The 215,120-nt window shown below is 39.4% G+C and overlaps 14 protein-coding genes across 23 annotated transcripts; 5 read left to right on the forward strand and 9 right to left on the reverse strand.

Annotated features, from left to right (window-relative positions):
- Positions 1-7,352: 7,352 nt before the first annotated feature.
- Positions 7,353-15,604, forward strand: get1 (guided entry of tail-anchored proteins factor 1). Of its 2 annotated transcripts, none has more exons than XM_072668441.1 (5): positions 7,353-7,461; positions 8,433-8,598; positions 13,667-13,734; positions 14,773-14,899; positions 15,187-15,604. In XM_072668441.1, the coding sequence occupies exons 1-5, from the start codon at positions 7,372-7,374 to the stop codon at positions 15,258-15,260; spliced, it is 525 nt and encodes a 174-aa protein (XP_072524542.1). In that variant the 5' UTR covers positions 7,353-7,371; the 3' UTR covers positions 15,261-15,604. The 2 variants fall into 2 exon arrangements, with proteins under 2 accessions (XP_072524542.1, XP_072524543.1); XM_072668442.1 differs by having other exon boundaries at positions 14,773-14,887.
- Positions 15,605-24,545: 8,941 nt separating this feature from the next.
- On the forward strand, positions 24,546-40,197 carry sh3bgr (SH3 domain binding glutamate-rich protein). 4 transcript variants are annotated; one of them, XM_072668444.1, is made up of 11 exons: positions 24,546-24,646; positions 25,956-26,141; positions 28,515-28,595; positions 30,158-30,187; positions 33,207-33,239; positions 35,612-35,635; positions 35,974-36,000; positions 36,528-36,554; positions 36,923-36,952; positions 38,541-38,595; positions 40,110-40,197. In XM_072668444.1, the coding sequence occupies exons 1-10, from the start codon at positions 24,602-24,604 to the stop codon at positions 38,562-38,564; spliced, it is 507 nt and encodes a 168-aa protein (XP_072524545.1). In that variant the 5' UTR covers positions 24,546-24,601; the 3' UTR covers positions 38,565-38,595; positions 40,110-40,197. The 4 variants fall into 4 exon arrangements, with proteins under 4 accessions (XP_072524545.1, XP_072524546.1, XP_072524547.1 ...); XM_072668445.1 differs by lacking the exon at positions 36,528-36,554; XM_072668446.1 differs by lacking the exons at positions 36,528-36,554; positions 36,923-36,952.
- An 8,014-nt stretch (positions 40,198-48,211) lies between these two features.
- On the reverse strand, positions 48,212-78,149 carry pik3cb (phosphatidylinositol-4,5-bisphosphate 3-kinase, catalytic subunit beta). Of its 3 annotated transcripts, XM_072669317.1 has the most exons (24): positions 77,668-78,149; positions 73,675-73,720; positions 73,418-73,601; positions 72,129-72,357; positions 70,758-70,981; positions 68,788-68,970; positions 68,281-68,448; positions 67,186-67,275; positions 62,960-63,211; positions 62,774-62,870; positions 62,146-62,276; positions 61,969-62,025; positions 61,492-61,680; positions 61,287-61,408; positions 60,805-60,948; positions 60,238-60,337; positions 58,286-58,476; positions 58,067-58,176; positions 57,852-57,930; positions 57,438-57,605; positions 57,139-57,262; positions 56,889-57,034; positions 55,315-55,447; positions 48,212-52,102 (listed from the first exon to the last, which is right to left on the reverse strand). In XM_072669317.1, exons 3-24 carry the CDS (start codon positions 73,565-73,567, stop codon positions 51,971-51,973), a joined length of 3,219 nt encoding a protein of 1,072 aa, XP_072525418.1. In that variant the 5' UTR covers positions 73,568-73,601; positions 73,675-73,720; positions 77,668-78,149; the 3' UTR covers positions 48,212-51,970. The 3 variants fall into 3 exon arrangements, with proteins under 3 accessions (XP_072525418.1, XP_072525419.1, XP_072525417.1); XM_072669318.1 differs by having other exon boundaries at positions 61,975-62,025; positions 73,418-73,720; XM_072669316.1 differs by having other exon boundaries at positions 73,418-73,720.
- Positions 78,150-78,771: 622 nt separating this feature from the next.
- LOC140546234 (uncharacterized) lies at positions 78,772-84,185 on the reverse strand. Its single transcript, XM_072669470.1, has 7 exons — positions 84,064-84,185; positions 83,634-83,688; positions 83,171-83,527; positions 83,035-83,089; positions 82,651-82,808; positions 81,769-81,899; positions 78,772-81,563 (listed from the first exon to the last, which is right to left on the reverse strand). The coding sequence occupies exons 1-7, from the start codon at positions 84,183-84,185 to the stop codon at positions 79,016-79,018; spliced, it is 3,426 nt and encodes a 1,141-aa protein (XP_072525571.1). The 3' UTR covers positions 78,772-79,015.
- A 6,944-nt stretch (positions 84,186-91,129) lies between these two features.
- LOC140545571 (myosin-7-like) lies at positions 91,130-111,398 on the reverse strand. The gene is made up of 39 exons (XM_072668405.1): positions 110,938-111,398; positions 106,047-106,094; positions 105,634-105,841; positions 104,751-104,894; positions 104,512-104,668; positions 103,986-104,013; positions 103,605-103,710; positions 103,433-103,525; positions 103,252-103,315; positions 102,982-103,080; positions 102,190-102,293; positions 101,784-101,922; positions 101,565-101,683; positions 100,179-100,328; positions 99,750-99,920; positions 99,360-99,669; positions 98,894-98,973; positions 98,590-98,795; positions 98,384-98,507; positions 98,167-98,303; positions 97,815-98,070; positions 97,490-97,732; positions 97,233-97,409; positions 97,010-97,155; positions 96,641-96,731; positions 96,168-96,557; positions 95,658-95,784; positions 95,438-95,556; positions 94,888-95,084; positions 94,384-94,567; positions 93,750-93,915; positions 93,489-93,613; positions 93,094-93,402; positions 92,803-93,006; positions 92,426-92,722; positions 92,106-92,210; positions 91,903-91,998; positions 91,294-91,428; positions 91,130-91,206 (listed from the first exon to the last, which is right to left on the reverse strand). Exons 3-39 carry the CDS (start codon positions 105,832-105,834, stop codon positions 91,186-91,188), a joined length of 5,820 nt encoding a protein of 1,939 aa, XP_072524506.1. The 5' UTR covers positions 105,835-105,841; positions 106,047-106,094; positions 110,938-111,398; the 3' UTR covers positions 91,130-91,185.
- An 864-nt stretch (positions 111,399-112,262) lies between these two features.
- On the reverse strand, positions 112,263-117,264 carry gorasp1a (golgi reassembly stacking protein 1a). The gene is made up of 9 exons (XM_072669297.1): positions 117,049-117,264; positions 116,067-116,147; positions 115,662-115,865; positions 115,473-115,559; positions 114,991-115,121; positions 114,743-114,866; positions 114,352-114,436; positions 114,085-114,231; positions 112,263-113,970 (listed from the first exon to the last, which is right to left on the reverse strand). Exons 1-9 carry the CDS (start codon positions 117,109-117,111, stop codon positions 113,663-113,665), a joined length of 1,230 nt encoding a protein of 409 aa, XP_072525398.1. The 5' UTR covers positions 117,112-117,264; the 3' UTR covers positions 112,263-113,662.
- On the forward strand, positions 117,223-127,619 carry rpp40 (ribonuclease P/MRP 40 subunit). 4 transcript variants are annotated; one of them, XM_072669299.1, is made up of 10 exons: positions 117,223-117,313; positions 117,424-117,474; positions 118,141-121,241; positions 121,610-121,754; positions 121,871-121,939; positions 122,545-122,640; positions 123,961-124,068; positions 124,257-124,452; positions 124,539-124,673; positions 125,099-127,619. In XM_072669299.1, exons 3-10 carry the CDS (start codon positions 121,125-121,127, stop codon positions 125,295-125,297), a joined length of 1,065 nt encoding a protein of 354 aa, XP_072525400.1. In that variant the 5' UTR covers positions 117,223-117,313; positions 117,424-117,474; positions 118,141-121,124; the 3' UTR covers positions 125,298-127,619. The 4 variants fall into 4 exon arrangements, with proteins under 4 accessions (XP_072525400.1, XP_072525399.1, XP_072525402.1 ...); XM_072669298.1 differs by lacking the exon at positions 117,223-117,313 and having other exon boundaries at positions 117,330-117,474; XM_072669301.1 differs by lacking the exon at positions 117,223-117,313 and having other exon boundaries at positions 117,330-117,474; positions 124,260-124,452.
- On the reverse strand, positions 118,129-119,537 carry fitm1l (fat storage inducing transmembrane protein 1, like). Its single transcript, XM_072669302.1, has 2 exons — positions 119,359-119,537; positions 118,129-118,772 (listed from the first exon to the last, which is right to left on the reverse strand). The coding sequence occupies exons 1-2, from the start codon at positions 119,535-119,537 to the stop codon at positions 118,133-118,135; spliced, it is 819 nt and encodes a 272-aa protein (XP_072525403.1). The 3' UTR covers positions 118,129-118,132.
- A 113-nt stretch (positions 127,620-127,732) lies between the features above and the next one.
- Positions 127,733-135,752, reverse strand: cdyl (chromodomain protein, Y-like). Its single transcript, XM_072669296.1, has 7 exons — positions 135,511-135,752; positions 133,847-134,675; positions 133,331-133,599; positions 132,881-133,053; positions 132,411-132,621; positions 131,684-131,827; positions 127,733-128,916 (listed from the first exon to the last, which is right to left on the reverse strand). Exons 1-7 carry the CDS (start codon positions 135,535-135,537, stop codon positions 128,758-128,760), a joined length of 1,812 nt encoding a protein of 603 aa, XP_072525397.1. The 5' UTR covers positions 135,538-135,752; the 3' UTR covers positions 127,733-128,757.
- Positions 135,753-136,609: 857 nt separating this feature from the next.
- trnau1apb (tRNA selenocysteine 1 associated protein 1b) lies at positions 136,610-143,382 on the reverse strand. The gene is made up of 9 exons (XM_072669265.1): positions 143,216-143,382; positions 142,200-142,297; positions 140,707-140,806; positions 140,368-140,420; positions 140,116-140,247; positions 139,623-139,742; positions 139,261-139,492; positions 138,993-139,035; positions 136,610-137,427 (listed from the first exon to the last, which is right to left on the reverse strand). Exons 1-9 carry the CDS (start codon positions 143,249-143,251, stop codon positions 137,294-137,296), a joined length of 948 nt encoding a protein of 315 aa, XP_072525366.1. The 5' UTR covers positions 143,252-143,382; the 3' UTR covers positions 136,610-137,293.
- Positions 143,383-146,851: 3,469 nt separating this feature from the next.
- On the reverse strand, positions 146,852-154,293 carry crsp7 (cofactor required for Sp1 transcriptional activation, subunit 7). Its single transcript, XM_072668777.1, has 3 exons — positions 154,006-154,293; positions 148,936-149,010; positions 146,852-148,761 (listed from the first exon to the last, which is right to left on the reverse strand). Exons 1-3 carry the CDS (start codon positions 154,075-154,077, stop codon positions 147,193-147,195), a joined length of 1,716 nt encoding a protein of 571 aa, XP_072524878.1. The 5' UTR covers positions 154,078-154,293; the 3' UTR covers positions 146,852-147,192.
- Positions 154,294-156,358: 2,065 nt separating this feature from the next.
- znf407 (zinc finger protein 407) lies at positions 156,359-180,681 on the forward strand. The gene is made up of 9 exons (XM_072668743.1): positions 156,359-156,435; positions 157,549-160,386; positions 161,940-162,054; positions 167,651-167,725; positions 170,448-170,614; positions 171,812-171,895; positions 172,135-172,255; positions 174,450-174,628; positions 179,277-180,681. The coding sequence occupies exons 2-9, from the start codon at positions 157,584-157,586 to the stop codon at positions 180,146-180,148; spliced, it is 4,416 nt and encodes a 1,471-aa protein (XP_072524844.1). The 5' UTR covers positions 156,359-156,435; positions 157,549-157,583; the 3' UTR covers positions 180,149-180,681.
- Positions 180,682-191,566: 10,885 nt separating this feature from the next.
- On the reverse strand, positions 191,567-196,902 carry LOC140546076 (prostaglandin reductase-3-like). The gene is made up of 2 exons (XM_072669208.1): positions 196,542-196,902; positions 191,567-195,234 (listed from the first exon to the last, which is right to left on the reverse strand). Exons 1-2 carry the CDS (start codon positions 196,802-196,804, stop codon positions 194,310-194,312), a joined length of 1,188 nt encoding a protein of 395 aa, XP_072525309.1. The 5' UTR covers positions 196,805-196,902; the 3' UTR covers positions 191,567-194,309.
- Positions 196,903-200,934: 4,032 nt separating this feature from the next.
- LOC140546049 (teashirt homolog 1-like) lies at positions 200,935-212,485 on the forward strand. Its single transcript, XM_072669169.1, has 2 exons — positions 200,935-201,667; positions 207,297-212,485. Exons 1-2 carry the CDS (start codon positions 201,628-201,630, stop codon positions 210,674-210,676), a joined length of 3,420 nt encoding a protein of 1,139 aa, XP_072525270.1. The 5' UTR covers positions 200,935-201,627; the 3' UTR covers positions 210,677-212,485.
- The last annotated feature ends 2,635 nt before the right edge of the window (positions 212,486-215,120 follow it).

Below are 215,120 nucleotides of genomic sequence, written 5' to 3' on the forward strand. Positions count from 1 at the left end.
TGTTTCAAAATTATTATGTTCAATTTCTCTTAAGCGCAGAGACACAAATTAATTTTGCAATTATTTAAATTTAAGACAAGCAATTTGTCTGATGATATCTTTGACACTGATTAAATTGAGTAAATTTGGCCACAGGTGTGATTTCACTTGTGTGTGAAAACAACAAGCCATTTGACTAGTTTCATGTTTCCCCTTTAATAAACAGTATTTATTAAAAATAAATAGTAAAGAGACCAGTGGTCACTCTAGCTCTGAAGGAATGCATGAAAGGAAAAGTCAAGTCAAGTCAAGTCAAATTTATTTGTATAGCGCTTTTTACAACTGTTGTCGTCACAAAGCAGCTTTACATAATTATTACTTAATAAAGAACAGAGACAGAGAAGAAAGAAGAAATAACATGAAGCGTCAAAGACCCCCGTGAGCAAGCCAACGGCGACAGTGGCAAGGAAAAACTCCCTCAGAGCTGGAGGAAGAAACCTTGGGAGGAACCAAGACTCACAAGGGGGACCCATCCTCCTCTGGCCAGACTGTTTTAAACATTAATGATAAAAATTACCAAACCAGGTACAACAGAAAGTTAATAGTTGTGATATTAATAGTGTCAGACAGGCACGAGTCCATCTAGGTTTCAGCACGGCCACCAAACAGGCAGCAGCGGCTGGCGGGTGAGCCATGGGTGGTGGCGGGTTGGGGGGGGGACCCGCTGGCTGGACTGGTAGGTGGCAGCTGGTTAGATGCAGGTAGAGGGGACCTCAGCGGGCAATCTTCCTGCAGATCGGGCTGGGTGGCCATTTACTCGGGGAAGGTAAAGAGAGAGAAGTTAGTTCTAAGAGGAATTTTATGGAGTGCAGAGAATGTTGATCATCAGCATCTGGGTATGTCTGATGACTCCGGCAGGTCTGATTATCACAGCATAATTAAAAGGAGAGAGCCAGAAGGTAACACGGACACGGGCGTACCCTGAGAACACCAGCATCTATCTGCTCCACCGTCAACAAACCTGAGTGATCGCGTGTAAGCAGCGAGACGACAGCTCCAACATCTCAGAGTACTACAATTCCCTGGGTCTGCGAACCCCTGGACCTGCAGCCCTTATCTAAGAAACATTAATTATCAAAAGCTAAACTAAACATATAAGTTTTCAGTTTAGATTTAAAGATTGAGACTGTGTCTGAGTCCCGAACATTATCTGGAAGGTTATTCCAGAGCTGGGGGGCTTTATAGGAAAAGGCTCTTCCCCCTGCTGAGGTTTTCTGAATTTTGGGAACGCGTAAGAGGCCAGCACCCTGAGATCTAAGTAGTCTTGATGGTTCGTAATATACTATAACATCCTGCAGGTACTCAGGAGCGAGGCCATGTAGGGCTTTATATGTTAATAAAAGAATTTTGTATTCAATACGGAATTTAACTGGGAGCCAATGAAGTGCTGATAAGTGCCTTTTCATACAACAGAACTGCAAGCTAATTTTACTGAATAGCACAATTTTGTTTTGGTGACAGATGATGAAACAGCAAGTGGTTTTGTTGTAGTAGCTGTGGCTGCATATGTGTGTAACCCTGATATTTTGTTTGAGGATTATTTATTGGAAAACATATTTTATTCAGCTTGTTATTGAATGACTATTCAATGACAGTTTGACATGACTTGACATGTTTCAAGGCAGTGTGAAGGGGTCTAGACAATAATTAAACTTCCCTCTCCATGTCTCTCTCTCTCTCTCTCTCTCTCTCTCTCTCTCTCTCTCACACACACACACAAAACAGCATTTTTTGTAGTAGATAGTGGTTGCCCCTCCCCCACTCTCTCACTCAGTGGTGCAAAATTGTTACATTGCCCTAAATTCCCATGGGGGCTGAGCCAATCAGGTGTTGCGAGAACTTCCAAGTGAATATGCAAGACCTATATAAAAACCCCCTGCCAGTATCAAAACTCCTCACATTCCGACAGTTCAGCTTGCGAACTTGCTCTGTGCTTTTACTTCAACTTTTACCTTTCTATTACCAGATCAGGGGCAGTGGTGGCTCAGCGGTTAGAGCGCCGGGCTATTGAATCGGTTGTAGGTTCGACACAGATGGGTTAAATGCAGAGGACACATTTCGCTGTACAGTGTACACTGTACAGTGACAAATACATGCAGCTTTATCAGCCACCAACAGCCTTTTTAAAGGCTCATTGCCCTTTATACTGCATTATATTATTTTATAATATATATAAATATTTTTATATTATATTATACTATACTATATTGCATATATTCTGTTACATTCTTTTCATAGTCTTTTCAAAGGCTTATATATTCTATTCTATTATATTACATGATATAATATTATATTACTATATATAATATATTAAACATTGAAAGCTTCACAGCCTTTTTCAAGGCTAGTGTAACGTTGCTAACTAGCAACTCAGCTTTTTTAAAAGCTTATTTTTATTTGCATATTACATTATTGATAATATTAGAAGTGTAAGCATGCATACAATACATTTACGATAACAACAATTTATAGCTAAATAGTTACAGGTCAGCCTTTTTTTATTAAATATTGTATCTGGTTCTACAATTTTGTGATTGTATTTTTTTCCTGAACATACAACATAGAAACAACACAGTAAGTATTTGATAGGAATAGGAACTTGCAAGACAAGCTTCTATATTTGCATCTTAAGAAACACTTGCCATGGATCCCAAACAAAAAAATGGTGCCTCAAAAAGAAAAGCAAAAAAGATTAAGGAAGCAAATCAGGCAGATTTCCTGAAAAGCATTCCTTTGATCTCAAACTTCTTTGAGAAACCGCTGGATATGAGTGAGACAAGTATTGCTAATGTTAGCAGTGATCAGAGTTCTAGCAATGAATATGTGATCACCACTGGCTTAGTGTCACCTGTCAGTGACTATGTACCTTTGCAGACCCAGTCAGGTGCAGAGCAAGAATGCCAGCCCTGCCAGGCTACCACAGACCAGCAGCAGAAAGACCATGAAAGGAAAGTTGCAGGTGTGTCAGACCCACAATCAGACCAGCCAGCTGCATCGTGTGAGTGTCGTTTTTCAAATGAGTAGGGCAAGGACCCCAACTTCTGATGTGAAACGGTCAACGACCCTGCTTTATGGCCCATTACCATTACCGACCAAGCCAAGTCGATTCTGGTTAGTAGAGGAGAAGCTGCATTTCAAAACAGAAGTGCTAAGTACCCAGCCTCAGTCAGGGATAGAGGCATTGGGGGTACCAGTAGGAGCTTTACAAATGCTCTACTCAGTTGCTCTCTACCCAACGGGCAAACTGTGACTAGACAGTGGCTACTTTACTCTCCTTCAACTGACTGTGTTTATTGTTTTGCTTGCAAACTGTTTTCCAGTAAGCACAATACTTTTGTTCATGGATTTTCTGACTGGAAACATTCAGAGCAGATTGGTGAGCATGAGGGGAGTGTGGAGCATAGGGCTTGCATGCTAGCATTATATAATCGCTCCAGCAAAGCAACAATTGATTCTGATATTGTCAAACAAATGAATGCAGAAAGACAATACTGGCGTGAAGTTTTGAAAAGAGTTGTTGCAGTCATCCAGTTTTTTGGGGAGAGGGGACTTGCTTTTAGGGGAGATGATGAGCTATTAGGATCAGCCCACAATAGTCATTTTTTGGGGATCATAGAACTCAAATTTAAGGTGGTAAGGAAAAAGGTTCTGTGTCCTACTTATCATCGACAGTGTGTGAAGAATGTATCCATTTGATGGGACAGAGAACAAAGCAGGCAATTGTTAATGAGATCAAAGAATCAAAATACTTCTCTGTTATAATTGACTCCACTCCAGCCCTTGCTCATTTGGACCAACTTACTTTTATTTTCAGGTTTGTTAATAATGATGGACATGTAGTTGAGCGTTTTCTGGCTTTTGAGCCTATTGAAAACCACAGTGGGGGCAGTTTGGCAGAGTGTGTCGTTGCTATGGTGGAGAATCTGGGCCTAGACTTATCCAACTGTAGGGGCCAGTCATATGATTATGCAAGTAACATGTCGGGAAAGTACAATGGAGTCCAATGGAGGGCAACTCTTTGCCCAGGGGCCCAGACTATCCTTAATCCGTCCTTGGGGTGTTACATGATTGAGATCTTGCTACTTATAATGCCTAGTCGCTATCGACTCATAACACAGGCTACAAATAATAGGGGTACCTGCTGTAAGAAGAAAAAATCTGTCACAATGGACACGTGTCATTCAGTAGTTATTAAAATAGAATAATTATACATGCCTGTTATGTACTTTGTCATTGTTAAACATATTATTGTTGTTAATCTCTCAGTCTTTTTCCCTTTCCTTTTTTACACATACCTTATACCCATGTAATTATTTAATGCTATACCTGATCTACTACATGGCTGAGATTCAAATAAAAAGATTAGTATGTTAAAAGTTCGAGTAAGAGGAAAAGCTAGCAAAATCTGGATGAACCAGTCTACTAAATGTGCCTGAAAATCTAAAATACTTCATTCACTTAACTAGACCATTACCCTGACTCTGTTCTCAGATATGATGTTTTATTTTATAAATTATAAATTATAAGATGTGATTTGGGTCTCAGCTGGACTTTTGTGACCATTGTTTCTTCAGTAATTTAGTTGGATTGCTGTTGAGCAGATAATTGTTTGTTTCATTCACAGTTTGGACACATTCCTAATTTACACAGTCATGTTTCAGAATATTTTGCAACTCAGTCCGGGTGTGTGTAAGCAGAAAGTTGATGTTTCAGAGTAAGAGTCAAGTGTTTTAACCACTGAATTATGCATACATTTATTTAATTGAATATGATGAGAAATGTGATTTGTATTTGGGCATGCTTTTAATGACTTTTAATTTCACTGAATTATGAGATTAACATTCAAACATTTCAACTTTGTTTAACAAATATATTCTAAAACGTTAAGTTAATTAAGACAGGATTTTTACAGTGACCTCTTGCCTGGCAACACAAACCATCTTATGCTAACTGCAAGTATATTTTACAGTATTACTGTTAATGGAGGTACACCTCTCCTCCACAGACTGTCAGACTGGGGGCTAATGGTCTTGACATATCAATATATTAAAATATATGCCGATCATTTATATATTATATAAACAGAGAGGGATATGAGGTGAAGCATCGTTTACATCGATATTTGATTGATCAAGTCTAAAACTTACAGCGCCGTATTATGTTCTCTCATTATGAGTCTGTGCTCTGCTCCCAGCCCCACCCGCCCTCTCTCTCTCTCTCTCTCTCTCTCTCTCTCTCTCTCTCTCTCTCTCACACACACACACACACACACACGCACGCACACACAATGGATACGAGTAATGGAGCAGAAACGTAGCTATTATCTGTTTATTATAGCGCATTTTACAACAGTTGTCACAAAACAGTAGTATAATTTAATATATATATATATATATATATATATATATATATATATATATATATATATATATATATTAATGTTAATATTAATATATATTAATGTTTATGTTCTGATTACCATAATATGAACGCTTCCCTGAACATTTCCTAAAGTAGTAGCTAACTTGCTGGTTATACCAGTAATCACCAGTAAAGGACACTAACCTTTCATTTTATGTAGCACTGACAGTAAAACTACTTCTGTACACAGAATCAGAAGTCAGATGACATGGTGCATGAGTTAAAGTTTTTTATTTCATCTTGTTGCCATGAAATATTATGTTTTATTGTAACATGCAAAGTGTATTTTCTTACAGACAGAGGAAAAAAGGAGCAGCTAGGCTGTCACAGTTTAGTTTACAGCAATCCTGAGCTACTTGTCATGCCTGCCTCTGTTCCTGTCTGTTCTTGTCACACCTGTCCCTTTGTTTTGCTTCACTATGTGCTTTTAAGTTTGTTTCTTGTCTGTCCTAGCCCTGCCTGTCCATTAGTGTTCACACCTGTGCCTCCTCCTTGTTACTCATTGTCACTCTTGTTTCTTGTTTGTCTTTCTTATAAGAACCCCTTTGTTTCTGCCTTTCTTTGTGTCTTGTCTTGTGCATCTTCATGTCTTCATGTAAGTTTGTGGTATGTTAGCTTGACCTGTTTGCTTGTTTCTTTGTAACCTGTTTGCTTGATATGTTTGTTTGGTCTGTTTGTTCTGTTGGATCATATGAATGTTCATGAAAAATATACACTTTTTATAACATAGTATTGTGTGTTAAATGTGCCAGCTAGGAAGAAAAGTCACCTGAACCTTTGCCTAACTGTGAATGCACTGAGCTGCTTAACTTTGATAAATATAATTTCCATCATTTTTAGCCTCATTTCCGAAACACCATTATCAGTATCGAAATTGTTGTTTATTTACAAATGAATTAATGATCTTTCATAGTTTAACATTTTTATTTTCATAATTCATATTAATTCATTCAACACATTTAATTTCTGTCTATAAAAATGTGTTTTCATCTGTACAAGTAATTTATTAAGTATGTTGCAGTAATAAGAAAAATTGAAATGTTAAATAACAAATATGAAAAAAATACACACTTAATGTGACATTACATATATGAGAATCTACTTTCAGAATTGTCATTATACTTTTTTTTTAATCATATATTTGATGTAATGTTACATGGCGGTATTTTTAATTTTTCCCATTTGTATTTTGCAAAAATATCAAATTCTTTGGAAGTTTAGAGCTTAATCTTAAGATAGTATTTTGATTTTCCTATTTTGATAGGAATGGCTTGAAAGAAAGCAATTGGTATCAGTGTTTCTTCTGGTGAGGCCAAATTTCTTTCAACCACCATCCAGGACTTTTTTACGCTGGTGTTCATTCGATAGGACAGTGGTCACTAATACCAGGGTTAAACCCAGCTACTTTTGAGTTTGTCACACCTTGTTTCAATCAGGATTTAGTCACTAAAACCATATCTGAATCAGATTGTGAAATTAACAATTTTAAATGATCTAGCTAGTTCATCCTATCGAACAAGGCTCCTAATGTTTACATGAATAATTCAATGAAATCTGATATGACTTAAATGCTCTCCATCAACTTCCAACAGATAACCAACAATACTAAAATATAATGTCAAAAAGTGCAAAACGACACAAAAAAGTGTCACAGGGGTAGAGCCGGTCCGGAGGGCAGGCAGCAGGCGATGTGGTTTTAAAAGAAAAAAAAAACATAAATAGAGAAAGATTGTAATATATTATCAGCTAATAATAATTTCTAGTTTATAACACTACACTACAAGATGCTACACAATTATTCGATTCAACGGTAACTTTAAATCTGTTTAATTGAAATGATTCATTTTAACGAACCGATATACCAGAATGATTCATTCAGGAATCGAGTGAAGTAGTTCATAAACAGGGAAAATGGCTGCCACATATAACTGGGTCCTGGTGCTTAGCTCTGTATTTTTGTGCAATCTCGTCAAAACATTCTTGCCGTCCATTTCCTCATTTGTAAGTACATGGGTTTATAAGAAAGATATATGAGAAATGTTGATATAAGTTAGCATTGTGAACATGGCACTCATGCACCATTGCCATGTTGTGGAGAAAGCCTTCGTTCGCAGGTGACGCTATTTTGAGGTAGCATTGATGAAATTCAGTGTCATAACATTTTCAAAATGTTTCTTGGTATCATAATATCAGGTAGTCTTTAAGCTTGAACCGGTGATCTCATGCTTCTGCTGCTACACGATGCTTAAAGAATGTATGAGAAACCCGACATATCAGGGCAATTAGCTTGGCAGTTGCTTAGCGTTAGCTTTACAGTGTAGCACCAGTTTAAATTTAGCTAACGGGGTCTTAGGTTTTTATGTTTTGTTGTTATCTTGTCCTCTAACTGATTCTGTAAAACTGCTTTTTGACAACAGTTTAACTCAGGGTGCAGCTTGAGCACTTACTGGAAGGCCAGGGTCTTGACTTGGGTTTTGGGCTTGTTGGTTTGGTCTCAAGTCTGTGTCAATAAAGAATTTGAGATGGGACGCCGTATTTTGTCTCCAAAGTGCTCAACATATCGCAGACGTTCACAGTGACTGAATATGGATGCATGCATGGCTGTGCCTAAGTGGCACCTATTGCAGCAATCCATATTATTTAAAAAGGGTTATTAACTTCACAAAAGCATATTTAGAAATCAGTGAAATAAGTTTGAAGGTAAAAAAACAAAAACAATAACAAGTACCAACTCACTACAATCTGGTAACAGAACCATTAAAGTAGCTCAGTTATTTAATTTACAGTGGAGTGTCATTCAGACTTACGTTGTTGTGTAGTATTACCTAGATAAATTGGCTATAGACATGGAATGTGTGAAGATTTGTGTTTCGCACATATAATAGTAAAGAACCAAATTTATTGCATTAGTGCATTCTCCACATTTCAGTGTGATTTATATTTAATTCATATTTTTCCACTGTTTATCAAAGATGTTAAAGGTTCTTCAAAAAGACGCTGAGCAGGAAATGGAGATGCGAACAGAAATCCAGAACATGAGATTGGAGCTCTCTAGTATAAGCATGATGGATGAGTTTGCAAGGTATGCCAGGCTGGAACGTAAGATCAACAAAATGACAGACAAGTTGAAGACTCATGGTAAGAGTTTATACATAGCTTTGATCAAATTATTTGATGTTGTTTCTAAAGCATTGTATGAAGATTATATACAGTGCCTTGAAAATGTTTGTCCTGTCCTCAATTCCTGCACATTTTCACAATATGTACCATGATTTTTATATTTGATTGCTAAGATGTGAAAACATGTTTGCCCCCTCACAAATAATGCAACTGAATTGAAGGATTTAAAGCCCTTGGTTTGCCACCTGATTTGAAAATGTGTGCTCTTATGAGGTGTTCTGTTCATGGGGTTGAATAATTCTGAAACTATGCCAGACGTTTGTTTTTTGGAACGTCATGTGTGTCTGTGTCTGCTGTGGTCTGGAAGAACCAGTTTACTTGCCAGTTAATAAGCATACAACAATAAACTACATTTGAACTGCAACTCTCAAAGGTTGGTAGGCTAGAGCCCTTTTACTGTGTTTTAATATCAGCCTCCTGGTCCAGCTGGGCAGTTTGTATCTAAGTTTACTCATTTTCTAACTTCCATAATTAAGCTGGACAAAGTGTTTTTGGTAGGAGATTTTAGCTTGCATTTAAGCAATTTGTTTCCGGTGCCACCCATACAGTTGGTAATACTTTGGATCTGTAAAGATCTTTTGATTAGCGACCATCAATGCATCAATGTTACCAAATACGGGCCCTGCTGTTTTAGACATCATAAAGCCTTCACTGTCTACAGGTTGGGTTGTGTTCTGTCCTGCTTTAAGCATGCTATTGTTCAGCTGTTAGTGATGAAACCTAACTTGGATCCTTCTGTGCTTATTAACTACAGACCTATATCAAAACTTCGCACGCAGCCTTTAGAGAAAATGGTGGCAATTCAGCTCACTGGTTCAGCATTAAATTCAAATTCTAATTTAAATTGATTTATATAGCGCTTTTTACAACAATTCTTTACAAACATCCGGAAATGGAAAAAAACACAAGGGGTTAGGAGGAGCACAGGAAAATGTTATTGGTGGGGGTGTAATATAGCGTGACAGGATCCACTGGGTAGGCGAGGGCAGCCGACTACAAATGGACTTGCATCAGCAGCAAGCAGACAGCAGGGGGCATCTCAGCACATAGTGGAGAAAAAAGAAAAGAAAATGAAAATGTGTTTGAAAGTTTGAAAAGATCTGATGTATGGTCTGTAAAGGAAGTAGATTAGAGAGACTGCAGTAACCTGTGAACAGAGAGCAGTACAGTCCAAACGTATATTCATACAAGCTACATCAGCAAGGATAACAGTACAGTGCATTGATGGATTATCCAAAAGCTTGAGCAAAAAGGTAGGTTTTAAATCAAGATTTAAACACAGAGAGTGTGTTCCAAACACCAATAGGAAGTTTATTTCAAAGTTGGGGAGCTTTATAAGTGAAAGCTCTTTCTCCAGCGTTGATTCTCCTAAAACGAGGAACTGACAGAAGGCATTAGTCATCCAAGCTTGAAGTTATCAATGCATGCACCAGCTTCTTTTACAATGCTACTGGGTATGACTGAGAATATGTCTACATTTACAGCAATATTTCTCCATATTTGAATTAATAAGTAAGACCAGAGTAAAACATTTGGCATTGAGGACAGATATATGTGAAGGATACAGTGCTTTGGGCATCGAGTTTATTTAACTGTATGCATTCACAATGAGTTGTATCAGTTAAATATGTGTTACTTATTTAATAAACATCCTCTGTTAAATTAGTTACAGCATACAAAGTAAAATGTCCTTTGATGAGGCAAGTTTTCCAAAACTAAGTATATCCTACTTGCAAAAAAACCCAAAAGCATTTTATATAGGCCTACTAACTTAAAATTGTAAACAAAATTAGCACTAAGGTCAAGCAGTACAATAATAGTAGTGCAGTCCATATCAAATGGAAAAAAGTAGGTCTTTGTGACTCGTAGTAGAGCTGTGGTTGGGTCTAAATATAGACTGAAAGACTAGATTTGGGTATGTAGCCAATGCTAAAGGGGATGAGTTAACTATTGTCAGTATTGGTTATATAGCCCTAGGCAACCTGTTTGGAACAGGATCTACCAAGCCCTTTTTAGTAACCGGATGGAAACATTCCAGGTGTGAATTAAAGCTGGTTCACCATTCATCAACACTAACTACAGTGGTTCAGGGCTGGATATGAATTTTAGTCAAAAGTTAGTTAGTTTAGTTAAAAGGGAATTTTATTTATTTTATTTATTATTTACGATTTATGATTTTGGCTTTAAGGCTTTTTTATGTTCTGCATGACTATGATGACATTCAAGCTGTAGAGATTCTCATTTTGTATGTAGCCACAGACGTTTATAGCTATGAGTTATGTTTCAGAGTATGTGTATGGTTGTTATACCAAGGTGCTAACTTTTTCTCCATAATTTGTTTGATCTTAATTAGCGCAACATTGTCAAGATTAGAGCGAAGCACAGACAGCAGATCATCTGTTACATGCTCAAGATCTTTATGATGAGATGGGCAGGAGATCTGGAAAGTTATTAATAAATACATTAGCTGTTGAGGTTGTTCTGGTATGTTTGCTCATAAAGCGAAGCGGCAGATGGATATCCTGGTTTAAGACTATGTCAAACATGATTAGGTAGTGGTCAGAGAGGGAGTCAGGCTGAGAAATACTGACTAAATTCTCTGTCTTAATACCCAGGGTCAGAACTAGGTCTAGTGTATGGTTGCATCTATGAGTAGGACCTGTAACATTTTGTATGAATCCCAGGACATCTAAGATTGATTAAACCCAGTTCTAAGTGGGTCATGAGTATTCTTAAAGTGAATACTGAAATCTCCAACAATCAAAACCTTGATGGCTACTTCTGCTAAGAAGCAAATTCATTAAGAACATTTGTATAAGGTTCAGGGGGATGGTAGACTGTAATAAGCAGAAGAAAGTGCTGCTTTTTAGAAGCCGGAGAGGAGCCTGACACTTTAAGACTAAGCACATCAAATGATTTAGCATCAAACCTGAGTTTTGGATTAGACTAAAACTGAATCATAGATCGTGGCAACACCGCCGCCACAGCCAGACCTGTGTTGTCTCAGCGGTTAGAATAGCGGGCTATCGATAACAGGGTTGTTGGTTCGATTCCTGGGCTTGGCAAGCTGCCGCTGTTGGGCCCTTGAGCAAAGCCCTTTACCCTCTCTGGCTCTCTACCCGCTCTGGGTGTGTGTGTACTCACTGCCCCTAGCTCACTAGCGTGTATGTGAGTGTGTGTTCACTACCACAGATGGGTTTAAATGCGAAGGACCCATTTCGCTGTACAGTGCACACTGTACAGTGACAAATATGTGCACCTTTACCTTTACATGCACCTTTACCTTTTTACCTTTACCTTTAAAGCCTGTGGGAGTCTATTAATTCAAAGCAATGAATTAAATACCCCACGTTTCACAAAGACATTGTGAACTGAAGTGGTTTTCAGGAATAATTTCATTAACAATGACTGCTCTAGGTGCTAGAGATTGTATGTTTAACGGCCCAAACTTAATGGAGAAGTTGCGAGTACTTGGAAAAGAGGAAGCGCTTGTGTCAGTTGTGAGGTTGTAAAAATAAAACTTTTTACGTCTATGATTGCGGACTACACAGGGGACAGACACGGTCTTAATACTTCAGGGTTTATCTGAGAAGTTACGAGAGTGGTACTTGTAAATTACTATTTCCCACGCCATACAAGAAATGGCAGAATTAATGGTTTAAATTGAGTAGAACACTTACCTGCCCACTGCCTACCTGAGTGGTGTGACTGGGTAGAGCCAGTCAGTTGTGGTGTCACATTTGTGATGTTCCTGAAGAGAGCGACAGACCCCAGGCGGCTCGGGTGAAGCCCATCTCTATGGTTGTGGGCCGGACGCTCATGAAAACTCTTCCAGTTGTCTACGAAGTTCGCTCCAACGCTGCTGCACCAATCCCGAAGCCAGCAGTGGAACTGCAGTGCCGAGAAAGTCACCTGGCGACGTAAAGAATGTGGGCACCTGGAAAACAGGAGACCGTGGTGTTACTCTTAGGGCCTGACACTTAAGTGTCTTACAATAGAGTCTCCAATAATGAGAACACCATCCTGATTGATTGTCCTCTGTGCTGGGGATGGCAAAGACAATGAGCTAAGGAGGTGGAGGGTACTTTGGCTTTCCCAAAGTAATGTGTAAGTAACAAGTTGCAGTTGGCACAAAGATTACAATAACAACTAGCTAAGATAAAAAAGCAAAAGCGAAGATTAAGGAATATAAACTGAGGACTAGGAGTAACAAGTAATTTTTCAAGTAATAAGAGAGCTAATGAACAAACAGCAGGTAAGCGAGCGTACAACCTGTCCACCAGGTCAGGTAATTAGAGCTACTTGACATCAGCTTTGCTTTTAATGTGGATCAACTTATTTTTACATTTATTTTTAATGTGACTTTTGGAAATTTTTAGTCCAAGTCTGCTCCATTATCCCGGGGTGTCCCACAGGGTTCGGTTTCAGGGCACTGTTGTTGGGGTGTGTGTCGTCGTCGTCGCCCCCCCCTCCTCAAACGAACAGGTCAAACAGGTCTCTTATAACTCTCTTTTTAATATCAGTTACGTGGCAGAACACCTCCACCTTCATTTATCAGTATATTTTCTTAGGTCAAGTAAATTACATGTGCTGTCTGTTTTGCGCTCCTATCTAAAAACTTATGAGGATAGTGTTGGAGGTTGTTGCACCTATGCTATTGAACACTTTGCCACCATACTTTGCCTGTGTGTGGTGTTTTTAAACTATTATTAATAAATAGAAGTTTGTACATTTTATTTTTTTATTTTATGCTTAGTACAGTACATTTCACAGACACAAGTCAGTGTGCTTTACAAATACTTTTTACAAATACTTACTTTACAGTCCTTGCAGTAGTCATTAAAGTCACTAAGAGTCATTTTGGGTTGAATTTGGAGAAAACACTTTTAGTTTTATTAGTGGTGTTGAGCTGTTTATATCATGTTGAAAGGTTTTGAATGTTGCTAATAAACCTAATTGGGGGTTGAATAATTTTGACTGGAAATGTATATTTAGATGTTCATTGTGTTTCTTCAATTTCTTGCAGTAAAATCAAGGGCTGCTCAGCAGGCTAAAATGAAATGGATTGTCAACATCATTTTCTACATTCTTCAAGTAAGTTATAAATGAATAGTGCAAAACATACAGGCCAAAACCAATGGCAACTTGAGGCTTAATGGCAACTGACTTTCAGTCATTTATTTGGTCAGTGACAACAGAATTTGTGTAAAGCTGCTTTGTGACAACAGTTGTGCTATACAAATAAATTTGACTTGACTTGACATCTGTCAAACCAATCAGAATCTTCATTTAAGCTGGAGGCCGGACAAGAAACAGTCAAACTTCACAGCAAAACCAGTTACAACATATTATATATTATTATGCAATATTTCAGGAAAGAGTGGGATTTTACCCTCAGAACCCAGGAGTTCTGATTCAGCTGGAAATCTAATCACTTAGTAGTACTAATAGTATTTACTGTAAATGATTTTTACTGTGATGCATGAATTGCTCGCTCAGTTTCCACATAAAATCTCAATCCGCATTTCTTTTCTATTTTCTTACTGCTACCTTACTAGGATAGAACTTCATCTTCAGAGATATTAGGTAGCATGACCACACAGTATGTTTTTCATTTACGCCTGGTTTCCATACTACTAAGTTTTCGAGCAGTGTTTCCAGACTTTTATTTGAAAAACTCTGGAGTCTAATTTTGTGTGGATGGCCAAAAACAAAGACTTGTGAAAATGCTTCCATCGCGGGACAGTTTTCTAGAAGGACAACAAAGGCATCAATCTCTATTAGCAGTGGAGAACCCAACATGGATAACAGATTGCAGGCTTTGCTACCCTTGTTGTCTTTGCAAGCAGCTACTGTCTTTGTCTTAATAAACTGAACCCAGAAGACATTGTATTTGGTAGATAAATGATTCATATGCACTATCAGGGGGCTGGGGTGTAGTTTAGAACCTGCAAAGAGATGGGGATGACCTTTAGCCTACTTCACATTGCTGGAACGGTTCTATTTAAGAAAAATTATACTGTGTGAATATAGGCAAAAAAAGAAAGAAATTCATCTTTGTAATATCCACATTCTCTTATAGCATTTTAGGGCTTAGAAATAATGTTTACTCTCTTTTTGCTGTGTTACTAGGCAGCCCTCATGATCTCACTCATTTGGAAATACTATGCTGACCCAGTCACTGTGGTGCCCAGCAAGTGGATTTCTCCGCTAGAGCGACTTGTAGCATTTCCTTCTGGAGTTGCAGGCAAGTCTCTTGGTAAGGGCCACATTAAAGTTATCTGTTAATGCAGAATACAATCTTTCAAATATCTTTCTCTCACTGGTGTCGGGGGTATTGCGTGCGATTGGGGGGTGAGATTACATACGGGTTGGGTAATTGGCAGTCCAAATTGGGGAGAAAATCTGTGAAAATCGGTTACTTTTAGACATATGGTTTAGACGCTGGTTACTTTTAGACATATATATTGAATATTTTCTAGACAGTTTTGAAAATGGAATTTTAAACTCCTTGAAGGTTCAACTCATGTTTTCTTTTTATTGTAGGTGGTGTGGGGATTACGTGCTGGTTAGTTGTCTGCAACAAAGTGGTGGCTATTGGCCTTCATGCTATTAGTTAACTTTTTTTTTTTGGTTATGATTGCTATGGTTAAATTACAAAAAAATAAAGTTTAACACATTTCTACAAGATGGGCTACAAAGGATTTATCATGTCAGTAAAACAGAACTGTCAAATGTCATTGTTGTGCAAGATTTTATTCTCCTTTGTTCAGTGGGTCAGCTTTATTCTGGTTACGTTTAGTAAAATCAATACCATGTATATAAATGTCACAATGTTATGGTATTCCATTAATTTATTGTCATTTCATTTGTATTTTTTCTGGTTGTTCTTGTATATCCTTTTCCCCTGCATTTCTAATTTCATGGTGATGACCCTAAATAAACAGTCTTTATAAAGATATAATGCAGGCTTTTGTATATTTTTGGATTTGTGACTCTTTTATTCTGCCTTTTTCCTGGTAAATGTAAATCATATTAAATGTATTTGTATAGTGCTTTTTACAACTGATGTCGCAGAGCAGCTTTACAGAAATCCAGTAATGAGGTGACAGATTAGCAAAACATCCCAGTGAGCAAGTCGAAGTAGTGGTAAGGAAAACTTTCTCAGACATGGAGGAAGGAACCAATAGTCACAAAGGGGGACTGATCCTCCTCTGGTCAAAACTACTTATAAATTATTGTTAGAAAGTCGCAGTGCCACCATATGTGACATGTTCTTTTGCTCAGATGATGGTCAGTTGTGGTAATATTAATACAATAGTAGCAATGTAAACTTCAATGTAGTCAGTACTGGAGGGTGGGCAACTACTCTGAGGCAGATGGCAGTAACTTGATTATAAACACATGCAATTGGGGCTGTATCTGTAAAGAATATAACTAAACATCCATCATTTTAAGGTGGTTCTATTCTAGACTATCAGATAGATGTCCACACTAAGTTGGAAACACGTCTGCGATGGAAAGAGTTATGGGGGATTTGCCACACCACACTGTATACTCTAAACATTTACACATACGCGCTTAGGGCTGTATATGTCTCATCTCATAATATGTCCATCATTTCAACTTGATTCTATTCTAGGATATGTATTCATGTCAGGTTTGAAACAGATATATAATGGAAGTTTTGGGAGATTTAACACACATCTGTGTGTTCTGTAATTATGAACGCATTCAGTTGTATGTCCCTTGCTAGCCAGTAGGTGGCAGCACCATGAGAAAAGCCCAGTACAGGCTCAACATCAGAAGAAGAAAAAGGACTGTGGCTACACAGGTGATAAACAGAGTATTTTTGTCTAAAAATCTGCCCTTTACCTTGTAGGCGGAAAGAAACAGTGAGCCACCTCTCTGAGTTTGCCTGTGTCAGGTATACTTCTAACAGAGAGAAACAAAAAAAGTTGACTCTGGAGTTTACCACACCTAGGTGGACATCATAACAAAAGAAGAACTAAGAAACCAAGTAAGCCCTTTCCATTTTCCCAACAAAGGGAAAACCAGCTACAGGTAGGTCTAGTTCAAATTATCTTCAGAAACTTTAGAATTTCAGCCGGATGTCTGATCAGCCTTTTCCACTGTGATTTTCTTCAAGTCAAGCTTGCAACGGGAGGTCATGACCTAAATGAGATTAAAGTGAATCTTTCCTTTACGTGTAACTATAAACAAGTGTCTTGAACGAGAAGGATGAGCATTTCCAGAAGCAGTACCTGGATGGCACATCAACATCTTCAGTCTTCAAGGAATGTGTCCTGATGTGTCCTCTAACACGGGACAGAACGCATTTGAGCATTTTGCCTGTACCTGGCAAGATGTGAATTTTTCAAAGGACCAGTACTTGCACTGCGCACATACTCTATCTCCTTTACTAGCGTGCTCTCTCTCTCTCTCTCTCTCTCTCTCTCTCTCTCTCTCTCACACACACACACACACATATTCTTAGCTAACAAGAACAGCCCTATCGTGGTTCAAATCATATCTAACAGAACGCTATCAGTTTGTAAAGATAAAAGATTTATCTTCAAATTACACAGAAGTAAGGTATGGAGTTCCGCAAGGCTCAATTTTTGGACTGCTATTATTTACATTATACATGTTACCACTGGGCTCAGTTATAAGCATACATGGCGTTAATTTCCATTTTTATGCAGATGACTCACAGCTCTATATATCAGCCAAACCTGACAGTAAATTTAGATGACAGAAAATGGAGTAAAGGATATAAAACTCTGGATGTCACATAACTTCCTTCTTCTTAACAGTGACAAAACTGAGGTTCTCCTTTTAGGTCCAGAAGACACTAGAAATAAACTATCAGACATAATGTTAGACTTGGCTGATGCTTCCATTATTCCTGGTCTAGCAGCTAAAAATCCTGGCGTCATATTCGACTCAGATTTATCATTTGAGCAACATACAGCTAATATTAGTAGGACAGCCTTTATGCAGCTTAGGAACATTGCCAAACTAAGAAACTATTTGTCTCTACAGGACTAACTAGTACACGCAAGGCTAGATTACTGTAATGCACTTTTGTCAGGATGTTCCAGCAGGAACCTCAATAAACTTCAGCTGGTTCAAAATGCTGCAGCCAGGGTCCTTACTAAAACTAGAAAATTTGACCATATCAGTCCAGTTCTATCAGCTCTTCATTGGCTCCCAGTTAAATTCTTTATTGAATACAAAATTCTTCTATTAACGTATAAAGCCTTACATGGCCTCGCTCCTGAGTACCTGTGGGATCTTATTACATATTACGAACCACCAAGATTACTTAGATCTCAGGGTGCTGGCTTCTTAGTAGTTCCCAAAATTCAGAAAACCTCAGCAGGGCGAAGGGCCTTTTCTTTTAAAGCCCCCCAACTCTGGAATAACCTTCCAGATAATGTTCGGGACTCAGATACAGTCTCAATCTTTAAATCTGAGCTGAAAACTCATCTGTTTAGTTAAGCTTTTGGAAATTAATGTTTCCCCTTAGATAAAGGTTACAGGTCCAGGGGTTCATGAACACAGGGAATTGTAGCACACTGAGATGCTGGAGTTGTCGTCTCGCTGCTTGCATGCAATCACTCAGGTTTGTGGACGGTGGAGCAGATGGACGCTAGCGTTTCAGGGCGCTCCCGTGTCTGTGTTACCTTCTGGCTTTCTCCTTTTAGTTAGGCTGTTATAGTCAGACCTACCAGAGTCGTCAGAGACACTCTGATACTGCTCAACATTCTTCGCTCTCCATAAAATCCTCCCAGAACTAACTCTCTCTTTTTACCTTCTCAGAGTAAATGGCCACCCAGCCCGACCTGCTGGAAGATTGCCCGCTGAAGTCCCCTCTACCTGCGTCAGACCATCAGGCCCCCCACCCACCACCACTCATACCAGACCAGTGGTACACCTCCTACCACTGCTACCTGTTTAATGACCATGTAAAACCTAAATGGACTCTTAACTATCTGCCACTATTAATATCACCACTATTAACTATCTACACCATGATAAGTATATTATGATTATGATCAGAGCAGTTCAACAGAATAGATGGTTTGGTAATTTTTATCAATAATGTTTAAATAGTTCTGACCAGAGGAGGATGGGTCCCCCTTGTGAGTCTTGGTTCCTCCCAAGGTTTCTTCCTCCAGCTCTGAGGGAGTTTTTCCTTGCCACTGTCGCCGTTGTCACTGTCATTTCTTACGTTATTTCTTTTTTGTCTCTGTCTTTTTACTAATTACTACTTATGTAAAGCTGCGTTGTGATGACAACAGTTGTAAAAAGCGCTATTCAAATAAATTTGACTTGACTTGACTTGACTAACCACCTTGTTCTCAGCTTCAAAGTTGCTTCAAAGTGCCCGCTACCAATGAGTAATTTTGTAACATCAACATTTTCGACTAATACTGCCCGCCCAACAGACACACACTGTATTGACATTTAAAATATTAACACTTGCGGCTACATTTTGTGCTTAGAATAGTAATATTGAAGTGATTCTCTTTCATTCTAGACTGGTTGTTGCCAATATTTATACAAAGAATTGACATTCATTGAAACCAGTTAGAACTTAGTGATTGAGATATTAATGATTTTAATGTATGTGAGACTGATTTAATTAATGATACTGATTTATTTAATTATTTGAAAATTCTGAGGCTGGTTATCAAACCCTACATTTTATGATTCTTTTGTAAAATGTGCCTATTGCTCCCACACATGGGGCTGTATCTGTGAAATAACTCAATGTCCATCATTTTATATTCCATATTCTATACTAGTGCCCACACCTGGTTCAATACCATCTATGAAGGAAATTTGGAATTTGGAGGTATTTAACACCATATATTGTATATTGTTATATTATATTGTAATTATGAACACATTAACTCGGGACTGCATATATAAAAAATCCCACAATATGTCAATTATTCAATTACAATTATCAATAACTTGATTCAATCTGTGTTGGAAAGTTGTGGGGGTTTTAACACACCTCAGTATGTACTGTAATTATTTACACATATGCACCTTGGCCTGCATATATAGGAATTGCATAATATGTCTATTATTCCAACTTATTTCTATTCTAGGATACCAGACAAGTGTCCACGCCAAGTTTGAAGCAGTTCTATGGTGCACTAGGGGCTGTGTCTGTGGAAATCTAATAATATGTTCATCTTGCCAACTTGTTACTGTTCTAGAATACCAAACAATCCAAAACTTTTGTTTTGGGGGACTTTACATCTCAGTAGGTACTGTAACAATATCTGATGTGTCCAAGTTTAAGCAGATCTATTTGGAAATTTTGAGTTTTGGTAAGGTAACAACAGTAATGTGTGCTGTCATTACTAATGCATGGTCATTGACTTATTGCTCATATATTTAATACAACCCACAATACCTTAATCATTAAAGCTTAAACTTTTTCTAAAATCTGATAAATCTCCACAACAAGCTTGAAGCAAATCTATGGTGGAATTTTGAGATTTAATAACCACCATAATGCATGCTGTAATTATTAATGCATGCATATACATATGGGCCTATATATTAATTAAATCTAAGAATCTTCTACAAATTGTTTATATATGATACAATGTCTGAAAAGTATCGACTTTTTTATTGAAGTTTTACAAAGAAAAAACATCATAATATACTAATATACATAATATACTGTTATAAATACATGTTTATGCTCTTATGCCTATGTTTGGGCTATGTGTTGTATGGTAGGTTATGTGTAATAATGAGAAATAATTATTATTACACATTATTAAACATTATAATTATTATTAGTTGCGAGTAGACATTTATAAATGCTTAATTATTTCATTCGAACAATCAAAGGTTCAATCAAAAAACAATTAAAACTGCTACTCAGTCCCAGACACATGGCACATTACACACGGAAGGACTATTGAGACCACATCCCCTGCATTCACTGTTTATTCCTCCACTACATGTACAGCATATGTCCAGATGATTTGTAGAAACCTGACACTCACCACTATTAAATTAAGGTGTAATCTCACAGTTGCTATCTGGGAAATCAGAAAAGCTTTATGAGCAATTTCGTTGGAGACGAGGAGATTTTAATACTTTTTCCCTGTGTCATTTCTCATTATTACACATACATAAATTTATGGACATCCATGGTTTGCTTTCTTTGCATGTGTGTACTGCATGGGTTGTTGCCAGCATCTAGTGAGAATAGCACTTAAATATATTTACTTAGAAAATTGGTGACATTCATTATCAGCTGTATATTCTCCATTCTAGCTTGGACTTGATACATACTGATAAATTTCTACCATAGATCTTATTTAAACATGTTGTGTAAAATGTAGGTGTGAATGAGGGGCATATCATTCAATATTACAAGTTTGGTGTGTCATACATGTCAGATTCCAGGAGTGTTAATACTTACAATATACATGATAAGGGTTACTTGTCCAAACTTTTCTCCTTAAAACTTGATTTTGACTAACTTAAAATTGAGACGCAATAGTGGAATATTGTTCCACAATAGATCTGCTTCAAGGCTGGTGTTGGCCCTTGTCAGGTGGTCTTGAACAGAATAACATTGGAATGACAAACATATGGTCCATCACGGGTACATCACCAAGTGTATATTTGTGTGTTCATTATTACAATATATTTTAATAATATATAATATATATAATATATAATATATTACAATGTTTTTTTGGAAATGGACAGTGTGATGACCCACTGCGGTCCCCACATGTGATAAGAAACATGGGTTGGAGTTTGTTGTGGTTTTAAGCTTGGTTTACTTTGTTCAGCACAAGTCTGATTACCTTTACAATGTAGCTGTGTTAGGTATATTGCAATATTATATTATTCCAAGATTATCACAGAAGGGATACATTGGCTATTTTCACTCATTTTAGGTTCAACAATGTTTCTATCACTTTCTATCACTTTCTGTCACTAACTATCACTTGCAATGCCCCCCACACTAGGAGAATGAAGACTGGCACATGTCTCCTTCGACACATGTGAAGCCAGCCACCACTTCTTTTCAAACTACTACTGATGCAGTATTGCTCTATAGCCAGTGCTATCAGAGGAAAGTGATACAACAGCTAACAGATGCCTGTGCTGACCAACATCACACTAGAAGTGATGTGGGGGAAGTGCCATCAACACACCCCACATGGACTCTGCCTGCTGATGGTAAGCTGCACAATGGAATTCAAACCAGTGATCCTCAGATCATAGTTTTATGTAAATAAAACCAGGTCTACACATTCAGCCAGTGAGGTAAATTAATCACATATGCTGTTTTCATAGAGCTGAAGGAATAATATGGTGTTGAGGAATAGCCATCAGGTTCCTGAACAAGCTGTGAACCTTTCACCAACACCACTGCACTCAGAAACTTTATTATTAATACTCTATATGTCACTGCTTTTTACAACTGGTGTGCAAAATGATCATAATATCATAATATGATAATCACAATAATCATGGTGTAGTATAACTTAATATAATCATCGTAGTGATGGTGAGAGTAATGAGAGTAATGATATAACATTCTAATATTAGGAGTGGCAGATAGTTAAGAGTCCATGTAGATTTTAACATGATCATTAGGCAGCAGTGACAGGAGGGTGTGCAGCTGGTCTTGCATGGGTGGTGGGGGCGCCTGGTGGTCGCAGGTAGAGGGGGCCCCAGCCCCAGCAGATGAAAGGTGAAATGTGAAATGCTGGTATGTCATGTACTTCCTCCTTCTTAACAGTGACAAAACAGATCTTCTTTTGGGTCCAAATGGCACAAAAAATTTGACTTAATGTTATTCCTAGTTCAGCAGCTAAAAACCTTGCCATCGATTGATTCAGATTTGTTTGACCAACATATAGCTAATATTACAAGGACAGCTTTTCTACATCTTTGGAACATTACTAAGAAATGCCTTATCCATACATCATGCAGAAAAATTAGTCCATGTTTTTATCATCTCAAGGCTAGACTATTGCAATGCCCTATTGTCAGGATATTCCAGCAGGAACCTCAGTAAACTTCAACTAGATTAGAATGTTGCAGCCAGGGTCTATACTAAAGCTAGACACTTTGTTCATATAAGCCCAGTTCTATCATCACTGCATTGGCTTCCAGTTAAATTCCGTATTGATTATAAAATTCTACTATTGACACACAAAGCCCTACACAGCCTCACTTATGAGTACCTGCAAGATCTCCTTTCCTATTATGAACCATCATGATTACTTTAATCTCAGGTTGCTGGCTTCTTACTAGAAAACTTGTAGTTTAGCTTTTGGTATTTAATGTTTCCCTTAGATAAAGCTTACAGTTTATAGGGAACTGCAGTAAACTGTAATGTTGGAGCTGTCGTCTTGGTGGTACGGTGACTCTTTATCAATAATGTATAAGTAGTTCCGACCAGAGGAGGATGGGTCCCCATTGGTTCCGTGAGTCTTGGTTCGGCCCAAGGTTTTATTATCCAGTTTTTTCTTGCCACTGTTGCCTTGCTCAGCAGGGTTTTTAGGTATTTATGTTTTGTTGATCTCTTATTAAATCCTATTATTAATTTCTATTAAGCTGCTTTGTGACAACACCAGTTGTAAAAGGGGATATACAAATAAATTTAATTTGATGAAACACTTTGATGATTTGATTGATTTGATGATTAAACACAATTTTTGTAAAGAAACCTTAGTGAAAAGAAAAGAAGCTAGAATAGGTAAAAATACAAAATGTTATGACACCCATATCTTCTGTGTTGTACAACCCATTTTCATTTAGCAACAGTTAGCGACAATTAACCTGCACTTAGTCAACTCTTACATTGTAACTAGGCTATGGCTAAACTAGTGTGCAGGTGGTGTAACCAGGTACTTCCATTGCTTACCATTGAGGGAACTATAAATTCTGCTGTGTATCAGAGAATGTTGCAAGAGAATGTCAGGTAATCTATCCATGCGCTGAAGCAGGACCCCATTTGAGTCAAGCAATAAGGATATAATACAAAGCACTCAGGCAGGTTTACCTCACAATGGTTACAAATAAGAAATGTAATCTTTGTAATGACAAGTTCTAACCTAAACCCTGTTAAATGATTGTTCATTATTAAAAACCTACAAATGTCACTGTTGGAGGACACTAACAATTACAGGAAGCATTTGGTTGTAGTTATTGCTGATAAGGGGAATGTAACCAGACAATGAAAAGAAAAAGAAGGGGACAGTCACTAAATGACAGGGGGTTGGTTTTTGAATATCTTTTCAAGATCCTTTTTTATGAAGTAGTAGCTTCTTCTTTACATTGGTTCACTTTCTGTGGTGTAGCATGGGTACAGGTGTGACTCCCGAAGCATTAAATAAGGAACAGAAAAAATAACACTAAAAGGGCTGTAAACCGAATGTATCGTAAGATAATACTTTCTAAAGTGGAAATTAGATTTCAGACTGATCCGAAATCATGTTTACCTTTGTTATGTCTTGTCTTATTTTTTTTGTTTTTCTTTTTAACAAAAAAGGCCTTCACATATGACGATAACTTAGGGATAGTTCGAAACGCAGAAACCTGTTCTTTCATGAGATTTTATGATAATGAAGACAGACCGTCATCTACAGGCGAAGTAGCGTCTTACTGGAACAGTATACCGATTTTAGCTAATAGCTAGGTCCAGACTGTCTGTGGTTGGTCTACTATTTTTGTCCATATCCAGACTGTTGCTGCAGTCTAACTTAGTGCCCTCAGTTACAACAGATAGGCAGCTGAAGTTGCCAATCATTCAACCTCTTAAAGCCAATTCCGCTATAGCAGAGCTGTGGACAGAAATAGCTCAAGCTTCTACAGTGCCTTCTGTGCGTTCCCGACGATTGAGTGGCTGTCGCCGTCTTCACAAACTTCCACTAGTTTCAGTTCCATATTTATAATGGTTATCAAAGTTTTTCTGGCGTCTTCTTCTGGATCGACGGCGGTAAGAAAACACCACATTCCATAGCGAAGTCAATTAATCTAATTGTGTATTTTAATCATTGGTTCGTTTAGGTTTGTCGGTCTTCTAAAGTTTAATTGCAGATTGCTGTAGCTAAATTTGGTTCTCTGTTTAAATGCCTCCTGAATGCTCCTAGATTCATCTGTCTTTATTTTGAACAGCGCAAAGCCCTCAGCCGTCCTCTGCTTTCCTTATATATCTCTGCCCGATCACATTCCAAACCTGCAGTTAAACTTGTCTGGAGGACCATGCACACTGAATGTTCTAGAAAGCTTATTAAGACCTGCCTAATTTAAATAAAATCGTGAGTGTTTTATATAAAGAATGATTACTATGTTAAAACGTTTCCAACTCTGAACTGCTGTACAATACTTTTCATAGTATTACCTTTACCTTTACCCTATTACCTTTACCTGCAATACTCATTATTATTATTATTATTATTATTATTATTATTATTATGGTGATTATTATTATTATGATTGTTGTTGTTCATGGCATATTCTGTGTCATGTACTGTAAATAAACAATAGAAGTTTCTTGAATCTTAAGATTCTTGAATACTGGATAAATGTATACAATATTACTGCAGATCTTTCTGGATTTTCATAGTTTTTAATGTTCACATCACTATGATATATTAAACATTGTAAAGTTTATAATTACATTCTAAAATAAAGTAAAAGCTATTTAACACTATGTTAATTGAAAAATAAAGGGTGTTAAAGAAAATACCCTGTCTGGTAGTCCTGTTTATATTGTAGATGCAAGCAAATGCACATTTAACATACATTTTAAGAGGAATTTATTTCTCCAATCTTTTCTTAATTGTGATAACCACAGACGTGAAAGTTAACATAGTTTTCAGGCCACAAGTACATATAGTGTAACTGTTTAAAACAAGGGCAGTTAACCTGATTCTTCCTTACTGAAGTAACTTTTTAAATTGATCTGCCTTTTGCCTTTTCCCATGTAATGTAATAATTAATGGTAGGACTACCCAATGTGGATAGTTATAGAAATAATAGTGCTGGGATTGTATTGCTACATATTACACTATATTAAAATTAATTAGTGAATCAATAATGTAGCATGGTTAAAGGGTTGGCTGCATTTAAAAAAGACTTGCATAAATAATTTATGTAATTGTAATAAAAATTATGAATATAATGAATAATTAATAAAAATGTTGTCTATATATATATATAGTGATCTATATATTGATATGAAAAGGAGTGTCATTCTCCATAAAATATTTCTACTTCTTAATTGTGTTTCTTTAATTGTACAGATAAAAAAGAAACAGCAAGATGTGCTTGGTTTCCTTGAAGCCCTAAAAATTGAATATGCACAACTTGACATTGCCTCAAATGAAGAAAACCGCATGTGGATGAGGGAAAATGTGCCTGGAGAAAAGAAGCCTTCCAGTGGAATCCCACTCCCACCTCAGATTTTCAATGAGGAGAACTACTGTGGGGTTAGTGTACTGACACTGCACTCTAACAATATCATGGGTCAGTTAATAAAGAACATGGTATATATTCAAAATGTATAATGAATAATTTGATTAATAATTTCCACACCAGCCTAAATGTAGTTTTTCAGCCAATATATATATATATATATATATATATATATATATATATATATATATATATATATATATATATATATATATATAGTAGAGTTTAAATAAATTGAGTTATAAACATTTACATCATCCAAAATCAGAGGCATTTTATGGCACTATTGAGTGCAGCAACCATTTTTGCTTAGTGTTTGAATTGTAAAGATCACATAATCTGAGTCTATACCAACATACATTTCTAGTCACTTGTTACTACACAACAGACAATTATGCTAACTAACTGCAGAACTCCAAGCTCTGTATAGAAACACTATACACTGTACAGTCGAAAAAGAAGACCCTACTTATGACTCTAATAAACTGTCATCTAATAAAGTGGTTGATAACTGTCATACAAAGTGGTTAAGTAAAGTAATATTTAGATTTTCATGTATTTATTTTTTAAATTAATTTATTTAAAAGTAGAATTCCTTAAATTTAATGTGTTAAACAAAATAGCCACAGCCAAGCAGACACAGGGTTTTTTCAACCTTTATTTAAACTACTAAATTATTAGTTTGACATTAAGCTGAAACATAAATTATAGAATGAAAATGTAAAAGAAACATTTAAACATTATTAAAACAAGTACGATAAATTTGTCATAGTGTGTACAACAAAGGGATAAACACTCGCAGAGATGGAAATCAATGCAAGACACTTTATTAACTAAAACCAAATACAAAACAAAGAGATACGAGAAGTGAAGTGCAGCAACGTGGGCAAAACCATGAACAGAACCAAAACGGGACAAACCAGATGGCGAACAAAAACCTGGGACTGGGAGGAGCAGGGAGCTAAACAAGAGGGATAAACAAAGAGGGGACCAAACAGAAAGCCACAAGCCATGCTTGGGCGATGTGGGAGATAACAGAACGAAGGGTAGAGTATCACTCTGTATACAAACAGGGGTAGCTGGGGAACCAGCTGCCAGAAACAAGAACAAGGCCAACCTAACCCAATCTTGCAGAGAACTGCCTAGAACCGGGTTCGCCTTGTGAACTGAGCAGGAAGCAAACGTACCTTCATTTGCCTCTAAATGAACGCAGTGACTAGCTCCTGACTCTGAACTAGAACCAGGACAGGAAGCGAACATACCTCGCTTACCTCTAGCGTGCCTGAGAATCAGTCTTGAACAGGAACCAAAACACTAGCCAACCTAAACACACCAGAACCGCGTGAGGAATCACAGAGCTTCACAGATAAACCAAGAGAGTAAATTCACGGCAAAGCATGATGGTAGTAGAGCTCCTTAAGTACTCCCAGTCCCAGGTGAAACACATGAACCATGAGTGAACCGTGAGCAAACACAAATGAACACAAATGAAAAGGAAGTGCACCAGAATTATTTGGCCTGGGGGCAGCGGCTTGAGATCGACCCAGGGGAGGGCGTGACAACGAGGGCCTGACAAAATTGTAATAGTTAAGCAATGTAATTTAAGCAAACCATTAAAAAACAGTAAAAAGATAACAAATAGTAAAAGAGCAAAAACATAAATAATTTTTCTTGCATGTATTGGGAAATTGTTTTGAGACAGGATGTCAAGTTATTGCCTCAGGTGACCTGTTGCTTGTTAACATAGTGCTTAAAAGTTCATTTGGCATCTAGCCATCCTGTAATATTACTGTACCATGTCAGTGTGGTAGTCGGATTTTCTTCTCTGCACTTAAAGAATCAAGAATCAGTCAGCCTTAAGAATGCAGAAAAACACACTTTAATCCTGCAGTAAACATAGGGCCGGCATCTTTGATGTCCATTTGCACTGGTTTTCTGAGGCCCCTGTGGTGAGGCTGGTGTGAAGTTGATAGACTCCATTGTTTCAAGGTAACGAAGTCACCATTTGTCTGCTCCTATTCCCCAGACAGTTCCATATGTAATAGCATGTGGTAAAACTAAAACAAATTAAATGAAAATAATCTATGCATACTATACTGAACTTCCTGAAAAATTCCCCCACATCAATCCACATGCTATTTTCAATTTCTGGGACGGTTCGGTATCTCTTAACATGTTCAGAAAGGTATGTCCCTTCCCAAAGTACTTCCCGACTGTAGGAGGAGCCCAGGGGCAAGAAATGCCAATTCTCGCATAACACTTCTTGAATTTAGATTAGGTGTGTTGGGATTATAGCTGACGCTGTGCAGGGCAGTGGATCTCCAAGACTGAAAAAATAAAAATAAAAAGTGACAATAACTATTAAAACTGTAAGTCTTGTGTTTTAGGACTATGACACATTCTTTGAAGCCAAGGAGGACAACTCTGTGTATGAATTCTTGGGTCTGACCCCTCCACAAGGATTCAAGGTTAGGATTTTCTTTTGCTTTAAGAATTCAATAACAAATGCAACCAAATTATCCATTCATCCATCTCTCTTTTCTAAAATGTTAATTCTTTGTCTAACTGAAAACATGCAAATGCTAAAAATGTAATACAGTGCAACAAATTTCAGAAATGTAATTATATTCTGTTTAATAACAAATGTCAGTACTTTATTACAGTTGCATTTATCAATCAGTAACATTCTACATTTTTTTGAGAGTGCATTAATAAATGCAACTGCAATGAAGTATTGATATTTGTTTTTAAGCAGAATAAGTAATAACAACAGACCCTAATTTAACCCTAAATGTTCTCTCTATTGTTGAATAGATTTAATAATCCATTTGCCTTCCTTTTTTTGTTGCCTTATATTTCACAGACCCATGGTGCCTTTTCACATCAGAAACTACTGACAGAGAGTTGCGATCAGTGGTTTATATACACATGGGCATGAATGTCATTAAGTTTTAATGATTTTTTTGATTCTTTGATTGGCAAAGTGAGTGACAACACTTGGAAAAAATAAGTTTTTGTTCTAGTAAAGGTGTATGTTGTACACCCATTCTGCAATTACGCTTTTGAAAATTTCAAAGAAGTAACTGAAAGCTCAATATTGCAATGACATTCATGTGCATGATGAGTGTATATAAACTTTTGATCACAACTACACATACACTACTGTTGAGAGGTTTGCCATCAGTTGTTATTTTTATTTAGATGGTATTTACCATCTACCATATTAGAATTATGTCATTAATTTATATCAACCAAATAGAATGTATTGTATTGTCCCCTAGAAAAAGATGATCCTGTTTGATGAACCGAATAGAAATACGGTGGAGAAGACTCCAATAAAGGAGGTTATAGAAAGAGAGGTTAAAAAGAGCCACAAGAGGAAGAATCAGAAAAAGTAGAAGAAAAAACTCTTTACTCTTGATTTCCAGTTGAACAGTGCATATTTGTGTCTTCCCTTTGCTTCTCATCCATTCTACATTTACATTAATGGCATTTAGCAGACACTCTTATCCAGAGCAACTTACAAGGTTACTCATATTACAGAGGTGGGTCAGTGTAGTGTTAGGAGTCTTGCCCAAAGACTCTTATTGGTGTAGCGCAGCTTAGTCACCCAGACCGGAAATCGAACCCCAGTCTCCCACGTATTGTGGCAGCTCACTGGTAGGTAGTGATGTTATCTGTTGCGCCACACCAACCACCATTCTCCTTATTAATACTTTCTTCTCCCATATCTCCTAAGTTTGGGTCATCTGGACTCCCTACTTTAACATCCAAGGCATTCATTCTATGTTTGTTGTCCTTTCTGTCTGTTGGATATGTAACATTTTGCCGGTTTTCTGGTATTTTTCTCTTAAATTTGAAAGTCTCATTCTGTTGAATTAACTGCATGATTAGAAAGGTGTATTCACCACTGTAGCAGTGTATGGAAGTTAAAAAAAGTGTAAAATATAATACTGTAGGATTGGACTTTTGCTTCTGTTTGAGAATTGACTGAGGATCTGACCTTAACACTGTTTCCTTTTTCTGACAGAAAAAGGGCCCGGTGGAGGAGGAAGCCCAGGTAAAGCCATGTTTTTTTGCTATGAACACAAATGCGATGAGTACATTGTATCTGGTTTAAATGGTCAAAACATAAGAAGTTCTGTACATATTATGTATCATCATCAAATAGCGATATATGTTTTGCCATATTGCTCACCCATACTGCACTGTGTATGACAGTACAAGGTAAATATGCAAATCTGCACTCTAACTATTAGGTGTGTAGCATTACATGTATTTATTCTGAACTTTCATGGTCAAAACATTCCAGTTTCATATGGACATAGCATCCACACAGTGGTGATGATTGATGAACATATTCCAGCAGCAGCAGCAACAAATTTTGCAGTTGAGAGTTCCATCTGAAAACTTTAAGCTGTAAGCTGCCCTTCACTTCCTACTTGCTCCTCCGTCCCACATAAAGAGGGTGTCTCACATAAATTCGGTTTCTTTCCTTTTTTTATTCTTTTGCACTCGCTGTTCTGTTTGAAAATTAAACAACTGATAATGAACATTAAATATTTCGCTGACATTCTGGTCTATTTACCAAGTACCAACTACCTCAGAGGGGAATTATATGAAACTAGTTAAACAAACTGTACCTTGTGCTACTATCTGCTCAAAATAAATTAAAATAAACCTTGGTTAGCTGTATGACTTTATTTTATTTATTTTTTTGCTTTTTTCCCCACTATACAGAATTAAAATTATGATGTTCAGAACATGATGTGAGAGTGTGTTAAATAAAGGTCAGATAGCGAATTATGATTAATTACATCTAGCAAAAAAGAACTAGGTCAATGGGTCAGTATTCGAGGACAATCTCTGTCCTTTTTACATTTTAATGCATGTAATATACATAATACATTAGGCATTTCTTAGCTTGGCAATGTCCCTAAGATGTAGAAAAGTTGTCTTAGTAATATTAACTACTTTTTTAAATAGCGAAACACTTGGAGCAGTTCATACTTGAATATATCAAAGTAATTAGATAACGTCTCTCTCCCTTAAGTCTCAAAAGTAGATCACACTTGAATGCCCCTTTTACACCAGAGGAGATCTGGGATGCTCTCCAGTCGAATTTTCCAAGAAATTTTGGGCATGTTTATGCCCCATTTTTATGTCTATGATTAATAATATTCTTCAAGAACATTCAATTCCTTGCTCTTGGAAAATGTCCCATATTAGTAAAAGTAAAAGGACAAAAACCCAACAGAATGTTCTTCCTACTGACCGATTAGTCTACTTAATGTAGATTACAAAATTGTAACTAAAGCGCTGTCTCGTTGACTGGAAAAAAGAAATTCCCTACATCATTAAACCTGATCAGATGAGATTCATTAAATCCAGGTATAGATTGATTAACTTTTTGCATTATTGGAGAAAATCAGATTAGGGAATAATTATATAAATGTAGTCAAATTGTTGTATTTGGACCCCACGGCCTCTATTAACACAACTGCAGACAAGGCCTGAACCATTTATATAGGTCCAATTACTCTTAATGATTTATTAGAATGGTCGTGTTTACCTATTACATTTCTTGGCAGAATTAGCTTAATCAAGATTAACAATTTACCTTGAGAGGAAAATGTGTTCTTATACTTATTACACAGAGAGACACAAACTTTTCTCTATTGTTTATATGCGCACAGCTTACATTGTTACCCTGGAATCTGTATATTTTTGTATTTTGTAAATAATGTAAAACCCAATAAAAAGATGATTAAAAAAAGAGAAATGGGTCTATAATTAGGGAGTACACAGGAATGAAGATTTGGTTTCTTGATCAAAGGTTTAATAACTACTAATTTAAGAGCTTTGTGTACATTTCCCAAGCTAAGGGGTAAATTTACTATTGTTAAAAATGTATAACTGGGAGTATTTATTTTAGTAATTTTGAAGGATTTTTTTCTCCAATTCTGGCTGTGGAAGTGGGTCCATAAAAACTGGAAAAAATACCTGGAATTTGAGGATTTTTTGTAAATTTACAATATCATACCAAAATTACTCTGATTGTTTTTGTTATTCTCAATCAGCAAGGCTAAATATGTTGAGCAAGCTTTAGTGAGTGCCCTTCTATGCCTAATAAGGCTGTCCTTAATGCCTGGTGGAACGCCAATTTAGCTTCTAATTTCTGTTTGTTTTAAGATAGGAGTTTGTTCACTGTACCTCGATGCAGGCTTTTTTTGCCCTGTCATTTTACATTTAAGCTGTACCACATTGTCTAAGGTAGACTGAAAAGCATTTTCTAGTTACTCTCAAGCCTCATGGGATCTGAAGGAGAGTAGATGGATGGAGAGGTCAACAAGTCTGGAAGGTTTTCAGTTAATTGTAGGGTTTTTGAGCACTTTAGTTGTCAGGAGACGTACAAAGTTTTTGGCTAAACTGTAACTAAGAAATTAGGTATGTCTGAAACTATTGAGCTTTGTGAAAGAATATTTAGGTTATCAATGCTAACACCCGGGCTAAAACTATATTTAGGATATAATTACAGTAATGTGTAGGTCCAGTTACATTTGGGCAGACAGACAGCAGGATTGATGTAAATGTCTTCGTTAAGTCTGTCTTTTCAAAATGAATGTTAAAATCTCCTACAGTCATAATGTTTTTACTGCACACTGCTAAGTCTGCAGCAAAATCCAAAATTGTGAGTAGAGGCATGGAGGTCTGTAAATATTAATAAATGAGAATGCATTCTTATTTGTGACTGTGGAACTGTCTGTGTGTATACAGTCATGTGAAAAAAGACTTTTCATTTTATGGTTTTATATATCAGGACAAAAACATCTGGTCTTTAGAAGGTCTTAAAGTTAGGCAAATACAACATCAGATTGACAAAATTATGTATTTAACAAAAACTAATGCAAAAGCAATTTGTGAAAAGTATGCTCTTACTGTGTCCATAGGAATGCTGCCAGGTGCTGCTAATCAAGAAACCATGTAGCAGGGGTGCAACTTGAAACCAAGTTGCAAGTTTGTATTGTTGCTACCATGGTTGTTTTTTTGTCTTCAGTTTGTTCTTTTCTTTTGGAAAGGAAGAAGAAGATGAAGAAGGTGAATATGAGAAGGTAAGTGATTCCCTTCTGTTTTTAAAGAAAAAAATTACAATTACAGATCAAATCAGTTTTATTTGTATTGCACTTTTCACAATTGACATTGCCTCTAAGCAGCTTTACATCACATCCATAGCATGATGATCAAATGGCCACGGTTATTGCATCAATAATTAATCCAAAGCTTACTTACAATTTAATGCACATTGTTTGTAATGCACATAATTCTACAACTGTGAATACATATGTATATGTGTGCACTTTCTGTTAAGGCTAGGAATGTTCAATACATACAATTATTTGAATTGTTTGCATCTCCCTATTTTTTGGAATTAAAACATTTTAGCTTGATACATAATACATGATACACAAGTTGCTGAAAATTACAAAGCATGTTGAAGTAATAAAACATGGCTTAATCTCAAGGACAACTATCACGATGACATTCCACTTTCAGAGATGTTTGAAGTGTGTAGTTAGTGTGTTTCATTTTTTACATCCTTGTGTCAATTGCTAACTCTCTCTACTCTCTCTAGTAGCCACTTGTTTGATTGTTAAGCCCTTTCATTTGACTACTTTGTCATATACCCCATTGTCATCCCCATTTCTCTACAGGCTACATGGATAGCTTGGGAAACACCTTTTAAAATAAAACTAATCCATGTTCTTTCCCATAATTTTTTTCATCCATATTTTTATGTCCCTCTTTCCAGGTCTGGTTTTACACATACACAAATGGACAAAATTGTTGGTACCCTTCAGTCAAAGAAAGAAAAAACAACAATGATCACTGCAATAACTGACATAAGATGAAAAGATGACTGAACATATCAACTAAGGAAAATCAGACATTGAGTTTGAGTTGTGGTTTAACAGAATCATTTTTTAAAACAAACAAAATGACAAAAAGGCAATCACTGCAATCAAGCAATTTCTGTAACTCTAGGTGAGACTTTTGCAGCTGTCCACAGTTATTTTGGCCCAGTCCCATGCTCCAGCTGTCTCAGGTTTGAAGGGTGCCTTCTCCAGACTGCATGTTTCAGCTCCTTTGATAGAAGGCCACTTCACATTAGTCCAATGCTTTGCTTTTGCCATTCTTGGATGTTTTGTGACTGTGACTGAGACCAGGCTTCCTGACATTGGACAGCAAAATGCTGCTACAGAATGCCTTGATAGTCTTGATATTTCATTGTACCCTGCACAGAGTCAAGACACCCTGAGGCAGATGAGGCAGTCCTCTTCCATGTTTTACAGTATCTACAATGTTCTTTTTTTTTGTATGCTTAATTTTTGTGCTAAATGCCAAAATGCTCCAGTCTGTCTCAGTCCAGTCTGTCTCATCTGTCCAAAGGTCATTCTCCCAGATTTTTGTGGCTTGTCAATATGCATTTTGGCAAATTCCAGTCTTGCTGTTTTATGATTTGCTTTTATCAGTGGTTACCTTCTCTGCCGTCTTCACTCAAGGCTCAGACCGTGATGGATGGTGCAAAAGACACTTTGACCTTGGAGTTCACCTCTAGTCTCTTTGAAAGTTGTTCTGGGTTACCATTCATATTACCCATCTTTTCAATTAGTCATCAATTGGTTGGCTACAATCCTATATGTGCATCTCCTGAGACAACTCTCTCCTTTTTGTGGTCCATGTTCAGTGTGGTACACACCAAGATACCAAACAGCACACACAAATGTGAAGGCATGGGTAAAGCCCATTTATTTTTCATCTTTATTAGGAGTACCATCATTTTTGTTCAGGCCAATTTTTTTAAATTCTGTTGAACCACAATTCAAAAGCAATGTCTGATCTGAATCTGATCAACTAATGAAGTTTGATTTGATTTCATTAGTTGATTTTCAGTAATCTTTTATTCATTATTACTTTTGTCAGTTTCAAGTTTGAAAAAAAATCATTTTTTTAGTTTTAAGGTATTTTTTCTGTCCATGCATATATGTAGACTTGTTTTTCTACCTTTCTACCCAACAAACAAATAATTTTTACTTCAATGATGTGTTTATGTATGTTTGCAAAAACTCACAGTGTACAATACTATCATGATAGGGTATTTTGCCCAAATTGTGCAGACGTAACAATTCTGTAGCTTTAGACTTTGTTTAAATTATTTTGTTTTGCACAAGGGTAATGTCTTAACTGCCAAGAAGCTGCTAACTCTTAACTACAGGAGGCAATGGGTAATTTTTCTCTATGACTGGCAAATAGTATTACTGAGGCACGCAAACATTTGCACAGTCTATGTCGTTTTTGTTATGCGATGAAAGACTGAGTAACTTTGCAAAGTATTGTGTTTTATGCTTGATTTTCTATCTTGATGATGAACTCTATCTTTAAACCATTTTCTTCCTCCTCTTCCTGCTCCACACCTGCTTTCCAGGGAGAAGAGGATTTGGTGTCTGAGGTAACATTTCTGTCATGGAGAGTGCATTTCACATTAATTTTCTTTGCTTAACCCCTAGGCTGTGTGGTTTTGTTTCACAGTGTTTGCTATTGTAGCAGTGAACCTCCTGGTTTATCTGCCCTTATCTGCATTTTGTATTTTTTCCTGTCATTCTCAACTCTATTTTTTACATGTCTTCCCACTCTCTATTCTAATATCATCTTCTTCCTTTCTCTCTAGACCTGTCTCCTGACAACCTGATTTATTGTAGATATTAAAAATCCTCCCCTTTTGCATGCTTCTTTTATGTGTCCTCTTTATTCCCCAACATGTGCTGACCCACTGTTATACCTTCCTAGGAGGAGGAGGAACTTCGACAGCTTGAGGTAGCGATGCCTTCTTCCTTTCCTCCCTTATTGTGCTGTTTCACTTCAGTATACATTCCCTTTTACTTCCCTTTCTGTTTTCTCTATTTTCTTTATTTATTTGGTTGTTGTGGACCAACCTTTTGATACATACATATCCTAAAAGGTAGATTATCATTGTTTGATATAATGGTGACAATATATTAAACCATTCCCACACATTAATGCATTCACAGATGAATATGATCTTATTTTGTTCCAAAATGTTGTCTGTTGCACAATTAAAACAAGAGCAAGTTTCCAACACATTCTCTGGACACACATAGAGCTAAAAGCATTCTTACCAGAAATATATGGGATTTTATGTACACCTTGATATTCAAAAACAAAGTTGGAAACTTTGCTCTTTGACTTACTTTTCTCGAACTCAGTTCTTCACATGCTACTGTGCTACTTATTTCTTTTTTCACTTTCTTTTCCATTTCTCTGTCTTCCATTCATTCACTGAACTTTTTCTCTGTCATTCCCTCTATCCACTCTCATTACAGGATGAGCCAGAAGAGCCAGTCAGTGAGGTAGTCCCTCATAAAAACATACCATATATATTATACTAAACTGTATAATAAATGGATTAGAGACTTGAGAATGTTTCAAAATGTTTTTCTTTCAATAGCAGTAAAAAGATCACCAAAGATGAGTGTAGTAAGAGAGATTCTGCTATGCTTCTTTGTTAAAAAAAATCCACTCTTTGTCTTCTTGTGCTAAGATATGAAGGTTTCCTGAGAAACCTTGTGAGGCAAAGGCATGTTTAAAAAAAACAGTCTCCTTCTCTGCTCACATTGTCTCCTCTCCTCTTTGTATCATACATCCATTCCTTTAGTCCTTTGATTGTCTTCTTTTTCCATTTCATTCTATTCATTTTCTTCATCTGCCCATGTTACAGGAGGAGCCACAAGAAGATCCAGACAGTGAGGTAGTTTCCCATAGCTTTGGTCACTGGTGCACCTGTACACGGGAAACTAATATTCTTCTTTCATCGTCTTTTTTTCTTTCTTTCTCTATTTTCTGCATGAGTTCCTTTTTCTTAATAGAATTAGGCAGATAAAAAAAGGTACTGAGTTACTGAATTTTTTTTTTTTTTTTTTTTTTTTACTATTTACAATTAGCTAATTTTTCTTACATCCATCTTAAAGGCACAGTTCCAAAAACAATCTTTTTAAATCTAAGGGATACAAATAAACACAGGGGGGAAACACACAAACTTTAAGAGGATCTCCTGGGAGAAAAAAAACAAAGGATATGGGCCCTTTACATTTTGGTTAGATAATATCTATGTGCTTCTAGTTCTTTTTCTCTTGCAGTGCCACTGTGATGCTGTTTGCGTATCCTGCAAACACTGAGTCTGTTTTACACAACCTCATCCCATGAAAGACTGTGTTTTATCTTGCTAATTATATATTTAATTTAGGAAAATTAAAAGGCACAGGCACTGCTTTTAAGCTCACAACATGGCACGGTTTCTGGTTTGACTGGTAAAGCTGAGTACACCCTTGTTCAACCTAGTCTCTATCCATCACTTTACCTTACAGTACAGTAACTGAATACATATTCTGCACAAACCAAATGCAGCATTTGAGCAAAAAAACAAACAAACTCAAACTTCAAAAAAAACTTGTGAAGTATGGAGGTGAAAATGGTTTTGTGCTGCTTTGCTGCAGCATGGCCTGGCAAACTCTACACCATAGAATCCATTATGAAACTCTTATTGTATCCGAGGGTGCTTGAGAAAAATGTGAGAACATATTTCCAAAAACCTTAACTGATGAAAATGCTATTATAATGCTATAAGATGATTTGAAACCTCTCAAACTTTTTTTTTTCTCTAAGTCAATATCAGAGACTGGTAGACAGATATAGGAAGCATCTAATTGATGTTATTTTAGCAGGTGAATATCAGCTATCAGGGCATAGGGTGTCCTTCATTTTTCCTCACAAGTAAATTGCATTTCTGTTAATTACATTTGACTAATTTGTTTGTAAAACACATTACTTAAATATTGGTGTCTTCGCTACCAATATACCAAATATCTATATGTTTAAATAAAAAGACTGTTTTTGTGTCGTGGTGTCGCATGACTGTGTTTACATATATTGTGATCCCTTCACCCTGATTCCTGAATATTTGGTACCCAAAGGAGAACTGCACAGAATATAAGAAATAATGGTGATGCTATGTTAGCAGCTACACTCTACGTTTTGAAATATGCATTCCTATTGGGTCACTGATGCTAATCAGACTGACCACACATGGATTAAAATATAAATTGTGTAATTGTTTGATGCTCTATAGCAAGGCTGAAAAACAAAGGTCAGAGTCCAACACCCAGATGGCATTATTTGTGCTTCCTTCAAACTGTGTGATAACTGAAGTAGTACCAGAATATTGTTCTAGTATGACTCAGTAATATAACTCTACTTTGAGATTTATTTCAGGCATCAAGTGGTGATAATAGAAATAATTTGCTCCAGGCAGTGACAGTTTTTGATGTTTTTTTCCACAGGAGGGAGAAGAGGCTGATGACTAATCTTCTGACATGGACAATTAGGACAGTTAAGGTACTGTAACGATTTTTCATTCTTACTACTAGATGGGGCTACAAGGTAAAGTTTAAAATTGCTGTACTGCCAATCCGTCTGAATCCATTTAGTGTTACGTTAGAGTACATCCTTGCTGCCTATAAATTCTTTTTAAATAGATTTTCTTAATATTTGATCGTTATGTGATAGCATTACATCAAAACCACATATTCAAAGCTATTCAAACCAATTTTATGAAGTCTGATTTTTTACAAAATATACCCTTAATACACAGCAGATAATCATGACAAATAAGCATGTGTTGATCACATGACTTGCACAACATGATTTGTAAGGATATTCTCTGGAATGTGTTTCATAATATTTATTTAATATTCTAATATTCTAATATTATAATATTCTAATGTTAAAATTCTAGTAGCTCAGTTACACTTGACCACAGTTGTTATTTCAAGCTAATGGTAATGTTATTAACATTAACTTGAATCTTTTGGCAAAATCTGTGTTGTTTGAACCTGACTATTTTTTGCTGCAACAACAAAGTGCATCTCTGTAATCTGTAATGCTGATAGTGGTAAAATATTAGAGTTGTCAAACCTCACAACAGTAACTGCAAAATACATTTGTAGACAGAGCATTGATAGCTCCATTATGAATTTTACTCCCAACATCTTTGAAGGATTAACACAAAGCAGGCTAAGAAAAAGCTGAGCTGATCTAACTGTTAACTTAATAATTTCATCAAAAAGTGCAGTTCGGTGTTGCAGTGTATAATAATTACTTTAAAGTTAAATTTTGTTCTGATTACCATGTGTACGTTGTGTAATTTTAATAATACACAGATTACATGGCCATAAAAAAACACATTCTTGCCCAAATATGGTAAGAAATTAATTTATTTAATTTGATGTGACCGTTAATGTACATTTATTGCCGTATGAAGTATGCTAAAGTGTCAGTGAAATCCCTTGACTCCAGTGTACTTCCAAAGTTGCATTAAAGTATACTTTAAAAAGCAAATCTAAAAAATATTTTTTAATAATACACCTAAAATCACATGACAATTGAATATACTTTTAGTATATGTCAATATCTAAGGAAACACATTCATTAAAGCATACGTTTTGTTGTACTAAATCACACAAGTGTAAATTCTTTAAAATATACTTTTTAAATATACATTTCAGTTGATATGATATTAAATATACTTAAAATGTGTTTTAGTATGTTTAGAAGTACATGCATTCTATATGAACACACAAATATAATTATTAGTAGTGATAATTATTTTTAAATACATTTTATGGAAAGACAGAAATAATATATTTTGTTATATTTTCATAGTATTTATATTATCTGTATCTTACCAAGGGAGCAAAAATATTTAGAATTATGGAACGGAATGGTATTATGTAATCCAACCACAGTTAAAGAAATTATGTGAAAACAAACCTGCTATAATATAACCTGTGCACCCAAATAAGTGTAAAAGAGCCCTAAGTGTGTGCATGTTCTCTCACCATCTTTTTCAGCTAAAAGGACTCCGTCCCACCCACTGTATCAATCTCCTGTGGCAGACCATTTTCAAGAAAGTACTACACCACAATCCAGGAAAGATTGTTCAAATGGCTTAATTCCAGAAAAGCAGTCTAGGAATGTACAACTCCTTGCCTTTTTAGCTGAATTTATTTTTTTTACTATGATGAATACAAGGGAAGCAGATTTTGTAATTGTTTAAATCATTGTCAGCATTGTTGTCTCAGATACGGTTTATAAAACAAATACAAAGCATAAGTTTTACAACCAAAACTACTTCTGATGTGTCTCTCTGTTACTTGTGCTATGGAAACATCCTCTTCAGTGGACTATGGTGCATGTAGGATGTTTGGTAGATGTTAGATGTTAGCTTCTGTGGTTGTGATGCATCTCACATTAGTCAGTTATAGGTGTATGTAATGTAAATCACATTTACAAAGAACAATTCACAAAAAAAAAAAAAAAAAAAATCAACAGTTATCAGTTCCTCCTCATCTCTCCATTTGATTTGGTACATTTTAATTAGGACTGTCACTATCTAATGTATTAGCAATTCATTTAAATTAACATTTAAATAAAAGGTTAAATGTTAATCTATTTTTTTAAATCAGACCATTGTGTTTATCTATATAATTGTGATAGCCTTGATAGTAATGTATTCAGACTTAATGTCTTTGTATGAGAACTGAAATTCTTTGGTTTAATGTATACATAACTGAACAGAAAATAATCTAATGTCATTAAAAATGTGTTACATAAGTCCTGCCTGCTTCCTGAGATAATGTGTATCAAATGGAAAAAAATTGAAAATACACTGATCAGCCATAACATTTGCACCAGCCACCTAAAATTGTGTAGGTCCCCCTTGTGCCACCAAATAATATCTAACCATTCAAGACATGGATTCTACAAGACCTCTAAAGGCACCCTGTGGTATCTGGAACCAAGACGTTAGCAGCATATCCTTTAAACCCTGCAAGTTGTGAGATGTGACCTCACCTCTCCATGACCCTGCCGTTGGTTCACCGGCTGTCTCTCTAGGATTACTTTTGGTAGGCACTGACTACTGCATACCAGAAACGCCCCACAAGACCTGTCTGATGTTTTGGAGCTGCTGTGACCCAGTCGTCTTGTCATCATTTGTCAAAGTCACTTGCATCCTTACCTTGACCATTTTACTTGCTTTTAACACATCACCTTTAAGAACTGACTGCTGATTTGCTGCCTTATATTTCAGCCCTTGACAGATGCTACTGTAGATGAAGATGATCAATGTTTTTCACTTCACTTCACCTGTCAGTGGTATTAACGTTATGGCTGATATTAGCAACTATAGCAACTATGACCATTCAAACTCACTTGTAACTTTAGATCAGAAAAAGAAAAACTAATTTGCATTGCAGATGTGAACCAATACTTCTTTAGCAGTATCCAGCATTAGAGCACAAAGTTGAAGATTTGTAGCTTGGTGATTGTATGTTAATTCTTCCTGTTCTGTACGCTTTTGAGATGCCTTCTTTAACATACATGGCTTAAATTCCATACCAGAATTAAAATGATCAAGTAATTTACTTGCCATTGTCATTTATTTCTATTTCCAAAGGTGCATATTGTAATATAATGTTAAATACTAATGCAGAAGTCATATCTATTGACATTGGAGTTTTGCTGTATTACATTACTCCCCCTTTCTTAGAAGTTTGTTCTGCTGTACTCTTCCTGTCTCTGTTATCATGTTTTAAAAGACAGAGAAGAGTTGACTGTACAAACAGCTATATATTAGGTCTTAGGCACAATATCATAAGTATATAGAGTAATATATACTCAATATATATAAGTCAGAGATGTTCCAAAATCACTACTCAGGAATTTCAGGAATCGAGGTCCAGACAGAGGTCAAAGCACACAGGTAGGGCAAAACAGAATAAACCATATGGCTTATAACTCAGGTTCTGGCATTTAGGAAAGGCCAGTCCATATGATTATCATTCTGATAGTACAGCTCTTTGGAACTGTGCTCCCCCCCTTCACCATGAGGTACTGGGGTGACTCACCTGCTGCCAGTCCGATAGGGATTCGACAGGATAACGGAGAAAGTTATAAGAATGTTAAACAGCGTTATAAAAAGGTTTCAGGAAGGTTAGCCTGTAAAGTTACCAGGAACGTCACGAATATGTGGCATAATAATGGTTTGCATTACAATGTTATCAAATCAATGTTTTGTTGTTGTCACAAAGCAACTTTACAGAATCAGTAATCAGTAAGAGGACAAGAAATTAACAACATAAAAGACATAAAAACCTAGCAAGCCAAAGGCAACAGTGGCAAGGAAAAACTCCCTCAGAGCTGGAGGAAGAAACCTTGGGAGGAAGACTCACAAGGGGGACCGATCCTCCTCTGTTCAGAACTATTTATAAATTATAAATAAAAGTCACTGTACCACCACATCAGACTTTTCTATGGATAAGAGCGTCTGCTAAATGCCATAAATGTAAATGTTCTATTGTGTATAAATGTAAATGTTCTTCAACACATAGGTGCTGTTTATGATTGGACTGATTAGGACCTCTCTTAAGCACCTCTGTTTTAAAGTGTTGTTTGTAAAGTCACTGTGATGCTTGTGGTGCCTTGTTGGTTTTTTTGGTAGGTAAAGGGGGTCCCAGCAGTCAGTCTTCTAACAGGTCAGGCCAGATGAGAGGGTGGCCATTAATTTGGAGAGGGTGAAGAGACTAGTTCTGAATGGATTTATGGAAAACAGAGAATGTTAAGCAGTATCAGAGTGTGGCTAACGACTCTGGACGGTTTGACTATAAAAGCCTAATTAAAAAGAAAAGGGCCAAATGGTTATAAAGCCATGGGAGCACCCCTGAAACACTGGCATCCTTCTGCTCCACTATCTACAAACCTGATTGATAAGCACGCAAGCAGCGAAACAACATTTCAGTCTATGAACCCTAAAAGCTAAGCTAAACAGATGAGTTTTTAGCCTAGACTTAAAGATGAATACTGTCTGAAGCCAGAAGCCAGCACACTGTGATCCAAGTAATCATGATGGTTCATAATAAGAAATGAAATCTTGCAGATACTCAGGAGTGAGCTTGTATGTCAATAGTAGAAGTTTATCATCAATACATAATGTAACTGAGATTAATAGATTAATCTATTAGATTAATTAATAGATTAATAGAGATTAATGTGCTAATAGAACAGGGACTGATATGGTCACATTTTTTAGTTTAAGTTAGGATCCTGGCTGTAGCATTTTAAATTAGATGAAGATTACTGAGGTTCCTGCTGGAGCAACCTGACAATAGTGCATTGCAATAGCCTTGCCTTAATAGCCTAGGTAATAAAAGCATTTACTAATTTTCTGCATTATGTAGAGAGAAGGTATTTCATAGCTTGGCAATGTTTTAAAAATGTAGAAAAGCTGGCTTAATAATATGTTGTTAAAATTAATGATGCTGCCAAGATTTTTAGCCAATTAGCCAGCAATAACAGAAAAATCTGCCAAGTTTAACATTAAGTATAATGACGTTCTTGTGGCTTTTGGCCTGAAAAGGAGAACATCTGTTGTCAATGGCAGTTATGTGGCATCCAGCATTTCACATCCTTTACACAGTCCTCAGCTTTCTTTAATCTAGATTTGTCATCAGGTTTGGCTGATATATAGAGCTGTGTATCATCTACATAACAATGGAAGTTACATATGGAAACACAATGTTTCCAGTTAGACAAACACTAATGTTATGGAAATGTTAAAAATTACATTCCCAAAACAAAACACTCATATACATCTGATAATCACACTGATAAAGCACTGGTACATATTTCATTAACTAATAATAAATAATAAATAAATAAATAAATAAAAGTGTGAGTTTATTTATTATAGTTAATAGGCAAAAGTTTATTTATTTACCTGTTTTTTTTTTTTTTTTTTTTAAATATGACTACCAAATGGCAAATTCAGTTATTGAAAAACAAATTACAGCATTTGTGCCTCCCCCCCCAACACAAAGCGACAGTGTGATTCTGAATAAAGAAGAAACCGGTTTTCCCCCCCAGTCACTGGTTCAGGATATCATAGGGTCACCTAATTTGCATGGAAGAGATGCAAGAAAGTCTGCAGCTAATCTGAGTGGGAAGACATTTAGCGGGGACAAGTTGGGTCACATTTGTTTAAAATAATATGACTTCAAGTAAACAAGCTGTCTATTCAAATAATATAAATTAAGTTTCTGGTCAAGCTTGATAGGCATGTTTCAAGACAGTTTTGCTGGCATACAGTTTCTCGGTGTGTGTGTGGCCAGTATTTTAACTAGTCCAAGCTAGTGCTAGCTAGTTAATGCTTGACTAGCATTGTGTGGCGGCCTCTAACAGGGACGAAAGCCAGGTTTTTTGGTCTTGCCAAAGTTATTAGTATGCCCTGTCTGCTGCCAGGTGCAGTTTACCCCTGCACGGAGCTCAGCAGTGAACGCGTAGGAGAGCCTGCGATGAGTTTAACAAAGCATAAAAATTAGCAGAGTTTCTTTAAGTTAACATTACATCTGTCAGCTTGTGACCAAAGGCAAGGCAAGGAGACACATTGTGGAGTCAATCAGGACATTTATTGACTCATGCTTAGACTTAGACTCTTGAACTTTACAAAAGAATTCCAGCCAGGAAAACAGAAACAAACATGTAGTAAACCCTGCTGGGATAGAGCTTTCTGCTTAGATATGCTGTTGATGTTGTTTACCCAGATGTTCCTACAGTAAGATTGCTCCCAAACCAACATCTGAGGAACCAGTCTGTATAACAAAAAGCTTGTCAAAAATCAGGGCTGTGCAACATAGGTTCGATACTTAACACTTCTTGGAGGTAATAGAAAGGCCTCCAAGTTAGGCTTGTTTTGTCCAGCAGATTTGGTTGGGGCATGATTTCCTTGTCAAGTCAGTCAACAATGTTGCCCGGGTGGCAAAACGCAGAATGAAACGCCTATACCATCCAGCAAGGCCCAAAAAAAGACCTCACTTTCATTTTGGTGATAGGAAGAGCACAAGACTGAATGGCTTGAATTTTCAGTGTTTGTGGCTTGATAAGACCATTTCCCAGAACATAACCTAAATACTGTTTCATGCTTTGCAAGAGAACACTTGGCAGGGTTTATGGTTAAGCCAGCATATTTAATACACTGGATCACTGCTTGTAGATGCTGAAGATGTACATCCCAGGAATCACTAAATATCACTAGGTCACCAAGGTAAGCAGCTGCAAACTTACCTAACTCTTGTAAAACAGTGTCCATCAATTGTTGAAATGCGGGCAGAGCCCGATGCAATCCAAATGGCAGAACCTGGAACTGCATTAGGCATTAGGTATTAAAGGCAGTTAATTCTCAAAATTCAGTGGCAAGGGGAACCTGCCAGTAGCCCTCACACAAATCCAGAATACTGATGAACTTGGCTATTTCCAATCTTTCCAGCAACTCTTCAATACGTGGCATTGGATATGAATCACACTTGTAAACGGAGTTAAGATAGCGAAAGTTGATGCAAAAAGCGCAGACTGCCATCTGTCTTTGGGACAAGAACCACAGGATTGCACCACGCGCTTTTCTATGGTTCCACAATGCCCACAGCCTCCATCAGTTTCACTTCTTCCATAAATGTTGATGCTAAACTTTCAGGAACCCGGTAACTGACGCTTAGGTGTTGAGCATTCACTTTCAGACGAATTTCATGTTGCACCAAAGCAGTATAACTGGACTGATTGTTGCTGTTCTTTTGTCTAGTCGTGAGACTTTTTGCTCACGCTGAGCCTCTTGTAAATAACTTGCAGCCAACCTTGTCATTTGTTCCAGCTTCTCTTATGTTCACTACATAATCAACCATGCTTTTCGCAGGTTGAAAGGACAAGAAACCACTTTATGCCTGGGAAACTTCTCTGTATGTGAATAAAAGAGGAGCCACTGGTCCCAGTCAGATGCAGTGTCATTCATAAATGTCCATAGCATTTGCACTAGTGTTTGATTAAAAGGCTAAACCATTGGCTTCAGGATGGTAGACTTGTTTTAAAAGCATGGACACAATTAGAGCCTACATTGGTTAGGATTTCCTTTGGGGAGGGAGACCCACACTGTACAAGACAAAATGCAACTCATTTGGCCATGAATGTTTTTCAAAGCAAATACCTCTGGATACAACTCCTCTGGAGTTGCATAGTCACAAATGACCAACAACATATATTCATGACCCACAATATTCATACCCAAGCGCTCAAAGGGAACATCAAGTGGCAACGGTATCAAAGATACTTTGGGGGACCTTGAACAGAAGTGATTTGTTGAATTTTATAAAACCTGTCTAGAATGCCAATGTTCTTTGACATTCCTGGCCAAAAAAAAAAAAAAAGTTTACTTATACGTGTGTGTTCTGCGTCTACCAAAATGACCAGCACAAAGTACTGAATGTCCTAAGTTTATCACTTTCATGTGCACACATTGGGGAAGCATCACTTGCAACGTCCTCCCATTATCCCGATACAGGAGGTCATATTGCAGGCAGAAATGCCACCAGTTATGTACAAACTGAGCCACGTTCTCTGGCGTTGACTTGAGAATCTTTGAAAGCAATCAAGAGATTTCAGCAGCCACAACTATAGCAAATGATAATCCACATTCCACAGAGACTAACATGCTCAGTCCTCCTCACATGTCCGCCCACAATGGACTTACCACCTTCACCAATCACAGTTGGACAACGGTGTGGAGGCTTGTCTAACCATTTTCCATTGAGTAACTCCAGGGCGAAGATATCTGCCAGAGTCTTCTTCTGTAGATGATGGATCATGCGCTCTGATCTTCACTTGCAGCTCTGGACACAGCATTCTCAAAATTTGCTTATTAGATTTTGCTGTAGGTTTTACCCATGTCTGGTACAAATCTGACATCCAGCTCTTTTGGAGTTTTTTCTGTCGGCACATCTAGAGAACGAAAAGCAGGTCTGTGCATTGACTACATATTTCTTCTTCTGCAGATATAGCTTCTGGGGAATAGACAAAGAAGGGAGCAAACCATAATGGAGAGAACAATAAAACGTATGACCGTTAAATGACTCCTTTAGTGTGCACTCCTCTTACAGAAAAGTAGACATTTAATGATTGTAAACTCATGAGCTTCATTAATCAGGATTCCAGTGAACCATTGGTCAGTCTTGGAATGATCTATTACTGCAACATACTCAACATCTACAACGTAAAAGTAATCAGACTGAACCAAGTAAACTGCTTAAAACCCCAACAAACTCCAACCCATGTTCCTTAAACACTACATTACCCACATTACATGTGGGACATGGACAGACTAAAGACTGCTACAAAACGCTAAATGCCAATAGCTTCTACAAATTTCGAGTTTGACTAGATTGTTATCAGCAAGGTATGATTAATAATCTTGAGAAACTGATATCGAGGGGCTGACACAGGTTTGGAGTACCATTATCACATGATTATATTTTTCATGACTGCTGCCATGAAAAATACAGAATTACAGAGGAAATTACAAAGGAAAAACAGATATGCGGGTGTCACATTGTTACTTGATTATAGATTTCAAAATAATTAAATATAAATTCTTCTGTGGTTTATGAGGTGGTCTGTAAGTTACTCATCTCATATGTCATATGTGTCTCAGTTATTTCTTACTATAAAAAATTAAATTCAACTAAAATATATATTACCAAACTAAAGATTGTGGTATGTTTATCAAATGTATCTATGTAGACTGTGATTTTAGATCTATATCATATGGATGCGTCACAAAAGCAAATTATTACATTAAAAATCATTAACATTAAAAAAAGATTTAACAAACAAAAAGTTGTAGTATGTATCTGTGCACTGCAAGTAAGTTACGAGCTGTTTGTTTGAAGGATCCATACGCAGGTTTATTAACAAAGGCCAGCTTTGAAGTAATAAATGCATGTACTAATTTTTAATGCATGGATGCTTTTCTTAGATTAACAATATTATAAAGATGAGATTCAGCGTCATTTATTTATTACGCCTTTTAACCCCAAAATGACAATCTCTGTTGGAAATCAATCAATGCCCAGCATTTTATGTCTTTTAGACAGTCCTCAACCTTCTTTAATATTACATTTGTCATCAGGTTTGGCTGACATGTGCAGTTGCATATCATCTGCATAACAGTGAAAGTCAATACCGCCATAGCCATTCTCATTACTGCGCCTGTGTATTCAGAAGTTAATATCCACTCTTCATATACACTGGCAATATTGTGCTTTGAAAGGTTTCTTTGAACTTGGTCTACAAACATGATCCAAGCTACAAGCTAGACCATGGGTATCATCGCCATATTAATGTCTGTAGATTTAGAATGGGAGGTCATAAAAGTTGGTGTATTGTGTATTTGTCCAAATTCTTTTGTCTATATAGTGTGTTTTGGGCTAATTAAAGATGCCTATACCCTATATATAAGTGAAGAAGCTAGCAGTTAGGATTAAGGATTCTCAGTGGCTGTGTTTTTTTGTAATGCATGCTGGTTGTTGTAGTGAGAGAACAGGAGTTCCAACCTGACTAGAATAGAATACTGCTGCCACACTAGTCCTTTGTGGTAAGGCGGCCAGATTTATAAAAATGGGGACATAATCAGTTTGATGGTAAATATATTATTGAAATATCCACCGTTTTTTAGACAAAAAAAGCAGGGACAGTTCTAGTTTCGTGTATTTTGACCATGTTAACTATTGTACTGTAAATAAAAACAAACAAAAAAAACACTGCCCTGGAACTAAAATGACTGAGAATGCTAAACTGATAGGGAGACAAAAAAAAAAAAAAACAACAACAAAAAAAAAAAACACTTTAATAGCATTACCGATGACAACAGGCTGAGCAATTAAATGTGTAAGAGACTTAAGGTTAGCAGTGTAGCATACAGCAGCATTAGTGCATACATACACCCTAAATACATCATATTGCACCGATTCAGGCAGTAGACCAGCTTCTTATAACATGATGACTCAACCCATTTTTCAAATTCTCTGCATATTTAAATAGTTAAGATGTAAAGTCATTCAGAGTAGGTTTGTTGTAAACCATTATATTCCACAGAAACTTTGTGATGGTAAATGACAGAACCAGACATCCGAATTCTAAAAGCTTTCTCAAAGTTATTACATAAAATGGTTAGCAATACACTCATGCCTTAACTTAGCTAGTTTTACCATAGTACCAAATGTTTTTGTTAAGCCACCATTTTACCATCACTTGCATTACATAAACTCAGAAGACACACGCAAGCTTACTGGGATGTTTGGATAGTAAATAAAATGCTATTTAGGTGTTGTTTAGGTGTACCAAATGTTTCTCTACAATGAACCACAATTTCACACCAGACTCTGAATGTGTTCATCTCAAACACAGGGTCATGGAGAGAATTTTGAGAAATGGGTGGACTTTAATACATGAGTCATATATAATGCTGTGTGCTTTTCTTTTAGCAATATAGCTTTGACATACATTTACATATATGCATATTAAATTAACACACAGTACTGAAAACAACTCCAGCAAAACTAAAGATTCCCAGCAGGTTATCAATATTAAAAACATCCATTATAAAACACTCATAATTGCTGTCTGTGTTTAAGGCTGTTTTTCCACAGTTTGTTGGTTAAAAAATAGAACCAGAGTTTTTGCTTTTTAGAAGAAAAAAAAAAGCACTACAGAAAAGATAGCATTGGTCTAGTTAGGATCACACATCTACATTACAGCTGCATTACAGAGACAATCATATTGCAGTGTAATTATCACATTCCAGGTTAAAAAAAACAAAACAAAAACACAAATTACAAAGGCCAATGCTCCCACTCCTGGTGCTTATTCTTTAAATGCCTTTTTCGAATTTCTGTTCCACCTTAACCATGATTTGCATTTGGTATTCTAAGTTCCAATCCTAAATCGGTTAGTAGTTACACCCTAATAAGAAGCAACTGCTGCACCATGTACGGTGAAACTGAATACAAGTAAGAACCCAACCTCAGTTTCATGAGTTGATTAGGAGCTAATCTCTGCAGAAGGATAAATGTCCAGGAGCGAGTGATCAGCTCATTAGCAAGCCCATCCTCAGCAGGTAAAACATGGGGCTCTAGACCTAATGGTGATTTCAGATAAGCATGATTGTAGTAAACTAAACCTCAGTTTGCATAACGCATGCATTTAAGCATGCTTCTTGTGCATTCAGGGCTAAATTGTAAAACTCAAATTAAACTAAATAGTCTGCACCTACTAACACACATGCTCCTGTTTGATTACTTATGATACCCCTTAAATAAAAAAGTCATTTAAAATGATGCCACAAAGCAGTGGTCACCAAACATTCACCTGGATATCAACTGACCACTTTAAATCTACCTTATTCAACTATTCAAGCATTTCTGATGGCAGTGATATGATGATCAGGTGCAGTTAATTACAAAGCTAGTGGGATTCTTGTTAAAAATTTTAGTTGTACCTTAAATGGTTTAGCAGTTGCAACTACTGCAGTATTTAAGGTGGAAGTGCCAAAATGCAACTTTTGTACCATTTAAGGTGGATCAAAGCGCAACTGCAGCAGCATTTCATGTGGAATGTCTGAAATAATTCTTAGAGAACTTTAATGTGTGTTTGTGAGCTAATAAGGAGATAAAGTCTGCATATGTACGTCTAAGAGGTGGCTGGTGACCACTGCTATAAAGTTACTTTTACCTCCAACCTCATCCAGAGCAGCACATAGAAGGAGTGGGAATTCTTCGCTCCGACGTTACAGTGTTTCTTTACTAAATGCAAGTGTACAGTGTTTGCTTTCTAGAAAATTGTAGCCTTTACACCCCATAATAAATACCATGAAAACAGTAACAAAAATGAAACAAACTTACAATTCCAGTGTTTTTTGAAGTAGGTTGGCACATAAATTAGAAAAACTCTGCTTTGAGGCACAAAATGTTCCCAGATGGCACTATCTGTGCTGTGTGCTTGTCTACAACAATCTAAAAACAATTTCCAGCATTTAAGCCTCATGAGTCGCTCAAGAAAGGGCCAAGTGTTTATATATATATATATAAAAGAAAAAAAAAAAAAGTCTTAGTCTTCAGTTTACTGCAGTTTCAACTTACACTACACAAAAGAAATGATAAACAGAAGGCACTGCACTTAATTTGGCTAGACTCAATAAAACTGCATAAACTTTTGCATAGTCTACTCTGTTTTACCAGCAAGGGTGGAGGGGCACAGGCTGTGAATGCACATTTTCTAGAGGGACAAGTTTATCTTGGAATGTAAAATAATTTTAACACTGATATCACTCAAGTTCAGAGTTGTTTTTGCTTCATGTAAAATTGGGTTTTCAGCTAATGTCGCTCCCTGATCTCGTTTCTGACCTGGGTTTCTGTCACTGTTTTACCAGGGTTTAGTCAGAAGAACAGAATAACCCCTGTGGGATTTGAACACTCAAATGATGGTGCAGTTCCAGTGTGTGAGCTTCAGTGTGAGCAGGTGTTCCAAAATAAGGAAGATTGCTTTTGTTACGTTAGGGGGGGCTGAAAGTTCTCCCCACCTCTGTTCCCTTCTTTAAGGCTATTGGTCACTTTCCCTGATGTGTCCTGGCCTTACATGACTGAGGTCCAGTGGGATTAAAAGTTACAGATGAGACCAGTGTTCTGTTTCTCGTTGTCACTCTTACGCAAGCTTTGTTTTTTAAGTCTGTACGGGTGTGAGCAACACCAAACACTCGCTACTGTAGTTTTAAAGGCCTGTGCAGTGATCATGTGTTCTCTCCAGCTCTGGCCTTGGAGTATGAATGAGTGAGTGTGCGTTAGGAGCGATGGGCCACGTTATGAGCCATCCAGTTTACTTTGGTGGTCCAACTCTCCCGAAGAGCCTCATCAAACTTCTGCCGAAACTGCTTCAGAGCCTCCTCATCAGTCTTTCCCAACGCCAGAGAGTCCTGTAAAACACACTCCTTTATAATCAACCATTTGTAAAGTTCTTTCAAGATTCATGCACATTATAAAAGTGTTTGGCAGTCTGTGTGCAGGTACGCAGTGGTGGTACTGCTAGAAGGGCCCCCAGTTAAAACATTTCTGGCCCTCCCACTATCGAAAAAATAAATAAATAAAAGGCTAATTCAGGCTATTTTTTACCAGCAATGTTTAAATGGACTTTTCCAAATAAAGAAGAGAAAAATATTACACAACAAAACCAACCCACATTATTAAATCCAACATGTCCGTCACCTGGTGTGGCTGAAATAGAACAAAACTTAATTGAATAAGAAAGGCTGGAGTTTTTTCACCCACTTGCACAGCTAGAACAAGAGAAATTCAGAGAGTACTTGGACGAATAGTTCTATGGTCGCCTTATTGTCTTGTGTTTAGCAATGTCTAAGCTTAGAGGTATCTTTTGAATTATTAGCCTATTCTAACTAGCTAAGGCTTTTCTTGGGTAAATAGCAAAGCACTTTGTAAGTCGCTCTGGATAAGAGCGTCTGCTAAATGCCGTAAATGTAAATGTAAATCTCCTCTGCAAACTGTCTGAACTGCACATTCAATGCAATTTCCAGTTTTAACTCAACTTATTTTAATAGTAAATATAGACACATTTTGCAACTGTCTTGGCTGATTTAGATTCCTGATTTCCTTAACACATGATCAATTCAGATTCTTTCAAATTACTTTTCATTATTACTAAATATATCATAAATATACAGTCAAGCCAGAAACTCTGCACACCCCTTTCAGCTTCTCCACATTATTATGTTTAGACTTATTCTGTAATAGATGGTCTTTTTTTCAGAATATTCTACACAAAATAGTCTACACGATGACAAAGTAAAAGCAGGTTTCTAGTCATTTGTGCTAATTTATTAAAAATCCAAATGACACCGCAAATACGAATACCAAGCATCACGTCTGTGGGAAACCAGGCTCCACTCACCACCTGGCAAATGCAATCCCTACAGTGAAGCATGGCAGTGGCAGCATCATGATGGGGGATGGTTTTCAGCAGCAGGATTGGGGCAACTAATCCTGATAGAGGGAAAACTGAATACAGCCAAGTATACAGAGATCCAAAAATCTGCTCCAGTGCATTCTGGACCATACATACACTCCCCAGGAATATGCAAAAATGTCAGTCTGTAGTGACCGTAAGAAAGGAAAACATTGTGGTCACAGCCATGGGGTCACTGTGTATGGCTTATGTTTATACGGTTCGTGCCCTTCTGCGGAACGTCATCAAATAAATGATGATTCTTAAAAATTACACAAAAGTGTAGCCCTAATTCACACTACATATGTTGCCAATAAATCAGTTATAAAGAAAAATTGCATTAACTGCCATTGTTACACAGATAAAGCACAACTATACATATCAGCCAAACCCGATGAACCTACAATGCTCAAAAAAGGGGAACACTTAAACAACACACTGTAAATCAAGTCAATCACACTTGAATCGACCTGTCCAGTTAGGAAGCAACACTGATTGTGAATCAATTGTATCTGCTGTTATGCAAAATGAACAGACAACAGGTATAAATGAGCAGCAATTAGCAAAAGACAACCCCTAAAAAGGACTGGTTCTTGGGTAAATAGCAAAGCACTTTGTAAGTCGCTCTGGATAAGAGCGTCTGCTAAATGCCGTAAATGTAAATGTAAACGTTCAGCAGGTGGGGACCACAGACCATTTATCTGTGCTCATCCTTGCTGGCTGATGTTTTGGTCACTTTTGCCTTTTGTCAGTGCTTTTAATCCTAGAGGTAACATGAGGTAGTATCTACAAACCACAGAAGTTCAGGTAGTGCTCAGGTAGTGCAGCTCCTCCAGGATGGCACATCAAGGCAAGCTGTGTCAAGAAGGTTTGCTGTGTCTGTCAGCACAGTGTCCAGAGCATGGAGCAGAGTCACAGAGTCTGGAGACACAGTGGTGAATGTTCTGCTGCCTGCAACATCCTCCAGCATGACCGGTTTGGCAGTGGGTCAGTAATGGTGTGGGGAGGCATTTCTTTAGCGGGCCGCACAACTTTCCATGTGCTAGCCAGAGGTACTCTGACTGCTATTAGGTACCAGAATGAGAGGAGAACCTCTGTGAGACCATAAGCTGGTGCAGTGGGCCCTGGGTTTCTTCTAATCCAGGACAATGCTAGTTCCTGCCTGATGAAGGCACTGATGCTATGGACTGGCCTGCCCGTTCCCCAGACCTGAATCCAATCGAGCACATCTGGGACATCATGTCTCGTTCCATCCACTACGCCATTAGCACCATGTTGCACCACAGACTGTATAGTAGTTGAATGATGCTTTACTCTAGGTCTGGGAGGAAATCCCTCCGGAGAACATCAGCCACCTCATCAGGAGCATGCCCAGGAGTTGTAGGGAGGTCATACAGGCACATGGAGGCCAAACAACTCTGAGCTTCATTTTAACTTGTTGCTGGTCGTTGCTGGTCGTTACATAACTTCAACTTACATAACTTCAGGTTAACTGAATTGATTATAAAATTCTTCTTTTGAGGCAGAAACCCCAACATGCTATCGCCACTGAGTACATGCGAGAGCTCATTTCCTACTGAGTTATTATAATTACACAGGTCAGAGGGTGCTGGCTTCTGACTAGGTCCCAGAATTTAGAAGGCTTAACCATTTCTTTCATTACTCTTTACCACCATCACTAATATGATTCGATTAGTTTTATGATTTGATTCATTATGATTATATTAGTACATTTTGGGGGGGGGGGGGGGGGTAACGTAGTAGTTTTGACCAAAAGAGGATGGTTCCCCAACTGCTACTCTTTGTTCCTGGAGGTTTCTTCTTCCAGCTCTGGAGGAGTTGCTTTTAGCTTCCGGTCCAACACGACCAGACTCTGCAACAGCTTCTTCCCCCAAGCCATCAGACTCCTCAACACAACTCAACTTCTGAACTGATATCTTTCTGGTACATGTATTCATTCTCACTCTCTCACTCTCATATAGTGTCCAATATAGTGTCCAATATAGCTCTGGAAAAGGGTTATTTCATTTGTAATTATAATAGAACTTTTGGTGCTACATAGAACAATTAAGAACGATCTGAAACCAGAGATCACATTATTCACTAAAGACAATTTCTCTAAAGTTGGTGAGTTTTTCCTGTTATGTGAAGACTGTGTGTACACTGTACCTTCAAGTACTGGATGTCCTTGACGGAGGTGAGCTCTGGCAGACCGGCAGTGAGCATCAGAGCAAACAGCGTGATGAACAAATTCCCATTCTTCCTCAGAATCAGATATGCGTCTTCACAGTACTGCCTGAAACTACACACACACAGATGTGACTGTTTGTAGTGATAAGAACACTCTGGCACGTAACTATTTTAGTGCACAACAACCAACAACCACAACAATGACAGACGTGCTCCTCCTCAAGGCCCTGCAATACCTGAGTAGCTGGTATGTGGTCAGCTTAGACTTGCCTTCAAGCTTACACATTTATCTACTTTCACTAAAATCAGTAAGTACGTGTATAATTATGACTAGTGCTGTGTGTTTGCTCAGAGTGTGACATGTTTGGTTTAAACCCCTTTTCAACTGCTATAACAAGGACAGTGGTTGTGCAAAGTACCAGCTAGTTAGCTCTTTGGTAGAGAAGGTGGACCAGTTAGAGATGTGCACCCAGGGTTTATTAAGGGATAGAGAGTCAGAATTACTGCCCAGGGTACCACAGGGAGAACTGCATCCCCTCAACTATGGCGTTAAGAGTCCTCATAGCTGGGAGACGTCTCTGCAGAATAGCAAGAAGGTTAAGACTAAAGCTAACACTAGCCCCCTGAAACACCACTCTCCAACGTTTCATGGGTCAAACAGGTTTACTTCACTCAGGGAAGCACCTGCTAAGAAGCCTGTAAAAGAAGATTATTGTTTAACACACATGTTATAGGAGATTATTGTTTAATTGTTTGGGCCAAAGATATTCACATGCTGCACACTGAAGACAAACATTAAAGAGGTGATTACACTTGCCCAGGCAAGGTCACAGCAGACTGACAGCGTTGAACTGCTGGATGCTTAAGCTGTGCTGGGAAAATCAAGAGGGCATAGTAGCGTAAACATCTGCAGACAATCCAGGGCCCGCAGTGTCTCTTTAACTCCAGAGAGACACTTTAACCCCACTCAGCTCACCCAAAGTTGGCTCACTAACAGATAAACCCAACTCAATTCATCTCTACTCAACTTGGCTTGCCTCATTCTGCTCTTCTCCAATTAGGCAATAAAAATCTCTAATTGCGCTCTACTCAAAAAGTTCGTCCTTTCTTCCTCTGGCATCAGGTTGCTACTCATTTTGACATTTACCCAGTACCCTGTGACTTCCTGTGAGCATAATGCTACTTGTTTCACTGCCCACAGACCTTTTCAGCCTGTCGAAACTGCATCTGCTCGCATTTTGCCTTCTCTTGGGGTCTCAATCACAACAGCAGCTTCTTTCTTGTATAACGGAGCTTCCATCCATAGTAAATAGGCCATTTAACTTTTACTGCACAATAAGCCACCTCCAGGTCATCTGAACCAATAACGAGTACTCCCAGAACTCGACTTGGAACTTAACTCAGAACAGAACTTTTTACGTGCAACTTAGTGAGTTCTTTCCACCCCTGGATCATTCTGTTCTCTAATGTTGCAACTTCAGGTCAAGACCTGTGTGGATCACATCTGATTTCAGAGGAAAGTTTAAACTAATATCCCTCAGAACTGGAATTACCTGCCAAACTTCTCAGTGTTTCCCGTTTTGCCTTGCTGGATGACGTGGATGAAGTCGTGTGTGAGGATAAAGGGAACCCGCTCTCTCTTTATCCCAAACTTGGACTTAAAGTTCCCCAGGATGTGACCAAAGTCTATGTGGAACAGCTGAAACACACAAACACAATTACTGCAATTCCCATGGGTCTGTCCTGCAAATTCAGTCCTGTATAAATATTAGAATAACATACACAACTTCTGCCAGTACTGACCTGTCCTGTACTGCGAACCATGATGTTGTCACTATGGCGATCACCAATGCCTAAAACATAGGTCGCAACGCAATATCCAGCACAGGACAGCGTGAACTCCTCAATGGCCTTTTCCAAAGCATCACTACACACACAAACACACACACACACACACACACACACACACACACTTTATACTGCAGCTAAATTCAACATACACTGATACTGCTACACTTCTGACAGTTATGGGGGAGATGAGTGCTGGAATTGTGTGTATGTTCTAGGTTAGAACAGTAAGAGATGCATAGAGGTTCAGTTACCCGGGGTTTTTATCCTTCAGCCAATTAAGTAGAGCATCTTTGTTGAAAGCAGCTGCGGCGGCCATGTTACTGCTGTTCTTTTGGATGTTGGCAATGGTATCCGCAGAGGAAACCACCTCAATCAAACCTGTCCGATCTCCTGTTGCCAGGCAACCGTAAGGAACAATCCTGAAAGGAAGACAAATATAAATATACATATACACATATATATGTGTATGTGTACACATTTATTTATTTCCGTACCCACCCATCCACCACTAGTTTTAGGAGTACTTTAAAGACTGTTGGAAAATGCACAACAGTCCTGAACACGGCACACAGATACCATGTAATATAGTCTCTAGAAGTTTTACATAAAAAACACGCTCATTGACCACAGGCAGGCAGACAGACAGACAAAAAGGGCAGACAGACCTCAGGTCCAGGTTGGCCTCCTTCCACAGTAAATCCATCAGTCTGAGGATCTGCAGTGTCAGCATGTCCTGCCTCAAATCTGAGAATTATAGACTTAACTTGATCATTTGACCTTCTGTTTTTTACCTTCATCAACTGCTCCATCAAAAGCTCTCCTCCTCCTTCCGCCTTTATCCCTTCAACCCCTCAACCCTTTTATGCCATCCCTTGCTCACCGTCTCCGTTTTTGAAGATGATTCCTAGAGTGTCTCCGACCAGCAGCTTATTATGATATACAATCCACAGAGGCTTCATCTTTGAGTCCATATACCTGCACCTCTCCACACTGTAGGCAGGGAGGCAGAGAGGCAGAGAGAGAGACAGACAGAATGAGTGCTTTGAAGCGTATGTAAGAGTGTATAAGCTCTGTGATCAGGTGGGGTGGTCAGTCTTACTGGACGCCGGCAAGCAGTATGTGTGGATTAAGTGGGGAGTGCAGGTCAGACAGGGTTTCAATGAAGCCTGTCTGTCTGAGGCACTTCATCATGGCCTCTTTCAGTTGAGCCTCCTTTGTCTTATTCTTTGTCTTTATGGTTCCCAGTTTGATCAATTCATTCACTGCTTTTAGTTTACTGAGAGCCTCCACCTGTGTACACACACACAAACCCCCCCCCCAAAAAAAACAAAACAAAAAACAAACAAACAAACAAACAAAAAAAAAAAACACACCTGTTCACACACAAAGGATCTAACCAAATTTACGGTTTGGTGCCAAAACATGCATCTCTTCATTGATTTTAGACTGCCGTGTAAGTTAGTGTTGTATAGTTCTCACTGATGTAGCTGCTACAACCTATAGTGGATTATACAGTAAAATTAAGAGTTAGCATGTTTGAGGGGTTTCACACACACCCTACAACTGTTCTCAACACAGACGCAGCGTCCTTGACTGAGCCATCATGATTTCATTAATTGAAATACGGTCTATGGATATGGTCGATAAAGAATTAAAGAAAAGACTGAATGTCCAGTATTCAACCCTGATTGCAAATTAGGTTTAGCTCAACACAACTAATATAACTACAGCAGTTTCAGAAGTGTTCAACCCCTTCACGAGTGGCATCTTTAGTACTTAGTACTAAAGAGTGCAGTGCTCTTTGCTTTTGCTTGAGCTTTTGGGTCAATAGAAAGATTAGAAGAGCAGACGTTGCTGAACAAAAATATAAAAATAATTAAATACAAAATCACGCACGCACGCAAAAAAAGAAACCCTTAATGAAACAAACTGTTAAAAAAATATAACAATAAGGTAGCGCAATTAGCATCGTAGTAGTTTCAGTCCTTCACAAATTAAACTTAATTTAACTATAGGGTAACCTAAACTCTCTTCATATTGTACAAAGAAGACCAATGTGTGTACATTTTCAGGTAATGGGGAGATTCTGTTCACAAACTAGCCAGCCTTTGGGGAAAAAAAAAGAAAAAACATTTGGGCAGGGTTGAAGTGGTTGGATCGCAAAGACAGTGTTCGGCTTCCACCATGCTAGCGGACCAGACTTGGCTCAACTTGGGTAGGTCAAATACTTCTCCATCTCTTTCTGTGAGCTGTCTCCATCATGTTCTTCCTTTTAATCATCAAACTCAGATTGCACCCGTTTTTAAATATCCTCCAGTCTCCTTGTTGTGTGGTGGTGTGACAGTCCCTTTTTCCTCTTCTTCTCAGACCAACAGCTAGTGCAAGATTTAGATATCATTTGGCACAATGCTTTTCACTTGTTCAGGTTTTGTTTGAAGTACTTCCAAACAGCAGACCTCTCCTGCATTTTGCTTTTCTCTTACCGCCGCAAACCTGAACTGAATCGTGATGTTCCCAAAATACACTCCCCCACATTTAAACATACCAAGAAATAGTAGTAATTATAGTACAAAATGTGCTGACAAAATGTCTTTTGTAGGTGTTTTTAAGTTTAAGTTGAATTCCAATGTTTGACTGTTAGTTTTTCCTCTTTAAAATCTTCTTTCGTTTGCTTTACTGACAATTCTTGTCCTCTTGTTGAACAATGGCAACTACGGACTCCAGAGAAAGAAACAAGCCCAGGTATCTTATTCCTTCAACAATGAAGTGATACATGCGAACATGAGTAAATCATGAAACAATTGAATTGAGGGGACTGAGTATATTTATAATTAAAAAAAAAAAAAATCAACAGGGGGGAACCAAAATATACGGAAATACCCCTACATTTAAGTCTGAAATATGCACTTTTCAAATAAAATTTCAAATTAAACCAAACCAATCAGTCATGATTAAACTGTGGAGCAGTGGGGCATATTAAGGAAAAATGTGTCTGCACAAAGAAAAGGGGAAAAAAACAAAAAAAACAAAACACCACAACACAAAATTCACCTGCTTTTTAAGCACTTCGATGTGGGGAATGCAGCCTCTGCAGTACGCCTCCAATATCAGAGCAAACTGTACAGATACTGCTGGCATGTGTATCTCTGACCTGGAAGGAAGTGCGCACACACACACACACACACACACACACACACACACACACACACACACACAGTTATGGGCAAACATTGCAGAAAATACTCCACCAGCTAGATGGCACCATTGCTATACAGTAACTACATTACACTAAACAATTAATGTGCTGGATATTTCAGCCACATCAACTGTTAACAGCACAAATGCTCTTTGAAGGGCTGAATGCAATCACATTCTCCTCTCCTCATGTTACAAAGGCTTTCCAGAAGAGTACAGGCTGGTATGTGAAGTTCTTTGAATTCTTTTTATTTTTCTGTGAGTCTTAGTTAATTTAGTCTTATAAATGTGCTGTGGAAATCTGTTCAACAATGTTTAAATTAAGTTTAAGTAGCATACACTTAACTGCAAATTCGGCAGTTCAGGAACTGCAGACATTACACTGAACTTTTGTACACCACCTACAACCTCACACACACTTGCCTAAGATGCCAGAAGAGGAAATGTCCAATCTTGCGATTGGTCTGCGCACGCTCCAGCAAGAAGCGAGTCAGGGCACAGTCGTAGTATGGCTCATAACGCAAGACCTGCACCAACTGCAGCAAATACTGCGACAGCTCCTCATCACTGAGAGAGAGTGAGACAGAGAGTGAGACAGAGAGTGAGACAGACACACAAGAGTCTTGTCCGGTCACATTTACTGTCAGTAATTGTTACATTCACTGTGTATGGCTCTGTTCCTCGGGTTCGTATGTAGAAAATAATGTTAAGAAGTGTCAAAATGACAACACTGTGATCAGGTCTTGTATCCTATTGATCAAAGTCAACTTAACATATTAAACTTTTTTGACCTTTTCACTATAATTAATTTAATGGCGCTGTTTGGGGGTAGTTGACAAAACAACCACCTAGTAACACACAAAGTAAGAGTGAGTGGACGGAAGGGTGGGTATTAGAGCTCTCACCTCATGTCCTGCAGGCAGCTGACTGCATACTCTCGGACATACTGATCTGGGTAGTTAAAGTCCAGCAGTTCCAAAGCATCTCGGGGACTCAGCCGGGGCCAAATCTGTAGCAGAGCCTGCAGCTACAGGGAGACAGGGAGAGTGAGAGTGTGCAAGTGTGTGTGCGCAAGTGTGTGTGTGTGCGCGCACGCAAGTGTGTGTGTACCTGAGCCATGTCCTCATGTTTGCTCCACTTAACTGACAGCAGCAGTTTGGGGAGTGACTGGGGGAAGTTCTCTCTGCAGTCATAGCGAAGAGTCCAGATCAGATCCTTTTCATTCTCACAAAGCTGAGAGAGAGGATCCCTCTCCATGATCTCTTTTAGCTCGATGTGGAACTTCTTCCCCCCACGGCCCTGCAGATGCACATACACAGACAGTCAGCAGTTACAGATGTATAGAATCAGTGTTTAAATAAGACTCTGGCATTTTTGATGATTACATGCTGAAGAACATGCAGAGACATAACTTGTTTTGTTAGACCAACAAAAACACACCTGGATATCTTAAATAATTGTAATGATAAGGTATTAGTAACCTTGGATCCTTAGTATTTTCTGATGTTAATAATTCACTGTATCACCTGCCACTCACTGACTAATGAGGAACAATGGCTTTGAGAGTGTGTGCATGTGTGTACATACACCAACCATTGACATTGAATCAGTGGCCCCAGCAATCTCTGCAGCTTTCTCCAAGATCTGCAGTAAGGAGCAGAGAGTGCAAATTGTTAAATCCTGTCTAGTTGTAATACAGAGTAACACTGAGTAATTGTAATTAATAGTAAGAGAGTAATTAAGAGTTATATTGAGAGTACATACCTTATCAAACGGGGGGAATACGATTGGACTAGGGGAGTATTCTGGGAAACGGATGTGAAGCGCTGTGGCATTCTCAGTGTAAGGGTTTGTCTGGATTGTTCCAATGGGGTTTAACATCTCCTCCAGCTCATCTGACACACACACACACACACACACACACACACACACACACTCTTAAAAATAGTAACCTGAAGGGCCGTAATGATTCATTTAGGGTTTTAATGATTTTCTATTCTGAGATCTTATCTGAATTACAAAAATGTTTAACAAATAAAGTGTTACCATAGTAACAGGCATTAAACAGGATCACTGTTCAGTCTATGTAAAGTGTAAATGAATACTGTCATTTTCTCACTGTATCAAAACAATTATCACCAAAACAGGAGCATTACAGATTTTTTTTCTATTTAATTTTTCTGCCTTTAAATGTGCACACTGGTATTCAGTGAGTAATTTGTGTCAGTTTTTAGGGTGAACAAATGAAATGAAATGCATGTGCATTGCCACTTTAGAAGTCAAACAAACCAAACACCAAACTACAACTCTCCAACAGAATCCAACTGAATGGAATCAAACTGAATCAAACTGTGTGAATGAAGTGTTAGTGCGAGAGTGTGAAATGTCTCACCAGGAAAAGAGGACCAGGTGTGTAAGATGTCGTCACCAGTCTTAAGCTGTCCCCTGTAGTCAAACACCATAGTGTTGACCCAGGCAATTGGGTAATGCTGCATATAAAAACAAGCATAATGAAACACCATCCCTACTCACTCCGCCACTAAGCTAACTAAGTGATCATGCAGAGCAAATCTCTCACCACTTTTCCTGCCTTCCGGATGGTCTGGTATTTGTTCATGGCCGTGTTCTTGGTGGACTTCTGCTTCTTGCCTTTGTCCATGACTGCATAGACAGCAAAGCAGAGGCGGGTCATGCGAGGCAGGTCGGACACAGAGATGTCGAACTCCAGACTTCTGTTCCACACATACTCCAATCGCCCACTGCTCTCGCTGCTGACTGCAGGCTTACAAAGCAGTTCTGTACCATGGAACAGCCCAGCACGCACCTGCACCTGAGAGAGAAAGAGAGAGCAAGAGCATAAGAAAGCGTGAGACACAAAGAGAATGAGAATGAGAGTTTGATGCACACATTTGTTACATAGTTAAAACTGCCTTGCATTTACATTGTATTGCCAAAGTGAGTAATGTATGCTCAAAATATTATGCTGAAAAGCCTCAGGACTGGATGACTGTAATGCCCTTCTGGTTGGAAGTTCATGCAAATCATAAAAAAAAAAAAAAACCTCCAACTTTTTTAGAATGCAGCTGCTACTAGAAAGATTAGCCCTATCGTGGTTCAAATCATATCTAACTGAACGCTATCAGTTTGTAAAGATAAAAGAATTATCTTCAAATTACACAGAAGTAAGATATGGAGTTCCGCAAGGCTCAATTTTAGGACTGCAATTATTTACATTTTACATGTTACCACTGGGCTCAATTATAAGCAGACATGGCATTAATTTCCTTTTTAAAGCAGATGACACACAGCTCTATATATCAGCCAAACCTGATGATGCATTTAGATTACAGAAAATGGAGGACTGTGTAAAGGATTTAAAACTCTGGATGTCACATAACTTCCTTCTTCTTAACAGTGACAAAACCGAGGTTCCCCTTTTAGGTCCAAAAGACACTAGAAATAAACTATCAGACTTAATGTTAGACTTGGCTGATGCTTCCATTATTTCTGGTCTAGCAGCTAAAAATCTTGGCATCATATTCGACTCAGATTTATAATTTGACTCCTTATCAGGACGCAGAAAAGCTAGTACACGCTTTTATTACCTCAAGGCTAGATAACTGTAATGCACTTTTGGCAGGTTGTTCCAGCAGGAACCTCAATAAACTTCAGCTGGTTTAAAATGCTGAAGTCAGGGTCCTTACTAAAACTAGAAAATTTGACCATATCAGTCCAGTTCTATCAGCTCTTCACTGGCTCCCAGTTAAATTCTGTATTGAATACAAAATTCTTCTATTGACATATAAAGTCCTACATGGCCTCGCTCCTGAGTACCTGTGGGATCTTATTACATATTACGAACCATCAAGACTACTTAGATCTCAGGGTGCTGGCTTCCTAGTAGTTCCCAAAATTCAGAAAACCTCAGCAGGGGGAAGATCCTTTTCTTATAAAGCTCCCTAACTCTGGAATAACCTTCCAGATAATGTTCAGGACTCAGACACAGTCTCAATCTTTAAATCTAAGCTGAAAACTCATCTGTTTAGTTAACTTTTGGAAATTAATTTTTCCCCTTAGATAAAGGTTACAGGTCCAGGGGTTAGCGGACACAGGGAATTGTAGTACACTGAGATGCAGGACCTGTTGTCTCGCTGCTTACACGCGATCACTCAGGTTTGTGGACAGTGGAGCAGATGGACACTACCACTGCTACCTGTTTAATGACCATGTTAAAACCTAAATGTCTGCCACTATTAACTATCTGTTGTATCTGGTTTGGTAATTTTTATCAATAATGGTTAAATAGCTCTGACCAGAGGAGGATGGGTCCCCCTTGTGAGCCTTGGTTCCTCCCAAGGTTTCTTCCTTCAGCTCTGAGGGAGTTTTTCCTTGCCACTATCGCTGTCTTACGTAACTTCTTTTTTTGTCTCTGTCTTTTACTAATTACTAATTATGTAAAGCTGCTTTGTGACGACAGCAGTTGTAAAAAGCGCTATACAAATAAGTTTGACTAGATACACACACAGACTCGCAAAACATGATGCCTGTTATGAATTTTACAATTTAATTGTATTTTAAATTCACAGGCAACATCTGTGGAAAAGTCTGAAATTCTGAATATTAACACAGATACATCTGCTCAAGTCATTAGGTCTTCATTGTATATAAATTGTGTATTGTAAAACTCGGCCAAAGAATGAGTTGGGAAGAGAAGCCCAGACATGTAACTCTTGTTAAATTTTTCCAAAAAGTGGTGGGTAATTGGCAGTGAATAGATTGTCTAGCTTAGATGTAATAAACACACCAAGATATCTGAATCCTGCATCAGAAATTTGAAAAGGAGATATTTGTCGTATGTCGACGTCCCACAATATATTCATTGGTAGGGCCAGTGATTTACTAACCTTAATTTTGTAACCAGACACTATACCCTACTCAGATATTATGTCAAAACTTTAACAGAAGCTTTTGGGTTAGACAGGTACAAGAGCACATCATCTGCATAATGAGAAATATGATGATGATGATGAAGAACTCATTTCTGGTATCAAGATCGGTGGAGATTATTACATCTGATAGACTGAGCCAAGGGTTGATTACTAAGGAAAGAGCAAGCACCCCTGGCGACAACCTCTGCCCACTAGAAACATATCAGAAAGAAAGCTGTTACGGCAAACAAAAAAAATCCCAAAGCTTTTTTCAGCATTAAGCGAAACAATGAGGGCAGAATTTTTATCTAATATGATCTATATTAAGAGCTTGGCGCATAATTTCCGCTCCATATCTTGAGCTCACAAAACATGTCTGGTTCAGGGGTATCAACCATGGTAACAAACCCTTACATCTTTGAGCGAGTACCTTGGCAATAATTTTGAAATCCACATTCAGCAGACTTATCTGTCTTTAGGAAGAACATTCCAGTGGATTTTTGTCTTTTTCTAAAAGCAAACAGATAGAGGCAGTTCTCAATGAATCCATATCGTATTCTGTTCAAATACATGTTGAAGAACCGATAAAAATGGGTGATAACTCATTTCCTATAAAACTCCACAGGATATTTGTCCAATCCTGGGGCCTTACCAGAAGAAATTAACTAGATTTTGTTAATTAGTTTGTGGGTCATATGTTATGATTCCATTGTCTGTTCTGATTGCTTTTATAGATTTCATATTCTGATTCACCTTTAACCTCTTAAAACAGCGTTTTAAGAGCAGCGTTTTAAGGTAAACAGGAAGCTTTCCCCAGGAATACGCACTCTGCTGCAGCAACTGCAGAAACTATCACAGCGGAAAAAAAACAACACTCATTTAATTTGGCAACAATAATCAATAAAAACGGCTTGAAAACAAACTCAGAAGGCAAAGAGGAAAGTATTTTATGGCGCTGAAAAGGTTTTGGGGGAGTTGGAACAGGAAAGTGAAACTGAGGCTTTGCTGGAGTTGGACAGCAGTGAGAGCTGTGAAAGCTAGAATAACAAAACCTGACTAAATAAAACAAGCAAAGGTGAAACTTGAACCTCCTGCCTCTTTTCTCTTATTTATTAGTGATTGCTCTTCGTTTAGCACTAGAATAAAAAGATTTAATTAAAATAAAACTGGTGAATGACATAGGTTCGCCAAGGAAGCAAAAGAAATACAGTATAACAATGCCATCAAGTACAGATAATACACAATCACTTTTGTGCAGTAAAGTTAGTTATTCTTATGATGGAGAGGTTGGGGACTTCAAAAGGACACGTGGAGAAGCTGCCTGTTCACGGTCTACTCCAGCAAGAGCAGTATTAGGAATCAACTCCAAATTTTGTCTGGTGAAATTAGATCCATGGTGACATGAGATTCAAAAGCAAAAAAGGTCTGGGAGACATAGTCTCTAAAATCGAAATTTTAAAATGAAATTCAGAAAAACACCAAATGTTTTGTGTTTTTTGTTTTTATGGTTATCTCCATATTTTAACCACTGCAGATCAATTTCAATATCTTTAAATGTTTTCTATGACACATTTGAATTTGATACTCTTCAGTAACATTACCTAATGAAATTGCCTTTAGTGTATATAAGGCTTGAGCAGAAAGCCTGAAGATTTGGGAGTGTGATTCCAGCAGAAAATTGAAAAAAGTAATATTGGATAATTGACTTGAAAAGTCCTGTATTTAATATTGCAATATATATCACAGAAAAAAAAATATTGCAATGTTAGTGCTGATTGGGAGTACCCATTACCCATTGTGTCGAGCCTGAGACTGAGCACCCACTAAGACCAGCACTGAGTGTAATACAGAGATCAAAGATCTCACTATCTCTTACCTTGGCTGTCTCCTCAGCATTGACCTTAATGCCCCTCACCAGAGTGATTTTAAACATTGAGTGGACTTCCCAAACACACATGTGCATCTGCTGTGAAAAAAACAGAAGACAAAGTCACGCACACGCGCGTGCGCACACACACACACACACACACACACACACACACACACACACACACACACACACACACACACACACACAAAATTGTGTCACTTTAGAGTAACTGACTGGAGTTGTGGAGGTGTGTCACAGATTACAGATCACCCTGGCAGAAGGCGTGTGTTTTTATTTAGTGTTGCATCAGGTCTTCAGTGTGTCCTCACGTCAAGGTAAAACATTAACAAACACAGATCAATCAGCTTGCAGTTGTAGACCAGGAAGGTGTAAAGTTAGCTTGCTGAGGAGATTGTAGCTGGAGGACTGGGTTAGCTTTCAGTCTAGTACCCACTTGCACTCCCTGCTTCCCCACACTTTAGCTTTGTAAGGCTTTCACTAGTGGGCCAAGTGTGTATGTAATGTGTGTGTGTGTATGTGTGTGGGGACTAAATAGAAGGCTTTGAGGAACACAATTAAATGTCTTATTTGCATCTTATTCCAAGTCTAATTATTGCAGAATGTATTGAAACATTTGTGTATGTTTGTGTAAAATATAGAGGATGTGTGTAAGTATTTAAAACAGAAAATAAGAAAGAACAATTGTTCTGTTGATCTTTTGTCTTATTACTTATTTCTGTAAAGCTGCTTTGCAACATAATCAGTAAAAAACTCAACAGAATAAATTAGATTTGATATACAGGCACTCTAATGTAACGTTGGACGCATGTCCATAAAAGATACTGCAGAGCATCACTGTCACTCTAGGATTAGAACTAGAGCTTTTGGGTTTGTCACTCACATCGCTGTAAGGACACTGTGTTACTAACATAGTAGGTAACTTAGGAGAACCACATGCTGGAACAAGCATTCTGACAAGAATGTCTACTCCAGTACTAAATGAAACATTTTAATACTCAGTGACTCACAGTGAAGAACCTTTCATTTGTATTATAAGAGTATTCATTGCAGTCTGAGCATAGAAAAGCTGAGATCACTTACTGACAGACCCCTCCGCTTAGGGGGCAGTGGAAGCGGGGGGTTTGAAGTCTTGCGGGTCAGCACAGCACCAATGGTGCTGATCTCACGTTCAAACATGGCCTTCACCTCAGTGCAATGCACCAGGGTCAGATGGGGGATCTCTTGAGCCAGCAAACATGACCTAATATACTACCCACACACACACACACACACACGACAAGGGGTCTGGAACTAAGTGAGAGACATTTGACCAATCAAAAAAACCAAAAACAAATTGGTAATCAAGTTATCCTTTGTTTACTTGGCTTTGTTTATTTTAAGTTTATTGAATGAGATTTTTTTTTTACTTTTGCAGATGAGGGTGACTCTCAGAGAACAAATACTAACATTTGCTGCTTAAAAATACATACCTAATAAAGTGAAAAACCTCTGCAACTCTAAATAGAGTTATTTATTCAAAAATATTACATTTCATAAATATGTAAATAACGTTCAAGTGTCTCCCTACTGAAATGCCCTGATTCTTACTTTGTAGTGAATAAGCGTGTGTTCTCCAAACAGGAACTCCAGTTTGCTACTAACTCTCAGCACATAGTCACCAAGGCAACCTCCATCTTCATCTGAGCCGTGAGTGGTCAGCCATTTCCGGAGAGCCTGCTCCGTTAGCTCCACTACAGTACAGCTCAATGGCACCTTCAGACTCGCAGTGTCCTGCAGGAGCATATTAATATCACCATTACATTATTTATGTGTGTAGTGTCACCACATGTCACTAGCAGCTCCTTCGGGCAGACTCCTGTGTGAATGAGTAGCTTTAAAAAAATGTCCACTCTACCATCTCCTGGGTAGATTAACACAGAAAATCCAAAAGATTTCAAAAGAAAACAAAATTTCTGTCATTCACTGTATTTCCAGGAATTATAAGTTTTTTTCTTCTGGGTGACTTAAATGCTAGAGTGGTGGTACAGTGATATAAGAAGAGAAGTAAAGGTTATGCATGGCTATCCATTACTATGCATCAGCAGGCTAATATAAATGGTTTGAGGCTACTAACACTCTGCAGAGAGCATGACTATGAGAGAGGCAAAGACCACATTGGATACACACACAATCCAAACACTGGCACCTGATTGACATCGACATTTTAACATGCAGAATGTATTGAAACTGTGTATGTGTGTTTGTGTAAAATATAGAGGATGCGTGTATGTCAGATACAAATTAAAAATATAGGAAACAGTTATATAAGAAGAGAAGTAAAGGTTATGCATGGCTATCCATTACTATGCATCAGCAGGCTAATATAAATGGTTTGAGGCTACTAATAGTGAGCTCATAGTGAGCTGTTTTACTACGAAACAGCTAAACTATGTAACTAAGTTACTGCCAACCCAAACACACATGTTCTGTTCCTCTGCAGATGCAAAGACACCACAGTTCGAGGCCCTGCCCTGCATCCACCAAGCGCCGACAGCAATGGCAAAAATAACGTGAAAAGGTACAAACAAACAATCTCACACACACTCTACTAAATATATGGTGAATTAACAAATCTGAAAACATTTCAATTATGCTGACAAGAGACATGCAGGCCCTAGGAACAGCTCCATTACAGCCCTAAAAGTGGCAGATGGAGTCTAGTCTTGAAAGATATGGAATAGATCTTGGCAAGGTGGGCTGAACGTTTTTAAGTCCTCCTTACAAACAAATTGCTCCATCCTGGAAGAGTTTCCCAACTGGCCACCCATTGAAGTTAACCATCCACAAACATTTCAAGAAGCTCTAAACTGACTCAAAAACAAAAAGTAAAACTAAGCTGATCCACCAGTTAACCAGGATAAGACAAGGGTGTGTGTTGGCACCAGTACATCTTACTCATGTGTGTTACCAAGCTGCTCCATAATGAGCTTTAAAGCAGTAGTGGGATTACTGTAGACTTCTGGCTAAATGTAAATGTAGATTCACAACCACAAAGGCCTCAGCAGCGCACATCCTTGATTTGTGGTCACTGCTGTGAAGACCTATCGCTGACTGGGGCTTTCAATCAACACCAATACTGAGGTGATATGCCAATGGAGGGCCAGTCCTCCACCTGTCAGCCCCAACAAGGAACATATTCCATTGTTCTGTAGGTCCTCCAGTCCTTCACCTGGTGAGCCAGATTTCAACACCTACCCTTTTAAATACTACAGGGCTGCAACACCAAGCAAGACAGCAATAGGCAAAAGCATCTACACATGCAGACCAAAGCGGTCATCTACAAAACAGCTTGTATCACCACTCTCCTATACAGCTGTGAAGACATGATCCCATATAGCCTCCACGTAAGGTTGCTGTCTGCCCACACCAACCCAGACCTTAACTGCCCAACATGCAATAAAATTGAATCAAGAATTTTGAAGGATTTTATATTCATCAGAACACACTGTTAATGGAGAAAAACGTCATAATCAAATATGATTGACTACCATAAGCAAGCAAGCAAGCATGTGTTGTACCTGGGACTGGTTGTAGTGCATGGTAATTTTGATGTCGCTCTCGTTCCTTGTGTCGTAAAACCCCTCAATTGGCCCAGTCTCTATCTGAGGTGAGAAGCAGTTCTGAAGCCACTCCCCCCATGACATCATCTGCACACACTGCATCTTCTCTTCACTGATTCGCTGCATTTTCGAACGGAAATCTTTTACTTCCTGGTCCTGTAGAGCATCAAGCTCATGCAGCCCTGAAACCATAAGAGGAGAGCCTGGTCACTCACACAACACTAACAAAGCTAACATAGCTCCTGAGGGGTCCTAATGTGTAAGGGCAAAGAGAGTCATTAAACTACAGTATAGTCAGTAGACTACAGTACAGTACAAGTACAAACAAGGGGTGGAATACACACAGAATGAAAGGGGGGGGCGAATACAGAACGTTGAGAGAACACCTAGAGAACACAAACAACTTTCAGAGAAATGATTCCTAAAGAGAAAGGCTTTTTCCAGACATGCATATTATATGAAAAATGAATTAAGGTCTAATGACCACTTCCTCTGAAATCAGCACTGAAGGAGGAGAGCTGAACAGGCTTTTACACAAACAGCCAAAACGCAATTTACCATCATTAAAAATGCATTTGATCCCAATAAAGAGAACACTTAGGATAAATCATTAGTTAGAGTGCCAGTAAGACAGTGCGCAAAACAGCAAGAGCAAGTTTTGAAGGTGCCACCTACACACAAAATGAGCTCTGATTTAATTAATAACAGTATTAAACAATTTAGTATTAGTTTATCACATTCAGCAGACTGATGATTCTCCACAAGGGGGTGCTCAAGTCGGCTGCATCATAAGAGGAGTGGTACTTGACATCAGAGACACTATTTCCTCAATTTGAAATCTGTGGGGAGCATGCCCTTAAAGTTTAGAGTAGTGTATATGGGACTAAAGGGTCACTGATTCAATCCCCAGGACCAGCATCCTTGCATGAGGATACTTTGAACAAGGCCCATAACCCCAAACTGCTTCCTGGGTGCTAGGTGGCTGCCCAGCGCTTCGGGTGTGAATTCTTACAGTCCTAATTGTGTGTGTGTGTGTGTGTGTGTGTGTGTGTGTGTGTGTGTGTGCTGCCAGGAATGATTTTAATGCAGAGGTTGAATTATGTTGTACTGCTGTTTGATGGTGGTAAAGTGTGATTAATCTTAAATGTTCATGGAAAAGAGACACAGGAACTGGAGCAAGGAATAGAAATGGGTGCAGATAGTTACAGTGGATATGGACTGCTTTGTGGAAAAGTGCCATGAGGGATCTAGATATGGTTCTGCTGTAGCATCTCTTCATAAATGTTCTATTGTGTGTGTGTGTGTGTGTAAAATATACAAGTGCTTTACCCTTTCCAATCAGCACACCAATCTTTGAGTCCAGAAGGCGTTCAGCACGGCTGCAGTTGCGAGCAATGAGTTTCAGGACAGGAAGAAACGGCCGGACGTCACACAGACGCCTGCTCTCGTCCTCAAGCTCCTCATGGACTGCCGCCTGGTTCACACACTCGAAGATGTGGCCATCAATCTCCCCCAGCAGAGAAAATAGGGGATATGCCTGTGCCTGCTTCCACAACATCTGTGCGCACACACATGCACATGTTTAAGCTGTAAAGCATGACTGAAACACGGACAATAAATCTGATCACTGAGGAAAATCTGCCTTCAGTTATCAGATTTCTGTATAAATCACACATCCTGAGCATGAATTACAGGAGTATAAAGCGGTGTTTAGGAGCTGCATTTTCCATGTGATAAAGCTCCATCAAGTATCTTCAGAATGAATTACGAGTGGCAAAACTATACCACTCAACATTTATATTAGGCCTTCTCTCGCTCTCAGGGTTGAATACAATCAATCCTCCTCACGGCAATGTCCCAATATCTAGTGTGAAGCTTTCCTAAAAGCACAGAGGCTGTTACTGCAGCAAATGGGGGACAAACTCCCAATTAAAACCTCAGATTTCAGCAAGAACACTGAAGGAGCTGGTAAAAACTGTGGATGTAAAAAACCAGCACAAATTCTGTGAACGTGTTTGAGCAGAAATTCCGAGCACATGCTCTGAATCTACAACAGTTTGTAGGGCATCGATGTGCCATGCTGCTTCCAATTTTTAGTCCAGTTTATCCACCGTGGTTTGGCCATGTCAAGGCATTTATTCCAATTTCCGCCACTTTTCCTCTTCTCATGCATTCTGCTGGGGTTGATACCACACAATCAGCTAAACACACAAACTACAACTCCGTATTCTACAGAAGATGCAGTACTAACCTGCTCACCCTCTGGCTTTCTCACACATACGCAGCATTCCAACTACATATTTAACATTTCTGTGTTCTAGACCAAGACCAGTTTAAAGGTTCAGTAAAACAATGATGTACTATAGATACTGCGTTGTAGGTGTGTGATATTAGTGCTGCTACAATAGGTACAGCATGTATTAAACTGCTATATCTTAAATGCAATAAAAAAAGAAGAAATAAATAAATAAAACTCCGCTGATCTGCAGTCCAGTGTCAACCACATAGAGAATGGCTACCTGTGTTCGTTCTTTGTTATGTCAAGGTTTATTTACAATGTAAAGGTGTTTTTGTTTTAAATTAGACATAGGTGTATGTTTGCATGAAACTCCACTCACCTGCTTGATCTGTTGGATGGTGCTTTCTCGGGGAACGTCCATCTGAATGTAGACTCCAGTGGGTAACAGGAAATCTACAGTCACCTGATCGTCTCCATCCAGCCCTGAATCCGCCCACACATCCAGCTGATCAGTCATGGCGGGGGGCATGGCAGAGAGCTCCCCACAGCCCAACCATGGGACCCTGAGCAAAGCAAAGAATATAATTCACACACAGACACACACAGACACACACAGACACACACAGACACACAGACCTGCTATCTGCTAGTCAGCTCCATGGAGGTGGAGGGAATGCTCCATCTGAAACAGAAGAATGAAAGAGTGAAAAAGAGTGAAGTTCAGTATTAACTCACATGTACATGCAATTACATTTAGATTGTTAATGATTTTATTCTGTTCACATGCAAACTAAACACTAAACACATTCAAGCTGAAAAAGCACAATTCTTCCAGAAGTGCATTTCTGTACAGAATATGAATTTATTACAACTACACAAAACCATACATAGGTGCACAAACTTATGTACTATAGACCCAATCTATTGACTGTCTGATACTGACAACCAGCAGTTTGGTTTAAGTAAAAAGCCACCCATGTGGACACACACACACACACACACAAACACACACAAACACACACACACACACACACACACACACACACACACACACACACACACACACACACACACACACATTGTGTGGATGGGTCGAGACCTGCAGAGGAATTTAGTACTAGCAGAGGGACACGGACAGAAGGGGGCTGAGAAGCAGGATGTGACAAAGGTGGAGGGGCAGGCAGAGGAGACTGGTGGGTGGAGTAACAGAGGAGCTGAGTCAACAGGACTAAACACACTGTGAGGAGAAAACTGGTCCTGTATCAGACACATCTGCACTACCCTCACACTGACCACAGTGCAGGTGCCTACAGGAGGATATGCTGCACACACAGCCTCAGAGTTCTGATCCTAAACATCCTTACACTCAGCTATGGCTTCACACACACAGCTTCCTGTCTGATTTTTTAACTGATCAGACTGTTAAGAGCATTTGTCATAGCCTTCACTGCACACTGTGCATATATTCCATACACACACACACACACGCACACGCACACGCACACGCACACGCACACCACTGTAACGGAACTCAGTGATGTGTGAGGTTAGCGTGAGGGGAAGCTGGACTGGAGAAAATATAGATATACAGTTTTGTTTGAAGATAAGCAGTCTGATATTAACCTTAACAATGGAATTATCTTAACCTCTGCCACGCGCGAACACAAACTTTGGTTCAGCTGACCGTGCAGTCTCAAGCACACTCCCACCACACCAGCCCACACCAGCCCATCCAGAGCAACACAGAGAGAGTTGCCCAAGTGGCACAGTAACAGCGGCACTTTCTGGTGCCCCACCTCCCCCAATCCACATCATTCACAAGCCCACATTCAGATCCTTCTTTGTTAATATGTAAGGTGTTCTGATTCTAGATAAAGGTTCTTAGTGTGTTCTCCCCCCCATGTGATATATGGTGGTGAGGGCACACAGGAAAAATGTTTTGCTGTTTTTTTTTTTTTTTTATACAAACAAACAGTGTTCTCACATGACCAGGAGAATCACTCTATTTACAGCTCTGAACCACCACCCCCCCACCAACTTCACACTTAAGAAAAAAAAAGTAAGATATTTTCAGATTTTTCTGCCCAACGTTTCTCTTAAGAAAAATAAGAACAAGTAGCCCCACACTTATCTTAGACAATCAAAGTTCAGAAGAAAAACCTTTAAAATTATTGTTAAAAGTGTTGAATTACAGATTTCTAATTTAATAAGATAAAAAGTGGAGTTTGTTCAGCATAAAAATCAAACACAGACAATCTGTGCTTGGGCTGGATCAAGGATTGGCAATCCAGCAGTAAGAGCAGATTTGTGCCAGGTCAGCAAAAATGACCCCAGCATGAGAGTCACAACCTTCTGTGCTGATCATTAAACACGGTCTGTGTTTCAGTTCAACATTTCAGCATTGCTACCTCCAAAATATGCTGATGGTCTAGTGGATGCTAATAATAGAACTCAAACGAGTGTCTATTCAGCTTTTTGTTATGTCTGCTTGCTAGCTGCATGTGACAAGCAGTCAACAATGCATTATTAAACTTATAGCGTTTAGCAACAGATTATTTTACAATCATTTTTATTTTTGCAGTGGCACCCAAAGGGGCAGTAAATAGGCCACTGCTGAACTCTGAGATGAGCAGTACTATAATATTTACTGATACTGTGAGAATATCAAAAAATATTGTCAGAACCACAAGCTTCAACCACACACAGTGAAGATGCAGAGGACTAAACTATTTTCAGTAGACACGCACACTACGGCAAATAGTTTTAACATTAATTTGTGCAACCAGATTAACATTACAGATATCTGCAATTATTTTATGACTAAACACTGGAAATTGCAATTTGACGTCTCTAATCCCATTTAAACTAATTTAAATACCATCACATTTACTACTGAGTTGTATAAAAGCTCCAATTCAAGAGATCTGCTATTAATTACTAATAAATTCAAAGTAGTCAAAAAGTAAATTAGAGATGTTTAGTCATAATTCCAATTAATGAAATCCTAAATTCAATTCTTAAATAGATTTTTAGAAACAGATTTCATTAGTGCAGATTACACTGTAGCTATCCTAAATGCAAATAATGATTAGGCAAACCTCAGTTAGGGATTTCCAGAATTGTATTTATGTCTAGTCAAAATTGTTAAGATATCTCCAAATAAATGACAGATCTTGACGCTCACCGTTCTTAATGAAAGCTTTGCTAAGCCTACTTTTATATTTTTACTTAGTTAATAAACTTAATTAATAAAATCATATTGAAACTTTTATTGAAGTATTTCCTAACTGGAATATTTGTACATTTACTTTTGTATGGGAGTGTGCTACTATTCAGATTCTCTCCCGTACTAAATACAGAAATTAATCAGTGTTTATTAAGCACAAACAAAAAAAAGTACTGAGTAAATACTGAGTCAATTTATATTTGTTCTTTTCTTAGACACAAAATTGTCTCAAAGCTCCAATGGAGCGACTATCTAACTGCATACTCATCAGGTTACATAGTAAATTTTGGTTCCAGAAATGGAGTGTGACATTTGGAATCTTCACCTGCAGATGGGGATCATCCTACATGGCCATCGCATAGCAGTGCACAGGAATTTAGCCTTCATGTTTAACCCATCTGTAGCAGTGAGCACATACACCCTCAGTGCTGGGCAGCCACCTCAGGGACCAGAGAGCAACTGGGAGTTAGGCACATTGCTCATTCAAACCACTAACCTTCCAGTCCCAAGAGGGATTCTGAAACTATCAGGCCACAACTGACCCACAGATATGACCTTCATGTGAATGAAAGGGAAACATTTCCTGCATCCTCGTCACCAAACTTCAGCATCAGAGATTTTCAAACGAACATGTAACCAAGCCTGTATATAAAAAAATCCTGTGGACTAATAAGTTTAAAATTGGACCCTTTGAACTTCAATCCAACGTGTGCGCTCATGACTTAGCACGCTCTTTTCCGGCCCTTCCACGGTTCGGTGACGTCATGTCTGAACTGGCCCCAGGCCTAGGTTCAGGTGTATCTCAGACACGACGCACCAATGACCAACCCTTCGCCCACGCCCTCCCACACACATCGAGAGGGTGACCACTGAGCGTCGACGCAGCTCCGCCCAGCACCGCTGTCCGAACAGCAGGCCTCTTGTTTGTATTTGGTCAGAGCAAGCAAAACACATTAACCTATCTGTCTGCGCACACTGTATGTGTCATTGGATAAATAACGTGCAAGAAAGTTATGTGCCATAACGTGTTTAATAATGAGTTTAATCACAGATGGACTAACGTAAAGCAGCGAGGGGGCTGTTTTGGATGATTAAAGAAAAAATAGAGTCGTGTGTAAGCACGCGAGAAATGCGTGGCAAGGTTGCTTAATGGTTATATAATATCAGTGACATATGTTATGCACAGTGCGTTTTTGAACTACTGAAGCTCTTTTTTAAAGTCTCCGTTCCACCTTAAAAGCTGCAGCAGTTACAGCAGTTAGCCTGAGGCGCCAGTAAAGAACTTCTGCACTATTTAAGGTGGAACGGATAATTCGATCGAGAGGCCAACTTTCAAGTAGCGACTTATGTCTCGTGTTTTTTTAGGTACCCTGTTTAAAAGAAAGAGCCACACACACGCTCACCTTCCGCCGACTCCAGACGGCCGTGCTGTGACCAGGTTCAGTATCCCTTTTCTGCACACGGAAATAGCCAGGCCACACGTTGCGTCAGAACAAAAAGATCTAGCTAAAGTTCTGAAAACAGACGAAGCTCGAGCGCGCACGAGAGGGCTTGTCCCCTAAGTGCGCAGGTGAGAAGCAAAGGTAAGGGGGGACGAAGCTGCTCCTACTCATACGCTTCCTGTTTGTCCAGAGGACGGGTAGCGCGTTCCTTGCTTCAGCACTTCCGTAGCAACAGCGCGCCACCGGTTCTCATTTTTTCTCGCTCTACGGCGCTCGTGCTTACACACTGCCGTGATTTCAACCGGAAACGCGCACATTATGTAGAACGTATGAGCCCACCCACGTGCATTCAGAAGGCGTCTTTAATACAACTTCATTGCAGCCCTAAGCCATCCCTTATGATAAGGGAGCAGTTTATGTGACCCTTCTTCACGAAACACATAAACGTTGAGCACAAGTCATCAGAATGCCATTCTGCACTAGTGTGCTCACTGCGGGTGATGTCACGGAGCGCAGCAGCCAACCAGAAGGCTCTAACAGTGCAAGAGGAAATTTCCTACGCGCACAGTAACACAGTTTGGTAAGTACAGTTGGTACAGTTTGGGGGGCGGTTGTCCATCAGTCCCAACCCGGGGGGTTATTCACACTCACACTCACAAATCTCAAGTGTTTGACATCGTTCCATTGTAAGAGCAGTACTAAAAGAGGTGTGTTTTGTTTTAGTGCGCCATCTAGTGTCCAACTACAGTACGTTATCTTTATCCTCATAAACATTTTCATCTCTCATTCTCTGCAGTGTTTGTGACGGAGCTGTAACTGGTTTATCGCTGACTGTTCTATGTCCGTGAGGTGCAATGCGTTGGTGGACAGTGTGTGTGAAAAATATGCGTGTTTACTGCTAAAATCACTTTGTTAATAAAAGGGTGTCGGACAACTGACAACAGGAAGAAGTAACTTGTTTGTTTTGTTTATTCAAGAGATTTCAGAATTATAACTTTTAATCAGGTTTTGATTTACATACAGCTTTGGACAAAGCTTTTCTGATTACTTTTAGTTACTGTTCACACATTCATCTCACAACATTCTATACTAATAGCAAAAAATAAACTGATATTTGTCAAAGAACCAACATGTAAAAACATGAAATAAAGTATTTAACTGTTTCAATGAATCACAGACATTTTGATCAGTTACTTTATTTAAACCAGTTAAATCACTAACTTAATGCAAAAACGAAAGCCTGAATAGAACGTTAAAAATACATCCAAACTTATGACAACAAAAATGTAATTAAATCAATATAGTATCATCAGCCAAAAAAATCAGACATCCAGTCATCATTGTTGTTTAGAGTGGGATGGTTCTGTGATGCAGAAAACCTGTCATCTGGGCAGAGACTGTTCTCTTTTTGAGCTCCAGTCTGACTCTCTAATTCAGGCACTAAACCTGAGTTTGGTTTCATCGGTTCCATAGTGAATGCACCTGAAACACCATTATCATTATTAGTGAATTGGTCATTTTGAAAGGGGTTTAAAAAAGGGTCAGGACCGTTTCTCTCTAGTCCAGTGGAGAACAAGTCATTATCAAAGGCAAACTTGTTGACAAAGGTTTGGTCTTTTTCAGCAGCAGATTTGGAGAACATGTTCCACTGTGCCCCCAGCTCAGAACCAAAAATGCCAAATGCTTCATCTTGAGCAGACCGCTCAGGAACCTTCTGTTCTAACAGAACCAAGCTGTGAATTTCACTTGATGGCTCACATTCTAGACTAAACAGGTCAAATACATCATTGGAAGTAGGCTGACTGCTTCCTTCAGGGTTCCAACTCAGTCCGGTTGTCACAGTGTAAAAGGGGTTGTTCTGAGTGTGTGTTTGTTCAGAGGCTGTAAGTAAGACCTTGTCCACTGAAGTGTGTTCTGGTTTGAAAGGTTTTTCCTCCACACAAATGATAGGGGGCTCCTCTGAGGGCACGCTGTTATTAATCTCGTTGACTGAGAACTTGCTTAAGTTCCTTCCAGGTTGTTCCATCTCTATTTCTGTATAACCAATCTGTTCTCCAGGTTCTGTGAGTGTAGCATTCTGAAAATGTTCATCCTGGGCTGCTCCTTGATGGAAGGCAGTTTGTGAACTGTGTTCCTCAGCTGACGATTCTATTAGAGGTGTTTCTTTTACATCTAGAACTGCACGATGTTCTGGGAAAGCAGAGGGGTCATAGTGCAATGTCTGAGATGGTGATGTGTCACATGAATCATCAATGATAGACTTCTGAGGAGAATATATACTACTAATCTCTGTGGTCTCTGGAGTTATAGAAGTGCTGCTCAGTTCCTCAGGATCCGTTTGATGAGATGTTCCCATAAGAGTGTCAGACTCTGAAAATGAAATGGCTGTTAAAGGCACAGAGGTGGAAGCTTCGCTATTGATATCACATAAGCTGTCTGCTCTAGCAGGAGGAGAGGTTTCAGCATTGGCTTCCACTTCCGCAGTCTTCAGTTCCTTCTCTCCTGTTTCTGTTGGGTCAAGAGCTACTGTGGGTGTTCTCATTCTGCTCTGTTGTGATTCTTGTTCTGACGTAGACTGAAAGAGTTTGCTCAACAAGTTCCTGGGTTTGGAGTCAGCTTTCTTGTTTTCTGTCTCCAGCATACTCCGACTCACTTGGTCCTTAGTCGTCTCATTTTCTTTTGGTCCACTGCTGAAGAGTTTGATTAGGGGGCTTTTCCCTTTAGAAAATGCTGTTTTTTTATTCATAATTTTTTTGCTGTGGTCTTTTATAGTGGCCCGCTCTTCAGTGTTTGCTGACATACTCTGACTTTTATTGCCTGTTGGCTCCCTCTCTTCCTTTTGTCTGACATCTGGTAAACCTGTTGGCAGCTCTGATGGCTCTGACAGTTCGAGGACGTATCCTTCTTGAAACTCCTCACACTGAGAAATGTCCTGCTTCTTATCTTCAGCAGGATCTGAGTGTTTAGTGGAGTCATCAAAGACAGTCTGAGCTTCTTCACTCAATTGATTAACTAGAACTTCTCCATCATTTTCCACTTTTCCATCAACTCGACAGACTTTGATCTTGCCATCAAGAACAGTGGAATCGTTGAAGGTCACTCTCCTACTGTTGTCTAATTTCAGGTCTGCTTTGGTCTTTAAAACGATTGTGCCTTCTCTTTCTTTGGAATACAGTGGTGAAGCAAAGTGGACAGTCCGTTTTGTTTGTACATTTCCCTGCTGGCCTGCAGAGTCTAGAACACCAAAATTGTTTTCCTCACCTACTTTAAGATGTTTGCCTGAAATTTCCAGCAAAGAGAAATCTGCAGCCTCTGGTTTTGAAACCTCACAACAAACATCAGGTATAAACTCTGACTGCTGTGCTGTACCTATGTAGGTTCTTGTAACAGAGGGGAGGTTTGACTCTTCCTGCACTGCAGGTGAGAGCCAGCCTGCTCTGTTCATTTTATACTGACTAGACTGAACCGTGTTCTTATTATACACATTTCTGGATCTGAACGCTTCATATTTTTTCGAGTCTGTCATGTTTTGATCAGCAGAGAGTTTGGTTCTCCTGTTTTCTGGAGGCCATTTAAAGCTCAGTTTGCTTTTAGGGCAGTTTTTAGTTTTAACATCACTGCTCTGCAGATGTGAGACACTGGCTGACAATCTGACTGTGCTGTCCACACCTACTGATTCCTGTTTGAAAGCTGGACTGATCTTGGACTCAGGTTTGAGGTCATCTGTCTTTGGAATCCAGGAGTCTTTGTGCTGCCTGAAGCCAAATCCCTCATCATAGTTGCCCTTCCGCTTGAACAGCTGCTGGTAGTGAGACGCACAGTAGAACTCTCCGTAAAGAGCAGAATAGCTTTGAATGCTGCAATGAAGTGCATTATGTATATATACATAAGCATTATTTATAACTGTGAGATTTTTGAAAATACATGACAATGTTTATAAAATAAATGACAATTTTTTTTAACATAATTTGATATTACTAATCAAATGCTGTTAGGTTTAATGCAGGTTTATGTGAGTTATCTCAAACTAAATAAATGATGATGATTGTTATAAACCCTCACCTCAGTTTTGTCCCGCAGTGTTTACAGCAGAAACAGCTGGTGTGGAGAACATGTTTATCAGCCATTATTCTCTCCATTGGATAAACTGGACTCTGACAGGCATAGCAAGTTTCTTTTGCAGATAATGGGAACTAAAACAAAAATAAAAGCAACAACATACTGTGTTTGATTTTTGGGGGGTTTGTATCATTTAAATAAATTAAATACACAAAATGCTGGCCACTTGAAAATGCTAAATATTTTTATTGTGAACCTGAGCAAGTTTATAACTATTCACCCCCACCCCCCCAGGTCAATACTTTGTAAAGCCATCTTTTAGCACTTACAGCTGCAGGTCTCTTGGGGTATGTCTCTATGTAATTCTGAACTATTCTTCAAGGCAAAACTGCTCCAGCTCCTTTAAGTTAGATGTGTTATGTTGGTGTACAGCAATCTTAAAACCATACCACAAATTCTCAATTGGATTGAGTTCTGGGCTTTGACTAGGCCATTCCAAGACATTTAATGTTTCCTCCTTAACCACTCAAGTGTTGCTTTAGCAGTATGCTTAGAGTCATTGTTCTGCTGGAAAATGAACCTTCATCTCTCACATCTATGGAAGACTGAAACAGGTTTTCCTTAAGAACTTCCCTGTATTTACCACCATCGTTCCTTCAATGTTGACCAGTTTCCCGGTCTCTAAAGATAAAAAAAAAACATCCCCACAGATGGTATTCTCGGAGTGATGAGAGGTGTTGGGTTTGCGCGAGACATAGGGTTTTCTCTTGATAACCAAAAAGTTCAGCTCTGTGGAGTGTATGGCTTAAAGTGGTCCAATGGACAGATAGCCCAATCTCCAATGTTTACATATTTACCTCCTCCTCTGATTAAATTACTACCTACCATCTGAGTGGGCGATCTTGAAGACTCTGCTCCTCCTACTTTAGACAGGTAGAGAGCTGACCTAATCTTCACAGAGGGGATTGAGGCTGAAGAAAACACTCTGTTCACTCCTTCAGTGCTTACACTGCACTCCTTACACTGTGCAGAGCTTCTCCCACCTGAAAACACACCAGACTTACCCTGAGTACTTTTTTAAATCCTGGCAGAGCAGTGGAACCATTTCACTGTTTACCATGATGCTTAATCCAGACAGTTTAGAAAAAGCTTTAAATTTGTGCTTAATCAGTTCAGTCAGTTCACATACACATCACACTCCTGGTAAAACACACTAGTAATCATTGTTTTTTATAAATCTGCATTACAGTGAAGATAGAGTGGACTTACCACTGAGGAGAACCATGCGTTTATCCACAGGTCCTAGATCCCTGGTTCTCCACGTCTGTTAGAGAACCAAAGACCACAGTTATGTTAATATGTATATATAAATATACACACATACACACACAGTTGGAAAACACACCTCATGAACTGAGTTCTTCCTGTTTGGAGTCACAATGCGTCCTTGGCTTCTCTCCCACACCCTCCCACTCTCTCTTCTAACTGGGATCGTTTGATTTAAGGGGCTGCTCCCGGCCATCGAGGTGGGGTGGTTTAGGGGGTTGCTCCGGGCCGGGGGGGTGGTGCTGTAGTCCAGCTGAAGGCTTATCTTAGATTCAAACAAAGCCCTCAGAGCACCGGTACCCTGCAACTCTCTATGAGACAGTGTGTCCACTGACTGACTCCGGGTCAGAGAGCTTGGGTACCCGGACCTTTTCCAGGATGTGTTTAATGGACTATCACTGGTGTGAACAGGGTTTCTTCTGAAATGCACAGACTGCTGGGAAACATAATAAGGGTAGTCATATAATTACAGTTAGTTCTTAGTTGATTCTAGCTGATTAAATACAAGTATTTTAAACATTATGGTTTGTAGATCATCATACCTTTAACTGACCTCCTGCTGTTCCAGCATCTTTGGGGTCAGTACAGCTCTGATATCTGTCAACAAAACAGCAAAACTAGTAACATAACCCTTAAGACCTCAGAGTCAGCAAACAACTGCTGCAGATTAACACAAAACTACCAATAGTGTTGTTCTGTTCTAGACATTAGTCCAAACTAAGTGACACAGATTTAGTCACACTTTTAGGCACAGCAATAACTAGCTATATTTCCAACATTCCTACATGCATACATTCAATAAGGCTCTCTTTATCTCAGGGTGTAATAACAGTGACTGGGTGTCTGTGACTGGAATGTAAATGTAAATGTAAATGGGAGCTATGGAAGACTGTATTAAGGTGGTGGCAAGTGTGTGTTTAGGGAACACTATTTCCTTGTTTTACGTTAATGGACGACTTTATTCTAACTCACTTTTGAATGAGCTGAGAGACAGTGGTTCTTCTGTCCAGCGAGGGTCCATCTACTGTAACCCATGAACCTCCACTCCCAGAGAGGTTTTTAAGGGACTGGGTTCTCCTCAGGCTGCTGTTCATCTCTGATCAGAATCCCCCTGAAACTTGGTTATTTACAGAATCTGAAGCAAAACAATACAGACACTTAAAACATTAAATTAATTAACCAAATGTCTTGAGTTCAGTCTAAACTATGGAGTGTGTAAATTCCTGCAGGGGGTGCTCCACAAATCTGTTCAAAGCTGCTGAAGCCTTTTCTGAAGTTGCTCAGCAAGAGGTAAAGCTGGTATGTGTCTTAAAGGAGAGGAGTCTTTTCCTGCCCCATCACCTGTCTATACCTGTAACCTGCCATCTGGGGCGGTTGTGCAACTGCTTCATAAACAGTTCATTTATAAAATGCATAATATTCATACATTTAAAAATCCTCTATTTTAGCTGTTGTGGAGCTTCTCTTACTGATGCATAAAGAGACAACTACTTCACTTTCAAAATACAGAAGATCAATTTTAATCCGGGTTTGAACACACTGTCTGATTTTAGATCACATTAATAAAAATTAGAACATTTTATCAGCTTTTAATCAAACACTTTGTTGTCAATCTGAGTAGCTTTAAAACAGATTAAATATTTTACTGCTCTAAGGTGGAGCTGCGGTTTGTTAAATAACAGAAGCGCATGATTCCTCACACCTGTTCTCATGTGACTCTGTTAATGTTCACAGCTCATTTCAGAACACACATAGACCTTGCAGCACTTTTACAACTAAACAGTGGAAATTAACTCAGTTCAGTCTGAAAACAGAGTTACAAATAAGTTTATTACAGCACACAGTACCAAATTCACAAGCAACTTATCACTTAAACAGACCGGGCCATCTTAAACGAACCACCTTAAACTCAGAAGCTGTTAAAATTAAAGGGAAATACTGTGATGAAATTAGATTAATCAGGTATAAAAGTAATTGTTTATATTACATACATAATTAAATTCTACCATACAGATTAAAGTGTTCACTTGTTATAAAGCAGTTATTAACACATTAAAAGGGGAAACAACATAACACAGAGAACTGCGGTTACCTGCAGTAGTGTTGGCAGTGTGCTGTGTCTGTTGAGCTCCTCAATGCTCTGACTGAAACTCAGCTTTACACTGATCAACTCTTCACTCTGATCAAAGTCCTGCTTTAGCCATACCCACATCACATGCTTGCAGACCGTCCACATATTAAAGACAAATCCAAGTATCTGCAGAAGCATTAGATCCTTCACCAGCCACACAATCTCATATACAGACCTGGGATAATCCATTATACAGTGTGGCTTCCAGGAGAACCCAATGAGGCAGCATGATTGATTCTGCTTCATCATCAAACTACTGTCACTCCAACTCATATTTAGTGTTTAGTGATGAGGAGAAAGATACATCATTTCAGCTTCAAAAAAGTTAGAGACATCAATCATTATCAATGTTGTTCATCATTTCTTCGTCCTGGGTCTGTTGCACAGTTACACAACACACTGATCTGTTTGTGAGAAAGTGGCCTTATTGAGTGTTAATAACAATTTTAGTATTTTAACAAATTATTATAATTAACAGATTATTACATGTTCTAAACTGCTGTGCCACAATGAGAAATGAGCTGGAAAATCTGAACACAGCACTGTTCTGCCCATCAAATAATTTGTGCTTCACATCTTTTTCTCCCACTGTTTTCCAAATACATTTCTTATGCCGACACCAGGCCCTGCAGCCCCATTCCGTGGTCATGCTGAGGAAACGACACAAAGCCTGACTGCTGTGTTCTGAGTGTTAAAGGGACTAATAACAACAACAGTGTTTACACACTACTTTATTCTGATCAACAAAAACAAAACAAGAACAAAGTCTTGTTATTTTCATAAGATTCAAACAGCCATTCACACAGTTTCAGTGTGTGTGTGTGTATGTGATCAGTGTGAGAGAGATCGCCGTCCTTTTAGCATTCTACGCAGGATCACCTCGATGCCGCCCTGTGTGCTAATTCGTTTGATCCAGCCATGCGTTCGCTTCCTCTTGATGTTGTTGGGCTGATATTCTGTGCCTCTTTTCTTGGTGCGAACCTGCTGACAGTGCCAGGATGGAATCTGAGAGTCCCCATCTCCCATCAGCCTGCAGCCTGTGGGTCTCCGATCTGTAAATAAAATCCAGGAGCTGAAGGAGCGCAGCGGACTACAAGCAGACACCTCACCTCCACTCCTGAAACACAAAACAGTAACCATGGTTAAACTTCCATTCACTTTCTGCACAAAATACAAACAATAAAATTAAAACGAAAAACAAAAGACCATAATCACACTTCTGTGTTCATTAATGGGAAATCGTAAATAGTATTTATAATAGTAAATAGTAAAAGTAGTATTATATAATAGTAAATGGTGACATTTTAGATGACATGCTTTGACCAAGACAAACTTTCATCCATGTTGACTGCCCAATGAAGATTTTTGAGGGAGGATGAAAACCGTCGAACACTCATACTTGCATACTTTGGGACACAAACTGTGTTTCAGGCGTGTTTGAATATCACAGTGCAGGTTATCACAGCATTTGGTCTCAACTGTTATCCAGTAAATGGAATGAATGGAAAAATGTGTAAACATTCATCAAATATTACTGACAATTCTCCTTTCCATAGCGACATATAAATACGTCTGGTTGTTAAATTACTGTTTAAATTGTTTGAATACTGTTTAGTTTTTTTATTTAAAATGTTATAGTCATGTAATAATTTGCAGCAATTCTTAAAATAGTGAATTATAAATTAATGTCTGCACTAAGGTTTAATAAAAAAAAAGTTTTTTAGCACGGATATGCTTTTCCGACTTGTCAGTTAGCGTGACCTGAATGCGTGAATAGCTAGCTAGCTAGCTAGCTATAGCTAGTTAAATTGTGTAAAATGTCCGGGATTTAACATTACAAAGTCAGCGATTTTTACAAGTACCGCATTCCTACCGCCACAATTTATTTTTCTAGTAGCTAGCTACCTACATCTACTTCTGACTTTACCTGATTTTTTTATTTATGTATTTATTCATTTGGTTCACTTCGGTTTTTAACATTAGCATGAGACTTTTATTACACTTATGTATTTCTTATGTATTAATTTTCATTATCATGGTGGCATGATTTAGATATAGCTAGATATATATCTTAACTCCCGTCTACCCTCAACACGTACCCAATGCCTACGGTCCTACTTGAATCCTCCCAATATATGGTCATGCTAGCTAGCTCCACGTTAAATGATGCACCGGTTCCATTCTGTCGTCTGAGGCTAAATGCTGTAGCTAACCGCTGCACCATTGAAGGTGAAGGGGAGAATCGGAAAAGGACGCAAATTAAAGTAATCTAAAAAAAAAGGGATTCAAAACAAACAAACTCACCGACAGACAACTGTCTCTCTTCCAAAGCGTAAAAATGTCGAACGTATGAAGTTCATCTCTTTAATAATGTATATATAGGGCTTTATCAGGCTGAAGACACTAATATACAGAGCTTTAGCTTTGGGCTGAGCAGACAGCTAACTCTAAGGGAGCGCTCCAACTGCTGCGAAACAAGAAGCTGAAATCTGGCGGCACGCACACCGTATTTCAAAATCGAAGTCACTTAACTAGATACGCTACTACTACTACTACTACTACTGCTGCTGCTGCTGCTTGTAGTCGTAATAATAATAATAATAATAATAATAATAATGACTATTATTATATGTACATAATGTGTTTATATTTAAATACATTTCCAAAAACAAAATTCAGCATTATTTATTAATTAAACATTTTCAAAAGATTAATATTATTATATTGTAATATTTTTATTCATAGGTGTATTTAAATATACATAAGTTTTAATCTACAAATGTGTGCTTAATTAAAGTAGGACCCTCCCACTGGATGTCTTGAGGAACAGCCAAAAGCCTTCCCTTAATCATTCCTACTCCTCAACCCGAGATTCTAACATTCTGGCAAACGTCCATAAAGTGACTTTGACAGTGAAGTTTATGTTCTTGAAACATGAAATGACTTTTTCTGCATTTAGTTTTGCTTTATCTCACTATTCTAAATTGTGGTGTACAACTTTAAATGCATAGCAGCAATCAATGTCAAATTTGGGAAAAATAACTTCAACAGAAAAGAGAAAGCACCAAAGGTTTTGCTAAAATACGAAGCTTTTTATCAAATCACAAATGGTGATAAAAGCATAAGCAATCAACCACACAAAACATATTTTACAACACAAAGTAACAAGCATTACAAAACTCTGGCAAATTACCTATTAAGCACACTACCATCTTTCCAAAATAGTGTAGTATGTAAAAATGGTGTAATGTTTTTTTTTTTTTTTGATATCTTAAACAAAGATGCTTGTTACTACATATTTCCTGCACTTAAAATTCTTGTGTATGTCCACTGTGATGCATATGACTATCCATGTGCTCTAAAAACAAAAATTCTGTGTTTCTTCATATAAGAGACATTTTGAAGGAAATAAGTTGCAGATAAACAAATTTAAAGAGGGCCTGCACTTTTTCATTGGCAGATATTAATATATTTTCCAAAAAGAATAATGACAATAATTAATACAAGTATTATCCACATTATTCCACATTATATTTATAAAATATAGTATCATGGCATTCAAAAGGAGACACATTATTAATTAACAACCAACTGTGCACATCTCTCAATATTCCCCAAATGTGGGAATCTCAACTGCATAATCTCTAGTGGTGGGGGACTGCGATTGTGCTCTCCCCTCGCATTGTTAGTGTGTACTTTGGCCTGTTCCAAGGAAACCCGACACCTTGTCTTGTTTCTTGTTTACCTTCTTCCTTGTTTTCCTCCCTAGTCCGAAGCTTGGCTTTGTGGTTTGACTTGTTTTTTCCGTAGCTATTTCCGAAGCACTGCTCCGAGTTTTGTTTCTCGTTTCTGTCCTGTCCCGCTTTTACGCTGCTCAGTGTTTTTTGGGTTTTCCCTGTCCCGCCTCAGCATTGCTCTGTAGTGTTTGGTTTTCTTGCCCTGTTTGTTCCCCTTTTACCAAGCTCTGTATCCTCCCAGTCCCTGGTTTGATATTTGGCCCAGTCCTGCTTCATTTGTCAAGTTAAGTTTTGTTTATATTACTCACCATTAGATTGCTGCACCCTTGTTTATCCTGTCTTGTTCACATTCCCTGTTTTGTGTCTGTGTTACCTTCTGGTTCTCTCCTTTTAATTAGGCTGTTATAGTCAGACCTGCCAGAGTTGTCAGACACATTCTGATACTGCCCAACATTCTTTGCTCTCTATTAAATTCCTCTCAGAACTAACCCTCTCTTTTTACCTTCTCCGAGTAAATGGCCACCCAGCCCGACCTGCTGAAAGATTGCCCGCTGAGGTCCCCTCTACCTGCGTCAAAACAGCTGCCGCCTACCGGGCCAACCAGCAGGCCCCCCGCCCACCACCACCCATAGCAGACCAGCGGCTCACCCGCCTACCATTGCTACCTGTTTAGTGACCATGTTAAAACCATTTTTAACTATGGTTTGGTCATGTTTATCATTAATGTTTAAATAGTTCTGACCAGAGGAGGATGGGTCCCCCTTGTGAGTCTTGGTTCCTCCCAAGGTTTCTTCCTCCAGCTCTGAGGGAGATTTCCTTGCCACTGTCGCCGTTGGCTTGCTCATTTGGGGTCTTTGATCCACCATGTCTTACATTATTTTCTTCTTTCTTCTTTGTCTCTGTCTTTTATTAATCACTATTTATGTAAAGCTGCTTTGTGATGACAACAGTTGTAAAAAGTGCTATACAAATAAATCTGACTTGACTTGACTTTATCCTGCCGTTTTCAATTAAGTCCTGCTTCGTTCCATCCCTGCAAGTGTTGCTAGTCTCTTCCACACCTAGCCAGCATGACAGTAAGACAACTCTGTGATCTAGTAATTGTGATCTTACATGTATTCAGGTACAAGTGCATATGTGACTTTTATACATCAATTGAAGAATTGAATAATCATTATGGATTTTTACTGGGAGCCAGTCCAATGCTGATAGAACTGGGCTGATATTGTAAAATTTTGGTTTTAGTCAGAACCTTTCCTGCTGGAACACCTTGACAATGGTGTTGCAATAGTCGAGTCTTACTAATTTTGTACTATTGCGTGTACAAATTTATAAGGCATTTCTATCATATTTTCATGCAGCTGTTGTAAAACATTAATTAAGTGTATTATGTAATCATTTATCACATGTATGTATTTGTTTTTTAGCAGAACTAAAAACAGGCATGGCCTGGGCGCAGTGCAGTGGTGGTGCTAAGTGAAATCTGCCAACACACAACATACTTTCATATTTATGTTGGTGATGAACTAGTGTTTGATAGGATGGGCTGATGATGGAGTATTGATGGACTAGTAATGAGGCAATGATCAACTGTAAATGGTCTGGTGAAAGGCTGGTGATAGGGTGCGAGTGGAGACAACCCCCAAACACTTTTTTTTTTTTTTTTTGTAATTTCTTATTCTTTTAAAATAATGTATTATTTTTTATAATTTGTTTTATAAATGCATATTCTTTTTTCAACGTATTACCTAAGAATTTAGAGGGATATATGATATTTAATATTCTCTGCACTGTCAAGTTATGTCTCATTGACAAGGCCTTGGAGGTTTTTGTGCTATTACAGGACCCGTGAAGATTGGGATGTTTTCTGTTAGGGATTGCTGTGAAAACAAGTGCAGAGAACCACTGATGTTCTGGGAAGGGTCCTGGGGTCTGAGTATTGATGGGAAGTATTCAGAACCTCTCCTCAGTATGACCAGCGAACAGTTGTTCAACACCTCTCTACACATTCTCTCTCTCTCTTTCCCTCGGTTGTGGGTGCAAGTGTGATCTGTTGATGTAATTTTACTATTTTTTAAACTTATGTTTCTTTTTTATATACCTGTAAGGCTGAAACAATTTTAAATACATTTTAATAAAACACAGAACTACATATCAGCTGCAGAAGTGACTTTATTTAGACAATTTAGGATCAAAAACTGCAGATCTCAGAGAATCTCCTTATCTTCACTCTTCATCAAATCCTTTCTGTAGGAACAGAGAAATGTCAATGACAGATTAATTTAATTAAAGGAATTAGTGTTATTCTGTGCATTTAGAATATCCTGACTGCACCTTTGGGCCTGTTTCCCGACTCTTTGCGCGCATTTTGTTGACCTGCGACTCAGCGATGTCGGCCCTCTCTGCAGCTTCATCCAGCTCATGCTGCAGTTTCCGGAACTTTCCCAAATGAACGCTGGCCTGTTCCTCCTGAGATAGAACAGATCAGAACTGTCTGAGTTTGGAGAAGAGAAGTGCTGTGCGGTTAGACATCTTATAAAGACAGTCTCACTGTGGACCAGGAGTCTCACTGTGAGAGTCTGACTAAAGCTGGGGTAAGATTATGTGATTTTTACCTTGATTTTAGATCTGATTCTCAGTCTGGCTTGATCTGTGCTGGTTGGTTCTAGGCCACAGATTTTTTTTTATTATTAAAGGACCCTGAACGTAATCCTGTAATGTGTACTGGCTAGAGACTCAATCTGAACGTGTCCTGACCACGAAAAGTAAACACATTGAGCAGATAAAGAAAATCAGCCATGTGTTCAGGTGTGAAATGGGCCTTTACAACATTTTCTTTTATTTTATGTTATGTACCTAACGTAGCGACTCACTAAGATAGTGATTGAGAATGTCTGATTTAGAGAATTTGATTGAGAAAGTCAGATTGAGAGTATCACTCACAGCGTCTTCAGCAGCTCTCTTGTATGCTTTAACCTTAAGCTGCAGTTTATCCACCAAGTCTTGGAGGCGGGCGATGTTCTTCCGGTCCTCTTCAGTCTGCAGAATACATGAAGCGTGAGTTTACAGGACTAATATTCTGCTCTGTTAGTGAATATCTGAGAATAATTAATAGAATTTAAGGGTGAAACAGATTAGAGTCAAACCTGGTAGGTAAGCTCTTTAATGCGACGCTCATATTTACGAATTCCTTTCACAGATTCGCCACTTCTCTTCTGTTCTGCTTCAATTTCACTCTCCAGCTCTCTCACCTAAGATCAGGTTACACACAGATGCAGATGTGAGCAGTTTATATAAATGTGTTTATACAGAGGAGACCTAATGCAGTTTGTTAATAAGTACTTGTAAGTTTTTCTGAATGTAACTGTATGTAATTGACCAGTGTGTGTGGGTGTTAGTGTGTATGTGTGTGAACTGGAGAGGCGTTATAGAAGTCAGATGGTTCTGTTGTGGTTGATTAACTCACTCTGGCCTCCAGCTTCTGCACTTGCTTCTTGCCCCCCTTCATGGCAATCTGCTCCGCCTCATCTAGACGGTGCTGCAGGTCTTTGATGGTTTGTTCCATGTTCTTCTTCATGCGCTCCAGGTGGGCACTGGTGTCCTGCTCCTTTTTTAGCTCCTCTGCCATCATGGCTGCGTCAGTGATTGCCTTTTTGGCTTTCTCCTCAGCGTTCCTGCACTCCTGTATGGCATCCTCCACCTCTGTCTGAAGCTGGCAGGTGTCTGCTTCTAGTTTTTTCTTCTGGTTCAGAAGGCTGGTGTTCTGCAGGTGGAGGATCACTTGTGTGATTTCATAAAAGAAAACAAAGATAAAAAAGCTGCAGGATAAAAAGGATGGATCACCTGGGAATGCAGGAGCTGCACTCTCTCACTGACGTCCAGCAGTTCTTGTTCTGCAAGTTTGCGCCCTCTCTCTGTCTGCTCTAGAACATTTCTGAGCTCCTCCAGTTCTGCCTGCACCAGGACGTTACGTCTCTCTACGATTGCAGTGTTCTCCTTCATATCATCGATGGCTCTGTGAGAGTCGTCCAGCTGAAGCTGGCAGTCCTGAATCGGAAGTGATTGGTATTGTGCGCTTACTGTATGTATTAGCTTTTTCTTCTTTTTTATACTTTAAGATACTATGTGTCTTACCTTCAGGTTAGCATGGAGGCTCTTGAGCTGTTTCTGAGCCTCAGCTGCCTGCCTGTTCGCCTGACTTAGCTGTATCTCCATCTCATTCAGATCCCCCTCCATCTTCTTCTTTACTCTTAGAGCCTCGTTCCTGCTGCGAGTCTCCGCCTCCAGAGAGCTTTGCAGGGTGTCAATGGTCCTAAGTAAGTTTCTTTTAGACTGCTCCATCTCCTCATCCTTCTCGGTCAGCTTGCGTTCAATATCAGCCTTTATCTGGTTGAATTCCAGTTGTGCTCTGAGGATTTTACCCTCCTCATGCTCTAAAGATCCCTGCCAGATAAAGGAGACACTCTCAGTCATCACAAAGTGGCAGCTTTATAATCCGTATTATATTATAATCTGTATTCTTCCCTTACCTCTGCCTCCTCCAGAGCAGCTTGAATTTCAGCCTTTTCTTGCTCCAGCTGTTTTCTGACTTTCTCAAGTTCGTGGACCGTCTTCCCACCCTCACCTAGCTGCTCAGTTAAATCTGTTATTTCCTCTGTAAAAAAATACTTGAGACATGAAACATTCGCACTTGAAAACACTTTTAAATTTTGTGTTAAAAAAAGTGTTTAAAACTAAATTTTTATTCTATATAAAGAACACATCCTTCGAACAGGGTTGAATGATCAGACCTTGCAGAATCTTATTCTCCCTCTTAAGTGTCTCCAAATGATCCAAAGATTCCTCGTAAGAGTTCTTCAACTTGAAGAGTTCAGTACTCAGAGATCTGGCTTCCTTCTGAGAGCTCTCTAACTCGCATTGAGATTCCTCATATTTCTGTTTCCACTCAGACAGGACCTGATATACACAATCCAGTACATTGGATCACAAAGATGGTTTAAACATATACAGTGTCAGTCTCATTACTCCAATAGCAAAGATGATCTAGGTGTGCCTGAACCTTGTGTAGCCTCAACCTTAATGCCAAATCAGAGAAGAAGTAGAAAACTCCCCCATCAACCACTTTTCAGATCGACACAGGAGTAAAATAACAAAGATGACAAAAAAGTGTTTCAGGGGAAATGTTTAAGGGACTTCATTTTCCAATGTCTTCAAATATTCTTTTCAGGTTGTTTGCTAATGGTAAAAACACTGTATTTTCTATTTAGTGAAGTCTGCTAAAAGACTGTAAGTGTTTGCCCCTTTTGATGTTATGGGTCTTAGCTTGCTAAGTCTGTGTGTTAATCATCTTGTGTAGTTCAACAAGAGATTACTATGGTACATCTGTTAAACATATTAAACAAATCAGTTATTGCTCAGACTTGCCTTATCAAAGTTTCTCTGTTTTTTGTCTAGAGCTGCAGCAGCTGCATTAGATCGTTCCATATCCACCATAAGATCTTCGATTTCATTTTGAAGCCGGTGTTTTGTCTTCTCCAGAGAGGAACATTTAGCGTTGACTGCTTCCACAGCCTCTTCCGCATCCTGAAGACGCTGAGCTAGTTTCTTCCTGTGAGCATTTTTATTTTTGAATTCCATTTTCTGTGTCTAGAGATACTCAGCAGTAAGTAGCTTCAGTACGAAGAGAGGCTCTAGATTGTGAATTAATAAACTCCAGGGAATAAATAGATCAGTGTACAAAGATCTGCAAGATCTTACTTTCTGGACCTTTACAGTATTTCAGAATATAAAAACATACATTTAAAAAACATCTGGATGGCAAATAAGTGAGTTTAGCTGCTGAAACAGGCCTTCACATACAACTTGTAATATCTCCATAGAAAAGCACTGGCCAATAGAATGGGACAGTTTAAAGGTTATAGATCTTACTTGGCGTCTTCTAGCTCCTCTGTTCTCTGGATGGCATCAGTTTCATACTTGGTCCTCCACTGAGCCACCTCAGCATTAGCTTTAGAGAGACTGCGCTGCAGCTCTGCTTTAGCCTCTTGCTCCTCCTCATACTGCTCTCGCAGCAGGTCAGAGTCATGGCGAACAGACTGCACTGCATGGGCCAAAGCGTTCTTAGCCTGAAGGAACCAGAGCAGAGAGCTTCAGGACACCACATTCCTCACATTGAGGGATTACTTACTAATCACATAATAAACAATGAAGTTTTACATACACTTAATAAACCTTTGCCGAATTTATTTAGTAGAAACATTCTGTTTGTTCATGTGCTGATTATAGCAGCATCTGCTTCACTTCACACATTTCACAAGCCTTCAGTATTTTTGATGTAATGCAAACACAATATGATGAGTAGTGTAGCAAATTGTATACCTGTACCAATAGTATATCTGCATTATAATATACAACACAGTATACATACAGTACCATAGAGTGTAGTCCAGTATAAATAAAGTACAATATAATATTTTACCTTCATCTCCTCTTCTAGCTGCCTCTTTAGGTCCTCCAGCTGCTGACTGTATGACTGTTTTCCTCGCGTGAGTTGAAAGATTAGAGATTCTTTTTCCTCTAACTGTCTTGAAAGTTCATCTGTGGAGATTGAACCAATACGCAAAGTTTTCATTGCTTCATTCTAATGTGATAAATTTATAAATCATAAAAAATCAATCATCACAGAATCCTGAACGTACCGTTCTCCGTCTGAAGCTTTGCCTTTTGAGTGGAGAAATCATTCAGGGATCTTTGGTTTTCCTCACATTTGTTCCGATATTCATTCAGCTGGTCCTCCAGAGTCCTGCTGACCTTCTCCAGGTTAGTCTATCCAGAGATTAAATGATCAGATGCATCAGATTAATTTATACCGACGATCACAGAAGTGTTCTGGTAACATCTGATAAAAGCACTACTGGTCATGTGCATTTCTGCTAAATGATGGTTGAGATACCAAGATGTAAGTGCTTCAGTGCACTCTTCTGAAACATTTTATTTTATGTTTTCTTTTTCTTAGATTATATTTCTTGAGCACTTTGAGATTCTCTGAGTATAGAAAGTACTGTATAAATAAAGCTTATTATTAGAATTAATAGAGGACAGGTATACAAATGCTGAAGGCTGTGTCACGTATCTGTACTGTACTGTGAAATAAAAGTCTATTAAAGTTGAATATTTAGTGATTATTACGATGTTTATTCAAAACCTACTTTGGACTTGACAATCTGCTCCATGCTGGAAACCACGTCATCCAGCTCCAGCTTCAGCTCGCTCTTCTCCTTCTCCAGTTTCTGTTTGATCCTCTGCAAGTTGTCAATCTGTTCTCCAAGCTCGGCCACGCTGTCAGCCTGCTTCTTCCTCAGGGTAGCAGCTGTGGCTTCATGATGCAGAGTGGCCTCCTCCAGATCTCGGCGCAGTTTCTGGAACTCTGCCTCTCTCTTCTTGTTCATCTCGATCTGGGCCGCTGTCGCCCCCCCAGCCTCCTCCAGCCTCTCGCTGATCTCCTCCAGCTCTCGCGCCAGGTCTGCCCTCTGCTTCTCCACCTTAGCCCTGGCAGCTCTTTCTGCCTCTAGCTCCTCCTCCAGCTCCTCCACCCGTGCCTACAGAACAACCAGCTCACATTTGCTTCCCTGTTTGCACACTTAATAATGCCACTGTTGCAGTAAGACTGAAAAATAACTACCTGTAGCTCTTTCAGCTTCTTCTGGAGCTGGGCAATCATGGCCTGCTCATCCTCGATTTTACTGTTGAGCTGCGCAATCTCAAAGTCTTTCCTAATCAAAACAGATAAAATATAATACCATTAGTATATGCAGTAAGTATGTGTGTGAGAGACAGGGAGAGAGAGAGAGAAAAGGTAGTACTGAATATACTTGCTTTGTCCCTTTGGAGAATCCAGTAAAGCCCTGTTTTGAGTGTGAAATTGCACAAAACCCCATAGCACCAACCAACGTTCAGTTACTGATATTAGTACTGAGATTTAATGAAGCTAGTGCTTTGCCTTTTCTATAAATAAACCCATTAAAATGATTTTTTTCCAGTTTTATCTTACTTCTTAAGACGTTCCTCAAGTTGTTGTTTGTCATTTTCCAGGTCCATTATGCTTTCTTGGGTCAACTTTAGGTCTCCCTCTAGCTTTCGCTTTGCCCTTTCAAGATCCATTCGGACCTTCTTCTCTTGCTCCAGAGATCCCTCTAACTGCAAAACAATAAGCAATTGTTAAACATGCAGATCTGAGAACAGTTGGTCTGAAATAGACTTTTTTACTTACTTACATCATCCACTTGCTGCTCCAGTTTGACTTTGGCTTTGGTGAGGGAGTTAACTTTGTCCTCCTCACTCTGTAGGTCATCTAAGGCTTGTTGATGAGCCTCCTGCAGAGCTTTTTTTTCCTTGGTCAACTTGGCTATGATTTCATCCAGTGCTGCCATTTCTTCAGTCAGATTCTTCACCTATAATAAATACTTTTGTAAACACCTCAAGAAAAATGTCTTTGTTGATTTCAGTAAACTTTATTTCTTTATTTATGAACCTTGTTTTCTGTGGCGTGTTTCTCCTTCTCTACTTTAGCCAGTGTCAACTCAAGATCATCTATGTCTTTCTTGAGCTCAGAACACTCGTCCTCCAGCTTTCTCTTCTTAGCTGTTAGCTCTGCATTAATCTCCTCCTCATCCTCCAGTCTTTCAGTCAGCTCTTTGATTTTGGCTTCCATTTGGATCTTGTTCTTGATCAGCCCCTCACACCGTTCTTCAGCATCACAGAGATTGTCCTGCTCCTGTTAGCAGCAAGAAAGACATTACATATCTGAATAAGGGTTTTCAAATAGCAAATTTCTTTGCATAGCCTTTCTGACCTACCGCCTGAACTTGAAGCTGAAGATCATTCTTCTCTTGGAGAAGAGAGACCATTTTTTCTTCAAGCTCCTTTCTACGAGATTCAGACTTGGCATACGCCTCTTTGAGCTTCAGGAACTCCTCTTTCATGTTGGCCATTTCCTTCTCCGCTTCAGCTGATCTCAGTAATGGCTTAATCTTGAAAAACAACTTCATCCAAGGCCAGTTCTTCACGCCCATGAAGGCACGCACATTCCACTGGATCACAAGTAAGGCATCCCTTTTGGATTCAAAGAAACAGTAAATAAAACAGTAATCTCAATCTCACAGTATACATCTTTGGAAATAGCTGAAGGAAACCAACTAATTGTCTAACCTGCGTTCCACCATCTTCTGGTACTCAATTCTTGAGAGAAGGCCTCGAGACCGTGCTTGAATTCCTGTGATAATTTTAGACAGGCGCTCGTCTCTCATTTCCTCCAGCTGACCCAGCAGACCTGCTTTAAAAAACACCTAAAAAACACATCATCTTCTTTCGTAATGCAGTAATTCCAAACTGTAAAGTGTTAAACAAATCTAAAAGACACTCTTACCTTTGTATGCCCAAACCTGTACTGCTGGATATCGATATCAAGCGAACCCAGCAGTTTCTCAGCTCCCTTCCTGCTGTCGATGAATTGACCCTCTGGGATGGCCGCTGGGTTCAGGATGCGGTATCTGGCACATTTGAGGAGAAATTACTTACAGTTGTCCTGAGTACATTATTCATTAGTGTGTCTCTTTGGTGATGTTCCAGTACCTCTGTTTAAAGTCTCCGTACAGTATTCTGTTGGGGAAGCCCTTCCTGCAAATCCGAATCCCTTCCAGAACACCATTACAGCGCAGCTGGTGCATAACCAGTGGGTTGTCCATTGCACCAGGAGTTTTGGTCTCATTGGGGATGATGCAGCGTACAAAGTGAGGATGGGTCGAGCGCAGGTTTGTCATCAGCTTGTTGAGATTTTCCTGTCAGTTAACAACATTAATTTAATCAACAGAGTTGGTTCCATCAGAAAGAAAACATAAAACACTGCTTTCTGTGACTTGGGTAGATTTGCACCCACCCTGTGAAGCGCAGACACTGTCTGGAAAGATGACCCTTTCTTCTTCTTCTCCTTTTTGCCACTAGAACTTTCAGACATAGCTGAAATAAAAACAGCACAGGGGAGATTTAAAAGCCCTGATATATCCCCCAGGAAACCTGTTGACAGTCACTGACAGACTTCTGAAAAACATATGGAGACCATACTTCTCTGAGTGATAAGTAGCTGTTTTTTCTTCAGGTGGGTCAGATATTTTGAAACTATAAATTTAAAATCTAAAAAGGAGTGAAACTGAATTCTGTTTCAGGATTTAATAGCAAATGTAAAACGTTTATTGGAGAAATTTGATTTAGTTTAAATAACTTTTAATAGTTTTAATAATCAGCCTGAATTCAAGTTAAATTGTGCTTCAGTTCTCATGTAAATATGTTTCTTGGTGAAAAATATTCAGTCAATACTAGTAAACTCAAAAATGAACCTTGTTTACCTGAGTCTGCACTGGCATAGTGTGCAAACAGGTATGACAGCAGCTTCAGTGAAGACTTTTGATAAAGTCCGACTACCGTTTCATTTAGCGGATCCTTATTCTTCACCAGCCAGTTGTTGATGTTGTAATCCACAGTGCCGGCGTAATGAACCAGGGCAAAGTGTGCCTCAGCTTTGCCCTTCACAATCCGGGGCTTCTGGAAGTTGCTGGATTTGCCCAGGTGATTATCATAAAGCTTTGCTTTAAATGTGGCGTCTGTGGCTTTGGGGAACATGCATTCCTCTTCAAGGATGGACATGATACCCATAGGCTGAAAGAGTAAGAGTCAGAGTCAGAACGTCTCTCAACAAAACCAAAGCAGACATCTACAGCTTCTTATGGACCACCCACCTTCTCAATTAAATCAATGCAGGCCTGCAGGTCCATCCCAAAGTCAATGAACTCCCATTCAATGCCTTCTTTTTTGTACTCCTCTTGTTCCAGAACAAACATGTGATGGTTGAAAAACTGTTGCAATTTTTCATTGGTAAAGTTAATGCAGAGCTGTTCAAAGGTGTTAAACTGTAAATAAAGGAACAAAATATGTGATTTAGGAATGTGTTCTCTGACAGGATTCATAAACTGTGTGCACTAAAAGGAGCATATGGGAGTGACAGAACCACAGCTTTCCTGAAATTCTAATCTTTTACTTCATTACCCTCGCATTTAGTCACTAGCATCATGGACTAGACATGTTTATTTTAGTTTATCCAAACTTTGTTCTTTGTGTGTGTGTGTATTTGTGTGTGTGTGTATGTGTGTGCTTATAGGTTCTCCTACATCAAAGATCTCAAAGCCAGCAATGTCCAGCACGCCAATGAAGTATTGCCTTGGCTGCTTTGTCTCCAGAGACTGGTTGATTCTAACCACCATCCAGAGGAACATCTTTTCATACACTGCTTTAGACAGTGCCCCCACTGCGTAGTTCACCTGCAGGGACAGTATGCTCGGGTTGGAAGGGGTTATTTCACAAACATGTTGATACAAATGACTAAATAACTCTCCAAAAATGTAATTGTAATGTAACCTCAAGGATTTCTATATAAAAGTAATGCAATCTGATTACTTCCTATTACGTCTGGATAACTTGTCTTTTTAAAGTCATATATATGTTAAATAAAGACAAAAGACAAACTTTATGTATAAATTCACATGAACCTGTAGCTACACCAAATACCAAACAGTCTCATGTCCACATCAAACAATCTTGGGTCTAGGAAACAATTATTAACAAGGTTTTTTGTTATCTCCAAAATGGAAATACAAGGAAAGGAAAAAAGTTATACATTTTCAAAGCTATTCTGAAAAGATAAAAATGCAATATTGTTTTTGAATTTATATTGGTTCATTCATCATAAAATGATCAAACATCTGACTAAAACAAACAATTTAAACGAACAAGAATTCCATGTTCATCTATAGACGTTCTATATTGGTTTATGCTGGTCTGGTTTGCATGTGAATGCTGTTTGTTCTAGCAGAACAGTAACAGTAGTAAAGGGCTGCTGGCTTTTTAGATTTTGTAAGTAACCAAAAACATTAAAATGGAGAATCTGGGAAGGCTTTATTATGGCAGCAAGGATATATAAGATTTAGCTTACAAGTTCAAAATTAGAAAAATTTAGACAACACAGCATTTAGTACTCAGCTAATCGTACAGCAGTTCTAGCTAATCTGAATCCAATAGCGTTTTTTTTACCTTCAAATGTTTCTCTAAATTCAAGTGGAGTCTTTAGAATCTGAAATAATATTTACTACTAGAAGACTATAATGTAATATGGTGTATAATATAATTTATAATGAATAGTGATATTCTTTTTTATCGCTTTCTTGAAGTTGTACATAGCATTTTTAAAGCCATGCAGGGAAGACAAGATAAAGATTATTCATCGGCAGGGGGCGCTGTGTGAGTCATTAATATACAGAATGAAAAAGTTCAAAGGAACATTAGCATCTCACAAACGCACTCACGCTCACTCGATTATAAACACTGTAAGAGTGGATATTTATAAACTGTAACCCTGCTAGTAATTATTTTTTTTATTGTAACCTAATCCTGTTTACGTCACGCTGTTACATGTATTCTGTTAATACCCATATCTGAGTGAGCTGTAGGAGGATCTGTTGGAATGCTTATACCTAACTCTTCAAAAGGGGTCTCTTTACCTGCTGGACGTTCTGTCCTTTGGTCACCCACTCATTTCCTACTTTCACTCGGGGATGGCACAGGCCTTTAATGAGGTCAGCAGAGTTTAGGCCCATTAGATAGGCTGCTTTGTCGGCATCTGTAAAAAGAAACCGTATTTAAATGTGAATATTATTATTTCTTTTGATTTGTGAGACTTGATTTCAGCCTGTTTGTCTTTGTAAATGCTTTAGTCACACCTTCAGTTCCATCAGCCTCGGCCTGCTCCTCACGCTGTTTCTGCTTAAACTTCATGTTCCCATAGTGCATGATGGCTCCAGTCAGCTTGTACACAGAGTTCTTCTCCTCTTGTGTGAAGCCCAGGACATCAAAAGCATTCTGTGGGAAATAGATATTAGTTACAGCAGCTCTCCACACCTCACTACTGTTAACAGTCTCTTCTGAAATCTGGACGTTCTACCTGTGTTCATGTTTGTAAACAGACAGTCAAAGCTATGAGGATTATGATTGCAATTAGTGTCTTATGGAGAGAATCTGTTCATGCAGGTGTGGAGGGTATATTTGGGGTGCAGTCTGTGTTCAAAGATGTAGTAATATAAATAATAATATAAATAAAAAATTTAAATCTCTAAACTGCATACGTACATCTGTGGCCATTAACTCCTCAGCATCATCGATAGAAGGAACGGTGGTTTCTCCCTGAGAAATGAAGGAGTAGTCGTACGGGTTTTGGGTAACCAGCAACATCTCTGTTAGACAGATGAAAAATCAAATGCATGTAGATTTAAAATATTACATATTTCTAGTATAAATGTTCAATATATGTGTTTAGTATAGCGGCAGTTCTAGCTTGTATGGCACCCTAGGCAAACCCCTCCTTTAGCAATTGTATTATGAATAAATTGTGGTTTATTTGATAGCAGTGTGACTGATTTTACTAAATACAATTTTCCTAGATTCTCTCAGGTTTTAAGTGCAGAGACAAATCTTATACATCTTAGACCATAACTAGAACAAGGGCAAACACTATGCCAAAGTTAATTGACCCATGTGGTGACATCATGATATTGCTTCATAGGATTGCTCCCATAAATGGCGTTTGTTTGGGATTTGTATTTATTTTAGTTGTGTTTAGACTTTTAGTTGTAGTTTTGTAAGACATTTTAAAGGAGATGTTTTAGGAGATGTTTTGGTGTGGTTGCTTTGGTGTTTTTAGGGAGTTTTTACTTTCATGTTGTCAGTTAAGCTGAGATATAGCATCAGAGTTGGTTCGAAATGTAAGGACTACTTCACCATGATGTCATTTGTACTGTGTGTGTGTGTAGCCACCCCTGGTGGCTTCCTATGTTGTTCAGACTCAAATCTGCCTTGTATCAAATAGGTTCAGTGGATATCTTCAGTGTATATATTTAATATGTTAAATATATATGTTCTCACCGAGTATCTCAGGTTTTTTGTTTGATAAGATCTGGTAGAAGATGTGATAATCTCTCTCGGCCTTCAACTGAAAGATCACACGAGATTTCTCCAGGAGATCTAAAGTGAGAAAAAGTGAGCCCAACATCATTGTTATTTCTATATCAGTTCATCTTTTTGTCCAGTACACGTGAATTATCTTCTTATGGAAGTGTGGGACGTTTTTGAAAAATAGTCAGTTTGAGTCGTAGATGTTTGTGTTTTTCAGGGTGAGAAGGTGGAGGAACTCACACGTCTCAATGTCGGCTGATGCCAGTTTCCCTCTTGTATCGAAATGGATTCTGATGAATTTACCCTGAATAAAGAAAACAAAATCATGGACGTGTGAAGTGTTAATGTATGAGTGGCTATGTGTGTGTGTGTGTGTGTGTAAGAGAGAAAGAGAGAAAGAAAGAGAGAAAGCACTCCTTACAAATCTAGATGAGTTATCGTTTCTAATGGTCTTGGCATTTCCAAATGCCTCGAGTGCCGGATTGGCCTGAATGATCTGATCCTCCAGAGTTCCCTGAAAAGTTAAACAGTAAATTAAAAAAATTAATATGAGCTTCGAAACCAAACTGTTTATCAAAAATGTGTAGTAAAACCTTGTTTTGAGCAGCTGCGTCCTTCTTGGCTCCACTGGCTGCAATGCTGGCAAAGTACTGAATGACCCTCTTGGTGTTCACAGTCTTTCCAGCTCCAGATTCTCCACTTTAACCCCATTCAGAAACCAGGTTCCTTATTAGCTCTCATTTACAATAATCACATTCATTAACTATGTGCATAAATACTGAGATATTAAACATCACTTCTACAGATACAAAACTCATTTCTACAGATATTTTCTGTTAGCCCACATGTTTGATGCTATTTGGTGACTATTCACTTTTATTCACTGTTAGCAACATTAGCATCACTGACTGAAACGGTCCTGATAAATCTATAAACAATGAGATTTATACTGCTGTGATTTTTTGAAAACTTACGTGATCAGGATTGACTGGTTTTCTCGATCTAAAGAGAAACAAATTTGATTGTTGAACAACACAAAACATCAGTTCACTGTTTGTTCACACAGCACTCAGAAACCCTGACTAACTCACACATCTACAGCGGATTTACAACAATGTGGAATCTGAATCTAAGACTGTTTGCGCTGATGAAAGACTAAACTGCTCAGTGTGATCTTCATACGAGGCTTAGATAACAGAGTGAATAAACACAGAAAACCACCATGACTTTAAAACAGCTTGATAATGATTATGATTTTATGTATGTTCTATATTCAGAAACCTGCTGTTTCTTCATGGTAAAACAGCAAAGTATGCAGTAAGATGTGCTCTTATAACTGGGGTTCCAACAAAAAGAAAAGAAACTCCTTAAATGTTCACAATTTTCCTGCTGGTTCGAGATTCTTCATGTGTCCCGGTTGCCGAAAAGCAAAACTGACTCCCTGTTTCATTATGTGTTCCTTTCAGTGTCCTGTTCTTCACATATTCATATAGCATTTACCTGCTAACATGTACTGATATGCATTATCAGAGATGGAGAAGATGTGAGGAGGAGCTTCACTCCTCTTCTTGCCCCTATAGGCAATCACCACCTCCTGATTGTATACCGGCAGCCACTTGTAGGGATTGACTGTCACACAGAAAAGTCCAGAGTACGTCTATAAGAGAAACACACACATACACTGTCATGCCTTTCACACAAAACCATAGCGTTCAGCTGGTCTTAGGAGTCTAACTTACGTAGATCATCCAGGCAGCGTAGCGCTCCTTCAGGTTGAACAGCACGGCTGGCTCGTGGAGGAAGGTCAGCATAGCCATGTCTTCAATCTTATCAAACTTGGGAGGATTCTGTTGCAGAATCTGACTGTCCTTAAAAGTCAGAGTCTGAGAAACAAACAACAGCATCAGCACAGTGTAGTAGTGCATCTCAAAAAATAGAATATTGTGAAAAGGTCATTTGTGTTTTTTTTCAAAAACGGTATCTTTTATATTCATTACAAGTCAAGTGACATATTTGAAACCAGTAACCAGTTTTACTTTTGACCAATACCACCAGTCTATTTCAGCACATACAACCACAATCATGGGGAAGACTGCCGACTTGACAGTTGTCCAGAAGATGATCATTGACACCCTCCACGAGGAGGGTAAGCCACATAACGTCATTGCTATGGCTATAACTGCCAAATTCCTAATATCAAGCCACTTCTGAACCAGAAACAAAGCCAAAAGTATCTTACCTGGGCTAAGGAAAAAAATAACTGGACAAAACTACTACCTAATGGTTTGCTGACTATGATATTGCTGTGTTTGGTTGACCAGCCAACTTTCCAGACCTGAAGCCCATAGAGAATCTACAAGGCATTGTCAAGAGGAAAATATGAGATACTAAATTTCAGATTTTCATGAGCTACAAGAGCTTGTACATGAGCTTGAAATATGTCACTTTATAATAAAATGAATATAAAATGACAGTTTACCTTTTTTAAACTTAATTATTCACAAGTGTTATTATTTTTTTAAATGCACTAGTTGGTTCTAAACACTACAATGTATAAAACAGTTACAGCACAGGATTAATGTTTGATTTTATTATAAGTGGGGTGTGCTAGTTTGAACAGACCTTTCCAGCCTCTGTCTGAACGGTCACTTTGTCTCCCTCTCGGCTCGTGATGGAGGCCTTAACAAACTCTTTTTCTGGATCTGGCACAAAACATTCCTTCTTCATGTCGAATTGACGAGTCTGAGCTTCCAGGCGTTCCCTCTCAGACTTCCGCAGGTAAGGAGCTGCAGCCCCAAATACTGACATCTCAGCATCCCCCATGACCGCCCTGAGAGAGGTCACAGCATTTAGAGTTTGAAATGTTTCTGCTCTGTTTATAAATGAGTAAATATTTTTGCAGGAACATCTGTCCTGTGGGATTAACAGTTTATTCATGTTTCACACATAGATTAAAAAAAAAAAGAAATAAAGGAATTTTAAAATAAAAGTTAAAATAAAAACTAAAAATGTAAACAGTAAAAAAACAATTTTACCTTTTTTTTCTTACTGGAGTCAGAGAGTGAAGGTAGTTTCAGTTGAACCTAAAATACAGAGAGAGAAAGAGAGACAGAAAGAGAGAGACAGTCAGCTCACTGCCCTTATAAGCAAATTAGAGCTCAGGTAGACTCAGAGTAGACTCAGAGCTGACTCTGTGGAGGATAAACACACAGAGTGGACTCACGCAAGACAAGTACACCAATGCAGCTGAAGTTTACAGTTTTGAGGGGTTTATATCTAATACAGCCTGTGTGATATTAACCCTATAAGGTCACAGCTGTCTTCAGACTCCGCCCACAGCCTGTGCCCCATACCAACCACATCGAGGTTGGGCTGACAGCCAGGAATGCTGCATATCTGCTCTTCACTTATCACTCACTTATGGGTCATTCCACCCTGGCTCTCCACAGGCCTGACTGCTCACCTCATCGACCCATAGGGCTTTAACAATACATCACATAGTCAAGACAGATAGGCGCACAGATAGACAGATTAATAGATTGAACAACAAACTGACATACATTTGATACAATTCTAAAAGCAAAATAAATATTGTATATTATAAACACATCTTTGTGTAAATGCCAGTCAATTACATTTAAGCAGCTGAATAAAAGTGTCTGAATTCTTTTTGACACAGAGTGAGATTCATGAAACAAACTTTCCCAGTTAGTTGAGTTTTCTCAAGAGTTTTTGCTAACCATCTCAATGGTCTACTGCCTGAATAATGGAGGGTTACTGAGGTTAATTTACCATTACAGCTCCAAAATGTTGCATGTACAATATTATTATTATATTCTCTATAAAATATTTCCAATATTCTGAATTATAAAGAAATATATAGTATAAAGAAAAAAGCTTAGTGTTGAAAACCTAATGTACATAAAGAGCTACTTTACAATTACTCTGCATTATTCATACAGATACTGATATTGATATTACTATCATTCAAACATTACCTTGATAGCCTGTCTTTTGTGCCTCTAGCTTCTTGTCACATCTCTGTTCTTTATTAAATAAAACCAGAACGAGTGTTTTGACAGTGTGTGTTTGTGTGTGTCTCTGTACGTATTTTAGAACAAGCGTGTGTGTGTGAGTCCAACATTTGTCTGTTTCCACTGTTTTGAATTCCTGGTTTGTTTGGCAAAAAGTTCTGATTTTATTATACATAATATTTTTATTAAATACATATTTGCTTTGAGAACTATAAAAGTGGCACTGACAGCAGATTGTATTTAAAACAGGAAGCTTCCTTAAAAGCCCATGGTGTGGGGCATGTGTGAAGTGGTGTTCTGGAGTGCTGATGGGCCTCATCAGGTTTATCAGAAAAGGTCTCGGCTGCACCCAATGCAAAGCCAACATTAGCTCCTCTCTAGAGAGGCTTTCAACACACTTTACATGCCTGTGTTTCACAGTGAAGACACATAATCCAATACTCTGATGCCCCAATATTCTGATTCTCTGTTATTCTGATATTCTTGGTACTAGAATACTCTAATATTCAGATACTCTGATACTCCATTACTTTGAAATTCCAATATTTTAATCCAGTATTTCGATAATCTGATATTCTGATACTCAGATGTATCTTCACTATCAGAGCAATACTCTTAGAAAGAGATGGGATAAATGTTCCTAAAAATGTCAGTGTTTCTGCTTCACTGACCAGACCCTGCCTATCTCTGCTTGGTTTCTTGCCCTCTCTTTATAATACCCACGTATGTGCAGTTTATTATCCTTCTAAACATTCTCCTCAGATGTGTGTGTGTTCAGTGGCCAGTGACTGTGAGGCCTTAGGTGTTTCTCAGTCCCAGGTAAGATTGAATTTTTAGATTTCACTAGAACTCTTATTTATCACATTTATATTATTTTATAAATGGACATAGGACTTAACAAAACCAACACTATTAAAATCACAATCAATACCATCATTAATAAAATTAGCTTTTAGTGAACCTAACAGGGTAGAATAGTTTTATCTCCTTTTCAGTGATGCTGTGAATACCTGTTTTAGTCCTGTTCCTCATTCGGACTTATTCCAGTAGTCCCAACAAAGACGCCAATACAGCAACATTAATGTAATTAGATGCCATTAAACTATGAGAAAGACCTGCAAGAAGAAAATGTTAACTCTCTAAAAGCATCATTGCAACTAGAAAATTTGGGTTAAAAAGAGCTGCTGTCGCAGAAAAGAAAGTGGTCTCCTAAGCACACACTTCATATCAGTGTGCATCAACACCTGTTTACAACCCATGAATAACCAATGAATAACCTATTCCAGAGTGATAAATACACTTTCACAACATCAAAATAATATAATATAATGTAATATTTTAGTGTCCATCACTGGTACCTCTGCTGAACAGAGAACCAATAAAACCAGTATAACAGACAGCGGACAGCTGGAGGTCAAAAGCATGGTCTACATTCCTCATATTCCTGTAGTGTTCTCTGCCTCTCACACACTCTTTACTCAGCAAATTAGCCCTATTGTTCAGAAACATGCAACGGTCCCAGGGCTCTTGCTTCTATTTTCACACTGAGGGTAATGTGGGTAAAAGGGTAGCACTTTGCTGAAAGCCAACACTATGTTTATCACATCATCTGTTACATATGGCCTTATCTTAAACTAAGGTGACCACTTTTCTGACGAAAGCCAGGGGCATCTCCAGTTTGGTAGTCAATATATCTTTCAAATATCCAATGTTTTCATATTTTTAAAAAATAAAAAAGGGAGGGCATTTCCAGTTTCACATTTTTTGACCATGGCAACTGTTGAATGGTTATAAACTATACTGACAACAGCAGCATAAAAATCCTAGATCTGAATGAATGAAATATCCTCATTGCACATTTGTGGCCTGCTGGAGGTGATTTTGCAGGGCTCTGGCAGTGCTCCTCCTGTTCCTTCTTGCACAAAGACGGAGGTAGCGGTCCAGCTGCTGGGTTGTTGCCCTCCTATGGCCACCAACATTCAAAAGTGATCAAAACATCAGCCTGAAAGCATAGGTACTGAGAAGTGGTCTGTGGTCCCCACCTGCAGAACCACTCCTTTATTGAGTGTGTCTTGCTAATTGCCAATAATTTTCACCTGTGTTCTATTCTATTTGCACAACAGCATGTGAAATTGATTGTCAATCAGTGTTGCTTCCTAAGTGGACAGTTTGATTTCACAGAAGTTTTGACACTTTAGAATATCTTTATTACACACACATACACACATACACACACAAGAAAACACAACACAACAGTTTGTGAAAATAAATGAGCCCTGCTGGGAAAAAAACAGTATAGACCATAATGGCTGGTCACCAGAAAAATCTATATACAGTATGTTTGGATGCCATCATACTAGACAACCAGCACTGGCATCCTAGGGGTGGCGAGCTAAACCAGCACCAGACCAACACTAGACCAGCAAAAACCAACACAGACGAGCATAAAAGCATGGTTTGTGCTTTAGTTTTGCACCAGGGTATGGAAAGGTAATAACAGTGTTTCAATCCTTTTTAATGCTAAGAATTTAAAGAGGGGTGAAATGTTCTCTAAAATGCTTGAGATATTAAATAACTGTTAGCCAATTTCATTATGGACTAAGCTAACAACAACATCACTCACAGACTACACCCACCTTTCCTGGTGAACAAATATGTCTCAAATGTGCAACATGCCCTCTTTCTTTCTCTCTCATGTATTTTTTTCTTTCTTTGTGTTTCTGGTAACCAGATTTTTCTTTTAAATGACATGATGCCTCTCTCCTAACTTGCAATGCACTACTCGCAATTACAATTCACCCGTTTTAGAAGCGAACTGAACCATTTAATGTAAATAGAAGTTAAGAAATCAGAGGCTCATTAAATAAGAGACATTTTAAATAAAAATATTGAATTTAAAAGTTAAATAAAAGTAAAAAAAAAAAGTTTATTTCCCATCCCATGTCAACAGAATAATCCTAACATTTCACCCACCACACAGCATCCCTGCTCCTGGTAGAACTGACATCTGCAATGCTATTAGAGAAAGCAGGGGCTCACTAGCTACTCAGGTGGACCAGTGGCAAACACGTGTAGTCCACCACTGGTTCCAGTCCAGTTTCTCAGGGGTACAGGCTACAGTTTGCTAGCACTACTGGTTTGTTGGTTTCAGGATTTTCCTATGAAATAGGCTGCCACCCAGCTGCCACCCACAAGTCCGACCACCAAGACTGTTGTACTGCTCAGGTGTGCAACACATTCATAATTATCATGGGTGGTGGGGGAGCCTGGTGGTCGGACTGGTGGGTGGCAGCTGGTCTGATGCAGGTAGTGGGAACCCCAGCGGTCCGTCTTTCAGCAGGTCTGTGACTCTGTAATCTTGATGGTTCATAATATGTAATAAGATCTTGCAGGGACTCAGGAGCGAGGTCAAGTAACCTATGCTTCCCCAACACTGTACAGAACTGTGCCACTGGCAAAGAAGCGCCAAAGGAATACAGACCGTTTGGGGTTTGGTAAGGGCTTTACTTCGTCCAGTTGTCTTTTCAATATATGGCCCCAATAATTTACAGAGATATACAATACTGTGTCTTCTATATCTGTAGCGCTCAAATAAGTAGAGCCGAAAAGCACATTGAGCTGGTAGCGTGAATGCTTTGCACACTACACATGCTCCGTCATCTACTGGATTGGTTACAAATGGGCGATTGTCAATCATAGCCTACATCCTTCACTGTTAGCAGCATTTTGGATTATTTGTATGACCTGTATGCAAATCATGGAAAGGTCGTTAGTTGTCTGTATCCATTTACTTTGCACCATTATGTTAACAAATGTTGAACAATTATGAACATATGTTAATTGCTTGTATGAATTTGAACACAAAAGAGGAAATATTTGGATAAAAATATACCTGTGAGTGGACTTTAGGAAACACCTCCCAGCTACCTGGGTACCACCATTTCTCATGACCTGAAGTGGGAGTCCATCCTCAAAAAGGCCCAGCAGAGCCAGTTGAGCCAGTTCTACACTGCAGTCTTTGAATCCATCCTGTGTACATCCATCACAGTCTGGTTTGGAGCAGCCACAAAACAGGACAGGAACTGAGTGCAGCGAACAGTGAGAACAGCTGAGAATCATTGGTGCTTCTCTGCCCTCCATTCAGGACTTGTACTGCTCAAGAACCAGAAAATAGGCAGAGAAAATCATTACAGACTCCTTACACTCAAGCTCTTTCAGCTGCTCCCGTCTAACCTGTAATTCTTCCAAACTAATACTTAACCACAGTACTCAATTAAATGTATAAAAATGTATGCTTCATACCCAGCAATTTATTGAATAGAACTGCGGAGGAACCTTGTTCCTCTATTTTGTTTCCCAGCCGGCGAGACAATGACATCACACGGCTCATCCAATGGAAGCGGTCTAGCTAAGCTAAACGTCACCTCTGGCCTGGGACAGAGCAGGTTCATACAAACGTATATGTTGCTGTAGTAACTGAGCGAGACTTAAGTCTAGTCTATTTCGTGGAACCGAGTCGGGCCTGTCTTAAAAGCCCGGCTTACCGAGTTAGCTCGATCCGTGGAATACCCACCTTGTTTACCACTAGAGTTCCCACTAGAAACACAAATCCTGACGGTAAATATTTTAATTTCCTCCACTGTGGATTTAGTCAGATTATGTTTGGAGAGGTAGTCTGTGTGTTGTTCGCAGTATCTATGTCTTGTTTTTACTTAAAGCAACTTTTCAGCTTCTCCTTCGTCCACCGGCCATCATACCACGGTTATAATGCCCGAATGTGAAACTTTACACACTTCTGTTGATCTTCTTGTAGCGAGTTAGGATGTAGTCTGTATATGCACAGACTTCTTTTCTCAACCTACAACAGCATCACTGAACGACCATGCAGGCTGAGTGCTATGATACCTTAGTTGAAATACACATTGTGGACAGGAGAAGGCTGCAGGTCTGCTATGAAGTGGGATTGTTTTATTAGAGTGAGGAATAACAAGTCTCAATCCTAAAAGTCCTGTCTCAGATCTGCTGACAAATCTGCTGACAACAACCAGAACGATCCCAACAATAGTACCAACAGTACCAAACCTATTCAAATGAATTTCAAATCTGATGTTGTGAGGATCCAGGACCTCCTGTTATCTCTAAAACTGTCTGCAAACACAACTAATGCACTGCCTCTACTTATCATTAAAGTGAAGCACAGTGAAAAAACTCCAGACCTTTAGAAATTCCACTTGGAAGATTTAATAAACATGCATAGTTTCTGTTGCCCATCTCATCCACTATTCCCCTCTACCACATTATCATCCTCTTTCACACTGTACTTGTTCATATTCATTCACACAAGACAATAAAAATAATCACAGAGAACAAAATAACAAATTACTGATTTTTTGACTGAATAGAAAAATTGTAGAATCTTCATCAATCCAGTCCCATTTTTCCCAGTTCACCTTGTAACCTGATCTCTGACTTAATCACACATATGGAGTTTAAATAATGACATGATCTAATTAAATTAAAGTTACAATAATGACTTAAATTAAACCATCATATCAAACTAAAGTAACACAGACTCATGAGATAGGTAGTGTTAAAGGATGTTAAGGATGTTCACCTTATCCATCTGATTTCTTCTAAATTCGTATTGTGTACCACAAATAAAACTAATTCAAATAAAACAATTAACTCCCCCCCACCCCATAGAATTCCAGGAGGCTAAAACTTTTTTTTGCAGTACATGAAAATCAAATAAATGTATGTATCTACAATGTTGGAAGTAATCATATCTGGCTTATGGTTGTCTTAGTTGAGCTCAACTGGGACTCAATATAACAGAACAGCGGTTCTTACTTTGATACTGTCAATTCTTCAATAAGAATAAACTGTCATTTCTAATGTGGAGACTTTTTTGTAGATGTACGATGTTCAGTTCTCTGATCAAATATGAGATGTTTGTAATCTCAGGAGCTATACAGAGATAAGCACATGAAAACCTGGAAAAAAGTTATTAATATTACTTATGAACAGATGCCCTGCACTGAACTGTCCCCCTGCACTGCTTCATGAGAAAACTACAATTACTAGTTTCAAATGAGCTCCTGCCAATCCACCACCATACATTGATCCTGCAGTATTACTTCATTATCAGTATCAATACCATATTAATATCCATACTTGCTTTGCCCTGCCCTTAAGCACCTCAAACTACAAACTACGAAAAAGAAAATTAACCGAATCACTCCAGGAACATGAAGACCTCTGCAAGGAAAAGTAGTTATTTGTTTTTCTAACTGCTTTCTGATGTTTTGAGAATGTTTTTGATTTTGAAAAATCAATTATAAAGAGATAAATCCATCTTAATTAAAATCTAATTAATTAATCAAAATCTATTTAGCAAAACAATCACTGCTATCTCATCAATCTAAAACAATATTAAAAATGTCTGTTTGGTGATTTTGGGGATCAGATCAGATGTGATTTTGGGTGAAGTACCCCCTTAAAAGTCCCTGACCTCACAGTAACAACTACAGAGTCTCTCCAGTGATTCAGAAGCACCTATTTAAGGACAGTGGAGCAGTAACACACTGTGACCCCCCTGACCCTCTCTTAGCCCTCCATTAGTCCAGATCAGATCCAGGCTCTGCAGACACTTCTGGTTCTGATGATAAACTCACAGAGGCCAAAGGAGGGTGATTACTGAACCGGGCTGATGATGGAAAGGGGCCTTCAGGGGGAAAGGGAGGGTTTGATGAGTGTAACTTAGTATCAGTGGGGAGCATGCTGTTTTCTGGATGAGAAGCTTGTGGGTCTGAGTGTGGTGTAAGATTTGTCAAAGGAGGCTCATCCTTAGCTGGGGTCCATTGCTCCAGGAATGAGGAGGAGATCAGGTCTGCAGCTGGTGCTCCCAGGGGCTCACTGTGATCTCCTGCAGACAGAAAAAAATCTATTAATTCCATAATTTAATTTTCCACATCCTGACCACCAGTGAGGGCATGCATCTCCCAAATATTTTCCCAACAAATCAGCCCTGAAAACTTACCAACATTCAAAAGCTCATTGTCCTTGTCGTCCTGAATGGCCAGGGATGTGTTTTCCATGTCGATGGATGAAACAGAGACATCCAACCTCCTCTCATCCGCCTCAGACACATCAAAGTTTATCTTTCCTTCCAACTCATCTGAGAAACCTGGTGATACAAACTCCTTGGTACATCGAAAACTGGTGTTCCATTCACCAGTCAGTCAATTAATGACTTAATTAACCGTTTAGTCTAGTTCTTCCTGCCACATGTATTCTGCTCTCTTACCTGGATCCATGACTCTGTGGATAGGTGGGGGCAGTGGAGGGGTTGAACTCAGGTCTGTGTCTTTACTCACTGACTGATCTGCGCCCTGAGGGAAAACACTACATTTACTGATCTAAGACCTGAACTTAGACACTACAGTGACTGACCTGCGACCTGAAAGAAGACATTACAGTGACTGATCTGAAACCTGAAAGAAGACATTACAGTGACTGATCTGAAACCTGACAGAAGACATTACAGTGACTGATCTGAAACCTAAGAGAAGACATTACAGTGACTGATCTGAAACCTGAGAGAAGGCACTACAGTGACTGATCCAATACCTGAGATGAGAAATTACAGACACTTATAGTATTCTTAATGATGTGTATCTCAAACATTAAAGAACTACCTTGGTGTTTCTGGCAGCTTGGCTTTGACTTGTATCAGAGAAGCGACCTGCTTCTGTGAACTCTGGACTGTCTGGGCGAGCTGGGATCCGATGCAAGTATCCGTACCCGATTCCACATCCGAGACTGTGAGGAAAAGATTAGGATATTGTTCTCACTCTTATTTCAATGAAAACTGCAATTCAAGTTCATTAAAACCTGCGGATTAAATTAAATTAATGCGTTAAACACATCATTGTTTGCTTGTTACCTGCCTTCGCCCCCCCAGGCTCCATTAGGTGTGACAAGCACCTCTCTGCACGTGTCAGTCTCTGTGTTGTAGACCAGAAGCTTCAGTGACTTCCCTTCATGAGCTTCAATCAAGGAGAAGAAGTCCTCTGCCTGCAGAAACAGAGACAATCGACCTTATCCGCAGCTTTTTTAAACAGTGAATTATAATGATTTTAACTAAATTAATCACATTTACAAACATTAATCATATTCATCACTAATACTCTAATATTGTTTATGGTAACAATACAATTAACTACATTAAAAAAAACCTCTTCCATGCACTTTAATTACCTTCTTAACTGTCAGTGTCAGTCTATGCATTCTTAGATTTGTTTTTTCAACAAATCTACGTCAGGGTTTGAACGTCTTCTATGTCAGGTTCTGTAACACGCTCTGTGTTAAATAATAAGAATTGTACACACATAAGAAGTACTAAACATAAGCATAAACATTACTCACATCCTGTAAGACTTGATCTGCTCCTACGATAAAGTCTGAATATGCCTGAAGTCCAGCCACGGCAGCAGGCGAATTGACCTCCACTTCCTCAGAAAAGGAAAAATCTCAGAATGAACATCAGACTCAGAAAAACTCTAGAACATGAAAACAGGGTTAGGTTGGAGGATAAGCAGGAGAGGAGAGACATACTAAGACGTGCCAGACGTTTTCATTGGCTCCCTGGAAGCTGCAGAAGCGAACACTGGCTCCCAGAAGCCCCTGCCCACCCCACATGTTGCTGGGAATGACCTGCAGCTCTCGAACTCTCATGCTCTTTGTGCTGAACACTTCCATCTTTACTGGCTTCTCCACATTAGCCTTGAGTAGGTCCTTCAGCAGATCATTCTCCTGGTTCTGGAAATAAGGACAGAATTAACATTCTGTTAGAGCCTCCAGGCCATAATGTAAGAAAACACAGCATCACATTCTTATATTTCAATAAAACTGGAGAGTAGGAGAGCAGCAAGGCAGAAGGAGCACCAGGACAAGGGGGCAGCAGGAAAGTTTATTTTTTTGGTCACGCTAAAACAGGGAATTGTGTATATGTGTACTTACAAGACGAGTATTACCAATGCAAATGATGAAATCAAAAAACGGCTCCAATCCGGCTCTCTGTGCAGGAGAGTTCTCCTGAACCTGTTCAAAACCATCAAACATTCAGAGAATAAAATAAATAAGTCCGTGAATCAACAAATCTGAGGAAAGCCACATGATGATGATCACTGTACTGAAGATCATCTAACATGAGCAAGTTTTTTCTTTTATCTTTTTCCTTTTTAGGTTTTAATCTTTGTGCAGTTTAATCACTCCCATTGCATTTTTTATTTTATTTGTATTTTCCCGACAATACTTCTGCCTTTTTGGATTAGGCTGCCTGTGTGTCTGCTGTACAGGTTTGTGGGTTCCTTGATCACTGAGGACATTGTTTACTTATATGTAGCTTCAGTATCATTATGTTTTTTGGGTCAGCATTGAAAGAAGGTCACGTAACGTTATCACTGGCTTTGAAGCGGTCAACATACAAGGTATCCTCAGATCTAACTGTTACCATGTTTATTTAATGCTAGTTTATTATACAGCAGTGTCTTGCTAAATTATCTGTGGTTGTTCATTTTGCATGTCATATAATTCACTACTGTGTGACAGATACAATTGTGGGAAGTTTACATCAGATTATTATGGACAGAAAAGATCAGGAACAATATTGGGTTTTCAGTGATAGTTCTTTCTCAGGGGCAGAATGGGTGACAACATACATCTTTAATAAACAAAAACAAGAATTTGATCAGTTAAAAGGTTAAAACTAGTTAAAAAAAAATATCACATGTCAAAATTATACATACAGTACACCTTTCTGTGTTGTGTGTGTTTGTGTTTACTTGTGTTTTGTATTTGACTACTTTCCGTATCGTTTGCGTCACATTCCTGCAGTATGCACGTGGGCTCGTGTGTGTAAGAAAGCTCTTAACATAAACAGCTTATCAGATCCCCTAAAACCCTACAAACACAAACAACAACAATAAAAAAAGTTGTTTACCCCGTGCACGTGATAGCCGTGAGTTCCTCCTTCCGCCCCCGCGCCACTCTGAGTCAGCCCCATCTCTCCTTTCTATTAACTCTTTATTAGCAGTTATAATATGTTTATAGACGGTAGTAAATTGTATTAACCTGCATTCAATTGTAAAAATGTGGGTTTTGGAGCCGTGGGTCGGACTCGTCATCACTCAGAGGCCATGTTGTCCAGCTGGCCAGACAAGAGTAATCGAGGCGGATGAGGATGGGCGAATCAGAAAGCGACTAAGGTGACGCTGTAATCACACTCCTGAAGGATCTCCTGCGCTCATATTTTTACGCGCAGGGGAATTCCCTATAGCACAGCAAATAATTCCCATTTAACCCAAATTTTCTACAGGACGACTTTGTTACTGTGGAAGTGAAGAGCAGGCAGGAAACTTACACCATGGTAAGACACCAGGACTAAACGACATATATATGACATAGACATATATTAATAAATGACTGTATTTTTTTAAACAATATACATATAGTTGTTTTTGGTTTATTTTGATTTGTGAATGTCTGTCTAAATACCGTATCTCTGTTTGTCTTCTTTAATCTGACTAAAAGGGTTGAAATCTACATTCTGTGCCGAGACGCAATTGCTAAGGTAGCGCTAAGACTTACACTAATACTAGCTTAGTTGTATTTATTAGCTTATTAATGGCGGAGCTAGCAGTCGGGATTTCCTTGTGGCTGTAAGAGGTTTTTTCGTGTGATGCATGCTGGGTTTTGTAGTGAGAACAGTGGAGTCTAGTGTATTATATCCTGACTGGAACAGAAACCTTCAGCCACACCATTCATTTGCAGGTCAGACTGGAGGCTGAAAGGACTTTCTCTCTTCTGCACAGTAGTTTGATCTTTTTTTTCAACATGGTTTGGGTAAATCCAAAAACTCTATCACAGAATGATTAAATAATCTGAGATAAACTGACTAAATTCAAACACAGGCATTAATTACTGATTCAGGATTTTTTTTTCAGAGGTAGTTTTTTTTTATTTTAAAAAGTTCCTGAAACACAGAAACACAAACAGAAATCTTTATAATTCTGACTATTTCGTCTTCATGTAGTCAGAAGCCCCACTCCTGGCCTTCCAGGGCAGTACCATCTCGGTCCCAGGTGGTACCAGCCCTGATATGTCGCTCTCCAGCTGAGGCAACCAAGAGCGCCCCCTAGGAGTTGGGTGGGGAACTGCGGAAAGTAAGCTAGTAGGCAGAAGAGCAGGAAGAGCCAGAGGGTGAGGAGCAGGACACAAAGGAGAAAGAGGATTCGCAAGGGGGCTCCGGAGACCCCGCCCAGGTTCAGGTAGGGTCCGAACACCGCCGTCTCCTCTGCCAGCAAGAGGCAGCACAGACACAACAGGAAGACATCCTCAGAGACCTCGTAGCCGCGCCACAGCAGGCCAGAACCAACACATGCAGCCTTCGTCTCACCCTCCCGTAACAGCAGTAGTGGCTGACCGGCGCCATTCTGCCCAGCAGCAAGGTCAGAGGTTGCACTCAGGAGCTCATAACAGCTCCCTGTGGCATTCTCCAACAGACCCAGAATCTTACGGAAGCTTAGCCATATCACCCCTGCTATGGCCAACCGGGACAGATGGCGCAGGGTCAGTGGGAGTGAGCGACGGACAGAGAACGTCAGGAGGAATGTGAAAGAGCTGACGAAGACACAGGTCCAGCCCCAGCCTGACCGCAGGAAAACCCTAAGGATTAATACAAGATATTTGAGAACCCATTGTTTTTTTGCTCTTTATTTTTTAGACAATTACTTTAAAAGTTTGTTTATAAGCCTGAAAAAAGTCTTTAATACAAGTCTTTAAAGAAACATAATGTAGCTATTTTACCTTAAAATGATGGTTTCGGAATAATGTTGGTGCTCCAATAACTTAAAAGAAAGAATAATGTCTCCAGGCTCAGCACTTCTGCAACTGCACTATGTAACTCTGCTATAGTGGGCAGGACAAGAACTGCATAATGCTGCATAACCATCATCCTAATAAAATCATATAATTACTATATCATGACAGTCAACATGCTTCTTTCACTTTCAGTGCGATATCTCTCAGAAAATGTAGGTGTGAAGTGTGTGCTTTAGGGGTGGATCAAAGCATAAATTACACTTCTCGACTGCAAGGGGAGCGCAGGAGCAAGAAATACAAATTCTTGCATATTATTTTTTAATCCAATATGTTGGATTTATGTTGGAGTTGTTCAGTATCATATGCAGTTAGAGTGAGAGTTGCAGTGAAGGTGTTCTTAGGTATGGGTTATAAAGTGCGTGTTACTCACCTGTAAAGAAAATGACTCCTCTTTGCAAAAACACTGTACTGGGAAACCCAAAAGTTCAGCAGGGGTCCAAACACCACCATGGCTGACAGCAGGAGGTGAAAATGCCGTCTGAATAATGCATTTCCGAGCAGCCCTGCCGCAAGGTCAGTTACAACCACGAGGAAAGAGTTCAGGAACATTTGTGTTCATGTGAACCGAATCCAACAGATCGGACTAAAATTAATTTTACTCAAGTGTTACAAAACAGTCTGTTCTAATCAGTGTTCCACCATCATTCCTCTCTGGGGTCAGTTATCTAACCTTCAGTAGATTTCCATACTCAGCTGTGCCAGAGGATCTAGACGCTTCTGTTCCAACAGCAACAACTTGACTGTAGTTTGCAGTAGTTTACTCATACATTCAACCATTAACAAGTCATGTTTCTCTCTCTCTCTGTTGTGCTCTGTCTGTAATTCCTTAAGTCCTGGTGTTTTTACTGCACTGTCTAGTTGCTCAAACACACAGCCTTCACACCAACACCCCCTCCCATTTCAGCACGACAGAAAAAGAACCATCCTTATGCTGTGACCACACCCATCCCTTCACCCCAATACTCACACATGAGGTCTAATGCAAAAGTTTGGGCATGCTTGGCCAAATGACACATTTTGTTGTTGTTTCCTCTGTATCTACCTGGAAGAAGAATAATAAGAAAACCTTACATGTGACCTCATCACCACAATCAGTAAAGCTACATTTGAAGAAGAGAACTGTAAAGCATGGGGATGGATGTATAATGCTTTAGCATTGTGTTGTCACCAGTTGCACTGGCAGTATTGAACAGTATTTAACATTATAGAACATTTTTGGCAACTCTGCAGAACGATGATGCAAGAATGTCAGAAATAGAGGCCTTCTGCAAAGAAGGGGAAAATTACAACTACAAGAACTGAAATACTTTTAGCTACAATAAATGTTTACAAGCTGTAATTTCTGCGAGAGGGGCGTTACTAAATCACTGAGTGCAGTGTGAACTGTGTGAGTGCTGATCTGCGGAGGGGTTAAATGCAGTGAGTAACACTCAGCTGTTTCTGTATCTTTGCTCTGTCTATTTTTAGCTTCAGCTGTTGGTGGCCGCACCTGTCCTTGTCCATTGCGGCCTGTCCTGCTCCCCGTCTTTGTCTCAAAGTTCTGACGCAAATAAACCCCAAGGATTTAGCCTACAGCATCTTAGTTTCGCCCATTCAGCTCACAGCAGTTGAGCCCTATTTATTCAGCCTAACAGTCAATTTAGCCCCGCCCATTCAGCATAGAGCAGTGTAGTTCAGCCTATTGCAGAGGGCTGCAATAATACAAGAAGTCTCTGAAATCTTTGGAAAACTTGATGAAAGGTCTTTCAAAACAAGCATCTCCATCTCCACACCAGGGTTGCCACGTATAAAGCTGTTTGTATCATCACTTTACAGCTGATAAGCCTGGGTCACATACAGCCGCCTCCCAAGGCTGGTAAGCGTTTATTTTAAGTAGCTTTTAACAATTTTTGGGGTCACGTCACGTGGCGATGTTGTGGGATGTTAAGAACATGCTGTTTCTATACGTTTTTTATGTGTTTATATTTGTGCAATGATTTATCATTTTTGATGCGTTTCCTCCGATGCAGTAGGGGGTGGTAGTAGAGAAAGTGGCTCACTACCACAAAATCCGGAGAACAGGCAGTGTGAGCAAAGCTCTGTTGTCAACAGCAAACGTGTTATATTTAATTAAGTATTACAATTAAAATTATTAAAATGTCGCCTGAGCTGGAGACGTGTCCGAGAAGCTTGTTAGTGTGTGAAAAATCTAACTTTAGGAGTGAAAAATCACGTCATGAAACCCACGTGTTGAAACACATGTTTAACTGTAAGGTAAGTTTCTTTTCCACCTTAAATGGTGTATCAGTTACAGCAGTTTGCCTTAGACCATCCAATTTTCTGCTGCACCGTTTAAGGTCGAACACAAATTAGATACACCAACTCGGTCCATTTTTATTTTATTCAACAAGACTGTAAACACGTTACGTTATGAGCAGAGGTGTGTGCATCATCCCTAACCCATCCAGTAAAGTAGTAAAGTAATGTTATTGTGTGTGTGTGTGTGTGTATATATATATATATATATATATATATATATATATGATAGCAGTCCAAATATGTAGTAATTGAAATATAAATTGATCTGTAGTGTACATAAAATTATTATAATATATATTTAATTTACTTTTTTTTTCATGCAGATTTCCTTATTGATACCGGAACGTGGAATGCTGCCTGTGAAGCTGGAGAAAGTGATCAGTAATTTTAGCTCATATTTCCTTGTCCAAGATTTTGCAGTTTCTACATTCCTTGAGGACAAATGGCTGGATGCGGTGGTGAAGAAAGGTAGGAGTGAGAGTAGGAGCAGAGTTAAGAGGTAAAAGTGAGAATATAAGAGTGAGGGGAGTGATGAGTGAGGAGCGGCGGTGTAGTGGAGTATTTTATTTTGTGTTTATTTTTAGGAGGTTTTTACGCACTGTCCTCCAAAACTCGAATTGATGAAGACAGTGTTGTTGCTGTTTTGCCCAGTGGTAAGTACTTTAAATACACACATACAGTTCTGTGCAAAAGTGAGTTCATCCCTGTTTTAATAGTGCAATTTCTAAAATAAGTTTCTGTAAATCATATTGGGAGACAGCTTCAGGGTGGGCATGTGTCTAACATAACTCACAAAACCTACAAACAGAACTAGCTACACCTGTGATAAAAAAGACAAAAATACTCCCTAGAAAACAGGAGGAAAGAGTCATTGAAATGCACTAACTGAGCAAACCCATGAACATCACTTTTCTAGGTCACATTTTTTCACATAGTCTCCTTTATAGTTGCCCTACTGGCCAATGATGAATAAAACACCAGATGTAAATATCTGATTTGTTTATAAAGCACTAGCAGTGTAATGATTACACTCAGCTCACAATTCAGTCCTATTTACGATTCAGTATTCTCACTGTAATTTGGACTAAAGGTGACTTAAGAAAATGAGGACTGTATTCAGTTCTGTGTAATAAATAGAATGTCTGTTCTTCTTGACAGTCACACCAGGTGTGTAACTACACCTAAGATGAAAGTAAAGATGAATGTGTGGTTGAATGTGATTCCGTATGTAATAGCTTCTGGTGTTCTTTTGTTTCAGGTCAGCTGATCTTGTCACTGGATAAGGACACCTATGAGCAGCTGGGCCTGGAGGGAAGACCCTCACTGTACAGTCACAGAAAGACCATGAAATATGGTAATACTTTCAGTCAGCTAAAGACTGTAATGATTGAGATGTACATGTTTACATGTATTTCAGTTCAAACATGGTGTAAACGTTTTCACACCAAATTAAGATGTATAACTGAAATTGAATAGAATCCTTCCTGAACATCAACATGATAAACCCAGACTGATGTCACAAAGAAGCTTAACAGAAATTCAGTACTGAAACAACAAAACATTAAACTCTCTGTGAGCAAGCCACAGACAGCAGTGGTGAGCAAAAACTCATTGGGAGGAACCAAGACTCACAAGGGGGGTCCTCTGATCAAAACTATTCGCAAATAATAAAGTCACCTTATCATCACATAAGTCTGACTGTGATGCTCAGGTGTACTGATCTAGTCAGTAGGATTATTGGAAGTAATGATGATGATTAATAGTACTCATCATAATAATAAAGAACCAGGTAAAACAAACATGGGAGCACCCTGAAACAAAGATGTGAAAAAAAGAAGATGTGATATTACCTATGTGTTGATCAATTGAATGATCTGAATCAATTATGATGTCATGATTTTTAGCTGCTGGACCAGGAATAACCAAGAAATCTGCCAATTTTAACATCAAGTGTCAGTTTATATCTTTGCGGCTTTTGAACTCTTTTTTTTGTCACTGTTTCGCGTCTTGTACACAGTCCTTGTTAGTCATCAGGTTTGATATGTACAGTTGCGTATTGTCTGTGTAACAGTGGAAGTTAATGCCATGTTTGCTTATAACTGCACCCAGTGTCAACATATATAGTGCATAATAACGGTCCTAAATGGAGCCTTTTGGAATTCCACAAGTCACTTTTGTATAATTTGAGGATACATTTACCTTTACGAACTAAAATCCAGGTTGGAATTTTTAATTTATGTGATTCTTCTGCAAGTATGAACAAAGTTTTGTGGAATTGGGTAAAAAGCTCCCAGTTCTTCTGTAGCTACATATTGTTCTATACCAGCCGCACCAGATGACATACTGGTTGGTCTTAATACAGATAGATTTTTTTGCTTATTGTTTTCTATTTTACTATAAAACAAATATATATATAAACATTAGTGGTGAAATTAGCAGAATTTTTTTTTTGTCCTCCCGTACAAAGCAAAATACTTCAGCTCGGTCAACCATCATTTCTATTCTAATTTTCTATATTTGGCGCGACTTATGTACAATCATTGTACCGTAGGGTTTTTTACACTGCTACATTGTTCATAGTGAAATTAAAAAGGCTAAATTAGACTTTAACAGCAGACTACATCCAATGTGCTGATTTGCTGCAGTGCTTTTAATCATGTGTGTGTTCTTTTAGTTGTCACTGTAGATCTTAAATCTTTGGTTATGGGCACAAAGCGATATCAGCGGGTTCTGCTGTCCCTGAGAGAGAGGGTTCCACTGAGAACCGACTTCATTTTCACAGGTCTGTAACCTAAACCATTAACTCACCAAGTTAATAAACATATTAAACATAATTAAATGTAGAAAGTAAAAAAAAAAAATGGAAAACCAAATAGTTTGAATTACTGTTCTCAGCTCACTGTGCTGATCAAGGGTCTCAGTGGTTGTTTACTGTGCTGTAATTTTTTAGCTGTGTGTGGTTCTCCGAAGCAGGTGGAGTTGGAGCTCTCCCCGACCTGCTTTCTCAGCACTCATATGAAGTGCGTAGACCTTTTTTCCATTGCCAGACTCTGCAGAACCTCCTGTGCCCCTTACTCCACCCCTTTGACCTGCGAGGGGAGCATTGTTTCTGCACACCAACCCAGTTTCTAGAGTGGCTGGGGGTGGTTAGCCACAGTGTCCACTGGTAAGTTGGTGATGGACAGATGTGTGTTGGCTGGGGTTCCTTGAGGGTGCACACTAAGGGACACTGTGATGGTTGTTCTGTTTCAGTGATAACCAGGCGGCCAGTTTCCTGTCCACTTATGCCTGTCCAGAACCTCGGAGCTTGGTGGGTAAGGCTCAGCTGTGCACAGTTACTGGTCTCATCTCACCAGAGGATATCTGTAAACTGCTGACAGAACTCAGGTGAGCTTGCACTCCTTAGCGCTGTCTGGTTTACAGGGATGACTAAATTGAATTTAATATTCGAGTGTTTTTGACCACTTGGTCACATTACTGGCCACTTTACCAGAAAGCCCTCTTTTGTAACTCTACCTGGCTCAATGCATCTCCACCTTTTATGATATGTAAATATCTTTCTGCCAAAAGAATTAATTACAGACCTGCCACATTTAAACAGTAGTGTAAATAATTTTCTGAGGTATTTGTAGACTACTGTGTTGGTTGAGATTGTTCTCATAAGGCATTAGACTGTTGAGTGCTGATGGTGCTCACTGAGATCTTGAATGTACTCTCATGATTAGTTGCTCATTAACTACTAAAGTGATTAATAGCTGTATGTGAGAGATTGGTTAACATTAATAACAGAAAGTGAATCTCTCTTATCATAGACAGTGTTTTGAGGAACCGCATGTGATGAACTGGGTCTCGCTGACCGTGCATGGCTGTGCAGACAGTCCTGTGTCCTGGGGAGCTGCAGAACACGGCTTCCTCAAAGGTGGAGAAAACTTCTACAGCTTTGTTTGCTTCCAGAACCAAGACTACTTGTTATACATGGCAACTGGTTCAGAAGACACCTGCCCACCATGACTAACTGGACCTAGATTGGAACAGTGAAACTCAGTGCTCAGTGATATTTCCATTGAGCTGTTTCTGTATATTGTTTCTTTATTTTTTGTTATACATAATTTTCTTCTTTATTGCAGCTCCTAAAGTTACACATAATAAATAAGTGAAAGTGTCCTCCTGACAGAACTGGTGTAACTGAGCCATGTTTGTAGGCCACCTTGCTCGCCCATGCCTTACCAGCTTCAGCCAGCATCTTCACAAGGTCTTTTGCTTTTGTTCTTGGGTTGATTTGGGCCCGTTTCGGACCAAAGCACATTCATCTCTGGGATACAGAACTGGTCTCCTTCCTGAGCGGTATGAGGGCTGGACATTCCCATCTTGTTTGTACTTGCATATAATTGTTCATACAGATGAACGAGGCACCTGGAAATTGCACCCAAGGATGAGCCAGACTCGTGCAATTCCAGAATTCTCTTTCTGATATCTCGGCAGATTTCTTTTGACTTTCCCATGATGTTAAACAAAGAAGCAGTGTGTTTCAGGTGTGCCTTAAAATACATTCACAGGTGTGTCTCTAATTAGCTCAGATGTTGCCAATAAACCTATTAGAAGCTTCCAAAGACATGACATCATCACATGGGCCCAAATTGTTTAAAGGCATAGTAATCTTAGTGTATTTAAACTTTTGACTTTAAAGAAAGTAAAAAATAAATCGCCTTAAGATTTCCCTCTCTCATTATTCTGGCATTTAGCAAATATAAATCATTTTTGTAAACTCAATGATCTAAGACAGGACAAGTTTATTCTAAATTCATATCAGACAGTAATAAATAATGCATGTCTTTTTATATAGTGTATGTAACCTTCTGGTTTCAACTGTATTTCTAAGGCTGAAATACATCACCAGATGTCTGTAACAACCCAGCCATTCCACACATGCAAAGAAATCAAACCATAGCTGTCCACAAATTATCTGTAATAATGAGAAATGACGGGGGAATTAATACTTCATACGCCTCCTGTATGGAGAAACTTGTCGTGTGCATTGCTCAGGTGTGATTTTGGCCTATTTTCCCCACACAAACACTTTTATAATCCAGAAGTTTCTGTGGGCTCCTATGAAGTTGGATTCAGCTCAGGTAATTGGCTTTTTTTTTTTTCTTAAAACAATTTCAGTTTCCTTAGCTGGGGATTTGGGATTATTGTCTTGCTGAAAGGTCCACCCTCATTTCATCTTCATCATCCTGGTAGATGGCAGCAGATTTATATCAATAATGTCTCAGTACATTTGTCCATTCATCCTTCCTTCAAGGAGTGTTTTTGGGGTGATATGCAGTGCCTTTTGACCTGGTCTCATCTGATCAGACTATATTCTTGCAGTATTTCACAGACTTGTCTAAATGTTGTTAAGCATTTTTTTCCACTCTAAAATCTTCCACTGCAGCGCATTTTATATATATAAATTTCAGTGCTAACTATAGTACAACTCTTTAGTATGATTATGTACCATTAAGTTTAAGAGCAAAACCTGAACAAGGTGTATGCTAATATAGGCAAAAGTCACTCATTTACTCCAGAAGAATGTTTATTTAAATTCAAGCTTCACATATTGAACTCTAAAGGGATTTTTTTTCTTTATTAAGGTTTGTGAAATTGTGGTTCATTATAGAGAAACCCTGCCCCATTTTTACAGTGGGACTTTATACCCCTCTAGCCCATGTCTGGCATTAGGCATAGTGCCAATGTTGACCTGCTCCAGAAAGTTCTTTTAATTGGCAATACTTCTCTTCAGGGACTAGACAAGCCATGTGTGCATTTGCACATCTGTGTCAGCAATAGGTGCACCTTAAAAGTATTTGAATGCATTCATTAGATCGGGTGTCCACAAACATTTGGACATAAAGTGTACATTCATTATAAAATTGTCAGTTGAATATACTGACAATTTGTTGAATCATTATAAAATTGTCAAAAAGTAAAAAAAAACAAAAAACATTGTTTTCATTTGCTTAAGGGTTGCACTAGTAACAGTAATAGCAAGATGATGAGGATGAACTGAAATACTGTACTGGGATACCATTAAAATGAGGTATATTCTGAGATTATTATTCAGTATTATATATACTGTGAAAATATTATACCATCTTTCTAAAACCTAAAGCTGAAACGTCACACGGCTAAATGAAAGTGGGGAAAAAATCTCCAGTTGATGTTAGGAGACTGGTAAATCATTACAGGAAAGTTATTTTCTGAATAAAAGAGATTTCTTCAGTTTTATTACTTTGTTATATTACCTCCATCTCTTGATATTGTTTAACAAATGTCCATTTGTTTAAATGTATTAAAAAAAGTTTTCAGTGTGTCCTCATTTACCATGACTGTAAATGTAATGCTGAATATATACGATTTTAAAAACACATTTTAGACAAAATCTACTTAAAACTATGTTACTGAGACCAGTTCCAAAAGGCTTTTAATTCATGGTCATGTACATCAACCAGGAAATTAGACAGAAGTTGTTTTATAGTAGAAAAAATTATACTAAAGCTGTCTGTTTCCCCTAAAAACTACAAATCATCTCACACTACAGACAGTGGGGGGGGAAAAAGTGATAAACAAAACAAACAACACTATCCATAATGAATTAATAGTATATAATCATAAATATAAATAGGGGACTCACCAAATGAGAATCAAATTTACAGTAAACCAATTCAGAATGGGAACACACACAGACCATCCCCCTCAGCACTGTGTTCAATAAATACTCAAATGTAAACTGTATAAATAAATGTTCCACATGTATTTGGGAGTTTGACATGCCTGACGTAAAAATTATGTTCTGCTGGAAACTGGTGAGTAATGTGGATAAACAGTATAGAAGGAAACATGCGCCTGGAAAGCAGACGTTGGAACCGTGTTCAGATAATTCATTAAAGGTGATCAGAGAACTGAGCCAATTCATAAAATTAAGTTTAAAAAAAAACAAAAAAAAAAAACAACAATCATCTCCAACGTACCTGAACCAGGTCACCTGTTAGTAACACAAAACACACATGAATAGACCTCCGTAGTCATATGTTGTTCTGTAGTTGACATTGTGCCAACATTAGTAACCCCAGTTCTCAGCTGAAGCTCTCTAATGTATTTATAAAACCTTGTTTATTTCCGTAAGAGAGAAATTCAGTCTTGGAGCTACTAGTATGGGTACAAAGTCAGAGATCTGTTCTGAATCACAGTTGTTATCAGGAGTAGCAGGAACAGGAAATCCGCCTGCTCTGGGTAACAGTCAGATGTGAATCTGAAATATTCCTCATTGGCACTGAAGTTCCACATTTCAATAATAATCATAAACATCAATGATCATCAATCTATACTGGAGTTACCACTGTTATACTGTCCAATAAAATAAAAAAAAAGTCTTTGGAATCAGGCACTTGTGAATAATGTCCACTGTATAACCGTGATTATGGTCCTCTCCTCAGAAGTCATTGATCTTCTTCTGAAGGTATTTGAGTATGGAGTCCATGCCCTGAGGAGAGCCCCACACCCTCTTTAAGGCTTCACACTCCCTCTCATTGGCTTGCTCCAGGGCAGCGCGGTTAATGTTCCTCACCAGCGCTTTGGACTCCCTCAGAACCTACAGCATGGTCACGACGCCGGCATCAGCATGAAAACAAAGTCAAACCAAACAGAAAAAAAAAAAGAAAAAAAAAAAAAAGAAATGACTCATGGATGAAGATGCACAGTGAAGCTACATGACAATGCAGTACACATATATTCACAACTAAAGCTCAGTTATTTCAACTATAACCCAACAGCGATTACAACACAAGTGATGCATCAGGTGGACAATAACCTCAGCGGATGTTGACTATCTGTGGCCCGGGAAACTTACTATGATAATGAGTATTTTCCTCAGCTTTGTTGAGATTCAAATTTCAGATCTTTAGTCAAATCAAAAATATTGTTTTTATACCTCTGAGAACTTTAACTTTACTGCTGTACTACTGGAGCAGAACATTATTACATAAAGATCATGCCGCTATAGAGGCTAATATATTGGTTGTGCCCTTAAGTGCAATCTATAATGACTATAGTAATGCTATTCTGCACAGAAGAGTTTAATATTTCACAATCTGAATCTGAAGACAATTAAGCTTTAGTGAAATGTCATAAAATGAAACATGGAGTTGAGGGCAAAGGTATGAACAGACCCATACAAAAATGATATGTCTTTATATTTCAGGGGTCTGTACTTTTGGTCATTTAATGTTAAAATTATTGAAAACTGTTTCTGTTTTATGTTTTTGTTACTGTCAGTGTAACTAAAAAGTTCTGGTTTAGTTTCACAAACATATCACAAAATAAAATAAACGAATGTAATACAGAAATATACAAATGTAAAATGTGTCACTTAAATTGAAAAATAAATGTATTGTAATGTATAAATTACATTATTTATTACATATAGACAGGGAAATCGGGCAGAATTGTTGAAGAAAAAGGCCTGTTTTGACAGTGTTAGGTTATTTGAAAGTTTGTATAGGTAATTTAACATATTATATATGCTTTCGAGGAAAAAAGAATGTGAAATATTGTCACGTTTTGTTGTGGAACTTAACTCATTGTAATTCACAAATCAGGTCTAAGAAAAAGCACCAGTGTTGTATGTTGTTGAATTATGGAGCTTTGGTCGATAGAATCCCTAAACGCATGTCAACTTTACTGAGGTTGTCCACGCCCTGGTGATCCACAATGTTCCCTAGTTAAAAGAATCAAATACACAAACACCTATACAAAACGTAAAATAGCCTACCACTGTGTCAAAACAACAGGGAATGCATTGTTGTACATTATATTTTTTGTCCCATCTTTTTAACACTCCTGCCTGATGTTCCCTGTCTTTGTGTTTTTGTAACCGCAAAATATATGTATTAAGACATTACATGCTTATGATAATCCTGTATTCTGTGTTTCAGTCACCATACATGCATGCTGCACATTTTCAGTTGAAGTGATAGGTAATCGTAAATTTGGATAAATACTTAATTACATTTCTGTTTGTTTTTTTTTATGTATTTTTTTCATAATCAGTTTGCAAACTGCTAAATGAAGCAGTTTTTCCCCACTGATAACCAAAAATGTTCCCATTTCCAATAATGGCTTTGAAATGAAAATTGAATGACAAAGTACACAGACCATTTGTCATGTATATTTACAGAATACATGAGTAACATACTGACCAAAATAAACAAACATGGGTAAATAATGTCTAGATTCAATGACTGTAGCTTTGTATAAACACCTGAACAACAATACATTTGTTACCCACTCCCCTCGTAGCTTAGTTTACAGACCCATCACTAAACCAACGTCATACTATATAACCACATTGGACTCCCTGGTGACTAAGGCTGTACCTAGCCCTACTGGCACCACCGATGCATGCTCAGGGCCACCAATTCCATACTGGTTTTTACACACCCATAGTTCCACAGCATATGTGCACCAAAAACAGCCTACACCTGCACATTCAAATCACACACTGTCCTTCCCCACCCAACCGGGGACCTTCTTATTTCTAAACCACTGACTAAATCTTTCTGCTACTTCTGACAGTTCCTTTACAACAGCTTACAACTCCTTCCTTTTGTGAGTTCCACCAACTTTATCTTCAAATAGAACACTTAATCAATAAAATGAACTCTGTCTTCTCAGAAAACACCACCATATCTAGCCTTAGGTAGATACCATAGTTAATGCAATGCAATGTAGGACCTGTGGTTTAGCACTTACATCTAACCCATTTACCAAATATTCTTTATTACACTGCCCCTCACACACAGACCTAATTGCTATACCACCACAAGCAAACAGAATACTGTTAACCTCCAAGCACTGTGTTTATATATCTCTCGCTCACACTGCATTTAAAAGGTATTCACACAGTAATAAAAACAAATACTGAAAAATACTGTACAATAAGTGACTGCATTAGGTTTTATCTCCTATGACTGCCATTATACAACAGAGGTCCAAACAATTGATGCTAGTAGTCTCGCAATTAGTGAAATGGTAATCATCGGAGTGCAATTAATGTGTGTATATGCAACTGTAGTATTAAGACTACAAAGGCCCAATCAGTATTCCAGACTATGAACACACCATTAAGGCAAAAGAACACTTCACACAATCCATTGTTATCCATCATTAAGAAATGGAAGGAATATGGAATGTGTAAATCTGTCTAGAGCAGACAACCCTCACAAAATGAGTGACAAAGAAGGAGAATAGTGAGGAAGGCCACACAAGGAAACAGGTGTGCTGGCAAGAGCAATAAAAGGGAAAATATATATAAACTGATTTCAACTTAATTTTAAGTGACAATGAAAAGGATGACTTACAACTGAATTACAAGAGACAAGCTCCTTAATGCGAGCCATGACCTCCTGAGTGAAGGTCCCTGGCCAGAGGACCTGTGACACCAGGCCTTTTGCACAGGCCTCCTGCGCAGTCAGTTTCCTCCCACTCAGCAGCATCTCATTAGCCTGGAACATGGAAACAGTAAGACTAAGGTACATTAAACAGTGTTCATTTGATTCAAGTAAGATTATGATTAAATTTTAAATGATATTTGTTTTCAAGAAGCAAAGATCTGACTGGACAGGAGAAGCTTAAGCCACTAACCAGGCATTTACAGTACATTCCCTCAGATTTTTACAGCTATTTTAACCTGCTGGGAGATCAAATAAAAGTAACTCATTTTTTATTTCTGCTGTTTATAGCCTAAAGGGCTGATATGCCAGAGAACTTCAATTTAAATTTATACCCATTTATACCTATTCGTTAATTTCTTTTGCTGCCATACACTAAACAAAAACCTTCTGTCCAGTGTGTTTAGTTACTTTTAGTGTAAAAAGCTTCAGAATGTTGTCTGCACCAGATATGAGGAGTGGCTAATAAGGCTAATAATCCAGTAGTTACACAGAAACCAATGAAACATAAGTGAGATGTTACAGCAGTGAGTGGAGGTTTCATGTCCTGGCTGTTTTAATAGTTTTGAAAAATGCTGGTTTCAAGCAGGACTTCTGTTTGTCTCTCTTATTACAGCATTTCAGAACAAATACTAACCGACGCAACTCCCATGATGTGAGGGAAGGTTATAGAGGAACAGGCATCCGGTGTCTGACCGAAGGTGGTGTATGGAGTTTGAAACCAGGCCTTCTCATTGGCCCAGATAACGTCACAGAGGGGCAGGATGGATGCTCCGAGCCCGATAGCAGGTCCGTTCACAGCAGCAATAATGGGCTTTTTAAACTGAATGAACGTGTTTACAAATGTCCTGATGAGAAAAAAAAAATAAAACCATAACTACTACCCTTTCTGGTTCTTCATGCATTATTAACAGAATCATTGTTCATCCCATCATCAGTCTAATCCTCAACCCCACAACCCGACCTCCCAAACACTCCTTACTCCTTCTGCTCTGCATTTTGAGCTAACTGAAGCTGCGTTTCTGCTCTGGTTCAGGGAGCGTTTCTGGTGACATGTCTACCCCCACCGAACATCATTAACATCCTCCGTCAGTTTGTGAGACTCACCTGATGGTTTCTGCCATCTTGATGCTCTCTCTCTTCCGGTCGTCTGTGAGTCGTCTGATGAAATATATGAAGTCCAGGCCAAAACAGAACACGCTACCCACGGCGCTTAGCAGGACCAGCTTACTGTCATCAGCGGATGCCGTAGCCATTGCACTCTGCACCTCCTTCATCACCTGCAGCATTACACAGCATAGAGAACACTCAGCACACACTACTCACTGATCACCAAACTGCCCCATCATGAAAATAGTGATTCTTCTCTTGGTTTAGGTATAAACTGTATAAACTCTTAGAAATAGTAACCTAGCACCACCCACACACAAACACAGGAGATAAAGTACATTTAGTGTAATCAATGTTTTCAGTCTATGTGCACCCACAACTGCACCCACAAATACTTGTCATTTTCATAACTGAACCTCTGCCAGCTCATGGAAATCTGGCACTCACGTCAGGGTTTAGGGAATTGTTCTCTGAGGTCTTGGTGGAGAACAGAATGTGTGTGAAACCATCCTGTTTCTTCACAACAATGTCTCTGTAGCGATAGGCACTCTCCGTCTGACGAACGCTGAAGCGCAAGCGCTTGTCGAAAGCAGAGCGTTCCTCAAACCTCCGTTTTCCGATCACAACTGATGCGCCTGAGCCGGCCGCTGCTGCAGACACATCGCTCTGCAGACTCGTCGTCCCGTTGGCTGAGGAGGCCTCCAGCAGTGTGGTTCCTTCACAAATACAATACTCAGCGTCAGCTTCAGCTTCAATTAAACAACTTTAAAACACTCAAAGTTACAGTCAAAGTGTTCAGGACAGTTCTAAGATTTCTTAACCCCTTTTATGGATGTGGAATGTTTTTCCCTGAATCATCAGAGAACACAGTTTAAAGGAACCACATTAAACAAAACTGTTAGTGTTTAAGATCTTTAATTTATCTGCTCCAGGAAAATTCCACCCACCATGTTTACAGATTACCTTTCCCGTTCAGAGTGCGAACGGCAGCAGGCGTGATGGGGACCTGAGGTGGAGGGAGAGCTGCCTGAGCCCGGGGCCGGGTGCCCATGCGCGCCCTCTCCTGTCCTGGCCCCAGAACCAGCCCCACGGGCTTCTCCTGCAGCGCCACCTCAGGGGGCACTGTGTCAGGCTCCTGCCCACCCTGGTCCAGACTGTGCGCCGCCTCGCTGGGGGACTCCTCAGAGTCAGCACGGCTGTTCATTGGGCTTTTGGGCACAAGGATTTTGATTCCAGACTTTGACAGGTCCATGCTGCAGCGTAATGGGGTTGGGGTGGCGGTGTGAGCAGAGGCCAGAGCCAGGTGAGTAACTGCGCTTGCTGGCCCTGCACTGCCACTGAGGCCAATGGAACACTGGAAGTTTTGGCTGGACAGCGAAGGCTGCTGCTGTGAGTCTGCTTTGCCGCTGGGGTCCTTACAGTCCAGACCGCCCTGCGGAGGGGGCTGTAGTTTAGCAAGGCTGGTGGAGGGTGCACTCAGGGAGGACAGAGAAGCCCTGCCCACAGCCAGACTCATGTTGCTGTTATGTGTTGGAGGCCTGTTCATCTGCTTGCGGGCGTTATTTCTGGAAGAGTGGCTGGGTACATTGGGAGACCTACGTGTAGAGCGCAGACTCGCCCCTTCCTTTGGTCGGTCACTGCGCTGCCGGTTAAAGTCGTTAATGAATTCGATGCAACTGGCCAGATTAGCCTCCGGCTCCCAGGTATCGCCCTCAAAGCCGTAGCCTCTCCAGCGTACCAGGTACTCCATCTTCCCCTTCCTATTTTTACGTTTACCAACAATTCTCTCAACCTACACAGAAGGGAAAGACGGAGAGAGATAAATGTTATGTTCATGTTACAAGGTAAGATTTCAATGCTGGGCTTCAACATTTGGGGCAGATCTCCTAAACATACAAAAAATAATTAAAAAACAAAACTGATTATGGAATTTAAATGAGAAAGAGTACATCACTACATCACTTTTTGGTCTTTCTTTAGTCTAGCTGGCGTATCAATGCTGCCAGAACATCCCACACTGTGGAATATACGTTCATATTCTTATGTGGGATGTTTCAGCTTGATAACATACACATGCAACATGAAAGTGAATCTTTCAATGAGTACTAACAGCAACCTGTTGTGGTGAGCCTTTAGTCTGTCAGATTAATGGTCTGCTGTCACATTCAGACAAACAAAAAATACAAATCACCATAAAACAAACTTTATTCTATTTGTCATATTTTGTACAAATTATGAATTAAATTATTTTGACTGTACAGGCTTACTTAACTCAAAACTGATGAATTACAAATGAATTTTATAAAACATTTAGCTAGTGTTTAATAACATAAACACACAAATATTTTTAATGTTTGTATTGAAAATATATAGTGGAATGTATATTGGTCCACCCTTACGAGTTTGAATTTCCCGTTCCACCTTTAATGGTGCAGCAGTCACAGCAGTTAGCCTGAGAATGGAACTGCTGCACCACTTAGGGTGGAACGAAAAATTGGAATAAGGCACGAGCGGGAAAAAAAGCCAACTACTCCGTCAAAGACCGAGCTGTTAGATAAATATACACAAATTCAAGACGAATAAAAACGAATAGGCATTAAAATAACAAAGAAAATAAAACATTTCACCTCATATAGCTCCTCTGAGGCCATCATGGCCTGCTAAGCTAATCGTCGATGCTGCAGTAATCCGAATGCTCTTTCTCCACTTCTGCTGTTTATTTTAATGCTTTCCACAAACGTAAGAAGCTCCTCGACCACTCTTCGCCGGTCCTTTCCCCTCTGTGCTGCAGGAAAAGCTTTTTTAGGTTAAAGAGGATAAACTCTCATGTGTTGTTTAGAAACTTCTGAAGCGGTGCAAGAACCGACTCACTGATCCGAACACTAGTGGAGTGGACCGGTCACGTGGTCGTGACGCGCCCGTATTTAGTGTTGTATTCGTGCCAAACATTCTCCGATAAGTAGTGGACAGTCAGAGATCCCCATCTCTAAAAATCCAATACTGGTTTGAAAGGACTCTGTTTATGTCCGTTATGAAGCACGCTGGCAAGATTATAGCTGACCCCTTTATCCTGACATCACCTTACCTATAGTAAATCACTATTAAATCCAGCAGAACTACACACGCTAACAGCTTTCCCCCTAGAGATGTGGCTATTATTAACCCCCTTAGTGAGGCAAACCCCTTTTACTCCAAAACTGTACCAAAATTGTACAACCCCCCCCCCCCAAAAAAAAAAAAAAAACAACAACTGAGGGCCAAACCTTTACAGCCTCTTTTATTGTGATCCAAAACTTTACAACCCACAATCACTCAAAGCTGTAATCCATAACTTACAAACTCCTCTTAATGTGACCCAAAAATGTGTAAAACCCCTTACTTTTATAAACTCCCCTTTACTGTGACACAAAACTATGCAACCCTTCTAAAGATGACCCAAAACTTGGAACAACCTCCTTTTATTGTGTCCTAGATCTTTACCAACCCCCTTCACTGAGGCCCAAAACTTTACAACCCTCTTTTCTGTGGCCAAACACATTATAACCCCACACCTAACCGTGGCCTAGATCTTTACAAAGTCTCCTTACTGTGGCCCAAAACTTTACAAATCCCCTTAACAAGGCAAAACTGTGATTTTAGGCCCTTTTAGATGCATCAAGTTCCAGAAACCCACATTCTGGTGATGCAGATTTAACTTCATATGAAAAACATTTCACACACAAAATCTTGTTTCTCAAAACAGTTTACAAACTTTATTTTGTATCCAGGTATAAAATAAAGTACATGATGTCACATGGCAACAGTAAAGGGTTCAGGTGTTAGCATAGCTCAGGTGGGCAGAGCAATACTGAACCTTCTTCCATTACACTACTTATTATGATCGAACATGAAACAAACAGGGACAAAGGATGTTCTCGAATTTGAAGTTGGACAGTAACTGAACTCTACTACCCCTACATTTTTGATTTCTTGACGAGGAAGACTCTTGTACCTGGTGGTTCTCAGGTGTATGTTTGAGCATTCATTATTGATTACCTTGAACACACACACACAATCATTCTCCGTTCAACAGAAAACACATACTACTTTCCTCCTAATGCCCCCTCCCCATATTGCTCCCAGTTACTTGCAGTGTTTTCCCCCCCACACATTTAAGGACTGAATATGACTTTAAATGTATAAAAACCCTGTAAATGTGGACCAGATCAGAATCCTCCTCAGCCTCTCATGAAAACACATCGTGCTGGGTCTGTGATGGGAGGTGGGGTTTTGGGGGGGCGGGCCAAAAAAACTAAACAAATAAAAAACACCCCACACACGAAAAATCAAAACCAGCAAGTCCCACAGAAAAGCTTTAAGAACTGTCTAAAAAGACATTTCCAATAGGGGGCCAGGGGTTAGCACAGACCATCAGGAGCAAGAGATCTCAGATGTAACGCTGTCCAAAGGCTGCCAGGAGCAACTCATAAGCGAGTCATAGAGCTCCTCGCTTCGCTCCATAAACTGTTTATTCATCACTTCCACATCCACCTGGTTGTTTGGATCTAAAGGACAAAGAAAGAAAAGCCATCAAAGAAAGAAAAAAGCTCTACACTCCACAAGAAAGCAGTGTAGAGTTGTGTAACATTCTAGATAGTTCTAGTTTCTAATCTGTATGGGCCAAAGAGGCAAGCGCAGCTGGGTTTTCAGCACCCCAGAGAATCTCTAAACTTGTGCATTTTATCACAGCGATTAGTGTGGGACAAATGCAGCTGATATCACACCCCTAAACATGAAAAAGTATCACCATTTGCAGAAGCAGATGCAACAGTTTATATTTACAGTTAGAAAAACATTTTGGGAATGTTTACTAAGTATAAATATAAACAAAAATAAAGGGAACACTCAGACAAGACAATGTAACTCCAAGTCAATCACACTTCTGTGAAATCAACCTGTTCAGTTAGGAAGCAACAATGATTGTGAATCAATTTCACCTGCTGTTGTGCAAATTGGAACAGACAATAGGTGAGGCAATTAGCCAGACAATCCCTATAAAGGAGTGGTTCAGCAGGTGGTGACCACAGACCACTTCTGTTCTCATCCGTTCTTGCTGACCATTTTGGTTACTTTTGCATTTTGTCTGCAACCCACAGAAGTTGCTCAGGTAGTGCAGTTCCTCTAGGATGGCACATCAATGCGAGCAGTGGCAAGAAAGTTTGCATGTTTGCAAGTGTCTGTCAGCACAGTGTCCAGAGCATGGAGCAGATACCAGGAGAAAGGCAAGTACACCAGGAGATGTGGAGAGGGCCGTAGAAGGGCAACAACTCAGCAGCAGGACCACTACCTCCTCCTTTGTGCTAGGAGGAACAGGAGGTGCCAGAGCCCTGCAAAATTGCCAGAGAACACCAAGATTGGTAGATTCGCCATTGGTGCCCTGTGCTCCTCACAAATGAGAGCAGGTTGAGTTTGTGACAGAGAAGCCGTGGAGAACATTCTGAGGTACCCTGACTGCTATTAGGTAACGGAATGAGATCCTTAGACCCATTGTGAGACCATTGGCTGGTGCAGTGGGCCCTGGGTTCCTTCTGATGCAGGACAATGCTAGGCCCCATGTGGCTGTGATGCAGGACAATGCTGTGGCCTCAAGTGAGTCAGCAGGTCCTGCATGATGAAGGCATTGATACAATGGACTGGCTTGCCTGTTCCTCAGACCTGAATCTAATCGAGCCACAGACTGTCCAGGAGTTGACTGATGCTTTAATCCACGTCTGAGAGGAGATCCCTCAGGAGAACATCCACCGCCTCATCAGGAGCATACCCAGGGGTTGTAGGGAAGTCATACAGGCACGTGGAGGCCACAAACCCTACTGAGCCTAACTTAAACTTGACTTGAGGAATTTCCACTTAAGTTGGATCAGCCTGTAATTTGACTTTCCACTTTTATTTTGAGAATGATTCCAAATTTTTACATTTTGTTTTCATGCATTCTACTATGTAATGAATAAAGTTTTTAACTGGAATATTTAATTCAGTGAGATCTAGGATGTTATTTTAGTGTTCCCTTTATTTTTTAAAAAAGTGTATTTTTGCCAATTTTACCCTAACTACAGCAGAACCAAAACACTACCTTCACTGTCTTCTTCAACTTCCTCAGTGGCATCTTGAGACTGCTGCAAACACAAGGTACATATACATTTAAAAGCATTAAATTACAGAAGCTTTTGTGAATGCACTGTGGACCACCAATCTACAAGAGGTGATGGGCAAATTAATGGAAACATCACATAAAACATACTGGCCACTTTAGCAGTACATTTACAGACTGAGGCTTACTTGCTGCACATGACTAGGAAACCACCATAAGATCAGAAGACCTCTGTACTTTTGAAGCTTACTTCTGCGGCTGTGCTCATGTCCGGGGGCATCGGAGGCATTGGTGGGGGGGGTCCCATCATTCCATGTGGAACAGGAGGCGGGGTGGTGTAGGGATTATAACCATAGTTGTAGCTGTTGTACTGGTCATAGCCCCATTGCTGATAGTAGTTGTTGTAGGGCTGCTGGTAGTACTGTTGCTGGTAGTTGCTGTTATAGTTGTGACTCTGGTTGTGGTAGTTGTTTGATTTGTTGCTGTAAAATAAAACATTCATAGCTCTTAAAGCTAATAACATTTTATACTTAGACCAGCTGGCTCAGAGTGGTCCAGCGGACTAAGGTGCTGCCACGTTAATAAAAGGATCACCCTTCAAGGCAACTTTACCTTTTGTTGACTGCGATACTAATTCTGATGGCTTTGCCTCCAAGGCCAGTAGCATTCTGAAACTCCTCCAGGGCTTTCTTCTGCTCGCTCTCGTCACTGAACTTTACAAAGCCATAACCCCTGAAAATTCATTACAATACTAAACTGTCAGCAAGTCTATCCACCATCCTGAATCATGCATTATATAAACTTATTTCTAATAAAGGAAACAAATTCATTTAATGGTAAAACTTAAACTTTTTTTTTACTTTTAACATGAAGTAGCATCACTTCATTTGTCAGTTGCGCTTGCTTACCCTATGTGGGGAAAACAATAGTTTTAGCAGATTTGTAACAAAGGCAAATCACATCCATGTATAGAGTGGCCCCTCTTACGGAAAGCAGGATAAAAGATGAAGCAAAATAACTGACTGATAAATGTAATAAAAGAAATACATCATAAAGCCGGCAACAACCTGAATCCTAGGTCTAGGTCTAGGAAAACTGTTCGTACCTTGAATTCCCATATGGATCAGTTACAACTTTGGCTCCTTTGCAGGACGGGTATTTTTTCACAAAGAACTGATGGAGCTGATAATCGTCAACTTCTGGTGTGAGGTCGCCAACAAAAACTGAAAACTCTGGTCTGAGGAAGAGTAGAGAAAGTCAACAAAGCATTTTACCTTATTTTGTTATTTTAGGTTAATAGTCCCTGTTTTAATAAAAAAAGAAAAAAGAAAAAAAGAAAAGAAGGATGTGAACTCACCCTGGCTCAGGCCTTTTCCCATATGTGGCATAGTTCAGCTTGAATTTCCTGGGCTAAATCAAGAGAAAACAATAATCAATGTTCAGTCTTTTAGCTGCAGAAATGACACTTTTCTTTAATAAATGACTGTTCTTTACTAAAAAGGTGAACACCTTGAAAATGAGGAAAAGTTTGTCTGATTATGTACCTTAATTGGTATTAATTACTGTTAATATATATATATATATATATATATATATATATATATATATGTGTGTGTGTGTGTATATGTGTATATATATATATATAATTATTATTATTCAATCATGAATCTAGACTAAGAGTAATGAGAGTACTCACAGGATTCGAGCCTGGAACCAACTTCCCATTCAGCCTCTGAACACACCGATCCACGCTGGCTTCATCTGCCAACTCCACAAAGCAGTATCCAGCAGAGCCTCTGAAAAGAGATCAACACCACTGTGAGATTGCATTCAGAACAGAAATTATTGCCCCAACTCAGTACCACCTTACATACAATGCACCTAGGACATCTCAACCATTTCTTGCACATTTTGATTTTTATATTTACATCCTACTGAACAGCAATTGCATCACACTGTCTCTACTTGACTGGACATGGGGAAAAGCGGCAGTCAACAGAAAGACGCCAACATCCCGGAGATAACAAGACATGATGGCCATGCTGACTGCTTACTGTTGATGACTGTTATGACAGAAGCTATCCGCGGAACTCAGCAGCTGTGGAGTGACTATTGGAGTCGTGGCTTTCCAGCTGGTCACCTGTTTCTGTCATCTATATGGTTTGTCTGATATTTTGTAATTTACCTGTTCATCCCAATTGTATTTAATGGCATCTTGGAGTCTTTGAAATGTGCATTATAAAACAATTTCTCTCACCATAATACTGCTCTCACCTACCAGTAAATAAGCACAAGCACTAATGCATGTGCACACCGTGAGAGAGAGAAAGATCCACATTAATAATTATTTTGTTTCAATTATTTCTGTATACATTTATTTTTTTTCCATATTTTACATTTATTTTATTCCATATTTTCATTTTTACATTATTTCTTTCATATTTTATGATGTAGTAATAATAAAATAAAACAAAATTGAAGCAATGTGGCAACTAGAAGGTCAAAATTGAAGCAATGTGTCAACTAGAAGGTTTCAGTGAGGCTGCGTAATACATCTCACCCTTCCTAGTAACCCTGACACAGTGGGCAACTTGAGTGCTGGCTGAGAGGCCAGATTTTGTGTGGTGGCATAACATTTCACATTTACAAACTGACCCACCTCAGCAGCAACAACCACGTTAGAGCGTCATCAGTTACTAAAACTAAACTCTCTCATTCACTGCTCTTGTTTGGAGCATGAGATGCTAGCAGCTACTAATCAGTGATAAAATGAGCAGTTACAGTCACATAAGATTCTGTGGCAATGAATGTCCATGCATCTCATTACAGCTGTCCCATCCTATTTTCCTTTCTTTCTTTCTTTTTTTTAAGTGGTCTTTAAACCATCAATAACACACTATATGTGGGAAAACCCCACACCACAGTGATACTAGTATTTAGCTCAGCAGCCACTTACAGACTGGCACAGCATTCAGTGAATGGCGCTAGTAACTACATCCCATTAGGTATCTCCAAAACTCCTCACGCACACTTCTTTAACCACATCTGTTTTAGACTCAGGTTAGGACCATGCAACCAATTTTTCATTCAGAAACATAAAACATAGTACTACTATTATTATTACTAGTAGTATTAATTACTTAAATAAACAGATAGCCCGAAGAAACTCAGAGGGCAAGCAGTTCTTACCCTGTGACTCGGTGTGTTATGATTTTAACCCCATAAGCGGTCTCCCCCATCGTGCTGAATGCCTGCTTGATGAAGTTTTCATCCATGTACGGGTCAAGCTGTAAAACACAATCAGAAAACTGAGCACAGTCCTAGGGTCGAGTAAAATAGTATAAACCTACCAGAGGGTATTAAGGATAAACATCAAAAGTTCATAAATAAATATACCACACATTGCCTCAAATGTAATCACCAATTTTCCGATATGAGGCATTCTAAATGTTCATTCACTAGTAGAAAAGGTTTCAAGAAATGGAAATGCTGGAAAGGCTAGCTAATACTAAAATCAAATAAATCCTTCTATACGTAACGATTCTGGGACTTTATATTTATACAGTATTTATACAGTTACACACACACACACACACACACACACACGCACACAAACACTTCTCTGATCAAGTCATTGTGCTTTTTTCCCCCAACCTGTTAAATCTAGTAAATAAACAGAAATTGTATGCAAAACATGCAGGAAAATATTCTGTAGTAACAGTCTGTTTTCTATAGAGAATTCCTGCACTTCTTACACAAACACCACAAGGGTGCACTCAAACACTGTATCTAAATAAAACAGGCTGAAATTGTTTTAGTTAGCTACATAAATAATGTTAAAATCACTAAAGACTAGCTAAATAAACAAAAAGATTGTAGTTAGCTATTTAGCAAACACTTCGTTCAATCTTAAGAGAAAAACAGCTGCGGATTTAAGGTGGGACGGAAATAAAAAGCTAACCTTAGCTAACACCAGTGAACCGGGTTAGCTTCACATTCAGTCTCATAACCCACAGATACAGAAATATAACCAATCTTTCACTGAAGACAATAAAAAAAGCAACGTCTGCGAATGCCTGAACTCGGGTGTTAGCAAGCACTAGCTAGCTAGCTACGTAGCCTAGCTGAATAGCCAACTCGTGTCGCACAGCCTTAAACCAAACAGATCTTTATAAACGGAGCTAAATGGTCGGTCAAACACTCACATCACCCATCCACAGGCTGGTCATCCGGTTAAACATGCTGCTGCCAGTCCCGAGACAAATCCTAAATCTGGCTAAGTTTAAACAGGAAAACTCGGATTGTATAAAACTAGCTATTACAGAAGAGCCTAAGCCCAGGTTCTCCTTCGCGCTGTGTTGAGTGGGGTCATGTACGGAGAGCGTATTGCCCCCTACCGGGAACAACTAAGGCTAAACACACAAAAGCATGTTGGAATCGAAGGGCAAGTCTTGGTGTCAAGGTATTTAACCAGATCCAATAATGGATTGTGTATCAGCTATTTAAGCTACATTCATGTAAATGTAGGAAAATGCCACCATTACAAAAATCTAAAGCAACTGTACAGACACCCAGTAATAAAACAAAGATCAGCAACACGTAAAATATAAAACATAAACCCCCCAGTGAGACAGTCCATCGTCTTCTGGTCAAACGTAAAAATTATAAATTTATATATGAAAAAAAAGTTGCCATACCACCGCATAATTCTGCTGTTCTCACATGTACTGATATATAGTCATAGTAAGGGTAATGAAATTAATGCTGATTGTTAATGGTAGTAATAACAATAATAATAGTAATATCCATTGTCCATGTAAACTTCAAAGTAGTTGATCATGAAAGGTGGGCCGAAGTAGGTAGCAGTGGCTTAAGGCTGGGCAGCCGGTCTAGAGCGGGTCACAGGAGACCCCCATGGTCAGTCTATCAGGGTCAGGCCAGGTAGGTGGGCAGGCATTTTCTCAGATAAAGGATCAGAGAATGGAATTAGTTCTGTTTGAATTCATGGCACATAGAGAATATTAACATGACCACAGTCTGACTAGCAACTCGGTCAGATCTGCCTACAGTAGCCCAAATAAAAGCAAAGCCAGAAGGCAACAAAAACACAGGAGCGCTCTAAAACAATGGCATCCATCCCCTTCACCAGCCACAGATCTGTGATCTGTGATCAAGAGAAAAAGCAGAGTGACAATACTAACATGTCAATTTCAATTTACCACAAATTCCTATGTCCATGAACCCCTGGATCTGAAGCTTTATCTAAAGGAAAACATTTATTACCAAAATCAAAGAAATAATTGAGTTTTCAGCTTAGACTTGAAAATTGCAACTGTGTGCGAGTCCCAAACATTATCTGGAAGGTTTTTCCAGAGTTGGGGGAATAAGCAAGTGCTCTTCCCCTTGTTGAAGACTTCTGAATTCTGGGAACTAGTAAGAGACCAGTGCCCTGTGACCTAAATAATTATTATGGCTTGTAATAGGAAATGAGGTCAGTGATACTATGTAGGGCTTTACATGTCAATTAAATAATTTTTAAATCGATACAGAATTTTTGGAAGATAGCAATGCTGATAATATGATAAAATGTATCTGTTTTCAGTAAGAAACCTGGCTGCCAAAATTGAAAGAGTTGAAGTTTACTTGGGTTCCTTAATAAAAGGTTTAATAATTGTTTAATAGTTCAAAAGCTTTAAGTATGTGCTAAGGGAAATGTTTACTATTGTTAAGAGGTTTGATTATAAGTGGTAATACTTCTAGAAGTAGGCTTGAGAATTGCATAGTGTGTGTAAGCTACACAATTTGACGAGGAGATAACTTCTTCCAGTTCTAGCTGTGGAAGTGGGCAAAAAGAAATGGGTTTAATTTGAGATGCAAAGCACTGTGATCAGAGCCGATCTAGAAAGATTGTGTGGAAATTTTGAAAAACAATGCATAACATTAAAACCAAAAATCAACATTAATCAATTTTAGAAATGCACCTTTAGATTTTCTGTTAAACTAAAAATGGTAACTTAAAGCAGACCAGTAGTACAGTTTAAGAACATCACATAATGCATTTTACACCCATCATATATTTTCAGACATATATTAATGGCCTATTGCTTGGGCCTATGAAGCCAGGTCAAGATAGTCATGTCCCCCAACATTTAAAAAATTCTGACACAAACCAACTGTGGATATGCACATCCCCCTCAAATTACAATTTTGCGTTACCATCAGCAAATACGGTTACCAACCAACCCCATCCCGCTGTCCCTAACCTACTGCTAAGTAAATCAGAATCATTCTTTACAGGGGAATAATTTAGCATTTACTAACAGAAAAGGTACCATAGTGGCAACATTTCAATGAAATCATTTATTTTGAACAAATGAGAGTCATGTTGAACACTGAACAGAAGTACTGATCCATCAACCAGATCAAAATAATTTGGCCTCTAGTTTTATTGCAAATTCGCAATACCCTTAAACCAGGGTGGAGCTCATTAGATGGCCATTGCTTCAAACACAGTGCATATCCCTGCAGGCTCTGACATGGTTCTGAAAATTGTGTTCTGTTGCCAGGTGAAGCCAGCGGAAGCCATTCAGAAGTTTTTACATCAAAGGCACATCGGTAGGATGAAGGTAGCACAGCACAGTGTTCGCAAGTCAGCAGCAAATCAACTTCACCGCCTTCACAAAACAAAAAAAGGCCTTGAAATGAAACATTCTGTTGAGGGTGGGGACAGGGGGCAAAACAGAAACACACAACCCATGGTGTGTGGAGAAATGCCTTGTGATATGACCCCATCCTGAGTGGATCGACCTGCAGATGAAACTCCACAAAACAAATCCTTATCATCTTCCTTTAAAAGGCCTGTTTTACAGAAGCTCATGGAAATAAACACACACTCGAGCTGTCAGTAGACTGTAGGGGTGTCAGACTTATGTACACACATGCAGAAACTGTGAGAACATGCCCGGTGCACATTTGGGTAGTTATGAACAAAAAGGAAGAAAATAAATTAAAACTTACATTGCCCTATGCACACTAAGACTGATATAAAAAAAAATATAATCAAGTAAGGCAATCAATGTCTGAAGGAATGTCAGAATAATTCCAGCATTTTCCTGCTTACTTGTCCTCTCACAGTATGAAGACGAGGATGTGGATTAGCACCCTCCGCCACTTCAGGTTTTGTCCAAGAGGGCGTTGAGCATGGAGGCTCAATTGCTGATAGGTAGAACCTCCTGCTCCTCACAGCAATTCTGACTTAATATCTCAAAAAGAGATGCCTGGTCACAAATTTGACTTCATCACACTTCAACATTTTATATTACCACCTAAAACTATTACTTTCCTGGGAATAAGTCATTATATGTAGAGATATTAACTCTCACTTTTAGAAGTTATTTTGAGATACACTGACATTGTGAAAATGTGTTGTTAATCTGAGACACCAAGTGAAAATGCTGACAAACTGCAGTCCAAAACAGAGAAAGAGGGGGAAATAAGAACACCTCTACCAGTCAGAAAAGTGCTTATATAAATAGGCAAGATAAAGATCCTTATTTCTTTGCCATTTCTCTACTCATACAATTCTCTTTACCTTAAAATGGGAATTGAGTCTAAAAGCAGACTGAATAGCAGAAATGTGAATATTTAAGAGTTTGGAATGTTGGTGACGACAATCAGCAAGAAAGAAACTCATATCTACACCTAACAAATAAAAGGACTGATGTGTGACTTGACCCAATAAGCCTCAATGACAATTTGCAAGTTGCAGCAGATAAGGGGAAAAAAAAAAACAAAAAACAAAAAAAAAAAAAACAAAGATAAATAAATAGATGCATACATGATTAAAAAAAAAAAGTATAATTTATTCTTTGTCACATAAAGCTCTTTGTAACTGACAACAAGCCTTTTCTGTCTAGCTTTCGACCCCTATGCGCACTGCTTAGCGCTCACTCTAACCACTCCTATACACAACATTGTGCAGTAACTGGCCCGGAACACCGAGCCATTATTTACATTTACAACTCTTGTTTGCAAATTATTGTTGGTAGCAGCACATTACAAACAGGACATCTTTTCAATTACCTTTTATTTAAAAAAAAAAAAAAAAAAAAAAAAAAACAATTTACTTGTGGCGGCTGCGGACAGGGGGTGCCGATTAATGGTATGCTACTGAACTGCTGTTTCAGTCCAGACAGACATATGGCAGGATGTTCAGTCTGGTCTCATCACCATGAGTATCCAAAGATATGCATTCTGTCCAGTCAAACCAGTCGCCCTTGGTGTCGTGGCACCCGTTCACCCCTGGCCAGCGTTCAGCGTGTATCCTATGAAGGTCCTCAAGCGTCACTTCTCGGCTCACACCGGGAAGTTCTGTGGCAGAGCTGCTTGGTACCAAGACGTGAGTCTTCCTGGTCTCCCGCACATCATGCTCCTCTCGTTTCAAATACTCAGTCATGAAGAAGTGCGCTCCGTGTGTCTGAGCTCCGGAGGACGTGAGGACGTTGCTCTGAAGGCTTAGGTAAGACTGAATGATTTCGTTCCTGGACAGCTCTTTCCAGTTCGTTTGCTGAAAAGGACTGGGGGCTGTCACAGACTGCCTCTGCGTGGGCACCTCGGCCCTTGCAGGCTCGAAAGGAGGTGGTCCCTGGCACTCCTCCTCCTGATGGGACTCCTTTGGAGTGAGCGGCTTGATTTGTCCAGTCACTGGATCAAACGTCAGTCTGCGCTCTTTTAATCTTACTGGTTTTGTCCGGTCCTCCGAGGACTGCCCTTGGAGATTTACTGTGTAGTCTCTGGACCGGTACTTCTTTCGTTTCTTGTTGGAGGTTACCCCATCTGAGCTGTCCTTCGTAACCTCGGGCGACAAGTTATGCAACTCTGACGTCTTGTGCGTTGTACTGTCGTGCAGTGACTGAGAGGTTCTCTCTGCTGGTCTGTGCAAGGGAAAGGAGTCCTCCACATCTAGAGGTGAGGGGCCATCAGCGCGAGACACCTGGGCTGGGGACGTTAAAGGCAGAAGAGAGGGCACTTGGGCAGAATTCTGAGATGGGCTCAGGAGAGTCCCTTTTGGTGCATACGCTGAAGACCTCTTTGCCACAGCCTCTTGCGTTACATGACGTGGACTTGGGGAGTACTGGGGACTACTGGGTTGAGGTTTCTCTGCTCGGTCTCCGACCAGCTGCTTTAACACTGAAGTTTTAAGTAAGGAAGAAGTGCTAGGGAGTTTGGTGAGCCCAGGTGAGCTTGGATGAGGCTTAACAGCATTGACAGGGATTTTGTTTTGTCTGTCAGACTCCAGAGGCTCTGGTCGGTTTCTGTCCGATGGTGCGTCGTCTTGATTTTCCAGGAGAGGCTCAGGGCTGCCACCGATTCCGTTTGATGGTGGGGTGGAAGAAAACTGTCCATGTGTTTTACACACTTTGGATGGTAGACTCGGACTATCCCTTTGGTCCCTGTGTTTCCGGCTCCTAGATTTTTCTGCCAAAGGAGAAAAAGCATTATGGATGTCATTTCGGGTTTTGAGTTCTGGAGCGACCTTGGCAGGGTGGGGAGCCGGCACATCTGTTCGGCAGGGATGGGAGCCACCGTTGGCCGAACCCGGGCCACCCTGCACTACTCGAGACGGAGTGTCGCACTGGCTAGGCTCAATCAGCTTCTGCCAGTTTCGAAGGAGTTTCTTGGCACGCTTTGCAAGGTCTTCATCCTTTGTTTTTTTCCTCACATCATTAATTAGCTTTCCTAGACGAGTTTCCTGCATTGAAAAGAAAAAAACGTGTCAAGAACATGCATCTATCCAGGTGTCTCGAATTTCAGTGGGTTAACTGCTGTCCGATCAGCGTTTACTGATATGAAACTAAATAAGCCATCTAAAATGGCTAATGTAATTTTGTTTATTACAAATTAAAGATGTGACATTATTACAAACCTCAAGTGCTTCTTTGGTTATAGGGTATTTCTCCAAATTGCTGATAACATCAAGTACTGCAACCATGTTACAGATCTATAGGGAACAAAGATTAGTGCATTAACTTCTTATAAAGGCTGACATGTCAAATACATATGCACTGTAGTAGGCAAATGTTTGTACACGCTTGTTTAAATGACTTGTTGACTAGAAGTGTAAATAAACACTCCACAGGAAACAATTCTGGTTTTCATTTTGGTTTTACAATGTTAAAACCTTTTCTCCCTTATTTCAAGGCAGCAAAATGTTTGCGACATTTGGCTTCACAAGTTTTTGATTCCCCAGGTATATTCCAAGGTCCTGATCAAGTTATTTTTTTTAATAACAGGCCAATTAATTTCATTAAGTAAATTACATTCCCTTAAAATACTGCAGTCAAATCCCTGCGTGTGTGTAATGATACATTCTCTAGACTGATCTGTGGTTGTCTGTCGACTACTAACTTAAAAATATTTATATTTTTATAGTGCCTGTTTCACTTATAGTTTTATAAAGTTTCAGATGTATTTATGTTCCAGTGTAAAACAGTTGGTATAGAAACAGACGTTTTTTTATTTCCATTAAAATATGCCTGGATATGCCCCGGTCCCAATCCCATAATTTGTTTCATTAGTGCACGCACAATATATAATACATGACAAGAGCTGTGCCAATGAAAGTAAAAAAAAAAAAAGAGCCTTTTTTGAGGAAGAAAAACAATAAAACAACTAGACACATTGGTCAAACCTCCTGTAATTCTTCCATCACACGAACAGCACATCTAGATGATTTCTAGAAACCTGACGCTCGCTACTAGCTTGAGGAAAAATACAATTTTACATTATATTATTATTATAATATTATATATAATTATTATATTATTAGCATATATGATTTGATATGATGCCAACAACGAATGATTAAAAAGTACTTATTCTTGATTACAGAAACCTGTTAAGGTCAAAAATATATAGGTAGATACCCTATTCTAGCAGTAAGCTAACCTCTTGCTAGCCTGCTAGCTTTTGTAAACTAGTGTCAAATGAAATTGCTTAAGTTTTCTTATATTCCAAATAGCCAAAAAGTTGCTTAAATGTTTTAAAGTCATTACTGCCAATAAAAATATGAACCTTGACATAACCTTACATGACCCTAGGTAGTCCTTTGGTTCAAATGTATGTTTTCAGTAGTGGCGAGTGTCAGGTTTCTAGAAATCATCTGGACATATGCTGTACATGTGATAGAGGAATGAACAGAGGAATGCAGGGGTTGTGGTCTCAGTAGCCCTTCAGTGTGTATTGTGCCATGTGCCTGGGATTGAGGAACATCTTTGATATTCAACTGTTTGGTTTCCTATGTAATTATTTTAGCCAAGATGATTCAGTATATTTTTTACAAACTACATGCAAGTTTCTCACCGTTAGGTTCAAATATTCACATTTTATTCCCAATAATTCCAGTTAATTCCCCATAATTATCTGTTTATTTCCATGGTAAATGTATTTGTACTGTTATGCCTTCATGTCTGCTGTTGACAAAAAAACGGTACATTGATGATAGTGTATGATATAGTTTCTTTAAATTATCCATTATTTCCTATTAATTTCAATAAATTTAAATAAATTCCCATAATTTCCTAAAGGTCCTAAAATTTCTGTGGAAAGTTTACAAGTTACCGAACTTAAGATCCCATGAAAAAATACTGGTAATTTACAGGAAATTTATCAGATATTTTCCACCCCTTTACAACACTATAGTTAGGTCATGGAAAATAACAGTCGAATTTTCCTTTTGTATCAAGCAGCAAAAAATTCATTATCAATTAAGTAAATTTGCCTTACATGACACTGCACATTTTGCAATGTGACTATTGCACATGCCCATATTGCGATGATGTTGTATGAATGGGATTGCAACAAAGTACTAAAGATGACTGCTTTAAAATATACCCATCATTGCTATCTATTAAAAATCTATATTTCATCATGGTGAAATTGAATATATAACTGAAAATATATTATATTTATATATTATATTTAACTCAATTTATATAATTGTGTTTAGGTTTTTCACTTTCCTAGTTGCCATTTTGGGGATTTTTGTGTGACTGTGACAATACATAACCATTGGGGCAGAACATGCAGACACTGCTGCCCTCACTGGACGTCAGAAACGAACACTGGAAACTGTGTTTACTTGGTGGAGATTAGGGCTGCACTTACTGATTATTTTAATAAGCGATTAATTTGTTAATTATTTGTCAGATTAATTGATGAATCGGATTAAAAATACATTGCCATGTCTATGTAAAAATAGAACATTGAACATTTTTACATAAAAAACACTGCACTGTATTGGAGTGAGGCAGGATGAATTGTCTTTAGTTTGTATGTAGTGTTTTCACTCATACTTAAAACTTAATAATTAATTACCACCACTGTGTACAAGTTACATGTTTTTATAAAGCACATTTAAACACTGCTTAAGTGAATTAAACGTAATAAAAGTAACATACACATACTCCATCACTGCAATTGTCCAGTTAACAAGCAAAAAACATTGTATAGTGTGAATGCACCGCTACGTTTCCTCATTTCAAAACGGAACAAACTCGGGATACTGTAGTGAATGTGCTCCCACACTTTCCAGAATTTTTGCCGAACCTTCTTTTCTGCGTCGGTCAGGTTTAATTTTTTGTATTTACTACTTGATGTTAAACTTATTTTGAAGATTACGCCTCCGTTCCAGCTCACTTCATTCAAATCGCTCTACTGGATTTTGCCATATATTTGTGATAGAAAATGTGCATTATATCCATGACAATGCCAATAAACAAAGTCAACAGCTAATCATTGCAAACAAGTTAAATAGGTCTGAAATGAGTGTCAGGGTGTAATTTTAGAAGATACAACTGGTTTTAAAGTCTCTGGGGGACAATCTTTTTTTTATTTACAGAATATTTTGATATTTTCAACTTGAGTGACCAGTAAATTAAATAGAAAATAAAAAATACCATAACAACAGTCTGCACTCACCCAGCCTCTCTGAGAATGGCCTAGAAGTGGTCTTAATATTTTAAGAACGTGTGACTGACAGCCCTTCACAACTGGCAAACAAAATTGTTTACAGTACCATGGCACCACCCACAACCTTGAGTTTTTCTGATTCAGAACTGTGAATGAGATTTCACAGATCTAAGCTTTTGGTATCTGTAATTGAGTTACCAGCCCATATATGGATACACAACATAATGGCATATGTGGGAAGAAATTGGGATTATACAGCTATACACGTACAAACTTTCAAGCTTGGACTTGACCTCACAGAGCTGTGACATATACGGACTACAGGAGCTTCTACTTCAGATATCAAATGAGTAAAGCGCTACCCAGTTACACGAACTGGCTCCCTCTCACAGTGCTACGCAGATCTAGTTTTGTCCTCTTGCAGAGGAGCAGCCTGGCTAATACCCGGTTCTTGCTTGCAGTGCTACACAGACTCTTGCTCTGCCCATACAGTGAGGATCACTGCTAAAACCCTGGCCTCATGTCGCTGTGGAAGATAGCCAGGGGTTTGGAGCAGAACACAAGAGCCACACAACTGCAGCAAGTATGAAAAGTTTGAATACAACTGAATGAATGAATCTCAGACATACCGAACACAGACAGGCGGATCGCTAGCTGACCAAGTTGCTTACTAAGTCAGTTTTAGCTTGCCAGGTTGCTCCAATGCAAAGAGAGGGTGGAGCCTTGTTAGAAATTTCATTAGAGATGAATATTGGTACTACTCCAGATGATATTAGCTGGAAGTTGCACTACTCTAGATGAGGTCAGCTAGGCGTTAGCCAACTCTACCTGATGTTAGTGAGGCGTTACATAACTTGAGCAGATGTTGGCTAAACGTTGCACCACTTTCATCAAGTGGCATAGATGTTTACTAGAGGTTACACTACTCTAGCTGATGTCAGCTATATGTTATGCTACTCTATCTGAGGTTAGACAGATGTTACACCAATTCAGCTGTTGCTGCCAATATGGTACACAACTCTAACCAAGGTTAGGTATATGTTATAATTTAGCCATTGTTGCCTATATGTTACACCACTGATTTTGCTTTTAGCGTTGTAACTATTTTTACTATTGTACCCAGGAGCTGACATCTAACTGCAGCGCATCTCGTTTACTAGGGCCTTCAGACAGTTTTCGCTGTCCTGTTGAGATTCACAACACTTTAAGACAGTCTTTGATGTCTACTGTCTAACTTAAGCATCGTCTACATCGAGATATATTTGAAAAACATGGCGATGTTCTACAGGGTTGACATGTAACCCAAGAGAAGTTAGCTACGCTAGGCGATCGACTTCCCAAGTTGTTTTTTTATTGAGTATTGCGTGTGGAACGTCTTGTACACTTCTAAAGGTCTCAGAGTCACGTTAAGGTAGCTAGTGCTAGTTAAGATGGTTAGTGTAAAGTACAATTTTGCTGCTAAGTTCGTAAAGGATGTAGTGCTAGCTAGCTAGTTAGCACGCGGCTAACGGTGATCATTGTGTAACTTGTGTCAAAAGGCAAACTAAGCAGTTGTTATGGAGGTTAACGTAAACGTGTGGTATTATTTCACAGGAAAGCACCGACTGTGTTGGCTAATAAATATGTTAAACGGTAATGTTGGTTGTGGATAGGAGCAGAGATTAGTGTTTCGTTCGCCAACTTTGGCCAACAGTTAGCCAGCTAGATCAGTAGCCATTTTACACGAAGCTGAGGTTAGCTTCTTATTCGAGGTTTCTGTTCCACCTTAAATGGTGCGACTGATACAGCAGTCAGCCCGAGGCACCCGAATGTAACCGCCGCACCATTTAAGGTGGAACGGACAATTCGAATGAGAAGCTAACTTCACCCACTACCATTTTACTTACGCAGATGTGAGCGATTGTGTACAGAACGTGGACCGGTATAATGTGTGATTAGGTGCTTTAAACGTGTTTAAAACAAGCTTCAGAGTATCCGCAGAGCTCAATCCCTTCCCTAGACTGGCTGGCTAACGGTAGCTACTCACATTGCTGTGGCTATCGATGGCCTGCAGCAGCCGGTCTCTCATCTGCTGCGGGGTTGCCGAGGCGGTTGTCATTGCCTGCTGGGTGCGAGTCGACGCGCCGACGGGGGAAAACCCTCCGGGTTCAGGGGTGCGGGCACAGCAGGGACTCACAGACCGCGGCGGGCGCTGGGGGCGTACGGGAACCGCATGATTGTAACGTGATCCTCGCTTTAGAATGTATGAACGGTGTCAGTCGGACAGTGAGGGGTGGACAGGAGAGTCTCTCCGCTTCATAGCGCTTAGTCTATCTGTCCCTCCCTCTCCGAATTCACACTGGTAAAGCTTGGCACCGGTGCATTATGGGAAGCTTGAACTCAGCTAATGACGTCATTAACGCGCTGGCGGAGCTGTGGGTAAAAAATGTATAACAAAATAAGGCACGCAACTATATAAAAAAAATACAAATGTATGTTTAATTTAGTCATTCTCACTACAGTACAGTATTAATGTAGTTTAAATGTTGGCTGGTAAAAAGAGGTTAAATTTGTGAAATTGTTAAACTAACGACTGTCCATTTAGGATTGTTTTCTCAACAGTATTCAAGAATGACCAGAACTTCACTTTAACTTCACAAGTGGTGTTAGAAATGGTCTATTTACAGCACGTAAATGTCATTACAGTCATATTTAATAGTACGAGAAACTCAGATTTTATAATACGTTTATAACTGTATTTTAAATACATTATATTTTAGGTTTTTAGCAGCAACACTTAAACGGTTGCTGCTATAGTCCATACTATAGCTTACTCTCATCCACACTTGAACATATTAGTAATGTAAAGTATTAATGCTTCTTTCCGACAAAGACACTTGAATAGAAATCAGCCAAATTTAGACTCTTCTTCACATTCATGTGCATCACCCAGCAGTATGGGCGCAACAAATTATATTCACGAAGGGGAAATAGATTCTGGCCGAGAGCAGCATTCTTTCTGCCCTCTTCATTTCAGCTCCTGGGTTATTTATTTAAGTAGGCTATATAAACTGCATTGCCCAGGGGGAGTTGCTTGATGCTTACCTAACTCAGTTCTCTTGACAAGTCTAGAAAAAAAAGTACAGAGACTGAGGCTTTTAACTGAGCTGAGGTGGGTTTAAACACACACACACACACACACACACACACACACACACACACACACACACACACACACCAGTGCACACCTCCATGATATTTAGTCTTATAGAGATTTATTCTTTTATTAATTTATTATATATTATTTTTTAGACATGATCAAATGAATAGTTTTGCAAATGGTTTTCCCTTTGCGTAAAAATGTTAATGTTAAAGTGAGCATCAGTAATATAAATAATTTTATCTGGATTTGCTGCTACCGGCCGATGCACACACGAATACGTGAATAAGTGTACTTGTACTTTTTGTTTCTTTTTCAGTATAATACTAGTCTAAGTTTTGGTGAGCAATGATTGGGTTAAATTTGTCAAACGCTAAACTGAAAACCGTTTAATCAGGGTTGTTTTCTTTTCAGTATCTAGGCAGGTGGAGCCAAGCGAGCACTTCCATTGGTCCAGACACCACAAACTGAGCTGAAGGTTCAAAGTGGCCACCTCAGTATTGTATTTATTAGTGGGAAACTTTCCTTATGTGACTTTTCCTGCTTCCAACACAGCAACTTCATAAACGGACTGTTTACTTGCTTGCCATATATATAATACCCCTTGACAGGAACCTTTGGAAACCATATGTTGGCATGTTATGGCTAATTGGTGTTCACATTTTTAAATTAGATTTATTTGTGTAGTACTTATTTATCTGTATTCGTCAAATTTATATTATTTTATTTAATATATCTTCTTTCAAATATTTGTTAGCAGTGTGGCACAATGGTGCTACATGTAGTGTATGTGCTGCACAGTTCCAGAGGCCTGGGGTTGTGTGTTCAATCCTTGTCTTACTGTCTGTGAGGAGTAAATAAAGTAACTGACTTTGCATTTATTTTCCTTTTATATGCAGTTTACAGGTAACTTTATGCACTGACCCTGACTTTATGTGTATTTGGGTTCATTATAATGTTATATGGAGGTTTACAGGTAAACATACTGACCATTGCCTTTATATTTACTTGGGTTTATTCTAATGTTTTAATAGTATTTTACAGGTTAACACACTCACTTTATGTGTATTTGGGTTAATTCTTATGTAATATTGCGTTTTGCTATACACAACCTTACTCGCCATTGGCTTTATGTTTATTTGAGTTTATTCTAATGTTACATAATAACGACAATAATATTTTCCTTTTTTTGTAAATTTCAAATAAAAGGGGCTCTTTAGTTGCGCAGCATGGATGTGACGTCACAAGCTCTGTACGGCGCGCCGCTTGCGACCGGGACAGAAAGCGCGGAGTGACCGAAATTGAAGGAAAGAAGAGGTAAATGAGGCGATACGGGGATGTGAGTGCTGTTGTCTGATTGTGGGTTATGTTTGTGGCGATCAGTGTTCGTTTTCAAATGTGTCCTTATCGTTTGGTGCCGCTTAAAGGACCGAATCTTGGAGGTCGTTAGGAAGTCTTTTTGGGCCTCTGCGCTGCCGTCGTTTCTGAGCCTGAGCGTTAAGGCCCACCCCTGCTGTGCTCCTATTGGTCTGGAGCGTAGCTTTATGTCATGCTATTGGTTATTTAACACGCCGCTTAACTCTTCGTCTCAATAGGAAGTGGGTCAACTGGTTGTTGTAGCGCCGAACGAGAGGAACGGTTTTTGCATTAAAATGAGATGTTTTCTGTTTTGAATAAACACTGTATTACGTTTTATGACGACGTAGTTTAAAATGGTATATACTTTATGACTGGATGAAGTAAGGACTGAAAAACTAAGCTGAAGTTAGCAAATTATTCCAATTTTCCGTTGCACCTTAAGTGGTTCAGCAGTTACAGCAGTTAGCCTGTGGCGCCAACATGTAACTGCTGCACCATTTAAGGTGGAACGGGAAATTCTAAAAGGAAGGAAAAAATCAGCCTCAACTCGTTCAGTTCGTTAAATGTTAGCTAGCTACGTATTTTGGTATTTCGCATCCCAATAAACGAAACACAGTTAATGACGTATACCCAACTGATGTCTTGTTTATTTATTAATAAACCAGTGTTATAAAGTAGGAGTGTTTAATAGTAGACTACAATAATCCATAATACTGTATTAGAGTGTAGTATTTGTGTTCAGTTGTTGGTTATTGGACACTAGAGAGCAGCAGACTGCAAGCCACCAAGGGCCTCATTTATAAAACATTGGTCTAAATTGGTTTAAAATACAGCTTTTAGAACATCATAAATGTGGATGTTTGGAATAAGGCAAGTTTGTAGTCTGATATATGAATATTTAAGAGAATGAGTGTTACAGCTACAGGCACAGTGTATGATTGGCAAACCTGGTTTTTAGATAAATCATTAATATTTAAATGCAAATAAACACATTTATATTTTTTGTAAATGAGGCCACAGATATCTACATAAATGTTTGACTATTTTTACAAACGTTACTCTTATCATCAGTTTCACAGGGAAGTCTGATGGAGCATTAATGCAGGATGGATCACCTAAAGAGGAAATTACGGTCAGGGAAGGAAATGGCAGAGAGCAGTAGAGCTAGATGCTCTCTCACAGAGGAAACCCTCTCTGAACCTAAAAGTGCCAACGCAGATAATGCTGACACAGTGGATGCATCAACATCAAAAGAAAATGAAGTAGCTCAGAACGAATCTCTTGGAGACAAAGAAAGCTGTGCTTGTTGTTTCTGTGATTTTGTGGCAAAAACTCCAACTGCACTGAAAATCCACTCTAAAAGGAAACACTCTCAAGGGTCTCTTATCTCACAAACAGAAAGTGTCCCTCAGAGAAATGGTGGTGAGTCCGCTGTTTCTGATATGAAATCCATTAAAGAAATGAAAAATCGCCCAGATGCGGATGAAGGAGACTTGTATCAGACTGAACAAGAAATGACTTTACTGATCTCACAGGAACAATTTGAGACTACTTCCAGTTTTGAAACAGAAAACCGGCTGGAGCAGCCTGATGCTGAAACACCTCAGAAACACTCTGAGCAGTCAGCAGGGGGCAACACCAGCCCTACACGCATTCTTCTGGAAATGGTTGACCCTTCATTAGCTGCAAGCCAAAATAAAGGACTAGATCAAGGAACGACAGTAGCTGAAGACATGGCAAATGGCCAGGTTGGTTTAACCTGTAGACCCGATGTGGAGGGTAAGCGAACCAGCAAAAGGGGGGCAAAGCCTAAAGTCCTGCATGCGTGCTCCCACTGTGGCCATGTGTTTCGAGATAGGCCCAGTCTGGAAATGCACATAAAGAGACGACACACAAAAGAAATGAGCTACTTCTGTGAATGCTGCTCGTATTCCTGTGTTGCCAAATGTGATTATGAGAAGCATTGCATGAGCAATAAGCACAAAAAAAAAATGTCAGAGAAGAAAGAAGCATCATCTGACGCTAAGGGGTCTAGTTCTGCAGTGGGCACCACTGAGCTCCAGTGCAGTAGCTGCTCTTTCACAGCCAACAGCGCCGACCTGCTTAGCCACCACATGAAACTGCAGCATGGCGCGGAGAGCATGCTGCACTGTAAGGTCTGTCACTACACCTGCACAGCCGAAGCGATGCTGGCGCACCTGGAGGAAGAGCCCCACCTGCAGGCCGCTCAGCAGAAAAATACCAGTCCACTGTACCAGGACTGTGTGGAAAATGTTCTGGTTATACGTTCAGAAGAACAAAGAGATGGAGAAGAGCAGGAACTTGTTCCAGAGTTTCAGGAAAGTGCAGAAGAAAACTCACATTTCATTCCTCCTAACAGACAGAAGCGTGGGAGGCCGAAGTCAAGTCATGTGACCACTTGCAGCCACTGTGGCCTTGTCGCATCCAATCCCACAAACCTCAGCGTACACATCCGCCGCAAGCACAGCCGCCTTTACAGCTTCTTCTGCAAACTCTGCAACTATTACTGCGTAACTAAAGGTGACATGGACCGCCACTGTGAGACGAAGAAGCATATCAAGCATGCACAAGTGGGCGGGGCTGGAAGGGCTGTAGTGTGCTTGGACACTGAACAGGGGGCACATGCCAGTGAGGAGGAGGCGGTGTGGCCTGCTCGGACAGAGGGAGTGACTGGAGAGGAAAATGATGGAGATGAGGTGGAGGAATCCCAGAGTGACGTACCTTGCAAGAAAACCAAATATGATTTGGTGAACTCATGCAGTCACTGCGATTTTGTTGCCCACTCTGTGGCATCACTCGTGCTTCACGTGCGCCGCAAGCATACGCGGGACTTTGAGTTTGTGTGCCTGGCGTGCAGCTATTATGCCGTGACACGCAGGGAGGTTTCTCGACACATGGCCACGGAAAAGCATAAGCAGAAACGGGAGATGTACCTGCAGAAGCTGGACAGGAGAGACTCTTCAGAGCTTGGCCAAGACATGGATGTCGCACCAGCTGATCGAATGACTCTTGCTGAAGATACGGGTTCTAAGGCACCAGATGCTTCTTCATCTAAAGGCTTGGGGGGTTCAGCAGAAACTCCTGGAGGAACTGAAAGGGGAGAGAACGACGTGACCACAGAACTGGTCACTGAGATAAAAGAGCCAAACCAAAGTACTGCTGAAACTTTGGAGCCATCAAGCATCCCAGAGGAGATGGAGGAAGAAGATGATGAAGATGAGGATGAATCGTTGGAGATTAAAGCTGGCAGTGAGAACCCGACTTTAAGAGTTGCTTCTTTTGACGAATGCATCTTTTCCCTTAAGGCGCAAACTGAGGATCAACAGGAGGGAACCGAAGGAGAACAAAAACCAACTACCAGCACACTTAGTGTACAGGAAGTGAAACAACTAAGACCAGTGGGGGGCGCTGTGACCAAAGGAGCCACTCCTAACCCACGGATTCGCTGTGAAGACTGTGGCTTCCTGGCGGACGGGCTAAGTGGCCTAAACGTCCACATCTCCATGAAGCATCCATCCAAGGAGAAGCACTTCCACTGCCTGTTGTGTGGGAAGTCTTTCTACACAGACAGCAACTTGCAGCAACATCTGAGCAGCGCTGCACATCTGCGCAATGAGCAGGGCAGCGTGGAGGAGCTGCCAGAAGGGGGTGCCAGCTTTAAATGTGTGCGTTGCAGTGAGCCATGTGGTACCGAACAGGAGCTTTTCTTGCACATTAAAGAGAAACATGAGGAACTGCTGAGGGAGGTTAACAAATATGTGTTGGAAGACACTGAACAAATTAACCGAGAACGGCAGGAGAACCAGGGTAGTGTCTGCAAGTACTGTGGAAAGGTCTGCAAAAGCAGCAACTCCATGGCCTTCCTGGCTCATGTGCGAACACACACAGGTACCACAGACTGATTCTCACAATACTCATAAATATGTCTCTTTCATATTTTTATATAAAAAAAGATTAGTTACTTTACACCTCAAACACATGGTAGGTTCAGTGGGCCCCAGTCAGTAAAAGAACTGTCAAGCAGTACAGTCACTGTCATGCTGGAATTTTACAATCAGACCTTCTCCATGCAGACATTATAGTATTAGTCTGATGTGTCAAATGGTCTTCTGTGAAACAAATGAAGAAGCCCAGAAGGGCCCAATTACATTTCACTGTTACATGGATAAAGTGTCCAGATACACTTTAGGACTACTGTGAAACCAAACTGTATGGAAGCTTAGCAGCAGTTAGGCCTCTTTTCCACTGCAAGGCCAAATGGTTCTGAGCACAGAGGGCAACCATACTGGTGGCTTTTTCACGTGGACACGTGGGATGTTTTCTCGGCATGGTTAGGTAAACGAACCATTCTGTGGGAGGGCTTAATGACATGAGGATCTGCTGTTTGGCTCCATCTTTGCATCACCTTTGTGTTGCAAGATCCTTTTATATTTCCAGTACAGAAAATGCTAGGGAGAGACTCTAATTAGTACAAAAATAAGCTTACTTTTCTTCTAACATTGCTACCATGGCATTAGCACAGCCCGGCTAACAGGCTAGCTAATATTGCTACCATGGAATTAGCATGGCCCCCTACCGGGCTCGTCCAACATTGCTACTGCAGCATTAGCACGGCCAACTCTCTTAATGGAAACTAACATAACTTTCTTAAGGCAAATAGTTAAAAGCGGATTGCAGTGGTTTCTGTATTAAAAGTTTATTTGTAACAGCTGTGTTGGACCATGTTCATGATTTTGTGACTGCATATCGTATTTTATTACGGGACCACAGCTATACCTTGCTGCATGATGTCATCACACAGATCAGGCAAAATCGTATTGTTTCGCACAGTACATCTATAGTTCTAGATGAACTTGCCTACTAAAAAAACACTCAAAAACACGACCATTCTACGACCATTGACTCAACGTTGGGCTTTGAGACATGAGGGTTTATCCTCTAAATGGTGTAATTCAAGCCTCAGTTCGTTGGAACACGGCCTGTGCTGTGTTTAGCCTGCTAGCTTAACTTATCTAAGCCTAGATAGCTGATTACAAAGTCCAGTATTATTTTGCACAGTATATCTATAAAATGGGCTCCTTTTATGCATGCAGATTACACAAGGCAAACAGACGAATTATGGCTTCAGTAAGTTAGCTAGCATTCGCTACATTAGCCTTGTAGTTGTAGTGCAACACTAAAGAACAAAATGGTCGCATAATTATCATTAAGACAAAGTGCGCTTTCTCGTCTTGCATTAGCGACACAGAAAATGGCAAACGGATCCGTAACCGGTCTAACTGGTCCATACTGGTGAGGAATAGTACAGCGCAGCCTTTGTAACCATTTGGCCGCAGTGGAAAAGTCAGTACTAATGAATTTTGTCACTTACTAATCTTATCACTACACTAATTAAGCTCTGTAATTGGTTATCAGTGTTTATTTATTTATTGTGTTTACAGGGTCGAAGCCATTCAGGTGTAAAATTTGTAATTTTGCTACGGCGCAGCTTGGAGATGCACGGAACCACGTAAAGAGACACCTAGGGATGAGGGAGTACAAATGCCACATCTGCGGGTGAGTGCTTTAGCTTTAATTAGTCTCAGGGGGGTTCAGGTCAGACTACTGTGACGGCCACTCCAGAATCTTCAGGTGGGGTTGAGTTTAATGTCATGTTGTGTTCAAGCAAACCTAGATGAACTAGTTGTTTTTCAAGCCTCTGTTAACTGGAATACAATCTGTGTGGTAATGTTTAGCCTGGTAGCTAAACTATCTAAGCCTAGATTGCTGGTTACAAAGTCCAGCATTATTTGTCCAAACCGTAGACTGTATATAAGAGTGGACAGTACATCTCCGTTCACTTCAATTGCAAACCCTTGAAACCAAAAGATGACCGAAATAAAAACTTTCATCTTGTTTTTGGGGGGTGGGGGGTGGGGGGCTTTTCTGAACCAGTCGATCAGACACAGTTGTGTCATTAGCTCAGCAGTTAGCCAAAAGCAGCTGCATTGGGCTGTCTGATACTCAGATGATCTGTTGCCGAGCCAGCTAAGCAAAGTTTAGCGGGTGGGATGCAGATCCAAAACCATGGGAAAAACTTGAAATTTAGCTTTCAGTCCTTTCAAAACTGTCTGCCAGCCAGACTTGATTTGCTATCTTGCTAAATGAGCTAAGGCATACCAGTGTTTCTCTCCTGATTCAGAGCAGCTTAACATTTATTGAATAATTAATTTAAAATTGTGCTCGGTGATCACTTAGTTTGTCACCCTGGGAACAAACTCTGTATTCTGTTTGCTTGGTTTTCATTTAACCAGTTAAAATAACACAGAATTCACTGCCTGGTGCTTTACCATAGTTTTGAGAAGATTTTGTATCTATAAAATGTGTAAAATTGCATATCATTAAAATGTGGAGGGTGTTGTGCAGCAGAAAATGTCCTCAAAGAAAATGAGTGTTTGTTCAGACTTACTACATAAAACTCAAAAGACACAAGTAAGTTCACTAGTGGGTTTCGATAGTAAATAAAATGGCTATTGTTTATGTAGTCATGGCAACACCTGGTTCCATTCATCACTGTAAGGATGTAAGGAGTCCATAAGTTTTTCTACAACTTTATGTGAACCACAATTTCACACCAAACCTACTCTGAAGATGTTAATGTAAAAATCATTAAATCATCTGCAGCAGGGAGCATGTTTCATGGTCAAAAATGTTAAACTATTGTTAATGTGACTGTAGTGCAGTGATTCACTATGTGATTGAACACATTTCTATACTGCCTAAAAATAAGCACTGCAGCTCTGCACTCACTCACTCACTCACTCACACACACACTTTTACTGTGTTTACAGAGTGGTGTAAAGGGGTGGTTGTTTTGGGTTGGTTTTGGAGGCGGTGTAGTGTCCTTTGAGGTTGAGGAGAGCCTTAGAGACTGAAGCATAGTTAGGGTCTAGGGTTTGGTGTTGTGGCATGGGATTTGGGGTTTATGGTTAGTGATTCAATAAATGGGGATTACAGGTTAAGGTTGAAAGATAAGGGGTTTGGAATGACTGTTTGAAGATTAATGGATTATTAGACTGAGGTCTGATGACGGAGGTCTGAGGACTGAGGACTGGGGATTGAGGACATTTGTCTGAGAGGTGTAAAACACAGAAAGACACTTTGAGGACATAATTAAACACTGCTTTACTCGCCTCTAAATTAATACTGTCAGTAAAAACTGCACAGAATATGGAAATTCGATTGCCGACAGCAGGAAAGCATAAATCGGCAATAGGCTTGGCCAGATGCAGAATATGCAGAGCTAAATACTTTAAAATGCAAATCACTACTCCTAATTTGCATACAGCTGAATTGAAAGCAAGTGTTCTTCCTGAAAACCCCTAGAGGTAAAAGTGTGTACGTTCTTGTACTACTATCTCTGTGAGGTCCACAAGTTCCCTCAATGACAGTAGAATATTGACAGACTTTTGTCTGGTCCCAAGTTTATTTACTTAAGTTTAAATTATTATTATTATTATTATTATTATTATTACCAACATAAAAAAGAACACCTTCTCTAAACTCTCATGCCGGCGGCATAAGGTAGGTGAACTGTGTTATGATGCTAGTTGAAGGCTAAAGGGTTCTGATGTAGGAATCTTGAAGTTCTAGATAGCACGGTGAATGTGTTCACTATGGCGTTGTGCTTTATTGCTGAACATCAGTTATGTTTGATGTGTGCTGATTGTTACTGTGATTATTGCTTTAATGATTGCTGTGGATGAGTTGCTGCAGGGGGTGATGGGAAACAGCGTGCCAGAGCGGAGCGGCTGTTGTGTTTTTGACATTCCCTGCAGAGTAATCATCGTGTTATTCTACGGATCTATTTAATCAGCAGTGCTGACAGTTGTGCTTCACTTAATACACAGAATAATGAACTAATTATGCAAATCCCCCCTTAATTAATTAATGGCTAATTTCCAGTGTGTGTGTGTGTGTGTGTGTGTGCATATTTCTGCAGTAACCATAGTGTTGAATAACAATTTTATTATTTAAGTAAGACTCAACCTAAGCAGCAACTTGTCTGCATTATTGATCAACAATTTAATTTATTTAATATCCAGTATAATTGTACAGGAATAAAAGCAACACGCACTCTATTCAAAACATTTGCTAGGTACCGACCACTGCATACCTGGAACACCCCACAAGGCCTAATGTTTGAAGGTGCTGTGACCCATTTGTCTAGCTTCCAGCACTTCAACTTTAAAAGCTGACTATACATTTGCTGTGTAATAAAATATCATCCCTTCACAGGTGCCATTGTAACTAGATCATATGATAGGTACGAGTATGTGAATGAAGAGAGATTTCTATTATATGTTGTAGACTTGTACTGTTGCTGTTCTGATTAGTCAGAGAGGGATAATGGAAAATAAGAGGAAGCTTTGAGAGCAGAGGGAAAAGAGATGATGATGGCGATATTACTCTGGTGTGAGCCAAGCCAACACACAGCAGATGCACCTACAGTCAGTGTGTTTAAACAAATGCCTATTTCTAAACAGACAGAGACAACATTTTAGTGCATTTTATGCTCAGGTTAAGATGTTCTCTGAAAGTTTTTCGAGTTTTCAGATTAGCTTTAGTGTTTACGATACACAAAAAGTCTTCACAGCACTACACAGTACTTCTATAAAAAAAAGCCCCAAAACTTTAGTTGTCATTTTAGAAACCAACCAGATTGAGTTAGGCTTAGCTTGATATGTTGCTAACAGGTTACAGCTTACAGCAACAGTTTACTCAGTGTACTGTTCTTTCAGTATACTGTTCAAAATACTCAATACATACAGTGGAGGAAATAAGTATTTGACCCCCCACTGACTTTAAACGTTTTAATACAAAGAAATAAATGAAATGTCTCATAATTTTATGCCAGCTTTATTTTAACAGTGACACATAGAATATCAAAAGAAAAACTGAGAAAATCACATGAAATGAGAAATAAAAATGAACTTGAATTTCATTGAAGGAAATAAGCATTTGACCCCCTAGTAAAACATCATTTAATACTTGGTGGCAAAACCCTTGTTGGCAAGCACAGCAGTCAGACGTTTCTTGTAGATTTTTCTTGTAGAAGGTTTGCACACACTTCAGTGTAATTTTGGCCCACTCCTCTCTGCAGATCATCTCCAAATCCTTAAGGTTTTAAGGCGTGCATTTGGAAACACAAAGCTTCAGCTCTCTCAATAGATTTTCTATGGGATTAAGGTCAGGAGACTGGCTAGGCAATTCCATGACCTTGATATGCTTCTTATAGAGCCACTCCTTTGTTTCCTTGGCTGTATGTTTTGGGTTGTTGTCGTGCTGGAAGACCCATCCACGGCCCATTTTCAATGCCCTGGCAGAGGCAAGGAGGTTGTCACCCAGGATTTTGCGATACATGGCCCTGTTCATCTTCCCGTCGATGCGGTGAAGTTGGCCTGTGCACAAGAACCCCCCCCCCCCCCCCCTCCACCACCATGCTTGACGATGGGGATGGTGTTCTTAGTGTCTCAGTGTATTACCAATGTTTTTTTGGAGACTGTGGTCCCAGCTGCCTTGAGATCATTAACCAGCTCCTCCCGTGTAGTTCATGGCTGATTTTTAACCTTTCTCATGATCAATGAGACTCCACAAGGTGATATCTTGCATGGAGCTCCAGGCCTAGGTCGATTGACAGTAATGTTTTACTTCTTCCACTTCCGAATAATTGCACCAACAGTTGTCACCTTCTCATCCAGTTTCTTACTTATGGCTTTGTAGCCCATTCCAGGCTTGTGTAGGTCAACAATTTTGTCCTTGACATCTTTAGACAGCTCTTTAGTCTTGCCCATGCTGGAGATGTTGGAGTGTCACTGAGTCTCTTGGCAGGTGGCCTTTTACACAGGTGACAATTTGGGACAGGTGTCTCTCATGCAGGTAACGACTTCACTGAGATTAGGGTGTGTCAGTGGTCTGTGGGAGCCAACATTAGTCATGGTTTTTAGGGGATCAAATACTTAGTTCCCTCAATGAAAATGCAAATTATTTTTTATTTAAATATTTCATTTTCTAGATTTTCTTTTTGATATTCCATCTCTCACTGTTAAAATGAAGCTACCATAACAATCACAGACTGTTTAATTATTTGCAAGAGTACAAACTTTCAAAATCAGTGGGGGATGAAATACTTATTTACCTATTTGTTTAAACTGGTGTTTAAACTGGTTCTGATCTGTGTTGTGAGCTATAGGTCTGGGGTTTCATCTCAGCTCAAATTAAATATGGTTGTTAAATGGTATTGGGAAAAGACACACTGTCTCTACCATTCTCTGTTATTCATACCATTTCTCTGTATTCTCTGTACGGTTGGGGTGACGTCCATACCATGATGGATTGTTACACCTCTGTTGTAACATTCAATAAACATATAGATTATTGAAAAAATGTGAATCAGTGTGTGGATCATATTGGCATATACATTATTGAGCTTCCTTTACACTTACTGTAGTGTATTACAATCTGTCTGACTTAATGTGTGGATCATATGAACATTAAAGTGAACCCTATATGTATATGTATATGTATGTGTGTGTGTGTGTGTGTGTGTGTGTGTGTGTGTGTGTGTGTGTGTGTTTAAGGTGAATTTGAAGACCTGTCAATTACTGAGAGATGTGTGTATGTGTGTGTGTGTGTGTGTGTGTGTGTATGTGTGAGAGGTTGGTGTATGTGTTGTGTTCCTCCCTTTTCATTGTTTGTGACAGCTGGAAGCTGCAAAGTGATGTGTGTGTGAGTGTGAGGGAGAGAGAGAAGAGTATCTGCCTCTGCTGCTAAACCAGTGCTCCTGCTGCTCTGTGTTATTTGTAAATACTTTACACACATGCACACACTCACACACACTTACTTGATTGGATGTAATTGCTTTTACAGGAATGCAGCATTTCCAGTGGAGTGTTTTACATGCAGCATTTTCAGTACATTATTTTAAATGCAGCGTTTTCAGTGCAGTATTTTCAGTTTAGGATTTTTTTTAGTACATAAAGTTTAGGGCAGCATTTTCAGTGCATTGCTTAAAGTGCAGCATATTTAGGACCTATTTTCAGTCAATTCAGTAAGTACTTCATTTGTCAGTGTTTTGTGATTGATCCCTATGTTCTCTGTGGTTTTTCTGCAGATGGGCTTTTGTGATGAAGAAGCACCTAAACACACACCTGCTGGGCAAGCATGGACTGGGCCAACCCAAAGAAAGGTACTAGCCAGACTTGTGTGTTACACAAACTGGGTTACACACACACTTGTTTTCCCTCTGTGTGTGTGTTCTGTCAGTGTGAGTCTGTGGTGTGTTGAAATAGAGTTGTGAACACGTGAGAATGAGATGTTAAATTCTCTTCATTTTGTCACACACACACAAACATTCTCTTTCTCTCTAAGCGTATTTCTTCTCATTATAGTATAACTCGCTCTAATTGATGCGTCTGACAAAACACCACATTAGATTTGACAGCTGATGGCAGATATTAATAAAGTAAACACACCATATGCTTCACTCATGCACACACACACACATATACACACACAGTACACACTCAGTCCTGCATGTCAAACACACACATGACACGCTTGAATACACACACAGTCCTGCGTGTCAGCCGTTTTCTGCCACAGAAATAGCTCAGATCTGCAGGGTGCAGTTAGTGTGCAGAGGAAATTATGGGTGGTGTCATACCATGTCCAGGTGAAAATGTAATTGAAAAGGTTAATTACTGAAGTAGAGAGGTAGTGAGTTAGGGAGTTGGTGAGTTGTTGAGTTGGTGTGCTTCTGGGAGAGGTGTTGTGTTAGTACATTGGTGTATTAGCGATTTGATGAGGTGGTGTTAGTAAGTTGTTGAGGTGGTGGGTTAATTATTTGATGGTGGTATTGATGAGGTGAATTGTTGAGCTGGGGTGTAAGTGAGTTGGTGGGTTAGTATGTTGGAGTGTTAGTCAGTAGTTTAGTTGGGGTGTTGGTGTGTTAATTGAGTAAGTAAGTTGATGGAGCAAGGAAGCAGTCGGTGTGATTATGGGGGAAGTGGTGAGTTGGTGTGTTAGTGACTTAGTGATTTGATGAGTTGGGGTGTTAGTAAGGGAGTTGGGGTGTTAGTGAGTTGTGTTGTTATGGTGGAGTGTGAGAGGGCTGTGTTGTTGGCCATTGAGTGTAGTGTAGCTGTCAGGTGGAAAGGGGGATGAATTATGTGTGAGAGTTTGAGAGGAGTTGAATCTGTATGATTCTCACCCTGAGTATTTTTAGAATACTGGGGAGATCTGCTGCTGATGAAGCGTGGGAGGGTGTGTACTGTGTTAGAGGTGTGTGTGTGTTGTGAAAGGGGACAGTATGATGAAGATGATTATGATGAAACTGTGGACTTTGACAGGCTGCCAGATTCTCCCCCATTCTCTGAATATCTAACTCCCAACTTCACAACCTGTGTGTGTGTGTCTGTGTGTTAATACTGTAGTCGATATTAAATGTAATTGATTACAGTTCATTAAAGTTTGGTTGTTGTTCAGTTAAACACATTAATTGTTAACAGTTAAATTTATTTAAAAAATGTATGTGTGCAGAGTGGTCAAAGTGTTTGAGTGTGAGTGTAGCTGTATTTCAGCAATATATTTAAAAACATTTATCAGCATTTAAGAGTATGGTGTGTCAGAAGGAGATTTAACACAAAATATAACAACTGATTTTAACTAATTTATTTTAAAAATACTGTGTCTTACCTAAGTTGTGGGGCTGTATTATTTGTTGCTATTAGCCGACAGTCAGCATTGCGGTAATTGGATCGGATCAGGGGACTTGACCGGAACCTACTTACAGTAGCTAGCAAACCAGACCCTAACAACCACAGGATTTATTCTTATTATATTTCTTCTTCTTCTTAATAATAATAATATAATTCTTCTTCTTCTTCTTCTTATTTTTACTACTACTACTATTATTATTATGATTATTATCAACTGTAATATATTAATCTGTAATAGCTGTAATTAGCTGTAATAATAGTATATCTAGAACTAGAGGTTTGATTTTAGCAAATTGCTAATATATATGGTTTAGGTGGTAAAATGAGCATAACAGAAAGTTTGCGGTGTTAGCATGCAGCTGTAATTAATAATGCTCTCTGTGTGTGAATGATGCTGGTGTTGGGGTTTGTGCTTATAAAAGCTAGTGTCTATTAGGCCTGATGTTTATTAGGGCTGATATTTATAAACGCTGGTGGTAGGACTGATGTTTATTAGTATTGGTGTTTATTTGGGCTGGTGTTTTAGTGCTTATGTTTATTAGTGCTGATGTTTATAAACGCTAGCGTTATTAGAGATCATCTTCATTAGGCCTGGTATTTATTAGGGCTAGTGTGTTTGTGATACTGAAAGTTTGGTTCAGATTCGAACTGATGAGCACATGGTGCAGGCATGGCTTCAGGGCTCTTGAGCCACTGCCCTGAACTGACCGTGATTAATGAGCCTCAAACTGTTGTTAATTACACAGTGGTGATCTTTTTAAAAAAAAAAATTATCTCCAGCATAACGTTCAATGTAACTTCATGGTTTGTTTGTTTGTTTTAGAGGTGTTTTTGAAAAAGAACTGAGAGCAGACATTTGAGAAACCACTTAGTCTCACACACAATCAGTTTTACAATTTACAGGATTTTCATAGGTAGTATTTACTGAACAAGACACATACCTTCTGTAGACACTTACATTTATATAGAATGTATACCTCCTGTAGACACTTACATTTATAATTAATTTAATGATATAATGTGTGCAGTAGTGTATATATAACAAGTATAAATGTTAGTTGTGTACAGTAGCTATGTGACGTATTACTGAAAGTGTATATATTATTTCGATTTTTGTCTTTTTTTGTGTTTTTTTTTCCTTCTGTGTATGTGTGTGTGTATGTGTGTGTGTATGTGTGTGTGTGTGTGTAGGAAGTATGAGTGTGAGCTGTGTGAGCGGAGCTTTAGTGAGAAGTGGGCTCTAAATAATCACATGAAGCTTCACACTGGAGACAAACCGTACAAGTGCAGCTGGAAGTCCTGTCACTATGCCTTCCTCACCCTGTCTGCAATGAAGGACCATTACAGGACACACACAGGTGACCAACTCTGTCTCTGCATCTCTCTGTCTGTCTGTCAGCAGCAATTGAATGACGCCATGTATGTAAATGAATCACTGGTGATGGAGGTTCTGAAGATTAAGACAACAGTGAGGTTGTTAACAGCAGAGTGTTGATCTGAAAAAATACACCTCCCTGCTCTGCTTTCACACACACACACACACACACACACACATACATTTAAAAAAGGTTGTACGAGTACACACTCTCTCTGCAAAACAAAAACAAGTGTCTACAGAAACAGTAACTTTACAGGAGAAGCAGAAACTGACTTTACTGGCAAAAATCTGTGAAACAGATAAAAATTTATGCCAATGAAAGTGGATTTAATTCTGAGGGATATTAGTGTTTCTATTGATCCATTCATCATTAAATCCACTTATACTCCAATTGCACTGACTGAATCGGTATCAGCCCAATATTTGCACTTACATAGTTTTTTTTTTTTGGTTTGTTTGTTGTGTACATAGAACATTTATGTTTGCATACTTTGAAAACAAACATTTAAACAAGTAGGAAAAGCCAGTCATAAATAGTTATACATTATACTTTTACATTAGCACTTTTTGTTTCCATGTGGTGTTTTTTTGGTTCTGTTCAAAAGTTGAGTTGAAGCAACTTGCTTAAAGGCCATTGAAGTTTAGTACCTTTTTACATAGAGATGTATACTTGAATGTGAAATTGCTACATATGCACTTTCTGTTTTCATTGCTCTGAAATGTTCATTTTAAACACCAGTTAAAAAAAGCTATTTGTTGAAGCTTAGCAAGATTATGCTTCCCTACTTGCACATGTTACTGAATTGTGGCATTTTTGGCAAATGTGCAGTTAATTAGTAAATGCTATTCTTTCAAACTTTTATTTGGGATAGGATATAAAAAAGTAAAATCTATACAAAGAGAAAGACTAAAATATCAGGATTTAAAGCCATCTATGAAATATTTAATTCAGAGTTGGTATCAGTATTGTGGAAGGAAGGTATTGGAAAGGAAGAAGTGGTATTGGTGCATCCCTACTTACACTGGTAGAAAAATACAAATCAATAGATCATCAATTCACAAGATAAATGCAACACTGAACTTAACACTGTACTGTACAAACAGTAAAACACTCTCTTTTACTTTCCATCACCTCTCTTTTTCTCCCTCTGTCTCTATTCTTTTTTTCTCTCTGTAGGTGAGAAGTCATTTCTGTGTGATCTTTGTGGTTTTGCCGGTGGGACTCGACATGCCCTCACCAAACACCGGCGCCAACACACAGGTAACACACACACACACACACACACACACACACACACACTCTCTCTCTCTCTCTCTCTCTCTCTCTTTCTTTCTCTATCTCTCTCTGTTATTGTACTGATCATGTGACACAGGCCGATAGATAGATGTGCACACACATACACACATCACTGAGTGTGTGGTATTAATTTTGAATCGTTTTTTTATTTATTTATTCCAGAGTTCAGAAAAAGCATGTAAACCTAATGCTTTGTATTGCAGGTGAACGACCATTCAGGTGCCAGTTGTGCAATTTTGCGTCAACGACCCAGTCTCACTTAACCAGACACAAACGCGTCCACACAGGAGAGAAACCCTACCGCTGTCCCTGGTGTGATTACAGGTAAAACTATGCTACATCTTAAACCTTTCTTCTGTCCCTGGTGTGATTATAGGTAAAAGTACTTTAAACCTTATTCACCATACCCTTCACTATATTGCTGTGATTTCAAGTATCAAGTATACACTATACCCTAAAGCTGCCACTGATGTGACTAAACAACACTAAACAACTGTTTTGTTAGTCGAATAATTTATAGATTATTGAAATGATTAATCGATTCGGATTATAATATAATATATATAATAATCAATTAAATGTCATGTAGCTCTTAACTTTTAAATGTGCCTTGTTTTATAGGTTGTTTTATATATTTTCTAACAATAAAGACAATAAAGATCAATGATTTATCCCAAAAATATTATTTTAAAGAGCTTTTCTGCAAATATATAAGGTACATAAAACTCCAATGTTTTTCCTGTCAATATTTTAAACCAAGGATGTGCAATGTAGCAGCAATAAAATGTTACAAAACTAAATCAGTTTTCCCCTAATTATTCAAATCAGAATAAAAGAAAAAGGGAGACATGTTCACTTCCATTTTATTTATTAGTTCATTAGGTTTTCTTAATAGTTTTATTGAGTTACTGCTTCGTTTGTATTAGTGACTTATTTTGACACGCTCCGGCCAGAGCGTCGACCTTTGCGGTGCAACCAGCAAGCTGATTGGCTCTTTTTGTTAAAGGAACTTTATCAATAAACAAATGCCATGTTAAGCGTTATGAGAACCCCCATTGATACTATAACAAGTGGCCGTTGTTTTGTCGTTTATAACGCCATTCATTTCTCCTGTTTACACGAGTCCATATGAGACTGCCACGGCACTTACATTTATATGGAATGTATACCTCCCGTAGACACTTACATTTATGTGATATCACATTTATAAATAGGTATACATTCCATATAAATGTAAGTGTCTACTGAACATGTTTACATTCATACATATTTTTTACCAACTGTACCCAATTATTTTTCTTTTATTTATTTTATTTTACTGTTATAAGTAATTTATAGAATATTTTATTTAACAAAAAATAATAAATAAAGTTATATAATGTATAAATGTGAGTGTATCCAGTAGATATATAGGATGTGTATAAATGTAAGTAGGTACAGTAGTGTATATATAACAAGTATACAGTGGGGCAAAAAAGTATTTAGTCAGTCAAGTTCTCCTACTTAGAAAGATGAGAGAGGTCTGTAAGTTTCATCATAGGTACACTTCAACTATGAGAGACAAAATGAGAAAGAAAAAAACAGGAAATCACATTGTAGGATTTTTAAAGAATTAATTTGTAAATTATGGTGAGAGCCAGAAATCTTGCTTGTTTGTGGGTGACCAAATACTTATTTTCCACCATAATTTACATATAAATTCTTTAAAAATCCTACAATGTGATTTCCTGGATTAATTTTTTTCTCATTGTTGAAGTGTACCTATGATGAAAATGACAGAACTGTGTATATAGAAGATTATTTAGATTTTTGTCATTTTATTATTTTGTGTATGTTTGTGTGCGTGTGTGTTTGTGTAGGAAGTATGAGTGTGAGCTGTGTGAGCAGAGCTTTAGTGAGAAGTGGGCTCTAAATAACCACATGAAGCTCCACTGGAGACAAACTGTACAAGTGCATTAGTTCATTTTTCTTAGTAGTTTTTTTAAGTTACTGCTTCGTTTGTATTAGTGACTCACAGTAGCAGAGCTCTACTCTCAGCTCACACACCAGAGTGACGGCACCTCACATATGTCTCTGTTCTGCCTTCTTGCTCCGTACCGGTTTTCTCCACACGCTCCATTCGCGTGACAAACAGATGCTCAGTCTGCATGTTTCCGCTGTAGCTTTGCGTCCAGACTGAGGTAATTATTACTGTAAAAAGTAAAAACTTTGGCGATTAATACGTGCTGCACGTGCGTCGCAAACCGTTCCTAGTCAGCGTGAGAAACATACGCAATGAGGTCACCAACTAATCGATTATTCAATTCGTTGGCAACTAATTTGGTCATCGATTTTAGTCAATGAAGTCGATTAGTTGTTGCAGCTCTGCTCTAAACCCTCAACTCCAAACCCTACTGCTCTGCCTCTAGTGCGATTACGTTTTTTTCTAAAAAGATTTTGTGACGATTGTCAGTGCATTAGAGTTATGTTCAGTACAATTAAATTGTACTGAGGTTTGTGTGTGTGTGTGATTTGTCAGGTCGAACTGTGCAGAGAACATTCGGAAGCACATCCTGCACACGGGGAAGCATGAAGGGGTGTTAATGTATAACTGTCCAAAGTGTGATTACGGCACCAATGCTCCAATGGAATTCCGCAACCATTTGAAGGAAAATCACCCGGACATCGAAAACCCTGACCTGGCCTACTTGCATGCAGGTACACAACTGAGCATTTCCTTCTTCTCTTATTAATTTCTGTTATCCCCCACTTTCTCAGTTTTTATCACAATACCTAAATTGTGCATTGTGTGGTTTTAATATTCACCCTAATCAGACACTAGCTAAATCTCAGTATACATCACAGTACACACATTATTAATTCTAATGAGAGACTGTGGCACTACCTTAGTCTATATTACAGTATTGACATTTAGAGTGTTATTAATTAAAAAGAGAGAGAGAGAAAGAAAGATGTCACAGAAAGATGTTATGTTTACATTTACATGCATGCAGTAAAGCGATAACGTCTGTATAAAGCGTTTTTTTTGTGCAAACAGTCTTGGATAGTGAGAAGCGAACAGAAAGCACACACAAGCCGGTGACAAATGACCAGATTATGTGCAATTCAGGGATTAATAACTCCTAAATACTATATATTTACCAGAACGGAGACTTCATTACTAAGAGAAAACTATGGGAAGGAGATACAGAGAGTTTAATAAGAAGATGTGAATAAAGATTTGACTGCAGTAAAACTTTAAACCTGAAACAGGTCTCTGACCTCTATGTTAGCAGGTTGTATTGTGTGAGTCTGTGTGTGCCACAAAACTAAAAGTCTGACTATATCAAATAGATGATACAACATGAACACAGGTCGATTTTATCTTCAGGGTCTCTGTGGTCACCATTAACCACAGTTGTTGGTCTGTGTGCGTGTGTGTGTATCGTGTCTTTTCCACAGTTTAATGTAATAAGGCAGTAGAGTTTGGCAGGATCAGAATCGAAGCAGAGATTACAGACTGATGCAAAGTTATCCTGCTTTCTGATTGGTTGCTGTTGAAGTGGGCTGGCGGCCTGGGGGGCCAAATGCACTCTGCTCACGCTGACTCGCCTTTCAAACACATAGATCAAACACTGACCGCTCACACACTCCCACACCATGATTGACAGCCTGTGTTAGTGTGGCTCCCCCTGCTGTGTGTGTGTGTGTGTGTGTGTGTGTGTGTGTGTGTGTGTGTGTGTGTGTGTGTGTGTGTGTGTGAGAGTGAAAGCGAGACACAGAGAAAGGGGAGGGGGGGGTCTTCTGGGCGAGTGAGGTGAGGATACACTGAATTTATAAAGCAGTGCTAAAAGAGAGAGAGATTCCAGCTGTGAATTGTTCTTGTGTATCTAGAGAAAAAGCTGGATTCATAACTACTATCAAGTTGTTGATATTGATTTGAAAAAGTGTATTTTTATTATTTGCACTGCACAGATCTGTTAGTGATTGAGCATTTAAAAAACACTACTAACCTTACATACTATAGGAACTTTTTACCAGCATCAAGAAATTGGAACAACCACCTGTTTTGTTTGGCTCAATTGTAGACCTACTGGCTGTACATCATCCAGTTTGAGAGCTTTGGCTCTGTAAGGTTTATTTGATACACATGCTAATTCTGACAGAATGTAATACACTACAGGAAGCGTAGGAGTCTTGCTATAATGCTCTATAATGTTCAAATGATCCACATGGTAATTTTTACAGACTGTAATACACTACAGGAAGTGTAAGGAGCTTCTTATGGTTGGTTTGCAGTAAAGCTGTTTTCCAGTGTAGTGCTCTGTATTTAATAATGATAATTATATGTACAATATAATGCCCAGAGCATAACGTCCGATTTATGCTTCTATGTCAGAACAATGCAGTGCTCAGAGTGGCATAGCGGTCTAATGCGCTACTATTATGGCCCGAGGGTTGCGAGTTCTAACCCACGCCATGCTGCTTTACCATTGGTGGCCAGAGTCCAAGAGAGCACAGTTGGCCGTGCTCTCTCCTGCTCTCCCCTCATCACTTTTGGGCGATATTGGCTGATAAGGACATCTGTTAGATGATGAGGTGTGTTGTCTTCCTGGCGATGGCGCCTCAATGGTAGTCCGAAAAAAGATGGTGGCTAGCTTTGCATGTATCGGAGGAGACGTGTCCTCACTGCAGCTTCCTTTTAAGGAAGTTTCAGACCGCTCTGAAATAACAGTTTAACCCATAAAAGTAAACTGTGAGTTTGTGTTTTTGTGTCCGGTTAACATGTTGTGTGAGACATTTTAAGAACTAAATGGTCCAGTCACAGCTTGCTCTGTCAGCTTTAGATCTGACAAAAATTAGAAGATCTGTGTGTGTGACTCCCTGTAACCTAATTAAAGTTTGGGGGAAAAGCCACTCAAAGAGATTAACCCTAAAAATGGTAAATTAACGCTAAAATTGGAGTATCACAACCCCCCTTTCAGACACACACACACACAGAGCATGAAATCATTTGTGACATGTGTGGGGGAAAAAAGAGAGAAAGAGAGAAAGACAGGAAAAATATGAGCGTGTGGGGGGTTGGGGAGATTTTGATCCAATTTTGTTTCAACAAATGATATGTGATGTGTGTTTCATATGGTTCTTCACGTGTGCCCTAGTACAAACAATGATTCTGTATAGAACCCTGACAACCCAGAGGACCATTTGGATGATTACATCATTCTTTGTCAGCTTAAAGGGTTCTACGGACTGGTGGAAAACCTTTTGTAGATGGCTCTTTTACAAATGGTTCAATGAAGCACCACTATTGCAAGTCATAAGTGTGTATCTTAAAAAAAAAAACATAATACCGTGGGGGATTGTAAAAAAGTATTAATTATATTTTATATTCATTACACTCAAAGGGACCTATTCCAAGCATTTTTAATTCAATTAAAAATTCTCCTTTTAAATGGTGAGCAGACAGTCCTCAAAAACTGAGTGAGCGAAGGAGGCCACCAACACACCAAAAACTACTCTGAAGGAGTTAAAAGCTTCAGTAGCTGAGATGAGAAAGACTCTGCATACGACAACTGTTGCCCCAGTTCTTCACCAGTCAAAGCCTAATGGAAGAGTGGCAGAGAGGGAGACTCAGAGCCAACTGAAAGAAGGTTCTTTGGACTAATGAGATCAAAATTGAGCTCTTTGGCAATTGACTAGACCAAACACTGCACATCACCATGGTGGTGACAGTATCAGTTCAACTTTGACACACAACCACACACTAGAAATAATAATACAGCTGGACGTACAAAGAGGGAAAAGCTAAAAGTGTTTGTGTGTGTTTAATCTCTCTGGCAGCAGATTCCAACCACAGACCTGTCATTATAATCATTTCCATTATCAGCTTTATATTCTTTTAGTATCCAATCTTTATTCTTTCAGGGATGTACCCCCTTCTCCCTTTCCACCACCCTAGGTAATGTATGTGAGCTGCCACTCTGACTGAATGACAGCTCTCAAGAGGCCTATGGAAATCTGCTGTGTGTGTGTGCATGCATGCGCAAGCGTGGTGTTGATGTTCATATCTGGAAACCAGATTTTTTTTTGGTGCTGACTGTCAGTCAGTGCGATTGACAGCTCTCAGGTTTAAAGGCTTGTGCCGAGACAGGCTCTGTGTTCTAACACACACACACTTATCTCCCGTCACTCGCTTTCTGAGGTGGTGGTAAGATTGACTGTAACACTGATGTGATTAGTGATGGTTACAGTAAACCCTGATGGTCGTTTCTGCTCACTGATGGCAAATTTACACAACATGCATATATATATTTACACACAAACAGATGAGCCAAAATAGTATGACCATGGGCCTAATGTGCTTTTGGTCCTCTCTGTGCCACTATTTTAAATTCCTCTACAAGACCACAGTCTGACTGGGGGCTTTATAGTCCTCTACCCCACGCTTGGTAACCTCAAGGCTTGTGTCCATGGCTGCTCCAGAGTGTCATGTTATTGGCCAGTGTTTTTCTATGGAGATTATACATGCTGTGTATGGACTCCTATGTCAGCACCTAAGTGGGGGCACCTTAAAGGTTACCTGAATACTTTGGACATATAATTTAATTTAGTTTGTAATTAAGCATGTATGTGTAATATATAACCAAGTATGTAATTACATTTAGATATTTTTATTCCAGAATTACACAATACAAATGACACATCAATAATCATTCTTTGCCATCCTAAAACTGAATGTGTGTATTGCATTTAATATGCTGTGTGAAGCTTGTTGTGAAGCCCTCACCACAATAATGGGTTCATCTTATTAAGCCTGAAGTAAAACTGCTCTCACCTTTTCTGTCTCCCCTTACAGTACACACACACACACACGGTGCAGACATAAGCCTGCCCTGGACAAAACTACTGTTTAAAATTATAAATGAATATTCAGAGGAAAGAGACAAATTCTTCTTAAAAGAGAAAGTATAAATTGGCGGACACTGTAGCAAAATCAGATTTTATCTCTGCTGGAGCAGGGTGTGTAAGCAGGGCCAAAGGGCAGTGATTACATTTGAATGCTAATTCTGGAAAATAGATTAATATGTGCTGCTGTTGTGGCAAAAACATCAGGCCAGTTTAGACTAAGTGTTAAAAGCAGCCCAGAACAGAGAGAACACTGCATTAAGGAGGAGTAAATGTAAACAAAATTGAAAACTTATATTTTTATATACTTTTATAGTATTATGAATTAAGTTATGTAATTATCATTAAGTTTAATACATTTGTTTTGTATTGTTTTGCAGCATCTGTTATCTTGTTGACTATTATTTAATTAATCAATGAATCAGACTGTTAACCAGACAGTTTGTGTGTGTCTCAGGAATTGTGTCCAAGTCCTTCGAGTGTCGTTTGAAGGGTCAGGGGGCATCATATGTGGAGACTGAAGTTGCGTTTGCGCCAGACGAGGGTCGGCTGGGCTCAGAAGCCCTGCAGCAGGTCATCATCATCCAAGGCTATGGCGAGGGGGGCGCTATGGAGCAGGAGCTAGAGGAGTCTGCCGCTGCAACACTGCACACGCTCGCCATGACGCACACGCATGCGCAGCTACAGGTGGCACAGGTGCTGCACATCACTGAGGATGGTCAGGTCATCCCCTGTCACAAGGTAGCACCTTCTGAGACCACTCTTCCTGAGGAAGCGACACAGTACCTGCTGGTGGAGGGCCAAGAGGAGGGCCAGAGTGGACAGGAGCAGGCTGGTGTCAGCCAGGTGCTGTCAGAGTCCTCCACTGCGCTGGATGCCCTGCTGTGTGCAGTGTCTGAGATCGGCCAGCAGGGCAGCGCTGGAGAGACGAAAATCATCACTGCAGAGCAACAGGGTGACACCCAGAGGGAGGAGCATGAGGAAGTCCAGGTATATAGGGAGGTTGTAGAAGGTGTTGAAGGTGTGGGTGCAGAGTCAGTGGGAGTAGTCACACACGTGGTCGGCCAGGACACATCTGATGGGGTGGTGCAGGAAGTGCTGCAGTTTGCTGCCAGCCAGTTGATGATGAAGGAAGGGCTGACGCAGGTCATTGTGAATGACGAGGGGACGCATTATATCGTAACGGAGCTGGACGACTCCACCCTGCAGGTAGAGGGTGCTGTGTATGCGCAGAGTGAGAGTGCAGAGTCTGGAGAAATGGCCGGCCAATTGAGTGAAGATGCGGTAACATATTCACACATCAGCCTTAACCAAGATTCTCAGGAATGAAGGGGATGGGCCGGGTGTCCCTCTTGTCCCTCCCTCTTTTGCTAGCTGTTTGGCTCCACCTGTTTGCTTCATTACTAGCTCAGGTGCTGTAGTAGGCTATTCTCGCTCTGATTGGAAAGGTGTTGCAAATTCTTATTGATTCCACTGATTTACTCATTATTCCAAACTAAATGTTTTTTAAAAGAGAGACAGTTGTAGCTCCAGTACACTGATCTCTTTATGGAGTATTTACAAGTTTTCCCTCCCCCTATCTGTAAAGAGTCACAACCGAATTGTTTATGATGGTATATTAGCTAGAAGTTTTCCAAAAAGCCATACTGTATTTTTATTTGAATTTTTTAACATTCAAATGTCTACATATAAATACGTTTCACTGGTTTTGTAGAAGTATCACAGCGCTTGTTTTGGTTCTGAGCAGTTTGGTAAGCTTCCTTGTTCAAATGAGGATCTTTGGTTTGTTCTGCATGATCTGAAACGTCAAGTGAACGTGGTGGACAAAATCATGCTGACTCTATTCAGTAAAACTTTGCTAATGATGCTTTTCAATAAATTTGAAGCTCATTACTGCCTGTGTTTCTTAAGCAGTTTGTGTTGGAGGAATGTGTCTGTTTGAACTGTTTTACTGTTTCAGGCATTGGGTTTTTCAAATTTAATATTTTACACTGATCAGCTTTAAAATTAAAATCACCTGCCTAATACTGTAAAGATTCCATTAACGCCACCAAAACAGTTCTGAACCATTGAGGAACCCATGGACTCGACTGTCCAGCAGTTCCCTAAAGTCCTGCATGTTGTGAGGTGGGGCCTCCATGAGCATTAATGACCCTGTCGCTGGTTGGTCACACAGCTTAACACTGTCCATTTCTCTCACACAGTGAGCACACATCTCTCTCTCACACACTCACAGCACCTGGCTACGGCTTGGATCAGAGACCAAAGACTCCCTGGGAACCCCTCACATAAACACACACAGACGGAGAGGATGGTGGTGGTGTCTCTGCGGGTGTGTGTGGTGTGAATAAGCTGTCAGTGTGAATATTGTTGAGGCTGAGCTGGAGCGACAATGGCAGCGTGTCAAACTCCCAGAGTTACCCACAATCCCATGCAGAAACACACACCAGCAGCATCTGCACAGCTTTAGACAGATGGGTATAGGAGAACGAGGAGGAGGAAGGGTAAGGGAAGGAAAGAATGGAGGATGAGACAGATGGGTGACAGGAAGAAAGAAAGAAGGCGAAGGAGAGATGAAAGGAGCAGAGAATCGTTCCCACTGAGACACCTGCAGGAGTTCAGAGGGTTAAAGAGAGACCGTCAGAATAAAGAACCTACAGTGATCGGCCTTCAGCACAGAGATGACCAGGAACAGATGCAGCTGAACCCAACAGTGTTCTGTTTAGTTTACTTATTTATATCAAAAACTATAGGCATCAAAACACCTTTTATATGGTGGAAACAGAAAAAAACTACAGAAAATGCAGTGGTGATGACGTAAACAGACTTCTGAACCTCTATATGCTCTCACAGAAAGGTATTTTAGCAAATGATTATGAATACACTGCTTGATTCCTAGTGTCCCTAACGGTTTTGAAAAGATTTGGGGTCACATAATAAATGGAAAATGTTTTTGTTCAGATCTGCCACTAATCTACCAGCTTAAACATTCCATGTAAAACTCTGAAGACGTGTAGATTCACTGGTGGGTTTGGATATTAAAAAAATATCCATATATTTTATACTATTTTGTAGTCATGACAACACCTGGTTTTCATCCCCACCACTGTAAGAAAAGAGTCTGTGAGATTCTCAACAATGAACCACAATTTTACACCAAACCAACTCTGAATGTGTTCATCTCAAACAATGAGTTACAGCGGAATTTGGAATAAAATTGTTGAGTTGTCCTTAATGGGGAACAGTATTATTTAGTTCTGCATATTATAGCTGTATTGTTTTGATATGTGTTTAAGGTAAACACATAGGCATTGGATGCAATAATTACTGTTTTTGTGCGCACAGGTGAATAATCATTATCCCAGAATGTGTTTTTCTGTCGAAGTGAATTATTCATCATTGCTGTGACACTAATTGTTGTGTTTGATATGCTAACTGTCGGGTTAATTTGTAGACACTGTGCTCCTCAGCGCTCTCCGTGTCCTCACATTATAATTAGCTGTTGGCGCTCACTATGTTGCCGTGACAACAATTAGGATCCATAATCAAACTGAATTTGTTTGCTGAGTCAGGAATTAAGGTATCACACAGCTAATAATACAAACACAGAACTGTATGATTAATGATGGTTTATTGTCATAGCATACCTAAACACTTTAGACATTTAAATATTCAGTTAAATATAACAGTCCAAAAAGTCATAACTCATAACTTCTTATATTAGTTTAATGTGAAATCATTAAAGTTTTCTTCAGCATAACAACCTACATTGTGTAGCCATGTGCCCTATTTATATTTCACTTCGTTTTTAACATAACCTCCTGCTGTACTACCTGAAGTCATCAGTTTAGGTTTGGATTTAGCCTTTTTCACCATTAACATAAAGCAGAAATGCACTCATCTGACCTCTCTGAAAACAGTCTGGGCATGGTCTAATAAACCTTAGGGTATGGTAGATCTTCCAGGCTGGGGTGCTGCGTCTGAAACTCCAGTCTGTCCCATATGTGAGGGACAAAAGGGCACACAAAGCAGCCGCTTCCCTTGGCGCAGTTCAAGCTTTAGCTCGCCAGGTAGCTTTAACTCTTCGAGTCACTCTGACTCAAAGAAAGATCAGAGCCATGTTAGCCTTGTGATTGGTCAGGGGGTATGCTGAGGTCAGCCTGACCCACTTTTAGGACTACCCATCCCACATGGAAAAGGAGAGCAATACTGGTGAAAAACAGCAGAAATGTATTAGACTTTGGGAAGATATTCATGACATACCTTGTACATTCACATTGGGGGCCCTGAGGAGCCAGATTAACTTAACTAAAAAGAAATCTCAGATTTAGGTTTCCAGAGCTTTAATAAGAGCTAAACACAAAAGTGTCAAAAAGTAAAATGTAAACAGCTCTCAAATAACACTTCAGCCACTGCTCAGTAATTAAGCTAATTAGGACTATCCTAACTACAAACTACTGCTTGCTAATCCTGGGGGATGGGACGGGGCTAAAACTCATAATGTTTAACAAAGTTGTCCAGTCATAGTGCATTAGAAACAAACACACAACACCTCACAATGAGTCTGATGGTAGAGTGTGCGTGTGAGAGTATATGTGGGACTGAATTAAGTGTGTTAGCGTTAGCACTTGCTCTGCTGCACTGTTTCATCACTTTACTCTCTACAGACTAATTACAGCCTCTCACTCACCACACTTAATCAAGCAGAACTGTATGTATGTGAGTGCGAGTGTGTGTGCGCGCAGGTACCAGAGGTGATTAAAGGGCTCTCTCCTCATTTAGAAACCCCTCCCCTGAGTGGGTTTGAATAAGATAATAAGGAGCAGACCAATGGCCAGTGCTAGTGAGGAGTGTGTCTTTGTGGCAATAGCTGTGTTAGAGAGAGAGAGAGAGAGAGAGAGAGAGAGAGAGAGAGTAAGTGAGAGTGTGTATATATATGTGTGTATATATGTAGATAATGTTGCACTTTAACCACAAGCCTCATTAATGCCTTACTTTCACAGCCATTTTATCACTGACAAGCCTCTCTCTCACATGTTAATGGCATTACTCCAGAATATCGCTTAACCCTCTCAGTTAAGCCTCCAGTCTGGGTGCTTTATTATAATAGCTCTATAACAGTGTTTATATCTGCGTTTGGGTTCTCTTGGTTTGGACTAAAGCAGATAGTCAGACACTTTTATTTCTGGCTGGTGGACTCTGACAGAAACCACTCCTCCGGTGACTAAATGGTTAAAAAAGCAAAATAAGACAAATACAACGAAGTCCCCTATTGGCTGCCTTTCACGCTGAAAAATAAATCACCTCTAGGATGCCCCTTCTTGCAAAAATGATGATGATGTACCTGAAATTTTGATTGTGTCTTAATGAGTTGCCCTTCTATAGGGTGCTGCTATGAAGTGCCCTCTATACCACCCCTACATGTGTAGTGGTTTTGTCCTTCTGCTTCTGCATTGTTGCAAGGGGCCAATAATGTTATTTTACATTTTAATGTAATCTTATCTGCACTATCCCTGTTTTTTATTTAGTAAAATACCCTTTAAGTCAGATTAGATTATGTTATCCGTAGGTTATCTGTATTTGACAGTAAAAGACAAATTAGTAAAAAGAAAATGATCAACATTTTAATTGGTTAAAATGAACATCTTTTCTATTAATTTATCCATTTTACACAGTTTTGGACACAGGATTTGACATGTGAGTGGAGCATATAAGACTAAATACAGCTAGTCTAGCCTTATATGTGGGGTCCAATGTCGTGTAGTAGATACCCTTTTTAGTCCACCTTTGCTGAGTCTCGACCGCCATTTACACAAGTCAGAGTTTGGTTTATTATGATGTACATTTAATGATAGTGAGCATGGGGTTTTGTGAGTGACACACAGTTGAGTTAGTTGAGTTGGTTGTGGTTTAGAGTGTGTAAGTTCAGAGTATATATAAACACACACAGCTTAACTGTTTCTGTGCTTCAAGCAGCAGAACTGCAGGTGATGGCTGAAGAAAGTGAGTTTTAATTAATGAAGGCACTGTAGAACTATAATTTTCTTCAGAGGAAAAAAAGTGCAGGGAAAGGTTACTGAGACCTTTACTGTGTCCAAATTACCATCCTCATGAATATTAATGACTATAATGAAGACAACCTTTACTTCATCAAGAGTGCTCCAGAGCGTGATCTCTCTCTCTCGTTCACTGAGCGTGCACGCACACACATACACACACAAAAGTCCAGCACAGCAATAGCTACCCCCTCAGTTTATCGTCATTGTGCTGTAGATCTGATTTATCCTATAATTCTCAGCAGCGCTCAGTACACACTGCCATGTTCTGAGGTATGGTGTTGTGCAATGTATCGCAATGAGAAGAAAATACTTAGTTTACAGTTCTAGAGTCATTAAATGCAGTTTGAACAGATGGTTTTGATCGGAAAACAGCAAGGGGCTATAATCCACGCCACCCTTACAGCACTTGTCTAATCCTCCTTCAGTGTCATTCTGCTGCTGATCTCTGCCCTAAAGCTGTCAGTGACATGTCCTTCACTTGCCACCCGACGCGTAACACCTGACACTTGTGTAGAGCCTCTTTTCACTCTGAGACCAGACATACAACCACTGCACCAGTTCTCCACACTGCACACAACACACTCCCCACATGATCAGTGTGGCCCTTTACAGCACCTGGGATTCCATAGCAAACAGTTAGCAACACTCCAGCAGCCCCTTAAAATACTACATTAATCATCTGGAATAATATGGGAATTGCTTAGCAATTTAAAGGCACAATTTTAGGAAGGAGAGGGTGTTGATTTCAGATTTCATTTTAAATTTTGCTAGTTTAAAAAAATACTTTATTTTATATAACAAATACAAAAAGGGCAAAGAGATCGAAAGAACATACACATTTACCCTACATGAGGTGAATAAGAAACTGTGAAATTTAGCATTAGTTAGTTTACATTGGTTTAAAAAGAGATTAAAATGTCATTTATATGAGGATTTTGCAGTTCTAGCATAAAGCATTATTTACAATCAGTTGTTGTACATATCTATCATTAATACAGTCATGGCCAAACGTGTTGGCACCCCTGAAATTTCTCCCAGATAATTATTGCAATTACACATGTTTTGTAATATATGTGTTCATTTCTTTGGTGTGTATTGGAACAACGCACAAGCAGAGAAAAAAGTTTTTTTCTGATTTCACACAAAAGCCGGACAAAATTATTGGCACCTTGTCACCTTGGTGTAACACAAAATAGGACTACTTGGAAAAGCACCTCATGCCCACGGTGAAGTATTGGGGAGGATCCATGATGCTGTGGGCCTCTTTCTTTTACAAAGGCTCCAGGCCCTTGTTAGGGTGCATGGCATCATGAACTCTTTTAAATGCCAGGACATTTTAAATCAAAAATCAGGTGGCCTCTGCCCAAAAGCTGAAGATGGTTTGTCACTGGGTCTTTCAGCAAGACAATTACCTTAAACATGTGGCCGAATCTACACAAAAATGGTTCTTTAGACACAACATTAAGCCCTCTCAATGGCCATCTCAGTCTCCAGACCTCAACCTGTTTGAAAACCTGGGGGGTGAGCTGAAGAGGAGAGTGCATAGGAGAGGACCCAGGATTCTGGATGATTAAGAGAGAGTGTGCAAAAAAGAATGGTCAAATCCCTCTCTCTTAATTCTCCTATCTTGTGAAAATTTTTTTTTTCATTATTTTTTTTTTTTAATGAATTTATTAGAAGCCTCAGAACACAATAATTGTGGAGGGTGCTGTATTTGCAATAGAAATGTGTTTTAAACATCTTAATAAATTGTTATTAACTAGAAAGACACAGACTTTGGTATGGTATTTATCCTGAACATAGGGGATTCATGAGGGGAGTGAGAGAAAAGATACACATGGTGAGACGTCAAATGCAGACATGCATATGTAGACAAAAGGCAAGAACAGACACATACACACAGAAAATATATAGATAGAACACAAACTCCACAGGTAAAGAGAGAGACAGCACACAACACACACTTGCACAGAGAGAGAGAGAGAGAGAGAGAGAGAGAGAGAGAAGAAAGAAATCTTCACTAACCTGCTAGGTTCAAGTAGTTCCTCTAACAAGCTCCAGTCCATTTAACATGGTAACGTTACAGTTTTGCTGTTCAGAGTCAGTGTAGTGGTCAGTGGAGATTTGTTTCGCTCGATTCGCTTCACCATCTCTAATGTAGAATTCTATGTTGTTGTAACAGCCTGAACACGTGATTCTTCCTTCTGCCCAAATGCGACTTGCTGTTTTTTAATGCATGTGTTTAATGCAAGCGTTTGATGGACTACGCTTAAAGTGGCCAACAATCTTTTGACATTTTCCACTGTCGCGAAGTGGTTTTAGTTAACCAAAGCAGTAGTTTCCTTCTCACTTACAGGTTTCGTTATTTCTCCGCGACCACCACACTCATGGAATGTACAATGACGAGGCCCAGAAGAGAAGCGGTAGTGTGTTTTGCTTTCAGGTGACATGTCAAAGACGCATTACGTCTGTGATAATTCAGTTCGGTTTTGCAAATTGTGCAGATCAAAGATTCATCAGGCAAAATATTCTACCTGAAACTCCATCTTCATCTTTAGCGGTACACCTCATATAGGTCACAGGTTATCCTCCACAGGAAGTAAACACCAAGTTGCGTTAATTGCGTTTTTTTTTTTTTTTTGAGTTTTGAGTTTTGACAGCACTCATTTCTATGAATATTCTGTATTTTTTAATCCTAAATGGTGTGAAATGTCTGGCAATTTGCTTTGCTTTTACAATTGTCTCATATTCGGTGTATGGGTTTTCACAGCTTTAAACACTTCTAGGTTCTAGGAGGAGATTAAGTGCTGGCTTGTTGGCAGAAAAGGGTTGTACAAAGTATTAACATCAGGGGTGCCCAAAATTGTGGCACACGTGATTTCATATAAAATAGTTATTTCCTTATATGGAATTTTACCCACTGAATAAATGCACTTGAATTAAGGTTGGATTTTTCGTTGTACTAAAATATTTTATTTTATGAATTTATTAGAAGCCTAAGAACACATCTTAACAAGGGGTGCCTCTGTATTTTTAGAATTCCAAATTGTGTCAAATGTCTGGCCATTTGCTTTGCTTTTACAATCGTCTCATATTCAGTGTATGGGGTTTTTACAGCTTTAAACACTTTGTCTTTAACAATCTTCTTTCCACAATCACTGGTCACTGCGAGAGAGATATATGATTGACGACAGCCTACAAATTGCCTAAACACCGATGTAAATCATCACGGTCACGCAGAAACATCTTATCTCCAAATTTGCAACTTTACAGGAAAATCCTTCTGAACTGAAGTCTATTTAAAAATGAATAAATCTTTTCTATATGAAAACTTATTTACAGTAGGATCAGTTTCTCCCTGGTGACAGAGAAGTTTAGACAACAGCTTTGTGTGCTTTTGTTCCTCCTTCAGCTTCTGGACACTAACGTGGAGAGACCTGACCTCCTAATATATTCAGAGTGACCACATACACATATTTTATGTAAATCAAATCATTTTAAATAGAATAGTTGTGTGTGTGTAACACTGCTGACAGATAAAGACAATATATTACTAGTGAAAGGACATGCTGAGTGTGTGCGTGTGTGTATGACTAGCTGTGTGGGGGGTAGAGGACAAGACAGGAAAATAAACCTTCACAGACTTTTTGCTCCTTATTTTTGTTTGTTTGTTTGTTTGTCGACCTTGCCCCCATCACATGACCTCTAGAAAGTTGTGAATAAAAAAAAACACGAAAACAAGTCTGGCTGAAAGTGAGGAGAAAATAAAAAACATTTCAAAGCAAGTCATTAAAGAGCTATGTGTGTGTGTTGCCAGAGCACTGTCAGTGTGACATCTTCAGTGTGTGCGTGTGACCGCCCCGGCTGGAGAAAGCTCTGGACCCCTACATGACGTGACAGATGCCAGAAACTCTCCTCTACAGCCGTCTGTTTTCTGCCCACCTTACACCTCACCTACAGCAGGAGGCCCAACACACACATACATAGCACTGACAGCTCATTCTGTACAGAATGGGAAATCCTTCCCATTTTCTACAGTGTGTTTGAGATAAACACATTCAGAATAGGTTTGCTGTGAAAGTGTAATTCAATTTAAATTAGACAGCTGTCAGACATCTGGTTCTAATCACCATCATAGTGAACAAATCAGTTCCGACATCAGTTCCTCATACAAGAACACTAGTGGATTTCCATTCTGCTGGTGGTGTGTGTGATTATTTAGACATGCGGTTATTGGCAGGCAGCAGCGGACTGGTACAAAAAATCGGTCCTGGTATTTTGGGTCAGACCAGCCCACCACATTCGATAATGCACACCTTTTCTGTCTCTTGAATATGTATACCAACTGTGCAACTCCTTAAAACCAATTCGTTAACAGGAATCAGTGAGAGTCGACACATTAAATACTTCCAAAAAGTGTCATTTATTAACATTTATTAACTTTCTCTTAATAACACTTTACTATCCTTTTCTGGGGATGCGATCTCAACCTAGCTCATCAAAACATGAATAGACTGTGGGGTGAGGTTTTTTTACACACAGCACTTTAAAAAGTGTGATTTTGTTTCATTGTCTTAGCCACCTAAGCTACATAAAACTGCCAGGCCTAAAAAATAGCTTAGCCTAGGCCTACTAGTTAAACATTTATTAGCCTAATAACAAAATCAGAATGCTGACTCACTGTTTGTTGGTGAATGGTGGTTTTAAAAAGTGTTCTCACATTTAAGACTATTTAGTTCAGGATGGGAGACATGACAGTACTTACCAAGGCTTATTTTCTTATCCAGTCAGTGTACACAATGTCTAATAAATAGCCGCTAGTGGTGAGGACGTTATTAGCTTATTTTACCTGCGTTGACAATATATACTTACTTGGTATTAGAACATTAGCCAAAATGATTTTGTTGACGTTTTATCATTTTATCAGATTTACCAAGGGGTTAGTTTGCTATATATATAAATGTGTTGGGACTGTCGGCCCAAATAGCACGTCGGCCCCCTGGAAAAATGCCCGGTATGCCAGATGGCCAGCCCGTCCCTGATGGTAGGGTATAAGCTACTTGTTAGCCACATTATCCTCATAGCTCCAGTATAAAACTACAGATACACGGAATACAATTTGATCCACTACATAAAGGGGTGAACTGGGAGGATTAACATTTTGAAACTGTATTTTAATGCCCTTTGTTTTGGTCCAGTCTGATGACTAATTGGCCAGCATTGGGCATTAACCCAGTGTTGCCAACGCCTCAGTAAGGAAAGTAGCTATTGGCTGTCCTAAAAGTCGCTAGAAGAACGATGCATCTCCTAAATTACATAATTGTCCATTTGCGTGTAGAATAAATGAATAAGTCATGTGTCGTTAAATGTTAGCATATCTTATGTAATCAAACGACTGTTATGTTGGGTGGAACTGCTGCTCTACGTTTAACCCTCCTCCTTTATGTGGGCTTGGGACCGGCAAAGTGACCTTACAGGAGACACTATGGTTACTTATTTTCTATCTATCTATTTATCTATCTGCTGATGACAGTAACTGAACAGTGTTCACCTCTTATTTGTCGCTAATTTGTCGCTAGATTTGTCACTTAAAAAGTCGCTAGAGGGGTCGGAAAAGTCGCTACATATAAATAATAGGTTGACAACACTGCATGTACGCACACACACGGCGGAAAGCTCATTAAACTGATACTGAAAAACAGCAGCAGGAAAGGAAAGAAGCTCTACTTTGCTGTAATGTACACTGCACTTTACTGCGTGCGCATACACACATTTACTGTAACACACACCAACCAATTAGCACAAGGAATCTGAAAAAAAACTATTCTTAATAAAATGCCTGGTTCTCTTAATAAAGCAAGCAGCTGCAGTGTGTGATCAGAGTTTCTGAAGTGCTGAAACTAAAGCTGGATAAAAAAAATATTTTTATTATAATTTGATAAATAAAATAAAATTTGATCTGAATCTTGGATTTATTGGGTTGAGTTTGCTGTGAAACACTCCATTCTAGAGAATGTTACTAAGTCAAAATTGCTTACAGTGGTAGTTAAGTGAAAGTTATTACACCAAATGGTTATGAATACACTGCCTGATGTCTGGAACACTGTTTACCATAGTTTTAAGAAGAATTTGGGTTTAAACATATTTTTAAAACCACATAACGTTAACATGGTGGAAGGATACATGCATGAGCACAAGCTTCTCTACAAAGGACCACAGTATACACCAAACCTTACTCTGAATGTGCTCACCTCAAACACTGAGTTAAGCAAACAACTGTAGAAAATGAATGGACTTCTCTTTTACAGCCATAATTGAAGTGTGGTGTTCAGGCAGATTTTTTGTGCAATTATATTTGTACAGAGGGGTAGGGCAACTGTCTGGTGGTGGGAAGGCCTCTACTTAGCCTGAATTGTGTGCGAGTGCATGTATTCGTGTTCATGTTTAGTCAAACTGGGTGCAGCCAAAGCCAATTACAGGCAGTGTGTTGTTGTGATTTTGATGCTGTTACACTAATTGGTGTGTGAAGGTGCAGTAATGTGAGCCAGGGCAGGTGTCCCACAAGACCAGCACACAGTTTTTACACACACTCTTGTTAATTGAAGAGACACACACAGTGGCAGAATCTTCCATTAGTTTTTTGTATCAATTAATCTGTGTTTATGAACCAAAAACATTGTAATAAAAATATTTACACCAACCTCTCTTTATTCCTTACAATTAAACACACTTTTTCTATTACTGTACCTTTAAGACAGATATAAGTAAATGAGCCAAGATGTAACATTTATAACACGTATAACCAGAGAACTTGAATTACAGAGAAAGATGAATTATCACTTGTCTTCCAGGTTTGTCACACACTAGAGGATGCTCCCAAACGAGTCCAAACTTCCTCAACACAAAACAGCAAGAAATGTTTCAGCATTGCAGACCTTTTTGTGTGTCAGACTCACTAACCAGTCAGCACTCAGTAGCAGAAATGCCCAAAACCTTTTTGCTGTAAAAAAAACAAACCCAAATATACATGTATTTTTTCATTCTACTTCCCAGAATAAAGATCCTTTAGACACCATTTCTAGCCATACAATGGGGGAAATAGGAAGTGGCCAGGCTGTCCATATCATTCTGTTATAATTTCACAGCATAAATATACAAGGCTAAACTGCTGTAGGCTAAATGAATAACGCTAACCACTGTAGGTTGAATGAGTAAGGCAAAACTGCTGTGGGCCGAATGGGAGGGACTAAACTGCTGTACGTGGAATAGGTAAGACCAAACTGTTGTAGACTAAATTGCTAACTCTAAGGTGGGATGGGTGGGACTAAACTACTGTAGGCAGGATGGGTGTAACTAAACTGCTGTTGGGGGGATGGGTAGATCTAAGCTACAATCTGCTAAATGGGCAGGACTGAATTGCTGTATGCTAAAGATTTTTGTGTGATTTGAAATTATAGTTATAGTTATTACCATCAAAACTACACTATTGAAAAAGGGTTCTTTAGTAAAGGCAATGGTTCAGTATAGAGCCGTGATAAATTGCTGTTTAAATTGCAGAAGCTTAAATAGGGTTTTACCTAGTTAAAGGGTTCTTCACACTGTAGATAGCTGTACATAAAACAGGGTTCCACTATCATTATAATGCAGAAAATTCTTTATTGCTTAGTATGTAGGTGCACCTTATTAAACTCCAGTAACAACTGCTGTAATTTACAAGTAAAGCATGTTATGTACTGAAACTCCCCAGCTTGTTCTAGACTACTGCATGATTCTGGAATCATGTTCCTCTACAAACCATTTACAACTCAATACTGTTTAGAACATGTTTGTACAAGAGAGGTTTATTTACTGTAGGTCTTTTCAGAAGGCTGTGTGTGATGGAGCTACCTGCTGAGGTCACACCTGTACCAGACGGAGTAGGAAATTGATGCAGTAGGAAATTAATGTTTACGGTGAGTTCACATTAAACCAGCAGCAGCCACACAAACAGGTGCAAAAGTGTGTGCAGCAGTGTGTGTGAGGTCCAAAAACACACACACACACACACACACAAACCTTACCTTCTGAGATGTTTTCCTGGCAACATCACATGTGCTTACATACTTATGTCACATGCACAGCTTTTAAATGAGGAACCGGTGTCGTGACACATCCTATCCCCTGACATGATCTTACAGAAGGACCATTTAGAACCTAATACAGTGAGCAAAGACCCAAAGTACTAGAAAATATTGAATGCTGTATTTCATTAGGGGTTAACATATTAGGAGTACAATGATTATTTTACCAAGTCACTTGGGGAGTATCAGCGCAAATCGTTTGAGGTTAGACAGCCTAGCGAATCCCCTTCAACTGTATTAGCTATCATGCTACTAGTTAGCCAGTCAATGTAGCCATCATGCTACTAGTTAGCCAGTCAAGCTGATCCCCCTTTCAATTGTATTAGCTAGCATGCTACTGGTTAGCCAGTCGCGCTGCCCCCTATTTACAGTGTGTTTTATCTAGTGGTAGTTGTTTTGTATCGCTTTATTATTTTTATTATCCCAATTATTTACTGATCTTGCACAAGGTTCACAAAAATAGTCATACAAAACTAAAAACATTGTCAAGAAAAGAAATAAATACACAGTAAATGCACAGTAATAAAAATATATATAGGATGTAGATATCTTGCTAGTTAAATGGCAACACTTTATTGAGATAAAAACTTCTCAGTAATGATCAGTAAATATCTTTTAGGGGGGGCTCGGCTGGCTAATCAGTAGCATGGTAGCTAATACAATCGAAGGGGGATCAGCTCAATTGGCTAACGAGTAGTGTGCTGGCTACATCGGCTGGCTAACATATTGGGTCCTAAATGGTTCCACCGTAAGATGACGTCAGAGGAGATAAGATGTGTCCAGGGGGATAGGATGGGTCACGACCGGCCATAGTTACCACCAAGCAAAGCTGTTGTGTCATAAAATGAATTGACTCTTCATAAACCAGCTCTGCTGGAACCTTGCACTGGTTACCTAAGCAATCACAGCGTTGCTTATGGTACTGGTATTTGTACTATATGCACATGTTTTATTGTTTTTGTTTTTGTTTTTCACTGTAGACAGTATGTCTCTTCATTTAAATGGTTTAAAATTTAAATAGAATTATTATGCTGAAAAGAATGACACCCTTATATAATTCATAATACATCACCTGCCTGAGTGCTCTCTTAATACTTCCTTGACTAAATGTCATCAGATTGATCTGCTCTGAAAGGGGACTGTACCACAATGAACAATTTAAAAGTACTCTTCCACACACTCTGTTCAAATGCACATTCTAACCAAAGACTTTTTGCTTTAAATGTTGAAAATTATTTAATTAGATATTTATTTTCAAGGCAAAATGACATGTGCGAGTTACCCACTGCAAACACTGTTGATATATTTTAATCACAGTTTGCTGCTATTTTGCGGCTGCAACTCTACCACCACCTTGCCGATATTCCTTCCGCTGTACATGTACTCCACAGCTCTGTAGACGGACTCCAGACCCACAAAGCGTCCGCCCACGTCTTGCTCTCCAACGTCCACTTCACACACCAGCCTGCCAGCAGCCAGCTGCTCCTGCATGCTTCTCAGGGACTCGCTGTAGTCCGAAATGAAGTGGGGCAGGAAGAAACCGCGGATGCTGGCTGATCTTTGCAGGAGCTTGGCAGGGATAGTGGCGCCCTTCACTGGCTGCAGGCCAGAGGCGCTCTGGTAGCCAGAGATAAAGCCGATGACCAGCAGTCTGCCCCTAGTGGCCAGGTTGTTCACTGCAAGGTCGAAAATGCTGCCCCCTACTGACTCGTACACTACGTCCACACCTTGAGGGTACTCCTTGCACAGTGTTGCAACCAAGTCCTCCGTCTTGTAGTTGATTGGTCGGTCGCAGCCAATGGTCTTTAAGAATCCTGCCTTTTCATCAGAGGAACACGTCCCCACCACGTGGCAGCCGGCCATTTTAGCAAACTGAACGGCAAACTGGCCAGTTCCTCCGGCTGCTGCGGTCACCAGCACCGTTTCTCCCCGGGCCAGCTCCCCAAGCCTGCGTAGGGCAATGTGTGCTGTCGCTCCGCTAACCAGCAGAGCTAGCAGCTCAGGCCGAGCGGCAGGCACTGGTATTGCCTTTTTGGAGGAAATTACTGTGTACTCTGCAAATGCACCGTTGCTTAGATACGCCACAATGTCACCCACGGTGAAGCTGGAACTGGCACTCAAACCCAAACCCACCACCTGCCCCACACCCTCAAACCCAATGTCAAAAGGAGGGGTCACTGAGGGGTCGTACCGTCCGGCTGAGTAGTTAATATCAGACGCATTTATGCCAACATACCTAAAGACACAGGGGAAAAAACAGAAACAACCAGAACCAGAAAGTTTTAATAACATTAATATGCATTTAAATATTTAAATAATATTCATTTATAACAATTATATCCTACATTCATTTAAAATAACTTTTTTGAATATATTTACATCATAAATTTCTTACACACTTAAATTCTTACATCACACACTAAAAAGTTTTTTCACAAGCATGGCTTTCTATTCCGTTTTTCTATAAGCTTGTTAAAAACCAGCCCCTGAAATAATAACTGCTAAGCAAGACACTTCATGCCTCTGTGACCACAGATGCATTTTATTATAAATAAGCACAGAGGTGCCGTATGGGGAGTGGAGGCTGGGTTTGGACGTTAGGACGATTCTAAGGCCCTGTGACTGACAGGGGAGCGAAAAAGGTTTTAACTGAGTATTTTGGTAGTATTGTTGTTGAGTTGTGGGGCCCAGTGTAATATCATGGATAATATCGTGATAATATAATAATATTATATGATATGATAATATGATCATAATATCATGAAGACTATTGTTTTTATAAATGTATATGGCTTTTGTACATGTATTACATCATTTCATTTCCAGTAAACACAGGAAATCATGTTGTATTGGCAGTAATAAACGTGTTAATGCTTCTTTGCTATTTATAAAAAAAACTTATTTACGTATACTGGACATTGAATATATTTCTATCCACATGCTAAATTGTATTTTATTATTTATTTGCATTATGCCATTTAAAATGCTGCAATTAATAGGCTTTAAGACAACAAAATGCATTTGTTTTTTAAAGTATTAAGTATCTGGAGTAAGGAAAATAAAAAATAATAATGATAAAATGCAAAAGTAATTCTAAACTTTTGATTGAGAACTGTTTTATAGTAGAATATCGACACCCTGAATCAAAAGCAAGTCCCCAAAGGTTCCCTATACCGTTCCAGGGTTCATGTGTTTTTCTCCACTTGTATTTAGGCCTGACTTACAGATGGACTGCTTGTTGTCAGTATAACCCAATAACAAATCGCAGTCCGGGAACCAGGTTTATGACCGGGGTATGGCCAACCAATCAGTACCGCAGTAGGGCGGGAGTTGGTCGGAAAAACAAAGCTAACTTGCTGGCACCAACAGTAAAGCGAAACTGTTTTACACAACAGCGACAAAATAATCCAATACATAATGCGTTATCCAAGCTCCCATTCTCATATACTACGAGTTTTAATCGTCCTGTGCCGTATTACAGTCCGTATACTGAGGCTATGCTACATCGACTCTGAGTTCTGAGGTATGCCGTCACTGGCTCACCTGTTTCGGACGAGTAGCTCTCCGTCTCCCGGTGTTGGTACCGGAGCCGTTTGTAGAGAAACAGCCTCCTTAAAGTTTTGGCTGAGTTTTGTTACCACTAGCTTCTTCATGGAAGTCGGAATGGAAGAGCCTTTAAAATCCATGAAGTGTGTTGAGTAGGAAAGGTCGATGATTGAGCGGCTCGGTAGAAAGTGAAGCCGCTGCGGTTTTGCCAAAGTGTGGGCAGGGTGAGCGGCCACGAGCCGCAGTAGGAACCGGGACATCCCTGTGTTAAGCAACTACATACAGAATGGGCTAAAGTTCAGGTTCATCAAACAGTGCTGAGTAACCCTTACCCTGCTTTTCCGCCTCAGCAGCAGTGTCTTCCCAAACGCACAGTGCCAACTGCAGTTACACATACTATACTGCAGCCAGTTTAGACTCTTCTTGCATGGTTTTGTGGTCAGCATTGAGCCCATAGGAGGAACTCCGGGACTGAGCTGTTTTCAGTGTTTAAGAAAATTGTGCCTTCTTTCACTGTGGTTTACATGCTTTAAACTCCCGGATGTCCCTTGTTGTTCTGTATTACAAGCTCATAATCACTAAACATTTGCAGTTTGCGTTTTGGGCATACATTTTGGAGTAAAAAAAATCCTTAATTTCAGTGCAAATTGCTTGCAAACATAACAACAGTAGAACAGTTAAAAGAAAATATCTATATCATAATCTAATAAATACATAGATACTTTATTGATCCCAAAAGAAATTTAGCAGCCAGTAGCAGTTACACAATACAGCACAGTAATACAATAAATACAAGTAAAACATAATTTAAAACCTAGGAGTGCAGATGTATAGGATGTACAGTAAAGTGTTAATAGTGCAGATAAATAAACCTATGATTAAATATAAGAGACTCTGTCCTCATTTGTCCTCCTCCCCCTCTTCCGCCCCCACTGTAACGAGTTTAAGAGCCTGATGGCTATAGGAACAAAGGGTCCAGCTGACTCCAGCTTTGTGACAGCAACCTGACACTGAACTTGCTCCTTTGGTCCATAATGATGGTGTGCAGTGGGTGACCATCATCATCCATGATTGTTTGTGCAGTGTCCTCCTCTCTACCATCTTAACCATAGAGTCCAGTTCTACACCAACCACTGACCCACCTTGTCAAGTCGTATCTCACCCCTTTTTTTCATGCTTCCTCCCCAGCACACCACAGCATAGAAAATACAGCTGGACACCACAGTCTGATAGGAGCTTCCTTTATATGTTAAAGGACCCCAGCCTCCTCAGAAAAAAAAAACTTTCTGTCTCTTTCTGTACAGGATGTCTGTGTTGCCTGACCAATCCAACCTATCATGCAAGTGCAGTCCGAGATACCTGTAGGTCCTAACCATCTCCACATCAACCCCCTCAAAAGTGACAGGCTGTGTGAGTGGCCTAGTCCTGCGAAGGTCCACCACCATTTCCTTAGTCTGTAAACTTCAGCATGTGGCATATCTCAGAGTTGTACTTGAATTCTGAGGTGTACAGTTCCCTGTGGTACTCCTGTGTTGCTGACCACAGTCTCTGATGTACAGTTCTTCAGCCTGACATACTGAGGTCTGCCAGTGATGTAGTCAGTAATCCAGGTGACCGGATGCGGATCCGCTTGCATCCTTGCCAGCTTGTCTTTCAGTTGGAGGGGCTGAATGGTGTTAAAGGTGCTGGAAAAATCAAAGAACATGACTCTCACAACGCTGCCCCCTTAACTTTCTAATTGGCTGTCCTGTATTGAACTCAAACACCCCAACTTTAGTGTGACTGGGCAGGGCTAAACTAAAATACAGGTGCTGGTCATAAAATTAGAATATCATGAAAATATTTTTTTTTTTTCAAAATTTCAGTAATTCCATTCGAAAAGTAAAACTATATATATATATATATATATATATATATATATATATATATATATTATATTATTATTATATTATTTATATTACAGTATATTTACTATAATATATTAAAAACATATTACAAATTTGAAAATTAGAATATTACTTACCAAGTAATATTCTCTGTGTTACCAATTAAAAAAAAAGGATTTTTAAAAATGTTGGCCAAATGAAAAGTATGAACATGAAAAGTATGAGCATGTACAGCACTCAATACTTAGTTGGGGCTCCTTTAGCCTGGATTACTGCAGCAATGTGGCGTGGCATGGAGACTGCTCATCTTTACCTTTCCCTTTTTAACTTTACCATAAAGTTGGTCAGCAGCAGGAAGTATGAAGTGCTTTAAAACTTCCTGGTCCTTAGACCTCAGAAAACACAGTGGACGAACACCAGCAGATGACATGGCTCCCCAAACCATCATGACTGTGGAAACTTTACACTGGACCTCAAGCAACGTGGATTCTGTGCATCTCCTCTCTTCCTCCAGACTCTGGGACCTTGATTTCCAAAGAAAATGCAAAAATGTACTTTCATCAGAGAACATAACTTTGGACCACTCAGCACCAGTCCAGTCTTTAGCCCAGGCGAAATGCTTTTGATGCTGTCTCTTGAGTGGCTTGACAAAATGAAGGAAGGAATGCGACAGCTGAAACCCATGTCTTGCATGCTCTGTGAGAACAGCCAGCCTCTTTAACAATGTGTCTTGCCCTCCTTGTGCAAGGTGTCAATGGTTGTCTTTTGGACAACTGTCAAGTCGGCAGTCTTCCCTATGATTATTTAGCCAACAGAACTAGACTGAGAGACCATTTAACGCCTCTGCAGGTGTTTTGAGTTAATTAGCTGATTAGAGTGTGGCACCAGGTGTCTTTAATATTAAACCTTTCACAATATTCTAATTTTCTGAGATACTGAATTTCACAAATTTATGGAGATGCAGATTTCATTTTCCAACAGGACTTGGCACCTGCAAAGTACCTTGTGTAAGGACCATGATATCCCTGCCCTTAATTGGCCAGCAAACTCGCCTGACCTTAATCTATGGGGTATTGTGAAGAGAAAGATGTGATATGCCAGACCCAACAATGCAGAAGAGTTGAGGGTCACTATCAGAGCAACCTGGGCTCTCATAACACCTGAGCAGTGCCACAGACTGATCGACTCCATACCACGCCGCATTGCTGCAGTAATCCAGGCTAAAGGAGCTCCAACTAGGTAATTGTGTGCTGTACATGCTCATACTTTTCATGTTCATACTTTTCATTTGGCCAACATTTCTAAAAATCCTTTTTTTGTATTGGTCTTAAGTAATATTCTAATTTTCTGAGATACTGAATTTGGGGTTTCATTAGTTATCAGTTATAACCATCAAAATTAAAACAATTTTTTTTTTTAACTTTTAACTTCTGTGTGTATAATTAATAAATATAATATACAAGTTTCACTTTTTTCCACTCTAATTTTATGACCAGCACCTGTATATGTAAATTCATTGGTTGTTGTGACATCCCACAACAAATACAAAATGGGCTGATTGTACAGAGTACTTTATATACATGTGTATAAGCCAGGGACACCCTAAAGGTTAGGATGATACACAAGGGTCTGTGACTGACTGGATCACTGTGTTGAATGACTTTGTTTGTTGGCTCAGCTTCTTTTTATTATTATTATTATTATTATTATTATTATTATTATTAAATAAATCATCATAACTAAATTCTTTACAATACAAATAACTTAAACACGTATTACTTTCCCATACCCTGTTGCAAAATAAAAGCCCAAACCATCATGCCTTTATACTGGTCTAGAGTTGGTCTGGGGCTGGTTTAGCTGGTCACCCCCAGAATGTCAGCCTGGGTGTCCAGCATAACTGCAGTTAAAACAAAACGTATAATAGCTGTGTGCTATGCTATGCTGCTGCCAAACATTATTAGCAATGCGTGCTATATAAAACGTTATGTGTTTTTTGGCAGAATTGTTAGAGTTAAAAGGTGTTGCTAGCTAGTTTAGACATTGGCCTGTAGACACAAGCGTTGGTGTGGCGTGGGATGGTGGTATCATTTAATGGGGCCCAAAATCATTGGCAACGCCCCTGGAATAGACTGAGAGTTGAAGACTATATTTTAAAACTTTTACAGTGTATACACACACCACACCACTACACACATTTTAAATAAATCGGTTTTCCATGATACAGGCCCTTTAAAAGTAACACCATACGATACTCGATGCATTCACGTATCCTCGGAGAGGGTCTAAAACTAAAGCCCGGCCTTCCTGTGATTCGGATTTGCCGGTAGTGTCTGTCCACCTGCGTTGGGATTGGCTAGTAGTTTATCAGCGGACTGCTTATGAGTATGAACTACTAGCCAATCCTATTGCAGAAAGGGCAGGATCTGTCGGATATCGGGTGGAGATAAGTTCTGAAAACGGGTGAGATAAAAGAACCATAACAGCGCTGCGCTGAGAGCCAAACAAGAGTTCATAGGGGAGCGATCAGTCCGTGGCCGTCCGCCAGCATGAATGTGTCCGATTAGCTTTAATTTGTTAAAACACTAAAACACGTCCCCGTTCTCAAGCCTTCGAGACTTGGGAAAAGTCTAGAAATGTAAGTGAAAGCCGAGCTAGCCCGCTTTAGCAGAGCATACACGCCACATAGCCCCTGGAGCGCTGGCCGAAGCGTAGCCGAGCTTTCGTACCAGCGACCGTGCAGAGAGCCTGCAGCAGCCCGCTGACCAACTTCGGGTCAAATCTGTTTACGACTCATCCAGCGAAGGTCAACAATTTCTCTCCTGTTTTGAAACATTTTTCACCATAGGGATCCACTACGTCAACAACTGTAAAGTTTTTTTCCCCTTTTTTGGGAGGTCTTTATGTTTGTGTCGCCGGTTTCGTCTCCTCACACCGTGGCTGAAACAGAGGAGTCAAAGCGATTTTCCCCCAGAATGATGATCCTCCAGCGATCTCCACTAGATTCGCTTTTTATTTCTAACCTGTGTGTGTGTTAGCCACAAAATGGTTCCATTTGGTGTTATGTGCTAAAAGCCACGTTTGGATGAGCAGGAAAACTCGGGACAGTACCGGACACACTGAGCCGCCGCTGGACGCCTCAGGAGCTCCGTGTGCGGGACAGAGGAGCCGTTTCTTCGCCGCTGAGCAGGAGCAGCATGCCGAGGAGAAAACAGCAGGAGCCGCGGAGAGCTGCAGGTACATCCGGCCTTATGGAACTACACAACCCTTTCACGCACACACACACACACACACACACACACACACACACACACACATTTACGCACTTTGGAGCTCCATAGCCCACACACATTTACTTTTGCGTTTGGACGCTCAGTAAAGATTAAATGTATTTAAGCATTGATATATTTGATATATATTTATATGTTTGTGTCGACGGTGATGGCGGGGTTAAACTGATGGAGCTTTAATCTCAGTTATTATAGCATCAGCAACTGATCAGTTTTGATTGATCAGCTGCCACGTGGTTCGCTTTGATGTACCGCTCAAACAGCGGTAAGGTAAAAGTTTTACAGCAAAAATGACCCAGGTGTTAGGACTGTGTGTGCTTTAGGCGACTGTAGTATAAAAACCGGTTGTATAGATTACTATACTTTACTGCAGGATACTAGTAGTTGTGAATTAAAATGTGCAGACAGGTTTGTACATTTTAATTCACTACTGCTGTTTATTTGTTCTCTATAGATGACTTACAACTATACATGAAGTCTGACCAGGGGTGTCTATAACGTTTGCAGAGTTATACAGTATGATTTTTACATCCCCAGACTCACACCAAAAATCTCAAATTTAAAATGTAGATAATGATTTTTTGTTTCAAGTGTAAAAACGGCAATCAAACAAACAAAATACAAAACTACAAAAAATGGTAAACAAAATCGTATGTAGGTGTGTGGGTGTGATGGAGATTGCTCTGGTTTAAGTTGTGTGTGTGTGTGTTTTAGAGAATAATGACACCTGCTAAATCATAATCTCTCTTTCACACACACAAGCTTAGCTTTGATCTTTAAGCTGTATCTGTTTACTGTCAGTCAGAGTTAAATCACAGAGCTGCTGATATTATTATTATTAATATTATTATTAAAGTAACTTTCATGCTTCTGTGTTCTTTGGACAGCATAAAAAGAATCAGCCAGAACTGCATTATTCAGTAACTAACCTGCAGTCTTGATTACTTAAATTACTTTTTTAAGTAAATACATCACTTAATTAATCAATGACAATAACAACGACAAAAAATAATGATTAAAACGTAAAACAGAACTGAATAAAAAAGAACCACTGCTGTAACCTAGACAGACATTATAATAATAGATTGTATTATATTAATTATTAATTATTAATTATAATATAATTATTATAATTATTAATATTATTATATATAATCATATTAGAGTAGTTAGTATAAATGTTTATTAAAATATTAATAAAGTAATAAGTGTGTACAGACTGCAACACCCCCTACAGGCTGTTGCAGGACCACTGAGAGCTGCAGGTTCTCTGAGTTCTCAGGTGAAACAGGTGAAGGCCACTGCTGTGATCAGGGGTTTGTGGGTGTTGTTCTTGTTAGTGATGTACGAGGGGGAGCCTGGGCTGCTGCACCTGACCGTTAACTGCTAATAGGTTTTACACAGAGTGACATACTCCATGTCACAATAACACTCTAGAATAAAGGGTGTTATATATGCCGTTCTAGGAAAAACCTAGGTTAGAAAATCGGTTTAGAATTGTTAAGATCAAACTTTAAACTTGAGGTTCTTTAAAGAACTCCACCAAATCACAAATGGAGGTTTTTCTGTAGCAGCGTTACTTTTTCAATTTGTGTGTGTGAGATATATTCAGATGTAGACACTATGTGATGCTGTAAGTATTGAGATTATCTGCAGATAGGATAGGAGGACATTTCTGGGAGCATGTTTAGAGCATCTTTGTCGGTGCAGACGCCGTGGAACAGTTTTATAGTGGAACTGCTAGACTTTCCAGCTTCTGGAAAAAAAAGTAAATTTCACTCACAGCTGTGATGTATATTAGATTAATTTTTCATTCTGTAGCTCTGATTTGAATCATTCAGACAAAATAAATTTTCTGTTCCCCAGACACACATTGATTAATAAAATGATCAGTAATATAATATTACACTTACTTAGGAAGGTATATTATTATTATTATTATTATTATTATTGCTCTGTTAAGAGTTTCAGTGTGTTGTGGTATATAAACATTATCTGCACACTTTAGAAATAATTTCTTGTTATTTACTGAATTTAACACATGACTGTGTCGCTATAGAGGATGGGACTTACTTAGTCACTACACATTAATTGGAATCTGACCGGGGTGCACAAACCTCTGCATAAGACTGTATAACGCTGCTGGTTTCAAAATGAAGAACTAAGGTCCCTCTTTGGCTTGGTAACATACACTTCACACGCATGTACACATGTCACACACACACACACACACACACACACACACACAATAAAAACATATTCCACACACATTACAGACATGTCACACACATTACAAACATTTTGCATTCACCATACAAACCCTTCACACACACATTACACATACGTGTGCACATTATACACACATTACGCCCGCTTTGCATACACATTACAAACCCTACACACATACTTCACACACACTACATATACATTACAAACACACAAATTACACACATATTGTACACAGAGGGACTGAACACCACAACCTGCAGCCTCAGAAATAACCACACAGTGAAATCAGCCCCTCTCCCAGACTAAACCTGAGTTTTTTTGTGCCTGAGCCTGAGTCCAGGGTACAAAGAAACAGTAATTCCTGTGAAGAGCACAAAGCACTAGATTTGGTGTTTTGGTCATTTTATTCACTTTCAGAGTTTACTGTGTGGTTCTGTTCTGGGAATTTCTCTTCTGTTCTGTGTGTTTCTGTTCTGTCTGGTTCTTGTTTGAGTTTTGTGTGGTTCTTCAGGGTTCTGGTCCTCTTTATATCACTCTGAACTGAGCTAGTTTAACCAGCTTTTATCCAAGCAAACAAACAAGATGGGCTGGATAAGGGGGCTGAGTGTGTAGAGAGAGTGGGGTAGAGAGAGACCCCCAGCAGCAGCTGTATGTCTACTGTCTTTGCACTGACAGGTGTCCATTAACAATTACACCTACGCACACACACACACACACACACAAGCACATGCATAGCGTGTTAAAGCCCTGTGGGAGAGGAATTACATTTTACTCTGTGTATTTGGCAAAGCTAGAGGTTTCAAAGTTTTTTCGAAGAGAAGGAGGTATCTCTCTCTCTTTGTCTATCTAATAAACTGATACATGTATGCAAACCACTCACACTAAGATCATCTTTCTCTACTTAAACAATGTGTGTGTGTGTGTGCAGGAAGAGGTTTGTTGGGTTTAGAATGAGCTTTGAGGTGTGTTTTATGCTCTATATTCCAGAATTCCCTTTAATTTTGTCCCAGCATTTTCCAATTCCCTCCTTTGTTTCAAACCACTCTTGTACCTATGAAACCCCTTCTTTTCTAAACTCCACCCATTCCTTTCAGTGACTCTGGCTATTGGTCTAAATCACTTCACCTTGTTCAGTGGTGGTGAATGAACTGACCAGGTCAAACACCATTAGGTGTAGATGTGAAAGTTTGCTAAAGTGATGTGCGTTGTTGGTGCTGTTGTCATGGTGACCCTCAGTCATGCAAATCAGATCACACACTGATTCATTTACAGGATATGTGTGTGAGAGAGAGTTAAAAAGCTGTAGATCAGTAATGATGACCTCAACTGATGGGGTTACTGAAGGGTCAGTGCTCCCAGGCAGTGACCTCTTTTACTCTTGTTCTCTCACTCATACACACTCTGTTTTCCTGTAGACCTTCACACAGATCTAAGCATCACTATTGCAGTACTTTAGTTGAGATGTTTAGTGATGTGTGATGGCAGACTGTGGTCTATTGCTTTTAGATATTATAAAGGAAGACAAGTGTTACTCTTGCCTGTTTTAAACTTCAGACCTAACTTCAGACCTAATCCTTACCCTCCGGAGAATCAGCTTATCAGGGTCAGTCTTACAGGCTAACTCACTCTGCCTTTGTTTATCTGGTTTGCTTAGCTACGGTAATGCTAGTGCTTCTGGCACGAAGAGACAGGGGCGAGTGGGGGACCTGAACTCCTTCAGTGAGAGAGAGACAGAGAGAAAAAAAGGGAGGGGTATTTCCCTCTGCAGTGGTGTTGTAGATCACAGGGCTGCAGCTGCACTGATAGAATGGTTGTCACAGGGGGGCACTTGGGGGAGGGGGTGCTTCTGTCTTCTAAACAGACAGTTTTCAACACAAACTGGTCCAATAATAACTAAAAAGGTAGTTATTATGGGGAAAGGTTAGGTTTGGGTTAATGATGTTAGGATTAGGTTAGAGGATTAGGTTAGAGGGTTAGATTTAAGGTTTGGGTTAAAGCTGGGTTGTGTTTAGGCTTGGACTTTGGGTAGGGATAAGGTTAGGGTAAGTGTTATGGTTATGGTTAGATTTGGGTTAGGCTTAGGGTTAGGGTTAGGGTGTAGCATTACTTGGCTACAATGATTCAACAATCCACGATGGTTCTCATTAATATACTAAAACCTGTGTGTATGTATCAGTGTTTCTTTGATGGTGATGGAAAAGCTGCTAAATATGAGATTTAACTGCAGTGACTGATGCTATTAGCTTCTCTCTCTCACACAAACAGTCATTCTGGGAGGATTAACCCCCCCCCCACACACACACACACACACACACATATTCACACATACAGTGTGTTTAAGTTGACAAGGCAGGTTGTGTGACAGCTAATAGCTGATTGATGGGGTTTAAAACTCTCTCTGCGTCAGTGTGTGTGTGAGACAGAGAGAGCTTTTCCTGAATATCTCATAGTCAGTAGTGCTGTGAGGTTTGGCTGATTGAACAGAGAGGACTGCACTAAAAGTCTATGTATTGCCATTTAATGATTTTCTTTTGATGTGTGTGTGTGTGTGTGTGTGTGTGAACAAAAATACAATGTATGTTCTATATAGACCAATGCCAAAAGAACATCTGGTAAATCTGCTGATCTGGTAAAATTGTTGTTTGAATATTGAAAACATAAAGTAAACATAATAAAGATAGATCCGCATGGTTTTGTAAACAGTGCTGTTCTTAGAAAGGGGACTTCAAGGCTGCCATTAGCAGAGGTAACGCAGCTGCCTGCCGGTTCTCCTTCTAAGAATCTGTGCCAGCATGTGTATGCAAGGTATTATGTCCACTCAGATTACGATGTGACAGCTTAGCATGTGATTAAAAGTTGACAGCACATCTGTTTCATCAGGACAGACTGATACTGGCATCGAGGATGCCCATCTTACCGTGCAGGAGCTATATAAACCAAAGAACTCAGAGGGCTGTCTCACTCGCCTCAATGCTTCTGCTCTCCCTCTCTCTCTTTCTCTCGCACACACGCCACATGGTTGTTTGTTTTTTGTGCTTTAATTAATATTCAGTAAGCACCGGAGGCACTGACCGGGGATCAGGCACCACTGGGTTGATTAGTGATAAAAGCATTGTGTTTATTCTTTCTGTGTTTCTTTGTCTGAAGAATCGGGATATTAGTTCCTCCTGTGTTTGTGAACAGATTCCACACGCAGCAATATTCCCCAGCATTCTGGAATTAGTAAAGTCAGGCACATTTATTACATAATTTATTATGCATTATTAACTGTGTATTATTAGTTTATTAGTGTATTATTAATAGAGTGGGTGACTGATTTTCTCTTATTGTCTCTCTTTCTTTCTCAGCCTATGTGCCAAAGGTTGAGATTAAGGGAGTCACCTTTGATGAGGAGACTCTTCAAGATGATGGGCTCTCATTGGACAGCCAAGAGGCAGAGTACCTATGTAACGAGGAGGAGGAGGAAGATGAAGAAGACAGCGTAAAAGGCTTTTTTACCCCTCAAAACTCCCCCCTCAGCAATGGCACAAATCCAGATGCTGGCTATGCCTCCCCGCTCAGTGATGCAAGCGATCAAATTGCTGATCATAAGAGCACCTCTTCCAAAGAAGAAAAGGAAGAGGTGCCCAGCTGTATGGGCAATGGGGACGCCCTGCAGGACAGCTTGGCACAGATGAAAGCTGTCTATGCGAACCTGATTTCTGATGCCTCCTGGTCTAGATTTGCGGTGGATATTATTAAAACTAAGCCAGTGTCCTCCAGCAATGTCAAGAACCACACACCCAGCACCACACCTCCTGATGCCACTGACACCACCGACAATAGCAACCACAGTCAAAAGAGCTCTGCTGTCAACAGCCTTAATGGAATTGCAGGCAGCACCATCACCCTAGTCAACAGCTGTATCAGTAACAACAGCAACAGCAGTGCAAGTAATGGTGGTAGTATGTCTTATGATTGGCATCAGGCTGCTTTAGCCAAAACACTCCAACAAACCCCTTACCACTTATTGCCAGAACCCAATCTATTCAGCACAGTCCAACTATACCGGCAAAACAACAAGCTCTATGGCTCGGTTTTCACTGGTGCTAGCAAGTTCAGATGCAAAGACTGCAGTGCAGCATACGACACGCTAGTCGGGCTTACCGTGCACATGAACGAGACTGGCCATTATCGTGATAACAACAAGGACCAGGAGGAAGATGGAGGCAAGTGCTGGTCAAAGCCCCGCAAACGCTCCTTGATGGAAATGGAAAGCAAAGAGGATGCCCAGAAAGTGTTAAAGTGCATGTACTGTGGCCACTCCTTTGAGTCTTTACAGGACTTAAGCGTCCATATGATCAAGACTAAGCATTATCAGAAAGTGCCTCTCAAAGAACCAGTGCCAGCCCTGGCCACCAAGCTGGCGCCAGCAGCCAAAAAACGATCCCTTCAGGACACTTTAAATTCCCCGTGCTCCCCAGAGTCAAACACAGGTTCCAGTGGAGCTATGTCAGAGTTTGGAAAAGATGGTAAAGGAACTACAAACCCTTATGTGACACCCAACAATCGCTATGGATATCAGAATGGAGCCAGCTACACGTGGCAGTTTGAGGCACGCAAGTCGCAGATTCTGAAGTGCATGGAGTGTGGCAGCTCTCATGATACTCTGCAGCAGCTGACCGCCCACATGATGGTCACAGGCCACTTTCTTAAGGTCACAAACACAGCCTCCAAGAAGGGAAAGCACCTGGTGTTTGATCCAGTAATAGAAGAGAAGGTCCAGTCAATCCCATTACCACCAACGACAACCAGGTTGCCTGTACCCAGCCTTAAGTCTCTGTGTGTGTCTCCTGCACTGTCGGCTGACTCTGATGGTAAGAAGGAGACTGAGGAGACTAAGATTAAGTTTAGTGAACTTGTGGGGAAAAGGATCAAGGAGGAGAAAGAGACTAACGAGAAGGTGGACATGGACTTTGTGTCATACAAGTATCTCAGAGAAGAAGACATTGAGGAGAGTCCCAAAGGTGGGATGGACATCCTCAAGTCTTTAGAGAACACAGTGTCTAGTGCCATCAGCAAGGCCCAAACAGGAACACCGACATGGGGAGGGTACCCCAGCATCCATGCAGCTTATCAACTCCAAGGATCTATGAAATCCTCCTTACTTCCCCCAACTGTTCAAAGTGTACCTGTCCAGCCAGCCTTTAACAGTGGCCTCCGAACCCTAGTTGCTGACCCTGAAGCAGTAATATACCCTCCACACAGTCCTTCATTACCCTCAACCCTCAGGAACAATGTATCTGCAATGGAGGATCTGGTGGAGAAGGTTACAGGAAAGGTCTCAATAAAGAAAGAGAAGGAGGAATGGATGGTGAATGCTGAGCCGGCATGTGTATCCAAATCATTGTCACCAGTACTGATGGAGAAGAGCGATACTGGAGAAACAGTAAGGAGTCACAGTTCGAATAAGACGGATAGAGATGTTGTATTTAAAATAGAGCCTAAAGACACTTTAGTAGAAAGTCATAATGATACCAAAAATGGCATAGAATCATGCAGGTCACTCCTTACTAGTTGCAACAGTCTAGAAATCATCACTGATCATTCACCTGAGAGGCCTTTTCTCAGTCCCCTTAGTGCACTGCAGTCAGTCATGAATACCCACTTGAGCAAAGCCTCCAAACCGGTCAACCCTTCCTCTGATCGTCTTTCAGTGTCATGCAAGATCAGCAATAACGTGATGGACAAGCCTATGTACTATTCCTCTTCTAAGCAAAATGAGTCTCACAAGACCTATTTCTATGAGGACAATGATCAGCCTATGGATTTGAGAAAATCTAAAAGCAAGAGCAATGATGGCACTTACAGCAATACCAGCAGTCACCCAGTAGTTAGCCATAATGTTAATGGATCTAGGTCTTTTAACCAGGGCATACCTTTCATCCCTGCATCTTCCGTGCGAGAGAATGCACTGATGGACATCTCAGATATGGTAAAGAGCCTCACTGACCACCTCGCTCCGAAATCCTCCACTCCCTCATCCATTTCAGAGAAGTCGGATGCAGATGGCAGTGTGTTTGAGGATACGCTGGAAGACCTGTCCTCTTTGCAAAAGCGGAAAGGTCGTCAGTCTAACTGGAACCCTCTGCACCTGCTGATCCTCCAGGCCCAGTTTGCCTCAAGCTTGAGGGAGACTCCAGAGGGCCGCTATGCCATGACAGACCTGGATCCTCAGGAGCGTGTGCACATATGCAAATTTACCGGCCTCTCAATGACTACCATCTCCCACTGGCTGGCCAATGTGAAGTACCAGCTGAGGAGAACTGGTGGAACCAAGTTCCTGAAGAACATGGACACCAGCCAGCCTGTGTTTCTATGTGGGGACTGTGCCTCCCAGTTCAGGACTCCTTCATCTTACATTAGCCATCTGGAGACTCACCTGGGCTTCAGCCTCAAGGACCTGTCCAAGCTGTCGGTGCACCACCTTCTGGAGCAGCAGGCTGTCTCCAAGGTGATAATGGACAAAGTGCCATACGGCAGCCCCCTGCTGAACTTGACATCTCTCGATGAAGACCTTAGCCCTGGCTCTATCTACCAGTGCAGACTTTGCAATCGGACGTTTGTCAGCAAGCATGCAATCAAGCTACATTTAAGCAAAACTCATGGAAAGTCACCAGAAGACCACCTGATGTTTGTCACAACATTGGAGAAAATAGCAAAGAGCAACAATGAAGCCACTGAGTGATCAAGGACAGCTGGCTAAATCGCTTAACAGTCTCATTGCACTAAACTAGTTTCTGCACTGGGCCTGAACTGAGCCATCGATAATCAGTCTTAATTAACTTTTTGTTATTAAACTGCCTAACTGGACCATGTCTCTTTGATTTGTTTACATTTGTTTTTGACAAACTTTTTAAACTCCTTTTAAATGTATTTATATTATATTTGTGCATGTATCTTAGTGATGGAAAGCAAATTGTCATTCTTAAATGCTCTTAAAATGACTACTGGTTATATGATGAAAGTTTTAACTGCAAATGTTGGACAAAAGGAGTGTGAAAATGTTGCATTTAAGGTTAAAAGAGTGCTCTGAAGACTGAAATAGCTTCTTAAAGATGAACTCCAGTATACAGTTTTGTCCATCAGGTGTGATGACATTCTGTTAGATATTATTATTATTATTATTATTATTATTATTATTATTATATTTGATTAATAATGATAATACAAAAGTGCTTATGGATAAAAATGCAATGCTTTATTACTGATAAACAATCATAATCACAGCCTTTTATTTAGCCCACAGTTTAGAGACCAAGAAATGTTCCTCCAGTCAAATATGGTCAAAATATTAACACAATATTTAAAGACAATATTATATATTACCACAATAGACATGATTGCAGACAAAATGCATCAGTAGCGGCAGATTTTTAAAAACTACCATGCAAATACTCTCCCATAGTAAGTACAGTAATTTTTTTAGTGCTGCACTTCCATCCATTTAAACCTTAAATCCTTAAGCACTAACAATATCCTTGATGTACTTAGAAAAGCATATTGTGCATCACAATAACAATATTTGTCATGACCTGAGAAAATATTGTATATTGCCCACCTCTATCCACCAGTGCAGCCCTGCTTCAGTGAGTGAGCCGTAATATTTGACAGTAGACAGTAAGGCATAAGACAGTAGAGGCAGATTTTAAAACTCACAAGAGCACAATGATGTTACTGCCCTGGGGTTTGCTGTTAATGATTTAATGAATCAGGTTTGCAGCCAAAAAGGTGTTTTGATTTGACATTAAAATATTACTCATCACTTCATGCTGTACTGTACATAGACCACTTGACATTCAGATACTTGACTCTGGAGTGCATCTTTATTTATATTCTTACTCTGTTCAGTTCTGAATCCTTTTGTTTTGAATTTTTTTCCTGAAATTATATCTAGGAGTCGGCATTTGAGGGTCTCTGTGTGAGCTCGCTGTGTGTTTTTTACAATCTGATATCGTATAACTGCTAAAGGTTCACTCCTACTTGATGGTGAGCAGTAAAGTATGCAAAGTTGAGTTATTTTTCTTTAGTGTAAACATCACTTCCTAGTCTTGCAGGGTTGCAGATTCCTCTTTTGGTGTTATGTTGGAGAACAGTTGATTTCTTAATGATAGAACATAATCTTGTTGTTTTATGACAGCCCAGCATCCTTTATATTTTAAGATGTGGGATTGTTTAGCTTTTCTATTGTTATTTTCCATGTAAAAAGATTAAAAACAAAACTGTGTACAGAGATATATGCAGTAGAGCAACATCATTTTTTTCTAAAAGCTTCTATGAGCTGGTTTACAGAAACCTGTGCTGTAAACCTGCATCCAGTTCGATGCATGAAGTTGTGATTGAGGTTGAGCACAATGGCTAAATATTTTTCATGTTTTGTAAAAAGGGAAAAGGTCTTTTTAGCAGTGATTACTTTTTTCCCTCAGTTGTTAAATAAACCCAAAGCTGTAAAAGTGTGTACACTGTTGGTTACTCACCCTAGGTTTTACTGCATTTAATATAACTTTTTCTGCAGCTAATATCACTCTGCAGTGCTAAACTAAAGACACTACATTCATACACCAGATACGTCTTGGATGATTGATTACATCTCAGAACAGAGCAAAACTTTGTAAGTCCTGTTGATGAGCCATAACTATTTAAAAATTTACATGAATACAGAATAATACAATTAGAATATTGTAAAAAGGTTCAATATTGAAGACACCTGGTGCCACACTCTAGTCAAGTCAATTCAAGGGTTTTTATTGTAATTTCAACTATATACAGAGTACACAGTAAAACAAAACAACGTTCCTCCAGGACCATGGTGCAACATAAACACAGTGCATATAGAACACACTGTAAAGAGGATTTAAGAATAGCTAATTAACAGCTAGTTAACTCAAAACACCTGCAAAGGCCTTTAAATGGTCTCTCAGTCTAGTTCTGTTGGCTACACAATCATAGGAAAGACTGCTGACTTGACAGTTGTCCAAAAGACAACCATTGACACCTTGCACAAGGAGGGCAAGGCACAAAAGGTCATTGCTAAAGAGGCTGGCTGTTCACAGAGCTCTGTGTCCAAGCACATTAATAGAGAGGCAAAGGGAAGGAAAAGATGTGGTAGAAAAAAGTGTACAAGCATTAGGGATAACCGCACCATGGAGAGGATTGTGAAACAAAACCCATTCAAAATTGTTGGGGGAGATTCACAAAGAGTGGACTGCAGCTGGAGTCAGTGCTTCAAGAACCACCACGCACAGACATATGGAAGACATGGGTTTCAGCTGTCGCATTCCTTGTGTCAAGCCACTCTTTAACAAGAGACAGCGTCAGAAGCGTCTCGCCTGGGCTAAAGACTGGACTGCTGCTGACTGGTCCAAAGTTATGTTCTCTGATGAAAGTAAATTTTGCATTTCCTTTGGAAATCAAGGTTCCAAAGTCTGGAGGAAGAGAGGAGATGCACAGAATCCACGTTGCTTGAGGTCCAGTGTAAAGTTTCCACAGTCAGTGATGGTTTGGGGTGCCATGTCATCTGCTGGTGTTGGTCCACTGTGTTTTCTGAGGTCCAAGGTCAACACAGCCGTCTACCAGGACTACCAGGCCACTATCAGAGCAACCTGGGCTCTCATAACACCTGAGCAGTGCCACAGACTGATCGACTCCATGCCACGCCGCATTGCTGCAGTAATTCAGGCTAAAAGAGCCCCAACTAAGTATTGAGTGCTGTACATGTTCATACTTTTCATGTTCATACTTTTCATTTGGCCAACATTTCTAAAAATCCTTTTTTTGTATTGGTCTTAAGTAATATTCTAATTTTCTGAGATACTGAATTTGGGGTTTCATTAGTTGTCAGTTATAACCATCACAATTAAAAGAAATAAACATTTGAAATATATCAGTCTGTGTGTAATGAATGAATATAAAAAAAGTTTCACTTTTTGAATGGAAATACTGAAATAGATAAACTTTTTTTTATGATATTCTAATTTTATGACCAGCACCTGTACATACTTGGTGTACTTCCAGTTGCCCAAATTGCTGCAGTGCAGACTCAGCATTACAGCAGTGAAAAAAATTATTTCAAATTCATAAAGTTAATAAATTGCATAACCAAAAGTGAAATACATGTAACTATTTTAATTTGACAGTAAGTTCAGAGTGTGTGAAGGAGTGTACTTCAGGCTGATCCCAGCGTGTGAGGTTTATTGTGAGCTGGTCCTCATGCTCCTCATGCTGGCCGTGTGACTGGCCCTCAGACTCCGACTAAAAGAGCCTCTGTAGGGAGTAGAGAAGCCCCGCTGCCCTTTAAGAAAACGGCCCGTGTGTTTCTGCCTGTAGACATGCAGTCTGTCCGTCTGCTGAGTCCACAGCTGATCAGCCCTTTAGATCAGGCCTGATTTTCACTTCAGTAACAATATGAACATGCCAGCAGCCTGCATAATTCATATTTATGGAAAGAAAGTTGTGTCTTGCAGTGAAAGCACTAGAAGCACTAGCCATGTGTTTCTGAAATACTGCCGTACCTTTTACCCCTAAAGGGGAGCTCCACCAATTTACATGTGAAACACCTAAGCTGAACAAAGTCATTTAGAGTCGTTTTTGTATAAAACCTATGAGTCAGAATTACTCACAGTGATGGTGAATGGAACCAAGCACCTGAACCTCTAAAAACACCAAATGTTTATGAATACACTATTTTACCATCGTTTTGAGAAGATTTAAAGTATTCTAAAAAAAAATACATGCCATTAACATGGAGTAGATCTCAACTAATATTATGAGACTGACCCTTACCTTAGTTCCCCCAAAAAACAGAGTGAGCTCTGTCCTGTGTGGAGTGGAGAGACTTTGGCAGTTTTTACAGGGCCCATTAATTTCTGTCAGAGAGAAATCCATGGCATGGACATGATGCAGACTTTAGAATGAGATCTGTTATTGATAAGATATATAGATGTATTTTTTTTTATATCAAATCAAATCAAATCAAATTTTATTTGTCACATACAAAGTAATACACAGTATAACTTGCAGTGAAATGCTTTTTTTGACAGTCTGCCCTCATTTCACTAAATATATACAGTTTTCATACACATCACATGGATTTAAACAAGCAATAAAACATAAGTATTAAATCATAAATAGTA

The sequence above is a fragment of the Salminus brasiliensis genome, chromosome 23 (assembly GCF_030463535.1).
Source record: "Salminus brasiliensis chromosome 23, fSalBra1.hap2, whole genome shotgun sequence".
NCBI lineage: Eukaryota > Metazoa > Chordata > Actinopteri > Characiformes > Bryconidae > Salminus > Salminus brasiliensis.

Bases quoted from the DNA above. Each gene is read 5' to 3' on its own strand.
- trnau1apb (XM_072669265.1), bottom strand. From the start codon at position 143,251: ATGTTTAACCGGATGACCAGCCTGTGGATGGGTGAT. The intron at 140,421-140,706 runs GTGAGTACTCTC...CTCTTGATTTAG, and splicing joins TGGTTCCAGGCTCGAATCCT to CCCAGGAAATTCAAGCTGAA. The intron at 140,248-140,367 runs GTGAGTTCACAT...ACTCTTCCTCAG, and splicing joins GGGAAAAGGCCTGAGCCAGG to ACCAGAGTTTTCAGTTTTTG.
- rpp40 (XM_072669299.1), top strand. From the start codon at position 121,125: ATGTCGCCTGAGCTGGAGACGTGTCCGAGAAGCTTGTTAGTGTGTGAA. The intron at 121,940-122,544 runs GTAAGTACTTTA...CTTTTGTTTCAG, and splicing joins TGTTGCTGTTTTGCCCAGTG to GTCAGCTGATCTTGTCACTG. The intron at 124,674-125,098 runs GTGAGCTTGCAC...CTCTTATCATAG, and splicing joins AAACTGCTGACAGAACTCAG to ACAGTGTTTTGAGGAACCGC.
- pik3cb (XM_072669317.1), bottom strand. From the start codon at position 73,567: ATGCCCCCCGCCATGACTGATCAGCTGGATGTGTGGGCGGATTCAGGG. The intron at 68,449-68,787 runs GTAAGAATCAGG...GTGTGTGGGTAG, and splicing joins ACACGCTTATTCACTACAAA to TATATTAGGTCATGTTTGCT. The intron at 62,277-62,773 runs GTGAGACATTTC...TGTGTGTGTCAG, and splicing joins CACCTGGTCCTCTTTTCCTG to ATGAGCTGGAGGAGATGTTA.
- sh3bgr (XM_072668444.1), top strand. From the start codon at position 24,602: ATGGTTATCAAAGTTTTTCTGGCGTCTTCTTCTGGATCGACGGCG. The intron at 35,636-35,973 runs GTAACATTTCTG...ATACCTTCCTAG, and splicing joins AAGAGGATTTGGTGTCTGAG to GAGGAGGAGGAACTTCGACA. The intron at 36,953-38,540 runs GTAGTTTCCCAT...TTTTTTCCACAG, and splicing joins AAGAAGATCCAGACAGTGAG to GAGGGAGAAGAGGCTGATGA.
- get1 (XM_072668441.1), top strand. From the start codon at position 7,372: ATGGCTGCCACATATAACTGGGTCCTGGTGCTTAGCTCTGTATTTTTG. The intron at 7,462-8,432 runs GTAAGTACATGG...TGTTTATCAAAG, and splicing joins TGCCGTCCATTTCCTCATTT to ATGTTAAAGGTTCTTCAAAA. The intron at 8,599-13,666 runs GTAAGAGTTTAT...AATTTCTTGCAG, and splicing joins AGACAAGTTGAAGACTCATG to TAAAATCAAGGGCTGCTCAG.
- crsp7 (XM_072668777.1), bottom strand. From the start codon at position 154,077: ATGACAACCGCCTCGGCAACCCCGCAGCAGATGAGAGACCGGCTGCTG. The intron at 149,011-154,005 runs GTGAGTAGCTAC...TGTTCCCTATAG, and splicing joins CCATCGATAGCCACAGCAAT to ATCTGTAACATGGTTGCAGT. The intron at 148,762-148,935 runs GTTTGTAATAAT...TTTTCAATGCAG, and splicing joins TAACCAAAGAAGCACTTGAG to GAAACTCGTCTAGGAAAGCT.
- znf407 (XM_072668743.1), top strand. From the start codon at position 157,584: ATGGATCACCTAAAGAGGAAATTACGGTCAGGGAAGGAAATGGCAGAG. The intron at 170,615-171,811 runs GTGACCAACTCT...TTCTCTCTGTAG, and splicing joins CCATTACAGGACACACACAG to GTGAGAAGTCATTTCTGTGT. The intron at 174,629-179,276 runs GTACACAACTGA...TGTGTGTCTCAG, and splicing joins CCTGGCCTACTTGCATGCAG to GAATTGTGTCCAAGTCCTTC.
- gorasp1a (XM_072669297.1), bottom strand. From the start codon at position 117,111: ATGGGGCTGACTCAGAGTGGCGCGGGGGCGGAAGGAGGAACTCACGGC. The intron at 115,122-115,472 runs GTGAGTAATGTT...CTGTTTCTGCAG, and splicing joins CAGATCAAGTCTTACAGGAT to GCAGAGGACTTCTTCTCCTT. The intron at 114,867-114,990 runs GTAACAAGCAAA...TTTTCCTCACAG, and splicing joins GCCTGGGGGGGCGAAGGCAG to TCTCGGATGTGGAATCGGGT.
- LOC140546234 (XM_072669470.1), bottom strand. From the start codon at position 84,185: ATGAACAGCAGCCTGAGGAGAACCCAGTCCCTTAAAAACCTCTCTGGG. The intron at 83,528-83,633 runs GTATGATGATCT...TATGTTTCCCAG, and splicing joins CAGCAGGAGGTCAGTTAAAG to CAGTCTGTGCATTTCAGAAG. The intron at 83,090-83,170 runs GTGTGTTTTCCA...GTTCTCTAACAG, and splicing joins GGAAGAACTCAGTTCATGAG to ACGTGGAGAACCAGGGATCT.
- LOC140546076 (XM_072669208.1), bottom strand. From the start codon at position 196,804: ATGTCCCGGTTCCTACTGCGGCTCGTGGCCGCTCACCCTGCCCACACT. The intron at 195,235-196,541 runs GTGAGCCAGTGA...CTGTGTCTTTAG, and splicing joins GAGCTACTCGTCCGAAACAG to GTATGTTGGCATAAATGCGT.
- cdyl (XM_072669296.1), bottom strand. From the start codon at position 135,537: ATGATGGCCTCAGAGGAGCTATATGAG. The intron at 134,676-135,510 runs GTGAAATGTTTT...CCTTCTGTGTAG, and splicing joins CCTCAGAGGAGCTATATGAG to GTTGAGAGAATTGTTGGTAA. The intron at 131,828-132,410 runs GTTAGTATTTGT...TCCATGTTCCAG, and splicing joins ACATCATGGGAGTTGCGTCG to GCTAATGAGATGCTGCTGAG.
- LOC140545571 (XM_072668405.1), bottom strand. From the start codon at position 105,834: ATGGGGGATGCTGAGATGTCAGTATTTGGGGCTGCAGCTCCTTACCTG. The intron at 102,294-102,981 runs GTGAGAACATAT...TCTGTCTAACAG, and splicing joins CAAAAAACCTGAGATACTCG to AGATGTTGCTGGTTACCCAA. The intron at 99,670-99,749 runs GTGGGTGGTCCA...TTACTCTTTCAG, and splicing joins GCATTGATTTAATTGAGAAG to CCTATGGGTATCATGTCCAT.
- LOC140546049 (XM_072669169.1), top strand. From the start codon at position 201,628: ATGCCGAGGAGAAAACAGCAGGAGCCGCGGAGAGCTGCAG. The intron at 201,668-207,296 runs GTACATCCGGCC...TTTCTTTCTCAG, and splicing joins GGAGCCGCGGAGAGCTGCAG to CCTATGTGCCAAAGGTTGAG.
- fitm1l (XM_072669302.1), bottom strand. From the start codon at position 119,537: ATGTTCCTGAACTCTTTCCTCGTGGTTGTAACTGACCTTGCGGCAGGG. The intron at 118,773-119,358 runs GTGAGTAACACG...ATTAATCCTTAG, and splicing joins AGGAGTCATTTTCTTTACAG to GGTTTTCCTGCGGTCAGGCT.